Source organism: Halichondria panicea, chromosome 1 (assembly GCF_963675165.1).
Source record: "Halichondria panicea chromosome 1, odHalPani1.1, whole genome shotgun sequence".
NCBI classification, from domain to species: Eukaryota; Metazoa; Porifera; class Demospongiae; order Suberitida; family Halichondriidae; genus Halichondria; species Halichondria panicea.
In genome coordinates this window covers 14,851,061-15,123,147 of record NC_087377.1, presented here as the reverse complement: position 1 = coordinate 15,123,147, position 272,087 = coordinate 14,851,061, and the positions used below count along the sequence as shown (strand labels likewise).

The window sequence follows — 272,087 nt, the reverse complement described above, 5'->3', positions numbered from 1 at the left end:
CCCAGTGTCACAGTTGTAGTTAGCAACCGCATTAAACGCATATGTGCTGTTTTCATCAGGTGAAGCTCCACCAAAGTCAATACTGCCGTTGTTCGGGAAGAGCAGAGCAGGGCATGTTATGGCTAGAATGATATTGAAGGGAGTTTTTAGATTCTCAAATCAGAAGTATACACTTACGTTCACAAGTTGGAGACGATCTATCAAAAGCACCAGCAGTACTGTTGCCATCTCCAGTACACGTCCTTGTTTGATCACCAACCAGAGAAAACCCAGTGTCACAGTTGTAGTTAGCAACCGCATTAAACGCATATGTGCTGTTTTCATCAGGTGAAGCCCCACCAAAGTCAATACTGCCGTTGTTCGGGAAGAGCAGAGCGGGGCATGTTATGGCTGCATGGAAGGAGATTGAAGTTAAATGCTCAAATCAGAAGTATACACTTACGTTCACAAGTTGGAGACGATCTATCAAAAGCACCAGTAGTGCTGTTGCCATCTCCAGTACAGGTCCTTGTTTGGTCACCAACCAGAGAAAACCCAGCGTCACAGTTGTAGGTAGCAACCGCATTAAAAGCATAGGTACTGTTTTCATCAGGTGAGGCTACACCGAAGTCAATACTGCCATTGTTCGGGAAGAGCAGAGCGGGGCAAGTTATGGCTGCATGGAATTTGGAGATGGGAAAGAGTTTTTAGATTCTCAAAACAGAAGTATACACTTACGTTCACAAGTTGGAGGTAATCTATCAAAAGCACCAGTAGTGCTGTTGCCATCTCCAGTACAGGTCCTTGTTTGGTCACCAACCAGAGAAAACCCAGTGTCACAGTTGTAGGTAGCAACCGCATTAAAAGCATAGGTACTGTTTCCATCAGGTGAGGCTACACCGAAGTCAATACTGCCATTGTTCGGGAAGAGCAAAGTGGGGCATGTTATGGCTGCATGGAATTTGGAGATGGGAATGAGTTTTTAGATTCTCAAAACAGAATTATACACTTACGTTCACAAGTTGGAGGTAATCTATCAAAAGCACCAGTAGTGCTGTTGCCATCTCCAGTACAAGTCCTTGTTTGGTCACCAACCAGAGAAAACCCAGTGTCACAGTTGTAGTTAGCAAACGCATTAAACGCATATGTGCTGTTTTCATCAGGTGAAGCTCCACCAAAGTCAATACTGCCGTTGTTCAGGAAGACCGGAGCGGGGCATGTTATGGCTGCATGGAATTTGGAGATGGGAAGGAGTTTAAAACAGAATTATACACTTACGTTCACAAGTTGGAGACGATCTATCAAAAGCACCAGCAGTACTGTTGCCATCTCCAGTACACGTCCTTGTTTGGTCACCAACCAGAGAAAACCCAGTGTCACAGTTGTAGTTAGCAACCGCATTAAACGAATATGTGCTGTTTTCATCAGATGAGGCTACACCAAAGTCAATACTGCCGTTGTTCGGGAAGAGCAGAGCGGGGCATGTTATGGCTGCATGGAAGGAGATTGAAGGGAGTTTTTAGATTCTCAAATCAGAAGTATACACTTACGTTCACAAGTTGGAGGTAATCTATCAAAAGCACCAGTAGTGCTGTTGCCATCTCCAGTACAGGTCCTTGTTTGGTCACCAACCAGAGAAAACCCAGTGTCACAGTTGTAGGTAGCAACCGCATTAAAAGCATAGGTACTGTTTCCATCAGGTGAGGCTACACCGAAGTCAATACTGCCATTGTTCGGGAAGAGCAAAGCGGGGCATGTTATGGCTGCATGGAATTTGGAGATGGGAATGAGTTTTTAGATTCTCAAAACAGAATTATACACTTACGTTCACAAGTTGGAGGTAATCTATCAAAAGCACCAGTAGTGCTGTTGCCATCTCCAGTACAAGTCCTTGTTTGGTCACCAACCAGAGAAAACCCAGTGTCACAGTTGTAGTTAGCAACTGCATTAAACGCATATGTGCTGTTTTCATCAGGTGAAGCTCCACCAAAGTCAATACTGCCGTTGTTCAGGAAGAGCAGAGCTGGGCATGTTATGGCTGCATGGAAGGAGATTGAAGAGAGTTTTTAGATGCTCAAATCAGAAGTATACACTTACGTTCACAAGTTGGAGACGATCTATCAAAAGCACCAGTAGTGCTGTTGCCATCTCCAGTACACGTCCTTGTTTGGTCACCAACCAGAGAAAACCCAGAGTCACAGTTGTAGGTAGAAACCGCATTAAACGCATAAGTGCTGTTTTCACCAGGTGAATCTCCACCAAAGTCAATACTACCGTTGTTCGGGAAGAGCACAGCGGGGCATGTTATGGCTGGAAGGAGATTGAAGGGAGTTTTTAGATTCTCAAAACAGAAGTATGCACTTACGTTCACAAGTTGGAGGTAATCTATCAAAAGCACCAGTAGTGCTGTTGCCATCTCCAGTACAGGTCCTTTTTTGGTCACCAACCAGAGAAAACTCAGCGTCACAGTTGTAGGTAGCAATCGTATTAAAAGCATAGGTACTGTTTTCATTAGGTGAGGCTACACCAAAGTCAATACTGCCATTGTTCGGGAAGATCAGAGCGGGGCATGTTATGGCTGCATGGAATTTGGAGATGAGAAAGAGTTTTAGATTCTCAAAACAAAAGTATACACTTACGTTCACAAGTTGGAGGTAATCTATCAAAAGCACCAGTAGTGCTGTTGCCATCTCCAGTACAAGTCCTTGTTTGGTCACCAACCAGAGAAAACCCAGTGTAACAGTTGTAGTTAGCAACCGCATTAAAAGCATAGGTACTGTTTTCATCAGGTGAGGCTACACCAAAGTCAATACTGCCATTGTTTGGGAAGATCAGAGCGGGGCATGTTATGGCTGGAAGGAGATTGAAGGGAGTTTTTAGATTCTCAAATCAGAAGTATACACTTACGTTCACAAGTTGGAGGTAATCTATCAAAAGCACCAGTAGTGCTGTTGCCATCTCCAGTACACGTCCTTGTTTGGTCACCAACCAGAGAAAACCCAGTGTCGCAGTTGTAGTTAGCAACCGCATTAAACGCATATGTGCTGTTTTCATCAGGTGAAGCTCCACCAAAGTCAATACTGCCGTTGTTCGGGAAGAGCACAGCGAGGCATGTTATGGCTGGAAGGAGATTGAAGGGAGTTTTTAGATTCTCAAATCAGAAGTATACACTTACGCTCACAAGTTGGAGGTAATCTATCAAATGCACCAGTAGTGCTGTTGCCATCTCCAGTACACGTCTTTGTTTGGTCACCCATCAGAGAAAATCCAGTGTCACAGTTGTAGGTAGCAACCGTATTAAAAGCATAGGTACTGTTTTCATTAGGTGAGGCTACACCAAAGTCAATACTGCCGTTGTTCGGGAATAGCAGAGCGAGGCATGTTATGGCTGCATGGAATTTGGAGATGGAAGGAGTTTTTAGATTCTCAAAACAGAATTATACACTTACGTTCACAAGTTGGAGGTAATCTATCAAATGCACCAGTAGTGCTGTTGCCATCTCCAGTACACGTCCTTGTTTGGTCACCAACCAGAGAAAACCCAGTGTCACAGTTGTAGTTAGCAACCGCATTAAATGCATATGTGCTGTTTTCATCAGGTGAGGCTACACCAAAGTCAATACTGCCGTTGTTCAGTAAAAGCAGAGTGGGGCATGTTATGGCTGAAAGGAGATTGAATGAAGTTTTTAGATTCTCAAAACAGAAGTATACACTTACGTTCACAAGTTGGAGGTAATCTATCAAAAGCACCAGTAGTGCTGTTGCCATCTCCAGTACACGTCCTTGTTTGGTTGCCAACCAGAGAAAACCCAGTGTCACAGTTGTAGGTAGCAACCGTATTAAAAGTATAAGTGCTGTTTTCATCAGGTGAGGCTACACCAAAGTCAATACTGCCGTTGTTCGGGAAGAGCAGAGCGGGGCATGTTATGGCTGGAAGGAGATTGAAGGGAGTTTTTAGATTAGAAGTATGCACTTACATTCACAAGTTGGAGGCAATCCATTAAAAGCACCAGTTGTGCTGTTGCCATCTCCAGTACACGTCCTTGCTTGGTCACCAGCCAAAGAAAATCCATTGTCACAGTTGTAGGTCGCAACCACATCCAGGGCATAGGTTCCATTTTCATCAGCAGTAGAACTGTATATCACAGATCCATTAGTAGGAGCAGTCAATGGAGGACAGGTTATGGCTATGGTGAAATAAGAAATAAATAATGAAAGCACTGCTGGTACTGATGCCTCGGTGGAGGTGCCAAATCTACATAAAGCTACACACATTATATCATGATGCATTAAATAATTTGCTGCATGCAGGTAGAATCCAGAATCATCGTGTTAAAAACGATCGATTCCAAAGGTTCAAGTCTAAAATTATTATGGTTGCATCAGCAGCTAGCTAGAGCCCTGCAGCTCTCTTCTCACTCTTACAGCTGCTACCAATTAATAGCTAGGGTTCTAGTGCAAAGTAGAGTAGCAATACTCCATAGACAAGTTTTGCTATGTACTCTTCTGCAATGGTATCGGTATTGCATAATTATGATAAACTCAGAACAAAGCATTATTTGCAAATCCACGAATTAAAGTCCAAGAAAGCATGACTAGAAACTTGCACTTGATTAATCCTTGTCAGTTGAGCAGCTGTAGCAGTCTACACACACACACACACACACACACACACACACACACACAATCACTTGCGCATGTGGACTGAGGCATAGCGACCTTCTACTGCATAGCGGGAAATTTTCGTGGGTTGCAAAATTTCGTGTTTTTCGAGTAACACAAGAATTAAAACCGGGATAAACTCTCACGCACCGGTATTTTCAGGGTAGTGGGTACTAATTTTGGAGAATTTGTAGCAAATTCCTTAGCAAAAGTTTTAAGGTTGAAATTGGAAAGTTTGGAGTCAGATTAGATGAAAAAAGGGCTAGCTTGCTTAGCTCAAAAATACATATACAAATAATTATAAAAGCACATCAGAAAAAAGAAAAAAGTTTCGAGATTCATTAATTATTAGCGCGTACTTAATTATTTAGCGTTTACAAATTCGCTAAAATTAGTACCCGATTAGAACCCACGATAATTTCTGTTGAGGGCTCTGGAGCCAAATGGCGAAAATTTGCATCTATGATAATTTCCCGATATATACGATATTAATGTTGAACTCAACCTACCTTTACATACAAAGTCATTAGTTACTGACAATGTAGCAATAAATCCATTTAAGCAGCTACAGTTGAACTGTCCCATGTTATTTAAACAAATAGAATTTTGACCACAGTTGCATTGTATGGGAGATAATCTCATGCCTCCAGGGTAACCATAAGAATTGCTTGAGCTGAATCCGTACACTGAAACACCTAGAACAGCTGAGCTGTTTTGATGGCGAATAGAATGATCTCCAGAGGACACATTTGTTCTACTTATGTGGCCACAAACTTCTCCACTTGAACATGTAACATTCTGCCACCCAGTAACAATGGAATTGTCTAATAATATTTGTGTAGTTTGAAAAAACTCAGAAGAAACATACGTCGCGACATAGTTGGATGCGAAATTACTTAAACTCTCGACTAAATAATTATTTGTAAACTGCTCAATTGGAGGAATTATCATCATGAATGGGTCTCCCACGCCATCACTCGCACTACCATACGCATACTGGGCGACTAGTACTGGAGAAGTGGATTCAATGCTACAAAAACTGTTGGTAGGTATTTCAAATTCTCTGAAGCTCCCTCCACTCTGTAACTGGAATTCGCTGACTGATACAACAGTGTTACAGTTCACAGCTACACTTGCTGCTCGGGTACTAAGAACACGGATACGTTCACCAGAAGATCTACCCTCGAGAGATGCCACAAGGAATTTTGACCCCCATGTCACAGTCGGAGGCACTTGTTCAACCAGGTGATCACAAGCGAATACGTCTTCTGGAACATTAGCACAATCAGATCCACTAAACACAGACAAAGGTTTGGAGCTTGTTATTCTTGTTCCTGTGAGATCATTAACACTTTCAATCTGATATGTTTCCATACTATTGAGTGTTATTGTTGAGGAATTGAATTCTAGAACAGTCTCATTTTCGCAAGGCACCAACAAAATCACACTAGGTCTTGCATCTAAGGTGTCATAGGAGATTCCATAATATTCAAATTCATCCACTGCCATTACAGTACAGGGTAATGCTAAATAAGCATCTGCAGAAAATTCTTCAAAGGAAATCCCATACACATTGACGTTTCCGTTAGCTTCAACAAGGATCCCCTTTGTCCTTTCATTTACAGACATAATTTCAAAACTGGATGGAATACTTACTGTAGTTGAAGCGTTAGAAACGCTCCCATTGCTATCAATTGAAGTGACTGTGAAACTAACAGCACTTGACTCTGGGTTTGTGATGAGCAAGAACAACTGGGATACTCCTAATTCACCTAGATTTCTTGGGAAACCGACCACAAATTTACTGCCAGAACTTGATGAGGTCACATCTAGGATCAATGGACAAATCAAAGATACATCTCTATAATTATAATGGATTCGGTCTTACTTGAGATTTGGGCATTGCAGGATACTTTCTTGTGAGCAGATGTGATTATGAATATTGTCAGGGTCAAACTCACAATTCTGTAGCTCATTATAACAACTAAATTGCTATCATTGAAAGTCCAACTATAATTATTCAGTGAGATTCACAAAGTTAGTTATAGCTCTATAGATCTATATCTAGTTAGTCTGCTTATAAAATTAATTGTATCTGGTATGAGAGGAATGCCACTGCATGTTGCAGGTAGTTGTGACAGCTGTGGAAAAGTAATACACAGTATAGATCTATATAATTATTATGAAATGTGAGCTAATTGCTTGAAACTTGGCAAATGAATTTGGGATCAGACCCATCCACATTGTGAGCCTTAAGCCTGTTTTTAGATTTATGTTTTTAGATTTATTCCGAGTGATTGACTCTAATCCAGTCACATTGAGATTTTGATACTAAAAAAAGGACAACCTTGTATATGCTGCATGCAGACTGTAAAACAGTTTGGTTATAGTGATTGCACTAGCTAAATACTAAAGACACTTCAGCTCAATTGTACAACAACTCACAACTTGAAGGAATTTATGGTTCTTAATTGACGATTTGTTACACAACCTACAGTCCTTCTAGCTCCGCCTCACCTAGCTAGCTACCTCTGACACACCTTTGACACACCTCAATATCATTGAATTGATCAGTACTGATATGAGTAGCGAGGTTGCACTCTATAGTGTATCCCATATAATTATTATACCTTTATCCACAATACACTAATTATAACTGTACATTCGATATGGGTCACATGAGATTTTGGATCATCAAAGAGTTGGTTAATTGCATTGAGGTAATTCAATACACATTCCAAATCTTGGCTCATGTTTAGAGTTAATTGGTATAGAGGTACTCAATTAACCCTCATATCATAATTTTGTCATTGACTGCAAGCTAGTACGGTGTTTATATACATGCAGTTAGTTAGCCTTCTTAGATAATTATTATTATTATGTCTGAAACGTACGTGGATGGGCTATGGGACAAAAACTAACATGTATGGGAACTAGGACAGGGGTATGGTGTTAGTTAGTCTTCTTAGTATGAAACGTGGATGGGCAAGAACTATGAAAGCACCGCCGGTGCTGATGCCTCGGTGGAGGTGCCAAAGCTATGCACATTATACTATTGCTGAATATTTACGCTGTAGTTGTTGGTGATCAAATGGCTGCATCTGATCTGTCTTGAAACACGGAACATGCAAGGAGTGCAACGTACATGCGTATGAGTCTTTGGGTGGCAAAACCCAGCGGCAAGGACTCTATGCTAAAATGCACATTTTGTTCTACAAAGGCGGTTACCTATGAGGCCATGACACATAAGACTGTGTTGGGAAAACAGTTTTAGATAACATTTTAGATCATGGAAACCATGAGTATCTAGCCAATCAGATTTGAAATCTTTGCTACATTATGGCAAGCATGATCTAAGATAAACACGACTATGTTAATAACTGTTCCATATTTCCTACTGTTATGGTTCCATGGTTCCCAGTATTCCATATATTATTATGGTTCCTATTGTTTCATGTATAGTTCTACTGTTCCATCCAAGCGTTCCACAATTTAGCAGTTCCTGTTTGTGAATCTTTTAAATTTAACAGATGAGCAAACACTTTAATCCATAAACAGCTCCACCTAGTACAACTAGAGCTAGTACAGCCACACGTCTTAATTTTGTATATTATGTCGCATTTCTTGGGAAAAATCTGATTTTTATGAGAATAATCGAATTTTTTATGAGAATAATAGGCACATTTTTAAAGAATTAAAGAGGATGAAAAAAAGCATAGGGCCTATCGCATAGCGCATAGCACATCCCCCTATGCAAAGAGTCCTATAAGCGCCATCCGTTCACTCAACAGAGAAGCAGACACGCTTTATGGAAAACGTTTACGTTGGATGGGGCTCATTGCTTATTATGTGCGTTAGCTGTGATCAAATAAGTATGACTTACCTTCAACAATATAGTTAAATGCAGCCTCCAATACTAAGTTGTAGAAAGCAACATGGTATCAAAAGAAAGTCTTTAGTGGAATCTTCTAGAAGACAAGGTGATTGTTGTGATCGTGAATATGTATGATTTGTATGCTTACGTTATGTACTGCATGACTGTACAAAATACGTGATATAATAATTATTATAGCCCTAAATATCCACCTAGTTTCTAATTGCACTGTACTTGTATAATTATTAAGAGCTTTCTTTTGGTCATGTGTTTTATTGGAGGCTGCATTCTTTGGTTAAAGTAAATAGTAGTTAACGTACACAACATGGCAGTAACGATGGCAACGGTGTTATCATTCTGATTCTTTTCTCGTATAATAATGAATAAAAAAAGTACCAATGAATCATTTATGGCCCTTTAGTGAAACCAACCTGAGCAAGCGCTTACGTTCACAAGTTGGAGCTGCTCCATCAAAAGCACCAGTAGTGCTACTGCCATCTCCAGTACACGTCCTTGAGCTATTACCAATCAGAGAAAATCCATTGTCACAACTGTAATTAGCCACCACATCAAAGGCAAAGTTGCTGTTTCCATCAGATGAAACTCCACCAAAGTCAATACTGCCACTACTCGGCGCTGCCACAGCAGGGCAGGTTATAGCTGTAGATTAGAGAACAGTTGGAGAGAGGAGGTAATTGATAAGAAAGATTAGTAAGATGAAAAAAAGAACGTTTTGGTCTCACTCACGTTCACAAATTGGATCAATTCCATTAAAAGCACCAGTAGTGCTGTTGCCATCTCCAGTACACGTCCTTGTTTGGTCACCAACCAGAGAAAACCCAGTGTCACAGTTGTAGGTAGCAACCACATTAAAAGCATAAGTGCTGTTTTCATCAGGTGAAGCTCCACCAAAGTCAATACTGCCATTATTCGGGAAAAGCAGAGCGGGACACGTTATGGCTGGAAGGAGATAATTATAATTATAAAACCTAAAGTATGCACTTACGTTCACAAGTTTGAGGCAGTCTGTTAAAAGCACCAGCAGTACTGTTGCCATCTCCAGTACACGTCCTTGTTTGGTTGCCAACCAGATAAAACCCAGTGTCACAGTTGTAGGTAGCAACCGTATTAAAAGTATAGGTGCTGTTTTCATCAGGTGAGGCTCCACCAAAGTTAATACTGCCGTTGTTTGGGAAGAGCAGAGCAGGGCATGTTATGCCTGGAAGGAGATGGGAGGGAGTTTTAGATTTTCAAAACAGAAGTATGCACTTACCTTCACAAGTTGGAGGCAATCTATTAAAAGCACCAGTAGTGCTGCTGCCATCTCCAGTACATGTCCTTGTTTGGTTACCAGCCAAAGAAAATCCAGTGTCACAGTTGTAGGTTGCAACCACATCCAGGGCATAGGTTCCATTTTCATCAGCAGTAGAACTGTATATCACAGATCCATTAGTAGGAGCAGTCAATGGAGGACAGGTTATGGCTATAGTGATATAAGAAATAATCACTATTAGTACTGCGAGTGCTGATGCCTCGGTGGAGGTGCCAAATATACATAACATATACTAATAGCTTTTATACACACATTATATCATGAACAGTTTTGCATTAATTAATTTTGTTGCATACAGGAAAATTAACTCAAGAATCACAGGAAAACTCATAGAGTGGGTAATGAATGGCTATACTTAGAACGAAGAATTATTTTGCAAATCTATAAAACATGACAGATTGATTGATCTGAGCAGCTTTAGCATGCAGTAGTCTAGCCTCGTTCCCAGGCCAATTTGTCTTTAATTTAACAGAAAAGAGGCTACATACAGACAGACACACAAATCACTACCTATACCTCGCTTGCGCATGAACACCGACGCATAACGGCCTTCTATTTACTCAACCTTACCTAAATTACATACAAAATCATCAGTTCCAGACAATAAAGCACTAAATCCATTCAAGCAGCTACAGTTGAATTGTCCCATGTTATTCAAACAAATAGAATGTTGACCACAGTTACATTGTATGGGAGATAATCTCATGCCTCCAGGGTAACCATACGAATTGAGTGTATTGAATCCATACACCGAGACACCTAGAACGGCTGAGCTGTTTTGATGGCGGATAGAATGAGCTCCAGTAGACACATTTGCTCTACTTATGTGGCCACAAACTTCTCCACTTGAACATGTAACATTCTGCCACCCAGTAACAATGGAATTGTCTAATAATATTTGTGTAGTTTGAAAAAACTCAGAAGAAATATACGTCGCGACGTAGTTGGATGCGAAATTAGTGGAACTCTCAACTAAATAATTATTTGTAAACTGCTCAATTGGAGGGATTATCATCATGAACGGGTCTCCTATGCCATCACTCTGTTCACCATATGCATACTGGGCGACTAGTACTGGAGAAGTGGATTCAATGCTACAAAAACTGTTGGTAGGTATTTCAAATTCTCTGAAGCTCCCTCCACTTTGTAACTGGAATTCACTGACTGATACGTTAGTGTTACAGCTCACAGCTACACTTGCTGCTCGGGCACTAAGAACACGAATACGTTCACCAGAAGATCTACCCTCGAGAGATGCCACGAGAAAATTTGATCCCCAAGTCACAGTCGGAGGCACTTGTTCAACCAGGTGGTCACAATCGAATGTATTTTGAGGAACATTAGCACAATCTGATCCACTAAACACAGACAAAGGTTTGGAGCTAGTTATTCTTGTTCCTGTGAGATCATTATCACTTTCAATCTGATATGTTTCCATACTATTGAGTGTTATTATTGAAGAATTGAATTTGACAACAGTTCCATTTTCACAAGCCACTAACAAAATCACACTAGGTTTTGTATCTAAGGTGTCATAGGAGATTCCATAATATTCGTATTCATCCACTGCCATTACAGTACAGGGTAATGCTAAGTAGGTATCTGCAGAAAAGTCTTCAAAGGAACTCCCATACACATTGACGTTTCCGTCAGCTTCAATAAGAATCCCCTTTGTCCTTTCATTTACAGATACAACTTCAAAACTGGAAGAGATATTTACAGTGGCAGAAGATGTTGAAATGCTCCCACTAAAATTAATTGGAGTGACTGTGAAATTAACAGCACTTGACTCTGGATTTGTGATGAACAAGAACAACTGGGTTGCTCCATCACCAAGATGTCTTGGGAAACCGATTGCAAATTTACTGCCAGAACTTGACGAGGTCACATCTAGGATCAATGCATCCATGGATATGCAAATCAAACGTTATATACATCTATACACGGATCGGTCCTACCTGCATTACAGGATGCTTCCTTGTGAGCAGATGTGATTATGAATATTGTCAGCGTTAAACTCACAATTCTGTAGCTCATTATAACAACTGGTTGCTAGTCTAGCTATTCACAAGGTTGTAGCTCTATAGATCTATATCTAGTTACTGGTTGTAAACAACTGCTTATGCTCTCTGCAAGTAGCTAGGTACCTAGTACCTGGTATGAGAGGAATGCCACTGTTGCAGGTAGATAATAGTTGTGACAGTTGTGACAAAGTAATACACAGCTAGTATATAGATCTATATACGGTAGCAAATCATAAACAATCAATAGATCTAGCTATAGCCTTGAATTCATTTCAGATATTAATTATCTTAGAGCAGGGTAAATTAAGATAGTTTGTATTCCCTATACTGCACATCATATTTACCGAGTAACCACTCCTAATTCTATTGCCTATATACCGTTATCCGATGGAGTGTACACACTTCTATAGCGTTAATTGCCATAGTCTGAGACATCTGGGATGCATGGTATAGAAATGACTATATAGAGTAAGTCGCCGAACACCGTCAGACATCGAAGTGCGTCAGGTAAAAGGGTCAAGCAAATAAATTAATTGCAAAATAGCTCTATTAAACAGATATGGTACTGAAGGTCCCGCTATGTGCTATACACAATGCAATGCAATACAATGTGTGATGTGCTATGCGGCAGTGCTATGCAAAGATTTTCAATGGGTCATGCGCGATGTGCTAAGCGCTGTGTGCTATGTGAAGCTCATCGTGTCCTGCCTGTGCATGAAAACATTCACGCGGCTGCCAATCAATCAAGGTTTCCTTCACAAGGCCGTTGCAAAGGTGTAGAAACCGTATCTTGTATCTATGCTGTATCAGAGGATTTTCATTTCTCAACCTTGGAGAATTTTAAATAAGTGAGCAGTAAAAACTAGATGTAGCTAGACTTCTATAGCTGCATGCATACTGCCATGTGTTTGTGTTGACAATTTTTACAACTCACAATATCTCGTGTGTACTTCACAGGGTTTAAAAGTGCCCCTGAACTAGTCAGCTAATAAAATAAAAAGCAGTCAGAGCCGAGTCTGCCCAGTTTCAATGCCACTAAGATCATCAAGGTGATCTGTCTCTTTTTGCATTAGTAAGCAACGGCCTTGTGAAGGGAATTTTGATTGATAGGCAGCCTGAACTTCTTCATGCAGGACACTAGGCAGGACACAATACACGTAAAAGACACATAGCGCATATAAGCACACGGGGCATGACGCATTGGAAGTCGTCGCAAAGCAGGCCCTGATAAATTATGCTCGGAATAATTTAATAGGCATCAATGTCCATTTTTGGTAAAGATCATTACATTAAGTTTTGCATAACAATGTTTTCATGGCTTGAAGGTGATTACATTGTAGTTTAAGTCAGCAAGTTAACACTGACTGAGAAACATACTTATGTTGTGTGTCAGTTGTGTGCTGTGTTTATGTCTTCGTCTTAATTTTGTCTATAATTATTATGTCGCCGCATTTTTTGGGAAAAATCTGATTTTAAGAATAATCGAATTTTTTATGAGAATAATAGGCATATTATTTTTTAGAATAGAATAAAGGGCCTATATTGCATAGCGCATAGCACATCCCCCTATGCAATATAGGCGCCATCCGTTCGCTCAACAGAGAAGCAGACACGCTTTATTGAACATTGGGTGGGGCTCAATGTCATTGCTGATTATGTGTGTTAGCTGGGACCAACTTATACCTTCAACAATAGTTAAATGTAGCCTCCAATACCAAGTTGTAGAAAGCAACATGGTATCAAAAGAAAGTTCTTAGTGGAATCTTCTAGAAGACAAGGTGTATATATTATTTTGTTGTGATTGTGAAGATTATGATTTGTATGCTTACGTTATGTACTGCATGACTGTACAAAATACGTGATATAATAATTATACCGTAATATTAGAATATTTTGCTGGTGAAAAACTTTTGCGAATGAGCCAAATCAGCAGAAATTTGACCCTTTGCGATCTAACTATTGCGTTCTGGCAAGGATTGTGTGTATTTATCAGTAATAATGCGGAATTTTTTGTTACGAATTGATTAACCCTCGCAAAGTTCGCAAATGTTTGATGCTCGCTAGTAATATTACGGTAGCAGCTATAGCCCTAAATATCCACCTCGTTTCTAATTGCACTGTACTTGTGTAATTATTAAGAGCTTTCTTTTGGTCATGTGTTTTATTGGAGGCGGCATTCTTTGGTTAAAGTAATAGTAGTTAACGTACACAACATGGCAGTAACCATGGCAACAGTGTTATCATTCTGATTCTTTTCTTGTATAATAATATAAAAAAAGTACAATGAATCATTTATGGCCCTTTAGTGAAACCAACCTGAGCAAGCACTTACGTTTACAATTTGGAGCTGCTCCATCAAAAGTACCAGTAGTGCTACTGCCATCTCCAGTACACGTCCTTGAGCTATTACCAACTAGAGAAAATCCATTGTCACAACTGTAATTAGCCACCACATCAAAGGCAAAGTTGGTGTTTCCATCAGATGAGGCTCCACCAAAGTCAATACTGCCACTACTGGGCGCTGCCACAGCAGGGCAGATTATAGCTGTAGATTAGAGAACAGTTGGAGCGGGGAGAGGGTTTACAATTAAACGTCATGTGTGTGAAGAGCACTCACGGTCACAAGTTGGAGCTGTTCCATTAAAGCCACCATTTACAATCATCCCATCTCCAGTGCAAGTCCTTGAGTTGTTACCAACCAGTGAAAATCCAGTATCACAACTGTAGGTAGCCGTCACATTGAACTCAAAATTGCCATTTACATCAGTAGCAGCTCCACCATAAAACACAGCGCCATTGGTTGGGCTCATCAAAAGAAGACAGGTTATGGCTGAGTAATTGATAAGAAATATTAGTAAGATGAAAAAAAGAACGTTTTAGTCTCACTCACGTTCACAAATTGGATCAATTCCACTAAAAGCACCAGTAGTGGTACTGCCATCTCCAGTACACGTTCTTATGTTGTCACCGACAAGAAGAGAAAACCCTGTGAAACAGCTGTAGGTAGCAACCGTATCAAAGGGATAGGTGCCATTTTCATCAGCATTGGAACTATATGTCACAGATCCATTGAAAAGAACAGTTGACGAAGGAGGACAGGTTATGGCTGTAATGAAAAGTAAATGACCTTTACTTAACACTTAACTTACCATTACAGACGACTGCATCAGTTCCAGACAATGAAGCACTAAATCCATTCAAGCAGTTACAGTTAAACTGTCCCATGTTATTCAAACAAATAGAATTCTGACCACAGTTGCATTGTATGGGAGATAACCTAATGCCTCCAGGGTAACCGTAAGAATTGTCTATATCGAATCCGTACACTGAAACACCTAGAACAGCTGAGCTGTTTTGATGGCAGATAGAATGATCTCCAGAGGACACACTTGTTCGACTTATGTGGCCACAAATTTCTCCACTTGAACAGACAACATTCTGCCACCCAGTAACAATGGAACTGTCTAATAATATTTGTGCAATTTGAAAAAACTCAGAAGCAACATACATTGTGACATAGTTGAATGTGAAATTAGTGAAACTTCTGACTAAGTAATTATTTGTAAACTGCTCAATTGGAGGGATTATCATCATGAATGGGTCTCCCACGCCATCACTCTCACCACCATACGCATACTGTGCAACCAGTACTGGAGAAGTGGATTCAATGCTACAGGAACTGTTAATAGATAATTCAAATTCTGTGAAGCTTCCTCCACTTTGTAACTGGAATTCACTGACTGATACGTTAGTGTTGCAGTTCACAGCTACACTTGCTGCTCGGGCACTAAGAACACGAATACGTTCACCAGAAGATCTACCCTCGAGAGATGCCACGAGGAATTTTGAGCCCCATGTCACAGTCGGAGGCACTTGTTCAACTAGGTGGTCACAACCGCCTATACTTTGAGGAATATTAGCACAATCTTCTCCACTAATCACAGACAAAGGTTTGGAGCTTGTAATTCTTGTTCCTGTGAGATCATTATCACTTTCAATCTGATACGTTTCCATACTATTGAGTGTTATTGTTGTGGAATTGAATTTGACGAGAGTTTCATTTTCACAAGCCACCATCAAAATAACACTACAAAAGGTTCCATAGGAGATTCCATAATATTCGTATTCATCCACTGCCATTACAGTACAGGGTAATGCTAAATAGGCATCAGTAGAACCTGGATCAAAAGATAGCCCATACACACTGATGTTTCCGTTAGCTTCAACAAGGATCCCCTTGTCCCTTTCATTAATAGATACAACTTCAAAACTGGATGGGATGTTTACAGTAGAATTCGAAGATGTTGAAACGCTACCGCCAAAATCAATTGGAGTGACTGTGAAGCTAACAGCACTTGACTCTGGATTTGTGATGAATAAGAACAACTGTTCCGCTTCACCATCAAAATTTCTTGGGAAACCGACCACAAATTTGTTGCCAGCACTTGATGCGGTCATGTCTATATAGGATCAACAATAGAATGTTTGTTATAATTATACATGCATATACACCATTTTTGTCCTACCTGTGCTTTGGGCATTGCAGGATGGTTTCTTGTGAACTAAAATTAATGTGATTACGATTATTGTCAGAGTTATAGCAATTCTGTAGCTCATTTTAGCAACTCAGTGACTGTTTAGCTCACTAGATTGTCTCGCTCAGTCTATATCTATAAGTTGTTGTAAGCACATTAATAATACTTTTCGTACACACTATAGTACCTGTAAGGTATAATTACTATGGTAACTATTGAGTGACACCATTCAAATTACACACTTCATTAGCAGAGGAGGTGCAGAGTACTTAATATTTGCTATATTTAGCACTGGGATAGCAAGGACACCCAGCATAATTATCATAGGAGATTCCATAATAATTTATTCGTATTCACCCCATCCCATGCACTGGCATTATAGCACTGTAAACATGCCTGCAAAAAATAGTTCAAGAGAGACATTCCATAAAAATTGACCTTTACATCAGCTTCAACAAGGATCCCCTTCGTTGATAGATACTCCCTCAAAAATGGATGGAATAATTACCGTACTTGACATGCTTCCACTAAGATCAATTGGAGTGACTATACTACGTAACTATGGGTTTGTGACAAACCACTATAATTTCTTGTCCCCTCGACCACCACTTCTCGGGAAACCAACGAAAAATTTGTTTCCAGCACTTGATGCATGAGTTAGACTAGAAACCTATAGAAACTCTTGATTCATCCTTGAGCAGCTGTAGCGGTCTACACACACACACACACACACACACACATACTACCGTATACCTCGCTTGCGCACGCGCACCGAGGCATTATAGTTATATTGACAGTGGATCAGTTGCACGGACTGAAACACTTAAGACTAGTATATGTTAATAACTGTTCCATACTTCGCTACTGTTATGGTTCCATCCATGGTTTCCAGTATTCCATATGGCTCCTACTGTTTCATGTATAGTTCTACTGTTCCATCCAAGCGTTCCACAGTTTGGCAGTTCGGTTTGTGTGTCTTTTAAATTGAACAGATGAGCAAACACTTTCATGTATCCATAGACAGCTCCACCCAGTACAACTAGAGCTAGTACAGCCCACACTCACAACAGGTATGACAACATCTCGGATAAGTGATGCAGATTAGGCAACTGCAACTATAGAAATAAAAATTGCATGCTTTGCTATTTGAATCTCAGCATAATTATTTTTCCTTCAAAAAATTGAATGCTTTATTGCAATAATCTGCACACACTCACATGCACCTTCACAGATTATAGGCTCTCCATCAAAAGCACTAACAATAATACTGCCATCTCCACTGCAAGTCCTTGGGTTGTTACCAACCAGAGTAAACCCAGTGTCACATATGTGGTGAGCCGTCACATTGAAGACATAATTACCCAAACCATCAGCGGCAGCAGAATAGATTACAGTCCCATTAATTGGGTCGGCAATAGGAGAACATGTTATTGCTGAAAAAGAGACAATCTTTGTTTCCAAACATATAGTATTTACCTTGATTTGTTGATAGCACTTCACATCTATATAATAATAAGATGAATCAATGGACAATTCAAGAATTCTACTTGTGATTTGGGCATTACAAAATTATACATGCTTAGACCATTCAGCAATGCAGTGGCGTAAATTAAGAAGCAGAGTGCTGGAGTCCCCATTTATTTTTGGTGATAATCTTGCAAGATAATTTCGTGGTGCATATGTCTCAGCTCCCCCTCCAAGGCCATGCATGCAGGTAAAAGCTCCCCTTTTTCAAACCATCTTCTTACGCCACAATATCAATGCTCCCTACTTTTATATGATTATATAGATCTAGTTGTAAGTGCACATTAGTATTCACAGGTATAGATTTTGCACTGTTCAGCACATTTTGCTGGTAATAAATTTTTCAAAATATGAAATTATTGACATCCATACAGACTACAGACTTATAGTGGTGTCAGTGGACGTGGACAAGACGTATATGAAAAAAAAATTATCTCGATCGAAACCAACATAAAATTGAGCTCATTGGTATATAGAGCATTAGCTACTCTTTATGAATAGAATCACAAATTAAATATAATAAGTTAGTCAAACCCAAAGACCTCTATCTACTTAAATATAAATGACGTACTGTTGGCAGTGATATTAGTTTTCATAGACTGAAAACCATTAAAGATTACAGTAGTTCAGCAGTCCTAGTTTCAAGCTTTTTTAACTTCAAAAGATGGCTTATCACTTGAATGTAACCATAGACAGCTCCACCCAGTACAACTAGAGCTAGTACAGCCACCACACTCACAACAGGTATGACAACATCTCGGATAAGTGATGAAGATGAGATAACTAAAACTGTGCATGAGTAAAAACAAATTCATTTGTTTTTCATTACTTACAAGAGCCTATAATTAATCTTAAAATTAATTGTATCAATGTTTTTTTGGTCATTAAAGGCATTATGTGCAGTAGGGTTTGCCTTATTGTCATTATAATCTGACACACTCATACTGTTTGCACCTTCACATTTCAGATCCTCTCCATCAAATGCACCGGTAATGCTACTTCCATCTCCACTGCAAGTCCTTGGGTTGTTACCAACCAGAGTAAACTCAGTGTCACAACTATGATTAGCCGTCACATTGAAGACATAATTTCCCAAACCATCAGCCTCAGTAGAATAGATTACAGTCCCATTAATTGGGTCGGCAATAGGAGAACATGTTATTGCTGAAAAAAGAGACAATCTTTGTTTCCAAACACAGAAGTATTATACAGGGGCGTAGCCAGGATTTGAGAGAGGGGGGTGCTTGGGATGAATGGTTTGTCCGAATTGCCGGTGCGCGGAGTGCACTGGTGGTGTAAAATGTGCTCCAACTGGAGCATTTTCTGGGGGCACTCCCCCAGAAAATGTTTGTTGTTACATGCTCTGAGATTAATTCTAACGCAATCTGGCTAAAGAAATGAGGGTACTGCTGCTTTGAGGGTACTGGTGGTTAAGCCACATCTTCATCTGAAGATGTCCTATAAAATGCATTGTTTTGAGTTGTGACAATTAATTTAAATTTTGTTATTAATTAAATCAAGCTACTAACCAGGTTGGTTCTGCTTGTGAATTAGCAGAACAGGGTGGCAAGACACTTGCAGTTGCAGTGCTGCTCTATGAACTGGGCTCAACTGAAAAATACTCGACACGATTATGGATGGTGCAGGTGATAGCTGCTGAACAGTCTGCAACTCTGTGGGGGGGCCTTGGTCTGCTCAGCCCACGTGGCTTTGCGCATGTGCACTGACTGGAATGAATATTTGGAGGTGGAGCTAGCTAGTTGGAGGTGGGGTTTTGAGTTGATCGTGCAATAGAGCTCTAGTTCTCTCATATCAGCTAGCTAGTAAAAGGAACTTGTGGAGCAGAGTCTGAGGCCAGAGGGGGGTGCTGGAGCACCCTCTTCCCCCCTCTGGCTACGCCACTGTTATAGTATTTACCTTTGCAAGTTGGAGCAGATGCATTAAAATAACCAGTAGTACTACTGCCATCTCCAGAGCAATTCCTGTCTAGTTACCAACCAGAGTAAACCCAGAGTTGCAGCTGTAAGTAGCTGTTACATTGAAAGCATAGCTGTTGTTTTGATTAGGCACATTCGAATATGATACAGAGCCGTTAGTTATTCATACCATCATACATGCATGCCAGTTTGGTATTCCACAGATGTCAATTATTATAGTTGTTATAACAAATTATAATTAAAGCTAAAAGTGAGCTCAGTGATCGATCGACAATCGAGTAAATTAGCACAATGATAAAATTACTGTGTGGAATTAAATCAATTCTGTCAACAATTGCAATCAACGATAATAACGTAATATATACCTCTAATATACATATATAGTAAACATGTTGACACAGACTGAAACACCTTAATAGTTCCTACTGTTTGTTATGGTTCCATGGTTCTCAGCATTCCATGGTTCCTACTGTTCCATACTTCTACTGTTCCATAGTTCTTCTTTTCCGTGGTTCCAAGCGTTCCACAGTTTGGCAGTTCCAGTTTGTGGATCTTTTAACTTCCACAGATGAGCAAACACTTGAATGTATCCATAGACAGCTCCACCCAGTACAACTAGAGCTAGTACAGCCACCACACTCACAACAGGTATGACAACATCTCGGATAAGTGATGCAGAAGAGGCAATTGAAACTACAGAAAATAAAAAGTGTATGTCTTGCTAAATAATTATATTTCCTTCAAAAGAATGCTTTATTGCAATAATCTGTAGCTACACACTCACATGCACCTTCACAGATTATAGGCTCTCCATCAAAAGCACTAACAATAATACTGCCATCTCCACTGCAAGTCCTTGGGTTGTTACCAACCAGAGTAAACCCAGTGTCACATATATGGTAAGCCGTCACATTGAAGACATAATTACCCAAACCATCAGCGGCAGCAGAATAGATTATAGTCCCATTAATTGGGTCGGTAATAGGAGAACATGTTATTGCTGCAAAAAGAGACAATCTTTGTTTCCAAAAACAGAAGTATTATAGTATTTACCTTTGCAAGTTGGAGCAGAGGCATTAAATGAACCAGTAGTACTACTGCCATCTCCAGAGCAATTCCTTGTCTTGTTACCAACCAGAGTAAACCCAGAGTTGCAGCTGTAAGTAGCTGTTACATTGAAAGCATAGCTGCTTTTTTGACCAGGCACATTCGAATAAGACAGAGAGCCGTTGGTTGGATTGGAAAGTGGAGGGCACGTTATAGCTGCATGTAACGAAAATTAACCAAATTGAGTCCCTAAAATTTTTTAGAGTAGCCTACCTTTACATCTTGGAACTAGGCCATCAAAAGTACCAATAATGCTACTGCCATCTCCAGTGCAAGTTGTTGAGTTATTACCGACCAAAAAAAACCCAGTGTCACAATTGTAGGTAGCCATCACATAAAAATCGTAGTTGCCGTTTTCATCAGTAGTAGAATTGTATGTCACAGCACCATTAGAAGGAATAGTCAACAGAGGGCATGTGATAACTTTTGAAAAAGAATGAGGTGATTCAGTTATATTACAGAATTTATAGCAATGTAACTCACGCTGACAAGATGAAACCGAAAATGATGTACTATATAAACAACTAGAGTAAGTTACTGAACTCTATCAGACATCAAAATGCGGCAGGTGAAAGGTTGTGCAATGCACGAACAAAAGAAGATGTAAACAGTAAAAGCAGTTGTACTGGCTATATACAGCCATCTATTAGAGTGTGCAATACCGTATAGCACGAAATTTTCGAGGGGCTTAATTTTCGGGATTTCGTGGGTTAGAATTCTACACGAAAATTAAGTCCACAAAAGTGTTCTTTAATAAGAATTACCTGCTATCGTGCAAAGATTTAAAGGCGTGGCTTCCGGTAAGCAGTCATTCCGCGAACATTGTGCAACGAAATGGTTTTTAGAGGCCAATCCACGAAATATAAGTGCCTCGAAAATTTCGCGCTATACGGTAATTAGTTTGATTTGTTTGTGCATTACACACTTTTATGACGCATTGATGTCTGACAGGGTTCGGCGACTTACTCTATCATTTCTTGTAAATAGCTGTTCATGCATCTTCGTCCAAAATGTAGAATACCTTCCAATATTACCATGTACTCACCCAGAGTTAAATCACAGCCTCTAATACCAAGTTGAAGAAAGCAATATGCATGGTATTAAAAGAAAGCTCTTAGTGAGATTAAAACTTGAAGACAAGGTTGATATTTGGTGTGAATTCATTCTTGCTCTGATCACAGCAACTTTAATACTATATAAAAAACGTGATTTGTATGCTTACTGCATGTCAAAATACGTGGTAGCAGCCTTTAATATCCTGGTTCCTATTGCACTGTACACTCCCTCACTGTGCCAACATTCATACCACTGCATGCCTGAACAGCAGCTTTTTAAAGCCTTATGCCGATGATTGCCGATGATTGCTTTGGCCGCTTGGCCACGTCATCTGCTAGGCCGCTTGGCCATACCACATTCATTATAATTTTATTATATGCTTAGTAATTACCTATACTATAACCTGGGGGAGTGAATGTTTAAGCTCCCGTAAGTGTGAGAGAGTGGTGCAATGCCCCAACAGTGATCACGCCCGAAGGCGGAGAAGTATGGTAAATACGAAATAAGCATTAATAATTCAAACCATGTTATATATAAGGGTGGGAAGGGAGGGGAAGACTTTGCAGCTGACAACTGAATATGTTTATGCTTGTGATAGAGCTAGCAGTAGCTATAGTGCACAATAATTGTACATTATGTGCAACACATGATCCCTTATACCTGCCATGCACCTTGCATTTGACCACAATGATGCTGCTAAACAGGAAGTGGCCCCATCTGATGTTAACTGCATTTAAATGCATGCCTTTAAATGCTATTTAATATCCTGGTTTCTATTGCACTGTAGTGAGAGTTTTCTTTTGGGTAAAAGACACTATAGTCTAGTCTATGTGTGTAAAGAGCACTCAAGTTGGAGCTGTTCCATTATAAAGCCACCATTTACAAAATAAAATGAAATGACCTCTATCTATAACGTAAACACTCAACTTACCATTACAGGTGAATCCATCTGTTCCAGTAAATTTAGCACCAAATCCATTCAAGCAGCTACAATTAAACTGTCCCATGTTATTCAAACAAATGGAATTTTGACCACAGTTGCATTGTATGGGAGACAACCTCATGCCTCCAGGGTAACCATAAGAACTAGAACTGGCTGTAGCAAATCCATACACTGAAACACCTAGAACAGCTGAGCTGTTTTGATGGCTGATAGAATGAGCTCCAGTAGACACATTTGTTCTACTTATGAGGCCACAAACCTCTCCATTTGAACAGACAACTTTCTGCCACCCAGTAACTACAGAATTGTCTAATAATATTTGCGCAGTTGGAAAAAACTCAGAAGAAACATACATCGTGACATAGTTGGATGAGAAATTAGCGAAACTCTCGACTAAATAGTTATTTGTAAACTGCTCAATTGGAGGGATTATCATCATGAATGGGTCCCCTATGCCATCACTCTCACCACCATATGCATACTGGGCGACCAGTACTGGAGAAGTAGATTCAATGCAACAGAAACTTTCAATAAGTAATTCAAATTCTCTGAATCTCCCTCCACTCTGTAACTGGAATTCACTGACTGATACGTTAGTGTTACAGTTCACAGTTACACTTGCTGCTCGGGCACTAAGAACACGAATACGTTCACCAGAATATCTACCCTCGAGAGATGCTACGAGGAATTTTGAGCCCCATGTCACAGTCGGAGGCACTTGTTCAACCAGGTGGTCACAGTAGTTTATATCTTGAGGAACATTAGCACAATCAGATCCACTAAACACAGACAAAGGTTTGGAGCTTGTTATTCTTGTTCCTGTGAGATCATTGACACTTTCAATCTGATACGTTTCCATACTATTGAGTGTTATTATTGTTGAAGGATTGAATTTGATCACAGTTTCATTTTCACAAGCCACCAACAAAATCACACTACAAAAGGGTACATAGGAGATTCCATAATATTCGTATTCATCCACTGCCATTACAGTACATGGTAATGCTAAATAGGCATCTGCAGAACCTGAAGCAGAAGACAGCCCATACACATTGATGTTTCCGTTAGCTTCAACAAGGATCCCCTTGTCTCTTTCATTAATAGATACAACTTCAAAACTTGATGGGATGTTTACAGTAGTAGAAGATGCTGAAACGTTCCCACTGCTATCAATTGGAGTGACTGTGAAGCTAACAGCACTTGACTCTGGGTTTATGATAAATAAGAACAACTGTTCTGGTTCATGATCAAAATTTCTGGGGAAACCGACCGCAAATTTGTTGCCAGCACTTGATGGGGTCACATCTATATATTAGGATCAGTATATAGACAATTCATTTAAGGCCTATATTATTATACATGCATGCATATACACCATAATGATTTTAATCCTACCTGTGATTTGGGCATTGCAGGATGGTTTCTTTTGAACAAATGTGATTACGATTATTGTCAGGGTCAGAGTTATAGCAATTCTGTAGCTCATCTTAGCAACTGGTGACTGGCTGCCTAGCTCACTAGATTGTCTTGCTCAGTCTTTTTATAGCTATAATTTTATATAGTGGTTGTAAGCACGTTAATGAACACACTCTTCTAGCTAGTATACCTGCAAGGTATGGGAGGCACGTCACTATTGAGTGACACTGTTCAAATTACACACTTCATTAACAGAGGAGGTGTGAAGCCACTTAATCATTGCCACTTAGCACTGGGATAGCCATGCACTATACCAAGGATCCCAGCATCATACGAGATTCCATAATAATTATTCGTATATTCATCTACTGCCATCATATAGTATATACACTGTAACATGTCCGCAGAAAATAGTTAAATATACATCCTTGATCTTATCATTTACACCAGCTTCAACAAAGATCCCCCCAAAAAGTGGATGATTAAAGAAATTGAAATGCTCCCACGATCAATTGAAATGATCGTGAAACTATTACTTAACTTTGGGTTTGTGGATGAATAAGAACAATCTTATCCCATTTTGACCACTAACTAGGGAAGTCAATGACAGATTTGTTTCCAGCACTTCACATCTATAAGATGAATCAATGCATGGACAATTCAAGAATTCTACTTGTAATTTGGGCATTACAAAAATTATACATGCTTAGACCATTCAGAAATGCAGTGGCATAAATTAAGAAGCAGAGTGCTTGAGTCCCCTTTTATTTTTGGTGATAATCTTGCAAGATAATTTCGGGATGCATATAATTATGTCTCACCTCCCCCTCCTGGGCCATGCATGCAAGTAAAAGCTCCCCTTTGTCAAACCATCTTTTTACGCCACAATATCAATGCTCCCTACTTTTTATAACTATAGCTAGATCTAGTTGTAAGTGCACATTAATGTTCAAGGTGTTCACAGGTCTAGATTTTGCACAGTTTAGCACATTTTGCTGGTAATAAATGTGAAATTAATGACATCCATGCAGACTACAGAGAAGAGCCTTATAGTGTTGTCAGTGGACGTGGACAAGACGTACATGAACAAAAATTTTTATCTCGATCGAAATCAATATGTAAGTGAGCTCATTGGTATAGACAGGAGTACTCCTGGTATAGAGCATTACTCTTTATAAGAATAGAATCACAAATTAAATGATAAGTTGGTGTTTCATACCCAAAGACCTCTATGTACTTAAATATAAATGACGTACTGTTGACAGTGATAATTATTAGCTTTGCACAGACTGTTAAAGATTTACAGTAGTTTAGCAGTCCCAGTTTCAGGCTTTTTTAACTTCAAAAGATGGCTTATCACTTTAATGTATCCATAGACAGCTCCACCCAGTACAACTAGAGCTAGTACAGCCACCACACTCACAACAGGTATGACAACATTGAGGATAGGTGATGCAGAAGAGGCAACTAAAACTGTGCATGAGTAAAAACACAAATTCATTGCTTACGAGAGCCTATAATTATATGCAGTACTTAAAATTGTATCAATGTTTTTTTGGTCGTTAAAGGAATTATGTAGGGTTTGCCTTATTGTCATTATAATCTGTACACATGCACTCATACTGTTTGCACCTTCACATTTCAGATCCTCTCCATCAAATGCACCAGTAATGCTACTGCCATCTCCAGAGCAATTCCTTGTGTTGTTACCAACCAGAGCAAACCCAGAGTTGCATCTGTAGGTAGCCATTACATTGAACACATAGCTGTTGTTTTGATCAGGCACGTTCGAATAAGACAGAGAGCCGTTGGTTGGATTAGAAAGTGGTGGGCATGTTATGGCTGTATGTAGCAGAAATGCTTATTTAAATTTAGTCCCTAAAATTGTTATTATAGCTTACCTTCACAGATTGGAACTAGGCCATCAAAGGTACCAGTAATGCTACTGCCGTTTCCAGTGCAAGTTGTTGAGTTGTCCCCAACCAGAAAAAAGCCAGTGTCACAATTGTAGGTAGCCATCACATAAAAATCATAGTTGCCGTTTTCATCAGCGGTAGAATTGTATGTCACAGCACCATTAGAAGGAATAGTCAACGAAGGGCAGGTGATAGCTTTTGAAAAAGAATAGGGGTGATTCGGCATGTAATTTAAAGCCATGTAACTCACGCTGACAAGTTGAAGCCAACCCATCAAAAGTACCAATAATACTGCTGCCATCTCCAGTGCAAGTCCGTGAGTCGTTACCAACCAGATAAAACCCAGTATCACAACTGTAGGTAGCCACCACAGCAAAAGTATATGTGCTATTTTCATCAAGTGAGGCTCCATCAAAGTTAATATTGCCATTGTTCGGTATGGGCACACCAGGGCAAGTTATGGCTGGTGGGTGGAGTGGAATGGGAGGGGAGTTAAAATGTCCAATAACAGAAGCATAATTATGCACTTACGTTCACAAGTTGGAGTTGCTCCATCAAAAGCACCAGTAGTGCTACTGCCATCTCCAGTACACGTTCTCGAGCTATTACCAACCAGAGAAAATCCATTATCACAATTGTAATTAGCTACCACATCAAAGGCATAGTTGCTGTTTCCATCAGGTGAGGCTCCACCAAAGTCAATACTTCCACTACTAGGCGCTGCCAGAGCAGGGCAGGTTATAGCTGTAGACAGTTGGAGAGGAGAGGGTTTACAGTTGCAAATTAAGTGTGTGAAGAGCACTCACGGTCACAAGTTGGAGCTGTTCCATTAAAGCCACCATTGACACTCATCCCATCTCCAGTGCAAGTCCTTGAGCTGTTATCAACCAGAGAAAACCCAGTGTCACAACTGTAGGTAGCCATTACATTGAACGACAAGTTGCCATTTACATCAGTAGGAACTCCGCCATAAGACACAGTGCCATTGGTTGGGGTCATCAAAGGAGGACAGGTTATGGCTGCATAATTGAAAATTGGTTAGTAAGCTTAAAATTATTTGGTGTCACTTACGTTCACAAGTTGGATCAATTCCACTAAATGCACCAGTAGTCCTACTGCCATCTCCAGTACACGTTCTTATGTCATTACCAATCAGAGCAAAACCAATGACACAAGTGTAGGTGGCCATCGTACCGAAAGGAATTTGGTTGTTGTTAGTAGAAGTATCTCCACCATCATAGTCTATTTCACCATTAATTGGGTCACTTAGAGCAGGGCACATTATGGCTGCATGGAATAATCAAAAAGATGGAGTACACCTTGAGTCACAAGACACATACATTATTCTTATTGCAGAATGTTAACTGGATACTCACCTTCACAAGTTGGTGCTTCTCCATCAAAAGAACTAGTAGTGCTACTGCCATCTCCAGTACAAGTTCTGGTCGTATTACCAACCAGAGAAAATCCATTGTCACAACTGTATATTGCCTGCGTTCCAAACTCAAATTTATCACTCTCAACATTGTAAGTCACAGTGCCATTGGAAGGATCATTCAGGGGAGGGCAGGTAATGACTGTATATAAATAAAATGGAGTAGAGTTTGGTGTTTTTCATTGACTCACCTACACAAGTTGGTGATTCTCCATCAAAAGAACCAGTAGTGCTACTTCCATCTCCAGTGCAAGTCCTTGTGTTGTTATCAACTAGTGAATATCCAGTATCACAACTGTAGGTAGCCTCGACATTGAAATCATAGCTGTTGCCTTGACCAGGCACATTTGAATATGACACAGAGCCGTTCGTTGGGTTTGAAAGTGGAGGGCATGTTATAGCTGTAGTAGAGAAGCCTGTATACACAAGTCCTGAAATATTGTGTAAGCCTACCTGCACAGATTGGAGCTATACCAGCAAAAGCACCAGTAGTGCTACTGCCATCTCCAGTGCAGTTCCTTGTATTGTCGCTGACAAGAGAAAACCCAGCGAAACAGTTGTAGGTAGCTACCACATCAAAGGCATAGGTGTCATTTTGATTAGCAATGGCACTGTATGTCACAGAGCCATTGGAAGGAGTAGTCAAGGGAGGACAGGTTATGGCTGCAATGAAAAGAAAGAAAAAGTGAATGACATCTTCAATTAAATACTCAACTTACTGGTACAGACAATTTCATCTGTTTCAGACAATGAAGCCACAAATCCATTCAAGCAGCTACAGTTGAACTGTCCCATGTTATTCAAACAAATAGAATTTTGACCACAGTTGCATTGTATGGGAGATAATCTCATGCCTCCAGGGTAACCGTAAGAACTGAAAGAGCCGAATCCGTACACTGAAACACCTAGAACAGCTGAGCTGTTTTGATGGCTGATAGAATGTGCTCCAGTAGACACACTTGTTCGACTTATGTGGCCACAAACTTCTCCGTTTGAACAAAAAACTTTCTGCCACCCAGAAACAACGGAATTGTCTAACAATATTTGTGCAGCTTGAAAAAACTCAGAAGAAACATACATCGTTACATAGTTGGATGTGAAAATAGTGAAACTCTCAACTAAATAGTTATTTGTAAACTGCTCAATTGGAGGGATTATCATCATGAATGGGTCTCCCACGCCATCACTCATACCACCATATGCATACTGGGCGACCAGTACTGGAGAAGTGGATTCAATGCTACAGAAACTGCTAATAGGTAATTCAAATTCTCTGAAGCTCCCTCCACTCTGTAACTGGAATTCACTGACTAATATGTCAGTGTTACAGTTCACAGCTACACTTGTTGCTCGGGCACTAAGAACACGAATACGTTCACCAGAAGATCTACCCTCGAGAGATGCCACGAGGAATTTTAAGCCCCATGTCACAGTCGGAGGCACTTGTTCAACCAGGTGGTCACAAGCTCCTACAACTTGAGGAACATTAGCACACTCAGATCCACTAAACACAGACAAAGGTTTGGAGCTAGTTATTCTTGTTCCTGTGATAATCATTAACACTTTCCATCTGATACGTCTCCATACTATTGAGTGTTATTGTTGAGGAATCAAATTTGACAACAGTTTCATTTTCACAAGCCACCAACAAAATCCCGCTAGGACGGCTATTAACATTGACATAGGAGATTCCATAATATTCATATTCATCCACTTCCATTACAGTACAGGGTAATGCTAAATAGGCATCTGCACTAAAAATATGGGAAGAAATCCCATACACATTGACACTTCCGCCAGCTTCAACTATGATTCCCTTGTTTCTTTCAATGACAGATAAAACTTCAAAACTGGAAGGGATGTTTACAATAGTAGAAGATGTTGAAACACTACCACTAAGATTAATTGGAGTGACTGTGAAACTAACATCACTTGACTTTGGGTTTGTGATGAACAAAAATAAATCATTTGGACCCAAATTTCTAAGAAAACCAATGGCGAATTTGTTTCCAGCACTTGATGAGGGCGCATCTAGGATCAATGGACAATTTAAGACTACTACATACATAGATCTATAATTATACAAAAAACTCAGTCCTACCTGTGATTTGGGCATTACAGAATGCTTTCTTGTGAGCAAATGTGATTATGACTATTGACAGGGTCAAAGTAGCAATTCTGTAGCTCATCATTATATAGCAACTGATTAACTATACCTAAGCTATAATTATTATTATAGCTATAGTAGTTCTATCAGCACACAGTATAGGCTTTAAGACATGTTTATAGCTATAGTTACTCATTTCCTGGCAAGGAAGGCATGTTATTGTCCCCAATGCATGCAACACCTAACACTGTTGCAATTACACTCCTAACATGCTCTGTTGCATAACACTGTCAGTAGATGTACACTTTATTATGCAACATGAGTCTAAGGGAGTATGGCTTCCTAAGGAATAGTATTACGTTAGCTTCCAGGTTGTCAAATCATATTTGGTTGGGTCTACCTTGTACCTTCACCACAACAAACTCGAATTGAAAGGATATACAAGGTTTCTTGAGGAAAGCAAATAGCATAAACATTATTATCATGAGTGGCAGAAGAGTGCATGGGGGCCTAAATACAACCAAATGCAAAATTCGCATATAATATAGAACATCCCTCTTGCAAATATTCTGTAATAAACATAATTTATTATACGGTATATAATTATGAGAGAGGTCTTTATAATACTGGAATATTCGTACTGCCATTCTGGTACACGTGTACGGTAGTGCTAAATAGGCATCTGACAGTTTATAAAGTAGGCTTCAACAAGAATCCCTTTTCCTTGCATTCCTAGAGAATATTAATTTTAGGAAAATATGGGTTAGTAGTACTGGATGTAAGAACCACGAAATAAGCTGTGTCTGAGCCCCCCTGGTGTTCAGACAGTGAAATGGGGTGGGGCTCCTCTGCAGAGTCCAGCAGATCACAGTCCTGATAATATATATTTAGTGCCTTTTAATCTAACCACATTGGTTAAATTCATGTGGTTTGTTGCAACAAAACTGTACAGTAACTAAAGTAAGTTGATCCAATGCAGCTGAAATTTATATAGCTATAGAGCTCACTATGGCACAAGGAGTATTCATTCTTTTTTCTCTTCAGTACCTCAGCCTGCCCATGATGAAAAGGTAGGCAAACTAATTAAGACCTACTTCTTACGAAGCTTGATGAATCCCCAGCGTCTATTCTTACTATATATATACACAAGTCGCTAACTGAGTCACTTGGAAGCAGTTGCTCATGACTTTGCTTCCACGTTGAATAAACTATTTTGCTATAGCTCTCACATGCAGATTATTTCATTTATGTATCTTTCTCCTGTTTATCTCTGAGAACATAAATGTAAAAAGTTCGCCTCCGGCAGGACAGTTTCCCCTCCCGGACCCACCCCCTGCATCGCAAGGAGACAGTCCATTCATTTTCTCTGCCCCCCCCCCCCCACCTAAAAAATCATCTTACGGCCTTGGTATCTATATTGTCCAACATGGTGTCTTTTGTAGTGTCCAATAGTGCCCAATAGTGTCTATCAACACTATTATTTTAGTAGTGCCCCATGGTGTACTATAGTATCTACGGTGTGTTACAGTTTCTCAGTGGCGTTCAGTAGTGCCTGTGGTGTCTATGGTGTCCTACAGTTTTTCAGTGGTGTTCTGTAGTGCCCGTGGTGTTTATGGTGTCCTACAGTTTCTCAGTGGCGTTCAGTAGTGCCCGTGGTGTCTATGGTGTCCTACAGTTTCTCAGTGGTGTTCTGTAGTGCCCGTGGTGTCTATGGTGTCCTCAGTTTTTTGGTGTTCCAACCAAAATATGCTTACTATACAGTTGAAGAGTGAAAACATTCCCACTGAATTGCACTTAACTCTGAATTTGTGATACACAAGAACAACTGCATGTCTTTCTCTTTTATGGGGAACCACTACAAATTATTTTATCACTTATTAACATTGTCACATCAGTCTATAACATACAAAAAGTCATGTATAGTGTTACCTGTGATGTGGGCATTACAAGATCAATATTTTGTTGTTGAACTACTCAGTCTCCGGTTATAATAGTAATTTGATCTCAATATTGAGTCCAGATGTCTCTGATAATCACTTCGTTAAAATATTCATACGAATATTCGGTCTTAATTCCCCAGATGTCAATAAAGGCAATTATTATTGTTGTGCTAAAAGTGAGTTTAGTGATCGACAATCGCATGTCTTACTATTAGAATCTTTAAGCATAATTAAGGCACCAGTAATGCCGTTTCCAGTGCAAGTTGCATATGTTGAGTTGTTACCAACCAGGAAAAACCCAGTGTCCCAATTGTATAGGTAGCCCTCATATAAAAAGCATATAAAATAGTTGCCGTTTTCATCAGTAGTAGAATATTGTGCAACTGCAACTATAAATTGCATGTCTTACTATTAGAATCTCTAAGCATAATTAAGGCACCAGTAATGCCGTTTCCAGTGCAAGTTGTTGAGTTGTTACCAACCTGGAAAAACCCAGTATAGGTAGCCCTCATATAAAAAGCATATAAAATAATTGCCGTTTTCATCAGCAGTAGAATATTGTGCGTCACAAAACCATTAAAAGAAATAGTCAAGGGAGGGCAGATGATAGCTTTTGAAAAATACGAATGAGGTGATTCAGTTATACTACAGAACTTATAGCAATGTAACTCACACTGATAAGATAAACAAAACTTACTTAGAGTAAGTTGCCGAACTCTGTCAGACATCAAAGTGCGCCAGTAAAAGGTTGTGTAATGCACAAGACTAATTGTACACTCTAACAGATGGTACTGAAGGTCGCGCTATGTGCTATGCACTATATACAAAGATTTCAAATACGCCACGTGGGATGTACTATGCGCCTGAAGGAGGGAGAAAGAGGTATACACAGTAAAAACTAGATCTATAGCTAGACTTCTAACTGCATACAACTTGCCACGTGTTTGTGTTTACAACTCAGATTATGTGCTAAGTGCTATATGCGCTATATGCGAAGATGTCCGATACGCCATGTGTGATGTGCTATATATGCGCTATAGCTATGTAACAATTTTCAATGGGTCATGCGCGATGTGCTAAACGCTGTGTGCTATGTGAAGTTCATTGTGTCCTACCTGTGCATGAAGAAGTTCACGCGGCTGCCAATCAATCAAGGTTTCCTTCACAAGGCTGTTGTGAAGGTGATAGAAACTGCATCTTGTATCTACGCTGTATCAGAGAACTCTCGTTTCTCTTCAATGAAGGAGAAAGATTTTAGCAGTAAAATAGATGTTACTGGTTACAGCCATCTATTATAGAGTGTGCAATAATTGATTTGTTTTGTTCGTGCATTACACACTTTTATGATGCATTGATGTCTGACAGGGTTCGGCGACTTACTCTATCATTTCTTGTAACTTGAATAACTGTTCACGCATCTTCAAAATGTATTGATACCTTCCACCATTACCATGGTTACTATCTATAGGTATATATGACTTACACTCACCCATAGTTAAATACAGCCTCCAATACCAAGTTGTAGAAAGCAACATGGTATTAAAAGAAAACTCTTAGTGAGATTAAAACTTGAAGAAAAGGTTGATATTTGGTGTGAACTCATTCTAGCTCTGATCATGCACAGCAACTTTAATCCTAACAAACGTGATTTGTATGCTTACTGCATGTGGTCATTTTATTTTTTTGTGAATGGTGGCTTTAATGAAACAGCTCCATGCAACTTGAGATCGTACAAGAGTGCTCTTTACACACATACTGATAGACTAGTGTCTTTTATCTGTAAACCCAAAAGATAGCTCGTACTATAGAGTGCGGTAGAAACTAGGTGGATATTTAGGCTGCTACCACGTATATTTGTTCTATATAATTATATCTATATAAACTTAAACACTCAACTTACCATTACAGGTGAATCCATCTGTTTAGCACCAAATCCATTCAAGCTAGCGCAGCTACAATTAAACTGTCTCATGTTATTTAAACAAATAGATTTTTGACCATGCACAGTTGCATTGTATGGGAGATAATCTCATGCCTCCAGGGTAACTAGAACTGGCTGTAGCAAATCTGTACACCGAAACACCTAGAACAGCTGAGTTGTTTTAATGGCGAACAGAATGATCTCCAGTAAACACATTTTGTTCTACTTATGAGGCCACAAACTTCTCCATTTGAACAGACAACTTTCTGCCATCCAGTAACTACAAAATTGTCTGAACGTCGTGACAGAGTCGGATTAGAAATTAGTGAAATTCTCGACTAAATAGTTATTTGTAAACTGCTCAATTGGAGGGATTATCATCATGAATGGGTCTCCCACGCCATCACTCGTACCACCATATGCATACTGGGCGACCAGTACTGGAGAAGTGGATTCAATGCAACAGAAACTTTCAACTTCAAATTCTCTGAAGCTCCCTCCTCTCTGTAACTGGAATTCACTGACTGATACGTTAGTGTTGCAGTTCACAATTGCATGCTCTCGGGCACTAAGAACACGAATACGTTCACCAGAAGATCTACCCTCGAGAGATGGTACGAGCAATTTTGAACCCCATGTCACAGTCGGAAAGACTTGTTCAACCACGTGGTCACAGTAGTTTATATCTCGAGAAACATTAGCACAATCAGATCCACTAAACACAGACAAAGGTTTGTAGCTATAGTTATTCTTTGCGAATGATATACTTGGCTATCCAAAAAAAAAAAAGAAAAAAAAAAAAAAAAAAAGACTATTATAATCAAATCACACATCATCACCAAACCAGACTGTGCAACAAAATTTCCCAACCCCACAACAACCAATCAAATCAATCACAGGAGGACCACCACCAGTAGTCCAGTAATTTCCTTGCCCAAGGGACTAATACAATAAGGGCATAATAAACTAAAGGGACCCTGTGACTGTGAGTACCATTAACTAATCTAGCACAGAAGTAATCAACCAGCATGTGTGGGATGGTTCAACAACAGTAGACTCACAGAGACAACACCTCCTTGCTCTTGAAGCCCTTGTCGACTCCAGTTGCAACAAGCCTGGCACGCAAGGCTTGCACAAGTGCTCAGGACTACTCTTCATTTTCAAACTGATACGTTTCCATACTATTGTTGAGGAAGAATTGAATTTGACAACAGTTTCATTTTCACAAGCCACCAATAAAATAACACTACAAAAGGGTACATAGGAGATTATACCAAGGATCCCGGCATCATACGAGACTCCATAATAATTCATTCATCCACTGCCATCATAGTATATACACTGTAACATGTCCGCAGAAAATAGTTATTATACATCCTTGATCTTATAATTTACATCAGCTTCAACAAAGATCCCCCCAAAAACTGGATGATTGAAGAAATTGAAATGCTCCCACAATCAATTGTGACCGGGAAAATATTACTTAACTTTGAGTTTGTGGATGAATAAGAAATTTTATCCCATTGCAATTGACCACTAACTAGGGAAGTCAACGAGAGAGTTGTTGCCAGCACTTCACATCTATAAGATGAAGCAATGGACAATTCAAGAATTCTACTTGTGATTTGGGCATTACACATTCTTGTGAGCAAACGTATAATTATAATTACGAGTAGACAGGGTTAAAGTAGTATTATATAGACTTAGACCATAGATAGAAAAGGGAGAGTTCTATCTATAATATGCTTAGACCAGTCAGAAGCAGAGTGCTGGAGTCCCCTTTTATTTTTGGTGATAATCTTGCAATGCTATGCTTATAGATAATTTCGGGGTGCATATGTCTCAGCTCCCCCTCCAGGTCCATGCATGCAAGTAAAAGCTCCCCTTTGTCAAACCATCTTCTTACGCCACAATATCAATGCTCCCTATATACTTTTATAACTATAGCTAGATCTAGTTAATTAATGTTCAAGGTGTTCACAGGTCTAGATTTTGCACTGTTTAGCACATTTTGCTGGTAATAAATTCTTCAAAATGTGAAATTAATGACATCCATACAGACTACAGACTTATAGTGTTGTCAGTGGACGTGGACAAGCCAGACGTATACATGAAACAAAATTTTTATCTCGATCGAAACCAACATAAAATTGAGCTCATTGGTATAGAGCATTATTCTTTATAAGAATAGAATCACAAATTAAACGATAAGTTAGTGTTCATACCTCTATCTACTTAAATATAAATGACGTACTGTTGACAGTGATAATTATTAGTTTTGCACAGACTGAAAACAATTAAAGATTACAACAGTTTAGCAGTCCTAGTTTCAGGCTTTTTTAACTTCAACAGATGGTTTATCACTTGAATATATCCATAGACAGCTCCACCCAGTACAACTAGAGCTAGTACAGCCACCACACTCACAACAGGTATGACAACATCGAGGATAAGTGATGCAGAAGAGGCAACTAAAACTGTGCATGAGTAAAAACACAAATTCATTGTTTTTCATTACTTACGAGAGCCTATAATTATGGAGTACTTAAATTTTTATCAATGTTTTTTTGGTCGTTAAAGGAATTATGTACAGTAGGGTTTGCCTTATTGTCATTATAATCTGTACACACTCATACTGTTTGCACCTTCACATTTCAGATCCTCTCCATCAAATGCACCGGTAATGCTACTTCCATCTCCACTGCAAGTCCTTGGATTGTTACCAACCAGATCAAAGCCAGTGTCACAACTGTGGTTAGCCGTCACATTGAAGACATAATTTCCCAAACCATCAACGTCAGAAGAATAGATTACAGTCCCATTAATTGGGTCAGCAATCGGAGAACATGTTATTGCTGAAAAATTAGTTTGTTTCTAAACACAGAAGTATTATAGTATTTACCTTTGCAAGTTGGAGCAGACGCATCAAAATAGCCAGTAGTACTACTACCATCTCCAGAGCAATTCCTTGTCTTGTTACCAACCAGAGCAAACCCAGAGTTGCAGCTGTAAGTAGCTGTTACATTGAAAGCATAGCTGCTTTTTTGACCAGGCACATTCGAATAAGACAGAGAGCCGTTGGTTGGATTGGAAAGTGATGGGCATGTTATAGCTGTATGTAACAGAAATGCTTATTCAAATTGAGTTCCTAAAATTATTATAACCTACATTCACATATTGGAACTAGGCCATCAAAGGCACCAGTAATGCTACTGCCATTTCCAGTGCAAGTTGTTGAGTTGTCACCAACAAGAAAAAAGCCAGTGTCACAATTGTAGGTAGCCATCACATAAAAATCATAGTTGCCGTTTTCATCAGCAGTAGAATTGTATGTCACAGCACCATTAGAAGGAATAGTCAACAGAGGGCAGGTGATAGCTTTTAAAAAAAGAATAGGTGTGATTCGGCATGTAATTTAAAGCCATGCATGTAACTCACGCTGACAAGTTGAAGCCGACCCATCAAAAGTACCAATAATACTGCTGCCATCTCCAGTGCAAGTCCGTGAGTCGTTACCAACCAGATAAAACCCAGTGTCACAACTGTAGGTAGCCACCACAGCAAAAATATATGTGCCATTTTCATCAAGTGAGGCGCCACCAAATTCAATATTGCCGTTGTTTGGTATGAGCACTCCAGGGCAAGTTATGGCTGGTGGGTGGGGTGGAGTAGGAAGGGAGTTAAAATGTCCAATAACAAAAGCATACGCACTTACGTTCACAAGATGGAGCTGCTCCATCAAAAGCACCAGTAGTGCTACTGCCATCTCCAGTACACGTTCTCGAGCTATTACCAACCAGAGAAAATCCATTATCACAATTGTAATTAGCTACCACATCAAAAGCATAGTTGCTGTTTCCATCAGATGAGGCTCCACCAAAGTCAATACTTCCACTACTAGGCACTGCAACAGCAGGGCAGGTTATAGCTGTAGACAGTTGGAGAGGGGAGAGGGTTTACAGTTGCAAATTAAGTGTGTGAAAAGCACTCACGGTCACAAGTTGGAGCTGTTCCATTAAAGCCACCATTAACACTCATCCCATCTCCGGTGCAAGTCCTTGAGCTGTTACCAACCAGTGCAAACCCAGTTTCACAACTGTAGGTAGCCATTACATTAAATAACAAGTTGCCATTTACATCAGTAGCAACTCCGCCATAAGACACCAAGCCATTGGTTGGGCTCATCAAAGGAGGACATGTTATGGCTGCATAATTGAATTTAGGGAAAGTTGGTTAGTAAGCTGAAACAAAACATATTTGGTCAGACTGAGGTATCACTCACGTTCACAAGTTGGATCAATTCCACTAAATGCACTAGTAGTGCTACTGCCATCTCCAGTACACGTTCTTATGTCATTACCCATCAGAGTAAAACCAAAGACACAAGTGTAGGTGGCCATCGTACCAAAAGGAACCAGTCGGAGTTGATTGTTGTTAGTAGAAGTATCTCCATCATCATACTCTATTTTACCATTTATTGGGTCACTTAGAGCAGGGCACATTATGGCTGCATGGAATTATGGAGTGTACCTTGAGTCACAATACACACACAATATTTATGCGGATAATCACCTTCACAAGTTGGTGCTTCTTCATCGAAAGAACCAGTAGTGTTACTGCCATCTCCAGTACAAGTCCTGGACGTATTACCAACCAGAGAAAATCCATTGTCGCAACTGTATATTGCCTGCGTTCCAAACTCACTCTCAACATTGTAAGTCACAGTGCCATTGGAAGGATCGTTCAGAGGAGGGCAGGTAATGACTGTATAATTATAAATAAAATGGAGTACAGTTTAGATGCACTCACCTTCACAAGTTGGTGCTTCTTCATCGAAAGAACCAGTAGTGTTACTGCCATCTCCAGTACAAGTCCTGGTCGTATTACCAACCAGAGAAAATCCATTGTCGCAACTGTATATTGCCTGCGTTCCAAACTCACTCTCAACATTGTAAGTCACAGTGCCATTGGAAGGATCGTTCAGAGGAGGGCAGGTAATGACTGTATAATTATAAATAAAATGGAGTACAGTTTAGATGCACTCACCTTCACAAGTTGGTACTTCTCCATCAAAAGAACCAGTAGTGGTACTGCCATCTCCAGTGCAAGTCCTTGTGTTATCCCCAACAAGAGAAAATCCAGTGTTACAACTGTAGGTAGCCACCACAGCAAAAATATAGGTACTACTTTCATCAAGTGAGGCGCCACCAAAGTCAATATTGCCGTTGTTCGGTATGAGCACACCAGGGCAAGTTATAGCTGGCGGGTGGGTGGATTGTTATAATATTTTATAGGGGAGTTATAATTTATGTCCAATAACAGAAGCGTGCGCTTACGTTCACAAGTTGGAGCTGCTCCATCAAAAGCACCAGTAGTGCTACTGCCATCTCCAGTACACGTTCTCGAGCTATAACCAACCAGAGAAAATCCATTATCACAATTGTAATTAGCTACCACATCAAAAGCATAGTTGCTGTTTCCATCAGATGAGGCTCCACCAAAGTCAATACTGCCATTACTAGGCACTGCCACAGCAGGGCAGGTTATAGCTGTAGACAGTTGGAGAGAGGGTTTACAGTTGCAAATTAAGTGTGTGAAGAGCACTCACAGTCACAAGTTGGAGCTGTTCCATTAAAGCCACCATTGACACTCATCCCATCTCCGGTGCAAGTCCTTGAGCTGTTACCAACCAGTGCAAACCCAGTGTCACAACTGTAGGTAGCCACCACAGCAAAAATATAGGTGCCATTTTCATCATGTGAGGCGCCACCAAAGTCAATAGTACCGTTGTTTGGTATGAGCACACCAGGGCAAGTTATAGCTGGGTGGATTGTTATAGGGGAGTTATAATTTGTGTCCAATAACAGAAGTGTGCGCTTACGTTCACAAGTTGGAGCTGCTCCATCAAAAGCACCAGTAGTGCTACCGCCATCTCCAGTACACGTCCTCGAGCTATTACCAATCAGAGAAAATCCATTATCACAATTGTAATTAGCTACCATATCAAAAGCATAGTTGCTGTTTCCATCAGATGAGGCTCCACCAAAGTCAATACTGCCACTACTAGGCGCTGCCACAGCAGGGCAGGTTATAGCTGTAGACAGTTGGAGAGAAAGTTTACAGTTGCAAATTAAGTGTGTGAAGAGCTCTCACGGTCACAAGTTGGAGCTGTTCCATTAAAGCCACCATTGACACTCATCCCGTCTCCAGTGCAAATCCTTGAGCTGTTATCAACCAGAGCAAACCCAGTGTCACAACTGTAGGTAGCCATTACATTGAACGTAAAGTTGCCATTTACATCAGTAGCAACTCCACCATAAGACATCGAGCCATTGGTTGGGCTTGTCAAAGGAGGACAGATTATGGCTACATAGGACAAATTCTTTAGAAGCTGAAACAGATCATATTAGTCTCACTCACGTTCACAAGTTGGATCACTTCCACTAAATGTACCATTAGTGCTACTGCCATCTCCAGTGCAAGTCCTTGTCTTGTTACCCACCAAAGCAAACCCAGTATCACAACTGTAGGTAACCTCGACATTGAAACCGTAGCTGTTGTTTTGATCAGGCACATTCGAATAAGACAGAGAACCGTTGGATGGATTGGAAAGTGGTGGGCATGTTATGGCTGTAGAAATTATTTATAAAAGAAATGCACACACAAATAATGGCTATACCTTGGTATAAAAAGTCACAATTCATGAATATAATTAAACCTCTATAATGAGGGTATAGGCATCAATATTATGGTTACATTCCATTCCAATAAGTGTACGTACGCATGGAGTGTAACATATAATTATGTCACTACTGTAACAACTGTAACACCAGTCACCACTGTAACAACTGTAACACATGTCACCACTGTAACAACTGTAACATCTGTCAACATTGTAACAACTGTAACAATTGTAACAACTGTAACAACTGTAACACTTGTCACCACTGTAACGCTAGTCACCACTGTAACAAGTGTAACATCTGTCAACACTGTAACAACTGTAACACATGTCACCAATGCAACACATGTCACCACTGTAACGCTAGTCACCACTGTAACAACTGTAACATCTGTCAACACTGTAACAACTGTAACACATGTCACCAATGCAACACATGTCACCACTGTAACAACTGTAACACTAGTCACCACTGTAACAACTGTAACACCAGTCACCACTGTAACAACTGTAACACTTGTCACCACTGTAACACATGTCACCACTGTAACGCTAGTCACCACTGTAACAACTGTAACACTAGTCACAACTGTAACAACTGTAACACTTGTCACCACTGTAACAACTGTAACACATGTCACCAATGCAACACATGTCACCACTGTAACGCTAGTCACCACTGTAACAACTGTAACACATGTCACCACTGTAACAACTGTAACATCTGTCAGCACTGTAACAATTGTAACAACTGTAACAACTGTAACACCAGTCACCACTGTAACAACTGTAACGCTAGTCACCACTGTAACAACTGTAACACTTGTCACCACTGTAACACTAGTAACAACTGTAACAACTGTAACACCAGTCATCACTGTAACAACTGTAACACTTGTCACCACTGTAACAACTGTAACGCTAGTCACCACTGTAACAACTGTAACACCAGTCACCACTGTAACAACTGTAACACTTGTCACCACTGTAACACTAGTCACAACTGTAACAACTGTAACACTTGTCACCACTGTAACAACTGTAACACTTGTCACCACTATAACAACTGTAACACATGTCACCAATGCAACACATGTCACCACTGTAACGCTAGTCACCAATGCAACACACGTCACCACTGTAACAACTGTAACACCAGCCACCACTGTAACACCAGTCACAACTGTAACAACTGTAGCACTTGTAACACTAGTCACAAATGTAACAACTGTCAACTGTAACACATGTCACCAATGCAACACATGTCACCACTGTAACAACTGTAACGCTAGTCACCACTGTAACAACTGTAACACTTGTCACCACTGTAACACTAGTAACAACTGTAACAACTGTAACACCAGTCACCACTGTAACAACTGTAACACTTGTCACCACTGTAACAACTGTAACACCAGTCACCACTGTAACAACTGTAACACCAGTCACCACTGTAACAACTGTAACACTTGTCACCACTGTAACACTAGTCACAACTGTAACAACTGTAACACTTGTCACCACTGTAACACTAGTCACAAGTGTAACAACTGTAACACTTGTCACCACTGTAACAACTGTAACACTTGTCACCACTATAACAACTGTAACACATGTCACCAATGCAACACATGTCACCACTGTAACGCTAGTCACCAATGCAACACACGTCACCACTGTAACAACTGTAACACCAGCCACCACTGTAACACCAGTCACAACTGTAACAACTGTAGCACTTGTAACACTAGTCACAAATGTAACAACTGTCAACTGTAACACATGTCACCAATGCAACACATGTCACCACTGTAACAACTGTAACGCTAGTCACCACTGTAACAACTGTAACACTTGTCACCACTGTAACACTAGTAACAACTGTAACAACTGTAACACCAGTCACCACTGTAACAACTGTAACACTTGTCACCACTGTAACAACTGTAACACCAGTCACCACTGTAACAACTGTAACACCAGTCACCACTGTAACAACTGTAACACTTGTCACCACTGTAACACTAGTCACAACTGTAACAACTGTAACACTTGTCACCACTGTAACACTAGTCACAAGTGTAACAACTGTAACACTTGTCACCACTGTAACAACTGTAACACCAGTCACCACTGTAACAACTGTAACACCAGTCACCACTGTAACAACTGTAACACTTGTCACCACTGTAATACTAGTCACAACTGTAACAACTGTAACACTTGTCACCACTGTAACAACTGTAACACTTGTCACCACTGTAACAACTGTAACACATGTCACCACTGTAACGCTAGTCACCAATGCAACACACGTCACCACTGTAACAACTGTAACACCAGCCACCACTGTAACACCAGTCACAACTGTAACAACTGTAGCACTTGTAACACTAGTCACAAATGTAACAACTGTCAACTGTAACACATGTCACCACTGTAACAACTGTAACATCTGTCACCACTGTAACAACTGTAACACATGTCACCAATGCAACACACGTCACTACTGTAACACTTTAGTCTGGCACCACTATAGACTATAAGTACTATAAGAACTAGTGTTACAGTTGTTGCATGTGTTACAGTGGTGACAAGTGTTACAGTTGTGACTAGCGTTACAGATGTTACAGTGGTGGCATGTTGTTACAGTTGTGACTAGTGTTACAGTTGTTACAGTGGTGACTGGTGTTACAGTTGTTACAGTTGTGACTAGTGCTACAGTTGTTAGAGTGGTGACTAGCGTTACAGTTGTTACAGTTGTGACAAGTGTTACAGTTGTTACAGTGGTGACTAGCGTTACAGTTGTTACAGTTGTGACTAGTGTTACAGTTGTTAGAGTGGTGACTAGCGTTACAGTTGTTACAGTTGTGACAAGTGTTACAGTTGTTAGAGTGGTGACTAGCGTTACAGTTGTTACAGTTGTGACTAGTGTTACAGTTGTTACAGTGGTGACAAGTGTTACAATTGTTACAGTGGTGACTAGTGTTACAGTTGTGACTAGTGTTACAGTTGTTACAGTGGTGACAAGTGTTACAGTTGTTAGAGTGGTGACTAGCGTTACAGTTGTTACAGTTGTGACTAGTGTTACAGTTGTTACAGTGGTGACAAGTGTTACAATTGTTACAGTGGTGACTAGTGTTACAGTTGTGACTAGTGTTACAGTTGTTACAGTGGTGACTAGCGTTACAGTTGTTACAGTTGTGACTAGTGTTACAGTTGTTACAGTGGTGACAAGTGTTACAATTGTTACAGTGGTGACTAGTGTTATAGTGGTGACAAGTGTTACAGTTGTTACAGTGGTGACAAGTGTTACAGTTGTTACAGTGGTGACTAGCGTTACAGTTGTTACAGTGGTGACTAGTGTTACAGTTGTTACAGTTGTGACAAGTGTTACAGTCGTTACAGTGGTGACATGTGTTACAGTTGTGACTAGTGTTACAGTTGTTACAGTGGTGACAAGTGTTACAATTGTTACAGTGGTGACTAGTGTTACAGTGGTGACAAGTGTTACAGTTGTTACAGTTGTGACTAGTGTTACAGTTGTTAGAGTGGTGACAAGTGTTACAGTTGTTACAGTGGTGACTAGCGTTATAGTTGTTACAGTTGTGACAAGTGTTACAGTTGTTACAGTAGTCAAGTGTTACAGTTGTTACAGTTGTGACTAGTGTTACAGTTGTTACAGTGGTGACTAGCGTTACAGTTGTTACAGTTGTTATAGTGGTGACAAGTGTTACAGTCGTTACAGTTGTGACTAGTGTTACAGTTGTTACTGTGGTGACAAGTGTTACAGTTGTTACAGTGGTGACAGTGGTGACAAGTGCTACCAGTTGTTACAGTGGTGACTAGCGTTACAGTGGTGACAAGTGTTACAGTTGTTACAGTTGTTACAGTGGTGACTAGCGTTACAGTTGTTACAGTTGTTACAGTGGTGAGTTGTGACTAGCGTTACAGTGGTGACTGGTGTTACAGTTGTTGCAGTTGTTACAGTGGTGGTTGATGTTACATTGGTTACAGTAGTGACATAATTATATGTTACACTTAATTATGTGGAATGGAATGTAACCATAATATTGATGTCATTATAGAGGCTTAATTATATTCATGAATTGTGACTTTTTATACCAAGGTATAGCCCAAATAATGTTGAGTGAGCCCATAAATGATTATGTGACATATTTTCACAGGTAGATTGTTTGCGTTTTCACTGTTTAACTCATTTTGCTGGTATTTAAATCCTTCAAGTTGTGAAATTACACATATAGCGTTTCTAATTACTCACAAGTGGTTTTAATGAGATTTGTTGCATCTTCCAATTATCTGCGAGAACACATTTTTGCGGCTTTACTCTCATTCGCAGAAATAGCAGAAATTAATACTCGCGAAAATATGTCACCTTAATTAAGGTATATAAATAATTATTATACCTTCACAGATTGGAGCTAATCCATCAAATACACCAATAGTAGTGCTATTTCTAACTCCAATGCAAGTTGTTGAGTTGTCACCAACAAGAAAAAACCCAGTGTCACAACTGTAGGTAGCTACCACGCTAAATGCATAGTTGCCATTTTCATCCGCAGTAGAATTGTATGTTACAGAACCATTGGAAGGAATAGTCAACGGAGGGCAGGTGATGACTGTACGTTGATTAAAAATAGTTTACAACATTCTTGAGATAACATAATTATTATACTTACCAACTGTCAGTGTAGCAATATCGGATGAGGTTGACAAGAGGCTGTTGGTGACATTGACACTATAAGCTCCCTCATCATCATCCATGACAGAAGAGAGTACCAGAGTGGAGGATGTTTCTCCTGGTATCTGAAACCCATTCTTCAGCCACTGATAGTTGAGAATACCATCCCCCGAAGATGCTGATACATTAAAAGTGACACTAGCACCCTCCCCCACTCCTGTACTCATCGGCTGCAAAGTGATCACAGGAGGGTCCACTGGAGAAAACAGAAAGTAAAACAAGAAAAGTTTGAATGCATTAGTAGTTTTTCTGGAACACACACAATAGAATTCTTACAGTCTTACAACCGGATATATCTCGAGGTAAATAATTTTCATGACTTAACTTTTCATTGCCAATCTCTGCAAACACACTCATAGTTGTACATACGCACGTGACGGGAAACCAAAAAGCTTATTTCACTCACAATCACAAGTAGGAAAAGGTAGATCCCAAACACCGGTGATGTCATTCGGGTTGCCTTGAGTACAAGTGAGCACAGTGGCTCCAGACAGAGTGTAGCCATAGTCACAATCATGATAGGCTTGCGTACCAACGTCAAAGTCAGCAGAAATGTCCGGAGTATAGCTGATTAGACCGTTAATCACAGTCAGTGCAGGACACTTGGCAGCTACGTGATTTGAGATATATAAGTGCAATGTGGAGTTTGTGTTATACAAAAGATATAAGTTACCTTATTCAGTTATAATTATTAAGAGTGCTCATACGTGAACGTGTATGCATGTACATGCTAAAAATATTTCTCTCTCATCTACATCTACACTAACGTTCACAAGTTGGAGCCTCTCCATCAAAAGCACCAGTAATGCTACTGCCATCTCCAGTGCAAGTCTTTGAGCTGTCACCAACCAGAAAAAAACCGGTGTCACAACTGTGGTTAGCCGTCACATTGAACACATAATTTCCCAAACCATCAGCGTCAGCAGAATAGACTGTAGTCCCGTTATTTAAGTCAGCAAGAGGAGAACATGTTATTGCTGTTAAAATACAAGAAAATATCTACTTTTCCAAACATTAAAGTAGTAAATTACCTTCGCACAATGGTGCCGACCCATCAAAATCACCAATAATGCTACTGCCATCTCCAAAGCAATTCCTTGTGGTGTTACCAATCAGAGAAAATCCAGTGTCACAGCTGTAGGTAGCCATTACATTAAAAGCATAGGTGCCGTTTTCATCAGGTGAAGCTCCGCCGAATGTAATATTGCCGTTGTTTAGTGACGGCACAGTGGGACAGGTTATGGCTGGTGGGATCGAGACAGTAACTAAAATATCCATCAACAAAAGCATGCATAGACTCACGTTCACAAGATGGAGTTTTTCCATCAAAAGCACCAATAATGCTACTGCCATCGCCAGTACACGTCCTTGAGTTGTTACCAATTAGAGAAAAACCAGGGTCACACTTGTAAGTAGCCGTTTCATTAAAGTGTATTATGCTGAATGTATTTGATGTGGTATTGTAAGAAATTGTTCCGTTGTTTGGACTTGTCATAAGATGGCAAGTTATACCTGTACCAATCAAAAGGGTCAGCCAACTCATTTATAACGCAAACTTCAATAAAAAAATTAACTCACCTTCACAAAATGGTGCTTCGCCATCAAAAGCACCAGTAGTACTACTACCATCTCCAGTACATGTTCTCGAGCTATTACCAACCAGATAAAACCCAGTGTCACAACTGTAGGTAGCCACCACATCAAAGGCATAGGTGTCGTTTTCAGCTGAGGATCCACTGAAGTCAGTTCTGCCGTTGTTTGGTGAGGGCGCAGCAGAACAAGTTATTGCTGGAGGGTAAAGGTTATAAACACATCTTATAACAGAATAATTAATGCAACTACCTTCACAAGTTGGAGTCACTCCACCGAATTCACCAGTAGTGCTACTACCATCTCCAGTACATGTCCTTGTACTATTACCAACCAGAGAAAACCCAGTGTCACATCTGTAGGTAGCCATCACATCAAAGGCATAGTTGCTGTTTTCATCAGGTAATGCTCCTCCGAACTCAATGCTACCGTTGTATGGTGAGCTTACACCAGAGCAAGTTATGGCTGGAGATTGATGTAAGGGTTAAACATTTCCAACAATGTAATCGTGCTCTCACGTTCACAAGTTGGAGCCGTCCCATCAAAAACACCAATAGTGCTACTACCATCTCCAGTGCAAGTCGTTGTGTTCTTACCAACCAAAGAAAACCCAGTGTCACAGCTATAGATAGCCTGTGTTCCAAACTCTAAATCATCACTCTCAACATTATAGATCACACTGCCATTGGTAGTACTGTTCAAGGGAGGGCAGGTAATGACTGTATAGAAAATAAAGGCATTGTTTTATGATCTTCTTCACCTCACCTTCACAAATTGGAGGCACTCTATTAAAAGCACCAGTAGTGCTGTTGCCATCTCCAGTACACGTCCTTGTTTGATCACCAACCAGAGAAAACCCAGTGTCACAATTGTAGCTAGCAACCGTATTAAATGCATAGGTGCTGTTTTCATCATGTGAGGCTCCACCAAAATCAATACTTCCGTTGTTTGGGAAGAGCAGAGCGGGGCACGTTATGGCTGGAAGGAGATAGGAAGGAGTTTTTAGATTCTCAAAATAGAAGTATGCACTTACGTTCACAAGTTGGAGACAATCTATCAAAAGCTCCAGTAGTGCTGTTGCTATTTCCAGTACACGTCCTTGTTTGATCACCAACAAGAGAAAACCCAGTGTCACAATTGTAGGTAGCAACCACATTAAAAGCATAGGTGCTGTTTTCTTCTGGTGAGGCTCCACCAAAATCAATACTGCCATTGTTCGGAAAGAGCAGAGCGGGGCATGTTATGGCTGGAAGGAGATTGAAGGGAGTTTTAAATTTTCAAAACAGAAGTATGAACTTACGTTCACAAGTTGGAGACACTCTATTAAAAGCACCAGTAGTGCTGTTGCCATCTCCAGTACACGTCCTTGTTTGATCACCAACCAGAGAAAACCCAGTGTCACAATTGTAGCTAGCAACCGTATTAAATGCATAGGTGCTGTTTTCATCATGTGAGGCTCCACCAAAATCAATACTTCCGTTGTTTGGGAAGAGCAGAGCGGGGCACGTTATGGCTGGAAGGAGATAGGAAGGAGTTTTTAGATTCTCAAAATAGAAGTATGCACTTACGTTCACAAGTTGGAGACAATCTATCAAAAGCTCCAGTAGTGCTGTTGCTATTTCCAGTACACGTCCTTGTTTGATCACCAACAAGAGAAAACCCAGTGTCACAATTGTAGGTAGCAACCACATTAAAAGCATAGGTGCTGTTTTCTTCTGGTGAGGCTCCACCAAAATCAATACTGCCATTGTTCGGAAAGAGCAGAGCGGGGCATGTTATGGCTGGAAGGAGATTGAAGGGAGTTTTAAATTTTCAAAACAGAAGTATGAACTTACGTTCACAAGTTGGAGACACTCTATTAAAAGCACCAGTAGTGCTGTTGCCATCTCCAATACACGTCCTTGTTTGATCACCAACCAGAGAAAACCCAGTGTCACAATTGTAGCTAGCAACCGTATTAAATGCATAGGTGCTGTTTTCATCATGTGAGGCTCCACCAAAATCAATACTGCCGTTGTTTGGGAAGAGCAGAGCGGGGCATGTTATGGCTGGAAGGAGATGAAGGGAGTTTTTAGATATCAAAATAAAAGTATGCACTTACGTTCACAAGTTGGAGACAATCTATCAAAAGCACCAGTAGTGCTGTTGCCATCTCCAGTACACGTCCTTGTTTGATCACCAACAAGAGAAAACCCAGTGTCACAATTGTAGGTAGCAACCACATTAAAAGCATAGGTGCTGTTTTCTTCTGGTGAGGCTCCACCAAAATCAATACTGCCATTGTTCGGAAAGAGCAGAGCGGGGCATGTTATGGCTGAAAGGAGATTGAAGGGAGTTTTAAATTTTCAAAACAGAAGTATGAACTTACGTTTACAAATTGGAGACACTCTATTAAAAGCACCAGTAGTGCTGTTGCCATCTCCAGTACACGTCCTTGTTTGATCACCAACCAGAGAAAACCCAGTGTCACAATTGTAGGTAGCCATTACATTGAAATCGTAGCAGTTATTTTGACCAGGCACATTCGAATAAAAAACGGAGCCGTTGGTTGGATTAGAAAGTGGAGGGCATGTTATAGCTGTAGCAGAAATGATCATAAAAAGGAATTCATGTGTGAGTACCTATGCTATATTGTACCTTCACAATTTGGAGATAGTCCATCAAATGCACCAACATTGCTGTTTCTATTTCCAGTGCAAGTTCTTGTGCTGTCACCAACCAGAGAGTACCCAGTGTCACAGTTGTAGTAGGCCACTACATCAAAGGCATAGGTGTCGTTTTCATCAGCAGTAGAATTGTATGTCACAGATCCATTGATTGGAGCGAATGTGGGAGGACAAGTTATGGCTATGGTGAACAGACACTATCAGTAAAATAACATTTGAACACTCGACCTACCTTTACAGACAATTTCATCACTTCCAGAAAATAAGGCACCAAATCCATTCAAGCAACTACAGTTAAATTTCCCCATGTTATTCAAACAAATAGAATTTTGACCACAGTTACATTGTATGGGAGATAATCTCATGCCTCCAGGGTAACCGTAAGAACTATTTGTATTGAGTCCGTACACTGAAACACCTAGAACAGCTGAGCTGTTTTGATGGCGGATAGAATGAGTTCCAGCAGACACACTTGTTTTACTGATGTGGCCACACACTTCTCCACTTGAACAGAGAACATTCCTCCAGCCAGTAACAACAGAATTGTCTAATAATATTTGCGCTGTTTGAAAAAACTCAGAAGCAATATATATCGTGACATAGTTGGAGGCGAAAATAGAAAGCACTTCAACTAAATAGTTGTTTGTAAACTGCTCAATTGGAGGGATTATCATCATAAATGGGTCTCCCACGCCATCACTGTTACCACCATATGCATACTGGGCAACCAGTACTGGAGAAGTTGATTCAATGCTACAGAAACTGTTAATACGGATTTGAAATTCTCTGAAGCTCCCTCCACTTTGTAACTGGAATTCACCAACAGACACCCCAGTGTTGCAGTTCACAGCTACACTTGCTGCTCGGGCACTAAGAACACGAATACGTTCACCAGAAGATCTACCCTCGAGAGATGCTACAAGGAATTTTGAGCCCCATGTCACAGTCGGAGGCACTTGTTCAACCAGGTGATCACACAACCTTATACTTTGAGGAACACTAGCACAATCAGATCCACTAAACACAGACAAAGGTTTGGAGCTAGTTATTCTTGTTCCTGTGAGATCATTATCACTTTCAATCTGATAGGTTTCCATACTATTGAGTGTTATTGTTGAAGAATCGTACTTGACAACAGTTCCATTTTCACAAGCTACTAACAAAACAACACTAGGACGGCTACTACTAATGGTGTAATAGGAGAGTCCATAATATTCATACTCATCCACAGCCATTATAATACAGGGTAATGCTAAATAGGCATCTGTACTAAGAATACCAAAAGAAATTCCATACACATTGACACTTCCGCCAGCTTCAACGATAATCCCCTTGTTTCTTTCAGTGACAGATAAAACTTCAAAACTGGAAGAAATGTTTAGTGTAGCAGAAGAGGAGATAGAAACGCTCCCACTAAGATTAGTTGGAGTGACTGTGAAACTGACAGCACTTGACTCTGGGTTTGTGATGAACAAAAACAAATCATTATCTCCTGGACCAAAATTTCTAAGAAAACCAATGGCGAATTTGTTTCCAGCACTTGATAAGGTCACATCTACGATCAATGGACAATTCAAGACTACTACATACATATATATACAAAAACTCAGTCCTACCTGTGATTTGGGCATTACAGAATGCTTTCTTGTGAGCAAATGTGATTATGACTATTGACAGGGTCAAAGTAGCAATTCTGTAGGTCATTATAGCAACTGTTACTAACTATACCTAAGCTATATAGCTATAGCTAGTAGTTGTATAAGCACACATTTATGCACACAGTATAATTATTAGCCTTTAAGACTGCATGTCTTAGTTACCTATTTCCTGGCAAGGAAGGCATGTCACCAATGCATGCAGATACTCACCGTTGCACACAAAGATTCATGTACACTTTATTGCACAACACGAGTCTAAGGCAGCATGGCTTCCTAAGGCTAGCAAGGTTATAGATTGGATTGGCTGTCAACATGACACTGGCCGGTGTATGGGAGGTATGAGAGGTAGTGACACTGCTTCAAAGTAACCTTCACCAAAACAAAATCGTATTGAAAGGTACACACATATTGAGGAAAGCAATAGTATAAACATTATCATGAGTGGCAGAGCGCATGGGGGCCTAAAAACCTACAACCAAATGCTGGAAATTGTCTATTGTCAAAATGCACATTAAATCTTGGATAATAATATAGAACAGCCCTTGCAAATATGGTTCTGCAATACACATTACGGTATAAATTATGATTATGAGAGAGGTCTTTTTATTCGTATTCATCTACTGCCATTCTGGTACACGCGTACGGTCGGTACTAAATAGGCATCTGACAGTGTATACAGTTACATATCCCATACACATTGACGTTTCCGTTGGCTTCAACAAGAATCCCTTTGTTTCTTTCATTTATAGATAAAATTGAGGGAAATGCTTACTATACAGTTGAAGAGTTGAAAACATTCCCACTGATAGAAACGAATGCACTTAGCTCTGGATTTGTGATATGGGGAACCACCTTTACTGCCAGCACTTATTAACATTGTCACATCAGTCTATATAATAGGAGGGAGGTTAATCTGTATATACAAAAAGTGTTACCTGTGATGTGTGGGCATTACAAGATGATTTTTCTTGTTATTGGATCTAGTAGGAGTAATTCAATATTTTGTTGTTGAGCTACTCTGGTTATATAGAAATTTGATCTCAGTTGTACCGAGTCCAGATGTCTCGGTACTTCTTCTTCGTTAAGATAGTTATTCATACCATCATGCATGCATGCCAGTTTGGTATTTCCCAGATGTCAATTATTATAGTTGTTATAAGTTAATTCCAATTATAATTATAACTAAAACTGAGCTCAGTGATCGATCGACAATCGAGTAAATTAGCACAATGATGATAAAATTACTGTGTGGAATTAAATCAATTCTGTCAAAAATTGCAATCAACGATAATAACGTAATATATACCTCTAATACATATATAGTAAACATGTTGACACAGACTGAAACACCTTAATAGTTCCTACTGTTTGTTATGGTTCCATGGTTCTCAGCATTCCATGGTTCCTACTGTTCCATACTTCTACTGTTACATAGTTCTTCTTTTCCGTGGTTCCAAGCGTTCCACAGTTTGGCAGTTCCAGTTTGTGGATCTTTTAACTTCCACAGATGAGCAAACACTTGAATGTATCCATAGACAGCTCCACCCAGTACAACTAGAGCTAGTACAGCCACCACACTCACAACAGGTATGACAACATCGAGGATAAGTGATGAAGATGAGGCAACTGCAACTATAGAAAATAAAAAGTGCATGTCTTTGCTAAATAATTATTTTTCCTTCAAAAGAATGCTTTATTGCAATAATCTGTACACACTCACATGCACCTTCACAGATTATAGGCTCTCCATCAAAAGCACTAACAATAATACTGCCATCTCCACTGCAAGTCCTTGGGTTGTTACCAACCAAATCAAACCCAGTGTCACAACTGTGGTAAGCCGTCACATTGAAGACATAATTACCCAAACCATCAGCGGCAGCAGAATAGATTATAGTCCCATTAATTGGGTCGGCAATAGGAGAGCATGTTATTGCTGAAAAAAGAGACAATCTTTGTTTCCAAACACAGAAGTATTATAGTATTTACCTTTGCAAGTTGGAGCAGACGCATTAAAATAACCAGTAGTACTACTGCCATCTCCAGAGCAATTCCTTGTCTTGTTACCAACCAGAGTAAACCCAGAGTTGCAGCTGTAAGTAGCTGTTACATTGAAAGCATAGCTGTTGTTTTGATCAGGCACATTCGAATAAAACAGAGATCCGTTGGTTGGATTGGAAAGTGGAGGGCACGTTATAGCTGCATGTAACGAAAATTAACCAAATTGAGTCCCTAAAATTTTTTATAGTAGCCTACCTTCACATCTTGGAACTAGGCCATCAAAAGTACCAATAATGCTACTTCCATCTCCAGTGCAAGTTGTTGAGTTCTTACCAACCAGAAAAAACCCAGTGTCACAATTGTATGTAGCCCTCACATAAAAAGCATAGTTGCCATTTTCATCAGCAGTAGAATTGTGTGTCACAAAACCATTAGGAATAGTCAAGGGAGGGCAGGTGATAGCTTTTGAAAAAGAATGAGGTGATTCAGTTATATTACAGAATTTATAGCAATGTAACTCACTCTGACAAGATGAAACCGAAATTGATGTACTATAAACAACTAGAGTAAGTCGCTAAACTCTGTCAGACATCAAAGTGCGACAGGTGAAAGGTTGTGTAATGCACGAACAAAACAAGATGTAAGCAGTAAAAGCAGTTGTACTGGCTACAGCCATCTATTAGAGTGTGCAATAATTGTTTATGCATTACACACTTTTATGACGCATTGATGTCTGACAGGGTTCGGCGACTTACTCTATCATTTCTTGTAAATAGCTGTTCATGCATCTTCGTCCAAAATGTATTGTAAACATGAATACCTTCCACTATTACCATGGTTACTATCTAGGTACTCACCCATAGTTAAATACAGCCTCCAATACCAAGTTGAAGAAAGCAACATGCATGGTATTAGCTCTTAGTGAGATTAAAACTTGAAGACAATGATATTTGGTGTGAATTCATTCTTGCTCTGATCACAGCAACTTTAATACTATATAAAAAACGTGATTTGTATGCTTACTGCATGTCAAAATACATGGTAGCAGCCTTTAATATCCACCTGGTTTCTATTGCACTGTAGTGAGAGTTTTCTTTTGGGTAAAAGACACTAGTCTATGTGTGTGAAGAGCACTCAAGTTGGAGTTGTTCTATTATAGCCACCATTTACAAAAAAAATGAAATAACCTCTATCTATAACGTAGACACTCAACTTACCATTACAGGTGAATCCATCTGTTCCAGTAAATTTAGCACCAAATCCATTCAAGCAGCTACAATTAAACTGTCCCATGTTATTCAAACAAATGGAATTTTGACCACAGTTGCATTGTATGGGAGACAACCTCATGCCTCCAGGGTAACCATAAGAACTAGAACTGGCTGTAGCAAATCCGTACACTGAAACACCTAGAACAGCTGAGCTGTTTTGATGGCAGATAGAATGGTCTCCAGTAGACACACTTGTTCTACTTACGAGGCCACAAACCTCTCCATTTGAACAGACAACTTTCTGCCACCCAGTAACTACAGAATTGTCTAATAATATTTGTGCAGTTGGAAAAAACTCAGAAGAAACATACATCGTGACATAGTTGGATGAGAAATTAGTGGAACTCTCGACTAAATAGTTATTTGTAAACTGCTCAATTGGAGGGATTATCATCATGAATGGGTCTCCTATGCCATCACTCATACCACCATATGCATACTGTGCAACCAGTACTGGAGAAGTGGATTCAATGCTACAGAAACTTTCAATAGGTAATTCAAATTCTCTGAATCTCCCTCCACTCTGTAACTGGAATTCACTGACTGATACGTTAGTGTTACAGTTCACAGTTACACTTGCTGCTCGGGCACTAAGAACACGAATACGTTCACCAGAAGATCTACCCTCGAGAGATGCTACGAGGAATTTTGAGCCCCATGTCACAGTCGGAGGCACTTGTTCAACCAGGTGATCACAGTAGTTTATATCTTGAGGAACATTAGCACAATCAGATCCACTAAACACAGACAAAGGTTTGGAGCTAGTTATTCTTGTTCCTGTGAGATCCTGAGTACTACTTTCAAACTGATACGTTTCCATACTATTGAGTGTTATTGTTACAGAATTATTGAATTTGACAACAGTTTCATTTTCGCAAGCCACCACCAAAATAACGCTACAAAAGGGTACATAGGAGATTCCATAATATTCGTATTCATCCACTGCCATTACAGTACAGGGTAATGCTAAATAGGCATCAGTAGAACCTGGATCAAAAGATAGCCCATACACATTGATGTTTCTGTTAGCTTCAACAAGGATCCCCTTGTTCCTTTCTTTGATAGATACAACTTCAAAATTGGATGGGATGTTTACAGTAGTGGAAGATGCTGAAACATTACCGCTGAAATCAATTGGAGTGACTGTGAAGCTAACAGCACTTGACTCTGGGTTTGTGATTATTAAGAACAACTGTTCCGCTTCACCATCAAAATTTCTTGGGAAACCGACCACAAATTTGTTGCCAGCACTTGACAGGGTCTCATCTATTTAGTCATATAATTATAGACAATTCATTTAAGGCCTATATAAATTATGCATGTATATATTACATCATGCATATACACCGTAATGATTTTCATCCTACCTGTGATTTGGGCATTGCAGGATGGTTTCTTTTGAACAAATGTGATTACGATTATTGTCAGGGTCAGAGTTATAGCAATTCTGTAGCTCATCTTAGCAACTGGTGACTGGCTGCCTAGCTCACTAGATTGTCTTGCTCTAGCTATAATTTTATATAGTGGTTGTAAGCACGTTAATGAACACACTCTTCTAGCTAGTATACCTGCAAGGTATGGGAGGCACGTCACTATTGAGTGACACTGTTCAAAGTACACACTTCATTAACAGAGGAGGTGTGAAGCCACTTAATCATTGCCACTTAGCACTGGGATAGCCATATACACATATATGCATATGGATAGCACTATACCAAGGATCCCAGCATCATACGAGATTCCATAATCCGTATATTCATCTACTGCCATCCTATAGTATATATACACTGTAACATGTCCGCAGAAAATAGTTAAATATACATCCTTAATCTTATTATTTACACCAGCTTCAACAAAGATCCCCCCAAAAACTGGATGATTGAATGCTCCCATGATCAATTGAAGTGACCGTGAAATTATTACTTAACTTTGGGTTTGTGGATGAATAAGAACAATTCTTATCCCATTTTGACCACTAACTAGGGAAGTCAACGACAGATTTGTTTCCAGCACTTCACATCTATATAAGATGAATCAATGGACAATTCAAGAATTCTACTTGTAATCTGGGCATTACAAAAATTATACATGCTTAGACCATTCAGCAATGCAGTGGCATAAATTAAGAAGCAAAGTGCTGGAGTCCTCATTTATTTTTGGTGATAATCTTGCAAGATAATTTCGGGGTGCATAATTATTATTATGTCTCAGCTCCCCCTCCAGGCCATGCATGCAAGTAAAAGCTCCCCTTTGTCAAACCATCTTCTTACACCACAATATCAATGCTCGTAGCTAGATCTAGTTATTATGTGCGCATTAATGTTCAAGGTGTTCACACTCAGGTACAGGTAGATTTTGCACTGTTTAGCACATTTTGCTGGTAATAAATTCTTCAAAATGTGAAATTAATGACATCCATGCAGACTACAGAGAAAGAGACTTATAGTGTTGTCAGTGGACGTGGACAAGACGTACATGAACAAAATTTTTTATCTCGATCGAAACCAATATGTAAGTGAGCTCATTGGTATAGAGCATTACTCTTTATAAGAATAGAATCACAAATTAAATAATAAGTTGGTGTTTCAAACCCAAAGACCTCTATCTACTTAAATATAAATGACGTATATGATAATTATTAGTTTTACACAGAATGAAAGCCATTAAAGATTACAATAGTTTATAAGCAGTCCCAGTTTCAGGCTTTTTTAACTTCAACAGATGGCTTATCACTTGAATGTATCCATACTGAGACAGCTCCACCCAGTACAACTAGAGCTAGTACAGCCACCACACTCACAACAGGTATGACAACATCTCGGATAAGTGATGCAGAAGAGGCAACTAAAACTGTGCATGAGTAAAAACACTAATTCATTACTTACGAGATGATTATGGAGTACTTAAAATTGTATTTATGTTTTTTTGGTCGTTAAAGGAATTATGTACGGTTTGCCTTATTGTCATTATAATCTGTACACACTCATACTGTTTGCACCTTCACATTTCAGATCCTCTCCATCAAATGCACCAGTAATGCTACTGCCATCTCCAGAGCAATTCCTTGTGTTGTTACCAACCAGAGCAAACCCAGAGTTGCATCTGTAGGTAGCCATTACATTGAACACATAGCTGTTGTTTTGATCAGGCACATTCGAATAAGAAACAGAGCCGTTGGTTGGATTGGAAAGTGGTGGGCATGTTATAGCTGTATATGTAGCAGAAATGCTTATTCAAATTGAATCCCTAAAATTGTTATTATAGCTTATACCTTCACAGATTGGAACTAGGCCATCGAAGGCACCAGTAATGTTACTGCCGTTTCCAGTGCAAGTTGTTGAGTTGTCACCAACCAGAAAAAATCCAGTGTCACAATTGTAGGTAGCCATCACAAACAAATCAAAGTCGCCGTTTTCACTAGCTGTAGAATTGTATGTCACAGCACCATTAGAAGGAATAGTCAAGGGAGGGCAGACGATAGCTTTTGGAAAAAGAATAGGGGTGATTCGGCATGTAATTTAAAGCCATGTAACTCACGCTGACAAGTTGAAGCCAACACATCAAAAGTACCAATAATACTCCTGCCATCTCCAGTGCAAGTCCGTGAGTCGTTACGAACCAGATAAAACCCAGTGTCACAACTGTAGGTAGCCACCACAGCAAAAATATATGTGCTATTTTCATCACGTGAGGCTCCACCAAAGTTAATATTGCCATTGTTCGGTATGGGCACACCAGGGCAAGTTATTGCTAATGGGTGGAGTGGAATGGGAGGGGAGTTAAAATGTCCAATAACAGATGCACTTACGTTCACAAGTTGGAGTTGCTCCATCAAAAGAACCAGTAGTGCTACTGTCATCTCCAGTACACGTTCTCGAGCTATTACCAACCAGAGAAAATCCATTATATCACAATTGTAATTAGCTACCACATCAAAGGCATAGTTGCTGTTTCCATCAGATGAGGCTCCTCCAAAGTCAATACTGCTACTACTCGGCGCTGCCAGAGCAGGGCAGGTTATAGCTGTAGACAGTTGGAGAGAGGAGAGGGTTTACAGTTGCAAGTTAAGTGTGTGAAGAGCACTCACGGTCACAAGTTGGAGCTGTTCCATTAAAGCCACAATTGACACTCATCCCGTCTCCGGTGCAAATCCTTGACCTGTTATCAACCAGAGCAAACCCAGTGTCACAACTGTAGGTAGCTATTACATTGAACGACAAGTTGCCATTTACATCAGTAGGAACTCCGCTATAAGACACAGTGCCATTGGTTGGGGTCATCAAAGGAGGACAGGTTATGGCTGCATAATTGAAAATTGGTTAGTAAGCTTAAAATTATTTGGTGTCACTTACGTTCACATGTTGGATCAATTCCACTAAATGCACCAGTAGTGCTACTACCATCTCCAGTACACGTTCTTATGTCATTACCAATCGGATCAAAACCAATGACACAAGTGTAGGTGGCCATCGTACCAAAAGGAATTTGGAATTGGTTGTTGTTAGCTGAAATACCTCCACCATCATAGTCTATTTCACCATTAATTGGGTCACTTAGAGCAGGGCACATTATGGCTGCATGGAATAATCAAAAAGATGGAGTGCACCTTGAGTCACAAGACACATACATTATTCTTATTGCAGAATGTTAACTGGATACTCACCTTCACAAGTTGGTGCTTCTCCATCAAAAGAACTAGTAGTGCTACTGCCATCTCCAGTACAAGTTCTGGTCGTATTACCAACCAGAGAAAATCCATTGTCACAACTGTATATTGCTTGCGTTCCAAACTCAAAATTACCACTCTCAACATTGTAAGTCACAGTGCCGTTGGAAGGATCACTCAGGCGAGGGCAGGTAATGACTGTATATAAATAAAATGGAGTACAGTTTGGTGTTTTTCATTGACTCACCTTCACAAGTTGGTGATTCTCCATCAAAAGAACCAGTAGTGCTACTTCCATCTCCAGTGCAAGTCCTTGTGTTGTTATCAACTAGTGAATATCCAATATCACAACTGTAGGTAGCCTCGACATTGAAATCATAGCTGTTGCCTTGACCAGGCACATTTGAATATGACACAGAGCCGTTTGTTGGGTTTGAAAGTGGAGGGCATGTTATAGCTGTAGTAGAGAAGCCTGTATACACAAGTCCTGAAATATTGTGTAAGCCTACCTGCACAGATTGGAGCTATACCAGCAAAAGCACCAGTAGTGCTACTGCCATCTCCAGTGCAGTTCCTTGTATTGTCGCCGACAATAGAAAACCCAGCGAAACAGTTGTAGGTAGCTACCACATCAAAAGCATAGGTGTCATTTTGATTAGCAATGGCACTGTATGTCACAGAGCCATTGGAAGGAGTAGTCGAGGGAGGACAGGTTATGACTGCAATGAAAAGAAGGAAAAAGTGAATGATATCTTCAATTAAATACTCAACTTACTGGTACAGACAATTTCATCTGTTTCAGACAATGAAGCAACAAATCCATTCAAGCAGCTATACAGTTGAACTGTCCCATGTTATTTAAACAAATAGAATTTTGACCACAGTTGCATTGTATATGGGAGATAATCTCATGCCTCCAGGGTAACCATAAGAACTGAAAGAGCCGAATCCGTACACTGAAACACCTAGAACAGCTGAGCTGTTTTGATGGCTGATAGAATGTGCTCCAGTAGACACACTTGTTCGACTTATGTGGCCACAAACTTCTCCGTTTGAACAAACAACTTTCTGCCACCCAGAAACAATGGAATTGTCTAACAATATTTGTGCAGCTTGAAAAAACTCAGAAGAAACATACATCGTGACATAGTTGGATGTGAAAATAGTGAAACTCTCGACTAAATAGTTATTTGTAAACTGCTCAATTGGAGGGATTATCATCATGAATGGGTCTCCTACGCCATCACTCTCACCACCATATGCATACTGGGCAACCAGTACTGGAGAAGTGGATTCAATACTACAGAAACTGCTAATAGGTAATTCAAATTCTCTGAAGCTCCCTCCACTCTGTAACTGGAATTCACTGACTAATATGTCAGTGTTACAGTTCACAGCTACACTTGTTGCTCGGGCACTAAGAACACGAATACGTTCACCAGAATATCTACCCTCGAGAGATGCCACGAGGAATTTTAAGCCCCATGTCACAGTAGGAGGCACTTGTTCAACCAGGTGGTCACAAGCTCCTATACCTTGAGGAACATTAGCACACTCAGATCCACTAAACACAGACAAAGGTTTGGAGCTTGTTATTCTTGTTCCTGTGATATCATTAACACTTTCCATCTGATAGGTTTCCATACTGTCGAGTGTTATTGTTAAGGAATCAAATTTGACAACAGTTTCATTTTCACAAGCCACAAACAAGATCACACTAGGAAAGCTACTACTAAGGATATCATACGAGATTCCATAATATTCGTACTCATCCACTGCCATTTTTATACATGGTAATGCTAAATAGGCATCTGCACTAAAAATATGGGAAGAAATCCCATACACATTGACACTTCCGCCAGCTTCAACTATGATTCCCTTGTTTCTTTCAATGACAGATAAAACTTCAAAACTGGAAGGGATGTTTACAATAGTAGAAGATGTTGAAACACTACCACTAAGATTAATTGGAGTGACTGTGAAACTAACAGTACTTGACTCTGGGTTTGTGATGAACAAAAACAAATCATTATCTCCTGGATCAAAATTTCTAAGAAAACCAACGGCGAATTTGTTTCCAGCACTTGATGAGGTCACATCTAGGATCAATGGACAATTATTATTTAAGACTACTATACATACATAGATCTATAATTATACAAAAAACTCAGTCCTATACCTGTGATTTGGGCATTACAGAATGCTTTCTTGTGAGCAAATGTGATTATGAATATTGACAGGGTCAAAGTAGCAATTCTGTAGCTCATCATTATATAGCAACTGATTAACTATACCTAAGCTATATTATTATAACTATAGTAGTTCTATAAGCACACAGTATAGGCTTTAAGACATGTCTATAGCTAGTTACCCATTTCCTGGCAAGGCATTGTCCCCAATGCATGCAACACCTAACACTGTTGCAATTACACAAACTCCTAACATGCTCTGTTGCATAACACTGTCAGTAGATGTACACTTTATTATGCAACATGAGTCTAAGGGAGTATGGCTTCCTAAGGAATAGTATTACGTTAGCTTCCAGGTTGTCAAATCATATTTGGTTGGGTCTACCTTGTACCTTCACCACAACAAACTCGAATTGAAAGGATATACAAGGTTTCTTGAGGAAAGCAAATAGCATAAAAACATTATTATCATGAGTGGCAGAAGAGTGCATGGGGGCCTAAATACAACCAAATGCAAAATTCGCATATAATATAGAACAGCCCTCTTGCAAATATTCTGTAATACACATAATTTATTATACGGTATATAATTATGAGAGAGGTCTTTATAATACTGGAATATTCGTACTGCCATTCTAGTACACGTGTACGTACAGTAGGTTATAGTTATAACACGGGCACAAGGGATGTATGGAATATATTGCACTGAAGCACAAGGGCGCCAGCCCCAAGGGCTGAGTGCAATATATGCCATGCAGCCCTAGTTCACGTGTTATAACTAGTTTATATCCCGAGGGCATAGCAACATAACACTGTCCTAGTAACACAATATAAACAGCACAAAAAAAGACAGAGACAACTCTAGACACAGCTCCATCTCTTCTCTCTTCTAGACGCCAGTATCTGCAGCGTATAAGATTGGCATGACCGACAAATGGCTTGATACAAAATTGTTGGAGTTTTAACTGAAATCTGCAAAACAGCCCCACCCCACTTCTGGTGCTGCAAAACAGCCCCACCCCACTTACTGCTGCAAAGAAACAGCCCCACCCCACTACTCAGTGAATACTAGCTGCTGGTCTACGCTCGGCCTCATAACCAAGCCAAGAAAGCTCGCTTCTACACTGCTGCAAAACAGCTCATGCCCCCAGCAAAAAGAGCCACTTCTAGTGCTACGGTGAAGCAGAATTGACATGCATCACGATGTCGAGGACTAGGTCGATCTAGGAACACAGAATCTTCCACAAAATAAATCTTGGACAATTTTAAAACCTGCACGGTTGCAAGAAGAAACTCCAGCAGTGCTGAATATTCATTCCTGCATGGCTGGACATACTTTGATACTTGTTATGTCTCATGCGTATTAATTTAATTTTAATTTAATTGTCTGTCTAATTGCCAGAGGGGCGTTTTGCGGTCAGTGCAATATGACTTTGCGGTCAGTGCAATAATTATGACTTTCAGCAGTGCAATATGCTTCATATTGCACTTGGCAACAACATAGCAACGGGATATAATGCTAAATAGGCATCTGACAGTTTATAAAGTAGGCTTCAACAAGAATCCCTTTTCCTTGCACTCCATAACCATAATAAATTATAGAGAATATTAATTTTAGGAAAATATGGGTTAGTACTGGATGTAGGAACCACGAAATAAGCTGTGTCAGCGTTTTAACTAGTATCTATAGTGTCCAACATGGTGTCTTTTGTAGTGTCCAATAGTGTCTATCAACACTATTATTTTAGTAGTGCCCTATGGTGTACTATAGTATCTACGGTGTGTTACAGTTTCTCAGTGGCGTTCAGTAGTGCCCGTAGTGTCTATGGTGTCCTACAGTTTCTCAGTGGCGTTCAGTAGTGCCCGTGGTGTCTATGGTGTCCTCAGTTTCTCAGTGGTGTTCTGTAGTGCCCGTGGTGTCTATGGTGTATTACAGTTTCTCAGTGGCGTTCTGTAGTGCCCGTGGTGTCTATGGTGTATTACAGTTTCTCAGTGGCGTTCAGTAGTGCCCGTGGTGTCTATGGTGTATTACAGTTTCTCAGTGGCGTTCAGTAGTGCCCGTGGTGTCTATGGTGTATTACAGTTTCTCAGTGGCGTTCTGTAGTGCCCGTGGTGTCTATGGTGTATTACAGTTTCTCAGTGGCGTTCAGTAGTGCCCGTGGTGTCTATGGTGTCCTACAGTTTCTCAGTGGTGTTCTGTAGTGCCCGTGGTGTCTATGGTGTATTACAGTTTCTCAGTGGCGTTCAGTAGTGCCCGTGGTGTCTATGGTGTATTACAGTTTCTCAGTGGCGTTCTGTAGTGCCCGTGGTGTCTATGGTGTATTACAGTTTCTCAGTGGCGTTCAGTAGTGCCCGTGGTGTCTATGGTGTCCTACAGTTTCTCAGTGGTGTTCTGTAGTGCCCGTGGTGTCTATGGTGTCCAACAGTTTCTCAGTTTTTTGGTGTTCCAACCAAAATATGCTTACTATACAGTTGAAGAGTGAAAACATTCCCACTGAATTGCACTTAGCTCTGGATTTGTGATACACAAGAACAACTGCATGCCTTTCTCTTTTATGGGGAACCACTACAAATTATTTTATCACTTATTAACATTGTCACATCAGTCTATAGTTAATTTAAAACATACAAGAAGTCATGCAGTGTTACCTGTGATGTGGGCATTACAAGATCAATATTTTATTGTTGAGCTACTCAGTCTCCGGTTATATACTATTAGATCTCAGTTAATTGTATTGAGTCCAGATGTCTCTGATAATCACTTCGTTAAAATATTCATACCATGCAATACCATGCACATACGAATATTCGGTCTTAATTCCCCAGATGTCCATAAAGGCAATTATTATTGTTGTGCTAAAAGTGAGTTTAGTGATCAACAATCGAGTAAAAGTCATTAGCAAAATGATAATTCTTTAAATACCTATTGATATGTTGACAGTGATCAGTTTTTCATGGACTGAAATACCTTAATATGTTATGGTTCCATGCATGCATGCATGGTTCTCAGCATTCCATGGTTCCTACTGTTCCATAGTTTGGCAGTTCCAGTTTGTGGATCTTTTAACTTTAAAAGATGGCTTATCACTTGAATGTATCCATAGACAGCTCCACCCAGTACAACTAGAGCTAGTACAGCCATCACACTCACAACAGGTATGACAACATCTCGGATAAATGATGAAGATAAGGCAACTGCAACTGTAGAAAATAAAAATTGCATGTCTTACTATTAGAATCTCTAAGCATAATTAAGGCACCAGTAATGCCGTTTCCAGTGCAAGTTGTTGAGTTGTTACCAACCAGGAAAAACCCAGTGTCACAATTTTAGGTAGCCCTCATATAAAAAGCATAGTTGCCGTTTTCATCAGCAGTAGAATTGTGCGTCACAAAACCAGAATAGTTAAGGGAGGGCAGGTGATAGCTTTTGAAAAATACAAATGAGGTGATTCAGTTATACTCAGAACTTATAGCCATGTAACTAACTCATACCAAGTTGTAGAAAGCAACATGGTATTAAAAGAAAACTCTTAGTGAGATTAAAACTTGAAGAAAAGGTTGATATTTGGTGTGAACTCATTCTAGCTCTGATCATGCACAGCAACTTTAATGCTAACAAAAGTGATTTGTATGCTTACTGCATGTGGTCATTTTATTATTTTGTGAATGGTGGCTTTAATGAAACAGCTACATGCAACTTGAGATCGTACAAGAGTGCTCTTCACACACATACTGATAGACTAGTGTCTTTTACCTGTAAACCCAAAAGATAGCTCTTACTATAGAGTGCAGTAGAAACTAGGCTGCTACCACGTATATTTGTTCTATATATTTAAACACTCAACTTACCATTACAGGTGAATCCATCTGTTTAGCACCAAATTCATTCAAGCTAGTGCAGCTACAATTAAAGTGTCTCATGTTATTTAAATAAATAGATTTTTGACCATGCACAGTTGCATTGTATTTGAGATAATCTCATGCCTCCAGGGTAACTAGAACTGGCTGTAGCGAATCTGTACACCGAAACACCTAGAACAGCTGAGTTGTTTTAATGGCGAACAGAATGATCTCCAGTAAACAAATTTTGTTCTACTTATGAGGCCACTAACTTTTCCATTTGAACAGACAACTTTCTGCCATCCAGTAACTACAGAATTGTCTGAACGTCGTGACATAGTTGGATAAGAAATTAGTGAAATTCTCAACTAAATAGTTATTTGTAAACTGCTCAATTGGAGGGATTATCATCATGGATGCATGGGTCTTCCACGCCGTCACTCGTACCACCATAGCATACTGGGCTACCAATACTGGAGAAGTGGATTCAATGCAACAGAAACTTTCAACTTCAAATTCTCTGAAGCTCCCTCCACTCTGTAACTGGAATTCACTGACTGATATAGTAATTTGTTATGTTAGTGTTGCAGTTCACAACTACAGTTGCTGCTCGGGCACTAAGAACACAAATACGTTCACCAGAAGATCTACCCTCGAGAGATGGTACGAGAAATTTTGAGCCCCATGTCACAGTCGGAGGCACCTGTTCAACCAGGTGATCACAGTAGTTTATGTCTCGAGGAACATTAGCACAATCAGATCCACTAAACACAGACAAAGGTTTGGAGCTATAGTTATTCTTATTCGTGTGAGATCATCATCCCTTTCAAACTGATACGTTTCCATACTATTGTTGAGGAAGAATTGAATTTGACAACAGTTTCATTTTCACAAGCCACCAACAAAAAATAACACTACAAAAGGGTACATAGGAGATTATACCAAGGATCCCAGCATCATACGAGACTCCATAATAATTCATTCATCCACTGCCATCATAGTACATACACTGTAACATGTCCGCAGAAAATAGTTAATATACATCCTTGATCTTATAATATACATCAGCTTCAACAAAGATCCCCCAAAAACTGGATGATTGAAGAAATTGAAATGCTCCCACGATCAATTGTGACCGGGAAAATATTATTTAACTTTGGGTTTGTGTGGATGAATAAGAAATTTTATCCCATTGCAATTGACCACTAACTAGGGAAGTCAACGAGAGAGTTGTTGCCAGCACTTCACATCTATAAGATGAAGCAATGGACAATTCAAGAATTCTACTTGTGATTTGGGCATTACACATTCTTGTGAGCAAACGTATAATTATAATTACGAGTAGACAGGGTTAAAGTAGTATTATATAGACTTAGACCATAGATAGAAAAGGAAGAGTTCTATCTATAATATGCTTAGACCAGTCAGAAGCAGAGTGCTGGAGTCCCCTTTTATTTTTGGTGATAATCTTGCAATGCTATGCTTAGATAATTTTGGGCTGCATATGTCTCAGCTCCCCCTCCAAGGCCATGCATGCATACAAGAAAAAGCTCCCCTTTGTCAAACCATCTTCTTACGCCAAAATATCAATGCTCCCTACTTTTATAAATTATAGCTAGATCTAGTTGCATGTGCACATTAATGTTCAAGGTGTTCACACAGGTCTAGATGTTGCATTGTTTAGCACATTTTTCTGATAATAAATTCTTCAAAATGTGAAATTAATGACATTCCATACAGACTACAGAGAAGAGCCTTATAGTGTTGTCAGTGGACGTGGACAAGACGTACATGAACAAACATTTTTATCTCGATCGAAACGAACATAAAAGTGAGCTCATTGGTATAGAGCATTATTCTTTAGAATCACAAATTAAACGATAAGTTAGTGTTTCATACCCAAAAACCTCTATCTACTTAAATGTAAATGACGTACTGTTGACAGTGATAATTATTAGTTTTGCACAGACTGAAAACCATATTAAAGATTACAGTAGTTTAGCAGTCCCGGTTTCAGACTTTTTTAACTTCAACAGATGGCTTATCACTTGAATGTATCCATAGACAGCTCCACCCAGTACAACTAGAGCTAGTACAGCCACCACACTCACAACAGGTATGACAACACCGAGGATAAGTGATGCAAAAGAGGCAACTAAAACTGTGCATGAGTAAAAACAAAAATTCATTACTTATGAAAGCCTATAATTAATCTTAAAATTGTATCAATGTATTTTTGGTCGTTAAATTAATTAATGAATTGTGTACAGTAGGGTTTGCCTTATTGTCATTATAATCTGTACACACTAATACTGTTTGCACCTTCACATTTCAGATCCTCTCCATCAAATGCACCGGTAATGCTACTTCCATCTCCACTGCAAGTCCTTGGGTTGTTACCAACCAGATCAAACCCAGTGTCACAACTGTGATTAGCCGTCACATTGAACACATAATTTCCCAAACCATCAGCCTCAGTAGAATAGATTACAGTCCCATTAATTGGGTCGGCAATAGGAGAACATGTTATTGCTGCAAAAACAGTTTGTTTCCAAACACAGAAGTATTATAGTATTTACCTTTGCAAGTTGGAGCAGACGCATCAAAATAGCCAGTAGTACTACTACCATCTCCAGAGCAATTCCTTGTCTTGTTACCAACCAGAGCAAACCCAGAGTTGCAGCTGTAGGTAACCTCGACTTTGAAAGCATAGCTGTTGTTTTGATCAGGCACATTCGAATAAGACAGAGAGCCGTTGGATAGATTGGAAAGTGATGGGCATGTTATAGCTGTATGTAACAGAAATGCTTATTCAAATTGAGTCCCTAAAATTATTATAACTTACATTCACATATTGGAACTAGGCCTTTGAAGGCACCAGTAATGCTACTGCCATTTCCAATGCAAGTTGTTGAGTTGTCACCAACCAGAAAAAAGCCAGTGTCACAATTGTAGGTAGCCATCACATAAAAATCATAGTTGCCGTTTTCATCAGCAGTAGAATTGTACGTCACAGCACCATTAAAAGGAATAGTCAACGGAGGGCAGGTGATAACTTTTGAAAAAAGAATATATGTGATTCAGTATGTCATATAAAGCCATGTATGTAACTCACGCTGACAAGTTGAAGCCGACCCATCAAAAGTACCAATAATACTACTGCCATCTCCAGTGCAAGTCCGTGAGTCGTTACCAACCAGATAAAACCCAGTGTCACAACTGTAGGTAGCCACCACAGCAAAAATATATGTGCCATTTTCATCAAGTGAGGCGCCATCAAAGTCAATATTGCCGTTGTTCGGTATGAGCACACCAGGGCAAGTTATGGCTGGTGGGTGGGGTGGATTGTTAGGGGAGTTAAAAATAACAGAAACATATGCACTTACGTTCACAAGTTGGAGCTGCTCCATCAAAAGCACCAGTAGTGCTACTGCCATCTCCAGTACACGTCCTCGAGCTATTACCAACCAGAGAAAATCCATTATCACAATTGTAATTAGCTACCACATCAAAGGCATAGTTGCTGTTTCCATCAGATGAGGCTCCACCAAAATCAATACTGCCACTACTTGACGCTGCCACAGCAGGGCAGGTTATAGCTGTAGACAGTTGGAGAGAGGAGAGGGTTTACAGTTGCAAGTTAAGTGTGTGAAGAGCACTCACGGTCACAAGTTGGAGCTGTTCCATTAAAGCCACCATTGACACTCATTCCATCTCCGGTGCAAGTCCTTGAGCTGTTATCAATCAGAGAAAACCCAGTGTCACAACTGTAGGTAGCCATTACATTGAACGTAAAGTTGCCATTTACATCAGTAGCAACTCCGCCATAAGACACAGTGCCATTGGTTGGGCTCATCAAAGGAGGACAGGTTATAGCTACATAGGACAAATTAGTGTAAGCTAAAACAAAACATGTTGGTGTCACTTACGTTCACAAGTTGGATCAATTCCACTAAATGCACCAGTAGTGCTACTGCCATCTCCAGTGCAAAATCTTATGTCATTACCAATCAGAGCAAACCCAATGACACAAGTGTAGGTGGCCATCGTACCAAAAGGAATTTGGAATTGGTTGTTATTAGAAGAAATACCTTCATAGTCTACATGGCCGTTCATAGGGTCACTTAGGGCAAAGCAGGTTATGGCTGCATATGGAATGATGGAGTGCACCTTGAGTCACAATACACATGCTATTTATTGCAGAATGTAATTAACTGCATGCATGGACACTCACCTTCACAAGTTGGTGCTTCTCCATCAAAAGAACCAGTAATACTACTGCCATCTCCAGTACAAGTCCTGGTCGTATTACCAACCAGAGAAAATCCATTGTCACAACTGTACATTGCTGGTGTTCCAAACTCTAAATCAATGTTGTAAAGCACAGAGCCATTGGAAGGATGGTTCAGGGGAGGGCAGGTAATGACTGTATATATTATAATTATACGGTTTAAACTTTTTTCATACGCTCACCTTCACAAGTTGGTGCTTCTCCATCAAAATAACCAGTAGTGTTACTGCTATCTCCACTACAAGTCCTGGTCGTATTACCAACTAGAAAAAACCCAGTGTTACAATTGTAGATAGCTTGCGATCCAAACTCTAAATCACTGTTGTAAACCACAGCGCCATTGACAGGATCACTCGGGGGAGGGCAGGTAATGACTGTATATATAGAATGTTAGAGCACAGTTCAGCGTTTTTCATGGAGTCACCTTCACAAGTTGGTGCTTCTCCATCAAAAGAACCATTAGTGCTACTTCCATCTCCAGTGCAAGTCCTTGTGTTGTTGTCAACTAGTGAAAATCCAGTATCACAACTGTAGGTAGCCTCGACATTGAAAGCATAGCTGTTGTTTTGACCAGGCACATTCGAATAAGACAGAGAGCCGTTTGTTGGATTAGAAAGTGGAGGACATGTTATAGCTGTAGAAGAGAAGCCTATAATATACAACTCCTGAAATATTGTGTAAGTTCCTACCTGCACAGATTGGAGCTATACCAGCAAAAGCACCAGTAGTGCTACTGCCATCTCCAGTGCAGTTCCTTGTATTGTCGCCGACAAGAGAAAATCCAGCGAAACAGTTGTAGGTAGCTACCACATCAAAGGCATAGGTGTTATTTTCATCAGCTGTGGCACTGTATGTCACAGAGCCAATGGAAGGAGCAGTAGATGGAGGACAGGTTATGGCTGCAATGAAAAGAAAGAAACAGTGACATGACCCTTCTATTAGTAGAAACACTCAACTTACCATTACAGGTGAATTCATCAGTTCCAGTCAATTGAGCACCAAATCCATTCAAGCAGCTACAATTAAACTGTCCCATGTTATTCAAACAAATAGAATTTTGACCACAGTTGCAATGTATGGGAGATAACCTCATGGCTCCAGGGTAACCATAAGAATCTGAAGAGTTGGAAGAGCTGAATCCGTACACTGAAACACCTAAAACGGCTGAGCTGTTTTGATGGCGGACAGAATGAGCTCCAGTAGGCACATTTGTTCTACTTATATGGCCACAAATCTCTCCACTTGCACAGACAACATTCCTCCAGTCCGTAACAATGGAATTGTCTAAAAATATTTGTGCAGTTTGAAAAAACTCAGAAGAAACATACACCGTGACATGGTTGGATGAGAAATTAGTGAAACTCTCGACTAAATAGTTATTTGTAAACTGCTCAATTGGAGGGATTATCATCATAAATGGGTCTCCCACGCCATCACTCTCACTACCATATGCATACTGTGCGACCAGTACTGGTGAAGTGGATTCGATGCTACAGAAACTGTTAATAAGTATTTCAAATTCTCGGTAGCTCCCTCCACTCTGTAACTGGAATTCACTGACTGATACGTTAGTGTTGCAGTTCACAGCTACACTTGCTGCTCGGGCACTAAGAACACGAATACGTTCACCAGAAGATCTACCCTTGAGAGATGCTACGAGGAATTTTGAGCCCCATGTCACAGTCGGAGGCACTTGTTCAACCAGGTGATCACAGTAGTTTATATCTTGAGGAATATTAGCACAATCAGATCCACTAAACACAGACAAAGGTTTGGAGCTAGTTATTCTTGTTCCTGTGAGATCCTGAGTACTACTTTCAAACTGATACGTTTCCAAACTATTGAGTGTTATTGTTACAGAATTGAATTTGACAACAGTTTCATTTTCGCAAGCCACCAACAAAATAACGCTACAAAAGGGTACATAGGAGATTCCATAATATTCGTATTCATCCACTGCCATTATAGTACATGGTAATGCTAAATAGGCATCTGCAGAACCAGAATCGTAAGACAGCCCATACACACTGATGTTTCCGTTAGCTTCAACAAGGATCCCCTTGTTCCTTTCATCGACAGATACAACTTCAAAATTTAATGGTATGTTTATAGTAATTGAAGATGTTGAAACGTTCCCACTGCTATCAATTGGAGTGACTGTAAAGCTAACAGCACTTGACTCTGGGTTTGTTATAAATAAGAACAACTGTTCTGCTTCATGATCAAAATTTCTGGGGAAACCGACCACAAATTTGTTGCCAGCACTTGATAGGGTCACATCTACGATCAATGAACAATTCCAGACTACTACATACACATATAAAACTCAGTCCTACCTGTGATTTGGGCATTACAGAATGCTTTCTTGTGAGCAAATGTGATTATGACTATGGACAGGGTCAATGTAACAATTCTGTAGGTCATTATAGCAACTGTTACTAACTATACCTAAGCTATATAGCTAGCTAGTATATAGTTCTATAAGCACACAGTATAGGCTTTAAGACATGTCTATAGCTAGTTACCCATTTCCTGGCAAGGAAGGCATATGTTATCGTCCCCAATGAATGCAACTCCTAACACTGTTGCAATTACACAAACTCCTAACATGCATGCTCTGTTGCATAACACTGTCAGTAGATGCACACTTTATTATGCAACATGAATCTAAGGGAGTATGGCTTCCTAAGGAATAGTATTACGTTAGCTTGGTTGTCAAATCATATTTATACGGTATATAATTATGAGAGAGGTCTTTATAATACTGGAATATTCGTACTGCCATTCTGGTACACGTGTACGGTAGTGCTAAATAGGCATCTGACAGTTTATAAAGTAGGCTTCAACAAGAATCCCTTTTCCTTGCACTCCATAATTATAGAGAATATTAATTTTAGGAAAATATGGATTAGTACTGGATGTAAGAACCACGAAATAAGCTGTGTCAGCGTTTTAACTATAATTTATAGTATAGTATCTATAATGTCCAACATGGTGTCTTTTGTAGTGTCAAATAGTGTCTATCAACACTATTTAGTAGTGCCCCGTGGTGTACTATAGTATCTACGGTGTATTACAGTTTCTCAGTGGCGTTCAGTAGTGCCTGTGGTGTCTATGGTGTCCTACAGTTTCTCAGTGGTGTTCTGTAGTGCCCGTGATGTCTATGGTGTCCTACAGTTTCTCAGTGGTGTTTTGTAGTGCCCGTGGTGTCTATGGTGTCCTACAGTTTCTCAGTGGTGTTCTGTAGTGCCCGTGATGTCTATGGTGTCCTACAGTTTCTCAGTGGTGTTCTGTAGTGCCCGTGGTGTCTATGGTGTCCAACAGTTTCTCAGTTTTTTGGTGTTCCAACCAAAATATGCTTACTATACAGTTGAAGAGTGAAAACATTCCCACTGAATTGCACTTAGCTCTGGATTTGTGATACACAAGAACAACTGCATGTCTTTCTCTTTTATGGGGAACCACTACAAATTATTTTATCACTTATTAACATTGTCACATCAGTCTATAAAACATACAAGAAGTCATGCAGTGTTACCTGTGATGTGGGCATTACAAGATCAATATTTTGTTGTTGAGCTACTCAGTCTCCGGTTATATACTATTAGATCTCAGTTAATTGTATTGAGTCCAGATGTCTCTGATAATCACTTCGTTAAAATATTCATACCATGCAATACCATGCACATACGAATATTCGGTCTTAATTCTCCAGATGTCCATAAAGGCAATTATTATTGTTGTGCTAAAAGTGAGTTTAGTGATCGACAATCGAGTAAACGTCATTAGCAAAATGATAATTCTTTAAATACCTATTGATATGTTGACAGTGATCAGTTTTTCATGGACTGAAATACCTTAATATGTTATGGTTCCATGCATGCATGGTTCTCAGCATTCCATGGTTCCTATGTTCCATAGTTTGGCAGTTCCAGTTTGTGGATCTTTTAACTTGAACAGATGGCTTATCACTTGAATGTATCCATAGACAGCTCCACCCAGTACAACTAGAGCTAGTACAGCCACCACACTCACAACAGGTATGACAACATCTCGGATAAGTGATGAAGATGAGGCAACTGCAACTATAGAAAATAAAAATTGCATGTCTTACTATTAGAATCTTTAAGCATAATTAAGGCACCAGTAATGCCGTTTTGAGTTGTTACCAACCAGGAAAAACCCAGTGTCACAATTTTAGGTAGCCCCCATATAAAAAGCATAGTTGCCGTTTTCATCAGCAGTAGAATTGTGCGTCACAAAACCATTAAAAGGAATAGTCAAGGGAGGGCAGGTGATAGCTTTTGAAAAATACAAATGAGGTGATTCAGTTATACTACAGAACTTATAGCCATATAACTCACACTGATAAGATAAACAAAACTTACTTGGAGTAAGTTGCCGAACTCTGTCAGACATCAAAGTGCGTCAGTAAAAGGTTGTGTAATGCACAAGACTAATTGTACACTCTAACAGAAGGTCGCGCTATGTGCTATGTACTATATGCAAAGATTTCCAATACGCCACGTGTGATGTACTATGCGCCTGAAGGAGGGAGAAAGACGTATACACAGTAAAAACTAGATCTATATAGCTAGACTTCTAACTGCATATATACAACTTGCCATGTGTTTGTGTTTACAACTCAGATTATGTGCTAAGTGCTATATGCGCTATATGCGAAGATGTCCGATACGCAATGTGTGATGTGCTATATATGCGCTATAGCTATGTAACAATTTTCAATGGGTCATGCGCGATGTGCTAAGCGCTGTGTGCTATGTGAAGCTCATTGTGTCCTGCCTGTGCATGAAGAAGCTCACGCGGCTGCCCATCAAGGTTTCCACCACAAGGCTGTTGTGAAGGTGATAGAAACTGCATCTTGTATCTACGCTGTATCAGAGAACTCTCGTTTCTTTTCAATGAAGGAGAAAGATTTTTAGCAGTAAAATAGATGTATATATACTGGTTACAGCCATCTATTATAGAGTGTGCAATAATTGATTTGTTTTGTTCGCACTTTTATGATGCATTGATGTCTGACAAGGTTAGGCGACTTACTCTATCATTTCTTGTAACTTGAATAACTGTTCACGCATCTTCAAAATGTATTGATCCCTTCCACTATTACCATGGTTACTATCTATAGGTATGACTTACACTCACCCATAGTTAAATACAGCCTCCAATACCAAGTTGTAGAAAGCAACATGGTATTAAAAGAAAACTCTTAGTGAGATTAAAACTTGAAGAAAAGGTTGATATTTGGTGTGAACTCATTCTAGCTCTGATCGCAGCAACTTTAATGCTAACAAACGTGATTTGTATGCTTACTGCACGTGGTCATTTTATTTTTTTGTGAATGGTGGCTTTAATGAAACAGCTACATGCAACTTGAGATCGTACAAGAGTGCTCTTCACACACATACTGATAGACTAGTGTCTTTTATCTGTAAACCCAAAAGATAGCTCTTACTATAGAGTGCAGTAGAAACTAGGTGGCTGCTACCACGTATATTTGTTCTACTTGATATACATCTATATAAACTTAAACACTCAACTTACAATAACAGGTGAATCCATCTGTTTAGCACCAAATCCATTCAAGCTAGCGCAGCTACAATTAAACTGTCTCATGTTATTTAAACAAATAGATTTTTGACCATGCACAGTTGCATTGTATGGGAGATAATCTCATGCCTCCAGGGTAACTAGAACTGGCTGTAGCGAATCTGTACACCGAAACACCTAGAACAGCTGAGTTGTTTTAATGGCAAACAGAATGATCTCCAGTAAACATATTTTGTTCTACTTATGAGGCCACAAACTTCTCCATTTGAACAGACACCTTTCTGCCATCCAGTAACTACAGAATTGTCTGAACGTCATGACATAGTTGGATGAGAAATTAGTGAAATTCTCGACTAAATAGTTATTTGTAAACTGCTCAATTGGAGGGATTATCATCATGGATGCATAGGTCTTCCACGCCATCACTCGTACCACCATATGCATACTGGGAGACCAGTACTGGAGAAGTGGATTCAATGCAACAGAAACTTTCAACTTCAAATTCTCTAAAGCTCCCTCCACTCTGTAACTGGAATTCACTGACTGATATGTCAGTGTTGCAGTTCACAATTGCATGCTCGGGCACTAAGAACACGAATACGTTCACCAGAAGATCTACCCTCGAGAGATGGTACGAGAAATTTTGAACCCCATGCATGTCACAGTCGGAAAGACTTGTTCAACCACGTGGTCACAGTAGTTTATATCTCGAGAAACATTAGCACAATCAGATCCACTAAACACAGACAAAGGTTTGGAGCTATAGTTATTCTTATTCGTGTGAGATCATCATCTCTTCAAACTGATACGTTTCCATACTATTGTTGAGGAAGAATTGAATTTGACAACAGTTTCATTTTCACAAGCCACCAACAAAATAACACTACAAAAGGGTATACATAGGAGATTGTACTATGGTTGCACCAAAGATCAAAGGCTTCAGTTGTAGTTTATACTACTTATACAACCTGTCTGACCACAGCCATGGTATATGGCTGTTATACCCTAGTGTATAACAGCCATATACCATGGCTTGTGGTCAAACTACATGTACAGCTAGAACTGAATACAGTATCCCACCTTTGCAACAAAATTGACACACTGTTTCAATTAAAACAATGACACACTACTCAATTCAATCAATATTAGCAATATTAGAGAATTCAATACAAAACAGACTACTAATGATTTTAGTCAACATAAAAAGAGCCAAGTTCGAGCTAGTCAACATAAAAAGAGCCAAGTTCGAGCGATGAATAGTTCCAAAAAGGAGGCAAATTTGGAAGAACTCCGTGAACCGAACGATACTGGTTTGTTTGTGTTGCTTTTTTTCAACTTTCAACATTGGTTGTCACAACCTGCTTATTACATTGCTGCATGGGACCAGGAGCAGTAAGAAGGGTCCAGACTGCCAAGTGTTTCTCAGACTAAAGAGACTGCACTGCACTGGGCCAGTACAGTAGGCTTGTGGAATGATATTTTCGGGTACATTTGCACTCTTTGTAGACAAGTAGCACCAGTGTACTTTCTTGAAGTGCCTTCTATAAAGATGCAGAAACACAGCCTTCACAATTGCTTGCTTGAATCATAGACACTTGCTTGAATCAGCCATCGCTTTTTAAAAAGATAGCAAATTCATTGCATAGCTATAGCAACAGTGACGTCAAACAGTAGTTATAAGCATATTCATTGAAGAAGCATGACAGGAAGTAGCTAAACATAGTAGTACAGTTCTAAACATAGTACAAGCCAGTTAAACTATGGCCTCTCGTGGTATATTTGCTTTACACGCTCGAGTAATCAGATAAACCAACTCGGCTGCGCCTCGTGGTTTATCAGATTACTCTCGCGTGTAAATCAAATATACCACTCGAGGCCATTGTTTAACTATAACTTATACCAATGATCCCGGCATCATATGAGACTCCATAATAATTCGTTCATCCACTGCCATCATAGTATATACACTGTAACATGTCTGCAGAAAATAGTATACATCCTTGATCTTATAATTATGCCTCAGTGCGCATGCGCAAGCGAGGTATACGGTAGTGTGTTTGTGTGTCTGTGTGTGTGTGTGTGTAGACTGCTACAGCTGCTCAAGGATGAATCAAGTGCAAGTAAGAGTTTCTATAGGCTTCTAGTCATGTTTACTTGGATTTTAATTCGTGAATAATGCTTCGTTCTCGAGTTATGCCTTACTTGGAATGCCATTGCAGCCTTTTCAGAAGAGCACGTAGCCAAACTTGTTTACCGAGTGTTGCTATTCTACTTAGTAGTTAACTCTGTACTAGAACGCTAGCTATTGGTAGCTGCAAGAGTGAGAAGAGAACTGCAAGGCTCTGCTAATGCAGCCATTAGGACAGTTAATTTTAGACTTGAACTTTTGGCATCGATCGTTTTTAACAACAATCATGGTTGATCATTACCCACTCCTTGAGTTTGCATGCAGCAAGTTCAACATGTCGTGCGTATAAAAGCTATTAGTAGCTTTATGTTATGTAGCTTAGCATCTCCACCGAGGCATCAGCACCTGCGGTGCTTTCATTTACATCAGCTTCAACAAAGATCCCCCCAAAAACTGGATGATTGAAGAAATTGAAATGCTCCCACGATCAATTGTGACCGGGAAAATATTAGGTTTGTAGATGAATAAGAAATTATCCCATTGCAATTGACCACTAACTAGGGAAGTCAACGAGAGAGTTGTTGCCAGCACTTCACATCTATAAGATGAAGCAATGGACAATTCAAGAATTCTACTTGTGATTTGGGTATTACACATTCTTGTGAGCAAATGTATAATTATAATTATGAGTCCATAGTTAAAGTAGTATTATATAGCTCATTTAACTGCATTGTCACTGACTTAGACCATAGATAGAAAAGGAAGAGTTCTATCTATAATAATATGCTTAGACCAGTCAGAAGCAGAGTGCTGGGGTCCCCTTTTATTTTTGGTGATAATCTTGCAATGCTTATGCTTAGATAATTTCGTGGTGCATATGTCTCAGCTCCCCCTCCAAGGCCATGTATGCAAGTAAAAGCTCCTCTTTGTCAAACTATCTTCTTACGCCACAATATCAATGCTCCCTACTTTTATATAATTATAGCTAGATCTAGTTGTAAGTGCACATTAATTTTCAAGGTGTTCACATGCAGGTCTAGATTTTGCACTGTTTAGCACATTTTGCTGGTAATAAATTCTTTAAAATGTGAAATTAATGACATCCATACAGACTACAGACTTATAGCATAGATAGTGTAGAAAGGGATTGGAAACGGATGGCAATCGTCAGCCAGTCCAGGCTGCGCAGGAAGTTAATTCACTGCACCGGAAGCTAATAATACACCTTGGGATATATGGGATGGCAGCACAGATTACAGAGCAGACAGACAGCATATGAGACTTGAGAAGAGCTAGAGCTAAAAAGCAGTGATGAGCATTGAAGGTATAAGTCCAAAATACCAGTCTACATTTGTATAGCTTGCTTGTCCAATTTAATATTGTCCCTTTTAATTAATATTAATACAGAGAAACACTCTACTGAGATCGAGAGAAGCCACTAAGCCTCTGTTTGTGAAGACGAAGGATTCAAGATATTTAGCAGTGCCAGCATCATGTAACTGCACTGACTTTAGCAACAAAGTTGTAGCTATGAATGGATGATTTACGAGGGAAATACAATTTAATAGCTTGATCACTTTAGCGTATTGTGTATTCACACTCTTATACTCTTAGTATTATAGAGTTGATTTAGTTGATTCGATTCATAATTATAATTATGGTTGTTTGATCACACATAAAAAAATAATTATGTGCATCAAATAGAAATGTAGTTAAACATTTCGAGAGGGTTCTAGCCGATTCGCTCACTCAGAAAGGCACTTGCGTCAGGGAGGATGAACAGGTCCCCTACCATGTCAATGAATGATTTGACTGCAAAGGGACGAGGGGAGTTTTAGGTTTACAATACACATTGTATATATACGTACCTGACTGTAAACTTCAGTCCTTGTGGCATCACTACAGCATCTTAAGCTCCTTACGGCTAGAAACAGATTTTTCCCAGTATCCCAGTTGTCCAGGTATTCATTCTCCAACCCTATAGTATATATCACCCATGGGTAAGTAAACAAGACGGTAGTAACATAATAACGTATGACCAGTATATACATGTACGTACGTCAATTTGTAAATATACATGTAGACTAAACATCACAGCTACTGCCAAAATAAGGCTTTGTTCAGTCAAATGAAGGTGTCTATTGCACAATATACAGCACTCACTATAATATAAAGGCATTTAGAAATACTCACGACAAATTATATGCCAAAGAGAGGTACGGAAAAGTGGACATAAATTTAGGTCAATTTGTCATTTTATCACCATGTTGTGAACTTTTCTTAGTACTTAGCAGGGCCAACTCACACCATTTCATTCCTTACCTAATTCTTTATCAACAACATCATCAATCTTTAATATTGCTTGTATAACAAAAAAGATATAGGTACAGAAAGTCATTCCAGTTTGAAAATGCCGCCAATTTCTGATATAAGACTGGTAAATAAGGTCCCAATAAATAATAAGTACCTACATGGTAAGAGAGGCTCTAATAAATACTGCTACTAGTTTTAGTGCTTTACCTTTGTCCTAGAACAGGAGAAAACCTTGTCTTTGTATCTCTGGACGGGCGTGATTTAGCGCTTATAGCTGCGTTACGCGCAGCCTGGATTGTCCGCAAGGCCCCAAGTTCATTACATTGCATTGATAAGCCCACGTGATCCCGTTTCCAATCCCTCTTACTACACTATCTATGCTTATAGTATTGTCAGTGGACGTGGACAAGACGTATATGAAAAACAAATTTTATTCGATCGAAACCAACATAAAATTGAGCTCATTGGTATAGAGCATTATAGAATCACAAATTAAACGATAAGTTAGTGTTTCATACCCAAAGACCTCTATCTACTTAAATATAAATGACGTACTGTTGACAGTGATAATTATTAGTTTTGCACAGACTGTTAAAGATTACAGTAGTTTAGCAGTCCCAGTTTCAGGCTTTTTTAACTTCAACAGATGACTTATCACTTGAATATATCCATAGACAGCTCCACCCAGTACAACTAGAGCTAGTACAGCCACCACACTCACAACAGGTATGACAACATCTCGGATAAGTGATGCAGAAGAGGCAACTAAAACTGTGCATGAGTAAAAACACAAATTCATTGTTTTTCATTACTTACGAGAGCCTATAATTATGAAGTACTTAAAATTGTATCAATGTTTTTTTTGTCGTTAAAGGAATTATGTACAGTAGGGTTTGCCTTATTGTCATTATAATCTGTACACACTCATACTGTTTGCACCTTCACATTTCAGATCCTCTCCATCAAATGCACCGGTAATGCTACTTCCATCTCCACTGCAAGTCCTTGGGTTGTTACCAACCAGAGTAAACTCAGTGTCACAACTATGATTAGCCGTCACATTGAAGACATAATTTCCCAAACCATCAGCCTCAGTAGAATAGATTACAGTCCCATTAATTGGGTCGGCAATAGGAGAACATGTTATTGCTGCAAAATTAGTTTGTTTCCAAACACAGAAGTATTATAGTATTTACCTTTGCAAGTTGGAGCAGACACATCAAATGAACCAATAGTACTACTGCCATCTCCAGAGCAATTCCTTGTCTTGTTACCAACCAGAGAAAACCCAGAGTTGCAGCTGTAGGTAGCCATTACATTGAAAGCATAGCTGTTGTTTTGATCAGGCACATTTGAATAAGACAGAGAGCCGTTGGTTGGATTGGAAAGTGGTGGGCATGTTATAGCTGTATGTAGCAGAAATGCTTATTCAAATTGAATCCCTAAAATTGTTATTATAGCTTACCTTCACAGATTGGAACTAGGCCATTGAAGGCACCAGTAATGCTACTGCCGTTTCCAGTGCAAGTTGTTGAGTTGTCACCAACCAGAAAAAAGCCAGTGTCACAATTGTAGGTAGCCATCACAGAAAAATCATAGTTGCCGTTTTCATCAGCAGTAGAATTGTATGTCACAGCACCATTAGAAGGAATAGTCAACGGAGGGCAGGTGATAACTTTTGAAAAAAGAATAGGTGTGATTCGGCATGTAATTTAAAGCCATGCATGTAACTCACGCTGACAAATTGAAGCCGACCCATCAAAAGTACCAATAATACTGCTGCCATCTCCAGTGCAAGTCCGTGAGTCGTTACCAACCAGATAAAACCCAGTGTCACAACTGTAGGTAGCCACCACAGCAAAAATATATGTGCCATTTTCATCAAGTGAGGCTCCACCAAAGTCAATATTGCCGTTGTTTGGTGTGGGAACACCAGGGCAAGTTATAGCTGGTGGGGTGAGGTGGGAGGGGAGTTAAAATATCCAATAACAGAAGCATAATTATGCACTTACGTTCACAAGTTGGAGTTGCTCCATCAAAAGCACCAGTAGTGCTACTGCCATCTCCAGTACACATCCTCGAGCTATTACCAACCAGAGAAAATCCATTAATACAATTGTAATTAACTACCACATTAAAAGCATAGTTGCTGTTTCCATCAGATGAGGCTCCACTACTAAAAAATCCACTACTAGGCGCTGCCACAGCAGGGCAGGTTATAGCTGTAGACAGTTGGAGAGGGTTAATAGTTGCAAATTAAGTGTGTGAAGAGTACACTCACGGTCACAAGTTGGAGCTGTTCCATTAAAACTACCGTGGACACTCATCCCATCTCCGGTGCAAATCCTTGAGCTGTTATCAACCAGAGCAAACCCAGTGTCACAACTGTAAGTAGCCGTTACATTGAACGTAAAGTTGCCATTTACATCAGTAGCAACTCCGCCATAAGACACAGTGCCATTGGTTGGGCTCATCAAAGGAGAACAGGTTACGGCTGCATAGGAAAATTAGTGTAAGCTAAAACAATGGTGTCACTCACGTTCACAAGTTGGATCAATTCCACTAAATGCACCAGTAGTGCTACTGCCATCTCCAGTGCAAGTTCTTGTATTGTCCCCGACAAGAGAAAATCCAACGAAACAGCTGTAAGTAACTACCACATCAAAGGCATAGGTGTCGTTTTCATCAGCAGTGGCACTGTATGTCACGGAGCCATTGGTGGGAGCAGTTGAGAGAGGACAAGTTATGGCTGCAATGAAACAGTAAATTACCTCTTCTATTACTATATCAACTTACCATTACAGGTGAATTCATCAGTTCCAGTCCATTTAGCACCAAATCCAATCAAGCAGCTACAGTTAAACTGTCCCATGTTATTCAAACAAATAGAATTTTGACCACAGTTGCAATGTATGGGAGATAATCTCATCCCTCCTGGGTAGCCATAAGAGTTGTCTATACCGAATCCATACACTGAAACACCTAGAACAGCTGAGCTGTTTTGATGGCTGACAGAATGAGCTCCAGTAGACACATTTGTTCTACTTATATGGCCACAAATCTCTCCACTTGCACAGACAACATTCCTCCAGTCAGTAACAATGGAATTGTCTAAAAATATTTGTGCAGTTTGAAAAAACTCAGAAGAAACATACACCGTGACATGGTTGGATATGAAATTAGTTAAACTCTCGACTAAATAATTATTTGTAAACTGCTCAATTGGAGGGATTATCATCATGAACGGGTCTCCCACGCCATCACTCGTACTACCATATGCATACTGTGCGACCAGTACTGGTGAAGTGGATTCAATGCTACAGAAACTGTTAATAAGTATTTCAAATTCTCGGTAGCTCCCTCCACTCTGTAACTGGAATTCACTGACTGATACGTTAGTGTTGCAATTCACAGCTACACTTGCTGCTCGGGCACTAAGAACACGAATACGTTCACCAGAAGATCTACCCTCAAGAGATGCTACGAGGAATTTTGAGCCCCATGTCACAGTCGGAGGCACTTGTTCACCCAGGTGGTCACAGTAGTTTATATCTTGAGGAACATTAGCACAATCAGATCCACTAAACACAGACAAAGGTTTGGAGCTTGTTATTCTTGTTCCTGTGAGATCCTGAGTACTACTTTCAAGCTGATACGTTTCCAAACTATTGAGTGTTATTATTGTTGAAGGATTGAATTTGACAACAGTTTCATTTTCACAAGCCACCAACAATATCACGCTAGGAAAGCTACTACCACGTATATCATACGAGATTCCATAATATTCGTATTCATCCACTGCCATTACAGTACATGGTAATGCTAAATAGGCATCTGCAGAACCTGAAGCAGAAGACAGCCCATACACATTGATGTTTCCATTAGCTTCAACAAGGATCCCCTTGTCCCTTTCATTAATAGATACAACTTCAAAACTTGATGGGATGTTTACAGTAGTTGAAGATGTCGAAACGCTACCGCTAAAATTGATTGGAGTGACTATGAAACTAACAGCACTTGACTCTGGATTTGTGATGAATAAGAACAACTGTTCTGCTTCAGCAACATTTCTGGGGAAACCGACTACATATGTGTTGCCAGAACTTGATAGAGTCACATCTAGGATCAATAAACAATTCGTTTAAAGCTTTAAACATGCACTTTTTATCCTATACCTGTTGTTATTTGGGCACTACAGGATGCTTTCTTTTAAACAAACTTTTATAATACGCTTACCTTCACAAGTTGGTGCTTCTCCATCAAAATAACCGGTAGTGTTACTGCCGTCTCCAGTACAAGTCCTGGTCGTATTACCAACTAGAAAAAATCTAGTGTTACAATTGTAGATAGCTTGTGATCCAAACTCTAAATCAACATTGTAAGTCACAGAGCCATTGGAAGGATCGTTCAGCGGAGGGCAAGTTATGACTGTATATAGAATAATAGAGTACAGTTTAGTGCTTTCATATGCTCACCTTCACAAGTTGGTGCTTCTCCATCAAAATAACCAGTAGTGTTACTGCCGTCTCCAGTACAAGTCCTGATCGTATTACCAACTAGAAAAAACCCAGTGATACAATTGTAGATAGCTTGCGATCCAAACTCTAAACTCTCAACGTTGTAAGCCACAGTGCCATTGGAAGGATCGCTCAGAGGAGAGCAGGTAATGACTGTATATAGAATATTAGAGCACAGTTTAGCGATTTTTATGCACTCACCTTCACAAGTTGGTGCTTCTCCATCAAAAGAACCATTAGTGCTACTTCCATCTCCAGTGCAAGTCCTTGTGCTGTTATCAACTAGTGAAAATCCAGTATCACAACTGTAGGTAGCCTCGGCATTGAAAGCATGGCTGTTGCCTTGACCAGGCACATTCGAATAAGACAGAGAGCCATTGATTAGGTTGGAAAGTGGTGGGCATGTTATAGCTGTAGTAGAGAAGAGCCTATACAACTCGTAGAATATAGTGTAAGTTTTCTTACCTGCACATATTGGAGCTATACCATCAAAAACACCAGTAGTGCTACTGCCATCTCCGGTGCAAGTTCTTGTGCTATCCCCGACAAGAGAAAACCCAGTGTCACAACTGTAGGTAGCCACCACAGCAAAAATATAGGTGCCATTTTCCTCACGTGAGGCGCCACCAAAGTCAATAGTACCGTTGTTTGGTATGGGAACACCAGGGCAGGTTATAGCTGGTAGGTGGGTGGACTGTTACGGGAGTTGTTAACAGAAGCATATGCACTTACGTTCACAAGTTGGAGCTGCTCCATCAAAAGCACCAGTAGTGCTACTGCCATCTCCAGTACACGTCTTCGAGCTATTACCAACCAGAGAAAATCCATTATCACAATTGTAATTAGCTACCACATCAAAGGCATAGTTGCTGTTTCCATCAGATGAGGCTCCACCAAATTCAACGCTGCCACTACTTGGCGCTGCCACAGCAGGGCAGGTTATAGCTGTAGACAGTTGGAGAGAGGGTTTACAGTTGCAAGTTTAAGTGTGTGAAGAGCACTCACGGTCACAAGTTGGAGCTGTTCCATTAAAGCCACCATTGACACTCATCCCGTCTCCGGTGCAAATCCTTGAGCTGTTATCAACCAGAGCAAACCCAGTGTCACAACTGTAAGTAGCCGTTACATTGAACGTAAAGTTGCCATTTACATCAGTAGCAACTCCGCCATAAGACACAGTGCCATTGGTTGGGCTCATCAAAGGAGAACAGGTTACGGCTGCATAGGAAAATTAGTGTAAGCTAAAACAATGGTGTCACTCACGTTCACAAGTTGGATCAATTCCACTAAATGCACCAGTAGTGCTACTGCCATCTCCAGTGCAAGTTCTTGTATTGTCCCCGACAAGAGAAAATCCCACGAAACAGCTGTAAGTAACTACCACATCAAAGGCATAGGTGTCGTTTTCATCAGCAGTGGCACTGTATGTCACGGAGCCATTGGTGGGAGCAGTTGAGAGAGGACAAGTTATGGCTGCAATGAAACAGTAAATTACCTCTTCTATTACTATATCAACTTACCATTACAGGTGAATCCATCAGTTCCAGTCCATTTAGCACCAAATCCAATCAAACAGCTACAGTTAAACTGTCCCATGTTATTCAAACAAATAGAATTTTGACCACAGTTGCAATGTATGGGAGATAATCTCATCCCTCCAGGGTAGCCATAAGAATTGTCTATACCGAATCCATACACTGAAACACCTAGAACAGCTGAGCTGTTTTGATGGCGGACAGAATGAGCTCCAGTAGACACATTTGTTCTACTTATATGGCCACAAATCTCTCCACTTGCACAGACAACATTCCTCCAGTCAGTAACAATGGAATTGTCTAAAAATATTTGTGCAGTTTGAAAAAACTCAGAAGAAACATACACCGTGACATGGTTGGATATGAAATTAGTGAAACTCTCGACTAAATAGTTATTTGTAAACTGCTCAATTGGAGGGATTATCATCATGAATGGGTCTCCCACGCCATCACTCTCACCACCATATGCATACTGTGCGACCAGTACTGGTGAAGTGGATTCAATGCTACAGAAACTGTTAATAAGTATTTCAAATTCTCGGTAGCTCCCTCCACTCTGTAACTGGAATTCACTGACTGATACATTAGTGTTGCAATTCACAGCTACACTTGCTGCTCGGGCACTAAGAACACGAATACGTTCACCAGAAGATCTACCCTCAAGAGATGCTACGAAGAATTTTGAGCCCCATGTCACAGTCGGAGGCACTTGTTCAACCAGGTGATCACAAGCTTCGTTACCTTGAGGAATATTAGCACAATCATGTCCGCTAAATACAGACAAAGGTTTGGAGCTTGTTATTCTTGTTCCTGTGAGATCATTATCACTACTTTCCATCTGATAGGTTTCCATACTATTGAGTGTTATTGTTGAGGAATTGAATTTGATAACAGTTTCATTTTCACAAGCCACCACCAAAATAATACTACAAAAGGTTCCATAGGAGATTCCATAATATTCGTATTCATCCACTGCCATTACAGTACATGGTAATGCTAAATAGGCATCTGCAGAACCTGAATCATAAGACAGCCCATACACATTGATGTTTCCGTTAGCTTCAACAAGGATCCCCTTGTCCCTTTCATTAATAGATACAACTTCAAAACTGGATGGGATGTTTACAGTAGCAGAAGATGCTGAAACACTACCGCTAAAATCAATTGGAGTGACTGTGAAGCTAACAGCACTTGACTCTGGGTTTGTGATGGATAAGAACAACTGTTCTGCTTCAGCAAAATTTATGGGGAAACCGACCACAAATCTATTGCCAGCACTTGATGGGGTCACATCTAGGATCAATAGACAATTCAAATTTAAATTTAAGGCCTAAATTTTTTCGTCCTACCTGTGATTTGAGTACTGCAGGATGCTTTCTTGTGAACAAATGTGATCGCGATTATTGTCAGGATCAGAGTAGCAATTCTGTGTCTCATTTTAGCAGCTAGATCTAGTTACTGATTAACTGTCTATTCAGTGAGACAAACAATGCTCACTAGATTAGCTATAAATTACAATTTCTTGTAGAGGTCTACCACATGCACTAATAAATGATAGCTAGTTCCTGGAAGGTATGTGAGGTATGTCACTCAATACAAGTAGGAGTGACAATAACACACTTCATTGGCTTCATTCTAGGTACTTGCATTAGAGTGTAGGTTTCCTGAGGCCTAGCTAATGATACAAGCTCGAATGTGTCTGACTAGATAGCAATAAAGATGAAAATGTTTGTAAATGTTTGTATCCATGCAATTAGTAGTTGGTTCAAAGTGGGGAAACACACACACACACACACACACACACACACACACACACACACACACACACACACACACACACACACACACACACACACACACACACGAACACACGAAAACAAGATTGGTTTGATATCGGTATGGTTCGAATGAGGTGCATGCACACTTTGATATATCAGTGAATATTGTCATGGTCCAGAGTAGCAATTCTGGGCTATACCTTGGTATAGCCCAATTCTGTACCTCATTAAATAGCTCATTAAATTCATACATGTACACCTGTGCAAGGTATGCGAGCCATGCTATTATGTAGGTAGGAGTGACTTTGTTGCGAATCACTAACACATCCAATAAGGGCATAAGGTTTCTTGAGCCCATCAAAGTAAACAAGACCATGAAGTCATCCGTAAAAGCTATTAATGCATGTTTTACGTAGTATGATGCCTAAGAAAAGGTTGTGAGATCAATAATTATCACAATTAATTTTGCTACAGACTACGGCTAAAGCAGAGTTAGGCTGTGGCTGTACCAGTCGGTGTGATCTATTTTGTGCTTGTGTTAATTTTAGGGCACCACATGCATGCATACATGAATAAAGTTAATCGTTCCCCGTGACAATAATGGAAGTTACTTAATAATGTTATTGCCATCTCCAGTACATGTCCTTGTTTGATCACCAACCAGAGAAAATCCAGTGTCACAATTGTAGGTAGCAACCACATTAAAAGAATAGGTGCTGTTTTCTTCTGGTGAGGCTCCACCAAAGTCAATACTGCCGTTGTTTGGGAAGAGCAGAGCGGGGCACATTATGGCTGGAAGGAGATTGAAGAAAGTTTTTAGATTTTAAAATAGAAGTATGCACTTACGTTCACAAGTTGGAGACAATCTATCAAAAGCTCCAGTAGTGCTGTTGCCATCTCCAGTACACGTCCTTGTTTGGTCACCTACCAGAGAAAATCCAGTGTCACAATTGTAGGTAGCAACCACATTAAAAGCATAGGTGCTGTTTTCTTCTGGTGAGGCTCCACCAAAGTCAATACTGCCATTGTTTGGGAAGAGCAGAGTAGGGCATGTTATAGCTGGAAGGAGGTTGAAGGGAGTTTTTAGATTTCAAAATTGAAGTATGCACTTACGTTCACAAGTTGGAGGCACTTCATTAAAAGCACCTGTAGTACTGTTGCCATCTCCAGTACATGTCCTTGTTTGATCACCAACCAGAGAAAACCCAGTGTCACAATTGTAGGTAGCCATTACATTGAAATCGTAGCTGTTATTTTGACCAGGCACATTCGAATAAGAAACGGAGCCGTTGGTTGGATTAGAAAGTGGAGGGCATGTTATAGCTGTAGCAGAAATGATCATATAAAGGAATTTATGTGTGAGTATCTATGCTATTGTACCTTCACAATTTGGAGATAGTCCATTAAATGCACCAACATTGCTGTTTCTATTTCCAGTGCAAGTTCTTGTTTGTCACCAACGTGAAATATCTAGTGAAGAATGGCAAGTGTGATGTTGACGTTATGCAATACACATTACGGTATATAATTATGAGAGAGGTTTTTTTATTCGTATTCATCAACTGCCATTCTGGTACTTTCGTACGGTAGTGCTAATAGGCATCTGACAGTGTATACAGTTACATATCCCATACATATTGACGTTTCCGTTGGCTTTAACAAGAATCCCTTTATTCTTTTCATAGAACACTTTAAAATTGGGGGAAATGCTTAGTTGAAGAGTTGAAAACATTTCCACCGACAAAAAAATTGCACTTAGCTCTGGATTTGTGATACAGGGAACCACCTTTACTGCCAGCACTTATTAACATTGTCACATCAGTCTATATATAATAAGAGGCAGAACAATTCATTATACATAATTATAATAATTATACAAGAAGTGTTACCTGTGATGTGTGGGCATTACAAGATGCATTTTTCTTGTTATTGGAGTAGGAGTAATTCAATATTTTGTTATTATTGTTGATTGCAATTGTTGACAGAATTGAATTCCACACAGTATAGTGATAGCTTTTGAAAAATATGAATGAGGTGATTCAGTTATATTGCAGAATTTATAGCCATGTAACTCACGCTGATAAGATAAACAACTTAGAGTAAGTTTCCGAACTCTGTCAGACATCAAAGTGTGTCAGTAAAAGGTTGTGTAATGCACAAGGCTAATTGTACACTCTAACACATGGTACTGAAGGTTGCGCTATGTGCCAGAGCCGGAGGAAGCAAAATAGAAGTGGTCAGGCCAGACCCATAAAGGGGGGTCCGGGGGTCCTCCCCTGGGAAATTTTTTTTAAATGGTGCTTGCTGGTGCATTCTGGTGCATTTTGAGTAATATTTAATGAATTTGAAAATTAACATTTTAATTGAGACAATCACAAAAATTAATATTGGTACAGGTATATGAGGTTGCACCTAAAACTTTCCTGAGACGATGAATGATACCTTAGGAAGGAGATGTTCTTCCACTGGTTTGGAGAGGCACCAATGTGAGGACACTGAAAGGAACTCGATTGCAGTTTGGAGAGAGACATTTTCTTCTGGCTTGCAGCTAGATCTGACACTAGATAGTCTGATACTGCAGTACTACTAGTCTATTACAGTATCTAGCTATTACCAGCACCGTTGAGTAACGATTATTACCAAACTGATAAATGTTTCGTTTTTAATGTTAACGACCGTTACCAAATAAATAAGTGAACATAAGAAAAGTGGTCAGGTTTTGGCCTGACCAACCTGACCGGTTCCGCCGGCCCTGTGTGCTATGCGCTATATGCAAAGATTTACAATACACCACGTGTGATGTACTATGCGCCTGAAGGAGGGAGGAAGACGTATACACAGTGCAAACTAGATATCTATAGCTAGACTTCTAGCTGCTAGTCTGGCCACGCCCTCCCATACTTCGTATATGGTCGGGTGAACTTGCAATGAACAGTTCGTGCAGACACCCCAAGATTTTCTTGGGGTGTGAAACCGCTTGTCAAGTGCCTTGTGGGCCGTTGTGGCCTGTTGTGTAAACTGTTACGTAAGCTATTGCATCACGAAAAAGTAGCTAGATGTGGGCCTCTACTGCTGTTTGTGTGCGAATGAGTCTCTGGACAACCGAAGGCGAAAGAAGCTCAATGGTCATAGCTGTTCTGAAGCAAGAGAAGTACTTGTGCAGCTCCTTCCAGTACCTCTGCATTGCATCCCTGAAACTAGTGCTAGTGACAGTATATTGTGTCACCAGTGCGAGAAACAACTGAAGAATGTCCATGCTCAACAAGAAAAGCTATGCAAGGTAAAGAAGGAAGCAACAGAGCTAATAAATGGTCTGCTTTCAAGACATGCAGAAGATAACTTAACCACCACCGCCAAAAAGAAGTAGAGTTATGCAGGAACCCCCCACACCACCCATTCCATTATCTGTTTCAGTACCAACCATTTCACCAGTGTCAGCAGCAACCATTCCACCGGTGTACGTGTCAGCAGCAACCATTAAAATAAGAACCATAAGAAATATTGTCTCGGAAAGGAGGGGAGGCAATTAAAGTAGGATCGTCTATACATAACCTTCTACTGACAATGTAAAATGTTTCTGTTGTAGAGGTAGCAGTAAGTGCGTGAACACCGACACATTGTCTGGAATGAGGCTCCTTAAATCTCCAATCTCGCGACTCGAAAATCATCTCCCCAGGTTTTAACACAATGGGCTTCATCAACTACTACTGCAACGAGATTCTTTATATACGGTGGTGACAGAAGCATATTTCGAAAAATACCCTTCGCTAATATGCTCTCTGGGGAGATGAACACCGACTGAGCTTCTCCTTTCAGTACTCTGTTAATAGCACTACGGTCTGTCTGAGCTTCTCCAACGTATTCCACTGTCAATCCTCCAGCTGCATACTTTTTTTGTTGATCCATCATCAGCGAAGTGAGGGGACTAATACAAAGTACAATGCTTCCAGATGTTCCTGCAAAACAGAAAAAGGCGTATATATAGGTACACTCATACAGCAATTTTAGTTCACCTTTCAATTGGTCAAAGGCCATAGGTAATGCAGCAAAGATTACTGACTTTCCATAGCCGGTTGGCAGTGACACAAATGTGTCCTTTCCTCCAATGATTGAATACATTGCTTTCATTTGCTCTGGCTTTAAATAATGGATCCCAATTGCTCTAGCACTCTCAATTATCACGTCTTGCATCTTCATGTGTCTTTCCATAGTCTTGCACTATAATTATGTACTAAATCTTGAAAGTCATAAACTAAATGTTCCACACTGATTTTTGGCCACACCTGTACCCATTCAGTGATTGCATGAATTTCACCACACAGTGGGTACACCCACCACTACACCTACACTATTTGGTTAACACCCAATTATCACTACTAGGTTATCTAACCGCGGCACTTAGGGCCTGACACGAGTGGTGATAGTGAAGTTCACCAGACTCTTGCAAAGAGGCTGGAAATCGAGACTATCTAGCTGCAGGGATCCTGCCATGTGTTTGTGTTTACAACTCAGATTATGTGCTAAGTGCCATGTGCTATGCGAAGATGTCCGATACACCATGTGTGATGTGCTATGCGCTCTGTACCAATTTTCAATGGGTCATGCGCGATGTGCTAAGCGCTGTGTGCTATGTGAAGCTCATTGTGTCCTGCCTGTGCATGAAGAAGTTCACGCGGTTGCCCCAATCAATCAAGATTTCCATCACAAGGCTGTTGTGAAGGTGATACATCTTGTATCTACGCTGTATCAGAGAACTCTCGTTTCTCTTCAATGAAGGAGACAGATTTTAGCAGTAAAATAGATGTTTTTGAAGTTGAAAGTCCACTTCTGGTCGCCCAGTATGCATATGGTGGTACGAGTGATGGCGTGGAAGACCCATGCATCCATGATGATAATCCCTCCAATTGAGCAGTTTACAAATAACTATTTAGTCGAGAATTTCACTAATTTCTCATCCAACTATGTCACGACATTCAGACAATTCTGTAGTTACTGGATGGCAGAAAGGTGTCTGTTCAAATGGAGAAGTTTGTGGCCTCATAAGTAGAACAAAATGTGTTTACTGGAGATCATTCTGTTCGCCATTAAAACAACTCAGCTGTTCTAGGTGTTTCGGTGTACAGATTCGCTACAGCCAGTTCTAATTATCCTGGAGGCATGAGATTATCTCCCATACAATGTAACTGTGCATGGTCAAAAATCTATTTGTTTAAGAGACAGTTTAATTGTAGCTGCACTAGCTTGAATGAATTTGGTGCTAAACAGATGGATTCACCTGTAATAGTAAGTTGAGTGTTTAAGTTTATATATATAGATATAATTATATAGAACAAATATACGTGGTAGCAGCCTAAATCCACATAGTTTCTACTGCACTCTATAGTAAGAGCTATCTTTTGGGTTTACAGATAAAAGACACTAGTCTATCAGTATGTGTGTGAAGAGCACTCTTGTACGATCTCAAGTTGCATGGAGCTGTTCCACCATTCACAAAAAAATAAAGTGACCACATGCAGTAAGCATACAAATCACGTTTGTTAGCAAGTTGCTGTGATCAGATCGAGCTAGAATGAGTTCACACCAAATATCAACCTTTTCTTCAAGTTTTAATCTCACTAAGAGTTTTCTTTTAATACCATGTTGCTTTCTACAACTTGGTATTGGAGGCTGCATTTAACTATGGGTGAATGTAAGTCATACCTATACATAGTAACCATGGTAATGGTGGAAGGTATCAATACATTTTGAAGATGCGTGAACAGTTATTCAAGTTACAAGAAATGATAGAGTAAGTCACCAAACCCTGTCAGACATCAATGCATCATAAAGTGTGTAATGCACAAACAAAACAAATCAATTATTGCACACTCTATAATAGATGGCTGTAACCAGTAACATCTATTTTACTGCTAAAATCTTTCTCCTTCATTGAAGAGAAACGTGAGTTCTCTGATACAGCGTAGATACAAGATGCAGTTTCTATCACCTTCACAACAGCCTTGTGATGGAAACCTTGATTGATGGGGGCAGCCGCGTGAACTTCTTCATGCACAGGCAGGACACAATGAGCTTCACATAGCACACAGCGCTTAGTACATCGCGCATGACCCATTGAACATTGGTACAGAGCGCATAGCACATCACACATGGCGTATATCAGACATCTTCGCATAGCACATGGCACTTAGCACATAATCTGAGTTGTAAACACAAACACGTGGTAAGTTGCATGCAGCTAGAAGTCTAGCTATAGATAATCTAGTTTGTACTGTGTATACGTCTTCCTTGAGAATTGAATTTGACAACAGTTTCATTTTCACAAGCCACCAACAAAATAACACTACAAAAGGGTACATAGGAGATTATACAAAGGATCCCGGCATCATACGAGACTCCATAATAATTCGTTCATCTACTGCCATCATATAGTACATACACTGTAACATGTCCGCAGAAAATAGTTAATATACATCCTTGATCTTATAATTTATATCAGCTTCAACAAAGATCCCCCCAAAAACTGGATGATTAAAGAAATTGAAATGCTCCCACGATCAATTGTGACCGGGAAAATATTACTTAACTTTGGGTTTGTGTGGATGAATAAGAAATTTTATCCCATTGTAATTGACCACTAACTAGGGAAGTCAACGAGAGAGTTGTTGCCAGCACTTCACATCTATAAGATCAAGCAATGGACAATTCAAGAATTCTACTTGTGATTTGGGCATTACACATTCTTGTGAGCAAATGTATAATTATAATTATGAGTCCGTAGTTAAAGTAGTATTATATAGCTCATTTAACTGCATTGTCACTGACTTAGACCATAGATAGAAAAGGAAGAGTTCTATCTATAATATGCTTAGACCAGTCAGAAGCAGAGTGCTGGAGTCCCCTTTTATTTTTGGTGATAATCTTGCAATGCTATGCTTATAGATAATTTCGTGGTGCATATGTCTCAGCTCCCCCTCCAAGGCCATGCATGCAAGTAAAAGCTCCCCTTTGTCAAACCATCTTCTTACGCCACAATATCAATGCTCCCTACTTTTATATAATTATAGCTAGATCTCTAGATCTAGTTGTAAGTGCACATTAATGTTCAAGGTGTTCACAAGTCTATAGATTTTGCACTGTTTAGCACATTTTGCTGGTAATAAATTCTTCAAAATGTGAAATTAATGACATCCATACAGACTACAGAGAAGAGCCTTATAGTGTTGTCAGTGGACGTGGACAAGACGTACATGAACAAAAATTTTTATCTCGATCGAAACCAACATAAAAGTGAGCTCATTGGTATAAAGCATTATTCGAATATAGAATCACAAATTAAACGATAAGTTGGTGTTTCATACCCAAAGACCTCTATCTACTTAAATATAAATGACGTACTGTTAACAGTGATAATTATTAGTTTTGCACAGACTGAAAACCATATTAAAGATTACAGTAGTTTAGCAGTCCCGGTTTCAGACTTTTTTAACTTCAACAGATGGCTTATCACTTGAATATATCCATAGACAGCTCCACCCAGTACAACTAGAGCTAGTACAGCCACCACACTCACAACAGGTATGACAACATCTCGGATAAGTGATGCAGAAGAGGCAACTAAAACTGTGCATGAGTAAAAACATAAATTCACTGTTTTTCATTACTTACGAGAGCCTATAATTATGGAGTACTTAAAATTGTATTTTGGTCGTTAAAGGCATTATGTACAGTAGAGTTTGCCTTATTGTCATTATAATCTGTACACACTCATACTGTTTGCACCTTCACATTTCAGATCCTCTCCATCAAATGCACCGGTAATGCTACTTCCATCTCCACTGCAAGTCCTTGGATTGTTACCAACCAGATCAAAGCCAGTGTCACAACTGTGGTTAGCCGTCACATTGAAGACATAATTTCCCAAACCATCAACGTCAGAAGAATAGATTACAGTCCCATTAATTGGGTCAGCAATCGGAGAACATGTTATTGCTGAAAAATTAGTTTGTTTCCAAACACAGAAGTATTATAGTATTTACCTTTGCAAGTTGGAGCAGACGCATCAAATGAACCAGTAGTACTACTGCCATCTCCAGAGCAATTCCTTGTCTTGTTACCAACCAGAGCAAACCCAGAGTTGCATCTGTAGGTAGCTGTTACATTGAAAGCATAGCTGTTGTTTTGATCAGGCACATTCGAATAAGACAGAGAGCCGTTGGTTAGATTGGAAAGTGGTGGGCATGTTATAGCTGTATGTAACAGAAATGCTTATTCAAATTGAGTCCCTAAAATTATTATAACTTACATTCACATATTGGAACTAGGCCATCGAAGGCACCAGTAATGCTACTGCCATTTCCAGTGCAAGTTGTTGAGTTGTCACCAACCAGAAAAAAGCCAGTGTCACAATTGTAGGTAGCCATCACATAAAAATCATAGTTGCCGTTTTCATCAGCAGTAGAATTGTATGTCACAGCACCATTAGAAGGAATAGTCAACGGAGGGCAGGTGATAACTTTTGAAAAAAGAATAGGTGTGATTCGGTATGTCATATAAAGCCATGCATGTAACTCACGCTGACAAGTTGAAGCCGACCCATCAAAAGTACCAATAATACTGCTGCCATCTCCAGTGCAAGTCCGTGAGTCGTTACCAACCAGATAAAACCCAGTGTCACATACGTAGGTAGCCACCACAGCAAAAATATATGTGCCATTTTCATCACGTGAGGCTCCACCAAAGTCAATATTGCCGTTGTTCGGTATGAGCACTCCAGGGCAAGTTATGGCTGGTGGGTGAGGTGGATTGTTAGGGGAGTTAAAATGTCCAATAACAGAAACATATGCACTTACGTTCACAAGATGGAGCTGCTCCATCAAAAGCACCAGCAGTGCTACTGCCAAGTCCAGTACACGTCCTCGAGCTATTACCAACCAGAGAAAATCCATTATCACAATTGTAATTAGCTACCACATCAAAGGCATAGTTGCTGTTTCCATCAGATGAGGCTCCACCAAAATCAATACTGCCACTACTCGGCGCTGCCACAGCAGGGCAGGTTATAGCTGTAGACAGTTGGAGAGAGGATAGGGTTAATAGTTGCAAATTAAGTGTGTGGAAGAGTACACTCACGGTCACATGTTGGAGCTGTTCCATTAAAACCACCATTGACACTCATCCCACCTCCAGTGCAAATCCTTGAGCTGTTATCAACCAGAGCAAACCCAGTGTTACAACTGTAGGTAGCCATTACATTGAACGTAAAGTTGCCATTTACATCAGTAGCAACTCCACCGTAAGACACAGTGCCATTGGTTGGGCTCATCAAAGGAGAACAGGTTATGGCTACATAGGAAAATTAGTGTAAGCTAAAACAAAACATATTGGTGTCACTCACGTTCACAAGTTGGATCAATTCCACTAAATGCACCAGTAGTGCTACTGCCATCTCCAGTGCAAGTTCTTGTATTGTCCCCGACAAGAAAAAATCCAACGAAACAGCTGTAAGTAACTACCACATCAAAGGCATATGTGTCGTTTTCATCAGCAGTGGCACTGTATGTCACAGAGCCATTGGTAGGAGCAGTCGAGAGAGGACAAGTTATGGCTGCAATGAAACAGTAAATTACCTCTTCTATTACTATATCAACTTACCATTACAGGTGAATCCATCAGTTCCAGTCAATTTAGCACCAAACCCAATCAAGCAGCTACAGTTAAACTGTCCCATGTTATTCAAACAAATAGAATTTTGACCACAGTTGCAATGTATGGGAGATAATCTCATCCCTCCAGGGTAGCCATAAGAATTGTCTATACCGAATCCATACACTGAAACACCTAGAACAGCTGAGCTGTTTTGATGGCGGACAGAATGAGCTCCAGTAGACACATTTGTTCTACTTATGTGGCCACAAATCTCTCCACTTGCACAGACAACATTCCTCCAGTCAGTAACAATGGAATTGTCTAAAAATATTTGTGCAGTTTGAAAAAACTCAAAAGAAACATACACCGTGACATGGTTGGATATGAAATTAGTGAAACTCTCAACTAAATAGTTATTTGTAAACTGCTCAATTGGAGGGATTATCATCATGAATGGGTCTCCCACGCCATCACTCTCACCACCATATGCATACTGTGCGACCAGTACTGGTGAAGTGGATTCAATGCTACAGAAACTGTTAATAAGTATTTCAAATTCTCGATAGCTCCCTCCACTCTGTAACTGGAATTCACTGACTGATACGTTAGTGTTGCAATTCACAGCTACACTTGCTGCTCGGGCACTAAGAACACGAATACGTTCACCAGAAGATCTACCCTCAAGAGATGCTACAAAGAATTTTGAGCCCCATGTCACAGTCGGAGGCACTTGTTCAACCAGGTGGTCACAGAAGTTAATATCTTGAGGAACCGCAGCACAATCATGTCCGCTAAATACAGACAAAGGTTTAGAGCTAGTTATTCTTGTTCCTGTGAGATCCTGACTACTACTTTCAAACTGATACGTTTCCAAACTATTGAGTGTTATTGTTACAGAATTATTGAATTTGACAACAGTTTCATTTTCACAAGCCACCACCAAAATAATACTACAAAAGGTTCCATAGGAGATTCCATAATATTCGTATTCATCCACCGCCATTACAGTACAGGGTAATGCTAAATAGGCATCTGCAGAACCCGAATCATAAGACAGCCCATACACACGGACGTTTCCGTTAGCTTCAACAAGGATCCCCTTGTTCCTTTCATCGACAGATACAACTTCAAAACTTGATGGGATGTTTACAGTAGTTGAAGATGTCGAAACGCTACAGCTAAAATTGATTGGAGTGACTAGGAAACTAACAGCACTTGACTCTGGGTTTGTAATGAATAAGAACAACTGTTCTGCATCAGCAAAATTTCTGGGGAAACCGACCACATATGTGTTGCCAGAACTTGATAGAGTCACATCTAGGATCAATAAACAATTCGTTTATAAACATGCACTTTTTATCCTATACCTGTAGTTATTTGGGCACTACAGGATGCTTTCTTGTAAACAAACTCTTTTAATACGCTTACCTTCACAAGTTGGTGCTTCTCCATCAAAATAACCGGTAGTGTTACTGCCGTCTCCAGTACAAGTCCTGATCGTATTACCAACTAGAAAAAACCCAGTGTTACAGTTGTAGATAGCTTGCGATCCAAACTCTAAATCAATGTTATGAACCACAGAGCCATTGGAAGGATCACTCAAGGGAGGGCAGGTAATGACTGTATATAGAATATTAGAGCACAGTTTAGCGTTTTTCATGGACTCACCTTCACAAGTTGGTGCTTCTCCATCAAAAGAACCAGTGGTGCTACTTCCATCTCCAGTGCAAGTCCTTGTGTTGTTACCCACCAGAGCAAACCCAGTGTCACAACTGTATGTAACATCGACATTGAAAGCATAGCTGTTGTTTTGACCAGGCACATTCGAATAAGACAGAGAGCCGTTGGTTAGATTGGAAAGTGGTGGGCATGTTATAGCTGTAGCAGAGAAGATCCTATACTACTCGTAGTATATAGTGTAAGTTTTCGTACCTGCACATATTGGAGCTATACCATCAAAAACACCAGTAGTGCTACTGCCATCTCCAGTACACGTTCTCGAGCTATTACCAACCAGAGAAAATCCATTATCACAATTGTAATTAGCTACCACATCAAAGGCATAGTTGCTGTTTCCATCAGATGAGGCTCCACTAAAGTCAATACTGCCACTACTCAGCGCTGCCACAGCAGGACAGGTTATAGCTGTAGACAGTTGGAGAGAGGGTTTACAGTTGCAAGTTAAGTGTGTGAAGAGCACTCACGGTCACAAGTTGGAGCTGTTCCATTAAAGTCACCATTGACACTCATCCCATCTCCGGTGCAAATCCTTGAGCTGTTATCAACCAGAGCAAACCCAGTCTCACAACTGTAGGTAGCTATTACATTGAACGTAAAGTTGCCATTTACATCAGTAGCAACTCCGCCATAAGACACAGTGCCATTGGTTGGGCTCATCAAAGGAGAACAGGTTATGGCTGCATAGGAAAACTAGTGTAAGCTAAAACAAAACATGTTGGTGTCACTCACGTTCACAAGTTGGATCAATTCCACTAAATGCACCAGTAGTGCTACTGCCATCTCCAGTGCAAGTTCTTGTATTGTCCCCGACAAGAGAAAATCCAACGAAACAGCTGTAAGTAACTACCACATCAAAGGCATAGGTGTCGTTTTCATCAGCAGTGGCACTGTATGTCACGGAGCCATTGGTAGGAGCAGTCGAGAGAGGACAACTTATGGCTGCAATGAAACAGTAAATTACCTCTTCTATTACTATATCAACTTACCATTACAGGTGAATCCATCAGTTCCAGTCAATTTAGCACCAAATCCAATCAAACAGCTACAGTTAAACTGTCCCATGTTATTCAAACAAATAGAATTTTGACCACAGTTGCAATGTATGGGAGATAATCTCATCCCTCCAGGGTAGCCATAAGAATTGTCTATATCGAATCCATACACTGAAACACCTAGAACAGCTGAGCTGTTTTGATGGCGGACAGAATGAGCTCCAGTAGACACATTTGTTCTACTTATATGGCCACAAATCTCTCCACTTGCACAGACAACATTCCTCCAGTCAGTAACAATGGAATTGTCTAAAAATATTTGTGCAGTTTGAAAAAACTCAAAAGAAACATACACCGTGACATGGTTGGATATGAAATTAGTGAAACTCTCAACTAAATAGTTATTTGTAAACTGCTCAATTGGAGGGATTATCATCATGAATGGGTCTCCCACGCCATCACTCTCACCACCATATGCATACTGTGCGACCAGTACTGGTGAAGTGGATTCAATGCTACAGAAACTGTTAATAAGTATTTCAAATTCTCTGTAGCTCCCTCCACTCTGTAACTGGAATTCACTGACTGATACGTTAGTGTTGCAATTCACAGCTACACTTGCTGCTCGGGCACTAAGAACACGAATACGTTCACCAGAAGATCTACCCTCAAGAGATGCTACGAAGAATTTTGAGCCCCATGTCACAGTCGGAGGCACTTGTTCAACCAGGTGATCACAAGCTTGGTTACCTTGAGGAATATTAGCACAATCATGTCCGCTAAATACAGACAAAGGTTTGGAGCTTGTTATTCTTGTTCCTGTGAGATCATTATCACTACTTTCCATCTGATAGGTTTCCATACTATTGAGTGTTATTGTTGAGGAATTGAATTTGATAACAGTTTCATTTTCACAAGCCACCACCAAAATAATACTACAAAAGGTTCCATAGGAGATTCCATAATATTCGTATTCATCCACTGCCATTACAGTACATGGTAATGCTAAATAGGCATCTGCAGAACCTGAATCATAAGACAGCCCATACACATTGATGTTTCCGTTAGCTTCAACAAGGATCCCCTTGTCCCTTTCATTAATAGATACAACTTCAAAACTGGATGGGATGTTTACAGTAGCAGAAGATGCTGAAACACTACCGCTAAAATCAATTGGAGTGACTGTGAAGCTAACAGCACTTGACTCTGGGTTTGTGATGAATAAGAACAACTGTTCTGCTTCAGCAAAATTTATGGGGAAACCGACCACAAATCTATTGCCAGCACTTGATGGGGTCACATCTAGGATCAATAGACAATTCAAATTTAAATTTAAGGCCTATACATGTTTTTCGTCCTACCTGTGATTTGGGTATTGCAGGATGCTTTCTTGTGAACAAATGTGATTACGATTATTGTCAGGATCAGAGTAGCAATTCTGTGTCTCATTTTAGCAGCTAGATCTAGTTACTGATTAACTGTCTATTCAGTGAGACAAACAATGCTCACTAGATTAGCTATAAATTACAGTTTCTTGTAGAGGTCTACCACATGCAATAATAAATGATAGCTAGTTCCTGGAAGGTATGTGAGGTTTGTCACTCAATACAAGTAAGAGTGACAATAACACACTTCATTAGCTTCATTCTAGGTACTTGCATTAGAGTGTAGGTTTCCTGAGGCCTAGCTAATGGTACAAGCTCGAATGTGTCTGACTAGATAGCAATAAAGATGAAACTGCTTGAAAATGTTTGTATCCATGTAATTAGCTGGTTCAAAGTGGGGAAACACACACACACACACACAGACACGAAAACAAGATTGGTTGGCTTTGATGTTTTATGGTTTGATATTGGTATGGTTCGAATGAGGTGCATGCACACTTTGATATCGTGATTATGTCATGGTCCAGAGTAGCAATTCTGTAGCTCATTAAATAGCTCATACATACACCTGTGCAAGGTATGCGAGCCATGCCATTATGTAGGTAGGAGTGACTTTGTTGCAAATCACTAACACATCCAATAAGAGTATAAGGCTTTTTGAGCCCATCAAAGTAAACAAGACCAAGAAGCCAACCGTAAAAGCTATTAATGCATGTTTTAGATAGTATGATGCCAAAGAAAAGGTTGTGAGATCAATTATCACAATTTGCTACAGACTACGGCTATATATAGTCTAAGAGCAGAGTTAGGCTGTAGCTGCACCAGCCAGTGTGGTCTTATTAATCTATTTTGTGCTTGTGTGTTAATTTTAGGGCACCACATGCATGCATATGTATGAAAGTAAATCGTTCCCCGTGACAATATTGGAAGTTACTTAATAATGTTGTTGCTAAACTGATTAAGAAAGAAAAAAGGCCTAGGGCTCGACCATCTTTACAGGCTTTACCTATAGATCTTTACTCCTCTTCCATGATGATGTACACAATACAATTTACAGCAGCCCAGATTTAAAAGATAGCAATCAGCACTATAAAATTGTGTACACTCAGTCACTCAGTCACTCAGTCTCACAGGAAGGTGCCCAATAACTTTGATATGCATGCATGCACAGGTAGTAATGACCATGTTGCCGCATAATTAATACACACCTCATTAGCTTCATTCTAGGTAGTTGCTTCTACAAGGTTTCCTGAGTCCTAACAAGTGATATAAACAAGTACATTTGTACAAGCCCTGACTTCCTTTATTCACTAATGATTATGATTGTCCACAACTTCTAAGAAAACCCCTTATTAACTTTGCTTGTTTTCATGGAACAGGAGAGGGAAACCTTATACCATATAAACATTTAATAATACCATGCGCAGAGCACAAAACACACGTTGAATTTTATCTGTACCTTTAACATGGCCGTAAGAACCAGGGAGGCTAGGGGGCTCACCTGCTCAAACTAACCTACAGATTATTTCATGCAGACATGCAGTTTAATATGTATCTTTCACTAAAATCTCTGAGAATATAAAAAAAGTTCGTCTCTGGCGGGGGAGAACACCCCCCCTCTGAATGAATACCATTTATCAGCTGTGCCCCCCTACTAAATACAAACAAAAGAACTTGATCAATGCTAACTCTACTGTACCGTACAACTTATAATTAAAATATAACATCAATGAAGTGTTATTATGTCGACTATAGTAGACTCTATATTACAATTATGTTGTCAACTAGCTACTTACGTATAGAAGAAGCTTTTATCTTAAGCAATTACTGATAAAACATATAATTATTAGCATCACTGAAACTGGTGACTTATATCAAAATGGCTAGCTTGCAGTTGATTGTAATCAGATGCACATAATGTTTTGATTACAACAGTTTAGCAGTCCCAGTTTCAGCCTTTTGTAACTTGAACAGATGGCTTATCACTTTAATGTATCCATAAACAGCTCCACCCAGTACAACTAGAGCTAGTACAGCCATCACACTCACAACAGGTATGACAACATCTCGGATAAGTGATGAAGATGAGGCAACTGCAGCTGTGACATTTTAATAAGAAAAACACATTGAAAATAGGTACAGTAACATATATATCAGTTGTTTTGAAACTATAACACATTTTGCTAGCTAGCTACCTCTATAGATTTAGCCAAAGCTCTAGGCATAATAATTATTAGAACACACTATAAAATTAGGTATTGTAATCTGTGTTTGCCTGTGCACCACATAATCTATTCAAGTATATAGCTACTGTACACCAGCATTAAAACACATGATCTTGGCTAGGTGTATTCTATAAAGGATCAGTGCTAGTCATGTGACCTCTAGCCTTGCACAGCCTGCCATTTATGCAGCTTGTACCTGGCTACGTTTGAATCCATTTTATCAATGTCTCAGTTTTTTTGTATTGCAGGAAATATTAATGTAAGACACACTTAAAGCATGGTCATGTGACTAACTTTATTGGTTGGAGATCATGTGCCAGCATTAATGTTATAGTTTTCCTTCTGACTCAGGGCTATACGGATTACCCTCAATTAAGGGGTCCATTGGGACACTATATAATATTAACACCAAAAACATATCTCATGCTCGTAATTTAACTATTATCGAGGGCGTATCGACTATAATCTTGTCAGTGAGGGATTGATTTTTGTAGATAATGCCATCATGCATTAATTATTCTCACGTTCACAAGATGGAGCTTCTCCGTCAAAAGTACCCGTAATAATACTGCCATCTCCACTGCAAGTCCTTCGGTTGTTACCAACCAGATCAAACCCAGTGTCACAACTGTGGTTAGCCGTCACATTGAATACATAATTTCCCAAACCATCAGCGGCAGCAGAATATGATATAGTCCCGTTAAGTAGGTCGGCAAGAGGAGAACAAGTTGTTGCTGTAAATACAAGTAAGTGGTTTCATTAGAAGTGCATGTATATATATAGTATACCTTTGCATGCTGGAGCCAACCCATCAAATGAACCAATAGTACTACTGCCATCTCCAAAGCAATTCCTTATCTTGTTACCAACCAGAGTAAACCCAGAGTTGCAGCTGTAGGTAGCTGTTACATTGAAAGGGTAACTGTTGTTTTGACCGGACACATTCGAATAAGAAACAGAGCCGTTGGTTGGATTGGAAAGTGGTGGGCATGTTATAGCTGTAGCGTAAATGATAATCCAAATCTTAAAACAAAAATGTATGCCCATATTTTTTTGATTATAGTCTACCTTCGCAGCTTGGAACTAGGCCATCAAAGGCACCAGTAATGCTGCTGCCATCTCCAGTGCAAGTCCTTGAGTCGTTACCAACCAGAAAAAAGCCAGTGTCACAACTGTAGGTAGCCACCACATCAAAGACGTAATTGCTATTTACAGTAGAACTGTATGTTACAAAACCATTGAAAGGATCAGTCAACGGAAAACAGGTAATCACTGTTAAAAAGAGAATAAGAGTGATTTAGCGATATAATATAATAGCCCTATAACTCACGCTGACAATTTGGAGCTGACCCATCAAAGGCACCAATAATACTGTTGCCATCTCCAGTGCAATTTCTTGTGTTGTCCCCAACCAGAGAAAATCCAGTGTCACAGTTGTAGGTAGCCACCACATTAAACGCATAGGTGCTGTTTTCATTAGGCGAGGCTCTACCAAAATCAATACTGCCGTTGTTTGTTGAGGGAATACTGGGGCAAGTTATAGCTGGAGGGGGGAGTTAAAAATTAACACAATTACTATCAAATAATGATGCATTTACGTTCACAAGTTGGATCCACCCCATCAAATGTACCAACGGAGCTGCTACTTCCTTCTCCAGTGCACATCCTTGTTCGGTCCCCAACCAGAGAAAATCCAATGTCACAGTTGTAGGTAGCCACTACATTTAATGCATAGTTGTTCCTTACATCAGGTGAGGCTCCACCAAAGTCCAGACTGCCGTTGTTCGGAATGGCTACAGTTAAGCAGGTAATGGCTGGAGAGGGGAAAGGGTTGACAGTTACAAATTAAACGTTGTGTGTGAAGAGCACTCACGGTCACAAGTTGGAGCTGTTCCATTAAAGCCACCATTGACACTCATCCCATCTCCAGTGCAAATCCTTGAGTCGTTACCAACAAGATAAAACCCAGTGTCACATACGTAGGTAGCCACCACAGCAAAAATATATGTGCCATTTTCATCAAGTGAGGCTCCACCAAAGTCAATATTGCCGTTGTTTGGTGTGGGAACACCAGGGAAAGTTATAGCTGGTGAGTAGGGTGGGAGGGGAGTTAAAATGTCCAATAACAGAAGCATAATTATGCACTTACGTTCACAAGTTGGAGCTGCTCCATCAAAAGCACCAGTATTGCTACTGCCATCTCCAGTACACGTCCTCGAGCTATTACCAACCAGAGAAAATCCATTATCACAATTGTAATTAGTTATCACATCAAAGGCATATAGTTGCTGTTTCCATCAGATGAGGCTCCACCAAAGTCAACACTGCCACTACTCGGCGCTGCCACAGCAGGGCAGGTTATAGCTGTAGACAGTTGGAGAGGAGAGAGGGTTTACAGTTGCAAGTTAAGTGTGTGAAGAGCACTCACGGTCACAAGTTGGAGCTGTTCCATTAAAGCCACCATTGACACTCATCCCGTCTCCGGTGCAAATCCTTGAGCTGTTACCAACCAGTGCAAACCCAGTGTCACAACTGTAAGTAGCCATTACATTGAACGACAAGTTACCATTTACATCAGTAGGAACTCCGCCATAAGACACAGTGCCATTGGTTGGGGTCATCAAAGGAGGACAGGTTATGGCTGCATAATTGAAAATTGATTAGTAAGCTTAAAATTATTTGGTGTCACTCACGTTCACAAGTTGGATCAATTCCACTAAATGCACCAGTAGTGCTACTGCCATCTCCAGTACACGTTCTTATGTCATTACCAATCAGAGCAAAACCAATGACACAAGTGTAGGTGGCCATCGTACCAAAAGGAATTTGGTTGTTGTTAGTAGAAGTATCTCCACCATCATAGTCTATTTCACCATTAATTGGGTCACTTAGAGCAGGGCACATTATGGCTGCATGGAATAATCAAAAAGATGGAGTACACCTTGAGTCACAAGACACACACATTATTCTTATTGCAGAATGTTAACTGGATACTCACCTTCACAAGTTGGTGCTTCTCCATCAAAAGAACTAGTAGTGCTACTGCCATCTCCAGTGCAAGTTCTGGTCGTATTACCAACCAGAGAAAATCCATTGTCACAACTATATATTGCCTGCGTTCCAAACTCTAAATTATCACTCTCAACATTGTAAGTCACAGTACCATTGGAAGGATCATTCAGGGGAGGGCAGGTAATGACTGTATATAAATAAAATGGAGTACAGTTTGGTGTTTTTCATTGACTCACCTACACAAGTTAATTGGTGATTCTCCATCAAAAGAACCAGTAGTGCTACTTCCATCTCCAGTGCAAGTCCTTGTGTTGTTATCAACTAGTGAATATCCAGTATCACAACTGTAGGTAGCCTCGACATTGAAATCATAGCTGTTGCCTTGACCAGGCACATTTGAATATGACACAGAGCCGTTCGTTGGGTTTGAAAGTGGAGGGCATGTTATAGCTGTAGTAGAGAAGCCTGTATACACAAGTCCTGAAATATTGTGTAAGCCTACCTGCACAGATTGGAGCTATACCAGCAAAAGCACCAGTAGTGCTACTGCCATCTCCAGTGCAGTTCCTTGTATTGTCGCTGACAAGAGAAAACCCAGCGAAACAGTTGTAGGTAGCTACCACATCAAAGGCATAGGTGTCATTTTGATTAGCAATGGCACTGTATGTCACAGAGCCATTGGAAGGAGTAGTCAAGGGAGGACAGGTTATGGCTGCAATGAAAAGAAAGAAAAAGTGAATGACATCTTCAATTAAATACTCAACTTACTGGTACAGACAATTTCATCTGTTTCAGACAATGAAGCCACAAATCCATTCAAGCAGCTACAGTTGAACTGTCCCATGTTATTCAAACAAATAGAATTTTGACCACAGTTGCATTGTATGGGAGATAATCTCATGCCTCCAGGGTAACCGTAAGAACTGAAAGAGCCGAATCCGTACACTGAAACACCTAGAACAGCTGAGCTGTTTTGATGGCTGATAGAATGTGCTCCAGTAGACACACTTGTTCGACTTATGTGGCCACAAACTTCTCCGTTTGAACAAAAAACTTTCTGCCACCCAGAAACAACGGAATTGTCTAACAATATTTGTGCAGCTTGAAAACTCAGAAGAAACATACATCGTGACATAGTTGGATGTGAAAATAGTGAAACTCTCAACTAAATAGTTATTTGTAAACTGCTCAATTGGAGGGATTATCATCATGAATGGGTCTCCCATGCCATCACTCATACCACCATATGCATACTGGGCGACCAGTACTGGAGAAGTGGATTCAATGCTACAGAAACTGCTAATAGGTAATTCAAATTCTCTGAAGCTCCCTCCACTCTGTAACTGGAATTCACTGACTAATATGTCAGTGTTACAGTTCACAGCTACACTTGTTGCTCGGGCACTAAGAACACGAATACGTTCACCAGAAGATCTACCCTCGAGAGATGCCACGAGGAATTTAAGCCCCATGTCACAGTCGGAGGCACTTGTTCAACCAGGTGGTCACAAGCTCCTACAACTTGAGGAACATTAGCACACTCAGATCCACTAAACACAGACAAAGGTTTGGAGCTAGTTATTCTTGTTCCTGTGATATCATTAACACTTTCCATCTGATACGTCTCCATACTATTGAGTGTTATTGTTGAGGAATCAAATTTGACAATAGTTTCATTTTCACAAGCCACCAACAAAATCACACTAGGACGGCTATTAACATTGACATAGGAGATTCCATAATATTCATATTCATCCACTTCCATTACAGTACAGGGTAATGCTAAATAGGCATCTGCACTAAAAATATGGGAAGAAATCCCATACACATTGACACTTCCGCCAGCTTCAACTATGATTCCCTTGTTTCTTTCAATGACAGATAAAACTTCAAAACTAGAAGGGATGTTTACAATAGTAGAAGATGTTGAAACACTACCACTAAGATTAATTGGAGTGACTGTGAAACTAACATCACTTGACTTTGGGTTTGTGATGAACAAAAACAAATCATTTGGGGACTGAGTTTTTTGTATAATTATAGATCTATGTATGTAGTAGTCTTAAATTGTCCATTGATCCTAGATGCGCCCTCATCAAGTGCTGGAAACAAATTCGCCGTTGGTTTTCTTAGAAATTTGGGTCTACCTGTGATTTGGGCATTACAGAATGCTTTCTTGTGAGCAAATGTGATTATGACTATTGACAGGGTCAAAGTAGCAATTCTGTAGCTCATCATTATATAGCAACTGATTAACTATACCTAAGCTATAATTATTATTATAGCTATAGTAGTTCTATCAGCACACAGTATAGGCTTTAAGACATGTCTATAGCTATAGTTACCCATTTCCTGGCAAGGAAGGCATATGTTATTGTCCCCAATGCATGCAACTCCTAACACTGTTGCAATTACACAAACTCCTAACATGCTCTGTTGCATAACACTGTCAGTAGATGTACACTTTATTATGCAACATGAGTCTAAGGGAGTATGGCTTCCTAAGGAATAGTATTACGTTAGCTTGGTTGTCAAATCATATTTGGTTGGGTCTACCTTGTACCTTCACCACAACAAACTCGAATTGAAAGGATATACAAGGTTTCTTGAGGAAAGCAAATAGCATAAACATTATTATCATGAGTGCATGGCAGAAGAGTGCAATGGGGCCTAAATACAACCAAATGCAAAATTCGCATATAATATAGAACAGCCCTCTTGCAAATATTCTGTAATACACATAATTTATTATACGGTATATAATTATGAGAGAGGTCTTTATAATACTGGAATATTTGTACTGCCATTCTGGTACACGTGTACGGTAGTGCTAAATAGGCATCTGACAGTTTATAAAGTAGACTTCAACAAGAATCCCTTTTCCTTGCATTCCATAATTATAGAGAATATTAATTTTAGGAAAATATGGGTTAGTAGTACTGGATGTAAGAACCACGAAATAAGCTGTGTCTGAGCCCCCTGGTGTTCAGACAGTGAAATGGGGTGGGGCTCCTCTGCAGAGTCCAGCAGATCACAGTCCTGATAATATATATTTAGTGCCTTTTAATCTAACCACATTGGTTAAATGCATGTGGTTTGTTGCAACAAAACTGTACAGTAACTAAAGTAAGTTGATCCAATGCAGCTGAAATTTATATAGCTATAGAGCTCACTATGGCACAAGGAGCATTCATTCTTTTTTCTCTTCAGTACCTCAGCCTGCCCATGATGAGAAGGTAGGCGAACTAATTAAGACCTACTTCTTACGAAGCTTGATGAATCCTCAGCGTTTATTCTTACTATATATATATACAAGTCGCTAACTGAGTCGCTTGGAAGCAGTTGCTCGTGACTTTGCTTCCACATTGAATAAACTATTTTGCTATAGCTCTCACATGCAGATTATTTCATTTATGTATCTTTCTCCTGTTTATCTCTGAGAACATACAAATGTAAAAAGTTCGCCTCCGGCGGGACGGTTTCCCCTCCCGGACCCACCCCCTGCATCGCAAGGAGAGAGTCCATTCATTTTCTCTGCCCCCCCCCCACCTAAAAAATCATCTTACGGCCTTGGTATCTCTAGTGTCCAACATGGTGTCTTTTGTAGTGTCCAATAGTGTCCAATAGTGTCTATCAACACTATTATTTTAGTAGTGCCCCATGGTGTACTATAGTATCTACGGTGTGTTACAGTTTCTCAGTGGCGTTCAGTGCCCGTGGTGTCTATGGTGTCCTACAGTTTTTCAGTGGTGTTCTGTAGTGCCCGTGGTGTCTATGGTGTCCAAAAGTTTCTCAGTGGCGTTCAGTAGTGCCCGTGGTGTCTATGGTGTCCTCAGTTTTTTGGTGTTCCAACCAAAATATGCTTACTATACAGTTAAAGAGTGAAAACATTCCCACTGAATTGCACTTAGCTCTGAATTTGTGATACACAAGAACAACTGCATGTCTTTCTCTTTTATGGGGAACCACTACAAATTATTTTATCACTTATTAACATTGTCACATCAGTCTATAGTTAATTTAAAACATACAAGAAGTCATGCAGTGTTACCTGTGATGTGGGCATTACAAGATCAATATTTTGTTGTTGAACTACTCAGTCTCCGGTTATAATAGTAATTTGATCTCAATATTGAGTCCAGATGTCTCTGATAATCACTTCGTTACAATATTCATACCATCCATGCCATGCAATGCCATGCACATACGAAAATTCGATCTTAATACCCCAGATGTCAATAAAGGCAATTATTATTGTTGTGCTTATTATTGTTGTGCTTCTTATTGTTGTGCTAAAAGTGAGTTTAGTGATCGACAATCGAGTAAAAGTAATAATTTCATTAGCAAAATGATAATTCTTTAAATACCTATTAATAATGTTGACAGCGATCAGTTTTTACGGTCTGAAACACCTTAATATAGTTCCTACTGTTATGGTCCATGCATGGTTTTCATGGTCTTGTAGCATTCCATGGTTCCTATACTGTTCCATAGTTTGGAAATTCCAGTTTGTGGATCTTTTAAAATCAACAGATGAGCAAACACCCAGTACAACTAGAGCTAGTACAGCCACCACACTCACAACAGGTATGACAACATCGAGGATAAGTAATGAAGATGAGGCAACTGCAACTGTAAATTGCATGTCTTACTATTAGAATCTCTAAGCATAATTAAGGCACCAGTAATGCCGTTTCCAGTGCAAGTTGTTGAGTTGTTACCAACCAGGAAAAACCCAGTGTCCCAATTGTATAAGTAGCCCTCATATAAAAAGCATATAAAATAGTTGCCGTTTTCATCAGCAGTAGAATATTGTGCAACTGCAACTATAAATTGCATGTCTTACGACTAAGCATAATTAAGGCACCAGTAATGCCGTTTCCAGTGCAAGTTGTTGAGTTGTTACCAACCAGGAAAAATCCAGTATAGGTATAGCCCTCATATAAAAAGCATATAAAATAGTTGCCGTTTTCATCAGCAGTAGAATATTGTGCGTCACAAAACCATTAAAAGAAATAGTCAAGGGAGGGCAGATGATAGCTTTTGAAAAATACGAATGAGGTGATTCAGTTATACTACAGAACTTATAGCCATGTAACTCACACTGATAAGATAAACAAAACTTACTTAGAGTAAGTTGCCGAACTCTGTCAGACATCAAAGTGCGTCAGTAAAAGGTTGTGTAATGCACAAGACTAATTGTACACTCTAACAGAAGGTCGCGCTATGTGCTATGCACTATATGCAAAGATTTCCAATACGCCACGTGTGATGTACTATGCGCCGAAGGAGGGAGAAAGACGTATACACAGTAAAAACTAGATCTATAGCTAGACTTCTAGCTGCATATATACAACTTGCCATGTGTTTGTGTTTACAACTCAGATTATGTGCTAAGTGCTATATGCGCTATATGCGAAGATGTCCGATACGCCATGTGTGATGTGCTATATATGCGCTATAGCTATGTAACAATTTTCAATGGGTCATGCGCGATGTGCTAAGCGCTGTGTGCTATGTGAAGCTCATTGTGTCCTGCCTGTGCATGAAGAAGTTCACGCGGCTGCCCACCAAGGTTTCCACCACAAGGCTGTTGTGAAGGTGATAGAAACTGCATCTTGTATCTACGCTGTATCAGAGAACTCTCGTTTCTCTTCAATGAAGGAGAAAGATTTTTAGCAGTAAAATAGATGTATATATACTGGTTACAGCCATCTATTATAGAGTGTGCAATAATTGATTTGTTTTGTTCGTGCATTACACACTTTTATGATGCATTGATGTCTGACAAGGTTAGGCGACTTACTCTATCATTTCTTGTAACTTGAATAACTGTTCACGCATCTTCAAAATGTATTGATCCCTTCCACCATTACCATGGTTACTATCTATAGGTATGACTTACACTCACCCATAGTTAAATACAGCCTCCAATACCAAGTTGTAGAAAGCAACATGGTATTAAAAGAAAACTCTTAGTGAGATTAAAACTTGAAGAAAAGGTTGATATTTGGTGTGAACTCATTCTAGCTCTGATCACAGCAACTTTAATGCTAACAAACGTGATTTGTATGCTTACTGCACGTGGTCATTTTATTTTTTGTGAATGGTGGCTTTAATGAAACAGCTACATGCAACTTGAGATCGTACAAGAGTGCTCTTCACACACATACTGATAGACTAGTGTCTTTTATCTGTAAACCCAAAAGATAGCTCTTACTATAGAGTGCAGTAGAAACTAGGTGGCTGCTACCACGTATATTTGTTCTACTTGATATACATCTATATAAACTTAAACACTCAACTTACCATTACAGGTGAATCCATCTGTTTAGCACCAAATCCATTCAAGCTAGCGCAGCTACAATTAAACTGTCTCATGTTATTTAAACAAATAGATTTTTGACCATGCACAGTTGCATTGTATGGGAGATAATCTCATGCCTCCAGGGTAACTAGAACTGGCTGTATAGCGAATCTGTACACCGAAACACCTAGAACAGCTGAGTTGTTTTAATGGCGAACAGAATGATCTCCAGTAAACATATTTTGTTCTACTTATGAGGCCACAAACTTCTCCATTTGAACAGACAACTTTCTGCCATCCAGTAACTACAGAATTGTCTGAACGTCGTGACATAGTTGGATGAGAAATTAGTGAAATTCTCGACTAAATAGTTATTTGTAAACTGCTCAATTGGAGGGATTATCATCATGGATGCATGGGTCTTCCACGCCATCACTCGTACCACCATATGCATACTGGGCGACCAGTACTGGAGAAGTGGATTCAATGCAACAGAAACTTTCAACTTCAAATTCTCTAAAGCTCCCTCTACTCTGTAACTGGAATTCACTGACTGATATGTCAGTGTTGCAGTTCACAATTGCATGCTCGGGCACTAAGAACACGAATACGTTCACCAGAAGATCTACCCTCGAGAGATGGTACGAGAAATTTTGAACCCCATGCATGTCACAGTCGGAAAGACTTGTTCAACCACGTGGTCACAGTAGTTTATATCTCGAGAAACATTAGCACAATCAGATCCACTAAACACAGACAAAGGTTTGGAGCTATAGTTATTCTTATTCGTGTGAGATCATCACATCCCTTCAAACTGATACGTTTCCATACTATTGTTGAGGAAGAATTGAATTTGACAACAGTTTCATTTTCACAAGCCACCAACAAAATAACACTACAAAAGGGTATACATAGGAGATTATACCAATGATCCCGGCATCATACGAGACTCCATAATAATTCGTTCATCCACTGCCATCATAGTATATACACTGTAACATGTCCGCAGAAAATAGTATACATCCTTGATCTTATAATTATGCCTCAGTGCGCATGCGCAAGCGAGGTATACGGTAGTGTGTTTGTGTGTCTGTGTGTGTGTGTGCATGTGTGTCTGTATGTGTGTGTAGACTGCTACAGCTGCTCAAGGATGAATCAAGTGCAAGTAAGAGTTTCTATAGGCTTCTAGTCATGTTTACTTGGATTTTAATTCGTGGATTTGCAAAATAATGCTTCGTTCTCGAGTTATGCCTAGTTTTGCTTACTTGGAATGCCATTGCAGCCTTTTCAGAAGAGCACGTAGCCAAATTTGTTTACTGAGTGTTGCTATTCTACTTAGTAGTAAACTCTGTACTAGAACGCTAGCTATTGGTAACTGCAAGAGTGAGAAGAGAACTGCAAGGCTCTGCTAATGCATGCAGCCTAATTAATTTTAGACTTGAACTTTTGGCATCGATCGTTTTTAACAACAATCAAGGTTGATCATTACCCACTCCTTGAGTTTGCATGCAGCAATTAAGTTCAACATGTCATGCGTATAAATGCTATTAGTAGCTTTATGTTATGTAGCTTTGGCATCTCCACCGAGGCATCAGCACCTGCAGTGCTTTCATTTACATCAGCTTCAACAAAGATCCCCCCAAAAACTGGATGATTGAAATGCTCCCACGATCAATTGTGACCGGGAAAATATTACTTAACTTTAGGTTTGTGGATGAATAAGAAATTTTATCCCATTGCAATTGACCACTAACTAGGGAAGTCAACGAGAGAGTTGTTGCCAGCACTTCACATCTATAAGATGAAGCAATGGACAATTCAAGAATTCTACTTGTGATTTGGGTATTACACATTCTTGTGAGCAAATGTATAATTATAATTATGAGTCCATAGTTAAGGCCACTCCAAGTGACACTCTGGTTTCTGGTCCTGAAGTTTTTCTAATTGCATGCGGGCGGGCGGCTTTTCTCATTATGTCATTATCAATTTCACCTTATGAATCTCATTATTTTGCAAATGAATATCATTATCACACTATTTTTGTACCGCATGACCATTCTGCGCATGCGTAGTAGAAATAATGAGATAGAAATCCAATAATGAGATAGAAATCCAAGAATAAAATCTGATGCGGGCGGTGGACCAGAAACCAGAGTATCACTTGGAGTGGCCTAAAGTAGTATTATATAGCTCATTTAACTGCATTGTCACTGACTTAGACCACAGATAGAAAAGGAAGAGTTCTATCTATAATAATATGCTTAGACCAGTCAGAAGCAGAGTGCTGGAGTCCCCTAGGCTTTTATTTTTGGTGACTAGTAATCTTGCAATGCTTATGCTTAGATAATTTCGTGGTGCATATGTCTCAGCTCCCCCTCCAAGGCCATGCATGCATGTAAAAGCTCCCCTTTGTCAATCTTCTTACGCCACAATATCAATGCTCCCTACTTTTATATAATTATAGCTAGATCTAGTTGTAAGTGCACATTAGTGTTCAAGGTGTTCACAGGTCTAGATTTTGCACTGTTTAGCACATTTTGCTGGTAATAAATTCTTTAAAATGTGAAATTAATGACATCCATACAGACTACAGACTTATAGTGTTGTCAGTGGACGTGGACAAGACGTATATGAAAAATTTTTTTTATCTCGATCGAAACCAACATAAAATTGAGCTCATTGGTATAGAGCATTATAGAATCACAAATTAAACGATAAGTTAGTGTTTCATACCCAAAGACCTCTATCTACTTAAATATAAATGACGTACTGTTGACAGTGATAATTATTAGTTTTGCACAGACTGAAAACCATTAAAGATTACAGTAGTTTAGCAGTCCCAGTTTCAGGCTTTTTTAACTTCAACAGATGGCTTATCACTTGAATATATCCATAGACAGCTCCACCCAGCACAACTAGAGCTAGTACAGCCACCACACTCACAACAGGTATGACAACACCGAGGATAAGTGATGCAGAAGAGGCAACTAAAACTGTGCATGAGTAAAAACACAAATTCATTGTTTTTCATTACTTACGAGAGCCTATAATTATGGAGTACTTAAAATTGTATCAATGTTTTTTTGGTCGTTAAAGGAATTATGTAGGGTTTGCCTTATTGTCATTATAATCTGTACACACTCATACTGTTTGCACCTTCACATTTCAGATCCTCTCCATCAAATGCACCGGTAATGCTACTTCCATCTCCATTGCAAGTCCTTGGATTGTTACCAACCAGATCAAAGCCAGTGTCACAACTGTGGTTAGCCGTCACATTGAAGGCATAATTTCCCAAACCATCAACGTCAGAAGAATAGATTACAGTCCCATTAATTGGGTCGGCAATCGGAGAACATGTTATTGCTGAAAAATTAGTTTGTTTCCAAACACAGAAGTATTATAGTATTTACCTTTGCAAGTTGGAGCAGAGGCATCAAATGAACCAGTAGTACTACTGCCATCTCCAGAGCAATTCCTTGTCTTGTTACCAACCAGAGAAAACCCAGAGTTGCAGCTGTAGGTAGCCATTACATTGAAAGCATAGCTGTTGTTTTGATCAGGCACATTCGAATAAGACAGAGAGCCGTTGGATAGATTGGAAAGTGGTGGGCATGTTATAGCTGTATGTAGCAGAAATGCTTATTCAAATTGAGTCCCTAAAATTGTTATTATAGCTTACCTTCACAGATAGGAACTAGGCCATCGAAGGTACCAGTAATGCTACTGCCGTTTCCAGTGCAAGTTGTTGAGTTGTCACCAACCAGAAAAAAGCCAGTGTCACAATTGTAGGTAGCCATCACATAAAAATCATAGTTGCCGTTTTCATCAGCAGTAGAATTGTATGTCACAGCACCATTATAAGGAATAGTCAACGGAGGGCAGGTGATAACTTTTGAAAAAGAATAGGTGCATGTGATTCGGCATGTAATTTAAAGCCATGCATGTAACTCACGCTGACAAGTTGAAGCCGACCCATCAAAAGTACCAATAATACTGCTGCCATCTCCAGTGCAAGTCCGTGAGTCGTTACCAACCAGATAAAACCCAGTGTCACAACTGTAGGTAGCCACCACAGCAAAAATATATGTGCCATTTTCATCAAGTGAGGCGCCACCAAAGTCAATATTGCCGTTGTTCGGTATGAGCACACCAGGGCAAGTTATGGCTGGTGGGTGGGGTGGAATAGGAGGGGAGTTAAAATGTCCAATAACAGAAGCATATGCACTTACGTTCACAAGATGGAGCTGCTCCATCAAAAGCACCAGTAGTGCTACTGCCAAGTCCAGTACACGTCCTCGAGCTATTACCAACCAGAGAAAATCCATTATCACAATTGTAATTAGCTACCACATCAAAGGCATAGTTGCTGTTTCCATCAGATGAGGCTCCACCAAAGTCAATACTGCCATTACTCGGCGCTGCCACAGCAGGGCAGGTTATAGCTGTAGACAGTTGGAGAGGAGAGGGTTAATAGTTGCAAATTAAGTGTGTGAAGAGTACACTCACGGTCACAAGTTGGAGCTGTTCCATTAAAGCCACCATTGACACTCATCCCATCTCCAGTGCAAATCCTTGAGCTGTTATCAACCAGAGCAAACCCAGTGTCACAACTGTAGGTAGCCATTACATTGAACGTAAAGTTGCCATTTACATCAGTAGCAACTCCACCATAAGACACAGTGCCATTAGTTGGGCTAATCAAAGGAGGACAGGTTATGGCTGCATAATTAAATTTAGGTTAGTAAGCTGAAACAAACATAATTATTTGGTCTCACTCACGTTCACAAGTTGGATCAATTCCACTAAATGCACCAGTAGTGCTACTGCCATCTCCAGTACATGTTCTTATGTCATTACCAATCAGAGCAAAACCAATGACACAAGTGTAGGTGGCCATCGTATCGAAAGGAATTTGGAGTTGGTTGTTGTTAGTAGATGTATCTCCACCATCATACTCTATTTTACCATTTATTGGGTCACTTAGAGCAGGGCAAATTATGGCTGCATGGAATGATAGAGTGCACCTTGAGTCACAAAGACACACACAATATTTATGCAGAATGTTAACTGGATACTCACTTTCACAAGTTGGTGCTTCTTCATCAAAAGAACCAGTAGTGATACTGCCATCTCCAGTACAAGTCCTGGTCGTATTACCAACCAGAGAAAATCCATTGTCACAACTGTATATTGCCTGCGTTCCAAACTCTAAATTATCACTGTCAACATTGTAAGTCACAGTCCCGTTGCAAGGATCGTTCAGAGGAGGGCAGGTAATAACTGTATATAATTATAAATAGAGTATATATACAGTTTAGCGTTTTCATTAACTCACCTTCACAAGTTGGTGCTTCTCCATTAAAAGAACCAGTGGTGCTACTTCCATCTCCAGTGCAAGTCCTTGTGTTGTTGTCAACTAGTGAAAACCCAGTATCACAACTGTAGGTAGCCTCGACATTGAAAGCATAGCTGTTGTTTTGACCAGGCACATTCGAATAAGAAACAGAGCCGTTGGTTAGATTGGAAAGTGGTGGGCATGTTATAGCTGTAGTAGAGAAGAGCCTATAATATACAACTCCTCGAATATTGTGTAAGTTCCTACCTGCACAGATTGTAGCTATACCATCAAAAACACCAGTAGTGCTACTGCCATCTCCGGTGCAAGTTCTTGTGTTATCCCCGACAAGAGAAAACCCAGTGTCACAACTGTAGGTAGCCACCACAGCAAAAATATAGGTGCCATTTTCATCACGTGAGGCGCCACCAAAGTCAATAGTACCGTTGTTTGGTATGGGCACACCAGGGCAAGTTATGGCTGGTGGGAGTGGATTGTTAGGGGAGTTAAAAATGTCCAATAACAGAAACATATGCACTTACGTTCACAAGTTGGAGCTGCTCCATCAAAAGCACCAGTAGTGCTACTGCCATCTCCAGTACAAGTCCTAGTCGTATTACCAACCAGAGAAAATCCATTGTCACAACTGTATATTGCCTGTGTTCCAAACTCTAAATTATCACTGTCAACATTGTAAGTCACAGTGCCGTTGGAAGGATCGTTCAGAGGAGGGCAGGTAATAACTGTATATATAATTATAAATAGAGTATACAGTTTAGCGTTTTCATTAACTCACCTTCACAAGTTGGTGCTTCTCCATTAAAAGAACCAGTGGTGCTACTTCCATCTCCAGTGCAAGTCCTTGTGTTGTTGTCAACTAGTGAAAATCCAGTATCACAACTGTAGGTAACCTTGACATTGAAAGCATAGCTGTTGTTTTGACCAGGCACATTCGAATAAGACAGAGAGCCGTTGGTTAGATTGGAAAGTGGTGGGCATGTTATAGCTGTAGCAGAGAAGCCTATAATATACAACTCCTGAAATATTGTGTAAGTTCCTACCTGCACAGATTGGAGCTATACCATCAAAAACACCAGTAGTGCTACTGCCATCTCCGGTGCAAGTTCTTGTGTTATTCCCGACAAGAGAAAACCCAGTATCACAACTGTAGGTAGCCACCACAGCAAAAATATAGGTGCCATTTTCATCACGTGAGGCGCCACCAAAGTCAATAGTACCGTTGTTTGGTATGGGCACACCAGGGCAAGTTATAGCTGGTGGGGGTGGATTGTTAGGGGAGTTAAAAATGTCCAATAACAGAAGCATATGCACTTACGTTCACAAGTTGGAGCTGCTCCATCGAAAGCACCAGTAGTGCTACTGCCGTCTCCAGTACACGTTCTCGAGCTATTACCAACCAGAGAAAATCCATTATCACAATTGTAATTAGCTACCACATCAAAGGCATAGTTGCTGTTTCCATCAGATGAGGCTCCACCAAAGTCAATACTGCCACTACTCGACGCTGCCACAGCAGGGCAGGTTATAGCTGTAGACAGTTGGAGAGAGGAGAGGGTTTACAGTTGCAAGTTAAGTGTGTGAAGAGCACTCACGGTCACAAGTTGGAGCTGTTCCATTAAAACCACCGTTGACACTCATCCCATCTCCAGTGCAAATCCTTGAGCTGTTATCAACCAGAGAAAACCCAGTGTCACAACTGTAGGTAGCCATTACATTGAACGATAAGTTGCCATTTACATCAGTAGCAACTCCGCCGTAGGACACAGTGCCATTGGTTGGGCTCATCAAAGGAGGACAGGTTATGGCTACATAGGAAAATTAGTGTAAGCTAAAACAAAACATGTTGGTGTCACTTACGTTCACAAGTTGGATCAATTCCACTAAATGCACCAGTAGTGCTACTACCATCTCCAGTGCAAAATCTTATGTCATTACCAATCAGAGCAAACCCAATGACACAAGTGTAGGTGACCATCGTACCAAAAGGAATTTGGAATTGGTTGTTATTAGCAGAAATACCTTCATAGTCTACATGGCCGTTCATAGGGTCACTTAGGGCAAGGCAGGTTATGGCTGCATATGGAATGATGGAGTGCACCTTGAGTCACAAGACACATGCTATTTATTGCAGAATGTAATTAACTGCATGCATGGACACTCACCTTCACAAGTTGGTGCTTCTCCATCAAAAGAACCAGTAATACTACTGCCATCTCCAGTACAAGTCCTGGTCGTATTACCAACCAAAGAAAATCCATTGTCACAACTGTACATTGCTGGTGTTCCAAACTCTAAATCAATGTTGTAAACCACAGAGCCATTGGATGGATCATTCAGGGGAGGGCAGGTAATGACTGTATATATTATAATTATACGGTTTAAACTTTTTTCATACGCTCACCTTCACAAGTTGGTGCTTCTCCATCAAAATAACCAGTAGTGTTACTGCTATCTCCACTACAAGTCCTGGTCGTATTACCAACTAGAAAAAACCCAGTGTTACAATTGTAGATCGCTTGCGATCCAAATTCTAAATCACTGTTGTAAACCACAGAGCCATTGGAAGGATCACTCAGGGGAGGGCAGGTAATGACTGTTATAGAATATTAGAGCACAGTTTAGCATTTTTCATGGACTCACCTTCACAAGTTGGTGATTCTCCATCAAAAGAACCATTAGTGCTACTTCCATCTCCAGTGCAAGTCCTTGTGTTGTTATCAACTAGTGAAAATCCAGTATCGCAACTGTAGGTAGCCATTACATTGAAAGCATAGCTGTTGTTTTGACCAGGCACATTCGAATAAGACAGAGAGCCATTGGTTAGATTGGAAAGTGGTGGGCATGTTATAGCTGTAGTAGAGAAGCCTATAATATAACAACTCCTGAAATATTGTGTAAGTTCCTACCTGCACAGATTGGAGCTATACCAGCAAAAGCACCAGTAGTGCTACTGCCATCTCCAGTGCAGTTCCTTGTATTGTCGCCGACAAGAGAAAATCCAGCGAAACAGCTGTAAGTAACTACCACATCAAAGGCATAGGTGTTGTTTTCATCAGCAGTGGCACTGTATGTCACAGAGCCATTGGTAGGATCAGTCGAGAGAGGACAAGTTATGGCTGCAATGAAAAGAAAGAAACAGTGACATGACCTCTTCTATTACTATAGAAACACTCAACTTACCATTACAGGTGAATCCATCAGTTCCAGTCAATTTAGCACCAAATCCAATCAAGCAGCTACAATTAAACTGTCCCATGTTATTCAAACAAATAGAATTTTGACCACAGTTACATTGTATGGGAGACAACCTCATGCCTCCAGGGTAACCATGAGAGTTAAGAGAGTTGAATCCGTACACTGAAACACCTAAAACGGCTGAGCTGTTTTGATGGCGGATAGAATGAGCTCCAGTAGACACATTTGTTCTACTTATGTGGCCACAAACTTCTCCATTTGAACAGACAACATTCTGCCACCCAGTAACAATGGAATTGTCTAATAATATCTGTTCAGTTTGAAAAAACTCAGAAGAAACATACACCGTGACATAGTTGGATATGAAATTAGTGAAACTCTCGACTAAATAGTTATTTGTAAACTGCTCAATTGGAGGGATTATCATCATGAATGGGTCTCCCACGCCATCACTCGCACCACCATATGCATACTGTGCGACCAGTACTGGTGAAGTGGATTCAATGCTACAGAAACTGTTAATAAGTATTTCAAATTCTCGGTAGCTCCCTCCACTCTGTAACTGGAATTGACTGACTGATACATTAGTGTTGCAATTCACAGCTACACTTGCTGCTCGGGCACTAAGAACACGAATACGTTCACCAGAAGATCTACCCTCAAGAGATGCTACGAAGAATTTTGAGCCCCATGTCACAGTCGGAGGCACTTGTTCAACCAGGTGATCACAAGCTTGGTTACCTTGAGGAATATTAGCACAATCATGTCCGCTAAATACAGACAAAGGTTTGGAGCTTGTTATTCTTGTTCCTGTGAGATCATTATCACTACTTTCCATCTGATAGGTTTCCATACTATTGAGTGTTATTGTTGAGGAATTGAATTTGATAACAGTTTCATTTTCACAAGCCACCACCAAAATAATACTACAAAAGGTTCCATAGGAGATTCCATAATATTCGTATTCATCCACTGCCATTACAGTACATGGTAATGCTAAATAGGCATCTGCAGAACCTGAATCATAAGACAGCCCATACACATTGATGTTTCCGTTAGCTTCAACAAGGATCCCCTTGTCCCTTTCATTAATAGATACAACTTCAAAACTGGATGGGATGTTTACAGTAGCAGAAGATGCTGAAACACTACCGCTAAAATCAATTGGAGTGATTGTGAAGCTAACAGCACTTGACTCTGGATTTGTGATGAATAAGAACAACTGTTCTGCAAGAGCAAAATTTATGGGGAAACCGACCACAAATCTATTGCCAGCACTTGATGGGGTCACATCTATAGGATCAATAGACAATTCAAATTTAAATTTAAGGCCTATTTGTTTTTCGTCCTACCTGTGATTTGGGTATTGCAGGATGCTTTCTTGTGAACAAATGTGATTACGATTATTGTCAGGATCAGAGTAGCAATTCTGTGTCTCATTTTAGCAGCTAGATCTAGTTACTGATTAACTGTCTATTCAGTGAGACAAACAATACTCACTAGATGAGCTATAAATTACAGTTTCTTGTAGAGGTCTACCACATGCAATAATAAATGATAGCTAGTTCCTGGAAGGTATGTGAGGCATGTCACTCAATACAAGTAGGAGTGACAATAACACACTTCATCTTCATTTTAGGTACTTGCATTAGAGTGTAGGTTTCCTGAGGCCTAGCTAATGGTACAAGCTGAATGTGTCTGACTAGATAGCAATAAAGATGAAACTGCTTGAAAATGTTTGTATCCATGCAATTAGTTGGTTCAAAGTGGGGAAACACACACACACACACACACGAAAACAAGATTGGTTGGCTTTGATGTTTTATGGTTTGATATTGGTATGGTTCGAATGCACACTTTTATATCGTGATTATGTCATGGTCCAGAGTAGCAATTCTGTAGCTCATTAAATAGCTCATTAAATTCATACATACACCTGTGCAAGGTATGCGAGCCATATGCTATTATGTAGGTAGGAGTGACTTTGTTCCAAATCACTAACACATCCAATAAGGGTATAAGGTTTCTTGAGCCCATCAAAGTAAACAAGACCAAGGAGCCAACCATAAAAGCTATTAATGCATGTTTTAGATAGTATGATGCCAAAGAAAAGGTTGTGAGATCAATAATTATTAATTATCACAATTTGCTACAGACTACGGCTAAAGCAGAGTTAGGCTGTGGCTGTACCAGTCGGTGTGATCTATTTTGTGCTTGTGTTAATTTAGGGCACCACATGCATGCATACATGCATGAAGTTAATCGTTTACAGGCTTTACCTATAGATCTTTACTCCTCTTCCATGGTGTTCATGATGATGTACACAATACAATTTACAGCAGCCCAGATTTAAAAGATAGCAATCAGCACTATAAAATTGTGTACAACACTCAGTCACTCAGTCTCACAGGAAGGTGCCCAATAAGAATGCACAGGTATATAGTAATGACCACGTTGCCGCATAATACACACCTCATTAGCTTCATTCTAGGTAGTTGCTTCTACAAGGTTTCCTGAGTCCTAACAAGTGATATAAACAAAGTACATTTGTACAAGCCCTGACTTCCTTTATTCACTAATGATTATGATTGTCCACAATACTTCTAAGAAAACCCCTTATTAACTTTGCTTGTTTTCATGGAACAGGAGAGGGAAACCTTATACCATATAAACGTTTATCTATACTCATACATACCATGCGCAGAGCACAAAACACACGTTGAATTTTATCTGTACCTTTAACATAGCCGTAAGAACCAGGGAGGCTAGGGGGCTCACCTGCTCAAACTAACCTACAGATTATTTCATGCACTGGACCAAAAATGACATTTCATTCTGTGGGTTTTAAAAGAAATGTGGATGACACATAGTGTCTCAATTACATTTTCTGCCTACAAGAAACATAGAATTTCATGCTGTGTGACAGGTACAAGATAGGGCTAAATCCCATGCATGTACAGGAAACACCTACACAATATCATGTTTCATGCAGCAGAAACTCTACCAGTTGTTTCACCTTTCATGTACATGAAATCTCTAAGACAATATCATGTTTCATGCAGCAGACATTCTACCAGTTGTTTTACCTTTCATGCACATGAAATCTATAAGACAATATCATGTTTCATGCAGCAGACATTCTACCAATTGTTTTACCTTTCATGCACATGAAATCTATAAGACAATATATCATGTTTCATGTAGCAGACATTCTACCAGTTGGTTCCACCTTTCATGTGCATAAAACATATAGGTTACATGACTTCCAACCCATTGAAAATACCATGCACGCATGCAGTACACCCCCTCCTCTCTTTTCGCAAAAATGTTTGCATTGATAATCATAAACACAAAATCTATATGCGTGACAGAAAATTATACAAAACACAAGAGTTGAGTCAAAGTAGGCATACCATATGGAATTGGCAGAGAAGACATCTTGATCTGTATATACCCACTGCACGGTCCTGTGGCTGTGATGAGTGCTTGTATATAGGTGACCAGATCCAATTGATCCCTATCCAACTGTAAGGGAGAAATCAACGGTTAGGACAACAATTTCTTACAAATTATTTGGTGTGTTACACATTTTTCGTGTTTAGAGCATTAATTAGAAAATCAAAACTGTGAAATTACCTAAGTTATATGCGAATAATTAGACTAAGAAAACAATTTGTGCCGAAATAATTATAGTGAATCCGTAACACTGAAGCTACCTTAATAAGTGTACTATTGGCATAAAAAAAGAAAACTTATCCTGAGAGACTCTTCGAGCGAGGGTGTTACTTCTGGACAGGAGCTATAGCTAGAGATGGGGGAGACATAGCCTCGATTCCAAGCCGCTGAGAAAGACGGCCTGTATACACTGTTTACGCATGCGCCAGAATTACCCAGAATCTGGGTAATCGTAAATTGCAGTATATTTATCAGTATTCTTATTCCGCATTAGTTTGTAAAACATTGATATCCGTTTCATTTATAATGATGTCATTGAAAAAAGAAATCTAGTCCAAGTTGTGTAATGGCTGCTACCTTCTCTTCTGCTCTCGCGTACGTGTTATCCTGTGTTGGAAAACCAGGTCTAGTCTTGAAAGACAAGCAGCTGGAGGCGTTGAAGTGTCTGTACGCTGGTGTTTATGTGGGTACCGTACCGACCGGCTAGGCTATGGCAAGTCCCAGAGCAAGTCCATCTGCTTTCCAGACACTCCCTTTCTTGATTGATGTGAAGCTTGACAGGACCAGTGCACCTCTCTCTGAAAGAAGTGTTGTGATGGTGATTTCTCCTCTTGTTTCTCTGAGTGAAGCCATCTTCAAAGTGTTGGTGTGTCTGTTCGACGTTCAGTGCCATTCTCTCTGGAAGGCAGTATTGTTGTGACATTTGCCGAAAATTGGTCACAGAGTAAGTACGTGGTATCTGGTCCGAGAACTGTGTGGCCTGAATGTGTTTACAATCCGAGGGACTTGTGTGTATCCGATCCGAGGGACTTGTTGCTTGAGTGTGTATTAATGGATAGTGCTTTCAATGGTAAATCTATTGTGTAAATCAATAAGTAGTCCTCACATTATGTTACGTCACAGCCACTGTACTTATCCACATTTATTTTTTACCCACAGGTTTAACTAAGATTAACTTGTCGCCTGAGTGTGTATCCGATCCGAGCCTCAAGTTAATGAATAAATCTACAGAGCTGATGTTTTACTTAGCTGTCTCTGTCTACAGTATATACAGAGAGGTAGCCTCTCCTTTTTGTTCTTTATCACAATAAGATAAAATACTGTTTTAACGTTCAATGAGATAAAATACGGTAAATAATAAATTAATTGTCCACCCACGCGCCAACAGTAAATACCAGGCCCACTATTCAAGGGGCTGGAGTCGAGGCTAGGGGAGACACTACGTATTTATAAAAACAAACGTTTAAAAATACATCAACATCATACTGCATGGCTCACACTATGTTTTTCCTCCTCTTTCTAGTCGTTTTGGTGTCTACAAATAGTCATTGCTCGAAACACCACCATCTGACATAAAAGAGAATAATTCAGTATTGTAGCAACAGCTAAATCCGATCTTCCCACCTGAAATCTGCAGCATTTTTTGTGGCCCTGAATGCACCTCTATTTTTCTCCAAACTAGGTACTAGGTACCTACATCCAGACAAAAGTTCAACTTCTTTTCTATAAAAGCACATGGCTAGCTGAAGCACATCTCTGGAAGCACATGGCTCTTATCTCAATGACCTAATGGTGATCTTTATTTGGAGTTGAGTGATCACCACATGGAATAGTTTGTTGGCTGGCTCACTAGCTAGCTACAGAGTTTTTCAGAGTTTTTGCAACAATTAATTGTGGAAATTTAACTCACGTGATGTTTTGCTCACGTGCCTTAGCCTTAATTAGCTTATAAGAGTGGGTGGGGGAGAGAAATGATAGCAAAAAACAGCACAATTTTAGAAGTTGTTCAGTGTTCATACAAATGAAGGGAGTGATAATCTGACACTGTAATATATTTTGTCAAATTCATACAGGTTCGTCTAGACTTTTTAAAGACAGATCCCCAGAAAATACTCAACTCAGCAGTAAAACAGAAGAATTGGGAGCCAGCCTATAGGATTCTAGGATTGCAGTATATATTATTGGAGAGCATATAGGATTTCTCCAGCATACACACAATTCAATTATTATTGTATGTATGCTGGTGAATTATGCTCTCCAGCAAGTAATACTACACTACAGATCTAAGATCCCACTCACTTCTTCTCTGAGGGTCTAGCAACTTAAAGTCTAGTACAAAGCTTTGAATGTGTGTTGTTCAGCTAGCTAGCTACAATCGAGCTACAATGCCTGTACTCCCTGCCCACTTTAATTTTGACTTATAAGGCTGAGGCACGTGAGCAAAACACACGCGAGTCAAATTTCCACAATTCAACTTTTGCAAGCAACCTGAAAAACTCTGTAGCTTACTCATCAGAGATTGAAGAGAAGGGGATATGAAACTAGTCACGTGAGCTTATGTGCTCAATGTAAATCAGAGTAAAAAGTTTAGGCACTCCGTGTTGCTATAAAAATGGCGGTTTAATTTGTAAATAAAACAAAACAGGCCCATGGGAAGCTGGATGACTCACTTGAAGAATTATTATCATATAATTGACTAGCCACAGATTGTTTTAAAATATATTTGGTGGCAATAAAATCCAGAACGCCAGATTCCCTGGTTTATTGGCTATACTAGCCTTTGTGGGACTGTAGCAGAAAGCAAGTTGGTTTTCATAAGATGGTTCAGTGATGAGTTTTAATGTTAGCTATGTATTCTATGTACTTGTGCCTGTCTCAAAGGCTAGATCGCTCTGATGCTGAAAGTATAATTGATTTTTAGTGTACAATTTTGCAAAATTTTGCTCCAGGACAAGTACAAGAGGTCAAAAAAGTTGAAGTGATCGAACAAGCTGTCTCTTGGCTCTTAGTTGATGAGCTGTTGCACTTCCCAAAGGTCCACTCTTGCATTTAATATCAACTTTGTTCTATATGTAGCAGCAAGTCCAGAGATACAGTCCCACAAAGTATTTTACATGATTTTACATAGAACTTGCAGTAAAGAGACAATGTGCCACGCCCATTTTGGGCAACACAGATTGTATGTACACGTCATCAAGTTTCATATCCCTCTCTCTTCAATCTCTGCTTATATGGAGCGCCACTCAGGCATGACAGAATGGGGATGGCAGGTCAATCATCAATCATTGCCAATCGGTTTGTCGATCACACCAATCTGTTCATCGATCATTTCCCAGTGGCGTGTACAATGGGGGGCTTTGGGGGCTTGAGCACCCCCCTGTCCTCCCAGACAACCATGAAACTAATCGTATCACTCAGTAGCTAGCTAGCTAACTGTGCAGCTCTATCTCATTGACACAACGATTACAAGTCATGACCACGCCCAATTGAGCATGTGCAATCAGTATTGCCATTCCAATGTTGTTATGTAATGCTAATTGCATGCATAATAGATCCTCTGCACTATCTCAGTCACCTCTTGCTCCACTGAGAGATACTGAGAAGCAATGACTAACACTAGAATGACTGGACATCCCCATTGTGATTGACCAGTTTGCTAGGATGTACCCCAGAAGAATAGTGCATGGAGATCCTACAAGATGACTGACTCATAATTACGTCTTATTATCACGCTATGCATGCATTAGATCCCATTTGAGTGTATTTAGCAGGGAACTATGAGCTATAGTACCGGTACTATAGATTACTCTGGGCTACAAACTACAACATTATACATTATATTGTCATTTACAAGAAGATACACAGAAAAATTATTGTAGCTAGATGCTTTGACTAGTAACATAGTAACAGAACTAGAATGGAAGAGAGAAGCTCTAGAGGAGAATAGTAGGAGCCGCTCTTTTCTTGGGCAGTGTGCTGTACTTTTTTGCTGCAAGGCTGCATGGGGGAGGAGCTGGATGTATGAAAGATATGCCGCAATAAATGCGGGGGCGTAAAATCGCGCGCGCTATGCGCGCGGCTTCATTTTTTTTTCTGTACTTTTGAGCACCCTCCTGCTTCAATCTCTAGAAACGCCCCTGTTTCCAATCGGTTTGTCAATCACACCATTGTCACCAATCGGTTCATCGATCATTTCCAATCGGTTTGTCGATCACACCAATCGGTTCATCGATCATTTCCAATCGGTTTGTCGCTTTGCCATGCCGCCTCTATGCTTGACCCTTGACCTGAGCTCCTAACCTTCACCTTGACACTATATTAGGCCAAGCAAAGTCAATTTGTAGTTTCTCAGGCTATATATTATTCCTAAAATAGCAAGCGGATTGAGGCATTTAATAATAATGATATTCATAGAATTTTAATTGAAAACACACCCCTAACTTCCTCAATAAGCGGAAGTGCATAATTTTTACTTATTAATTTTAGTCATAATTATATTCATGACCAAAAAACCATACAAATTTATCCTTTTCTTTTCTTTTAGTGCCTTTAATTTGAGGTCACGTGATATTTAACTTTTTTGTAAAGCTGCCAATTTCCAAGCGCGAGGGCCTGAGAAACTACAAATTGACTTTGCATGGCCTTAGACTAGACCGGAACTCGACTACTTACGTATTACGTATCTATAGCTAGCTATTAAAGATCAAGACAGAAGTGAAGCTCCAAGAGGGCCAGTCGTATTATGAATTCTGATGTTTCCCAAGTTGCATGCCCTCTCTTCTTTTATCCTTGGTATTTGTGTTTATGCAGGAAGTGATGTCGTCACTTTGAGCTGGCTTTCTTCACTGGGGCAGAGTCAGTGCCTCCATTGGGGTTAGACTTGTCGCCTGTACTCGCATTCTGCCCAAAAGGAATGTTCCCCACATCATCAACCTGTGCACTCCACCTTACACTACCAACACAGTACCACAACCAGACAGCTCTTTTCAAAGAAAAATGCTGTATGGCCTCAAGAACCATGGAGGTTTTGGGAAGCGCTAAGTGTTGCTCATAACTCATAACTCTGTAAACACACTTTCATTTATTATGCCAGAACATGTTTTCTGTATTTAACCTCTTCGGACCATGTTTTCATGCGTGTTATCATGTAATTTGCGTCACTTATTCATCCAGTATTGTCTCACACTGTTTTCTGTATTCCAGCATTATATATCAATTGACATGCGCACATACAATACAAGTTTCTAGCGAAACTTTAAAGTTGAAAGGTCAAGGGTCAAACCGATTGGTGTGGTGATCCAGAGGAGGTCGGACATCACTTGAACTTTCACTAATTATGTATTAGTTAATGTACAGTGTAGAGGGGTTTATGACAGTAAACCTCCCGACTACGAGGGCGTAAGCCCGAGGGGGAGGTGTGGTTTACTGTCACATAAACCCCGAGGCACTGTGCATTAACTGATATATGTCTCATCTGATTGGCTGACTGGTTGCTATGTAGCCTCGATTCAAGGCCGATTAAAATACGGCCTGGTACCTATTGCAGGGGTGATAGTGCGCATGCGCTTCAAATTACCCAGAATATGGGTAATCGTACTACGAACGTAAAACCTTAGTAAATTACACAGGAAATTAGTCCGTTTACTAAAAATATGTTCCGTAATACTTTATCTCTATGACTGAGTTCTGTAAAGCTGTGGCTTATGCCGTCTATTGCGTTGGTCTAGAAGGCTTGAACACTAGTTTTAAGACAGAAGAGGCTCTCATCTACGTCTAGGATGGTCCTATAGCCGGGTTGTCTTCGCAAGTAGCAGTTTGAGGCACCATGCACTTCCCATAGCCTGTACAGATCCAAGGTAAGACATCCTGACCATACAACCGTCATAGAGGTAGATGAGAGCCTCTTCTGGCTTCAGACTAGTGTGAAAGCCTTCTGGAACAACGCAATAGAGAGCTAAGCTGATGTACAAAGATAGAAAAGAGATGAGAGAAAGAAAAAGGGGATTCCCCAGATTCTGGAGAATAAACTAACGCATGCGCACTATCACCCCTGCAATAGGTACCAGGCCGTATTTTAATCGGCCTGGAATCGAGGCTAGTTGCTATGCATCCAGCTATATAAGCTTGCATGGATACCACATAGCAACACTATTCAAACAAGAAGACAACTAGGAAAAAGAGAGCTCGTCCACACCAGGGCTCCTGTCCACACTCAAAGCCTTGCGACAGAATAATATTATGAGCAGCCAGCCCCTCCCTCCAAGCGACCGGTACAGCTCTGTGCAATTAGTCAGCCCCTCCCTCCATCTAGTGCTGCAGCACTGAACCAGCCAGAAAAAACAACACAGCTAGCTCTCTTTGGCTATGCCAGGCTAGTAAGCAAGCAAAGGTAAGCTTAAATTAGCCACTCCTATATTATTATTAAACTGGCTTCTTTTTCTTTGAATACAGAAGCTGAACAGGCCTAGTGCAGTGCGTGCAGTACTAGTGCTAGTGAGCAAGTCTGCCTGAGCCAGCTAGTCTCCCAGAGTCTCTCTAAAGCAGCTCCTTCTGCAAGCACACAGCAGAATTTTTGATGAACTAGTCTTACAGACTACACCCGACTCTATGTGTTTTATTTATGATATTTTGTTTCTCTTGCAAGACATTTCATTCATCTTCATTCATCGAAAACACCATTATTTTAATTTTAGTTGCATATGCTTGAGGTGCCAATTTATGAGCCATATTTTCCCTTGTAGCCCTGAGGTGCCAATTTATGACAGTTAAACCCCACTAGACTACATGGCAAAAGTGTAGTAGGTGGGAAATATGACCTTTTAATGACATTCCAGGCCAAATTGCTTTTCGTTTTTGCTGATCAGCAGCAGAACTGACTGGATCTAGGCGGATCTAGCTAGTATAGGTATTATGTGCTGATAGGGTTAGGTCCAGTAATCATCACAGACACCAAACACAACTATAGTTGTCAACAGAATCAGCGACAGAAACCGTGCCTAAATATTGTCTCATGAATCAGTCGCCCTCTATAACATAGACTCGCGATTAGGACACGATATGTCCCAAGTGGTTTCCCATCCTACCAGGTCTTCAAAATCAACCTCATCCACAATTGATCATATTTACCTCTCAAACTGTCTATCACACTCCTACTCAATTCTGTCACCCCTCTCCTCATATCTGACCACTCATGCATCCTTCTAACTCTCACTAATGTAGTCCCCCCCTGCTAAAACCCCTAAAAGAAAAATGTGGCTTTACCAAAGAGCTGACTTCAAATCAGCGAATGACAGTCTAACCAACTTTTCTCTAGACAAATCTTCACCAATCGACTCGGCCTGGAAAGACTGGCATACACATTTTATGTCTGTTATGTCTGACTCCATCCCCTCAAGACTTGTGAAGCGTACAAACAACCTCCCCTACCTCACATCTGAAGTGCTAAAGCTCATTCGTAAGAAACACCAAACCTTCAAGAAAGCCAGTCACCTTGCAACCGACAAAGCTTGGTCCAAGTACAAAATCATCCGAAACCACACCACTGCAGTACTCAAAGCTGCTCACTCCCGCTTCCTAGACTCTCTCACATCCAAACTAAAATCCCCCCAGGACTTCTGGAAGTCGTTTCACAAACTCTCTCCAAAAAGAAGTCGAATCCCAGTTGATCTCACTTTTGGCACTGATTCGGAATCCACCTCTCTAGGCAAAGCAAATCTTCTAAACCGCTTTTTCGCTTCCTGTTTCACAACTGCCACCTCAACCAAATCCCCCATCAAAACATCACCTGGTCATCCTACACTAACTGTCATTACTCCTGAAGAAACTGAAGTGCACAAACTCCTGTCTCAGCAAAAAACCAACACTGCAACTAGCCCAGATGGAAACTCTGGTCACATGCTTAGAGGCACTGCATCATCCATTTCTCGTGACCTCACCAAAATCTTCCAGTTGTCGCTCACTCATCAAAAAGTCCCTCATGCCTGGAAAGTATCGAACATCAACCCCATCCCCAAATCTAAAGACATGGACAAATGCTCAAACTACAGACCTATATCTCTCCTGTCCCTTCCCTCGAAAATCTTAGAAAGACTAATTCATGTCCATGTCTCCAAGTTCATAACCAAGCACAGCTTGCTCTCAAACATCCAGTTTGGATTCCGTCCCAGGTCATCCACTCAAGAAGCTCTCCTAAAAGTCACTAACACCTGGCACTCCATGCTTGCAAAACACTCCCAAATTGCTGCGGTATTTCTTGATGTCAGGAAAGCTTTCGACTCGGTACCGCACAACCAACTCATCAAAGCACTCCACTCGTTTGGAATCCAGGGACCACTACTGAATTGGTTCAGGGACTATCTCACCTCGAGATCCCAACAAGTAGTCCTTGACGGTAAATCATCATCCACTGTGCCTGTGACCTCAGGCGTCCCTCAAGGGTCCATTCTGGGACCCCTCATGTTCAACCTCTTCATGAACTCCATTTCAAAACTATCGCTTTCGAGAGACTGCCACCTCATGCTTTATGCCGACGACATCTTACTCTTTAAACCGATCAACACAAACGCCAAGCTGGAGGATTTTCAGGGAGACCTTCACCAGGTTACAAACTGGATACAAAGACACGGTCTCACCCCTAACCATCAGAAAACTCAGTACCTCCCAATCTCTCGATCCAAAAACGGCCCAAGGCTCACCATCTCCTTAAATGGTCAGACTATCAACCCATCAAGTGAAGTTAAATACCTTGGAGTCACCTTAACACCAAATTTATCGTGGTCTACCCACATTGAGAACATCTCCAAGTCTTCCAAACAACTGCTAGGTAGAATACATAGGAACTTTCGTGACACCCCAAAACACCTTCGCCACAAGATATATCAAACCACTGTACTCCCGAAGCTAGACTACTGTGGGGCAGTTTGGGACCCCCACCAACTCAAATCCACAAAATTACTGGAAAACGTTCAGAAATTTGCGGGAAGAGTTATAACCCAAGACTGGTCATCAAGCTACCCGTTTCTGTGCTCCTCCCTGCATGGACCTAAAGCCACTGTCTATCCGAAGACGCATGCAAAAGTTGAAGCTTTGCTTTAAAATCCTAAGAAAAGAATCATGCATCCCTCCAACAGCCTTCACTCCCCACCCACAACCATCTCCAAGAAGTTTAAACTCAGTCCAACTCTTCACCCTGTTTGTACCAACAGATGCACATAAATTTTCATATTTCATAGATGTCATCAAACATTGGAATGCCTTGCCTGATGAAATTGTCTCGGCACAGACCCCGCTCATTTTTAAAAACCACCTGCACCGTTTGTATACCTGCACTCCGTAGTTACTGCATGCTCTGAACAAACCTATAATTAACATTTCATTTTTGTTTTTTTTTGTTTTTTACTGCCTTGTTCGTCTGTTCGTTCCCAGGTAGACAACGTTATTAGCCTAGCACTATTTGTTGTAAACCCTGTATGCTTTTTTGCATCAAAAATTTTAAAGAAAAAAAAAAAAAAAAGGCCGCCCAACTTTTAGAGGGCGGCTAAAATAGAGACTAGCAGAAGTACATAGACGCTACTGCTGAGTCAACAAAAAACGAAAAGCAATTTGGCCTGGAATGTCATTAAAAGGTCATAATTAGTGAAAGTTCAAGTGATGTCCGACCTCCTCGGTGGTGATCGACAAACCGATTGGAAATGATCGACAAACCGATTGGCAATGATCGACAAACCGATTGATGTGATCGACAAACCGATTGGATCGATGATTCTGTCATGCATTTTTGACCTGAATGGCGCTCCATAAGCTTAGACTCGCAAGCCGTCACTGTTCGCCTGCAACAGTGACGGCTTGCGAGTCTAAGCTAGCTCTGGAGATGCATTATTGGATGGACTATATAAGATAAGATGTTGTACATGTTAGATTTAGGTGTAATACTGTCATTGTACTGTGTTGTACAGTAAATTAGCTTTGTACAATTAATAATTATGTGTCCCTGGTGTCAGTTAAATCAGCTCTGGCTGGTCGACTTTGGCAGTGGGTGTGTGTACTATAGTTATAGTGAGCATTGTGTCCCCGTGTCAATTAAATCAGCTCTGGCTGGTCGACTTCGGCAGTGGGTGTGTACTATAGTTATAGTGAGCATTATGTGTCCCCGTGTCAGTTAAATCAGCTCTGGCTGGTCGACTTCGGCAGTGGGTGTGTGTACTATAGTTATAGTGAGCATTATGTGTCCCCGTGTCAGTTAAATCAGCTCTGGCTGGTCGACTTCGGCAGTGGGTGTGTGTACTATAGTTATAGTGAGCATTATGTGTCCCCGTGTCAGTTAAATCAGCTCTAGCTGGTCGACTTTGGCAGTGGGTGTGTGTGTGTACAGAGCATTGTGAGTATATACTATATATATATCAGCTCTAGCTGCATGGCTAGTCGACTTTAGCAGTGTCCTAGTAATATTATGACTGGCTTTGTAAATGAACAGTGCTTATAGTGTTTCTTTTCTACAGTTTGTATAATGGAACGAATTGTCACACCGGTCGGGACGTCAAAAGTCTGCATGCCTGGAATATGTGTATCAAAAATAATTATTGTGGACACTTTACATTGTTATTATACACTATTATGTTCTTTAACAATTTAAATTTACGTTTGCTTTCTGACAGCGCTGAGTCAGGCACATAAAATCACGACACATCAAGTATAGATGGTCTGCGTGCAGTGCTGTACATGTATATAGCATGTCAAGTACATGTAGATAAAATGTTGAACAACAGGCCACCTGCACTACAGTACAGTGTATGTATAGGCTATGTGACATGTAAAGTGAAGTAAATATAGGACAACAGACTATCTGTACTGCAGTACAGTACATGTATAGGCCATATGACATGTCAAGTAGATGAAATATAGACGGACATGCCATCTGCAGTGTAGTACAGGGTATGTGTAGGCCATATGACATGTCAAGTAGATGAAATATAGACCGACATGCCATCTGCAGTGTAGTACAGGGTATGTGTAGGCCATATGACATGTCAAGTAGATGAAATATAGACCGACATGCCATCTTCAGTGTAGTACAGGGTATGTGTAGGCCATATGACATGTCCACTACCAAAAAGCAGCATTATACATAGCATTTCCATTACTATGAAATTCATGACGAAATGTCAACTTTACTTGAGAGGAAATCAGCAGGAAACGACAACCTATATGCCATACACAGATCCTGTATTTCAAGAAGTATAGGAAATTCAATTTTTGGCCCAGTGATGCAGACATGCAGTTTAATATGTATCTTTCACTAAAAATAATCTCTGAGAATATAAAAAAAGTTCGTCTCTGGCGGGGGAGAACACCCCCCCTCTGAATGAATACCATTTATCAGCTGTGCCCCCCTACTAAATACAAACAAAAGAACTTGATCAATGCTAACTCTACTGTACCATACAACTTATAATTAAAATATAACATCAATGAAGTGTTATTATGTCGACTATAGTAGACTCTATATTACAATTATGTTGTCAACTAGCTACTTACGTATAGAAGAAGCTTTTATCTTAAGCAATTACTGATAAAACATATAATTATTAGCATCACTGAAACTGGTGACTTATATCAAAATGGCTAGCTTGCAGTTGATTGTAATCAGATGCACATAAAGTTTTGATTACAACAGTTTAGCAGTCCCAGTTTCAGCCTTTTGTAACTTGAACAGATGGCTTATCACTTTAATGTATCCATAAACAGCTCCACCCAGTACAACTAGAGCTAGTACAGCCATCACACTCACAACAGGTACGACAACATCTCGGATAAGTGATGAAGATGAGGCAACTGCAGCTGTGATGAAAATAGGTACAGTAACATATATATCAGTTGTTTTGAAACTATAACACATTTTGCTAGCTAGCTACCTCTATAAATTTAGCCAAAGCTCTAGGCATAATAATTATTAGAACACACTATAAGATTAGGTATTGTAATCTGTGTTTGCCTGTGCACCACATAATCTATTCAAGTATATAGCTACACCAGCATTAAAACACATGATCTTGGCTAGGTGTATTCTATAAAGGATCAGTGCTAGTCATGTGACCTCTAGCCTTGCACAGCCTGCCATTTATGCAGCTTGTACCTGGCTACGTTTGAATCCATTTTATCAATGTCTCAGTTTGTTTGTATTGCAGGAAATATTAACGTAAGACACACTTAAAGCATGGTCATGTGACTAACTTTATTGGTTAGAGATCATGTGCCAGCACTAATGTTATAGTTTTCCTTCTGACTCAGGGCTATACGGATTACCCTCAATTAAGGGGTCCATTGGGACACTATAATATTAACACCAAAAACATATCTCATGCATGCTCGTAATTTAACTATTATCGAGGGCGTATCGACTATAATCTTGTCAGTGAGAGATTGGTTTTTGTAGATAATGCCATCATGCATTAATTATTCTCACGTTCACAAGATGGAGCTTCTCCGTCAAAAGTACCCGTAATAATACTGCCATCTCCACTGCAAGTCCTTGGGTTGTTACCAACCAGATCAAACCCAGTGTCACAACTGTGGTTAGCCGTCACATTGAATACATAATTTCCCAAACCATCAGCGGCAGCAGAATAAGATATAGTCCCGTTAAGTAGGTCGGCAAGAGGAGAACAAGTTGTTGCTGTAAATACAAGTAAGTGGTTTCATTAGAAGTGCATGTATAATTATATATAGTATACCTTTGCATGCTGGAGCCAACCCATCAAATAAACCAGTAGTACTACTGCCATCTCCAAAGCAATTCCTTATCTTGTTACCAACCAGAGTAAACCCAGAGTTGCAGCTGTAGGTAGCTGTTACATTGAAAGAGTATCTGTTGTTTTGATCAGGCACATTCGAATAAGAAACAGAGCCGTTGGTTGGATTGGAAAGTGATGGGCATGTTATAGCTGTAGCGTAAATGATAATCCAAATCTTAAAACACAATATTTTTTTAATTACAGTCTACCTTCGCAGCTTGGAACTAGGCCATCAAAGGCACCAGTAATGCTGCTGCCATCTCCAGTGCAAGTCCTTGAGTCGTTACCAACCAGAAAAAAGCCAGTGTCACAACTGTAGGTAGCCACCACATCAAAGACGTAATTGCTATTTACAGTAGAACTGTATGTTACAAAACCATTGAAAGGATCAGTCAACGGAAAACAGGTAATCACTGTTAAAAAGAGAATAAAAGTGGTTTAGCGATATAATATAATAGCCCTATAACTCACGCTGACAATTCGGAGCTGACCCATCAAAGGCACCAATAATGCTGTTGCCATCTCCAGTGCAATTTCTTGTGTTGTCCCCAACCAGAGAAAACCCAGTGTCACAGTTGTAGGTAGCCACCACATTAAACGCATAGGTGCTGTTTTCATTAGGCGAGGCTCTACCAAAATCAATACTGCCGTTGTTTGTTGAGGGAATACTGGGGCAAGTTATAGCTGGAGGGGGAGTTAAAAGAGGAAATATCCTTTGAATTTAACACAATTACTATCAAAATAATGATGCATTTACGTTCACAAGTTGGATCCACCCCATCAAATGTACCAATGGAGCTGCTACTGCCTTCTCCAGTGCACATCCTTGTTCGGTCCCCAACCAGAGAAAATCCATTGTCACAGTTGTAGGTAGCCACTACATTTAATGCATAGTTGTTCCTTACATCAGGTGAGGCTCCACCAAAGTCCAGACTGCCATTGTTCGGAATGGCTACAGTTGAGCATGTAATGGCTGGAGAGGGGAAAGGGTTGGCAGTTACAAATTAAACGTTGTGTGTGAATAGCACTCACGGTCACAAGTTGGAGCTGTTCCATTAAAGCTACCATTTACACTCATCCCATCTCCGGTGCAAGTCCTTGAGTCGTTACCAACCAGATAAAACCCAGTGTCACAGTTGTAGGTAGCCACTACATTTTATGCATAGTTGTTCCTTACATCAGGTGAGGCTCCACCAAAGTCCAGACTGCCGTTGTTCGGAATGGCTACAGTTGAGCAGGTAATGGCTGGAGAGGGGAAAGGGTTGACAGTTACAAATTAAACATTGTGTGTGAAGAGCACTCACGGTCACAAGTTGGAGCTGTTCCATTAAAGCTACCATTGACACTCATCCCATCTCCGGTACAAATCCTTGAGTCGTTACCAACCAGATAAAACCCAGTGTCACATATGTAGGTAGCCACCACAGCAAAAATATATGTGCCATTTTCATCAAGTGAGGCTCCACCAAAGTCAATATTGCCGTTGTTTGGTGTGGGAACACCAGGGCAAGTTATAGCTGGTGGGTGGAGTGGAATGGGAGGGGAGTTAAAATGTCCAATAACAGAAGCATAATTATGCACTTACGTTCACAAGTTGGAGCTGCTCCATCAAAAGCACCAGTATTGCTACTGCCATCTCCAGTACACGTCCTCGAGCTATTACCAACCAGAGAAAATCCATTATCACAATTGTAATTAGTTACCACATCAAAGGCATAGTTGCTGTTTCCATCAGATGAGGCTCCACCAAAGTCAACACTACCACTACTCGGCGCTGCCACAGCAGGGCAGGTTATAGCTGTAGACAGTTGGAGAGGAGAGAGGGTTTACAGATGCAAGTTAAGTGTGTGAAGAGCACTCACGGTCACAAGTTGGAGCTGTTCCATTAAAGCTACCATTTACACTCATCCCATCTCCGGTGCAAGTCCTTGAGCTGTTATCAACCAGAGCAAACCCAGTGTCACAACTGTAGGCAGCCATTACATTGAACAACAAGTTGCCATTTACATCAGTAGCGACTCCGCCATAAGACACAGTGCCATTGGTTGGGCTCATCAACGGAGAACAGGTTATGGCTGCATAATAGTGATGGTTTAGTGTATTGAAACAAAACATACGTACGTTGGTCTCACTCACATTCACAAGTTGGATTATCAATTCCACTAAAGGCACCAATGGTGCTACTGCCATCACCAGTGCAATTTTTTGTGTTGACACCAACAAGAGAAAACCCTTTGACACAAGTGTAGGTGGCCGTCGTACCAAATTTAATTCGAAATTGGTTGTTAACTATTATTACAGAAGAACTTGCATTACTATAATTCACTTGACCATTCATTGGTTCACTTAGAGCAGGGCAGATTATGGCTGCAAGGAATGGTCAAAAGAATGGAGTGTACTTTGAGTCACAAGACACTTATAGCCCACAGTCTTTTCCTGGGAATAGGATGCAAATTGGAGACTCACCTTCACAAGTTGATGTTCCTCCATCAAAAGCACCAGTAGTGCTACTACCATCTCCAGTACACGTCCTGGTTGTGTTACCAACCAGAGCAAACCCAGTGTTACAATTGTAGATAGCTTGCTTTCCAAATTCCAAATTACTACTCTTCACATTGTAAGTCACAGTTCCATTGGTAGGATCATTCAGCGGAGGGCAGGTAATCACTGTAGAAATTATAACGATCTTAATAAGAGCTTAGATCTCATGCACTTACCTTTACATATTGGAATTTCTCCCTCAAAAAAACCAGTAATGCTACTACCATCTCCAGTACATGTCCTAGTTGTGTTACCAACCAGAGCAAACCCAGTGCTACAATTGTAGATAGCTTGCTTTCCAAATTCCAAATGATCACTCTCAACATTGTAAGTCACAGTTCCATTGGTAGGATCATTCAGCGGAGGGCAGGTAATCACTGTATAAATTATAACGATCTTAATAAGAGCTTAGATCTCATGCACTCACTTTCACATGTTGGAATTTCTCCCTCAAAAAAACCAGTAATGCTACTACCATCTCCAGTACATGTCCTAGTTGTGTTACCAACCAGAGCAAACCCAGTGCTACAATTGTAGATAGCTTGCTTTCCAAATTCCAAATGATCACTCTCAACATTGTAAGTCACAGTTCCATTGGTAGGATCATTCAGCGGAGGGCAGGTAATCACTGTATAAAGTGTGATGGAGTAAAACGTATTATTAAAATATAAAAGCAACTCACCTTCACAAGTTGGTGGTTCTCCTTCAAAAGCACCACTTGTGCCACTATCAGTATCAAATCCAGTGCAAGTTGTTGAGTTGTCACCGACCAGAGAAAACCCAGTGTCACAGCTGTAAATAGCTACTGTGTCAAAGGCATAGGTGCCGTTTTCATCAGCCATAGAATTGTATGCCACAGATCCATTATTAGGAGCAGTTGAGGGGGGACAGGTTATAGCTATGGTACAATAATTAGCATAATGACCTTCTACTTAATTTGACTTACCGTTACAGACGACTTCACCGGTTCCAGATAATAAAGCACCAAATCCATTCAAGCAGCTACAGTTGAATTGTTGCATACAAGTAGAATTTTGACCACAGTTGCATTGTATGGGAGATAATCTCATGCCTCCAGGGAAACCATAAGAATTGTCTGAGTCGAATCCATACACTGAAACACCTAGAACAGCTGATCTGTTTTGATGACAGACAGAACGTGCTCCAGAAGACACACTCGTTTTACTTATGTGGCCACAAACCTCTCCACTTGAACATGTAACGTTCTGCCATTCAGTAACAATGGAAGACATGTCTAACAATATTTGTGCAGCTTGAAAAAACTCAGAAGCAACATATATCGTGACATAGTTGGATGCAAAATCAGGAAGCACTGCAACTGAATAGTTGTTTGTAAACTGCTCAATTGGAGGGATTATCATCATGAATGGGTCTCCTATGCCATCACTCTCGCTACCATATGCATACTGGGCGACCAGTACTGGTGAGGTGGATTCAATGCTACAGGAACTGTTAATAGGAATTTCAAATTCTCGGTAGCTCCCTCCACTCTGTAACTGGAATTCACTGACTGATACCACAGTGTTGCAATTCACAGCTACACTTGCTGTTCGGGCACTAAGAACACGAATACGTTCACCAGATGATCTACCCTCGAGAGATGCCACGAGGAATTTTGAGCCCCATGTCACAGTCGGAGGCACTTGTTCAACCAGGTGGTCACAAGTGGCTATATGTTGTGGTACGTTAGCACAATCAGATCCACTAAACACAGACAAGGGTTTGGAGCTAGTTATTCTTGTTCCTGTGAGATCATTAACACTGCTTTTCATCTGATATGTTTCCATACTATTGAGTATTATTGTTGAGGAATCGAATTTGACAACAGTTTCATTTTCACAAGCCACCAACAAAATCACGCTAGGAAAGCTACTACCAAGTATATCGTACGAGATTCCATAATATTCGTATTCATCCACTGCCATTCTTATACATGGTAATGCTAAATAAGCATCTGTAGTCCTAGCATTATATGACATTCCATACACATTAATGTTTCTGTCAGCTTCAACAAGGATCCCCTTATTCCTTTCATTGATAGAAAAAACTTCAAAACTGGGCGGGATGACTACCACAGTTGAAGAGTTAGAAATGTTCCTGCTAAGATTGATTGGAGATACTGTGAAACTAACATCACTTGAATCTGGTTTTGTAATGAACAAGAACAACTGGTTCTTTTTTTCTTGACCAGAATTTATCGGGAAACCAACGACAAACATGTTACCAACACTTGATGAGGTCACATCTAGGACAATTCACAGGTGTTATATATACATGCAAGAATGAATTCAGATAATTATAATACCTGCATCACAAAGTACTTTCTTTTGAGCAGATGTGATTATGAATATTGTCAGGGTCAAAATAGCAATTCTGTAGCTCATCATTATATAGCAACTGTACTGACTGTGAGACAAATGATATACTCACTATAAAAATTATGCTTAGCTAGCTAGCTACAGTACACTAATTTAGTCAAGCACAGAACATTTTTGGTATATACTTTTCTTATGACTAGAACTGTAGAGAATAACTGTACCTAGAGCCTGCAAGGTGCATAAGGCATGTCACTAATGCAGGTATAGTTTAACTCAAATTACATCTTTAATTCTAACAAATCAATTTTGTATACTTGTTTGGGTATAAAGTTACAATGTTATTATTGTGCTGTGTACGGACAACTAAATCGACAGTTTAGCTATAATTATGGTTGTATATACAGTCATATGGAATTGATACTTTGTTGAAGCTTCTTTGTTAAGATATGGATACCATAATTATAACGTAGTTATAGTGCCCCAGATATTGTTCACAATATTGAACGAGAACCCCTTATTAACGTCGGGTGTTTCCAGGAAATGGGGTGGGATAGCCGATGCATACGAGAGCAGTGTAATTACTTTGAATCTTCATGCTTGTATTGCTGTATGATATGCCATTCACATCGCTTCCGTTTTTAACCACATCTATAGTGCTGAAACATGTTGACCTAGCTTACTCATCATCATGCTTTTAGGGTCCACGCCAGTGGGGTTGAAGTACAAGGATAGAGACTCTGGAATCGTCTTGTTAACAAGTTAAAGAGTGAAGAATAGCTCTGGATTTTTGCTAATCTTAGGAATTTCGACCCGAGTCCAAATCACTTGAGGAGCACCATAATCTGAAACAAGATTGGTCTCTCAAAGCTCGATTCCAGCAGAAGTTCACAAGATTTGTCAGTTTCCTCTAACCACAGTGATTTAGCACTAGGAGACAAGTTAAATTTCTCTGTACCTTTAAGTCCAGTAAGTGTCCAAAAATATGTGGCCTTGCCCAAAATTGTACACGTACTCATCCAAGAAAGTATTTAAAATCCTCTGCAGTGTAAGTTTCATAGATAATCTGAGCGATGGGGTTAGCATCTGTTGCAAATGTTTTGGAGTTTAGGTACTACAGATGGCCAGTTTGAGATGACAATCCAATCTTAAGAGTGCCACAAGTCACTAGTGTAGAAATATCAACCGGTTGAAAGAAGTTGTATCAATGTGACCATTGAATAACAGTTGATTGAGCTCAGCCACAATGTCCATTTTAAGAGGATTACTATCTTCAAGCATAATTATCAAGAGCATAATTAAGCCCCCAATTACTTTGTTCTATCCAGGAGTTCACAATGTCTTGAAAATTAGGCTGTGAATGAAATTCATTATTCAACCAGTGTGTAGTATCATGGAGGTATTTCTTGATGTCCTTACCCCATGTATGTTCTCCATTCTTAGAAAAGAGCAGCAAAGTTTACAATATCGGGGTTGTCTAGAGAGCATTTTGAAGTAGCTATCATAAAGACACGTGTAGCCGCTGTCTTAAAAGGGTCAGAGGCAATACCATGAATCCAAATGTCTCCAATTTCTTGACTATAAGTTGGTAGCTTGTCAACTACAGTTAACAGTTTCTCAATGAATATATCATAAGCATGCAGCGGCAACTATCTTTGCACCTGGGAATAGCTTCCTAAGTGTTGCATAATTCTTAAACACTTCAATGACAGAGGGTGGTCCACTGCATGTTGTCTCTCCTTATAGCAAAAGCCAGTGCTTCCGTTAATCCCGGAACAATCACGAGGGAAGGGCCGTGCTGTCCTCCGTAGCCGTGAGGGTGCCACATCCCAATTATCTGATCTCCTGTTACTGAATCTTTCCAGTTGATCACACTGGGAACAGCAGGAGGCATTGAGGCAGTATTTACACCTACTGTAATAGCTTTGACTCCGTTCCTTTTCATGATGGGGATAATCGATCTGGTAGTCCCAGGAATATCTCTCTGCATGGCTCATAGTAACAGTTGCATTGCGTCCAAATTTAGCATCCAATTTATGTGTCAGTTGGAAACCAAAATCAGCCATCGCCAGGGTCTTATCGTAGAACTCCATCTGAGCATTGAAGGGGAAAACATGCCAGACGATATCTCCTCTCTTTACAGCATCAGTGAAATCTTGAAGCTGAGTCTCACTGGGGCAGTGCAAGCCAAGCTTTGAGGCTACAAGGCAGTTGGTGTAAAGGTAGACTAGGTAGGGATGAGTGGTGAAGACAAGGCATTCCTCTCCTCCTAGGTTTCTGAGATCTCGAGCTATTTTTATAGCATCTGGAAAATATTTATCGAAGCCGTACTCTTTGACAATGTTCTGTGCAGTGTTGGCAAATTCAACGTCTAGATGGCAAAATGAGATCAAATAAATGGTGGTGACGTTTGGATCCTTATTATTCAGCCCCAGATGCTTTGCAGAGTGTACAAAGAACAACTTGTAGTCCATTTTCATGCATGATGTTCAGTGTACACTAGTATATAGTTGAACGAGCCACACCTTCAATGTTGTGCAGACTTTTACCTGATTTACGCCGCCTTCTATAATAAAACAATATCCCAAAAGCGGCCTAGACTCGAGGTAATGTTGATTGCCTCTTCACATTCTACACATTTTGAGGTTTTAGACAAAATATTACTATCAGACTAACATGAACATAGAGTCATTACACCTCTAATAGAATGATAATGCTAGATCTACAACCAGTGTTCCACAGTTCACACTTTGTAACCGATCAAGCTCTTCCTGCCAATTATTTGTCCTACATAGAACCAGCAACCTGTTTCAACAGCAATAAGTGTATTTCTTGTTGCCTCGGACACTGACACATCTAGGAATCGTCCTGCTAGTGTGGAATTCCAGAGCTTAGAGAGGCCGGTCTTTATTTGTGGCCATTGTCCGGGGGTGGGTGGGCCTAACTCCACTCGAGCATGACCCCAGAACGTCTGTAAGTGTGGCTGGGCTGTTCTGAGGACAGCTGTATGTGTGTGTGTGTGTGTGGGGGGGGGGGGGGGGGGTAGTCAAGAGGTACTCAATCAACAGGTATTCAAGGCAATAGCAGAGGGTGTGTGTGTGGAGTACAAGTAGTCAAGAGGTACTCAATCAACAGGTATTCAAGGCAATAGCATTAGGTGTGTGTGTGTGTGTGTGTGTGCTAAAGGTATAAAATGGCTAGGTCAATGAAAAGTTTACAGTTAACTGAGGAATTTTCTAATTAAAGCTGCCCACATTTTTCAAGGAATAGCTAAAAGCTCACAGAAACTGTCACGCACTCCTCAACACTTACTTGATGCTGTAGATGTGGTCTTTGAGACCAGTTTGGTTCCCAGAGAGGCTAATCTACCAGCCATTTGACAAGGTCAGGGTCAGTCCAATGTTACACTAGGTCACGTGCAAGCGGTGTTGAGCCCCGCCCATACTTATTGTGCTTGGAAAATTATATAGGTGTGGCTGTAGCAGGAAATCATCTTACTTCCGGCCGTCGGTAGTAGTGCCACGCCCTCCCCAATTGGCTGGAATTCGAGACTAGGATCATTAATACTCAAGATATAAAGATGGCATTACTCTCCTCTAACGAGGTAGTACTGCCATTGTCACTTCTGCTGATGCTTGTGTTGTATGTGGGTTGTAGTAGCTCCACTGTATGCAGTAATACTTGCAATCCCGGAGAGTATCTGGTACTGGTGAATGGGAATGGTACTGGACAATGTGTAGAATGCCCATCCGGATTCTAGTAAGTTAAGTTAGCAATCACTGCACACAGCGCTTGCGCTTGCTTGCACAATGCAAGGAATTTTAAAATCGATTGCGTGCTGAGTAATGTGTACTTTTTGTGTTTTGACAGCTTTGTGCAATCTTTGTATTAGTTGGTTATCACCTTAATATCAACTTGGTTCCTTTCTAGCTGTGAAGGCTCCCAATCAGCACCTCAATCCTGCCTCCCTGGAACAGCCAATAAAATCACAGGACAGATCAACAGCTCCGCTTGTCAAGTGAGTGCTGATTTTCAGCCCTAACTCCATGCATGCAGCTTTTAATATTGTGCTGATCCAATAGCAAAGAGTTATAATACAATGGGAGTACACTATAATTATAAACTCATGGAGGTGCAGGAAGAGAATGTGCTTGCTATGCTGCAAAAACAAGGTTAATTAATAGCTAGCCATTGAATGCAGGGCAGTTGTCCCAGGTGGAGCAAGCTGGCTGCATGCAAGTCTGCATGTATCAGTGCACGTCCTATTGTGCATGCAACAACACTGCTAGCTATATAGTCTATACTCTTCCAAAGGGCATATATACGATACCAAAAAACGGTTCAAAATTGCTATACTGGAAAAACGATTGACCTCTTTCTTTTAGGAAAATGTTCTGGTGATTAGCCCCCCCTTCCAATATTCCTGTATCCGCCCCTGCATATATAGAGGGGAGTTTTACTTGCTTGCGTCCAAAGAACAGTATATATAATTATATTGATGTTTATCATTGCATGACTGTGGTTTTGTGGTAAACATTTTGCATTATACTGTTAAGAAATGCTCTCTATTGCAGCCATGCCAGCCTGGCACATATGCTAGACAAACAGGTTCAATTAGTTGTCTCTCTTGTCCGAGTGGGACAGCTTGCCCCAACATCAGTACCTCCGCACCCACACCCTGCATCAGTGGGTTGTACGCTGTCGTCAGTGGAGACACAGGGGCAATAAACTGTATGGAATGTCCGGTTGGAGCTAAATGTCCTTTTTCATTCTCTGTTCCAATACCTTGTCCGTCGGGATTCTATTCGAATGAAACTGAATCAACAAATTGTACAGAATGTCCTGGTGGTCACAGATGTCCTGATCCATCCTTTTCTCCTGACCCCTGTAACCCCGGCTCTTTCGCTGCAGCTGGCTCTGTAAGTTGTACTCAATGTCCTGTGGGTACCTCTTGCCCTCAGGCAGCCACTACTATCCCTCAAGACTGCTCAGAGGGTCAGTACGCCATCAACGGATCTTGTAATTGCTCTCTGTGCCCAGTTGGCCATTTCTGCACTGATCCTTCTCTCGTACCTACACTTTGCCCTTCTGGTACTTACAACAATGTGACTGGACAATTGAATTGCACATTGTGTGAAATAGGACGCCAGTGCTTGAATGGAATACAATCGTTACCTTGTCCGGTTGGTACATTCAGCCTGGAGCTACAAGTAGACTGCACTCCTTGTAATACTGGGACTTATAGTACTGAGGGTGCTGGTGAGTGTATCGTGTGTCCACCGGGTCATTACTGCAGCAGTCCTGCATCTGTACCACTGCCTTGTCAAGCTGGATACATTGCAGTGGGAGGACAGGACAATTGCACACTGTGTGATAGTGGTGAGTGCATGCAATTATTGCCAATTATCATGAGTGTCTATATACAATTATAGTTGTTGTACCTGCATGTATGCATGTTCTCGCTTAAATATTAGGTCAATGTATAGCTACATTGAATGACCTACTTTAAATGATATACACATAATTAATAAGCTCACACATATAATATTGTTAAGGAGACACTGACACATACGTTGTATAATTGTGTGAAGTATAATTATATTGCTAATTCTCCATACAGGAACAATTCCTGACTCCACTCACAGCATCTGTACTGCCTGTCCAGCGGGTCACTATTGTCCTGACCCCCGACAACCACCACTACCCTGCTCCAACGGCACCTACACCCTACCAGGCCAAAATACACAATGTATCGTTTGCCCTCAGGGCTATGCGTGCCACGTTCAAGATGCTCTGCCACTATTGTGCTCTGTTGGGAGTTACTCACCGTTAGGGAGTGTAGAGTGTCTGCTCTGCCCAGCTGGTGCTGCATGTTCCAATGGAAGTCTTCCAATGCCCTGTGTGTCCGGAGAGTACAGCTTGCAAGGAGGTATAGTTATATACATATATATATACACGACGTGTCCTGTTGAGGGTATAATACTCCTGAAATTTGAAATTTGAAAAGGAAAAATTGAGTAAGATAATTTCGTCAGCAAAATCCTAGAAATGCTTTGTTAATTATCAGGCTAATGAACCATGTATTATACGATTTGCTTTCTTTTGCTACATTTTATTTGCTTGAGGTATAATAGTCCCCTCGAATGCACAAAATCACAATCATATTATACCCTCTAGATCCACTTTGCACTACTTGTCCTTCCGGATCCTATTGTCTGACGACCTACGATCTGCCCTCTCCCTGTCCTAGTGGCACCTACTCCAATGAGTCTAGCATTACGTGTATTCTTTGCCCGCCTGGAAATCATTGCCCCACCACCACCAACCCCCCACTCTCCTGTCCAGCAGGTGAAGTTTTTATATGGCCCTCAAAGTTGGTTAGCAAAATTGGCAGTACATGGATTTTATATCCACTCAAAGGTTCATTATGTATAGCTAGCAAAAACTTACCTCCAGGTACCTATTCTGTTGAGAATGCCACTTTTTGTTCTCTGTGTGAGGCTGGTTTTTCCTGCCTTGGTCCTGCCCTGGAGCCTCTACCCTGTGACCATGGCTACTACAGTGCTGCTGGTGACGAGGTGTGTACATTATGTCCTGCTGGATTTGAATGTCCGCTCACGAGTCGGTTTCCCAGCCCTTGTCCACCTGGTGAGCTGATTATGTGGGGTGAACGTTTTGTAAGAATATTGCTTGACGTTCTACTAGACTAAGTGTGCAAGCCAAATAGGTTCATTTTGCATGTGTATTACTTTGTTACAAACAGTAACAGATGAAACTTTTTGTATAATTCATTCCATTCAGGCTATGTAAGTGATGGAGGGTCTACAAACTGTACTGTTTGTCCCTCGGGTCACTCCTGTCCAGACACCACTACCTCTGTCACTATGACCCCTTGTACTCCCGGCACCTACTCCCCTGGAGGTCAGGTGACCTGCACTAGCTGTCCTCCTGGAATGTACTGTCCTGATGCATGGTGAGTATGTAGTATACGCGACATTTTTGAGGCATTTAACTTTTGTGGAATTGCCTCTAAAACTGAATAAATTGCCCGTTTAAGATAATTATGTCAATGCACGTTAGCTACGTTCGCCGAACAATTTCTAAACATCGAAACTTAAGCTATTGGTAGCAACCAAGACTATAAACTAAATCAAAATAGTACGTGTCTAGTTGCCTCTTTATAAACTTTTGGAAAATAAATGTTGGCCATTCTACAGAGGTTACCTTGTGAACTGTTATTATTTGGGACATGGGTGCCTGACTTTTCGTCAGGGGTGAACGCTACACTTTGGAAAAGGAGTGTGATTATCTGTTGAAAGTCGATTTCTATAATTATGACTTTAATTATTGAGTTGTGTTTATAGTATCTTTCAAACTCTGCTTTTCATTATAGCTCAGCCATTGAGTTTCCTTGCGAGCCTGGCAGCTTCTCCCTCGGTAACCAGACGTCTTGCACGCCCTGCCCACCTGGAATGGCCTGCTCAGCTAGCGATGGTTCCTCAAACCTCGTCTGTTCGTCAGGCACCTACAGTAGGGTTAGGAGTGAAATCTGCGTGTCTTGTCCCCCTGGCTTTGCTTGTCCTCTCTCTGATCAGGCTTTGGAATTGCCATGTGTGCCTGGATCATTCTCTACTGGGGTGCAGACTGAGTGTACAATGTGTCCGGCTGGAATGTAAGTATATCACTGAGCATGTGAATGTTCAAATGTAATACTATAGTGTGTATATTGCTGCATTTTGTAATAAATTATTATGTATCAAAAAAAGTAAGTTAAAAATTATGCAGCAACAATATTTTTCCCAGGGAGTGTCCTTTTGTTGATCGAGCCACAATGATAGACTGTTCCCCAGGCACATACTCTCTTGGCAATCAGAGCTCCTGCACACAGTGTCCTCCCGGCTATGAGTGCCCATCCACCACTATGGATACCAGGTGAGCGCTATATACACTACTATTAGTGTGAAGCTTTCTGATTAGCTTCATGGTAGTGAGTGGTTGAGCGCTGTGTGTGCATGTAATGCATGCACACTATAAGCTCATTGTGTACTGTGAAATGTCACCATATATATATATACATGCACCCTGTTTTACTCCAATATAGCTTTGTAGTACCATTTACAGAGCATAATTATAGTGGTTTTGTGCTCTATAAATTATGCTTCATTCACAGTTCATTCAAAGTACTCCTCATTCCCCAGAACCCAATGTCCTACTGGCTACTACTCTCCTGGTAGTTCTGCCTCTTGTTTCATGTGTTCCCGAGGCTTTGCTTGCCCCGTTCCTGAAGCCACACCCACTCCATGCTCTCCAGGGACGTACAGTTTAGACGGGTCTATTAACTGCACGCTCTGTGATGCTGGATACACGTGTCAGGATCCTACCAGTGAGTGTATGCATGATCGCGTTTTGCATGAATGTGGAGTAAAATTATATTGTACTGAAGCGTTTAGCAAGTGAAAAACCATTGCAAATGTGCCGATGTGACAAGTTAGCAGACAAATTGACAATGATAATTGTGATGATAAGGGAAGGCTCAAGATGTCATATAAATATAGAATCAACGTAAAACCTATAATTTATGCTCAATGTGGTATGCATATTTATAGCATTACTGTACACATGCGTATTTTAATCACTAATTCACCCCTCTCCAGTTTTACCGCTGGCTTGTTCTCTGGGTACCTGGAGTCAACCTGCCAGCCTTATCTGTTTGCCCTGCAACCATGGTTACCAATGCCTCGAAACATCAACTACCCCCACTCCACTTGATCAAATTTGTCCAATCGGTGCGTGGTGTGACGGTCAAGACTTATTCCTCTGTCCCGTCGGTTTCTATGGTAATGTTACCGGAGCCGGAAGCCAAGAAGAAGGTTGTACACTATGTCCTCCGGGATATTACTGTCCGAATCCGGGTTCCATTTCGTTCGATTCCAATACATGCCCCGAGGGCTATTATTGCCCTGCTGGTACGACATTTGCACAAGAATTCCCATGCCCCGCGGGCACCTTCAACAATCGGACGATGCAGACAAGCGTAGAGACTGGATGCACTGCAATATGCCCGGCCAGCATGTACTGTCCTCAGGGTAGTAGCAGAGGTCTTGAATGTCCGGCAGGATTCTACTGCGCTGAAGGCACACCCACCCCTTATCACACTCCCTGTCCCCTCGGCACTTATGGACCAGGGTCAAGTTTCCACGAAGCCAGCCAGTGTATAGAATGCCCTGTCGGCCATTATTGTCCATCGGGAAATAGCTCTCATTCGACTGTGTCTCCATTGCCATGCCGACCAGGTACGTACAATCCTCTGAACGGAACTGGCCACGAATTTAACTGTATTTTATGCACTGCTGGAATGTCGTGTCCAACCATCGCTCTCACAGAACCTTCACACACTTGTAATGAGGGTCACTATTGTCCAAATGGAACTATTTATCCGAATCAGTACCCATGTCCTCCAGGAACTGTCACTTTCAGAATTGACCTGCAAAGTCCTGAACAATGTGATATTTGCCCGGCAGGCCAGGCTTGTGGTTTTGCGACTGGATTCAACTTCTCCGAGCCTTTACCATGTGCACCGGGCCATTATTGTCCTATGGGCACGCCCGCCCCTAACAAGTACCCTTGTCCCTCAGGAACTTTCACAGAATCTTCCGATCTCACTTCAGCAATCGAGTGCTCGATTTGTCCAGCTGGTCACTATTGTATAGGGGGAGGAGGTGGCCCCACGGACGTATGTCCAAGGGGTCACTATTGCCCGGAGGATACTTCACTACCGCACCAATTCCCATGTTCGAAAACAACTTATAACCCCCTATTTGGTCAAAACTCGACGTCTAGTTGCCTAAACTGTACTATAGGACATTTCTGCGAACGTGGATTTGCAACCCCTGAGGCCTGCCCTGCTGGCACATATAATCCCCATGGCTATGACGCCGTGTCAGACTCAACCATTGGCGATCCTATCGGAAACAAGAGTGACTGTTTGGTGTGCCCAGGAGGTCAATTTTGTGTGGAGGGTAGTATTTTTCCAGTTGATTGCGGTCTTGGTTTGTTTTCACCACCAAGATCGGTATTTTGTTTCGATTGTTTGGTGGGCCATTATTGCGATGAGAATACAACGTCTGAAGAAAATATGAGAGTGAATAAACAGTGTCCACCTGGAAACTATTGCGTTGCCGGTCTGAGTGACGTTGCAGAGAGTGTACTGTGTGCTACTGGATTCTACTGCCCACAAGGTGAGCTGATGGATCACAATCGCAATGGTTAAAATTAATGTTACTGCATGTATATACGTACGTTATGTTATCATAATGACATAATAATTAGTCTATATACGTTATGTTATCATAATGACATAATAATTAGTCTATATTATGTTTTGTGTAGAAAAGTAAAGTTGAGGACAGAAATAATTATAATCGTTTACAAGTATAATTATACAGCGTTCATTATTCAGAGCTAGCTATATAGAGGGCCTAATAATTGTTTTGACTACTTCATTGTCAATTACAACTATGTTGATGACTGAATGTTTGCATGGAAGCATGATTGTTTCTGTACACAGTTTCAGGATAATACATCCCATTGTCTTATGTTTTGTAAAGTTTATACCATGTCTCCTTATAATTTGATATGCATAAAGTGAGTGAAACATTGTACTCTGTATGTTTTCTTGAAATCATTGCTTCTGTCCCGCCCCTCATAGGCACCCCCCGGGAATTTTCCTGTACTCCCGGTACGTACAATCCCCTCGAAGGTCAATCCTCTCTCTCCGACTGTCTCTCGTGTACAGCTGGCTATTACTGCCTCGAGAACGCCACTCTTCCCACAGGGCCGTGCCAGCCGGGTTTTTACTGTCCCACTAATATCAGCAACGGTCAACTATCCAGGAATATTGGCTCGTACGGGCCAACCCAAATACCATGCCCTGGGGGAACCTATCAAGACAATTTCACAAGTGCCGAGTTAAGTGATTGTGTTGAATGTCCTGAGGGAAGTTTCTGCGTCGAAGGGTCGGCGAATCCAGCCGTATGTCCAATGGGATTTTATTGCGTAGCTGGGCTTAAAGCTCCTATTCCATGCCCTGTAGGAACTATTGGTATTGATACTGGTCTTGTTGATGTACTACAATGTGTACCATGTCCTACTGGCCAGTATTGCGATTCACCAGGTTTAACTAGTCCAAGAGCTCCCTGCGATCCCGGCTTTGTCTGTTATCTTGGAGCAAATACTTCGACACCCACCGATGGAAGTTCTGGAGAAATTTGCCCTGCTGGAGGCTACTGTCCTTTAGGCTCAAGCGTCAGCTTGCCATGTCCACCAGGCACCTTTAGTAACACGTCTGGATCGACGAATACCTTCGACTGTACCGAATGTACACCCGGTTTCTACTGCTCGAATGCTCGCACTCCTGAACCTACTGGCCCATGTAATGCCGGCTACTATTGCCCTGGGGGCGCTAAAACTCCTAACGATACTGTCACAATGGCTGGTCACTACACCCCCGTGGGATCTGCAGCACCTATACCCTGTGATGTAGGAACGTGGATGCCTCGTACTGCAGCTGGTGAATGTTACCCTTGCACCCCTGGACACTACTGTCCCGATCATGGCAGTACAAATGTCACTCTCTGTTTGATAGGTCACTACTGCGAAGAAGGTTCATTTGATCCAGCCCCGTGCCCTCCAGGTACCTATAACAATCAGACTGGAATATCCTCACTGGCCGAATGTCTCTCATGCCCCCCTGGGTACTTCTGTGCTAGCGGAGGACTTACCAAGCCTGAGGGTTTGTGTCTAGCCGGTTTTGCGTGTTTTGGAAATTCTAATCTACCAAATCCGATTGAATCTGATGAAGTCACGTTTGGTGATCTATGTATGGCCGGTCATTTTTGCCCTGAGGGATCTGGAGGAGGATTTCCCTGTCCTGCGGGTACATTTTCCTCATCTCGAGGTCTTGCTACCGAAAGAGACTGTATACCATGTCCTCCAGGCATGCATTGCAATACTAGCGGGCTAACTGCTCCGAGTGGTATGTGTGACTCTGGTTATTTTTGTATTGGCGGGGCCATAATTGGCTCTCCAAGTGACGGAGAAATGGGTGATGCGTGCCCTATTGGTCATTTTTGCACTGTTGGAACCTCGATTCCAATTCCATGTGAATCTGGAACATATTCCAACTCTACCGGTTTTAGCGTTTGTTTAACCTGCCCCCCAGGTCATTTTTGTCATCTCAGCTCGACGACTCAACCTGCAATTTGTCTGGCAGGTTTTTACTGCCCTGGTGGCAATAGTCTTGACTACAGCGCTTGTCCGATTAGTACACTAGGAACTAGAGAAGGTTTGGCTGATGAGTCTCAATGTATATCATGCCCTGCTGGTTATTATTGCAATTCTGACGCACTAACCACACCATCTGGACCATGTGATCCTGGTTATTTCTGCTCATCAGGAAGTACTAACCCTCGACCTTTGGATTCTGTGGCAAACGGACCGTGTCCAGCAGGGTTTTATTGTCCTTTGAACTCTTCATCGCCCACCCCCTGCCCACCCGGCACCTACTCCCCAAGTATGTTCAATATCGAAGAAGGGAACTGTTTATTGTGTGATCCCGGTAGACATTGCAATGAGTCAGGTCTCACTTCTCCATCTGGATTGTGTGCTGAAGGTTACTTCTGTATTAATGGCAGTTCAACTTCTTTCCCATTGAATATACCAAGCGGAGATACTTGCCCAAAGGGGCACTTTTGTCTTGAAGGCTCCTCTGCTCCTATGCAATGCTTACCTGGTACCTACACTAATAGCACTGGCAGTGGTGTCTGCTCAAATTGTCTAGCGGGATTCTACTGTGAAGGTTCCACTGAAGATCCAGCACTGAACCCTTGTCCCTCAGGCTACTATTGCCCTCTTGGAACACGATTTGCATTCGAATTTCCATGCCCTTTGTCAACGTACAATCCAAGCACAACATCCATTGATTCGTCTGTCTGCCTAATGTGCCCAGCAGGGTTGTTTTGCAATGGTACTGGACTTGATGCTCCAAGTGGTATTTGCAATGCAGGCTCGTTTTGTGCTCCCGGTTCTATTTCACCGACAGGAGAGCCATGCGAGCCTGGATTCTATTGCCCTCCTGATGCGAATTCTCCACTCTCCTGCCCCCCTGGAATGTACTGTGCTGGATTCGCAAATATCGCACCAACGGGATTATGTAATAATGGCTATTATTGTATTAGTGGAGCAAGTAGTCCCCAGCCTACTGATGGAATGATTGGAGATGTCTGTCCAACAGGGCACTATTGTACGGAAGGAAGTATAAATTTCACTGCTTGTCCACCGGGAACATTCGGACAAGTCTTGCAAGCTCGAAACGAATCGGAAGGCTGTGAATTATGTCCTGCTACGATGTATTGCTGTGACTACGGACTGTCGTCTCCGAGTGGAGTATGTGATGGGGGCTATTATTGCCCCCCTGGACAGAGAGTGAGCAATCCGTTTGATTTTATCTGCCCTCAAGGCCACTTCTGCACTGCGGGTGTACTACAGCCGATGAGATGTGTGTCAGGTACTTACCAAGATGAAATCGGACAGACAGACTGTAAAATATGCCCAGCTTCTTTCCACTGTGATAATCGTTTCGAACCAGTTGTACTCCTCAACAATTCAATTTGTCCTCAGGGCTACTATTGTCCTAACGGTACATCATTTGCGACAGAGTTTCCGTGCCCAAATGGAACATTCAGCAATCTCACAGGACTAACTGACTCAACAGAATGTACACCATGCACACCTGGTCACTACTGCAATCAGCCTGGTATTACTGAGACAAGTGGACTGTGTTTTGCCGGCTACTTTTGTCTATCAGGAAGTATTACCCCTTCGCCACAAGATACAATGTGTCCGGCTGGCCACTACTGTCCTATAGGTGGTACTAACCCAATACCTTGTCCTGCTGGTACATACTCTGCTTCTATACTCAACCACAACGTGACCTTCTGCATAGCATGCACCCCGGGTCATTACTGTCCTCAGGCGTCTGTCAACGGAACTGCTCTAGTATGTGATCCGGGTTTTGTCTGTCTGTTTGGAGCTTTTGTGGCGAACCCTGTCGACAATGTGACTGGCTACTCATGCCCTGCTGGTCATTTTTGTGTAAGTGGTGCATTGTCAGAAGAGACTTGTCTACCTCGAAGTTATCAGCCTAATGCAGGCCAGAGTGAATGTATTGTCTGCCCAGCAGGAGCAATTTGTGAGTCTATTGCACAAATCCATTTTACCATGTGCCCCCTGGGGCACTATTGTCCTACGGAAGGGTCGACCGATGGAATTGCGTGTCCAATTGGCTCGTATTCAAATTCTTCTGGTAATACAAATGTCACAGATTGCTTGCCTTGTCCGAGTGGTATGTATTGTGAGACAACTGGTCTCCTATCTCCAACAGGAACGTGCAGTGCAGGATTTGTATGTGTGGCTGGGTCTGCAAGCAGAGCTCCCTTTGATGGTATCAATACCCCCTGTCCGGCAGGTTTCTACTGTACGGAAGGAACTTCAAATCCTCAACCATGCCCGCTTGGAACTACAGCCCCATTCAGCAATGCAATACCCGCTAATGAAACTTCATATCTCTTAGAATTTGTTTGCGAGTTGAACACCACACTTTCTCCGATACCTGCCCTGAGACTTGAAAGTGAAAGTGATTGCGTTCCTTGTGTTGGAGGCTTCTACTGTGGTTATCTCAATTCCACGCTACCTACTGGTCCATGTAACTCTGGCTACTATTGCCCACACAATTCTTCGATATCTGTGCCGAATCCGAGTGACTTTGCATGCCCATTGGGTCATTTTTGCTCTGAAGGTACTATCATCCCGACACCTTGCGCGAAAGGATCGTTTTCAAGTCTGTTTGGTGCTAGTAATTGCACCATTTGTCCGGCAGGCCATATTTGTACTATAGGTACCATTGAACCCGAAATATGTCCTCCACAACATTTTTGTCCTGAAGGAAGTTTTGAGCCGATATTTTGCCCGAATGGTACCTTTACAAACAGTGAAACAAATGGGTTATCATTGCCAGAGCAATGTACACCGTGTATACCAGGCCACTTTTGTATTGCTGGTGCAATAGTCGGTGAATGCATAGCTGGTTATCTCTGTTATCAAGGCTCTGCTGTACCTAATCCAGACGGTACCGATTTAAGTGTTGGTGAACTTTGCCCTGAGGGATTCTACTGTCTTCAGGGTGCTGTAAACGGAACTAGTTGCCCCCTGGGCCTTTTTAACGTTCTCAGAGGAGGTAGACAAGTTGAAGACTGTACCGACTGCCCTGCTGGTCGAATGTGTTCGGGAAGTGTTGCCACTTTGTGCTTTCCTGGATTCTATTGTCTGTCAGGCACTGCAATGGCATGCCCACCAAGTACCTACAATCCTTTAGAAGGTGCTTCTCTCATCAGCGAATGTATATCTTGCGAGCCTGGATATCTCTGCCCTAACGAATCAATGGTGACTTTCCTACATGATCCGTGTCCATTGGGTCATTATTGCTTAGGTGGGTCGATTACACCCACTCCTTGCCCTCAGGGCACCCACAGAAATGAAACTGCGGCTGCTACTTCCAATGACTGCTATCTGTGCCCTGCGCAGTTTTATTGTCCTGACAATGCTACCATACACGGCATTCCTTGTAACGTATCGGATATATGCCTTGAGGGCACTGTCACCCCTACACCTTGCCCAGCCGGATTCTACTGCCCACGGACGGACCTGCAATTGCCGTGTCCTTCTGGTTACTATTGCCCTGAAGGATTGGCATGGTTTATTGAATGTCCTAGAGATCATTACTGCGAGCAACCTGGTTGTGAGGGTGCATTCATCATCGGAGCTGGAGCTATTCGGCCTGAAATATGTCCAATTGGCTACAGAGAGATTGTTAATTTGGGTGACAACTTTACCAGAAGTTCACTTTATGTCACTTGTGAACCTTGTCCCGGGGGAACATACAGCAATGCATCGTCACTAACAGAAGAGAGGATTTGTCTAACATGTCCTGAGGGGTACTATTGTGTTGGAGGTTCTATTTTTGGTGATCCTGGAATTTTGCCGTTTTTCAATGCTTCCATATGCCCGGCTGGTCATTATTGTGAAGCTGGTAGTTTATCTCCGTCTCCTTGTGAAATGGGCATGTTCAATTCTCTTGAGGGGCAGAGCAATTCGTCTGTGTGTATGCCTTGTCCTCTGAGTAGCTTCAGCCATCTTGTTGGTCAGAGAGCATGCTTCAACTGCTCGATTGAGGCCAGTACAATAGCCGAGGGGTCGGTGGAGTGTGTATGCAGCGGAAACAACAGGAGATTTCAGGTGAGACTATATCAGTGTAGTGTATTAGACAATAAAATAAGCAGTTGTATAATGTACGTAATAATTGTATTTTTCGAATTGAATTGCTTGTAGCAGCCCTAAATAGACTGTGTGGTAAAATAAGATTTCCAGCTGATTGTTGCATGACTGCATTATTTTTGAAGTTCATGTATTAGGGAAAGCATGCTATAAAATATGCATTTGTGTACTTGCTTGCATACATGGTTGTATAAATTGTGTGTTGGGATTTAGTCACATGCACTCGGTTAAGGAGTCCATTCTTTCCTCCTCCTTCCACACACACACATGTACAGCCGAGTGATGGACGGTGCCCGTGCAGAGCTGGGTTCACACAGTATGAGGGACGCACTGCCGGAGACTGTCAGCTTATCATCTATCCCCTGTGTGGGGAAGATCAGATCAGGTCACATGACGGGGTGTGTCGTACCCTCAGTGAGTGGGAAGAGTTCTGTACCAGCCTTGGGTGCAGGAGTCCTGAGCTGTACGTGGAACTGGATAGGAACAGAGGCATCTGTGTGTGCCGGGTGAGTCAGTGTGTGCGTGTGGTCTGCATGTGTGTATAGTGTGCATGTGTGTAAGTAAGGATCTGTTTTACATGCTTGCCGTTAAAATCTAACAAAGGTGTCACTCTAATCTTAGAACTTGAAAAGCCTATAGGCTCTAATCGTGCCTCAAATGAAGCCATTAAAGATATTGTCCTGCAATTTAAATGAGGCCGTCACTTTAATTGAGGCAACATCTAAAAGCTAACATAATTTTCTCCGTTCTTTATTTTGTGTGCAAAAGAAATTATTTATTTGTGGCACTTTTTGTTGACTTTTTAGGGTAGTAGCTATATTATCTGGACTACATTTGATTCATTCGCAGATCTTTGTACTCAAATAGGAAGTATATATAAGTACTTAGATCAGTATAAAAATCTGTATGATGTGAGACAAAATAATGTTATTTATGTGTAACATCTGATCATGCACGTATACAGACTCAAGTGCTGGCAGATGTGTGCAATGCCAACTGTCAGCAGAGGAACGTCAACAGACTCCAGATTAGGTGCTTTGCTCCTCCAGCGGCTGTTGTCACTGACAACAACGGAAATGAGGTACGTATATGCATTATTAGAGTTGATAAGTATAAGGTGGTACCAATTTATTTATTGGGTCACTTTGTGAAACTATACGCAGTATGAACATTTAGCGGAATCAAACAGTGTTTCATGGCCATACAACCATTTTAGTTTTCCAAATTATATGAAGGTATCCTAGCAAGGGCGTATAAAGAAAAAGTAATCGCTATGCCCTTGAATTGGTCCTAGATCTATAGGGATTGTGAAATTACTTGTACTTCACCTTCCCTGCACAATTGCAGACACTGATAGCACTGTCGGATATCCCTGGTCTCTTTTCCACTGATTTGTGTACGTCTTTGGACGGCAGGACATTTGCAGCTTTCACTGTGGACACAGCAGGTGAGCAGAACTTAGAACAGTGTGCACTTTATACGTATAATTATGTACATGCATGGAGTACTAATGCATGTGCATAAAAATTGCAAGAATATTTTCTTTTAATAAATAAGATTATGTGTTGAAAAAAGCGTACTTGAATTTGATGCTGTTGTATAAGGCTCAGGTATTGCGAGTAATAATAACTACTGCCACTGTTTCTTGCTCGTGCAGGCAATGGTTTCCGTGGTAACTACCTGCCGAACCCTGTTTCCCTCGTCCTTCTCCTCTCCCCTCCCATCAACCAACCAGCCAATATCACCACCAGAAGAAGAAGACAAGCAACCAGCAATCCTGCAAATCAACCACAATTTGATGGCATCGATGACCCCCTAGTGTGCCTTGAAGTCGACCAATTACTGTTCTTCTTTCTTTCAAACTCTTCTTACCCAGTCTACGATGAGACCAATCTGCTCAATATAAACGCTGATTATGACCTGGGGCTATTCAACCAACTCGTGGAAGACCAACTTCTTACTGGAGACAACTTATTCTTTGCATTCAGGTTCACCCAGAGTGGAGTGTTTTCCTTCTATTTGAGCGATGCCACTGAGAGGTACATGTACGTGCGTGTCGTTGAGCCAAGTTCCCAGTGTCCGGAAGTTGGTCCTTTTTATCCTGCAAGTCCCTCACGAGCCGTTCAACTGGGTATGGTACGTAGCAGTAATATTATACAGGATCCAAACTGGGCTCTGATTGGTGGACTGCTCGGAGGGGGAGTGGCTGTCATGGTTGGGATAGTGATTGCATTGGTGAGTTTATAATTATTGTTTATAATTATAGTTGTTTGGAATGACATAATGCATGCCGTCCTATTAATTAAGCTACTTATACCAAATCATTCATTTAATTTAATCTAGATACTATACCGGTATACTCTGTTAGAAGTTCTTAATCATTACTCTCTAAACTACTTTGAAATTCCGTTTGTAGCCAAATTCCTTCCAAAGTGCCGTAGTATTACAGTTAGTACATATACTGTACACCCTTACTCTATACAGCTTCTATTCCGGAGGTATGGTTGGTCGAAGCCAGTCCTCCACAAGCCCAAGTACCGAAAGTCCAACAAACGTCTCAACATGGCCCACTATTCTTCTAAGGGCTCGTCTCTTGTCTCTAAGAAGAGGACACACCCCATGCAAGAGTTGGACAGAGGTAGGCCTCTTCAAGGTCAATGTTACTGTCTAGCGTGTAATTTTCATTAATGCAAATGTTTGTATTAATTTACAAGTGTGAAACTGCATACTGTAATAATGGGCACTAAAAAAAATATGGCTATAAATTATATAGTGAAACCTCTTACTTACCCAGCCACAAGTAGAGAAGCCCAAGGATTTTTGTGCAGCTCAATTATGGTGTGATGTTTCCCAAGTTAATTCTTTTTGATAGGAAAGTACATTGAAAGGGTACAATTCGAATCTCTCAATAGTAAGAACGAATATAGCCTCCTTACTTGTTATAATTATACAAATCATCAGCTTTTGTTCTTAAGATTCAAAGTTCAAGCCTAATGTATTAAGACCATATATACGTATACAGAAGTTGTATATACCTCATATTATTTCAGCCCATTGCTCTGCATGGTGTACATGTAACCCTTGCCCCTCATAATTAAGTGCTCTATTTTTCATGCAAATACTTTTATGGCTTTAGCTTGCAATTTCAATATCCTGTTTTGACTACATTTATTAATGTTTTAACAATAGGAGCTAGTCAATACACATTGAGCATGACTATATAAAGTTTATAACTCTTATGATACGAGGACAATAAAGTTATAATGTAGGTGTAACCAAATCAAACATCAACAGTGTATTACATGCATGTGTATATGTGGGATGTCAGATAATATTGATATCAAATACCTGCTGTTTGACTTCAATAGTTTTTGGCTGCTTTCTACGACACATTTTGTCTCTTATTTTTTTGCACTTTCCAATGAATGTTTCTCGAACAGTCTTGTGTAGGAACAGTACAAGTAGCAGATACGAAGGGTAGCTTATCTCCACGGAGTATATGAAGAACCAGGCGACATTGTAAACAACTATGCTTCCTTTTGAGTGGGTGCGTATTAAAAATGCAGTTACAGGAACTGATTGAGAGGCAATTACAAATATCGTCCAGGAGACAATAATCTTGGTAACACTCTTGACAAGATTTGTATTTGCTATCGTGTTTTTCTTAACGTACCTTATTGTGAGAGAGAAAAACACTCCAACAACTATGCAAATCGGTAAAGATAAGAATATCAATGCAGATCCTCCGATTACCATTGTGTCCGTGAAGCTGCTTGGATGTAAGCATAAAGATCCTCTTACTTTCAGCGGACTGGAAAGTCCAACGAAATTCACCATGCAAATTAGTAGGGTGACCGTCAAAGATATGAACAATACTGCTGCAGTGACTCGAAGAGAAACTTTGTTAATTCCCCATCGTATAGTTAGATAATGAACGATAGACATGTACGCGTTGATGACAAGTAAACCAGCTTGAAAGGTGGCAAAGGCAATCCAAAAGATTCTCGAGCTGTAATTTTGGCAGGATCCAATTACTTCGCGGTCGGTAATTAGACTGACGTCCATTAGTAAGCCATAGCTGAGTGGACCGGCAATGCTCCAGGCACTGCTGAATATGAACACAACAGACACGGGGTCTCTTAGTTTCTTGTTGGAGATGAAAATGGCGAGGACAATAGACCCGAGAATTATAGTGGGGATTATCACAAGCAGAATGTGAGCGACTCCACTGGCAATGTAGACTGTGCCTGGTTCGACAATGCTATAGTTTGTAGAATTCATCACCTTCATTCATGGACAACGAATTTTATTGTGATATAGCAGCTATTTATACCTGTAGCTACTAGTTTAAACTTAAAAGAGTAAACGAAAGCTGAAGTGTGTCTATCTGTATGTGAACATAACAAACATGACACTTTGTTTTGGCCTGTTATTATGTAACTACTTTATACAACACAGCTATTATTATAGCATCTCAATGCAGAATAGGTCGATATCATCACTCACTCAAATTGCCATGTATAACTATAAAGAAATGTGTAATAGGAAGCTAGGCGTGCAATGTACATGGTTATATAAGGTTATTAGTTGTAACCTTGCATTTACGTAACATCTTATGCTTCAGGTGGTGTTGCAGTATCGGAAGTTGTTAGGAATGATGATTTCTGGGACTATGATGATCAAATGGACTTAGAGGCATTCTCCACTAAACAGCTGTACAGTAAACTGGCCGACCAATCACATCACGTCGTGGCCACTATTGGAGGTCAAAAAGAGGAGGTGAGCCTAATAATAATAATAATGTACATACACAGTCATAGGAGAGCTGTACATTACAAGTTGTATATAGACCTTAAGCGAAAGCAGAATACACTTGTATGTGTGTAGAGTATTAGCACAAAATTGTGTTTTGCATCACTGGTCCTCTCCTCAGGCTAAGGCGCTGTACCAGAAACTTCAGAGAGAGGCTGACAGTTTGAAAGGGCTGTGGGTGGCCAAGCTCAACCTTCGGGGGAGGGCAGAGCTGGCTTCTCCCGAGGAACTAAGAGCTTATGAGGTCATCAGGGATAAGGTAATTAGCCAAAATATGGGACTTGTGAGCCTAAACTGTTTTCATTAATTGATTGCTATTTAATTATTTTGACCCCACAAAAACATCTAATTACATTGGTACTGTTCGTCAAACTGAAATGTGTCTATCTGTATGTGCAAACATGGAATTGGGCATGGCTTTGTTTTGGCTTGCTGTTGTTTGGAGTGGGCATCTTAATCGAGTTAGGAACGTCCATTTTCAATACTAAAAGATGCATATACGATTTATATATGATTGTATAGTAGTTCCTTGATAGTGTTATAACACCATTATTTTATCAGCGATTGATTTCGGACCCACATTTTTCATCATAAATTGGAGATTAATTGTGTGAAGAGTAGGGAAGAAGAGTGGGGAATAGATGAAATAATAAGGCTTGTTATAATTTTTCTGCAAATAGCTAGTGATAATAATAATACCCTTAATTGTGAGCCATTCACTTTGACTGTTCCTAAACTGTTAGTTTATAGTGATAGGAAGAATTTGATCCAAGCACTTAAGTTGTTGTAGCATTTATCTTCTTCAATTTATAGTATTATGTGGAGCTTGAGAGAAGGAAGGCGCTTGGTCAGCAGTTTGGTAACGTGCTACAGCAACAGTTGAGTCTACTACAGGGTCTGGAGGATCAACGACAACAACAGAGGGTGGGCTGCGACTCCATTGTCATGGAGATCAGGACAATGCTCACCTGGCTCAGGGAACTGAAGCTATCGCACAGTGGGAGCAATGCTGAGGAGATTGAGAGGTGAATGTTTGTTACTTTCCTAGCCATGCTTGCAGTGAGCAGTTCATACAATAGTGTGATATACTTGACAAACTACATACTAGCACATCAACTTGATTTCTGCTCCAATTACTTGGTCGAAATCCATTGTGTTGTAACTATATATAAATAAGGGCACACGATGTCATCATTACGTACGTACAGCAGTCTATTATCATACTAAGTTCACCCCCCACAGACTTGACTCACATGTAGGGGCTCTCTTTAATCAGCTAAAGACAATCATAGATTCTCAATTTGGACTGACTCGCGTCTCTCAAAACAATGCAGGAGCGAGGCTTGTCTCTATGGAAACTGGACAATTAGTCAGCGTACAACAGATACAAGAAGCACTCGCTAACAGTAACGAATCGGTAGCTATTAGAGACGTTACCACTGGCCTTGTGAAACCGGGTACATCGACTAAAATCAGTCTACCTTCTGGAAGCACAAAAGAGGTTCTTCCTAACAATTTCATTGATTTAAATACTGGATCTGTGCTCCCAATTCGTGGAAATGTTTTCTTTGATCCTGTATCCCTAAAAATTGTTACAATGTATAACCTCCCCAATACCTCGCCAGAGAAAATGCAATCCCTCATTCCGTTTATTCCGTATCCCCTCAATGCTGAGACTAGTGAAGCACTTGACATCGGACTAGAACCACTAGAGTACGCCTCTCAATTAAAACTAGGCGGAGCTATGAAGGACCCCACTTCTGACCTCTGTGTACCCATTTGTGCAGTCACTGTACACCCGCACACGAAATCCTTACTACCAATAGGAGGCACTTGTAGTGATCCTGTGACTGGACTACTCGTTCCTATTCAGATTGGAGCAATCACGATTGATTCCCATACAATGAAGCCTGTACCGATACTAGGTATCGATATTCATCCCCAAACTGGTAAAATCGTACCAATTGGAGGTAGTACAAGTCTACAAGGGGAACGGAAAACTTTGCTGGTTGGAGAGAACTTCATCGATCCACTTTCTGAACTGCCTGCTATAGTAGCATCGGCTGCGTTGAGTACTGATGAAATTGAGTTGACTCCGGTGGCAGGAAATTATCAAACCTTCCTCGACTCCACTGAGCTTGACTGGCAGACAAGACTTTTCGATAATCTGACCGTTCTTCACACTATTACAGAAACTCCTCCAAATGAGCAACATGAATCTCAACTTGCTGAAAAGTTTGAGGAAGTTGAAACAATCCACTCGAAGCTAACTCGCACTCAATCAATTTCTCGGGCACATAGTATGAAGTTACTTCACGATACACAACAGCGAATTGATTCTTGTTATGAACTTACTCAAAATGGAGCCAGTCCTTGTTACATGGAGCACAAAGCAACTGGTCAACCCCTTCCTCTTTTGCTAGGCTACCCTATCGTAGATCCATTAGATAATACATGTGTCCCTGTACTGGACTATGAGATCTCTTCTATTACTGGTATGTTGCGTATGCATGGTACAGAAAAACGTAAATTTAAATTCGTACTTGTACCTACACACAGTAATCGTTTAGTCAGTCATATAATATGCGTATTCTATTTTTATTACTTGTCTATCACATCTTTCGCAGGTATTGGAGAGCCCTTTGCTGGTACCATGGAGTCAGTGGATGGTGGTGGGAGGATACCCATCACAGTGGGGAGTAGGATGTACAACTCTGAGGGGGGTGGGCTGGTCCCTGTGGTGGGGGCCAAGAGGAGCTCGGAGAATGGCGTGGTGGTGCCAGTGCCTCAGGACGCGGCCGTGTTTACAGGGAGAGAAGGGGGACGTGTGGACAGTGGAATGGTGAGTCAACTGCATGTGTGCCATTCGTGGAAAAACTATACAATGCTTAAGCTTGCTGTTATGTTGTTGCTATAAGGTTTAGCCTATATACTGCTTCCAATACATACAATCTGCATGAGCCTTACAACTATTATTGCATGTGTTCAATACATTTGAATCGATTATTTCTCCCAATCAGTTTACTGTAATACATGTTTGTGTGATGCACTGGATAATGCGTATGACGGTGCATGTGCTCTCTCCCTCAGGTTCAGTTGCTTGAGAGGGAGGTGGTGAGTAGGGGTAGCTATTGGAGACGTTCTACACAGTTCATGGGAGACATGACCTCACATCTGGAGACTGTCTGTCGCTATGTCCAGAGCTCAGGGGCAGACTTTGACTGTGAGAGCAGCAGGCAACAGTTGCAAGCAGTCTCAATGTCGAGCAGAGAGCTACAATTGGTATGCATGTGCACACTGAGCCATCAATACAGCACGTGCATGCATGCATTTGCTTAATTAATCTTTTACAGATATTCACTTTTTACATCAGATAGCTATTTAGTGAATTCGTATCGCTTATAATTATACCTTTACATGATGACGTATTGAAGCAAATCTCAAGCCTTCCCATTCAAATGAGTGCGTGTGTGTGTGCAGATGTCACATGCCGAGAAGCAACGTTTCCAGTCGTGTCGCTCAGAGCTGGTGACCAAACTCTGCTCTGGTGTCCACCAGCTGGTAACCATGCCGACAGAGGATGAGTTAGCGGCTACTGAAGTACACACCTCTGCTAATGAAAGATTTGTGGAAGTGGCTGAGAAACTGATTGACAGAATAAGCAATGAAAAGAAGAGTTACCAAGCAAAAGTACAACAAGCTGTGGTATGTGCTGAGAATGTTAATTGGTGTATACAACTTATTATGATACATAATTATTGATGTACACAATGTACCTATACACAACGATTCCCCTGGCTTGTATACATTTTCAGTAAAGACCTTAGGGTAATCATACCAGCTGCAATTAAAATAAGTAGCCTGCAAGTTCACCATGCATATATATACGCAATGAGCACACACAATTACACACAACATATACGCACAACATGCAGGAGGTCAAAAATCCGGAAGCAAAGAGACAGCTCACCCAGAACTACAATGACAAGATGATCACTCTCATTGGCGAGCTGAAAAAGCAACTACTCTCACAGAGACAACTGCTCTACAAGAGTCACACATTACTGCATTACCTTAGGAGCAAAACTGAGCTGTCATTTCAACTGGCAAAGGTGAGATTGTATTCAATTCAATACAGTCACTCTGTTGCTCTACAACAATTGTTACGCATAATTTGTGTAGCTAGCTAGGTCAATTTTCAAGGAAATCCGTAAATGAATTGAATAATAATAATAAATCCATAATCTAGTGTATAAGTACATAAAAAATGACCATGCATTGATTTTCTTGGTACCCTATAGAGTGTTTTGACAGGAGAAGATGCAATGACTGGTGTCGGCTACAGTGTCGCTAAAGGTGAGAGTGAGGAGAATGGTGCTCTGGTCCCTTTACTTGAGAAGCTTGTACAACTGGTGGAGCAGCGAGGAACTGAAGGGTTAATGGACGAAGGGGGAGACTCAGAGAGTGAAGGTATTAAACTGCCTCATTCTTAGCAAGAATGTCCAGCTAATGAAACCATGCACGATAATCGCTGAATTCTATCGGCACTTGTTGTTACTATACAATTATGTCACTACAGAGTTTGCTGAGTCCAGTCAAACATCTCTGCTTTCCCAGTCTGTAAGACCACACCCCGTACAGTTACACTCACCCACCATCCTAGAGGTCATTGTGGAGGAGGTGGAACCATCACAGACCCCTAAAGTGGGATGGTTTGAAGACAAGCCATCTACCATGAGTTCCCTTGGTGTACCTGTGATGTCTCCTGACTTGAAACGAGTTGCTAAGCAACTGATTGAGAAACACACGATTGAGAACATGACATTGGAAAACCGACTGAGGGAGAAAGAAAGCACTGCTCTCAAGAAACTGTACACAAGGATTGAAGAAAGAAAAGCGAAGGTTTGTGCTCGAATTCTATATTCAAGCACATGATTCAAAATTAATACTTGCACCATAATTCATGCATCCCCTCCAGTTAATAAATGACTCCAAAGTTGGTCTGGAAGATGCCCTCACCACTGTAGAGCCACAGTCCAATGAAAGTGTCATACTGGAGGGAATGAAAGAGCTGAATGACAAGCTGGAGACGCTGGAGGTAGAAAAGAATGAAATGATTGAGTCAATCGTGGCTAGGCTAGTAGAGGAGAGATTGAAAGAGAAAGAGAAACTAATTAAGTGAGGAAACTGTTGTTTTGTAGTCCTGTTAGTTAACATAACAGTGTTGCTGTATTACAGACTCTTGGCATGTTATTGTTGAACCATTTTTGCGGATCTAATTATATAAACCATACCCTTTGTTCGTTCTAGGAGGTCAATTCTTGATGTGTGTAACCTAGAGCAGCGCTATACTTTGAAATTGTAACTCACATTTGTATAAGCTATACTAACAACTCCCTGCAGAGCCCATCATAACGAGGCCAGGGACAAGAGTGTGTCTGTGTCCCACCTAGTGACCACGCCCCCTCCTCCCTCGGAGCACCTGTTGCGGGAGATGAATCTACTGGCTCAGCAAGAGGAGAGACTCAGAGCAGAGATCAGGTGAGGATACCACTGTGTGAGAGGGTTGATAGCTTGATATTCCATTGCATGGGACAGAGCATGAATCAACAGAAGATGAAAGGATTTGTGTATAAGAATGTGTCTCTTTAACTTTGTTTTATAACTGGATATGCGTAGTTTTATTCTAGCTAGTAAGTCATCTCTATAGTTTACTACACAACTTCTCAATATCAAGTGCAACTATCGCCCTATACGTACGTATAATTATACAGTTTAGAAATGGCAAGAGAAGAGGAGGAGCGTGTTAAGAAAGATGAGGTGCTTCGTGCAGCCTCTCTGAGCAGACACATCATAAGGCGGCTAACCTCTCTGGACGCGGGTCAAGACGACCTCAAACAACAGCACAAAGAATTAAACAATGTAAGAGAAACAAATGGAACTGTGCATAAGCTATATACCTTTGTACTTCTTGGATAGTGCATTATATCATCCATATGTAAATGTGTGCATAGACCTGGCATATTCATGTATACAGATTGAATTGTATACAATAAAACGAACGGTTTGCTATAATCTTTAACACTTCTTACCCACAACAGCTTGACACCACTCTCTCTGAACGACAAAACAACCTAAAGAATCGAGTCAGCTCAATTTTTAAAGAGCGTGGGCGTTCTCTAGGCAAGAACCGCAGTTCTGCCTCCTCTATACAACAGAAAGCTAACAGTGCACTCATACAAGTAGCCATGTCTAAAATAGCCCGAAAAGAAGGGCTTAAAACCAAGAAAATATTTGGCCGGGACGCTTTGATAAGCATCGGTGGAAATAGACCAAATTTTGTTGAGATCCTCGATGAGTATGATCAAGAAGGATTAGGAGACGATGCAGTGATGACTGATGTGGATAGGAGTGAGGCTATTGTTGCTATGAAGGCTGCCCAGTGGAGATTGCAGCTGGAGATAAAGAAGGAAAAACAGCAGAAGGAACAGTTGAAGTTGTCTCTGTCTAAACAGGTGCTGTCTTTATGTTACTGCTTAGCTTTTAACAACCTACTGCGCATACACTTTCATATTACTTCTACTTTGCTTACATGTTTCTACACGATACAACAGTATACTTAGTACTTCTTGCATTCTGTTACAGTCGTTTATTCTACACAACATGTGAATAAATAACAGTTAATATAATTATCGCTCCTGGCCATGCAGCAAGACTAGCCGTATTGTTCATTTCTGTAGGTAGCTCTTGGTGGCTATAGTGATACAGTGACGAGTATACCCAATGTTTCTATGGATACTAGCGTATACCGGGAGAAGAAGCAGGGACTGCTGGATGAACAGATCAAAGATCAGGCAAGCTGGAAATGTTTTAGTGTAGCGGGTAGCTTAAGACATTTCCCAGCATAAAAGTCACACTCCCTGCATACCTAATAATGGATATCCACATCTGACCTGGTAACACATTCACATAATTTATGCTTCCTATATACCCTATTATTGCGCATACACACCTATACTCACACACCATACATGTAACTTTTGAACCACAACCTAAACACTCAGTTAAGTAGATTATCTCATCCCTGCCATATATACACACAGGTTGAGGTCGACCTCAAACACAGGAAGGAACTGTCCGCGTTAGAGCTTGAATCACAAGACGAGCAAGTCGACACGCTAGCAAAACACAGTGATGAAACTAGACAGTTGATAGAGACCTCACTGCGTAAGAAAGAGGCGGATTTTAAGGAGCAGCTAGTGAGTCAGCAGCTGTCGCTAGAGGAGAGCAATAAGCTTATTTCCGAACATCAAAGGGAAATGGCAGCTCTGAGGGATAATATGAAGGCAGAGGAGGATCAACAAAAGAAGGTGCTGAATAGATGCTACAGTTCCAAATGAACTCCTGTATTGCAGCTTCCCTATATACCAGGCCAAGCATTAATTGACAACTTAAAGCTTCGTTTTCGTTCATAGCTGCTATTATTTACCCTCTCTTGCAGGCCCTGAGCAATAAGATAGCTGAACGAAAGCATAAAAAAGGAGAAAAGTTGGAAGAGAAACAGAAACTTGAGATGGACAAATTGCTATTGGACCAATCAACCGCTCGCACACAACTGGAACTGGAACAGGTGGGCAGTATCATTATAGTCACAAAGCTCCTTAGCACTAATTATACGATATAGTTGCAGTATACAGAGTCCGTAATACAACTGGTAGGAAATTAGCTGGGAGAAAGTACAAATACAATATAGCTAACAAAACAATTCCTTATTTTAACATGCATGCTGACGTACGTACGATATACGTGTTCTGCCCACAGAAAAGAGATGATGAGAAGGAAACGCTCGATAAGCTATTGAAAGACAAGAACCCTGAAAAAATAGAATCAATTGTCTACCAAGTTTTGAAGCAGCGCCACTTCGAGGAGACCGTGCAACTAGCCGCTCAATATGAGAGGGAAAAAGAACTTACCATCAGTGAGAAAATCAGTGCAGTTACTTCAACTAGGCAGGAAGCAAAGGAAACATTACTAGCCGAGCAAAGAAAAGATATGATGGAAGTGGTATCGAATGTGATGTCTTTGTCCAATGCTGACCTCTCTAAGAAGAAGCTAGAACTGAAAAAACAGCACAAGAAACAGTTAACTGAGTTTGACAAAGCTACGCAAGAATCTATAGACAAGACCACCAATAAGCCAAATCCTGAGAAGGAGCTTCAGTACAACTCTCAAGTACTTGCACTACGGGAGAGGCAGATCAAAGAACTAGCTCAAGTCATTAGCGTGTATTCACCAGAGCAAGCACTGGTCAAGAGCTATGAGATAGAAGCTGAGAGAGCCGCTGTGGAGGCTGAGCGATTCCGTAAAGACATTATCGAATCACGTGTAAAAAAATTTGCCGTATTGAAGGAAGAGCGGCGTCAAAAAGAAGAAGCTAGAAAGAAAGAAAGAGAGGCGAAATTACGAGAGCTAGAGGCAGAGATTGAGCATGAGAAGACGAGAGACGTGCAGAGACAGGAGCAGCTGTCGGAGCGGTATCAGGTGATGCAGGAGCAGAGGATTGCTCAGCAAGAGGCCATACATAAGAGGGCCCTGGATGGGAACGCAGGGATTTCAGAGCAAGAGAGACAGGTGAGAACTAATACATACATCTGATTACATTTTGCCGTTTATAGCACTATAAAATAATGTGTGCATGGTAAAACTAATGCTATTTATATGCGAACGGCTATCATTTGCATAATTTGTGTGTACAATTAATTAAAAAATCGCGGTGTTTAGTTGAGGAAATAAGTTAATTGCATAATGATGTAAAATTGGATCCTTAAAACTTTTCAAAATGCATAGCTTTATGCTCCCATAATATATTTCTCTAGCACTGTAGGGTAATCAGTTAGACAACGAACATAGCTTCGTAGACATGTATAATTATAGCTTCATACAATGGTAAGATCTTCGTATTATACGTATTTGTACAGTCATAATAATTATTGTTTAGAGACAAGTATATAGGCTCAAGTATATCCTAAAGCTATAGTGTGAGGTTTACAATCGAGTCCTAGTTAATTTGCATGGTGTTTGGAGCAATAATTGTTTTAATTGCTCTTGCTGTATCCGTACCATGTGTATACTAGCAGCATGTACATATCTATAGGTGAAGAAATTGTATTCATAGTATAATTATGTATAAAGGTGCATGTAATAACTGTACGTGTCTTTTCAATTGTCTATAATTATAGTTACAACTACAAAAAACAATGTATAGAATTAGGTACTGATGTAAAATTAAGTTGTTACAGTAGAACCTCGCTAATCCAGACCCCTTTAATCCGAAACCTCGCAAATCCGGACAAAATGGCAAACTGAAAAAGAGGAGGGGCTGTCAGTAGAATAGAGTACTGCGCATGCGCAATGTAAATTGCTTAGCTAAATCAGCAATAATTTTATTGATAAACTGCTCAATTAAGACAATGGCCACTGCAAAGAAAACAAAGAGAGAGCTCCAAGACTCACTAGCAGCTTCCCTTCTGGCCACAGTAATATTATAATACATGTACAAAAGTGTATTCGTTAATGATCGATATTCATAATCAATTAATGACATCTGTTAATCCGGAAATTTCATGTATTCGGATGGGGTCTGGTCCCACTCTATTCGGATTAGCGAGGTTCTACTGTATTGAGAACTATAATTATGCCTCGAGGCGTAGCCGCACGAGGGATACGGTAAAGCAGACTGTGTGTGTCTGTTCCAGTTGTAATTGCTCAACGGTTGCAATGCGACGAAAGCTAACAGCTTCTATAGGCTTCTAGCCACGTTCTCTTGGATTTTGATTCGTGGATTAGCAAACTAAAGCTTCTTTCTTGAGTTATGGCTAGTTTGACTCACATTGAACGCTGTTGCAGTCTCTTCAGAATTTTTCATAGTATCATCTGTTCGCACAAACTTTCTATTCAACATAATGAGTTAGCCTTGCACTAAAGCGCTAGCTTTTTGTTAGCTACAAGACTCAGAAAATATCTGTTAAAACAGCTAGCTAGCAGTAGCCGGCCATTTGTGAAATTGATCTCTTTGGACACACCCATTAATTATTCCTGTGGATGTAGTGCGCATGCGCGCTCATTCCTCATGTGTGAGAAAATAATATCCAAGATCCAGATCCAGATCCACCTGGCAGAATCATATTTTTCTTGACTGAGGGCCTGGTAAGCCACAAAACACTACCATAATTAGATATTACAATAATTATTATGCATGTACACAAGTCTTTTCTTCTTAGATATCATATACACTGAACTACAGATCCTTTCTGGTAAGCCATATTAGATGCATGTAAATAAGCATTTTCTTCTCAGTGACTTTATATAGATAAGCTAACTTCATTATAGAAACTACTATAACACTAGAGCGAAAGCATAACATGGCGAGAGGCATTAGCAAGCGCACGCTTGCAACACTCGTTATGTCCTGTACAACAGTCTTCGACAGTAAATCAATTACAGCAAAAACAATAATTTTACAGCAAAAAAATAGCATCAACAGGATCGAGCACAGCATCCAAAAAATCAAAACAACAACATTAAAATCCACACAAGGACTGAAAAAACACAGCGGTAGTAGGAGAAAAAGTAGAAAAAAAACACTTTTATAAGAGATGATTAGAAAAGTATGAGCGTAAAAATTTATCATCATGTCGAAAACAATACTTTGAAAAATCTAGTCGAAACAATTATTATAACAACAGCGAAAACAAAAACAGCAAGAACCGCAACATCACAAACAAGAACAACAGTATAATTTATAAGTAAAACACCGTTAAAAACAAGATGAACAGCAAGGAGTCGGACAATGCCAATAAGAACATGAACCATAATAAACAAAATACTAAATTTGGCCCAAAAATGTTTTCTTGGTATTCGTTTTGCAAGGTATAACCCCATGTAGCTCAACACGATCATCATACATCATACATCTCCAGTGTCTCTCTCCTCATGGAACTCGGTATTATAAACATATATACAAATAATATCATAAATCCAGAAGCAATGATCACAGCTACATCAAGAACTGGAATACGACCAAATACGGCAGCAGCAAAACCACAAATAGTAAAAATTAAAGCTGTTATCACCGCAAGATACACACTGAAATCGCTACTGTGCTTTCTCAGACCTTGATTGTATGTTTTTAGTTTTGCAATGGATATATAAATGGATTGGGAGTACAGCTCACCTGCACATTTATCAGACTTTCCAAGTGTCTTCATCTTTATCCTTGGCTTAAAAATTTCAGCGATTTGCTTTTGTGATGAGCTAACTCTTAGTACTTGCCAGCATATGTTAGAAAACCAGTCCCGACAGCCAAGTTTGCCACTCGGGACTATTTGAATTCTCTCGGTCACTTCCATTGTGATGTTGAAGCTAAGAAGGGCTTTCCTAATGCACAAACTGTACTTCATCATTTCTTTTTCAAAAGCTTCTGAATTATTTTTTTGGGTGGATTTTTGTTCCTGAAGTATATATGAATCGTACAATACAATAACGCACCTCTCCCAAAAGCTCTGACCAAATTGCCTTGATAGAGTTTTTATTGTTTGCGTATGGTCTTCCATTGTAGTTACCATGGACAGAAAACAGATTATGGTGTCTGCATTGCGTACCGTTTCATAGTGCTTGATACTGATAGAACTATCGATATCCCAAACTTCAACTTTAACTCCGTTAATTTCTTTCTTAAAATAATCTTGAGCAGCTGGATAGCTGATTAGTTTTTGACCAAGTATCCCATTTATGATACTAGATTTATTTGCGTTTTGTTGACCAAATGCTACTATTTTCCAGTTTAGTGTATCAGGCTGTTTGTGGTCTGATTGACGCTTAGGGGCTTTGAATTCAATAACCGTTTTCATCTCAGAGATGGAATCTGAGTCATCCTCAACGTCGTTGATTCCCATTCTTTGAAAATATTGTGCAAGCCAATTTGTTACAGCTTCATGCTTATAATCTTGATTTATAGGAGTCAAATTAGTGCTTGTTTTGTATCCAGGCCTGGTTTCTGTAAGGACACATAATTGTTATACATGAATCCTCAAATCTTCAATAACTATAATGGCCCGGCAGGAGCACATAAGGACTTAATTGAGCAAAAGAGCAGGCATCTATAACTGTGTACAAGCTAGAGCTGTTGTCTAAGTGGTTTGACCAAATATCTCCATATAATTAAAGGTACTTATATTGTCTTTTGTGGTGGGTTCTCGAACAATGGCCTCTCTCGAATAGTAGCCTCGTCTGCCAGCAAAATGAAACATAATAGTAGCCACGGCCTCTGATCAAGACTAGTATACAATCATGTTGCATGTCACATACTGCAAGCTAAAATATTGATTTTGGCAACCCTTACCTTGATTCGAATCACTAAAATTAATTATTTGTTATCAAATTTACCAGCTATAATACGGAGCGGAGCTCTATTGTATTGGCAGGAGTATGTGTCTTACTATGCATAGTATTGCGGATTCACTATTGTCTTAACCGCATTTCCTCGTTTGTAATGTGCTAAGTGGCTCTGTACATATGCAGCGAATGAAAGCACCGCTGGTGCTGATGCCTCGGTGGAGGTGCCAAAGTTACATATAGCTTATACACACATTATATCATGATGAACATTTTTAATTTTGCTGCATGCATGCATGTGCAGGAAGAATGCAACTTGCACATGGTACATGGTAAAATAATGCAATGTCAGCCAAAAAAAGAACTTTGACCTCAAATAATGGCTGACATCAGCAATAATGACTTAATTGAGGAGGTGAGCAAAACGGGGAGGGAGGTTGATCTGATACAAGTATGCAACTAACAGTGGCCTAATATCAAAAGGCTGGCTAGATAGATCTGTGTACATGTACTTGTCTTTAGCTTTGACTCTGCTTTGACACATTGGATAATTTGCACGTGCCACTACAAATGAGACTGTAGTTTCCCGTCCAACTCGCACTTCCTGCTTTAGCTACCTCATAATAGTCATTGCCAGTATTTCTCTAATTATCCAATGAAATATTGAAATAAAATTTTTCTTGTTCTTTGTTGGCCTCTAAGCGCATGGTTGGCTGAATTATTGTGGCTAATTAATTAATGACGTATCAATTTATAATGATATTCATAGCAATGAATAATGATAATACTGCTCACATCCGCTTATAATTTACTGGAGTCTCTGACGGAAAACTACAGTCTCATTTGGAGTGGCCTGATATTTAATAGCATTCCTGATTTACACAAGCTGTAGCCCAGAGTCACCAGTCCCTTTTCTCCCGCCCCCATCCAATCAGAGAAAAGGGAGTGGCTTGCGAGTCTAAGCTACACTGTGGCCTCAGAGGAGGTTGGTCACGATTGCTAATTAATCTTTTAATTTTTTTGTAACCTCCAATTCCTACAGTAATGCACAGAAGCCATTGAAAGAACCCCAACCCGCTGAGTTAGCACTTTTATCTTATTTTGGCATTCTTGAGCGTTTATCTGTCTTGTATTACGTCTCCTGTTAGTCTAGGAGTCGTAGTAGTTTAAAACTATCGTTGCTACACCTGCTATATTAAGACAGGAGTCAAAGAAATAAGGAAAGTGCAGCAACAACTGGAACTTTGTGACTAATCTTAGTTTCTGGCTTATTACTTCGAGTATGACTATGCTACTCACTTTCTAGTATCACTGAGTATTGTTAGCATCATTTCCTACTAGATCTAGTATAAAAGGCTATGATCGTTTCAGCCTTTTGGCTTAGCTAGTATATAGTATAGCTACTTTCTCTCAAGTTTCCACGGAATTGGAGGTTACAAAGAAAATTAGAAGATTAATTAACAATCGTGACCAATCTCCTCTGCTCCTCTGCTGTGGCCTTTATTACTTACAGATGAAGTGATCCTGTACCAGGCACAATGGAAAAGGGTCACTACAATAGAAAGCTAGAATTGTAACTGGATGTTGTCTCCTCTCTTGATAGCTGACTCTGGGATCCTACTCCAGGAGCCATACTATTATACTTCTCTGAGACTCCAGGCTTCTTTGATCCTAGTCCACAGTTCATATATGTACCACTAAAACTCTGTTCTCTAATCAGCCTAATGTTTCAGCATGTCTCTCTCTCTGCTGTAGTCTGGTTTAGTTCTGAGTTGCTGTGCTAGACAGCTCAGTCACTACCTAGTTCTTCTGGTACCTAGTTCTTCTGGTTTCTTTGTAATCATGTCACCAGCTGAGGGTTTGCACTTTAGTGCTCTAGTTATATTGGCACTGCTATTCCTTTGATCTCAGAGGTCAAAAGCAACAACTGTTTTAGTCACAACTTAATATACATTAACTCACCAAGGAATTTAATAGAATGTTGCTTGAGTATTTGGACCTGGTCTTCTGTCAATGGAAACACCGCATCTGCAACATGCTCGGGGATTTCAAACGTGACTTCTACACATCCATTTCGTAACACTTTGAGACCGAGTGTATGAGAATTAAAATTTAAAACTGTGTTGATTCTGTCTCGGATTGTTTCTATCCTATCCATTCTTATTTCATCCCACTTGTAGTCTATCTTGAAAACTTTTTCAATACCTTTACGTCGTTTACTAAGTCGCATGAATCCATTTCTTGGGATATCACAAACTCTATTTTCGCAATATTTCTTGTATTGATCTTCATATTTTCGTAGTTTTTTCTGTATCGCATCATTCTCACACAAGAAAGTATCTATAATATCTTCAAGAAGTCCATAATTAACCCAAGAATAATAATCTCTGATCATTTCGAAAACATCATACACATCTAAACATTTTCTTTTTACGTTTCTGATAAAGTTTTCATCAAAATATAGGCATGCTCTTTTCACTTTAATTTTATCAGACTTAACAGCCTCTAAACCTTTCAAATAGAATATGAGGCTACGAGAGGTGACCCCATTCTTTTCCAAGGCATCAGCTACGCGCGTTTCCAGAGAAACAAACTTTCGCTGTATATCAATAGTCATGTTTTCCAAGTGGACCTCACTAAATTTCGTAATAATAACTGTTTGATCAGATTCTGCTTCATTTAAGTGTTTGTACAGGCCAACAGGTTGTGTTGAAACAGCAGAGACATAACTTGAGCTTTCAGATTCTATATCAGAGTTATCGTTGGAGTTGTGACTGCTTTTTGCTCGGGCATATTCAAAGTTTTTATTCACTTTTTCTAAGCACCGTTCCATCCATGGTTCCTTCTCCATTACCTCACTGATAAATGTATTAAAGAAAGAAGGCTCTTGTTCTACTCTGTCTGTTATAATGTCCACAATCTTTGTGGCTTTAGCGGTTCTGTCGTTCATATCTGTAAGTTCGGTTCTATTATCTCTCGAGAGTACATCGAGTTGAATCAGTCTCCCAACAATAGTTTGTGGCGATTGTTTTATACAACTCACAAGAATGATATGTGACTTCTTGAGGGCTTTGTGTTTTGGATTTCCACTTTGTCTATAAGTGTCTGATATTCCAACTCCGCCAGTAGCCATCATTAATGTACTTTTCTGTGAGATTACAGGCCAAAAGCTTAGTTTTAGGCAGTGTACTATAACTATACTGTTTACTGTTACAAGATAGAATTTAAATGTACTGCTGTGCATGTGCATGCATGGGGTGATTCTATTGGCATAGAGACGCATCTTATGAATTTTGTTAGAGGGTGATTCTATTGGCATAGAGACGCATCTTATGAATTTTGTTAGAGGTTGTGTTGTGTGACTGTTATAGGTCAATGAATATTATAATCTTTATCCTGACCCTCCCACTTCCAAGTTGCATGCATGGTCCTTTCATAAGATAACCAAACTAAATCTATATAGATCAGGGCCGTAGATAGCTTAGGTTTGCAGGGGTGGCAAAATAACAGCTGAAAATTTTTCCTAAAAAAAGGTCAACTGTTTTATTTCATATCCTCTGAGTATGGCAACTTCCAACTTGCTGTGGCACAACTTAGACCAACTAAACTTGAGCTAGAAAGGTACTCCTGCTTCCAGAGGCGCAGTGGAGCTCAGAATTTTACCTAAAAAAAGGTCATCACTCGTTCTCAACAGTCAGCCATGCGCATCAGATAGCCCTGCCCATATCTCAATTTCATTACATCATTCTAATCGATGAAAGCATTGGGCATGATCAGTAATTTTGGCAGATCTAGAATGTCAGGGGGGGCAACTTCCCCCCTACCCCCCCCGCTGTCTACGACCCTGTAGATGTTGTGACAAAGCCAAATCTTAGCCGGAAACCGTTGGTCTTTTCTCTCCCTAACCGATTTACCCACTATAACAATTGTTTATTAATCACCACGAACCCACCACCTTATGGAAACATTTTTGGATATATGTTGTAGCTTGTTCATTCACCTACACATTGACATTGGTACGGTATCAGCAGAAATGTTCCAATCATAAGATATGTATTATAGTTATTGCATGAGCACGAGTGCATACAGCCCTCAACCATGCTACTGAGCCAATATCAGGCATATTGCACGAGTGATTATGCAATAACTGATTTGTTGCGTGGGAGAAGCGGCATAGTTATAATGAGATTCATACATTCTGCATTCCTTATTTTGATATAAGGAATGCAAAATATAAGGAATGCAAAAATATAGCATATTGCACTGTAGCCGCCCCACTTCACTTAGGGAAGTGGGCCTGGTATCGACTGCTTGTGCATACGCTAATATCCCCCCGGTATCTGGGGGCTTTGGATAACATCGTATATGCTCAGTAAAACTATGACATCACAACAAACGGAAGTGGATTGAAGGAAGTAGAATAGAAAGTTCGATTGAAGGTTTCTAGCCCATCCGATAGCATTCTCTGATAGCTACCCTTAGCCTGCTATGTTAACAAAAGACTCACAGCCTGCAACAGCGTGGATGACAATCGTTTGAATGGAGTGAAAGCTGACAAGAGCCTATATGGACAGGCCACGCCCATTTAACATTAACTTTGGTGAAAGTCTACTATACTACTGCTACTGATTCTATCAGAAGAAAATAGCTGTACAACAAACCTACACAGCTCTGTCTCTAGCTAGCTAGCTATATAGCTCTGTGTATGACTTTTAGGATATTTTCTCTGATGAATTCTGTATTATAGGCAATTTTACGGGAAAAAATATCCAATAATTTAGCGCATGCGCAAGCAGTCGATAGCAGGCCTTCTTTTCTATGAAGGCCGGTGAAGGAGGCTAATTGCACTGTGGACTTGGTAACTATAGCTTTGATGTACCATCACTGTGCAATATACCATATAATTATTTGCACAGTGGTTTCTTTGATCTTTATACAATTACAACTATAATTTATACTCACACATTTGTGGTATTCTTTCGTGCTTTCTTGAACCAATGAAAAAGCTTGCATTTCACGTGCATGTCTTGGGGCTGTATATTATCTATATATGTATCCTACACCTGTTGACCAATAGTAACAAGTGTACTAATTTACACACAGAAACTAATAGCTGAGCACAAGGAGACAATGAGAAAGATGCTTGAGGGCATGGAAAAAGAGAAGAGGAGACAAGTCGACCGTCTAGAGGGGGAGATAAAGCGCCGACGGGAGAGAAAGGAACAGCGGCGACGCGAGCAGTTAGAGGTAGAAGAGGCCATAGCAGTGCACGCCGATGACGAGGAAGAGCAACAGAGAGTGGACGAGGTCAATACAGAAGAGGCGAAACAGCTGCAAGTTAAACTGGCTCAAACTAGACGACCCAGTACCCCAATGGTAGTGACTCTACCGACCAAGAATCTGGCCGCTCCAACTAGGATGGAATCTATACCTGAGAATATTGTCAATCAAGTTAGTACGTTAGCAGTACCTCAAAATGTGCTCGCAGTGCCTCAGAATGTGCTCAGTGAAGAGTCTGAAATCACGAAGTTGATCATGGCCACACCTCTCTTCAATCAGCTCACAGAGATAGAGAAGCTCCTTCAAACGCAAATGTTCTCGATTGGTAATCCCCCTCCGGCCGATAACTCCACCCCCTACATTGATGTACGTGATGCACAGTGGGAATGCAATGGAGAACTAGTACCTACTGAAGTACAGTCACTGGAACCGGTCGATTTTGTGGTGTATCGATTTGGATTATTTTGTTCCAAGCTCCTTCACATTCAAAATCATCTGCCAGAAGTCACAATTCTCATTGCAAGCAATCTACCACCCAATAACTACGCTCGAAACTGTTTCCGAAAATCTTTCTACTACGAACACTCGACTATGATTCTTTATATTAGAAAGCAGCGTCTGGAAAGTATTGGAGAGTTTGTTTTAGTTATGCTTCACTGCCTGGCCCATCTCAAGTGTAGAGACATCACTGATGACAACAATCCTCTCTTTCTCAGGGAGTTTTACTCTGTGAGTTATTTCTATAGCTAATCATACGTACCCGTACCTCTTACCTGCATGCATGTATAATAGTATGCATGTGCATAATAATTATAATTTATGATTCCTGTAACAGTGTTTTTATATAATTATATCGTTGTATTAACTCTCAGCATATCATTATAATGGTATACACACGTGTATTGTACAGGCCATTCAAACAATTTGCCAGGAGCTGTTTTTATCTCGAGCGACCCAACCCATAGTGGGAGGAGAAAGGAGGAGTCTGGAGACAATAGTGGGGCGAGCTACTTCTTGGGAGGACCGTGAGCGGACAGTCAGGGAATTGGTCGATTTGGAAGTGCCGTCACAAAAGACTAAAGAGGTGAGTGGCAGTATCAACCCAATAGCTATATACATAATAGTTGGACGTATTAATACATCATCAATGTCGTATTATAAAGTAGGTAGTCTTCTACATGTAGAATATGAAAACATGCAGTTAAGAAAACAAATTGCTGACAGTTTTTCCCTCCTATTTTTCCCAGCATTATTCTCAATGTTCGGGAGAACCTAAGCATAATCTGCCAAGCCTATAGACTGTGATTTTAGAGAACTGTGCATGTAGATGAGCGACTGATAATGGTCCATATAAAAATACCACAATAATAAGCTGCATATAATTATGCACTTCACTAATAAATATACGTCATACCACACGCACACGCATGTTCCACTTCAGGAAGTCAGTGAAAGAGTTGCCACTGATCACAGGAGAGTGTCGTCCAGTGATGGGACTGTGACGAGAGTGGTGGTACCCAACTCAAATTGGCTGGAGGTTTAGTACTTTCAAATTTATCTATAATAATTAATGCAATACCAATTAATTAGTCAGTATTTCCATGCAGATTGATAACCTGAAGCTAGATTACAATATTAATATTCAGACAAAATTTAAGGACTCTAATAACAACCTGGTCACTTTATAAATTCATCAATGTACATATTAACTTATAGTTACAGAAACAATAATAATTATTAATGATTTGTGCAACTGTGTTGCATGAGCTTATTTATAGCCTTATGAAAAGTTGAAAGTGTCTCTGATTGAAAACAAATTATCTCTAGCCAGACAAACTGCAGCTAGTGTATGCAACTTTGGCACAGGTAGATGAAGTGATTCATTGTCCTTTCTAAATAGTTCAACAATCGCACACACTTGATGACGCCACTTGACTTCCACCGCCCATGATAAGCAAATCAGAGTATCTAGTAGGCCTTGGTTTAGAGCCAGTCTCCTGTGGCAAGGTCGATTCATCTCCACACTCAGTGCCATCAAGCTAGTCTGCATACACAGTGCACGTAGATCAACTTCTTGGGAAGGGGTAGACTCCTGTTCGTTAGTACGATTATGAATTGGCGAAAAAAAGACGTCCACAAATGGAGCAACAGTGATCCAATTGCACTGGTATTCTTCCAAAGCTGGCGTCATATTTTCTCTTTTTACGGAAGCGAGGAATAATTTAAGTGAGGAAAGAGACTCGACCATTAAGTGATGGGGGACTTGAGAGGGTGAAAATGAGAGCAGACGAGACAATGTCACCGCCAGAGCGTAGCTGCACAGTGCATGGGAAGAGCAATGATAATTACAAAGTATCATACAAGAATAGAAACCATGCACTCACACTGTTGTATTTGGTGTATAATTATAGATACTTATAAGCACAGTACACTGGGGCATAATAATTATGATCTTGAGACAACTGTGTACAATGGTCAATTAATAATGTCATAGATCTGTACAACGTATACAGGCAGCTTTATATAATTATGTACGTATTCCTTAGAATGTTTTGTGAGTGCGCAAATGAGCCGAAATATACTAGCAAAAATTGTGATGTCATAAAAAAAATACCGGCAGAGATTTTTGATAAGTGCATACACACCCGCAAAAGTTTAAGCTCGCAAAACATTCGAAATGCAATCTATACTTACCAAACAACCATACTTGTTCTGTACGTCAAATTGTCCTTAAATTTTGAGAAGAACAGCAGCACTTTCCTCAGTATGTCAGCTTCTAGCAAGTACTTGTGCGTGTTAATGTTGTGCGATAGTCGAAAGAGACAGTTGGCTATGAGCAGTTTAGTGATTACATTCAGAGAGGGACCCTCCAGGCAGAAGTCTAGGAGGCTATTCATAACACGTTTGTTGCTGGCCAGTGGGATCTGACATTGAGAGATCTCACTATAGCTAGAGAGAGAGAGAGAGAGAGAGAGAGAAAGAAAATTAAATGTTGAATACAGACTGAGGCTTTGACTAAATAATAATAATTATGTTAATAAATGTACTGCAAATCTGCCAAAATTAGTACCCATGCATACATATAGTAACATTAAGGTATTCGGATGGGTCTGGTCCTGCTCTATTCGGATTATGGGGACAAGGCTTTTTTAAAGTCTATAATACAGAAATAGCAAAATGGACATAGAGCCATATGTCTTAATTAATTGAGGTTGTAAGTTTATACAAGAGGTCGGCACTACCACGTACATGCATCACTATATATACAGGGGATCGAGTGCAGCTGCAACTTTATGAGTACGGAGTCTATAATTATAACCACAACAGAAACCTTACTTGGAGACACATCCAACAGATCTGTCAAACAGCCCGTACATGTCATAAGGTCGCTTCCCATCTGTTTCACTACGGGAGCACAATTCAAGTGTTCGGAGCATCAACTGATATCCACCACGCTTCACAACATGCAACCTCGATTGTCGAGTTTCCGCAAAATTCCATAGCAAACCTAGGCAACTCTCCACCAAGTCATCAAACATTTCATGCTTGCTTTCCATGGGAACATCGAGTAGAGTTGAAAGAAGTTTGATTGTATTATCGATAGCCTTCTCTTGAACTAAGAATTGACGGTTGGCTTCCACTGTTGTTAGTCCACTCCATGGCATCAGAAAATTATCATATGTGACAGTATTGTACATATGGCATAGGTTACTTAGTTTTCTGGTGTTTGCTTCAACGAAAGAGCCGACATCATGTTTGTTCTCGAGAGATATGGTATTAAGTTTCGCTACTAGAGGTTTAAGACATTCTGTTGCAAAGTATCCGATCGTCTTGACATTGGCTCGATCGAGATACGTCACAGTGAAGCTATCTTCAGATCGAATGTAGAGGTCTTTGATTAATTGCAAATCAGCCAGTGGTGTTTGTCCCGAGTTCATCGAAATGAATTGTAGGCACTTGGGTATCTGAAATTTCTCTTGAATAGCTAGTTTCAGATCAGCAACAGAGGCAGGAATTGGAGAAATCGACACTTTAACAGGAGGTGTGTTCTTGCCATCGCCATGGCCTGTGCACACAAAAGAAAGCAGTGCATCAAAACTCATGTCTTCCAGGGTCGATATAGAAGACACACCCAGATGATTGTGTTGACCGCAAATAAATTATGCGTTTATGCTCGAGGGCGGAGCCAAAACTCACAAAAACAACATGCAAAACTAACTCTGCTGATAACTTGGCCTTGTTATAACATTAATTTATTGATTTCAAGCATGAACAAGAAAAAGAAAAGGACTAAAGCTATGAGCAGACTGAAAAGATGGATGCTACTTCTTTCCTGTCTCAGCTTAATTAGTTGGAATTATTGTTCTGTTTCAGGTCTGCATGCATGTCTCTGTGCACTACAGAAAAGGTATGCACTCTCTGGCAGTTACTATGGCTATATACATCTCATTGGTTCAATTGCGCGTGCATGACAGGAATCACTAATATGACACAGAGAACTGACAAACCGAAGGAATCGCAAACGGTGCAACTTGTCTCCATGCATGCACTCGTTTAGTTTGTACTAGCCTCGATTCAAGGCCGATTAAAATAGTATCGGCCGAATCGAGGCTAAGTTTGTACACTTTGCATTTTAGGCACAGATTGAAGCCCCGTCTTCGCAATTAGCTTGAGGCTAATTAGTTGGATTCTGCCCAACTAGAAGCAAATACCGTTCATTCAGAGGAGGTTGGTCACGATTGTTAATTAATCTTCTTGTAATCTCCAATTCCTATAGTAAATGCACAGAAACCATAGAAGGAACCCCAACCCGCTGAGTCAGCATTTTATCATTCTTAAGCATTCTTGAGCGTTTATCTGTCTTGTATACGTCTCCTGTTAGTCTATGCATGCAGAAGATCTATACCCTCAAGAGATGCCACAAGGAATTTTAAACACCATGTCACAGTCGGAGGCACTTGTTCAACCAGATGTTCACAAGCCCTCATATGTTGAGGAAAACTGACAAGCACAATCAGATCCACTAAACACAGACAGAGGTTTGGAGCTTGTTATTCTTGTTCATCATTATCACTTTCAATCTGATACGTTTCCATACTATTTAGTGTCATTGTTGAGGAATATTGAATATTTGACAACAGTTCCATTTTCACAAGCCACCAACAAAATCACACTAGTGTAGCTAGAACATGGTAACGCTAAAAAGGTATCTGCAGATTCTAAATTATAAGACATCCCATACAAATTGATGTTTCCGTCGGCTTCAACAAGGATCCCCTTGTTCCTTTCATTGACAGAAAACACCTCAAAACTGAATGGAACGTTCACACTAGTTGAAAAGGAAGAAACGTTCACACTGATTGGAGTGACTGTGAAATTAACATGCACTCAGACTCTGGGTTTGTGACAAGAACAACTCGTCTTCTATTAGACCCAAATGCAAGTTTCTTTGGAAACCACAACCACGAATTTTTTACCAGCCGCACTTGAGATCTCATCTAGAATAATAGACAATTCAATAGACTACAACAATTCCGTCTTACCTGCATGTAATTTGGGCATCACAAGATGTTGCAAATGTGATTATAGTCAATGCCAAAGATCTAGCAATTCTGTAGAGCTCATTATTTATTTTTAGCAACAACTAGTTAATAAATTCAGTGAAGAAAAACTTCCGTTTGACAATGCTCAGTGCAGTAGGTTTAATCACATCGATCTATAATATCTATGGTAAGAGCCAGGCTAAATCTTTGAAATATTAAGCCCCCCCCCCAGATCTATTGGGAATCAGTTCCCCCTGCTGTAGAAGCTTAGAAGTCCATGGCAATAATGAATACTTATTGATGTTTATAGAGCTAGCCCAACTATAATTGCCATGGACCCACAGTTTGTCATAATCATAATTTTTTTATTATTATTTTAAATAAGTCGATACTTGAGAAGGTCACCTGCAATAATACAACAAAGCACTGCAGGTCATGACAATAATTGCTTAGGCACCTGCAACCATTTACCGCAATGTAGTGAAAGTATTTGCGAGGTGGCCACGTACTTGGCTGGTCAGCGAGGTGCAATGCACGTGGTAGCTGTGGCAGGTGACTCTCTCCATCACCCGGCATAAGTAACAGTATACAACCACTCAGTACACCGCGTAAATTGACAGCTTATTAATATTTCATTTGCTGTATTGCATTAATGGTTAATTGGGTGCGTGACGTCATATGAACAGATAGAAAGTTTTGTTTTTGAGTTTTGTGAGGTCAAATTTCTCATTTAAAAAGAACACAACTCTCTGCTATTACAATGCCGTGCAAAAATACTATCAGCATGCACTGATTGACACGTATATATACAGTTACATTTTGTGTTCTATGACATCACAATCTCACTCTGTAAGCTGCATTGCCTGATACCATAACTGCTTCACCTGTATAATAGTGATTACTGGGAATAACACACATTAATTGGCCCACAAACCTTCACCGCTGTTTCTGTCAGGATCGATAGTTTCGTAAAGCACCTCATCTACATGTATATCTGAAAGATAGCCATAATCATGATGACCTACACACAGTGACACACACGCACACACACACACACACAGTATACAGTGTGACACGTAATACAGACATGCATGTATATAATGCTAATAATTAGACACTAGTATATCATGCACCTTATACCTTGTACATGTTCATATGTGTGCTCATCATTTGATTGGATGTTGACTGCATCATTAGGAGCTTGTATAACAGACATACCATATGCGGGATTACTTGCTGTGCGTGTGATATGTAGTCAGTAACTACTTAGTGTAAACAATACTTACATGCACTTTCCTGTTTAGGCCTACCATGTTGTCTTCTCCTAATTCTGAGATTTACTTAGGTTTTGACAAATAAATTATTGAAACTTACATGCAAGCAATGCAGACTATGATTGTCAGTAGAACCACGGCAACGATCAGTCCTACAACAGCTCCAGCAATCACTCCCACCATTGCTGTAAAAAACATTATTTATAAGCGGAAGGTTGAATACATGCAGGCATAATAATATCCTTGCACGTGCATACATTGATTCCCTGGTGACTGTACTTGTGTGGGTATAGACTGTCCGGGTATAACCATGGCAACACACTGACATTTCCCAATCCCTGTACTGTACCAGCTGACACTGTAAAGTAGTAATCAGAGTTTGAGTTGAGATTAATAATTATAGCAGAGCTGGCGTCTTCCCCAGACACAGTAATGGTACTAGCATTCGCAGCATTAGAGCCAACTCTCCAGTAGGTGATGATGTATAGTTAGTGATGAAGCCTCTAGCCTCTGAGCGACTGAGTGGTATCCATGACACCCGGACAGCTGTTCCATTCAGTCGAGTGGAACCAATATCTCGAGGATGGAATGGAGGAACTGTGTGTATACAATATGATAGGATCATTCAGTGAAGGGGAAAACCTTACTTCCTTCAGCAGTGAATTCTACAACACTGGCAGCCACTCCAAAACCAACGCCATTGATGGCAGCCACTGATACCACATATGGAGTATAGGGGACTGTAGGTGGAGGGAGGTGATGCACTATACTAGACATTGACTATCTGTTTACCTAATTCATGTATAGAGAACGAAGCAGCTAAAGTGTTGTAGTGCTCTACTACTGAGCTGCTTCCTTCCTCGTTGGTGCTGATGGTGTATGTTAGTAATACTCCATTGACCTCGGCAGGCGCAATCCAGTTGACAGTGAAGGTGGTTTCATTCACTCTTAGGACTCTCAGACTACCAACTGGGCCAGACTCTGAAGGAAGGATTTATCACATGACATTTGCATATATATACTACATGTAACATGAGACAGCATGCATTGTATGCACTGCACTCACTGGCCTCAGCTGTAGTGAAGTTCATACTGAGTGTTCTTGGTCCCTCACCAACTGAAGTACTGGCTGATACTTGCACTGACATAGTACTTTGATAGGGCCTCAGGGGAGATAATAGGAAAATTGTGGATGGAGTAGCGATGTTTGTGGTGGTTCCATTGAGGTAGTCCACATACAGTGTGTAGGTGATGATGACTCCATTAGGTTCAGCTGCTGGATCCCAGGAGAGGGTGAGGGTGGTTGCCGTGTGGGTGGCTGCCGTGGGTGAAGCCATCAGCATAGCAGGTGGACCTCCTGGAACTATAAAAAGTATGAAAGTAAGCTTTTATATATCTGTGTAGCTTACCATCCTGCAGTGTTGTAACGTTAATGGAAATAGAGTTACTCCTGCTCCCATCCGCAAAATTGGCATGAACAGAAAATTGATACTCTTGAAATAGGACCAGCTGACGTATAGTGTATTGGAGCTGAACAGACGTCAATGTTCTTTGCTCATTGTTCCACATTACAGTATAGCTAACCAGGCTTGTAGATAATGACTGGCTGTCAGGAGCATTCCATTGCAAGGTGACACTAGTCGAGGCTGTTCTGATACTTCTTAGGTTTGTTGGACCAGCCAAAACTGTAAATAAAAGGAAAGGATATTGTAATTATAATCACAGTTACAAGGTTACCATCATCATTGATGATATTGATAGTTGCTTCTGAGATGCCATTACTGAAAGAAACTCTGTCTGCATTCAAAGTGGATACTTGAACTCTGAATGATTCTCCAGGGTCGGCTATTGTGTCATCCACTATTGTCACGGTGATACAAACAGGAACGTCCAATCTTGTACTAGTTTGCAACTGAACATCAACAGTATAGTCAACACCACGAGCTGTGCATACAGTGAATAGTGCTGTTTGATAATTATGGAATTTGACTAACTTGCTGGACTTAAAATATTAGTTGTGCTAATGATGAAATACACTTGTACTGGATTGGCCAGACCACCAGCTGGCCCCACACGCATCACACATATCTGTCCAGTCTCGTTGGTTGCTTCTTGTAAGTTGTATAATGTGTTTTGTAGAGCCAACACAGCATCTGCACATTATAATATAAATCACGTCAATCAAGCCTATACTTATTATTATGGAGAATATTATCTCACCATCATCATCGTATACGTTGATTGTGGTGGTACCAGTGGCAGTAACACGATCCTGGTTAGCACTCAACGTCACAATGAATGATGCAAGTGGACTTGTGGTCTCAAACAGTTCATCATCGCTCACAGGATCAGTGTAAGTAATGCATTGTTCAGAGAGAAGTGCAGCTCCACTTGGGAAGGTTACTATATAATTATGTGTGCATGTACAATGAGCATAATCTGTGTATTAGTTATAACAAGATGTATTTACAAACATACGTGTCAGTTGTCCATTAGGAGATAGGTTTGCTGGAGCAGTGAACTGGACAGTGACATTGTCCAAGACCACCTGAGGGCCCAGTGAGTACTGCACAGACAATGACATCACCATCACTTTCATTTTGGTTCAGAATAGCATTCTTCATTTCAATAGTGACATCTGCGCAGTGGATATAAGATAGCAACTCATACACACACATGACACGTCATATACCATCATCATCCCTGACTGTTATTGTGGTTTGACTATTCGTTCCAACAGTCACTCTTGAGTTGACACTGCTCAACAAAACAGTATTCACTGGTATTGGAGACGTCCCGAATATATCATCATCTGCTTCTCTCAGTTGTATACATGCCTGAGTGTCTGCGTTTGAGTTAACTGAGAAGGTTGCAGAGTCCGATCCTATGTAATTAGAGCAATCACACAAAGACAACAGTATAGTTTACACACCTCCACTCCAAGTAAACACAACAGTGATGGGTACACTTGTTCCACCAGATGGACTGACCAGATTAGCACACACATAAGCCACACCACCCTCGGTAGTTGTCATGGTAGGAGTGACCATGGAAACAACAGCATCTATAGCAATATTATCAACCCCCTAAACCATATAGTACTCTCGTACGGCTGCACATGCACCCAACTATTATTATTTACAAATATTATATGAGCGCGCTCCAGCACAGAACAGCATAAAGCTGCACCTACAATTCTATCTGCAAAGCAGGCAACGTTTCAGCAGCAGATCTATAGATGGTCGATACGTAATATCGATGTTTGTATGAAACCCATGCACTGTATAACTGTATACCATGACACAGCTTTTTCTTTTCACAGTCTACAGAACTGCGCCATCAGGTCAAGGTATGAAATATTGTTTGCAGAAAAAGATAAACACATTCTTGTTATGGTTATCTCATTCACAGTATATACAGTCTCGCAATCCACTCATTAAAATAACATATGAGTATGCAACTATAAATTATAATCTTACCATCATCATCCACAGTGATAACTGTGGTTTGGCTCCTCCCTTCAATGACAGTGACTCCAGTGACACAGTGAACGTCTCATTTGCCTCAAAAATACTGTCTCCATTTGTTGCAATGTGAATACAATTGTCTGCTGTATCAGTTGCAGAGTCTGAGAATAGTATTGTAACCGGTACTGGTTCAAAGTCTGCTGCCGAAGCTTTAATGGAAAGAGATCATGAAGGATAACATCGCACCCAATAACTTTACCAGTTCCGATGATGCTGGTCAGACCCACTAACACACTTCTCCCCAACTGTCCAGTCAAGGTTACACAAACCATTACCGTCCCTCCTTCAGTGACTGACCTCTGATCATCTGTCATTGCAACCGTGACATCTGCACAAGAATTGTTATGATTCAACCATCAATTAATGCAAGTTACGAAGTCTCACCATCATTTTCTATTACAGTAACTATTGCAGTACTTTGCTGCACCACAGACATTCCAGCAATTATCGGTGCAGCTGTCACTGACAGTGTCAGCGTGGAAGTCTCAGAATTCTCAAATATAGAGTCATCTACAGCAGCAACATTCCAGCAAACTTGAGTTGTGGTGTTGGTCAATGTCAGTGTGCTTGTCGGATCAACAGTGAGATCTATATAATAATCACCAGGGAAACAGTAGCACTAACAATGCATACTAGCAATTAAGAGTTCATTAGGAATGAACTCTTAATTGATACTAGTTAAATGCATACCTTGAGAGAATCCCTCTCTGCTCATCAGTTCTATCACCACCACAGCCTCTCCAACCAGTGCAGGGGTGGCTGTCACACACACTGACACAGCTTCTCCCTCTGTTACAGTGTAAGAGGTCTGAGTGAAGCTCACTGTCATTTCTGCATCACCAGTAGCAGTGCACAAATTGATCTTTGACCATACAAGTACTATAAACAGCACTAGTAACTTCATTTTTGTTTCTACTTTATAGTTCACTGATTTTTGTGTGTGTGCTATATATATTGAGAATAGTTCATGCAAAGTAATTAAAATTTCATTCACATGCACAACACAGGACACAGTCAACATATTTATGTGTAGTTAATGATCTTTACCAAATTTAAGTATTCCCTAGCCACTGTAACCTCTCTAACCTTGTTGCAGATCCACCCCCTTTTTTAGTTGTCAGGAAACAGAGGACTTGATTTTTATATTCACAGTAGATCTACATGCTTCTATAAATCCTCATCAAGCCATCATAATAATTATATAGACTTAATTCTATATTTCCATTAAGCTCCTCTACTATAATGACTGACAGTGCCTGGAATTCAATTCAAAAATTGTATAATAACATAACATTATAAATACCTCTTCTATTCCATTCTATAGAGCGAAAGCAAACACGGCGACGAGAGGCATTAGCACAGTGCAGCTTGCAGCACTCGTTATAGTATATATGCAAAGATTTATTACTATAATTATATCATTGCGCAGGATACCTGGGACACACGAAGTTCAATCTGCTTAAGAACAAACGTACGTATAGTAATTATTGGACTGGACTGGGAGCAGCATATAGACTATTGGAACACCAGCACATCGCAGCCAAAGAGAGTGTTTCGATCAAAGTCATCAGTTTAGAGAAAGAACGTCTTGCCAATGTTACTACATACAAGGAGAAGTAGCGCGCATGTGTATTGGAGAGGTGAACAACAGCAACTGCATGAGCCACAAATATTTGCAGCGTCATCACTTTTTTATATATTTCACAGTTTGTCTTTTACAATATGAAATTGCACAAAAATAACATCTATAAACATACAGGCAGGGGTATTTTAGGCTTTTGGCAACTAGGATAGTTGTTCGCCTAACCGTTATAAAAGCGAAAACTCGGCCTGGGATCAAGGTGGCTAATACTGTCATTGCGATTTATCTCTAAAGTAACGCTAGGTCACCTCCTGCACTAGCTTGAGCCAAACAAAAAGGTTAATGAGACCACATAATTACATCTTTCGCATTATCAGCTTACAGGTGCTGTGTGTAATTATTTGCATGTGCAAACCACACCCACTCAGCCAAAGTGTGGTTTGCGCATGCGCATCAGGTAAGTTGTTGCTGAATAAACAACTGGATGAGAAACAGAAAACTAGCTCTTGTTGTGGCCTTAATAGCTTTATCCCTGAATATAGAACGTAACTACGTATAGCTAAGAGTGCTCAACAGCAAGTTTAATCATGACAGGATTGGGAGCTGCTGTTTTTTACTGGTTGGCATTAAGTTTAACTCTTCGGATAAATGGTATACATAATTTATTTGGTATAGCTATAGCATTATATCATTATGTTTGCACTTCTATCAGCAACCTTCCTGGTGAGTGATGAGAGGCCGTGTTCAATGGAGAGAGTCACGTTTACCTGCACTGCTCCTGGAGCTAACCTGAGATGGTCACTATCTGATGTTTCGAATATCAATGTTAACCAGTTCACTCCCCTCAACACACCTCTGATGCCACAACCAGGTTATACTGTGACACGGGTTGCTCTCAACAATACTAGTATAGCATCTACCCTCTCAAGAATAGCCAAGGATGGAGTCATGGTGACTTGTCTGAACCCTTCAAATGAGATTGGATCAGCGACTATTCAGTTGGCTGGTAAGGTATACTCCATCACTTATGAGTAACTCATGCCCGGGCCACACTCTCTCTCAACACAGTTCCTCCTTCTCTTCCTCAAAGAGTCGGTCACTCTGTTGATAGCAGTTCAGCCGATAGAGTCAGTGTGATAGTTGGTTGGGACCCTCCTACTGAGACTGGTGGTAGAGATGACCTCACTTACACAGTGACCATCTCACTTTCGGCCCAGCTCTCTGCTACTATCCAGACATCTACCTCTGTCACTGTGACTGCTCAATACAATATGGACTACAATGTCAGTATTGTGGCTACCAACTGTGCTGGGAACAGTACAACCGCTGAGTACAACTTTAGGATTGGTGAGTTGTCAACTTAATTATATTATACGTCAAACACACATCATCTCTCAGGTGGTTGTCCTGTGTTGATCAAACCCACAAATGGAGCCTTTCGACCAGTCTCCAGCAGATTGCCAGAATCCACAGTAACCATCCAGTGTGATGCTGGGTATGTATCTCCTGTTACAGTAGTGACATGTGAGGGTACGCTGATGTGGAGTCCATACCCTGAGGCTATTGAGTGTAGATCAACAACTGAGCCTACTCGTTAGTTAAGATCTTGGTTGTAGAAATTATTGTAAATTCTCACCTTACAGCTCCTCCAATGAGGTGTACGGATCAACTGGACCCACCACAAAATGGCACCACCAGTAATCATTCAGTACCAGCTATTCCTGGTACACAAGTCAACTTTCAGTGTAACAATGGACTGTTCCCTGAGGGGATAATGACTGCCACCTGTCTAGCTACAGGGGAGTGGGACAAGAACCCGGGGGAGAACATGTGCAGAAATGAACCTAGTAAGTGACTTATTTAGTATTCGAGTATAACGTGCACCCACCATGTGAGTAGGACAAGAGCAAATTGTCTGAAAATTAATCTAAAAATTTAAGTACATCACCCACCATAATTATCACGCATTTTTTTACTCAGCAGTTTCGTGTGTTCTGCCTGCCCCTCCATTCAATGGAGCATTACTCAACACCAACTCTCAGAACACTAACTTAACCGAGAGCTCAATCATTACCTTTCAATGTGATCCTGGGTTCTCACTGGTGGGTGCAGCGACTGTAACTTGTAACAACTCTGGTCTCTGGTATCCTGATCCTGCTCTATTGCAGTGTATATACATAAGTTGTACGTATACACAATAACGTGCATGAGTAGTCGTAAACTATGTAAGTCAGCACTGTGTGCAATATCTGCACTCGAGGGTATTACATCACTCCAGTGTAATATTGCACAGAGTCAGAATTGGCCGTATAATTACGGCGCATTGTGTTCTTTTATTCAATCCTTTTGTGTATGCCCCACCCGTTTTTAAGTTGGCCTTCTCATCCTTACTCACAGTTCCATCACCCACTCTATCTACTGATGCAGCTGTTTCTATCAGTGTGGTTGTCACTGCAGTTGCTTTCACAGTCATTGGATTTCTCACTGGACTCCTAGTGATGCACCTTTGCTCTTGTAAGAAGGCAGTGTACTCCCCGGCAGCTAAAGGGCACGTTAACGTAGGACCCACTGCACCAGCTGGTCCTGTTTATGAAGAGGTGTCACCCAAAGATGAGATTGAACTCAACACTAACCAGGCATATGGACCAGTTGGACTGTGAAACTTATAAAGTGTGTACCTTCCTATTACCTTTAAGGTTATACTATTAGCGTTTTTCAGATTTTTCTCTACTTTTAGGGCGGATTTGCAGTAAATTTAGTTGGTAATAATTTTCTATAAGTATGAGTTTTATAGGAAAGTTTGGAGTCAGATGTAGATAAAAGGCTATTATAGTTTAGTATAATCAAAAGTACAGAAAAAGGTTTATAATCAATGAGATTCATGCGTTTTCTGGATATAATTTACAAATTTGTTAAAATTAGTGCCTGTTTATAATAGTAACATATGCTTTTATATAATAAGTTTAAAGGAACATAAGTGGTTGATAGCAGCGTGCATTAAAATTGTATTAATATTTCATCTCAGTCTATATACTGCATGCAGCTTCATAGTTATTTTGGGATGTATTTGTTGTGATATTAGCAGCTGGCTAAAGTATTCCTCAGCCCACAATGACGTAGCCTCGAATCCAGGCCGAATAAAATACGTCGGCCTGGTCTCGAGGCTAACAATGACATTATCGCAAATGCATTCTGAAGCAGAGTGATGAATAATACTGTATAGCTGGTATTTTTCTTTGGTGCAAGTTTTCGTACGAACTACTGTACCCATTTAAATAATTAATTTTCGTACAGCTCGGGATAGTGACGTGGAACTGTAAAATTTTCGTAGATGCTCAATACTGATACAATTTAGGCAAGCCCGGCCCTATTCAGATATTACATACTCGTACAAAGAGGTTGTTTTGTGTCAGACAGTCGAGGATACTAACAGTAACAAGCCAAGCAAAGGCAATCTCCTTCGTGGATCTGCAAACAAATCCCGAGGAAAAACATTATATATTTTGAAAGGTTATGGCCACTGTTCCTTGCCTGAAAGCAGTGCTGCTTTTTGCATATTAATCATCGCGATTTGACACACACGTTGCGCGATTTCGTTTCGAGGGCGGCCATAAAATCGAGGTTAAGCAGGCCACGCCCAAGTAGACCTAGTACTTCCTCCTCTGACGACCTTTCTTCTCGCTGTAGCTGTATTGTTAGTGTATCTGACAGTATAATTATGAGCTCCTCTGGGGATAAAGGAGAGAGGGAACTGTTTGTGGATGGCTGGGAGTTCATGCAAACACTGGGGGAGGGTGCTTATGGAGAGTGAGTAGAGAATTCAGCATGTATGATTGCGACAGTACACATTTTAAATTTTGACTTTTTTGCTAGAGTGAAGCTGGCTGTTCATAAGGAGACTCAAGAGTGTGTGGCTGTGAAGATCATGTCCGTAGATGAGAATGGAGAGGGGCTCACTCACGAGTGCTTGAGGAAGGAGGTACGTCATCACACACCCACACACCCTCACCACAACCCACACACTCACACTCAAAACCCACACACCCACAATCACAACCCACGCACCCTCACTTACACTACACACATAGGGCTGCATCCAGGATTTTGGATCAGGGGGGCAAATTGGGAAAATTAAAAATGTAGGAGGGGCGAAGTCATCAGAATTATAGCAGTACAGATGAATCTGCCAGATCCTAGGGGGGGCAAAACTGTGGCCAGGGGGGGCGAATTACCCCCCTCGCCCCCCCCTCAATGCAGCCCTGTGTGGCACACACAACCACCATGGTAAAGCAGTCATGTGATACACGGAAGTATCATACCCAATACAGTGCTAAATCTCCATTCTCACACCAGATCTGCATACTGCGGATGTTGAAGGATGACCATATTGTCAAGTTCTACGGTCAGCGGACTTGTGGGTGTGTGCATTACCTCTTCCTGGAGTACGCTGATGGTGGTGAACTATTTGACAGGATAGGTGGGTCTCAATTCATTCTTAAAACTAAGTAGAACCTCTTTTAATGGCACTCGATCCTGCCGACTATTATGATATCGAAACCATGCAGGCACCCAGGTCCCGTTTGTTTATAAACCAACCCCTACACAAAAACCACATATCTGCAAATAGTTATAATTATAGCCAAAACTTCGTTCCTTAGTGTTTAAATGTTCAGTGGTTCCCACTGTACATTACTGTCTCTTAGGACCCTCGCTGTTCCTTTTGTACGGCTTTATGTTTGAGCTCTAAAATATGTTTCCGTATAATTATATTACTCACTGAAAACTGTTTGATTTCAGAACCAGACCATGGAATGGAACCGGGAATGGCCCAGCACTTCTTCTTGCAGCTCATGTCAGGAGTGGTAAGTATTTACGGTTTTGTCCTAGTCAGTGAAGCCTCATTATATTTGTACTGTTTGAAATCTATACACTATCCATCTGCAGGAGTACCTGCACAAAAGGGGTGTGGCCCACCGTGACATCAAGCCCGAGAATATTCTGCTCGATGGATTCGGTTAGTTTGAGCTTGTGTCTATACACTGTACCAACTTTACCTGTACGCTCGTTACAGCCAAAACCAGAATTTGATTTCTCAATAATTATCATTGTGTTTTGTAACAAACTTGTCATACACTTATCACCTCGTCCCCTCCCCCCTCCATTCAGATCGGCTCAAAGTATCTGATTTTGGTCTATCCACCGTCTTCAGACATCAGGGCAAAGAGAGGAAGCTGTGCAGGAGGTGTGGCACTCCTCCTTACATTGCTCCAGAGGTGAGCTACTACTATCCTGGCTGAGAGTGCCCACACTAGTTGGTAGTTGGTGGTGATTGGTGCTAACCAGACAAAATAACCACCATTAGAAAACCACTTTCTAGACCTAGTTTGCTGTTCACTACATAAAGAAGGCATTGAAAGTGAGGAGTGAAAGTATTCACCACTTCAAATATTTTGGGGACATCACTGAACTACATAAATTATACCTATAAATGCGGAGGCTATACCTTTGTTTTTATACCAGAGTTTTGCAAAGCCATCATTAGCAGTTTGGTACATGTTCGAGTACCACATCAGCTGTTTGGTAGCTGTATTTATGGTTTAGTGTGATCTACTGTGTTGTGCCCATCCATAGGTGTATGCTGGTATGGACTATCACGCTGAACCTGCTGACCTTTGGTCATGTGGTATAGTACTGGTGGCTCTACTGGCAGGAGGTGGGCATGTGACTTAAGTGTACACATCTACATGTATAGTTATCAGTTCCTACGCACAAATTCATCCTGGTCACTTTTGGGCAGACAGTGGCTGTAATAAAGATGTGGCCTGCTTACACATGCACATGTAACCCAACGCTTCAGGATAACACATAAAGCTAGCAAAAGACATTGTGGTTCCTCTTGTCGATTAGACTGTTTGTATGTTTCGCTATGATTATAGGTGCATGTATCACAGTATGGTGTAACCACGCGCGCACGCTAGGTGCTCTCACATGTCATTTTGACCACGAGTAAATTATGTCTAGACTCTAGAGTCAGGAGTGAATGTTACAACTCTTATTATTGTGGGATGCAGTGGCCCCACATGCAGTGAAGCCAGACTAGAGCATGCACCTTGTCCTCCTACTAGCATGCAAGTGGAACTAATTATGACAACATGTGACTTAGTTTAGGTTGTTGATGCAATTTGCTGAGGGTATAATAATAATAAGAGATTGTTTATGTCTAGACTTCGATTGAAGTTCAATGGAATATATCACATAACAAGGAGATGCTTTGAAGTCAATAAACCTCATAAGTCTTACCCTCCCCCATCCCCCCCCCTCAGAGCTCCCTTGGGACGTCCCCTCGTCCGAGTGTCCCGAGTACAAAGAATGGAAGGAAGAGAACTATTTTTTTTCACCTTGGAACAAAATCAGCAACGAGCCACTCGGTGGGTTATCGACATATTATAGTGATGTGTGATCTTTACGGGCTTTTCTGTTACCGTGACACCTGCATGTCTATATTAGTGATCACCCTGTTAAGCAAGTTACCCTCTATAATACAGCCAGGTTAATGGGTCCTAAAGCCTCTAAGCATGTGTTTCACTGTGTTAACAGCCACTTCTTTATTGCACCCTGTCTGGTCTGTCCAAGGGCTTCAGTTGGCTATAACAATTACAGTGTACCTCCATGTGCCATATAATTATTATAGAGTGACTGAAAGCTTGTTTAGACTCCAAATTAAAAAAATTCCCACTAATGCAGGAAGTCAGAAAGTCGGCTTAATTACTTCCGCGGCCTACAGACTGAGAGCTTGCATGATGCAACACGTACATGTACATTGATTTTTGAAGCAGAAAATAATTTCTGAGATCGCAATTAAATTACACTGTTTTCTATGTCCCTATATTGTACTCATGTAGCCCTACTAAAGAAGATGCTTCGTCACAGCCCGAGTAAGAGGTGCACGGTGGAAAAGATTAGGAGCAACATTTGGTGCAGAAAGTGAGTCCCTCGCTATATCTGTTGAAAAGGCTATTACCGATTTAGAGTACCTTTACTAGTACTAATTTTGTAATTAACACTAAATTAAGTCCGCGCTAATAAAAATTATGAACTCATTGAAAGAAAAAACTTTTTCTAAATGAGCATGTACTTTTGAGCAAACTAGCCCTTTTTTTGTTTGTATCTACTTCTTCAAACTTTTCATTCAACCTTAAAACTCATACTGATACATAATTATTTTGACAAATATCGCCAAAATTAGTATTCTGAAAACGCTAAAATTACTACCCATAACAGTAACCTTAAGGTATGTTTAATATCCCTTTAGTTGAGATTGCATGTTACGAGACTATTGTTAACCCGAGGTGGGTTGGCAGTCACGAGTTAAAGTATGGTCTGCCAGTGTGTCTGTCTATATTGTGGTTCTGGTTCTGCTCACGTGCAGGATGGATAGCCTCAGCATGATATTAACATAAAGGCTTCTTTGTTTACATAGTAAATAAAAGCTAGAAACTTATACCTTGCATTTTCAACTTGGGTACAGAGTATAGCTAGCTACATGGCTCTATACTTCAAGTCACTTCATTACATATGCACAATGTTACCACATGCATGGTTGATTTCTAGGGATTCTTTCTGCCTCTAATGTGTTCACAAAAACTGAAATACAGAATCCTTTTGCTCTCTTGGTGGAGCTAATACTACTGCTTTTATAACACTTCTCTATAGTTGTGACACACGCGATAGATCTACAATCACGCCTCAAGCCGAGGGTTTTTTTTTTATTTTTTTTATTTTATAATAATTCAGCATATATAGCATAGGATTAGCTAGTAGCTAGATGTAAAGTGCATCCTAAACAGAAAATATTTAAACACACTGACAGTAACAATATTTTCTATATTGTACTTACTAACAAGTTTGTTCAGGATTCTTCCAATATAGCGTAGGCATTGGGCTTGCTTAAATAAATATCATACATCCACATAATTATACAAGCTAGTGTATGAAATGTTAAATGTGGTATCTTTATCCACCTTCTTCTTCCTTTGCTCAGGACGTACCCTGTGCTGGACCAGCCCTCTCAGGACGCACTAACTATCGTCTCTCCAACGCATCGACCCTCAAAAAAGATCAAAATTGACAGTTCACCACGATACTCAGACAGAACCGGGAGGTATGGCACATGCATGTATATATATACATGTACTTGTAATAATCATGTACGATAGTCCTTTTTTTGGTACAGCCCTTGCTGTGGTCTGTAAATTGTCTACTAAAAATTGTTATCCATGGTTTTTACCAATCGGTATGCACCTCACTCCCACACGCGCACACATGCATGCAGTGAGGCCACAGCGTCACAGCCAGTTCATCACCGTGAGGGAGGTGAGGGTGTAGATGGTGTGGTAGGAGTAGAGAGCTTCACTCAACCGTCACGATTTGACGAGCTTATCGTCGGCACTCAGATTCCCTGCACTCCTGGGGCTTCTCAGGTACCTCTATGCAAATGCAGTGTGTGTTTACACTATATAATTATAGTTGAGAAATTATAATTATGCTCAAGTGTAAAAGTAATGCTCTCAAATTAATAATGGACTGAGAATGCTTCAATATTTAGTTACACTTACTTGCACTTTATCTTCATGTAGTTGTGTACTTGTATGTGTACCTGTCTACCCCCCCCCCTCCACGCACGCACACACACACGCACACACACACACACACATACACACACACACACACACACACACACACACACACACACACACACACACACACACAGACGCCATTCCAACATCTCACTCTGAGGATGACTCGTTTCTACACCCATCAGAGCAGTGTGAGAGTGTGGGGGAGACTGCAGCAGGCACTCAGAAAACTGGGCTATGAGCACAGAAGCAGTGGAGATAAGGTAAAGACAGCATCTGCATGTGTGTGTGTATGTGCGTGAGCGTGTGCGTGTGTGTGTGCGTGTGTGCGTGTGCGTGTGCGTGTGTGAGCGTGTGCGTGCGTGCGTGCGTGTGTGTGTGTATATAAGTATTTATTAGCTGTCATCCTAACCCTATCCCCTGTCCCGTCCTTCTTCAGGTTAGTCTGGTCGTGTTCACAGTGGATCGTCGCAAACAACCTCTCGAGTTTAAAGCCTCTATTTACGAACTGAGACCAGATTTGCTGCTCATTGAGTTTAGAAGGTCAAAGGTGAGCGTTAACTTAGTAGTCTCACAGCTACATGCATGTATACATTTAAGCCTAGTTTCTTGTTCCTTGTTTTTTGTAATGAGGTTTTATACCATGTATTTGCTTTAGTTACCGTCATGTACATTTTATTCTCAAGGGCCTACATGCACGTACAGCGATCGATACGTCCAAGGTATATCCTGTAGGATTTTTCCGCATAATGTACTTGCAGTCAACGCATTCTGTTTCTTTTTCTTGTAGGGTGATGGAATTGAGTTCAAGAAAATCTTCAAGAAAATCAAAGAACAATGTTTGGACTTGATATGCAAGCCGCCTCAAATACAATGACATCACTAACTCATTCATTCTCGTGCCATTATATACCGCCTTGTACATCTCTATGCCACTATATACTTTGTTGTATGTACAGTTGTTGTCATTTCACTATGTATCTATATCTATGAGAATATCTCTACATTAATTAGTTATGCTGCAAGTGTAGTTATGCTGCAAGTGTACAATAATTAATGTCATGTTATGACTGAAATAAGTAAATAGCAGCTCCTCCCCTCCTCTTTTGGAAAAGGAAATCATATAATTCAGCCACGCCTCTTCCACCTCAAGTAATTATAAGAGCAGCTAGGATTCATTCACCAATGTCTCATCAGTTATTATTTTATTTGCTCTTTAAGCACTAAAAAACATGAAGACATTTGCTTTACTTGCTCTTCTCCTCCCTGCTGTCCTGGCAGCCAATATTAACCTCTCCACCTACCCTCTGACTGCTGACCTGAGACCAGGGAGCTACAGGCTGCACTGGAGCTTTAATGTTGAGGAGCAGAGCATAAGGTTTGCAGTGAATGTGAGCACCACTGGATGGGTTGGACTGGGACTGTCTCCCACTGGAGGAATGCCTAACTCTGACATTGTCATTGGATGGGTCAACGATCAAGGACAAGCCTTTTTGCATGTGAGCCGAGTTTATAAGTAAAGCATGCATGCAGTCTGATAATTATATATAGCTATAATAATTGTATAATTAAAACCCTGCATTCTAAAATGGTTGCTCTATATAGCATGTTTTGTTGTACGTCGTAAAGTAATGATATATATACGCATATAATTATACCTCATGTGCATGTATTATACAGTATATATACTGCATGCATGTGCTTGTGCCTGATTACATGCAGGATCGCTTTGCCACTGGAAGAAGCCTCCCACCAGTTGATGCCATGCAAGACTGGATCCTTGAGGATGGAGAGCAAGAGGATGGATTCACTATTCTTGCCTTCAGAAGAAATTTGGTTACTTGTGATGAACAATTTGACAGAGAAATCCAGGTTCAAAATTTGCTCATAACAATATAATCAATTTTGGCTGATAATTAATTAAAAATCCTGCTGCACGTGTCTGTTTGCATTTGCATGCACAGGAGACGATTAATTGCATGTTAATAAGACGTTGCCCAATCATCATGCAGAGTGACACAGCTCGTATGATCTTCAGTTGGAATGATGCTGACCCTATTGATGACGACCCTAGTCAAGTGATGTACCATGAGACAAACCGTGGATCATCCAGTATTAACCTGCTGGGAGGACAACAAGAAGTGCCGACTGATCCGACTGATCTGCAATCCTTTGACATCACTGTTGATGCTGTACGTATATAATAATGTCAAGCTCAGAATGTGCACATTTTGTGCATTCAATTTTGGCCTAAAATAAAATTGTATATAGGTTAAAGTTAAGACTTACTTAGTGTGTGTAGTTGAGAGGTTTCCTTCATGTGTATACTACAGTGGAACCCCTCTATAACAGAAACCATTGGGGTTTGGCTTTGTTGAGAGGTTGTTTTGTACACAAACTGTTCATTTGGGACCTGTGGGTGCCTGGCCGTTATAATTATAACAACTGGCCTTTATTCGGAGGTATATATAGTTGTTAACGTACAGAGGTTCCACTGTATTAGTATAATCACAGTGGCTATTTATTATTTCACAGCATTCAACAGCATTCAATTAGTAATAATTGTCTTAATTGTTATTAATTTGTTGTTGTCAGCAGCAGGCAAACAACGCCCTCAGCTTAGTATAATTATAGCTCAGAACAATAGTTATACTCAAAATCTAAACTACATAGAAATAATTATTATGTTTGTATGTGCATGTAAAGATAATTCAGAGGACGCTGCACATGCATGCAGTGTCAAGGCCAAAGCTTTTTGTAGCTGTTAATGTTGGTAAATTGGGTCACCGTTTTTAGTAATTTAGCACCCAGATATAGGTGTTATATAATGATATTTACCCATGCAAGACTCTAGAGTCTTTCTGTCACTCATGTGTGCAATAATTAAATGCATGTATATAGACATGCATCACATGGCCTCCTCATTCCCTCTGCAGATTAGTGTTCCCAGCGATAGCACTACCTACTGGTGCTCTGCATTCGAGCTACCTGCAAATGTTCAGAACCAAACACGTTTTATCACAAAGGTTAGAGCTTCTTCAGTTAATTATATGCACTCTTGCTGTAGTTAACTTGTATAATAAATTATAATCAAGATTCATGATAAAATAGATTCCCTATACGTATATAGCTATCTCTTTATTCCTGATTATGGTCAGACATCAAAGGAGAGTAGTATAATCGTAAATCCAGGACATGCCTGATTGATATTACCTAGAGTCCATAATAAAAAAGAGAGAGTATCGAACGAAGCATTACTGCTTGGTAACTGACCAATCCGAGCGCCTGGAGCCATGCACCATGCACTTGCCTCGAGACATGCAGTTATTCCTAAATTGTCGTTATTGATCACGCGTTTCAGACAGGAATTCATGCACGAATACATCTGATGCACAGAATATGCATGCATGCGTTCAATATAATTATACTCTCTCTCTTAATTTTATTATGGTCTCTTGATATTACCCAGGATGCATGTGGTCATTGCAGGGGGTGATATTATTGAGGATGTGGTCAAGGTGATATTGATATTATCGGCCCAGGATGTGGTGTTTAACCCTTTAACCGTCGGATTCTTAATTAACAGTGAAGTGAAATGTCTGTAAATTCTCTATCGGGTTTCCAGAGCAATAAAATGCCTAGCAACCATATACCAATAGAATGCCCATACAACAAGGAATAAAATGGTGCAACATGTGTTGCCATAACAACCACGGTTATTACGCTCACCTGTTTTTATCATTTTAAATGCTCGGCCAGCGGTGAGATAAAATCAAAAAAAATTTTTTTATGGATCAGCCTATCATAAATTATGGTATAAAGGCTTGACTAAGCTTGATTTTCACATCATATGAATGTAACAGTGCTAAGATATATCAATTTGAAGTACAATACGTACATGTATTACTATATCGGTGAACGATCTATGAAATTTACAAGCTCACATAAAGACTGTTCATTACTGCTAATTCTATTTTAGCTATACTATACTTACACTACTGATATTCTAGCTATACTATACTACTTGCCAGAGTCACACAATGAGCCCTCTCCTGGTCTTTCACCGTCCTGGTCCATAGCGCTAGCGTCTAGGTCCATGTCATGCATGTCCTCAGTACCAGACAGTTCATCAGCGTCTGGCATAAAGCTGGTAGCCTTTGGGAGGTATCCTACTATCCCCTCTCCTTCATAGGCACTGTCATTACCAGAGGAGACATCGCCATTGCTGTCCTCAAGCTGTTCAAGCACATCGGCACAAGTAAACAATCTAGCCATAGCTATAAACTTCGTGCGGTAAGATGCTAATGAAATTTTAACATAGCAACGTGGCTTGGAAAATTCTACACGTGATTCTACAGCTCTTCCTCTATACAGGGATGTGCGTAGTTCGAGCTACTTCCTAAGTATCGCAGAGTTAGAATTTCGCAAAAAAAGTCACTTATTGCGGGCCACGATCGTGGCCCGTGACGGTTAAAGGGTTAAAGCACCACCTATGCCATGCATGCATTATACCCTGATTGCACCATTCATTCATATACATGCAGTCAACTAGTACCTACTGTAGTGCTAGAAATTAATGCATGATGCTATTAATGCGAGCAGCTTTCATACATCGCATACTTATTCGACTTACAATGAAAGGCCTCATCGAAATCGCAGCGTATATATAATTATGAGTTGAATTTCACTTTGTAGGCTCTTGGAGGTGGCAATAAGTTGAGCTGCTTACTGCATGGCTCTCGAGGAAGTAATTTAATCGCATAATTATAGTATTGCATATAGAAGCTGCATGGCCAAATAGCATTAGTTTATACTTGTATACATAATTATTTCTAGTATTATGGTATACTGAAACTCCAGCAATTTATGCATGGCCTCGGGTTTTTGTACATTTAATTAATTCTTCCAATACAGGTGGCACCTATTATTGATGAAGTAAATATGCAGAATGTTCATCATTTCCTGATCTACGAGTGCACAAACCTCAACAGCACCCTCACTGGCTACAGTGCTCCGTGTAGTGGTCCCGGGCGTGGAGTGACTGGTGAAATGGTGGCTGCTTGCATATCCAGGGGTATTTTATTGGCTGCATGGGCTGTAGGAGGAGGGGTAAGCTAGTATAATTATCTAAGACGAGTGCATGTTCACTACCGTATTACTATAATATTTTGCGAATGAAAAACCTTTGCGAATGAGCCAAATCAGCAGAAATTTTGACCTTTTGTGATCTAACTATTGCGTTCTGGCAAGGATCGTGTGTATTTACTAGTAGGTTTTGCGGATTTTATTGTTGCGAATTGATCAACCATCGCAAAGTTCGCAAATGTTTGATGCCTGCAAAAAATTCTAGTAATACGTAATAATTATATGCATGCATGAATAATTATATTATTCGGTCACTGTAATTAACAGTGAATATAAATTGTTACCTTTATTAATAGAAATTTGTATACCCTGCTGACGTGGCATATCCGGTGGGTGGAGATGGTAATCCTCGCTTTGTTGTCATGCAAACTCACTACGACAACCCTAATCAACGCTCAGGTCAGTAAAACAGGTAGTAATTTCATAAGGTCATCTTTCCAAGCAATCAAAAGTCAAGTGTATATAATTATAGCCTCCTTAAATTTGCTAACAAAACAGATCTTTTACCTTATGCACGTGCATACTAGCATGTGATGGAAGACACCATAAATGCATGCATGCATTCATTATTGTCCGCAATAATTATAATTATCTGATCTTTTCTCCGCAATACATGCAGATATTGTGGATAGCTCTGGTATGAGTTTCTTCTACACAAGTACAGAGCGTACTTTCAGTGCAGGGACTTTGCAATTGGGGCATGCTGTTTCTTCATCCATGATCATACCCCCTGGAGCTCAAGACTACAGAGTGTTTGGGGAGTGCAGCTCTGCCTGTACTAGTGCACATGTGAGTCACTCATGACAGTATCAAAATTAGTCATTATGCTCTGAGGCGTATATAGCCGCACGAGGGATACGGTAATAAAAGCTGACTGTGTGTGTATTCCAGTTAACTGCTCAACGATTGTCGCAATACGACAAAAACTAACAGCTTCTATATATATATAGGCTTCTCGCCATGTTCTCTTGGATTTTGATTTGTGGATTTGCAAACTAAAACTTCTTTCTTGAGTTAAGGTTAATTTTACTCACACTCTTCGAATCATAGCATCATCTGTTTGCACAAACTTTCTATTCAACTTATAGTTCGCCATGGTTAGCCTTGCACTAATTTAAAGCGATATTATTATAGCTGTTTGTTTGCTATATGTATAAGCGCCAGAAAAAGATCTGCAAAGCTGCGTGCATGTACACTGCCAGCAGCTCTTGTGATTTTCGACCTCATTGCAGATCCCACCCCCTTTTTTAATTCGTTGATAGGAAATGCAAAATACTTATTATTGTATATAGATCTACGTGCATGCCTCTATCCTTGAAGACCATTTATCAATCCATTCTGTTTCCATTATAAGCTCCTTCTATAAATGACTGCATGTGGTTCATTGCCAACAATTGCGTAATAACATAATTACAAAGCAAACTACTTATACCTCTGCTATAATTATTATAAGAGTCCACAGTTATAGACTCTCGTTAATCTGGCCACCCTTAATTGGGACGGTGCAGCTTGGCCGGAATAGCGAGGTGGCTGCATTTCGGAAAATATAGCCGTGGCTAAAAAAACTACCCTACACAATGTATTATCCTCGAGGCAGAACCGCAAATTGATTCGAGACAATCCAATTTTATCTGCTAAACCACACCCAAAACATTTATCTGGCTGTAAGTAATTACTTTGTTGGGGCAGCCATGCAGTACTGGCCAGTATACGGATAACAAGTGGCCGCATTTCAGAACGAGTTTTGTGCAGTAAACCTATTTAGCAATCCGTGCCAAACCAAATTTAATGGCCGGTATAATTATCGAGGTGGCCGTACTTCAGAGAGCCGGTATATATAGCGAGATTCTACAGTAAACATTTTTGAACAAAAGCAAAGCATAAAGAGAGGCTTAGCATAGCACAGCTTGCACCACTCGTTATTGTAATAATTTTTTCCACTAAAACAAAAAACTGAACGATACACGACAGTTAAACTGATCTAGATGTAATAGAGCTATAATACCGAAGGCGGCTTCCTAGCTATCCAGACATGCACTCACTCCCTTGACTCCCCCCCTCTATTCAAGTCACGTCTAGTAATAATTAACGGTATAGAATTCACATAATTATTGTCTGTGTTATATGTGCATATATAACTATTTTCTACACAGATTCCGGAGGATGGTATCTTTATCTTTGCCAATACTCTACACACCCATCTTGTTGGTGAGTAAATTAACAATACAGGCCCATGCACCATGAGATAGTACATACTTGTGTCAATGCTGTAGATGAGCCAGATCTTAAAATAATTATCATTGTCGCATTTGGCTAGAAAACGTTTATAGTCATGATTATTATTTTGCAGGTGTGGGGTTGACTGTTCATCACATACGGAGAAATGAGACTTGTGGTGATAATGGATGGAAAGAGCTCGAGCCAATCGATCAGAATTTGCAGTACGATTTCAACTTCCAACAAACGGTTCATCTTCCAGAGCTTATTAATGTTAAGCCAGTAAGTCAGAATACAGATGCATGCATACACACGGATCTGCATGTTTCTCCTCCTTCATACGTGCATTCATGCATGGTGTCTGTCCTTTGATTGAGGGAAGTGTCCATTAGTGATTACTATATCGTGATTCCCCATGCATGCATGCATACACTAAAAAATATTTCGAACAGCATAATTGATTTTTTGCTTATATAGGGAGATATCTTGCGACTGGAGTGCATCTATAACACTGAAGACAAAGATGGTGTTACTTTGGTAGGTATAATTATGTACAAAAACCTGATGGCTGAAAGAAATTGTCCTTGTTACGCTATCTGTTTTGTATATAAGAACATTATCCCATAATTTCCCACCATTGGGAAGGAATTCTAGAATGTATTACAGTGGAACTTCCATAAAACGGACACCATTGGGGTGGGGTGTTGGCCGTTATAGCCGGAGAGGTAGTCTTCTTTGGGAGGTTTAGATTGCCAGCATGTATGATCTATGAGTCATTTCTTGCTGCAAGCTTTGCTAACTGCCTCATAATATAAAAAGGCTGTAGGGACAAGCTACAGCTAGATTTTCACAATTTTGATAATTTTCTGCAAATTCTGGGTGTGGCTGTTCGTTCTGGTAGGTTATCTTCCATTGCTAAAGCTGATCAGGGACTAGAAAGCTGCTTGTTATACGGAGTAGAAAGGTGGTTCCCCCTGAGAGGTTGCTTTACATTATCTGTATATACGTAGTTTCAATCCGGACCTGAGCTCTTGGCCATTATATAGTGTGTGGTTGCTCTTTGGAGGTGGTTGTTAATGGAGGTTCCACTGTACCATAGGTGATATATTTCACAGGTAGATTTGTCTGTGATTTCACTGTTTAGCGCATTTTGTTGGTATATTCTGCAAAATTCTGCTCAAGTTGTGAAATTAGTGTTATTTATGGCGTTTTTAATTACTGGTAAGTGGTTTTAATGAGTTCATTGCATTTTCCGAGTACATATTTTTGCGATTTTACTCTCATTTCAGTGGCGGATCCAGGAAAAATGAAAGGGGGGGTTCCAAGCTAACGAGCGCACAGCCCGAGTAGTCAAAAGTCGGTGCAGCGCGAATTTTGGGGTTACTCCCACTTCCGGTCACACGTGACTAGGGAAAATCCCATACTCAGCCATGGGAAGTCCCATAATAGACTTGCGTAGAGCTAGCTAGCTGCCACGAACAGTCAACTAGCTAGCCTAGGCTAACCTGAACACTCCTTTGGCAGTTGATACATAAAAACAATAGGTACAATCATTGAATCAAATTACAATAGATACAAAAACTGCTAGCTGGTGTCATTAAGCCTTCTAAAGTTAACTTCAAAAGGGGGGGTCAAGGGACCTCATGGACCCTCCTCTGGATCCGCCACTGCATTTACTGAAATAACAGAAATTAATACACGCGAAAAAATTATGTCACAATCACAAAAAGTATATAATGTGATAATGTGCCTGTCCATACAGGAGCAATAATGCCATATGGTATTCTCATTAGTATGATATAGCTTATTTTGAATTATTATTATAATCTACATTATATCTACACGTGCAGGGTGGTGAGAGCACATTGGAAGAGATGTGTCTGACATTCTTGCAGTTTTATCCAAGAATTGATCTGTCTTCTTGTTTTTCGTTTATTTCATCCACCGATCCTAGGGCCTTTCAACCCTTCCTGAGTGATTCACTAACTCCGTAAGTTGTAAAACATGCATTTACACACATTGGAGTCGAGGCTATAAGCTTGGAATTAATTTGTTGAGTGAGGCTTTTTTATTGACATCAAAGATTGTGCCTTGAAATCAATTAAAAAACTCTTCCAATATACAAAAATTCTGGTACAGCTGACATCATTATTAAATTTCCTGTTTTGGATTTTTGTGGGTTTTGTGTACTTTCTGCCACATGGCTCATTGATATTACTTCCATTTGCACCTTTAGTTGGAATGTTTACATATGCAGTATTTAGATCTAAAAAAATGTTTTGTGCTTGAAATTAGACCCCTTAGCCGGATACCGGGAAGAGAGACAATTTTAAGGGATATTCCCGGTAAGACCGGGATATAGTTGGCATGCAGGTATGCTTTTGTGCTCAATCAACTCCAACTTAGCTTGAATCACTGTGATCTGTCAATCTATTCTACACTGTACATGTACTGCATGCATGCGAATGATGTCATTTAATGGAAATGTGGGCAGGGCCATCTAATGCGCATGCTGACTGCTGAGGAAAAGTGATGACCTTTTCTTAGGTAAAATTCCAAGTTATTCAGCGCCTGCTTTGGCCCTGTTCAACTGATTTGAGCCTTGCATGCCCTTCCCAAAATCCTAGCTACGCCACTGATTTGCACTACATGCATGCATGGCTGTGGTGATCTAGACAGTGGCACATCTAACGAGGGAGGGCTTTGGGGGCTTGAGCAACCCCTCGTCTCTCAGACAACCACGAAAGTATTGTTACAGTATAGCTATCAGGTGTAACTAACAGGTAATAAAAAACCGGCCATTCACCTTTTTGCAACAATCTGCAGTAATGCTTTTAGAACCCTCCTTTTTCAAAATTCCTGTGTGACACATGCTTTGCAACGTGTATAGTAATTTGTTGCCTTTTGACCTCTGAGATTAAAGAAATAGCAGGCTAGTGCATGCATGCCAGTATATATGGCATATTGTAGGGCCAATATAGGGCATGTTGCACTGGGGCAAAGTGACCTTTTTGAGACCAGAGCCCATGCATCCTCCACCCAACAGTCCATGCAACACATCAAATCAACAACTATTATACATACAGGACTGGTGTGTGCATGTGTATGCATAGCCACCTATATTTGTGTGAACCGCATACAGTATAAGTGCATGTGCATGTATACATTTCGCACACATGCATGTAAGTTTGTGTTTGTCTATACGTATAATATTATTATCATATACAGAGAGCAGAGGGTAGCTTTGCAGACTGCAGCCATAAGTGGTAGTACAACTGCAGTTGAGAATGCTCTAAACGACATCAGTTGGACATCCGATGCGGTTGCCTCACTGCAATCTAGTGTTGTCAATGGGCCAGTTATTGATTTTTGTGTCCCACAAAATCCTCGAAGGGAAAATGTAAGTCAGGAAATGTGTTCTCTTACCCTTAAGGTGACATATTTTCACAGGTAGATTTGTTTGCGTTTTTACAGTTTTGTACATTTTGCGGTATAATTTTGCGAAATGTCGAGCTGGATACATTAAACAAGAGGGCGGCCAATTATTTGCGAGTACTAATTTTTGCGATTTACTCTCATTCGCAGAAATAGCAGAAATTAATACACGCGAAAATATGTCACCTTAAGGTATATAATTATACATAGATTTACCATCCATGCAATTTGATGAAGCAGCCGACAGTGCAAGCGGCAGAAGTCCATTATTAACCCGCTGGCTGTGCTGCGGCCAGCGGATTCATGGGGTTATAGTATATAGCCTGAGTCAGGTCTGTTTGCAGTTTGCCAACAGCCGAGGGCCATGCAGGATAGCACTTCAGTGCTTTAGTTTCAAGTTATATTTTAACATGCAAGCCAATGACGAGTATGTACACAACTGGGTTGCACTACACTATAGCCAACGAGTGTAAATAAGACACACTATGACAAAACACTAGCAATAAAATTAACTGCAGCAAATAATTATCAGTTAGCAGTTAGCAGAAGTTAAATGTAGAATGTATAAAGTTTCACCGCCATACTGTTTTACTGAATTCGTTATTTCTCTGTATAGGTAATGTCTGAGTCTTTCCCCAATGGCCTCCAACCAATAGAGTGTGAGTACCAAGCTCCCGACCCTCGGGCTGGTATCTGTGACAGCGGTGCCGGAAATGTGGTGGCTAACATGATGCTTCTAGTGGTCGCTATAACCATAGGAATAATGATGTAAACTGAAGTGTATATAAAGAACAGTTTAGAACATGTTGCGACTAGAATCTTAGAACCTTAAAAAACACGATAATTCGATCTGATTAACTATAGGAACTGATAAGAAGTTCTTTTAATTTCCAGAAGTAATTTTTACACATTATTTTTAATATTGATCTGCATGTATACTGATTGGGATAATTATAGTGACACTATTAATTGAATCATTATGAGTGGGCGTATATACCAATTAATGTGGGGGTGTAGTGGCTATTCTGGGTTTGAATCTCAGCTGATCTTCATAATTCCTCTCCTGCATATTGACCTGAGACTATAGGAATCAGGTGCATGCAGTGAATATGACGTGCATGCACAACACCATTTTTTCTATGTACTTTTAAATTATGCCTGTTTCACTTTTCAATACTCAGATGGACACAGATCAATGTGGACCCAGCTAGTAATAATCCCACATAATTATATTCATGACTGCATGGTCGTGGGCGGGCATCCGGTGTATGTGGTTAATTAGCTCTAATTCCTGGAACTCTGCATGAAACATAATTATGATACGTATTAGGAACTGATTTGACCAGACATTCTTTTTGTACTCATCAAATGTTCGGCCTGCATGCATATACCCGAGACAAACCTGGTACCTCGTCAGGCCTCGTGCATACCTATATATATACCCTTAGGCTATAGCTGTGAAATTTGAAAATAGTGTATAATTATACTATAGCATGCAGTGTAAGGTATATGGCACTGCTTGTACAGGGATATAACCTTAGCTAAAGCTATACTTTAAATAATATCTGTTATTTGTGGCAACAGTGCTATCTTTGCTCTATTTATCTGGTTGAATAATTGTAGCTAGATCTACATGTATAGTAGCCTCGATCCCAGGCCGATCCATCTCTAATTGAACGCTAGGTCGCCTACCTAGCGTTCAATTAGAGATGGATCGGCCTGGAGGCGACCTAGCGTTCAATTAGAGATGGATCGGCCTGGGATCGAGGCTACATGTATAGCTGCTCTATATATATATGCCGTATAAAATACTTATCTTGTGCGGAAACCAAATATGTAATTATGAGTGAAAAAAGAACCAATTGTTCGGTAACAAGCTAGATCAGCACATTCGTATATAGCTTGCAAGTACAGTATAATTTGACAAGCTATATATAGGGCTAAACCAAAAGTAAGAAAATGATCTAAGACAGGAAATGTATAATTATAGGGTAAATAAACAGGATGCACAGAAAAGGATAAGCTTCCTCTGGCTATATATAATACATGCAGTGACACAGCTGCTCAAACTGTAAAAGTACATACAGGATGTAAATATAAGGATGTTATAGTTGAAAGGTCTTGGATATAGGTAGTTAGGGGTCATCACATGATACCTGTAATCCAGTCATTGTGTGTATGCATGAGTGTACTATATCCAATCAGAGGGTAAGCAAGTACAGTTATGTAACAGCCCCTTCCAAGAAAGTTCAACAGCCCCTTCCAAGAAAGTTCGTGATAGGTAGTTAGTCACCACATATCCGGCCCTATACTTTATGCTTACATGCATGTTTCAAATTATAGGGGGAACCTATACCTCATCCAAGGAATTCAGCCACTCCCTCCTCTAGCTCCCAGATAATTATTATAAAATCATGTTTCAGCACAAGATTTTCAGTTGTAGTTTTTTCTATTATACATTGCTGTTAAAGTACTTTAGACATGAAGACATTTGCTTTACTCGCTCTTCTCCTCCCTGCTGTCCTGGCAGCCCATATTGACCTCTCCACCTACCCTCTGACCGCTGACCTGAGACCAGCTACAGGGAGCTATAGGCTGCACTGGAGCGTTGAGGGGCAAAGTATAAGGTTTGCAGTGAATGTGAGCACCACTGGATGGGTTGGACTGGGACTGTCTCCCACTGGAGGAATGCGTAACTCTGACATCGTCATTGGATGGGTCAACGATCAAGGACAAGCCTTTTTGCATGTGAGAATATTCAATTCTACAAAAAAGTGCTATTAATTTAATGGTGTCTATAATACATGCAGTATATAGGACGTATCTGCAGTTGCTTGTGACATCTCTATACTAGACATTAGATACATAATTATAGCTATAGCTATATTAAGTTAATATGCATGCTATCACGTGTATATTGCTTGATTTCAGGATCGCTTTGCCACTGGAAGAAGCCTCCCACCAGTTGATGCCATGCAAGACTGGATCCTTGAGGGTGGAGAGCAAGAGAATGGATTCACTATTCTTGCCTTCAGAAGAAATTTGGTTACTTGTGATGAACAATTTGACAAAGACATCCAGGTTCAAAAATTGTTCCTCATTTGTGAATAATTATATTACTATTATTAATATCGTATTCACTTCTACGGAATTAACAGACACTGCTGCTTTGTTGTGTTTGTTTGAGTACAAATTATTATAGCTATACTATAATAATAGTAGTAGGAAAAACACTTCATTGCTAATTATTGATTCTACATGCATCATGCAGAGTGACACAGCTCGTATGATCTTCAGTTGGAATAACGCTGACCCTGTTGATGACGACCCTAATCAAGTGATGTACCATGAGACAAACCGTGGAGCATCCAGTGTTAACCTGTTGGGAGGACAACAAGAAGTGCCTCCTGATCCGGCTGATCTGCAATCCTTTGATATCACTGTTAATGTAAGTTAAACTCATAATAATACATGCATAGGTTTGCTTTGATAAATCTTGAGCTTTTCTCGAATTACGTGCCAAGCATTAAAATGGTTGCACGGTGTCAAATTGTTTACAGCTGTTTGCTTATTCTTTGGCTATAGTTATTGCTATAGTTAGCCTGAATTCATATTGGTGTGGTGGGAACAATTAATATGACATGCACTTCCTAGTATGTAGCGGCTAATATTGTCTGTTAATTATTCATGCAAGTAAGTGAGTGGGGCTGAAACTCTGTGGTTAGCTGGAAGTTAATACTTAATTTCAGTCTAAATGGCGCTGTGTTACATGTATAGGGCTGAGCATGCATGAGCATTATGTAATCATCGATTGAAATCCTTTGACAACACTGCATGCTAAACATTAGTTGAATTATTATAAAAAAAAAATCTTGGTAAATCTTGAATTTTTCTCGAGTTGCGTGCCAAACATTAGTGGCTGCACGGTGTCCAGTCTATATTCACCAGGTATTTGATTTGCAGTATTTTCCTTTGGCTATAATTTTTGCTATAATTATATAGGTATAGCCATAACCTTGAATTGGTGTGGTGGGAACTATTAGACATGCACTTCCTACTATGTGTAGGTGCTGTCTGTTAATGATATTCATGGTGAGTAGCGAGTGGGCTGAAACACTTGAATGTTAAAGTGGAAGCTAGTGTGATGGTTAATACTCGATCAGTAGTCTAACTGGCACACAGTCATCATGAGTGCTGAAACACTTGAAGGGGATGTGATTTACATGCTTGGCAATAAAACACCCTAGCAGTGTGGTACAAGTATATACATGTTATATTATTACACAATAATTAAGGTAATCATAATCATCGGTCTCAATATAGATCGATATGTCAATGTACAAAACATGTATAATATATAGACATGGTTTTCTCCTCCTCAGATCACTCTTCCAAGTGAAAGAACTACCTACTGGTGTTCTGCATTCGAGCTACCTGCAGAATTGAAAAACAAAACACGCTACATCACAAAGGTTAGAGCTTATTTTGAACTGTTGCTTAATGATCAGCCAAGTCGCAAGTCGGATATCGAGACTCTACTGTATATACTATATAATGGGATGTAGTTATTCCCTTCATAAAAATTATAGCTAATAATTATACATCGAGGGCAAGCTGGTGAGCTACCGCACTTCTTTTAAAAGGCCTCCTTCTACCTGGAGATTTATCCCATAAGCCTGAAGGCACCATATAAATTCATTAGGCTAATAGCTATTTCATATGATAGTCTCGAAAAGGAAAAAGCGGTGCCTTTTTAGAAGAAGTACTCACTAAACCACACACGTGATGTTTTAGCTATTGAGCGTATTTTCGAGTCAAAATAACCTCGTATACAGGAAGTTTATAGCAAAACAGGGAATGGGCGTATTATCACGAGGGTACATTATTATAGCAGGGGCGTAACTAGCAATGAGGCAGAGTAGGCCCTTGCCTCCTGTACTATTGAACATCAAGTGTCATGTGACTCACATCACTAGCTTTTAATAGCTCTGGCTAGCTAACTTCTGCCAACTATAATGAGTTAGTGCTGTCACATGATCTCCAGCCAATCAGCTTATCTGAAAGTAGTCAGGTGACCATGGATTAAATAACTTAATCCACACTTAAGTGTGCTTTAAGTTGGTTTGTTAATGCACACTTTTTATCAAACAATCATAATACAAGCAGATTGAATCTGAATGTCATCATAATTATAATAATAATACAAGCAGATGGAATATGTACACGTACACAAGCAAAGCTGAAAAGTATTATAAAGTTGAATGTTATTGTTTCGACTTGTTTCATGTGTATATACCAAATTGCTGACTTGATCATAGCATCGCTTTTTCGTCTGGAGAAATAGGCTCAGCTTGCTTCGAAGATGTACATACCTGTACCTAAGCCAGATCCATATAATCGTTTCAACAAAGGTGCTTCGAATATCATAGCTTTCCAAAAGAGCAAACCAGATACTCATTGCCATATAGTTTGCGCACAAAGTTTCCCATCCAGTAAGCCAGATCAGCTGGAGGCATATCCAGTAGTGGGATCGGGACTGTTGGTCAGCAGGAGAAATAAGTCGAGAATATGCCCAGTCAGTCCAGATAGCTTTAGATCGTATCTCCTTCTCCTTTGCATCAGTTACTGGATCTACAAACCTACTAAAACTTGCTATTACGTCTAGCTAGCTAGCTAGCCACCAGCAACTGATTTAAAATGTAGCTAGATCTAGCTGCCACGAGGCTAGAGCTCACGTGACAGCACTAGAACACACCTAGCCAAGTCACGTGTTTTAATGCTGGTGCACTCGGATGGCCTCTCGGTTACGTAATGCACTCGGCTGCGCCTCGAGCACCACGTTAACCTCGAGGCCATATCCTCGGCATGCAGATTAAAACACTTAATCTTGGCTAGGTGTGTTCTAAATAATACTTAGACACTGTTTAGGAAGTTTCTACATGACTTAGAAGCTGGTTGTAGTATCCCGAACGCAGTGAGGGTTCTACTAGCCCTGAGGACTTCTAAATCATGTGGAAACTTCCTAAACAGTGTCTAAGCATTTTAGATCTCATAGCAACTATGAGTATTTAGCCAATCAGATTTTAATGTTCTTTGCTACATGATTTTCTAAAGTGAAGTACATGATTTTCTAAGTAAGTACATGATTTTCTAAGTTGGATAGAACACTTCCTTTAGCCAATCAGATTGCAGTATTTATGGAAAACATGATCTATAGGTATATAGAATGAGCAAAAAATGTGCTCTATCACTGTAGAAAAAGAAGAAGAGCAGGTAAATAGCAGTTTACTGCCATTTGCATGCACTTCTACCCGATAATTAGTGGGTGTGGTTTCCGGTTAAATATTTTGCCGGGGTGTTACCTCCTTCCCGTAAATTTTTAGTTACACCCCTGTGTAGTCTGAGACTCAGCAAAATCATTTTTGCTATACTCCAATAGGTGACACCTGTTATTCAAGCTGACAATGAGCTGAATGTTCATCATTTCCTGATCTACGAGTGCACAAACCTCAATAGCAACCACATTGGCTACAGTGCTCCCTGTAATGCTTTTGGAAATAGTAGAGATGCTGCCGTGTCTAGTTGCCGTCGTGGTGGCAACCCTCTAATTGCTGGATGGGCTGTTGGAGGAGATGTAAGTTTGTGTACATAACTGTATACTTGTCAACAACAGTTCTTTTTATTGGCATAATAATACTTATACTTACTCTATTGCCATGATTGCATGATGACAATTAGGAATTGCATTTCTTTGATTACCTTCATAATTTGGCGACGAATAAATTTTGGCAATTTTTCGATTCAAGGTGAGAGTCCCCAATTAATGTTTCAGCTTAATTGTACGAGATCATGCAGCATGATCGTCAAATTTACCTTTCAATTTTGCCTCATTCGCTAAAATAATAATTATTAGCTAGGCTCGCCACATCTACCCCTCAATAATTAACGGGAGTAATTTTCGAAATTTGGGGGGCCGTTGAACTTATATGCGCTATGGTGCATTAATTATAATGCAAATGCATATACATTGTATAGATGCTAGTGGAAAAAAGAGGATTAATTTAGCCATGATGTATATTTCCTTAACTATAATATTATAGAAATTGGTCTATAATGTTGGGGTCCCTCCTCTTCCTACTGTACTAGCTGTGCATGCATGTATAATTTTATTATGATGTCCGAATCTACTATTTTAGAAATTTGTATACCCCGCTGATGTGGCCTATCCGGTGGGTGGAGATGGTAATCCTCACTTTCTTGTCATGGAAACTCACTACGACAACCCTGATCTACGCTCCAGTAAGAAATAGCTAGTTAGCAAATATAATGTGTATAACCTCTTGTCAAAGGATAGAGCTGTTATCTACAGGCATTGTATCAATTGGTTTGAGCATACTTGCAGCTATATACCATGTACCTCATTTACGCATGCATGCACACCAGGCATAAAAAGCATATACTAAGTGATAGAGCTCCCATAATTTTTATTATACTATTGCATGCATGCATGTAATGTTTTGCTAGCGAAACGCATCTTTGACCTGATCATAACAAGCTAGTGATTCACGTGATGGAATACTACTATAAATAATACGGTTTTAGTTTGAGGCATGCTATGTGCAGTACAGTATACATGCTATGTACAGTTACCATCGCATTTCACTATCTGGTTTTCAATAATCATATGATACAACAATTAACATTCTGGTTATGAGGATGTAATATTAGACACCAGCTTCTATAGCTATATACCATAATGCATGGTAACTGATATTTCCTCAATACATGCAGATATCTCGGATAGCTCTGGCATGAAATTCTTCTACACAAGTACAGAGCGTACTTTTAGTTCGGGTTTTCTATTTTTGGGGCATGATGTCCATCCATCCATGATTATACCCCCTGGGGTGCAAGACTACAGAGTGTTTGGAGAGTGCAGCTCTGACTGTACTAGTGCACATGTGAGTCACTCTTATATATGACAGTATAATTATAATAATCATTTGTTTCTGATGTTAATTGTTAATTGTTAGGTTAAATTCTGATATTAATTGTTTCGATCTCTATAGTAATTAGTAAATATACAGTGAGTGCATGGAATCTCCATAAAACGAACACCACTGGGGAACTATAATTATATAATGCATTCACATGTATGCTCTATATGCTATAATATACAAGTGGATTTTGGAGCTTTGCTGTAACTGCATGCTTCTCTAGTTCATACATGCAAGCTTTGAAAAGGCTTTGGGACTATACAGCTAGTTTTTCACTGCTATAATTCTGGGTGTGGCTGTCCATTCTGGGAGGTTATTTTCCATTGCTAAAATTTATTGGAGACTAGAAAGCTGCTCGTTGTACAGAGTAGAGAGGTGGTAGTTATTGAGAGGTTGCTTTGTTGAAGTCATTGTAAGTTCAATCCGAACCTGAGTTCTTAGCTGTTTTATAGCGGGTGGTTAATTGCTCTGTAGCTAGCTTCAAAACACACCCCTCAACATCATGAGCGGATTTAACTACATGTATGAAATCCTGGCTCATTCTTATTTCTCATTCTATCTTTCATGAGGAACTGATATATAGAGCACTGATATACCCTTGGCTGTTTTACATCTCACAACCATGCATGCAGCATTTTTGTTTTTTTGTGCACAGATTCCAGAGGAGGGTATCTCTGTTTTTTCCAGCACTCTGCACACCCATCTTGCTGGTAAGTAAATTGCATGCATGGGCTATAGGCTATACAACTGTGCATGCACTGTATATATCTATACAGAACCTCCACTTCAATAAGGAGAAGTGTATACTTTGAGCCATCTGTTTTCAACCACACAATGTATATATACACTATAGCCCCCCCCCCTCCTAGGGTATACATGCACTAGTCTTGCCAAATCGCCATATCTTATAATTTATATGCATGATTGTCACATTATAATTTGAGAAAGCGTTAATTATTCAGCTATATATAGCTGTGAACTGATGCGTTTTCTGGAACTGAAATGAACGTATATGCTGTATATAATTGTGATAATCATTGCAGGTGTGGGGTTGGTCGTTCATCACATAAGGAGAAGTGAGACTTGTGGTGATAATGGATGGGAACAGCTAAAGCCAATCGATCAGAATCTGCAGTACGATTTTAACTTTCAACAAACAGTTCATCTTCCAGAGATCATTAATGTCAAGCCAGTAAGCCAGATGTTTATGCCTTTACATACGGACTACCCCCCTTCCGGCCCCTTGCATGGTCATAATTATTATTGTCCTTTTTGGGAATCCTTTTGCCTAGCTGCAATTTTGTTGCATTAGTTCTTCTTTTTTAAACACCAACTTTTTGTGGCACCATATTTTCATAATTATTTCTAGGGGGAAGTACCATATGCAGGGGTGCCCCTATCTTTGTGAAACCCTGCTGGAGTTTGTCATAATAATTTCCAGAATAGCGGTAATGACTTGATTTTTTTGTTTAGGGAGATATCCTGCGACTGGAATGCATCTACAATACTACGGACAGAGATCTTGTCACTTTGGTAGGTATACAATATAACACGGCTATCAGTATACAGCAATGAAAATCCAATATGTCCTTGCATGTGACGATCGATGCTATATCTTGTTGTAATGACTTAATTCATGTGTTCATTAAGAAAATAATTAAGTCGAAGAATTCAAGAATATCGTATACTAACAATGCATATTGCTGTCCCTATATCAATATAATTATAGGCAATTAAATATTTTGAAGCATGACAGTTATACTGCCGATTCTGTACAGGGTGGTGAGAGCACAATGGAGGAGATGTGTCTGGTATTCTTACAGTACTATCCAAGGATGGATCTAACGACTTGTGTTTCAAAGCCTGCACTCAGAGATCCTCAGGTCTTGCAACCCTTCTTGAATGACTCACTGACTCCGTAAGTTTTAGTCATCTTAGTAAATTCATACAATTGTGGGAAAGACTTTTGACGGTTGAGCAGAGCCAGAGCAGGCGCTGAATAACATGAAATTTTACCTAAAGAAAAGGTCATCACTCAGCAGTCAGCATGCGCATTAGATGGCCCTGCCCACATTTCCATTGAATGACATCATTCTAGTAACTGTGCATACAGTACAGTGCAGAGTAGATTGTCAGATCACAGTGATTCAAGCTGAGTTGGAGTTGATGGAGCACAAAAGGGGGGGGGGGCTCTAGCCCCGTCAGCCCCTCTCTGCCTACGCCACTGCATGCAGCTTGGCCGGAATAGCGAGGTGGCTGTATTTCAGGAAATTAGCCCCCGCTTAAAAACGACCTTACCTCGAATCTAATGACTAATTTTGCTTCTTGTCTCGAGGATAATGAAGGATAATGAATCATTCTGTTCTCTATTTAAGTGTAATCCAATTTTATTTGCTAAACCACACCCAAAACGTCATATCCGGCAGTAATACACGTTACATTGAAACCTTGTTTGGGACAACAGCCAGCACTGGCCGGTATACGGAATAGCGAGTGTGTGTGTAGTAAACATATATAGCTAGCATTCCGTGCCAAACCAAATGGCCGATATAATTATATATCGAGGTGGCCGTACTTCAGAGAGTCGGAATAGCGAGAGTCTACGTATATATATAGTATGGTGCAATTGTCTTTCTCCATAATTATGTGTTTCTGGCCAATCCTATAGAGAGCAGCAGGAAGCTTTGCTGGATGGAGCAAGTTCTGGAAACTTTGGAGTAGCTACTGTGAAGAATGCTCTAAGTAACGTCAGTTGGACATCCGATGAAGTTGCTTCCCTGAAATCTAGTGTTGTCAATGGACCAGTACAAGATTTGTGTATCTCACCAATGGTAAGAAGGAAATTTGCTTATCTATATATATAATTATAATGATAATAATCATAGTTCAATTGATGAAAGCATGCTTCATGCGCATGCATATTAAAATTGTATTGTCTCTTCTCTGTTTCAATATAATATTATAGTTACAACAGCGATACATAATATTTACTGGCTCAACTATATATTATGTTCCTGTCTCTATTTCTCGATCTGCAGGGTTTTGCGGAAACTTTCCCCAATGGCCTCCTAGCAGTAGAGTGTGAGTACCAAGCTCCTGACCCTCGGGCTGGTATCTGTGACAGTACTACTGCTACTACCACTATTTTTAGTGGAGCTGGAAATGTGGTCGCTAATGTACTTATGGTGGTAGCTATCACAATGGGACTGATGACTCTGATGGTATAACTGAAGTTGCTATATAAAAGAACAATCTGACAATTCATATATGTTGTATAACTATATAATTATTAGCTAGACCTAGAATCTTTCAAGTAAAAACACCGGCAATAATTCCTGAATAACTATATTTTTCTATAGCTATAATATTTCTGTTATATACTTGCTATAATTATTAAGTTCTGAATAGAGGATCGATATCCGCTCTAACCCAATGCATGCATGATATCATAAGAGTTTATAGATCTATAATGCATATACCGGGCTGTCTAGCTACAATACTTGGAGAATATAGATATTACAATAGGCTAAACAGTAGCTTTAAAACGGTTGATGAATGGTGTCTGTATATATATCTTCAGCCTGTAGTTTTGAAGATATCAGCGTCCGACATATTAAATTATGATGACGTCTAGCACATGCTCTTTCTGCCGCTCGAGTTGACCATTCCCGGCTTCCGTAATTATGTACAGAGAATACTGTCAACGGGGTAAAATTCTCGTATATAGCGGGTAGATTTACTTTGCACAAAATTTTGTGTAAACTATAATTATGTCCATTTAAATATTTCGTATGCAGCTCAGTATATAATGTTATAATTATAGTGAACTTGAATCTTTGTGCAAGAAAAATGAACATTTTCGTAGGTGCTCTATAATTATACTGATACAAGAAATACGAAAATTTCCACCATCCGAAAAAACGGTGCAATATGTCCCTCTGGGCCAGGGCCCCCACCCCTATATATATAGTTCATGTATACAGTATTATTCCCCTGCCACTACGTACTCATGCATGCATGCGAACAAATTGCTGATGTGCATGCATGCATGGGGTGTTTGTTCCGTAATAATTTTATTATTGTAACGGCAATAATTATACTCATTAGTCAAAACAGCAAGCAAAATTGTCACATAACTGTTATAGCTTTAAATATAGTTATTATAATTATATACATGATGCAGATAATAATTATAGCTACAGTTAGATGTTCATTTTATAGTCCAGGTAAACTTTATCACAAAGGACACAAAATGAATTATAGAGGTACTTACAAATTGTGCCATTTTTCAGAGGGCCGTTCATTCCTTGGTATTCTGTGATCTTTGTGTTTGTGTGCACAACAAAAGCCTCAGTTTTAAGCACTTTCATGTTGATGTCAAAAGTATTTCCTTCTGTGTCCTCGAAACAGTGACTGTTTATATTACTCCAGAGAATCATGTAGAATAAGTTGCGGTCAACGATTTCTACATCATAACTGCTCCAATTTGATCTGAAATAAATCCTGGTGATGAGTTCTGGTCCATTAAGACCCCAAAACCGACCATCATAGTGCTGTGAAAATTCTTTTAGGCAAGCTTCTATAAATAGATTCCCCTTCTCAAACTTCGAAAAAGCCATATTTATCGTTCTATTTTGTGTCTCCCACCCTGCAATGTTCCTTCCCAGGGAATATAGTGGTCTCACCACAATAATATCTGTATCCATGTAAATGCCACCAAATTTGTACAAAAGGAGCATACGAACAAGATTAGATTCATTAGAATACCAGTATTTGTTTTTTCTAGCCTTTTCCAACTTCATTATGAAACCCTCGGCTGGAGTACCAATGAGCATTCTTTTTAAATCGTACCTGTGAATCTGAATTGAGTAACCAAGTTCAGTCAAGGCATTGAAAGTGTTATTGGGTAAGGTGTTACTGTACATATTGACTTCAGCAGTCGGATGGTGATAGAAAATGGATTCAACAGTACGTAGGTGGCGCCAATTGAACTTTCCATGTAACCTTTTATCTGATCCGACAGTAGCATTTGTGGTGAAAATGAGATAAAACAACAATTTTCTCTCTCCTCCTATAAGGGAAAGTGGTGGAGTTATGGATAAGGTGCCTAATTTCAAAGGAACATCATGTGACTGGTTTTGGCGTTATTCCACGATGTTGTCATTAATCCCATCAGAGTAGATGGATCGGAATGTTGTGCATTCTTTCCTTGAAGAGAAATTTTAAACAACTCTTCAATACTAATAGTGATGATCAGTGCTGAAAGGATGATGGCAACCTTTATGCAAAACCAGGGTTGCCTTACTTTCATTATCCCACAACTGGTATACAGTTATATCTGCAAAGGAATAAACAGTGTATCATCTCTTTAACCTTAATTAGTGCTGTCACATGATCTCCAGTAAACTAGCTTATCTAAAAGCATATAGTCATGCAGTGACCATGCAAATAACAGTGCATGTGCTTAATTTTTTGACTATAATTTTCATGAAAAATAGCAATACAATCAAGAGTGCATAAGAAGAGAAGAGTGTGGAACTACTGTGCACAAAGTAACAGGGTGCAACTGCGTGTAATCATTAATTTTATCTGCCGAGTTATTCTAGCACACATTTCAATCTCATGCGCATGCTATATACCTCACCCGATTCACATGCAAACCACCCAACCAGCAATACTCTCGTCCCGGCCCTTTTGCATTTGTAAATGTAGTTTGTCAAGTGCAAGCACATGCACAGCATGTGCACAGTGCATACACAGTAGGGATCAAAGAGTGTTTACTACTACTCAGTTGTAAATGAGTTGGATAACAGCTTCTAATCAATAGGTGTTCACAGTACAAGCTACCTGTACTGTGGATATCTGCGTGTGTATATTGTTATTGTTCTACGTCGTGCAGTTGTATAATTTTATATTCCCCGAGGGCGCAGTATTACATACACACATTTTGAAGAGCCAGTGTTACTCATGTATATGCATGGTTAGATTACACTTCTTATTATTGATCTCTAGTCACTATGTACAGTATGGCTACAACAGCATTAACATACAGTTCAAAGGTCAACTGCGAAGTAGCTAAGGTAGGTCAACTATCAAGCAGCGAAGGTAGGTCAACTATCAAGTAGCTAAGGTTGTTAAACTTGGTAGTTGAACTATCAAGTATAGCTAAGGTAGGCGAACTATCAAGTAGCTAAGGTAGGTGAACTATCAAGTAGCTATAAGGTGAACCATATGGGTGAACTAATAGTAACGCTCAGGGCCACCGTAATAAAGCCTTAATTTTTGCTAATTTTTTACAGTCCATTTTTGCTAGCAAATTTCTCCAATTCCCTTATTTTGTTTCATCCCCATGCACCAACACCCATATTATAGCTATAATTATTATATAGATCAAATGAGACAATACTATATAGACACCCTCTTATAAAGCATGCCAACTATACTTAGCCTATATAAGTATAGGAGGGTGTCAAAATGCTCAGCAGATCGAGGATGTAATGTTCTCATCTGTAATGCATGACTGCATGCCAGCCAACACATATACCACACAGGCATGCAGTCATTACAGATGAGAACATTACATCCTCTGCATGATCGTGTTGCAAAATATCCAGTATTATACAATGTATAGCACTCTCCTGATAGCAGAATGGACAGCCATGCACACCCAGAATTAGCAAGACATTATTGCCGTGCTAGCATTATTTTGCACAATCTTAGCTGTGGCTACCTCTCTATAACAGCCAAAAGGCTGTTCCCTATGCAATGGTGTCCGTTTTATGGAGGTTCCATGCACTATAACATCTTGTTCTATAATTTAGTATACATAATTATAATGCATACATACTGAATTATAATATACCTGTGAATGACGTTGTGACGGATCGACGTACGTAACTATAAGATCACAAGGATTCATGCCATAATAAATTAATATACTTTCTTCAGAAATGAGTGCACCTAAGATAATCGATAATCTTATAGCTATAATAATAGCACAGTGTTGACTTACCTAACGGTTGTAATGTACTTTTTAGTATTAGAAATTTGGCAGTGCTTGGACACAACACAACTTTTAACAGTGGCATAGTTGCAATGGCATTTAACGCCTTCATATTTTCTCAACACCAATTAACCACCTAATTAACCATTAACAACTTACCTTATACACTGTAAAATAAGCCACAGCAACCAAGTTAAGACATGGCCATTGTGTAGAGATTTTGGCAAAGGCGTTCCCCGAGGGGAGGGGGGTTGACCCCATCCCGCGACCCCTAACTAATTAGTCATGGGTCACGAGAGGGGTTTTGAGCCCCTGCGGAAGAACGCTGATCACGGCTAGGAGACCTAGCCGGAGGAAAACTTAAAGCACACTATAAACACTCAACTAAAGGGGCGGGTGGGCGGGAAATATCAGTTTGCCTTCTTTTCTGACACATGCGACTGATACTACCACGTGGTCCACCACGCGCATGCTCAACACTCGACTTCGCGGCTCATACTTGGCGTTAACTACGTTTAATTGCATTAAACTACATTCAATCTGAATGCCATTCCATGTTTGTAGCCTCGATTCCAGGCCGAGTTGTTTCTAGCTAGGCCGCCAACTAGGCCTGGTGTTGATTGTATCTGGGCGTGTATCTGGGCGTGGTTAGGAACCAAAAACAAGAAGCAGAGACATTTGCAAGAACAACACACCTGTCGACAAGGGCCGGCAGTGTTGGTCCTACCTATACTAGTTTGTAGTCCATCACAAAGGGCAGTGAGTGAAAGCAAGAGACTTGCCATACCATGTTGAATTGATCCATAACACTACACAAAAAGTTATGTGATTGCATTAAATCATAGATATAAGAAGGGAGAGGGATGGGAAACGTTACGTAAATAGCATTGACGATCTGCGTTTCGGTCAATGTTTTCTTCTTTATTTCCTCCAACCCATGCTTTTAGCTAGTACTAGGCTATAAACTAGCTATTGAGCTCCATGTATTAGCAATGGCTAGTGGAACAGTCACAACAAGGTAGCAGCAATAGTTAGTGAGACCCTCCAAGCAGTAAAAAGCAGCTTGGACAGGCAAATTCTTGAGAGGAGCTCTGTCTGTACCGTTGAGTATTCCAGTACAGTCACAGACATGATAGAGAATTATAGAAATGTAGCAAAGTTCTGTCGTAAATTACTGTGCCGATACGATGAACCAACTATCAATGAATACAAAGAGACATTTACTTACATTCAATCATTGATGTAACTTTCTAAATGGGTACACAAAAAGTCTGCTTTTAAAAACCAGCTTACTAAGACAAAAATGAACATTACTTACCAACCTAAAGCCGAGTGGCTTTGATTTTACTTGCATACAATGCCCAGCTACTTAAGAAAGAGGGAATCATTAATATTTTGGGCTGTAGTCACAGCCTCTCCTTGTAGAAGGTACACAAAGCCACTAGATAGAGCCGAAACGATAATACAACACTAAAAAAACTGCCTTTGAAAGTTTTCAAGCTCTTGGTGAGATACACAACGCTTCTATATGATGCACAGTAGGTGTGGATGCTCAGCACAGTACTATAAGAGTCCCAGTGGGGAGCTGTGAATGATAGTAATAACATTTCCCGCTGGGTTGGCGGGGTGTCTAGAGCCGCAACGCGGATCAACCTTTTGGCATTACACAGAAGTGATTGTGCGCACGTGCTCCGTTTCCCATCCCTCTCCCTTCTTATATCTATATGATTAAATTATGGTTCTTTGACTGACAATGATCTTGCATGGTGACTTGGAGAGGGAGGTGGCTAGTTTGTTGACGCACGCACATCTTCGTTTGTGCATGGTGGTCAGATCGTAGCGTATGCAGCCCAGGGTGATCTCCTGCCCTGGCTGTGTGTGGGGAGAGGGGGGCCGGGGGGAAATCATAGTTTAACTTCAGACACACATAAATTATAATGCTACAATTATTTTACTTAACTTTTTCGGGAAGGGGATAAAATCAAATAAATTAGTCTTTCTACGTACACAACATTATTATGCTTTACAAACGGTGGATTGTAGCCCTCTTCTATATATGTATGGAGGTATAGGACAACCCATATATACTAAGATAACATTAAACTCTATACCCCTGACCTGCATGCTTCTCCCTCTACACGACATAATTAATATAATCATGCATTGATTCTCATGCAGTGTTATCTTGCTGACTTGAATTGATCCCTCAACCTCAAGCTCAGCATTTTTTGTCATGAAAACATCGTTATGCAAAACTTAATGTAATGATCTTTACCAAAAATGGACATTGATTCCCAATTATTCTTTAGACACCTATTATGCTAAAATTATTCTGAGCATAATTTATCAGGGCCTACTTGTCACTATAAAATTATTTGAAAAAATTCTGAGTGACTATATATAGAGGTATAGATCTAGTTTACTTTCTAGCAATTTATGCAGCGCTACAATGCGTCATGCAGTAGCACTGGAAATTGCAGAATTTTTGCAACATGCACATGCACCATGCATGCAGTAAAAGCGTATACTTTAGAGCGTTATACGCTTACCTTATATGGATTTTGTGTATATACATGCACATGCACTGTGGTCTGTTTACTATGAGCATTTCCCGTATATACAAGGCACACCACAGTGCTCAACACTTTTCTTCGTGTGTTGCAACTCCAGTGCCTCGCATTCTGCAAAACCCTGTACTGGAGTATAGACTCGCAAGCCGTCACTGTTGCAGGCAAACAGTAGACTTGTCAAACTCTGTTGTGGTAACCGCATGCGGTTATAGTTGCCATATAAATATCGTGGCAAACGTTACACAAGTCTCTACACCGAGTTTGACCAGTCTATATAAGTGAAGTGGGAAGTGCGGCCTGGGATCGAGGCTACGATCGATTATGCTCTTGGGAATAATAATAATTGTTATGTCGCAGGTTCATGCAGACATTTGAGTTTAGTATTCAACAACTGATAAAATGCACAAGAACAAAGGTATAAGTATGTACAAGACAAAAGGCAGTGGAGCAGAGGCTCCCCTACACAAAGAGCCGCCTGGAGCGGCCCCTATAGCTAGGCACAAAGGGAACAAAGAACAACTATACAGAAAGAACCTACTAACGAACAGAAACCACAATAACAGAAAAGTACAATACAGGAAGTAAAGTTAACCACAGGAAATGAGTTAATTAAAAGTAAACACTATGCACATTACTACAATAATACATTCATTTTTGGTAAATATCGGCATTACATTAAGTTTTGCATAACAATGTTCCTCATGGCAGAAGGAAGGTGAATATGAATACAGATCATGGTCAGTTGTGTGCTGCATGCAACAAAACAGCCACCCACTCATAATAATTATTTGCACAAAGATGATAAGTGGGCGTAGCACCTTGCTGCAAAATATGGGAGTGGCTGCTGCTCTATGAAAATGCTGACTGTATAAACAAGTAGTCTATACAGCCATAGATAGTATGATACAGCTGCCGAAATATTATAGCTAGCTAGCTAGCTGTTCCATTACTGGTACATGGTATATATATCAGAGATTGGAATAATGAAGTGTGTATTTTTTCTTGCTCTTCTCCTCCCTGCTGTCCTGGCAGCCAATATTGACCTCTCCACCTACCCTCTGACCGCTGACCTGAGACCAGGGAGCTACAGGCTGCACTGGAGCTTTAATGTTGAGGAGCAGAGCATAAGGTTTGCAGTGAATGTGAGCACCACTGGATGGATTGGACTGGGACTATCTCCCACTGGAGGAATGCCTAACTCTGACATTGTCATTGGATGGGTCAACGATCAAGGACAAGCCTTTTTGGATGTGAGTTACTGGAGTTTGCAGAATCTTTGCAACACATGAATAAAAGAGTGTTTATAATGGGAAATGCTCATACATTTAAGTAGTAAAACAGACCATAATCCATATAAGGAACGTGTAACGGTCTACGCTTTTACTGGTTGCAAAGGTTCCAGTAATCTTTGGCTATACCTCATGTATACATGTGCTTTGCCTATCTACTGCGTATATTTCTAAATAGCTCGTTGTAAAAACTAGATACTATTATATTATAGCCACCTTTATATTTGCCTATTTACAGGATCGCTTTGCTACTGCACAAAGCCTCCCACCAGTTGATAAACAGCAAGACTGGATCCTAGAGGCAGGAGAACAAGAGAATGGATTCACTGTTCTTGCCTTTAGAAGAAACTGGACCACTTGTGATCAGCAAGACAGAGATATTAATGTAAGCTATCTTTTAGTGTGGGCAAGACTATACTAACTGTTATACTTGTTTCAGCAGTACTCATGCACGCATTAACTCGTTTATTTTAGAATGTCACTACTTTCAGTTAAGCCCACTTCAATACACAGACAGACACAGCTCGTATCATATTTAGCTGGAATGATGTGGACCCAGTTAGCGATGACCCCACTTCAGCTACGTATCACGGGCGTCAAAACCGTGGTACATTGAGTATCAACCTTCTGGGAGGACAACAACAAGTGCCTCCTGACTCGGATGATCTGCAGACCTTTGACGTTGCTGTTAATGCTGTAAGTCAAACTCTGTGTACTTTTTTGCTATTTATCACTCCATATGTACCTCATGCATATGTCTTTATGTCTTTACTACTGAATTATAGCTATCCTTTGTATATGCAAAGACCTTCTAAGCATATGAACATCGTAAGTTTTTCTCTGGATAAATTGTTGAAGTTTGTCAAATATAGCAGCTGGAATGTATGCATTTTATGATCGTAATTATGTGAGACCATCTTTAGCAAAGAAGATGGTGTGGGTGGTGTATTGAAATGCAATACCATGTGACATTTTGGAACTATCATAATTATAGTGTCATCTGATAGTAGAGGCATAACTATGCATGTGACATTTTGGAACTATCTATTGTCATATTCATTTACCATCCATCATCTATTGTATCCTATAATGTGTAATGTATATGAATGTTGTTGACTTGCCCATAATTATGTATACAGGTCGCCGTTCCCAGTGAAAGTACCACCTACTGGTGCTATGTGGAAGAGTTTCCGCAAGATATCAGAGCCATGACTCATTATGTGACGAAGGTAAGTCAGTTAGCTATTTGTTGAATGACATGGTCAAAATTCCTCGTGAGATAATCTGTAAAATTACTGTTGGTGTATAAAGTCAGTCGTGCCCTTATTAAATTATTGAGCTATATAGCTCATATAATTATCGCACTTGATACAAATGAAGCATGCATGGCTTTAGTTAGCAAGTTGGGCTGTGATAAGCCTAATTTAATTAGTACAAACACAATAGTGGTAATAGCATTCATTGCATGCATGTGATCATTACTGCAGATATCGCCTGTCATCACCCCTGGAAACGAGTTGCACGTCCACCACATTCTGATCTACGAGTGCGAAAATCTCAATGCTACGCATGTCGGCTTCAGTGCCCCCTGTAATGGTGGTGGGCCAACTGGGATCATGGTATCACAATGCAGACAAGGCACTCTGATAGTGGGATGGGCTGTGGGAGGAGGAGTGAGTCTCTCAACAATGAATACTCAAACCATGAATACAATTATTGGATAAGCCTTTTTAGGGAGGGTCATGCATTTATGATTGGGATTGATGTTCCTTGTATATGGCAATTGTCCTGTATGCATCGATTTCTTTTGTTTGCATCCATAGAAAAGGCAGCTGACTGAAAGTCTGATTCTCTATCATTAAATAATGTATCGTGCAAACAACATAGTTGGTTTACCGAAAAGTATATAGCCAGCTTTTTTTATAATGTTCCGCGCTTTAACTTATTATTTAACAATATTCCAGTATAATTATTATTGTGTGTACAGCGCGCTTACTATAATTTATACTATAATAATTATACAGCTGATTTTTGATAGGAAACTAGTAACAACGTTATATTGTTTTAACACAACTATACAATCATAGTACCATGCATACATGCAGTAACTAAAAAAGATACATTGCCCTAAAACAACCATGCTATTAGGATGTGCTTATATTATTATATGTTCTATACTGTTTGCCACAGGATTTTGTGTTCCCTGCTGATGTAGCTTACCCAGTGGGTGGAGGTGGTCCTCGCTATCTTGTCATGGAAACTCACTATGACAACCCTAATCAAGCCTCAAGTCAGTATAAGAAACAGGTTTGCTAGCTAGTTGAGTAAATGAGCCTCCCACATGCAGTTACAGTATTATAGTATCTGTTTCGTCAAAAGATGTTGTCCTATAATACAGCTGTGACAATAAAGAAGCATGCCATGTGATGGAGATCCCTATAAGCTTTTGAATTTTTTTATATCTTGCTTTATATTGAAGAATCAAAACTCATTATGGCCTCCCAAATTTTAATGCCAAATTCCACTTCAATATGTAACGTTTTTAATCGTGTCACCCACTCCTGTATAATCCAAATCTTCCTGCGTACTCACATGCACCTACGTACAGATGAATAGACTGTATGTACATGTATCTGGTTCATACCGCTCATTCAGATGTTTCCTCGCAGATATTGTGGACAACTCTGGGATGAGATTCTCGTACACTGCCACTCCGCGTACCTACGATTCTGGTATTCTGCAAGTTGGACAGACGGTCAATCGCCAAATGATCATACCGCCTGGAGCCTCCCAGTTCAAACTGTTTGGAGAGTGTAGTAGCGGGTGTACTAACACAAATGTAAGCACCTAATAACAAGATCATTATGGTATACGAATGCATATAAACATAATTTACAGTCGAAAATCTGTCAGTAAAATTTTATTTGGATAACCCAACTATAGCTATACTTAATTCCACATTACAAATATGTCATGAATACTATATTCTTCTCTACACATGTAGATTCCTTCAACTGGCATAAATGTCTTCGCCAACACTTTGCACACTCATCTAGCCGGTAAGTGAATTATAATATGCAAGATGAGGTGACTACATTTCAGAACATAGCCGCGGCTAAAAAGCGACCCTGCCTCGAATCCAATGCAGTTATGTCTCTGGATAATGAATCATTATTTTATAAGTGTACAGTGTAACCAATTTTATCTGCCAAATCCAAAACGTCACATCCAGCCAAAAAATAAACGTACATTAAAAACCTAGTTTGGGGCAGTCAGAACTGACTATAGTATATGGAATAGCGAGTGGCCGCATTTCAGGGTGAGTTTTGTGCTGTAAAAATCAAGCTAGCAATCCGTGCCGAACGAAATGACCAGTATAATTATCGAGGTGACCGTACTTCAGAGAGCTGAATTAGCGAGAGTCTACTATATAATTAATTTTCTACCCATTATACGTGTACAATTAACATGAACTTCATGTGTTATTTTGCAGGATTTGCATTAATTCTTCATCACTTGAGACCTGATAGCTCTTGTGGTAATGGCTATCGTGAGCTGGAACCAATTGATCAAAATCTCCGATATGACTTTAACTTCCAGCAGGCTAACTATCTTACAAGAGTAGTTAACGTTCAGCCCGTAAGTATACGTATATCGTCACGGTGATATAGTAGCTCCTTCGTAATGTCTATATACTGTATAATTATATAGATTCTATTTTATGGTCTATTAATAATATTATTATGATTATGTGTATTACAATTTTCTTACTAATTTCAGGGTGACATAATTCGTTTGGAGTGTCAGTACAGCACTGAGGGGAGAGCTGGAGTGTCAGTGGTAATTTTAATGTCCATACTCATGATTTTTTTTAAATGTGCAAGACTTACGCTATACCCTATCTGTTTCAATATTTCCGTCAGTTTCTCCTCTATGAATGCAGAATTTTCACGACTATATTTCTATCATCGCAGGGAGGGGAGAGTACAACTGAAGAGATGTGTCTCTCGTTCTTAAACTACTACCCAAGAAATGATCTAACTGCCTGTCTGACCAACATTCCTCTTGTACAGAATGTCTATCAGCCTTTCCTCACCAATCATGTGACTGCGTGAGTGAGAATATCATGCATGCACATATATATACTGTATATAGAACCTATAATGTATACATGTAGATTATTTGGACACCTTGGTTCCAGAGGCATGCAGGCCAGATATAACGTACTGAATATGCCAGATAATCGAACGGATAAAACACAACCGTTTCTTGAACTGCATGCATGCTCACTGACAAATACATGTATGCATGCATCACTTCCTGCATGGTGGGCGTATTCTCGAGGCAAATTACCCAGGAACTTTCACTCAAAGCGGGGGTGGGCGTAATCTTGGTACCTAAACCCATTTAAAGCATTTAAGTTATAATCATATGCTTATTCAACTCTAATAAACTTATACAATTGATGATCATAATATTATACATGCATGCAGCTATAATTATAATTATATACCTACTAAATTTTCCTGCAGCCAGCAGATCAATGCTATTCTTACTGCCAGATCTGATGCAGAGTACCTAAATGCTCTAAATGTTATCCCATGGAGCCCTGAAGCGGTTGAGTCATTCCAAAGCAGCATTATCAACGGACCTTTTAGAGATTCGTGCTTTACTGTGCAAGATGTAAGTTCACATGCAGTGCATGTCGATTGATAATCTGATGCACCTGCATGTACAAAAAAATCACCACATGTACTGCCCGCCACAACGATATATTATATTTGGGAGCCAGCAGCTTATTTAATTTCTGGGGGCTATTCAATAAGTATCACGGTGACACTCCCTTATTTCCTGTTTTCTTTGTTATAGACGAGTAGCGAGATATTTTCCAATGGACTCCAAGAGGCTGATGCCCAGTGCCAGTATCAAGCCAATGACCCGTGTAACCCTGGAGGCAACCCTGGAGGCAACAGTGCGTCTGTGATTGTCGCTAGCATCTCCATAACCATTATGGTTTCTGTCATGGCTCTCTTCATGTGAAGTGAACAAAACTGCATGTAATCTGTTTTAGACGTTTTTATACTTGTATACTAGATTAGTTAATTTGTACTTAGTCTATTTATATAATTAGTCGATATAATTAGACCTATATAAACCCCTATATAATTATTGATACAATAAAAATTATAGCGGATATGTATAATTATATAATAGCCATTAGGCCTGTGCCAAATATTCCAGAATAATTTTTTGAATAATAGGCAGTCTTTGAATAATAGGCACTGTGAAAACAGTTTAACGATATTCATTGAGTTGCATATGCGCAGTAGCTTAGCTCAGAACACACCCACATTTTACATGGCAGTAAACTATGATTGTTAGTCCAAATCAATGTTGAGAGTTGAGATCACATTTTTGTGGCTAAAGTTTGTTATTTCGCTGCTGAAAGTGACTTAATCTTAATCCTATTTTTTGGTGCTATATAATTTATAGGTGTTTATTTCGCTGCTGTGTATGTTGAATAATAGGTGTCATCAATTTGAATAATAGGCTGATGAAGTTGAATATTAGGCTGATCAAGTGTGAATAAATAATTTGAATAATAGGTGAAAAAATTTGAATACTGTGTATTTGGCACAGGCCTAATTACCATGTACCGTATATGCTTGATCAGAGGCCGCTCTTGTATAAAGGCCGCACTCAAATAGTAGCCTCCCTTGCCAGCAAAATGAAACATTTAGTAGCCGCTCTCAAATAGTAGCCTCAGTGAACTTTGACTCTAGCATTTCTGCATGTGGCAGCCAAAAAAATTATTACTAGCAGCTAGCTACATGTACGTAGCTATGAGTAGCAGCTTGTTAGTGCTTCACAAAGACTTCTCATGGCAGAGTTCAAGTTTATGCAGGTGAAAACAACTTTTGATGACAAACTAAATTATTTGGAGCTAATAAACGCCGCTCTTGAACTGTGGCCCCTCTTGAATTGTAGCCTCCTCTTCCAGCAAAATGAAACATTTAGTAGCCGCGGCTCCTGATCAAGCATATATGGTATGCATAATTATACAGATGTGTTTTTATTGATTTTTGGTCAGCTCCAGCTACATAATTATAGCTAAAGAGTTCCGCTATACAAATATAGTCATGCATCAGTTAGTAAATATACATGATCCTTTCCAGAACGCAATAGTTAGATCGCAAAGGGTCAAATTTCTTGCTGATTTGGCTCATTCGCAAAGGTTTTTCACACGCAAAATATTCTAGTAATACGATATATACATGATGCAGATAATAATTATAGCTACAGTTAGCTACAGTTAGCTGTTCACTTTATAGTCCAGGTAAACTTTATCACAAAGGACACAAAATGAATTATAGAGGTACTTACAAATTGTGCCATTTTTCAGAGGGCCGTTTATTCCTTGGTATTCTGTGATCTTTGTGTTTGTGTGCACAACAAAAGCCTCAGTTTTAAGCACTTTCATATTGATGTCAAAAGTATTTCCTTCTGTGTCCTCGAAACAGTGAATGGTTATTATTACTGCAGTGAATCATGTAGAATAAGTTGCGGTCAACGATTTCTACATCATAACTGCTCCAATTTGATCTGAAATAAATCCTGGTGATGAGTTGTGGTCCATTAAAACCCCATTTCTGCTCATAGTGTTGTGAAAATTCTTTTAGGCAAACTTTTATAAATGCATTCCCTTTCTCAAACTTCAAAAAAGCATTATTTATCGTTCTGTTTTGTGTCTGCCACCCTGCAATGTTCCTTCCCAGGGAATATAGTGGTCTCACCACAATAATATCTGTATCCATGTAAATGCCACCAAATTTGTACAAAAGGAGCATACGAACAAGATTAGATTCATTAGAATACCAGTTTTTGTGTTTTCTAGCCTTTTCCAACTTCATTATGAAACCCTCGGCTGGAGTACCAATGAGCATTCTTTTTAAATCGTACCTGTGAATCTGAATTGAGTAACCAAGTTCAGTCAAGGCATTGAAAGTGTTATTGGGTAAGGTGTTACTGTACATATTGACTTCAGCAGTCGGATGGTGATAGAAAATGGATTCAACAGTACGTAGGTGGCGCCAATTGAACTTTCCATGTAACCTTTTATCTGATCCGACAGTAGCATTTGTGGTGAAAATGAGATAAAACAACAATTTTCTCTCTCCTCCTATAAGGGAAAGTGGTGGAGTTATGGATAAGGTGCCTAATTTCAAAGGAACATCATGTGACTGGTTTTGGCTGAAGTTATTCCACGATGTTGTCATTAATCCCATCAGAGTAGATGGATCGGAATGTTGTGCATTCTTTCCTTGAAGAGAAATTTTAAACAACTCTTCAATACTAATAGTGATGATCAGTGCTGAAAGGATGATGGCAACCTTTATGCAAAACCAGGGGTGCCTTACTTTCATTATCCCACAACTGGTATACAGTTATATCTGCAAAGGAATAAAAAGTGTATCATCTCTATTAGTGCTGTCACATGATCTCCAGTCAAACTAATTATAGTCAGTGACCATGCAAATAACTGTGTGCTTAAGTTGTGTTAATTTTTTGGCTAATTCTCATGAAAAATAGCAATACAATTGAGACATGTGTATAGCCATGAGGTGCAACTGCGTGGTTAACCATTAATTTTACCTGCCAAGTTATTCTAGCACACATTTCAATCTCATGCATGATCATGATTCACATGCAGACCACCCAACCAGCAATACTCTCGTCCCGGCCCTTTTGCAAATAATGATCGGACTGTGCTGCATGGGTAGCGCGAAATCCCCCCTTATAATCGTGGTTTATAGGTGAATTTTACCTGCCCCTCCCCGGCCGGTCCTTGCACCAGCACTTTCATGATTTCAGTACTCCCAATATATCGGTGTATAATGCACATGTACCTGAGGAGGGTACATGTGCACTGTACGGTTTGGTACCAACATCGTCATGTTCTGATATAATTTTTTTATATATAGATGTCGCAGTTAACGTTTCACGAGTATACTTCGTGACTGTAGAAAACCATCAAGTATATATCCTCAGTTTCGGCCTGAGAACGAGGTTAGCCCTGCCCTCCAGTATACCCGTCCTATATTATATATACCCTTTGTCCACCCACCCTCTCTCACTTTCCTTATAATTATGTCTGCCTGCTAGGAGTTGGTAGATTATGCTCGAGATGTTACTAATATGCTATTCTTTTATGCTATAAATTCAAATTTTCTTTTCAAATTTCTTTTCAAATCGCCTATTAATTATTCCCACGTTATTCCTTCTTTCATCTATCTTTAAGCACAACACAGACCCCACGTCGTTGCACATGCAATATATAGCCACATGACTCTATCTCTAAACACCATAATAATTTTTACCAAGGAAATAATAAATTAACATCAGTATACTATACTTCCACCAGCCCTATACAAAATTAATGTTTAATTCGTTGACCAGTATTTCCAAAACCTGCCTATTATTCTGTTAAAGGTACCTATTATGCCAGCATAATTCTAGCCTCGAATCCAGGCCGATTAAAATACGTATTTTAATCGGCCTGGTCTCGAAGCTAGCATAATTCTCACCCAAAAAATGTGCCTATTATATTATTGTGCTCAAAATTATGCCAGCATATAATTATAATCTATAATTATACCAACCCTATATACTGCCTGCAGCGGTGCCCATGCACTATCCCATAATGCCTGCTCTGCTATCAGCTTTCCCGGGCCTCCCCCCTTTTCTGCTACATGCTATTGCAGCCACTATACCCATTTTCATAATTATATACACATTTTGAAGAGCCGGTGTTACTCATGTATATGCATGGTTAGATTAAACTTGTGAATTCATTCTAACTCGATACATATACACCTTTACAGCGAATTCACAAGTATAACATAAATGTGGCATCAATCGTATATCTGCAACGGAATGCATAAAGCTTGTTAAATTTTTTACAGCCCATTTTGCTAGCAAATTTCTCCAATTCCTTCATCCCCACCAACACCCATGCAATTAAGCTATATATGAGACAATACTGTATAGACACCCTCTTAAAGCATGCCAACTACATAGCTTATAAAATTATTATAGTTGGCATGCTTAAGAGGGTGTCAACAATTACATCCTCTGCATGATCGTGTTGCAAAATATCCAGTATAGCTACAATGGATAGCATGCATCAGGCAGAGTGGACTCCTCACCCAGAATTAGCAGAAAATTATAGCATTATTTTGCACAATCTAGCTAAGTATATAGTGTCCTGGATTACATATACATAATTATGTCCTCAAGTATGGAAATGAAGTGTAAGTTCAGCAGCAGTTTTTATATTGGCAGTAAGACAATCGTTTGTCTTGAGGCTACCTCTCAATATACATATATAACGGCCAAAAGGCTGTTCCCCAATGGTGTCCGTTTTATGGAGGTTCTACTGTACAATATCTTGAATTATCTAATGCATGCATATAATAGACCTGCATGTGAATGACGTTGTGACGGATTGACGTACGTAACTATAAGATCACAAGGATTCATGCCATATATACGAGCAATAAATTACTTCAGAAATGAGTGCACCTAAGATAATCGATAATCTTATAGCTATAATAATAATAGTACATGCAGTGTTGACTTACCTAACGGTTATAATGCACTTTAGAAACTTAGCGACGCTTGGACACAGCACAACTTTTAACAGTGGCATCGTTACAATGGCATTCAATGCAATGCCTATAGGTATTGTTGCCTTTTAACATTTGAGATCAAAGGAAATGTAGTGCCAAGGCAGTGCATGAATGCATGCATGAGGGTACAAGAGTGGCTGTGCTGAACTTATAGTATATAATCATATGCACGTTTAAATTCTGCTGTTTTGCTGCATGTTATGTGCCCTCTCTTCTTTTATATGCAACTTTGAATGATATTGTACTGCATCATGCATCACTTGATAGTAACCCGCGTGAGCGGTGCTTTCATTTATTATAGGTATAATAATATATTATAATGGTTCGAGTCAGTAGTATGTTAAATTTGTGTGGTTTATACTGAGAATAAAAGCGCGAGATTAATAGTGCATATATATGGTGATGTCTATATAATTATTATAAAGAGCACAACCTATAGCATACACCGAAGAACACCACAGTGATTTATAGAGTGGTGCTTATATAGAATGTAGGTTGAAACAAGAGGAACTATCCCACATTCCAAACAGCATCATGCATGTACAATTTTGAGATCTATATATATATATATATATTCATGGTTTAATTTAAACTTGTATAGGGCTGACGGAAGTATATACTGATGTTAATTATCTCCTTGGTATCTTTGTTTGTGGTGGTCAGGTCGTAGCGTATGCAGCCCAGGGTGATCTCCTGCCCTGGCTGTGTGTGGGGAGAGGGGGCCGGGGGGTAAAATCATAGTTTAACTTCAGACACACATAAATTATAATGCTACAATTATTTTGCTTTATTTTTTCGGGAAGGGGATAAAATTAGTCTTTCTACGTACACAACACAAGATTATTATGCTTTACAAACGGTGGGTTGTATATAGCCCTCTTCTATGTATGCAGGTAGGACAACCCATACGACCTGCTTCTCCTTCTATGCTCCCAATGGCACTCTTTCCCTTGACCACCACTAGACTTGGCTGCGGCCACGAGACCAGTTCCAGGAAACGTTCAACCACGCAGTTCATGAGAATGTCATCGCAATACATTATAGTCCAATCCTTATCTTCCATCATGCCTGCTGGTAGCAAGGCCCCAGGGTCAAAGTACATATCGAGGTATGCCCTAAGAAATAGAATTTATATAGTGTATAATCACAAGGGGAATTTAGTATATTCAATTGTGCGGGTATAAATATCTGCCAAAGCTTACCTGTGCAGAAATCCTGTTGCCGCGTCATCATGATAGACGCACCATTTCTGTAACCGGCTATTTGTAAGTATACTGCCCCTGAGAGTTGCGACTGTGGGACCTTTTGCATTCATTAAAGCCGACAATACGATATCTATTCTCCTGTAGGGAGGGGGGGGTAAGAGTTATTAGACATGATCTAGTATCGTGAGTGAAAGGATGGATTTACTCCAGATACACATCGATCATATATATATATATATACAGCACTATTACCGAACGTTGAAAGCGAAAGTGAGGTCATGCAGTTAAGTCAGTGATCCATCGATCATCGTCCAGAATGAACACACCTACACATGCATGGAAAGGAGTATACTGCATGAGTGTGTGTGTGAGTGGTGAAGGTATCAAGTAACTCACAGTCAGTCTCTATTTGTGGTCGCGGCTTGAATCGGGTTATGATCTTGTTTTCTGTCTCTCGTATAAACTCGAGTGGAATTGACATTGGTTACTCATGAGAACGACTTTAGGGATGTCCCGCTCAATATCGTTCCATATCACAACAAACTTAGCCAATCGTGGTGTTGCACAGTATAGTGCCGCAAAATCTTGGCCAGAATCGATACCCTCTGATATAGGTCAACATGACAATTGTAAACTTTTCACTGCTCAAATCCTGAGTATCCGTACTAAACACTTGCTTTCGCCATCTCTCCAGAGCTGTACTGATGTTAGGTGATGGCGCAGAGCTGACACTGACATTGCATGTAACACCACCATGGCTCTGCCAGTATCCCACATGTGAGGCATTGTGGTATGTCTTGGAGTTCAAGATAGGATCAGTCAGTCTTATTGCTATGTGGGTACTGCCCTCAGAGTGTAGGGTCCATGATATAACGAGCATGATCATCACACTCAGGACCACAGCGAACACAAAAAACCTTTTGATTGCCATCACTATCGTATATAAATTCCTATAACTGATTAGCAGTACAGTGCATGGATGGGATGTAATGGCCACAAGATGAAACAGAAGCCTTACAATGTAGCAGTACAGTGCATTGTGGGATGCAATGGCCACAATATGAAACAGAAGCCAGACTAAGCTATGTGCATTGCAAGTGATAGTTGATACTGTGGTGATCACAAATCAGAAGTATAGATTCCACATACACACATTTTGCTGGGTGTATATTAGATATCCGATCCTATTATGCTATGGTTGGAGTCGATGATTGCATAAAACATTGCATATTGGCACTGCTAATCATGCATGCATGATGCAAGCCAGCACAAGATTACCATCACATACTAACTCCAGGCTTGAAGTGTGAATCATAATCATACCAAGCTGTTTTGCGAACAATAAACATTTGCGAACTTTGCGAATGGTTGATCAATTCGCAACACTGAATAAAATCCGTAAATATTACTAATGATCCTTGCCAGAACGCAATAGTTAGATCATAAAGGGTTAACTGATTTGGCTCATTCGCAAAGGTTTTTCACCGTCTAGTAATACGGTACAATCATGCGTGCATGCCATGCAGTATAGCATATAACATAGATAAGGAGTAAACGAGAGCACTTACTATATGCATCAGACATCAGACACAGTAATGCTTAATGTTTGCAGGTCGGCATGCAGGATCAGGGGGTGGCTCTTGTTGACCACCCAAGAGTAGGGCTGTGCCAAATATTCACCTATATATACTTTCACTTGACCAGCCTATTGATGACACCTATTATTCAAATTATTTAACATACACAGCACATGCACAAAAAGTGTGGTTTCAACATTGATAGGACTAAAATTAGATTACTGCCATGTGAAATGTTGGCATTTTCTGAGCTATGCATCAGTTCACAGTGCCTATTCAATACTCAAATTGTAAACAAGACTGCCTATTAATATTCAAAAAAGTATATTCCAGAATATTTGCCACATGCCTACCCAAGAGGTTGAGGCTGAACGAAACTCGGTTTTGGTTGCCAAAGTATATCACCTGATTGGAATCGTCACCCACAGGGTCTGCATCATTCCAGCTGAAATTAAAATCACACGAGTTGTGTCGACCTAATAAAGTGAAAACTTTTTCACGAGACCATGCACACGACTAAAATGACCCTTATTATATTATTATCTCTGTCCTGCGCCGTATCACAAGTGATCCAATCTCTTCTAAAGCAGAGGAGGTACAACATCCACGTGTCAAAGGAAATGTTTTAGACACACATTCCTTAGGTCAAAGTTCAAGGAATGTGGGTGTTTAAGACACGCGGATGTCGTACCTCCTCGATCTGCTTCTAAAGGCAATGACAGTGAATCATTCCACAATAATTATGTATCCCCCATATATATAAATGTAACCGTCACTGCATCTGCATTTTATATAATAGTATACTGTTTGCCGTGCAGATAAATACCAGATTAATATGGGAAACGAGTCTAAGAAGATGGTACTCTTAAAAGAAGCTAAAAATTATTGTTACCATCGAGTGTCCAAACTATAAACTAATTGAAGTCATTATAAAGTTAGTTTTCAAAACATGGAGAGTACAGCAGCCAGGCAGAGTATGACTAGCACCAAACTTCCGGAGATTATTTCACCAGCACCACCTATACGAGAGCAACAATCCATGGGCATGAAACCAGTGCACTGGTCAGCTGCTTGGTAGGTACAGTTGGGTTCTTCAAACCCCTCATGTCGTATGAACTGAAGGTCAGTGCTATCCTGCAAGCGAAAAAAGAAGTACTCATAATTATAAATATTCTAACCTAACACTATTATAATCGTTACAGGTGTATGTGGGAAAACAACCATGGTTGTATTTTACTTTTATATGCTATTATCAAGGGCATATAAAAGAAGAGAAGGCATGCAACTCACTATCTAGTACACTAGCTAGCAGAATTCAAACGTGGGCGGAGAAATGTGTGAATTTGCATGAAATGCTAAAAATAGAAATGTCTATTTTTCATGCACATTCATCTGCCCACGATTGAACTCTGCTCTTTTGCTGTTGCATGCCTTTTATACCGCTTGCTATTATCTTGAACTTTAATTTATATACCTGTACAAGAACAGGAATACAGACATCAATCAAGGGACCATTAAGATAGTCACTCTCAAAAGAATCAATTGCATCCGAACTCCAGTTTATCATGTTCCAAGCATTAGTTAGGGCACTTCTTCCTTGTATTGAAGCTTGTAACAGTGCCAGTAGCACATTTCTGTAATTCAGTAAAATGTATATATAATTATGGGTTGAGTTCATGTGCATTGTTATAGCCTGGTAAGTTGCAACAGAGTTGTATAGAAAAGTATTATTATACTTACGGGGGAACATGGTCTCTTAAGAAATTTTGCAAAAATGTGGGGTCGTTACTATTTGGAACACTAATGCAGCTAGCAAGGCCCATACGAGGATAGTAGGAAATGAAAGACAGGCACATTTCGTCCATCGTTGCTGGTCCACCCTAAAAAAGTGTTCGAAAATATGCAGTATGCATGTCAAGTAAGATTTATGCATATTTGGCATACCAGGGTAGTAGAGTTTCTATTCTCAGTGTTGTAGCTGCATTCCAAACGAAGACTATCTCCCTGAAAATAAGCAAGATAAAAAATTATATGATCGTCATTGTTGTCATAATTATCCTGTATTCGTATATATAAGACATAATTATATAGCATTGTACTTCACTGGTCAGGAACTCATTGTTTGAAACTCACGGGCAAAACTGTGATAGGATTTGGAAGAAGAGTGGATTGTTGGTAGTTGAAGTCGTACGAAGGGTTGTCTTCAATTGGTGCCAATTCCTCTAATGCACTGCAAGTGCTGGAGTCTTGATCAAGTCTCCGATAATGGTGCAAAGTAACTCCAACACCTTGTGTAAAGTTATGACTGCATGTTATACTCTTTGTGTCCATGTGTCCACTATATATATATATATACATCAGAATTTATGGCATAAAGCTCTTCGCTTTTGGCCAAGGATGTTTACACTACCATAAATTTGAAGTGGATAATAGCTGTTATATACCCACTGGAATGAAATGCTTAATACCTCACCTTGTACACATAATTATAGCTATAATATTAAAACAAATGACAAGCTTGTGCGTATGACCCAGCCAGTGCTATAAGCTTCTATATAAAAGCTACGCACTAATTTGTCCATTTGTCCCACCCTTATCTCATGCCTTCCTGCATGCATGGTGTTTAGCGAGCCCCACCCATCTGCCCTGCCCCTACCGATTGGCTGTGAGGCTAGTATAATTATGCGCTCTTAAGGGAGTTTATGCATGAGGAATGTGATAGTTAAGCCCCATCATGCAGTTGCTATGATACAGACCCCAGGTGCATGGGGTAATTTAACAAATGCATAGACACATGACTTGCGTGAGAAGCTGTAATCTCCGTGCATGTAGCAACAAAACTCACCAGCTAGATGCGTGTGGAGGACGTTGCTGAATACTGTGATGCCCGTACTTGGAAAATACTACATGAATAAATTGAAATAGAAACTTTCATTTAAAGCTATAATAAGCTTACAAACTACAACTATAAGAGCTCTATGGGACAATGCATCCTCCCATTGCGTACATGCATCTATTACTGATAAAGCATATTATTGATGCAAAGCATGACATTGGCATTGCATGTGCAACCAACTCACGATAAACTGTGAAATCAATCATAAAATAATATACGGTGGCCCTGAGCACTACTAGTAGTTCACCTTAGCTATACCTAATAGTTCTATACTACCTTAGCTACTTCAAAGTTGACCTTTGAACTGTATGTTAATTCTGTAGCCATGCTCGACTACATAGCGACTATTATTGTAATGAGAGCTACACTACTGATATACAGGTACTGAGGACTATCTGCAGCCGGTCAGTTCTACCCTATGGGTAACAGCAATGCAATTAAGACAAGAGTACCACACCAGAACCATTGTTTAGTACAGAATTTTGACAATTGTGCTGCGTTGGTAAGAATAGGATTAGGCATAGACCTACACAGAGATATAAACGTGGACAACTTAACTGCATGTATTGATATTTGTTAATAAATGAATCAAGTGATGAAAGTGCATGGGAGACAATAACACAAATCAGAAACTGTAATTTCCAAATGAGTGAAGTGTAAAGTGATCAGGCAATGGAGACAAATCAGTCCTGGCTCATGATGGAGATATATAGGCCAGCCCAGAACACGCACGCTCCACACCTTCAGCACACCACTCAAAGTCATACTCAAAACCATGTAGCTATAGTTATGATCACCAAGCATAGTTTAAAGGTCACCAACTACACCAACTTCGAAAGGCTAAGTAGATCTAGCTAAGGTAGGTCAACTATCAAGTAGCTAAGGTAGTTGAACTACCAATTTAGGCAGTTGAACTATACCAAGTAGCTATAAGGTAGGTGAACTATCAAGTATAGCTAAGGTGAACTATACTAGTAGCGCTCAGGGCCACCGTATAGGAATACCTATTAAATTGTCATGCTATTATAACCCCATGCATGCATGCAGCTAATAGATAGCTGTATATATTGGCATATACCATTGATGTGCACTTCTCGTTGCATTCACCGAAGGTGTTGAATATTGACGCACCCGGAGGAATGACGTGGTTCGGGCTCACTGTATAACCAATCTGAAGAATACCAGCTTCAAACGTTGGGGCAGTTGAGGTGTACGAAAACACTAGTCCAGAGCTATCAACAATATCTGCATGAATTTATACCCAACTAATAATCTCAATTTCAAAGTACATATGATTATGTACCTGATCTCATTTGAGGGTTGTCATAGTGAGTTTCCATAACAAGAAAACGGGGACCGCCTCCTCCAATTGGATAGGCCACACCAGATGGGTAATAAAACTCCTGCAAGAGCTTATAATTATAGTTAGCACAGGAAAGTATTTATCCGTACCGTTCCTCCAACAGCCCATCCGGAAAGCAATGATGTCCCTCTACAATCTGCCACAGTGTCACTCACTTCCCCCCTACACACACCACTCTCTCCCACATGTGTACTGTTAAGAGTGTCACACTCATAGATCAGGATGTGGTGAACATTGGCCACATTGCCTTCAGTGATGAATGGAGTACCCTATATAATTATATACAGAACGCCAACAATCACGCACAATTAATAATCATTGTCATTATGCTTTCATTAAGTATGATTATAGTTTCAAAGCATGTGTCAATGAGTAATTTAATGAGAGCAGATCAGGCACTTATTGTGTATATAAGGACTACCTTAGTAATGTAGTGTTTTTGGGCCTGAACCTCAGCAGGTAGCTCAAATGCAGTACACCAGTATGTCGTACCAACAGCCGGAATGGTGATCTGTGTAAATAAAAGTTTTGCTGCACATTATAGCACGTAATTCTCTAAACTTAGACAAAAATAATTTATTATGTTTACGGTAGGTAGCGTAGACGAACAGAACATTGAGAATTGTCTCTATATATCATACAATTCTAAATAACAACATATTCAAGGTAAATGCCATACAAATGATAGTGTTTGCAAAGCAGTTACACAAACTTCGACATAAATACACAACTTGGCAATAGCATAGAACACATCATGAATGATTTCAAGCTTTCTAGTTTGCTGCAAAGCATGCACATGCATCAGATGCACTATAGTTGATACTTTAGGCAGTCACTGGTTCCTTTCACATCTGAGATATGCAGCCATGAGTTCCACCAACCACAGAGACTATTCAGAATGCTAACTTTGAGTTTTTGCGCAAGCTGTTCACACTATCTCAATCTAGTCCAAACTTGCTGAGTCAATACATTCCATATTGAACTAATTTGTCTCCTAGTAACAAGTTCTAGTTCAGTAAATGGTCCGTGTTATGAGCTTTGGAAATCCAGAAAAAAATCGCCCTTCACTACAATCTGGTGAGTTGTTGGGTGTCATCATTATGCACTCCTTATAATGAAACAATGTTTTTGTGATGTCATCCTTGTGAAACTATGCAAAAATACTTGTGGTATGTATTTCCTGTCTTGTCTTGCAAGTACTGAAAACTTGGGAGTCTTAAGGGAGACTGATTGGAGAAAGTTAACACAAGTTTCTTCGTTAATAAGCAATTAATGACATCCGTTATAATCCGGAAATGTCTGGTCCGGCTCTATATTGAGATTCTACTATTCATTAGCATGCATCTATGTATTATTTAGAACACACCTAGCCAAGATTAAGTGTTTTAATCTGCATGCCGAGGATGGCCTCGAGGTTAACGTGGTGCTCGAGGCGCAGCCGAGTGCATTACGTAACCGAGAGGCCATCCGAGTGCACCAGCATTAAAACACATGACTTGGCTAGGTGTATTCTAAACAATTTAGTGCTGTCACGTGAGCTCTAGCCTCGTGGCAGCTAGATCTAGCTACATTCTAAATCAGTTGCTGGTGCCATGGCTAGCTAGACGTATAATAGCAAGTTTTAGTAGGTTTGTAGATCCAGTAACTGATGCAAAGGAGAAGGAGCTAAAGCTATCTGGACTGACTGGGCATGTTCTCGACTTATTTCTCCTGCTGACCAATAGTCCCGATCCCACTACTGGATATGCCTCCAGCTGATCTGGCTTACTGGATGGGAAACTTTGTGCGCAAACTATATGGCAATGAGTATCTGGTTTGCTCTTTTGGAAAGCTATGATATTCGAAGCACCTTTGATGAAACAATTATATGGATCTGGCTTAGGTACAGGTACGTACATCTTCGAAGCAAGCTGAGCCTATTTCTCCAGACGAAAAAGCGATGCTATATATGGTCAAGTTAGCAATTTGGTACACTTACTACACATGAAACAAGTCGAAACAATAACATTCAACTTTCTAATACTTTTCAGCTTTGCTTGTGTACATATTCAATCTGCTTGTATTATTATTATAATTATGATGACATTCAGATTCAATCTGCTTGTATTATGATTGTTTGAATAGTGTGCATTTAACAAACCAACTTAAAGCACACTTAAGTGTGGATTAAGTTATTTAATCCATGGTCACCTGACTACTTTCAGAAAGCTGATTGGCTGGAGATCATGTGATCAGCACTAAGAATAATTATCGGAAGGGTTTGGTTTGTTTTTATAGCAGATGTTCATGAATGTGATCTAATTTCAAAACATGTGGCTGATAAAGCCAGCCAAGCACTGATTGCACTGAAAAATGTGCTGAGTGTAAGATTGCAGAGGTCAATAATGCCAGCTGACTTAGCATGCCGAAATAATACATGTATAGTTTAGTTGCTTTATACTGACATTTCTCTTGTGTGTATAATTACTCAAATGGCTATTATACCAGATAAATTTATTATGGTGTCATCCGTGGCGGCATCAGGAGTTCATAAAAGAGGAGTATATATATCCATGCACCTATTGTTGGAACTTTATCACCTTATGATTACGTCATTTTATGTTTATCTCTTATGTAACCCTATCACTTATCACGTGAGGTAGAATCCCAATGAAATTATAAATGAGAAAGTGAATCTAACCTAATCGAGTGTTGTAAAGTCTATACATGGTGAGAACTAATATCAAGTAGATTAACTAGTAACGAATGTTTGCAACTATGGCAGTTGTAGTATAAACCATGTTACGGTACATGTATATAATAATGTCATACTATATACGTCACTCTCAAACCACAAGTTGGTGCTGTTGAAGTAGATAGTTAATCAGGTGGTTGACTGAACAGGACGTTTATGTAATAGCTATTTATAGTAGTTCTATTTTTTGTGTATAGAATGTTCTAGAGACTGTTTCCTGTATTGTCCATGTGCTACTCTTAATTGTTTTTTTTGTCAGTGTCTCTTTGTTGCCTAATCTAAGCTATATTGTTGTTGAATCTGCGTTAAAGCTGACAACATGTATATAATAATGTCATACTATATACGTCACTCTCAAACCACAAGTTGGTGCGTATATATATAGGTGGTGGTTAAGCATACACACACATAGAACAACCTTACTTTGTTTATGCTATGAATGGATGAATAAACGTTAGTGTAATTAATGGCCATGCATCAAACACCTCACTCAGACATTCATGCATACATGCAGACATAATATTTTCAGGTCACATATCTTTATAGACTATAATGAGTAAACGAGGAGCACTTACATTAGACACAGTGATACTTAATGTTTGCAGGTCGGCAGGGTCAGGGGGTGGGTCTTGTTGACCACCCAGGAGGTTAAGACTGAACGTCCCTCGGTTTTGGTTACCATGGTACATTACTTGATTTGGATCATCTCCAACAGGGTCAGCATCGTTCCAACTGAAAATCACACGAACTGTATCCACCTGTTGATTTCAAGATCAATGACAATAATTAATGGGCAATAGGAGGCTGACCCTAATATCTCTGTCCTGTGCCGTATCGCAAGTGACCCAATCTCTTCTAAAGGCAAGAACAGTGAATCCATCCACTTGCTCTCCTGCCTCTAGGATCCAGTCTTGACTGACATCTACTGTTGGAAGGCTTTGTGCAGTAGCAAAGCGATCCTGAATCGTTAATTAAATGCCGAATGACAATGCAATTGCAGATTCATTATTGCTCACATTCAAAAAGGCTTGTCCTTCATTGTTGACCCATCCAATGACAATGTCAGAGTTAGGCATTCCTCCAGTGGGAGACAGTCCCAGTCCAACCCATCCAGTGGTGCTCACATTCACTGCAAACCTTATGCTCTGCTCCTCAACATTAAAGCTCCAGTGCAATGTGTACCCATCTCTTAGCTCTTGAGAGAGAGGGTAGGAAGAGAGATCTACAGCTGCTAGGGCAGCAGGGAGGAGGCACACACACAGTATCAGAGTATTCATGTCTTCTGCTGTGAGTGATGATTACATTGTGTGTGAACTTCTTTTATACCCTGTGCGTGCGGACATAGATAAACGAGATAGAGGGATTGGAAACGGATCACGTGATGCTACACAATTTGCTTATGTGACGTAACACCCCCAAATAACAACCGCGTTTCGCCCTCGAAATAGCTTTGTGCTATGTGAAAAATCGTTTAACCAAAGCTAGGAAGTCTCATCAGTGACGTTTACAGTGGTAAAATGTGTTCACCCACGTGGCATACACTGTCATAAAGTTGGTATAGTGCAGCTGTAAAATTTTTGCAAGTATAGGTGAGTAACAGCAGTTTTTTCAGTAAATTTCATGTTTCTGTTCCTATAACTTATAAAGTAGTTTGTAAAATGGGCTGAAAATATATCTGGCACTAATTTACACTTGAATGAACAAGAATATTGTGTTAGCCAATTATAGTAAGAAATGTACTTGCCTGTGTCAGTTACTTTTTGTATAAAAAGTGTGTAATGTTTCCGTACCTATTATTAAAGTGCTCCAATAGTTATTACTATGATATTGGGCAATTTAAAAGCTGTGGATTTGTTGAATGAGAATGACTGTGTTTTGTTATAATCCGTTTCTTAGAAAATCAGAGAAGTAAAATGCCGCGAAAGTTGAGATTCTACCAAGCCAAAAATTGGGAAAGTGAAAAACAGAAAAAGAAAGTATGTTGCAAGTATATAAGTATAAAAACACAATGATAATGTCAATAACTTGCTACAGGAAAGCATATCCGCTGTTCCATCGACATCTAATAAAGAACAAAATGTTGAGGTTAATACTCTGGAAGATTTTCATGATCGCGTAGTGCCTACCCTTGATATGACATGGAGTAATCAAACATCACCTGAAAGGCCAATAACAGCAATCAAACTCTGTAAGATATCATCTGAAGCTTCTACTTCAAGTCAACCTCTGGTTATAACACATACATTGTTAGTAAATGTTGATTTATCTTGGGAATTGTTTGTTCACGGTCACAAAGTTGACGCAGGAAATACCAAAGTACTGTCATCAATTCCATTTACGCTAATAAGTTTTTCGAGTTTCAGACAGCTTTTGGATGTAATTCAATCAAGTACTGTGTGTACTGGTAACCCTGATCCGCATTTTGTGGGTATGATTGTGTCACGCAAAGGAAAATTATTGAGTCCTAATGGAGAAATAAAAGCTCAGTTAGACAGTGGATTCCCTGTTGCAAATGGCAAGCAAACGTACTCAAAAACTGTACGAACAATTAATTGCGAACTGTTAGTGAATGGTGAAAAATGTATTAATTGCTCTAAGTACAGATGTACTTTACGTTCGTTGCATAGCCGATATTCAAGTGCAAATCAGGATGCAAGCATGCATACTAACGATCGGTATTTAAAGACTCCTCAAAGAACAGAGAAGCTAAAAAGTCTACGAAGTCGTTGTAAATTTATGGAGATTGAAGTGAAACGGTTAAAAACTAAAATACAGGAATCATCTGATTCAAAAGGAGTTAGTGTAGATGAGCCTCTACATCAAGAGCTACGTGGTATAATGGTACAAAGAAGTGATTCAATTTTGAAAGCTTATCCTGAAGGTTCTTTTAAAAGGCTCTTCTGGGATCAACAACTGAAAGCAGCAACAGTGATGAACGCTGCACAAATGAGGTGGCATCCCACAATGATAAGGTGGTGTTTAAATCTAAAGTATCTCTCCTCAGCTGCTTATCATTCCTTGCGTTCTTCTGGCTTTATAAGACTACCATCAGAAAGAACACTTAGAGATTATTCTCATGTATTCAAAGTTAAGTGTGGTTTCCAATCCGAAGTTGATAAAATGTTGCTGGAAGAAGCTAGTAAACATGGACTATTGGAGTGGAAAAAGTTCATTGTAATTTTAATAGATGAAATGAAGTTGCGAGAGAGTTTGGTCTATGATAAGCATCATCATAATGTGATTGGTTTCGTTCATTTGAGTGATGTAGAAAATCAACTAAGCGAGAGCAACATTTCCGATAATAGCGTTGCAACACATTTGCTTTGCCTTATGGTAAGAGGTGTTTTTACTGGATTGCATTTTCCGTATGCTCATTTTGCTACAGCTGAAGTAACAGGATCATCGCTATTTTTCATGGTCTGGGAGGCAATAGAACGATTAGAGAGACTTGGTTTTAAAGTAATAGCAGTAACCGGAGATGGCGCTTCAACAAATCGAAAGCTATTTAATATACACTCTGTTAGTAAGGATGATGTTTGTCACCGAGTTAAAAATCCATATACTACTGAAGAACGATACATTCACTTCTTTTCAGACATCCCTCACCTTATTAAAACAACGCGTAATTGTTGGTCACATTCCTTTGGGCATGGATGGACAAGAAAACTGTGGGTGAGTATAAATCATGTGGTTGTTTGCTCTTTCAAATTATGAATCTGTTCACAGATCAATGGCAAACATATTAGCTGGGATCATTTGCGCTCCCTCTACAATGGCAAAGTATCAATGGGAAAGAGGTCAGAGGGACTATTTCTTCTTAAAAAACTTTCGAAAGAACATGTTGATCTAAATTCGTATTCAAGAATGAAAGTGAGCCTTGCAGCCGAGGTAAGGAAATGCCTTGTTATTAAATTAATACATCGTTATGCACAGGTATTAAGTGAATCAGTCGCTGAAGGATTGTGTATGCAAGGGTCTGTGGACACATTTGAAACGCAAAGATTCGTGCGCATGATGGATAAGTTGTTCGACTGTCTTAATGTACGTCACCCAAAAGTATACTTAAAACGGAGAAAACACAACTTGAAGCCATATGAAGATGCTGACGATGCACGCCTAAATGTAAGATTAAAATGGCAACATACCATTTATAACACACTGTACACACACTTCTATTGCAGTGGTTGGAAAAAGATTTCCTAGGATACCTCAAAGAATGGGAGGATAGTGTGGAAACAAGAACTGATGTACCGAAGGCAGAAAAACCAACAATGCTTCTGAGCAGGGCAACTAGGGAAGGATTAAGGATTACTGGTAATTACATATAGCATATACATACATGTATAGGTATGTGCATATCTATTTTTGCAGTGAAATCATTTGTGGCTGTCATTCGATACTTGTTTAGTCTACCATGTGTGTCTGGTCGATACTTACTCAGCGAATGTTTCTCTCAAGATCCATTAGAAAACTATTTTGGACAGTTGCGTAGTAGAGGAGGATTTTGTACTAACCCTACTCTACAATCTTGCTTGCAATCTTCCCAATCAATTCGAGTTCAAGGCAGTCTTTCCATGCTACCAGTAAGGGGAAATTCGTCTAAAAAGAGAAGGCTATTTAATGAAGAGGAAGTAGTTGATGACACTCCCCTTAAGAAGAGACCTAGACATAAGTAGGGTGTGTTGTATGTATTATTGTGTTTCATGTTGTTTTTAACTCTATAATTCCATGACTGTATTAATTACTATCGTAACTTCAATACATACTTGTAATTAGATAAGTAATATCCCTAAAACGAGAGAAACATAATATTGCACCAAAGTATTAATACATGTACACAGCTACAGCTAGTCAGTACTGAGATCTTTTCTGAGACTTTTTGATCTTTTGACATTCTTTTGCTTGGCTAGCTTGTACTGCTCAAGCCAAGAAGACACCATTGAAAAACCTCTCATAGTTATCCACTTTTCAATTATCTCCTCCAGCAATTGTGATTGTTCAATCTCTAAATCAATGTCAATGGATATCATAGACCACCAAAATTGTACATCATCATCGGCTACTACTTCAGCAATCAACTCCTTACTGCTCGTTTGTTGTGTTCGTAAGTGCTGTGGGAGCAATTCTTGTGTTTTTATTTCAATAGCTTTAAACAGCATAAAACTTTTGTCATCTACGTAGAACAGTCCACCTCTGTCAATGTTTGCCATCCATTCCATTGAAAAGTCGTAAAAAGAGCAGTCTTCAATACTTCCATGTCGATGACCCACCATTTTCATTTGAGAGAGACATTCAACAAAGTTAGCAGCAGTACATGAATTAACTTTTTTATACACTTCTAATAGCTTTTTTGTTGTATAGCCGGCTGCATATCTAACAGCATTACATTCGTCACATGAAAGATCTTCTCGTTTACGGGTAAGCTTACTTGAATTATCTTCACAGTGACTTAGACTCCTAGCCAAAACTTTTTCGAACAAAACTCGATTTACTGACTGCTGTTGATGTACACTGACAACTGATATTCCTAGCTGGGCACAACCATGTTTCCATACACCAGGTAGTTCCTGCTGTGATGACGTGAAGAATAATGTTTGAGCTCGCTCTTTTGCTGTGTGTTCTCTGACTCTCCCAAAGTGCTTCAGTGTTTTGTTTATCACAGCTACTAGTTCCAGACAAAATGTTTGAAGTATGGCCTTCTTTTCAGCTGACTGTGACAATTCCACAACTTGTTGTATAGATCTTTTACTTTCTACTTTAACATCAATTTCTTCTTCCGTCTTTAACACACATCCAATAGCATTCAACACAATTTCCAACTCGTCTTCTATTTTCTTGTTCGATGGCTTCTTCATAGATGGTTTGTTTGAAGGTGTCTTTGTCCTAGCCTGAGCCTCAGCCATAATCAAACGTAAGCCTCGATTAAACCGCAGCGAAACGCGGATAGTATTCGAGGAGTTTTGTCGTTTCCAATCCCTCTATCTCGTTTATCTATGGTGCGGAGCACAGAGCAGAGTGATGATTGCATCATGGTATTCAATCATTAGCACAGTAGTGCTAATAGGGGGTTGGGTCGAAAGCAGCAAAAAGCCCCTCTCTGGATATGGTTCTCACCAGGAGCACATTACAGTATGTGTTAGTCTATGTCTAGTCTAGCAAACTTTCTATGTACAAAGTGACTGGATATGCTCCTATTTCAGAACTTTCTGTACCTCACAAATGACATGCATGCATGCAGTCTCTTCCATGATGTATACCAACATCCATCAAAGATGACCTAGCTATTCATTTTAGCTCGTTCTGGCTCAACCTAGCTCTCCTGCTGCTGCAACTACATACAAAATCCGTTCATAATGATATTCACAGGCTGACCGCTGGTCTGTAATTTATGTACATAGTACTTACGCAATGCGGCGTTTAGGAAAGGACACGAGATGCGATTTCCGAACCCATGCACAGTTTGACGCTCCTTCTGTAATGTGCTCCTGATCTCACCCAAGACAATTGATTTATTTTGAGTTTATATATCTGTTGCCCATATTATCATTTGTGACATTTGTTAGTTGGGCGGAGTCCAACCAACACTGCGCTCTGGTTTGGGTATCAGTACATGTAGCAGTTTTGTTCCACTGGTACTTGAGACAGAGTATGAATATTGTTAGTTTTTAGTGTCTGTAAGTTTAAAACGTTATTTTTCAGGGGGTCAAATTTAATTTTTACCAATTTTGCTCAGAAGCAGAGATACAAGTTATCAAAGCCAGCTGTGCGGTGACCTCGAGAACAAACCGCTCATGATATCGAGGCTAGTACAAGAGCAAGACTTTTGATTGTATATCTCTGCTTCTAAGCAAAATTGGCGAAAATAAAATTTGACCCCCCTCCCCCTGAAAAATAACGTATTCCAGACCGATGCCAGGGTCATATACCTTTTTTGCTCATTGCAAATTATTGTATGTATGTAGTGTGTGTCATGTTGAATGCTCTACTGGGTATGAGCAGAGCTGAGGATCTGTTTCAGAGTTTTTTTAGGGCGACTTGATACTCTATTCACTTTGATTAATACAATACAGCTCAAATACAGTAAACCGAGAACTAAACTACACTCGATGCTAAACAATAAATTGTTTCAAGTTCAGAATGTCATTTACTTCACAGCATGGAGAAAACAGCAGCCAAACAGAGGGTGACAAGCACCAAACTGCCGGAGATTATTTCACCAGCACCCTGTCCTAGACGAGAGCAACAGTCCATTGGCTCAACTGAACCAGTGCACTGGTCAGCTGCTTGGTAGGTACAGTTGGGTTGCTGGAGCTCATTTTTGAAGAAAGTAGGAGCTGTTCTGAAAAAGTTCTACAGAGAGAAATGAGCATCAAAAAGCTGATATATGGCGTACACATGCACAGTGAGCAAAGGATGTATGCGTTTAGTGTTTATAGTACATGCACTTACTGCGAGGTTCACGTCAGGTGGCAGGCAAATATCTAAAATGGGGCCGCTTATTAAGTTGTTTTCAAATGTATCGATAGCCTCAGGTGTCCAATTCACTTTATTCCAAGCTGCTCTCCTTGCACTAAAGGTTTGAGCTTGTGCTAATTCGGTTAGAAATTCTCTGCATGGGACAGAAGAAAAATAAATTCAGTCCACTGACTAGTATAATTATTGCAGCTCACTGTGAAACATGGTTACCACTGAAGAAATTTCTTAGATACAGGGGGGAGAAAAAATTGGGAGTACTAAAACATCCAGTCAGGTTTACACGAGGATAATAGGCGATAAATGAAAGACACATCTCATCTTGGGTAGAGGGTCCACCCTATATATATACGGTATATGGATTATAGTGTGAGACATCCTAACTCATAAATAACTTACAAACGTCGTCTCATTTCTGTTTTCTGTTCTGTAGTTACACTCCACTCGAAGAGTATCTCCCTGTGAAAATTAGATTGAAAATTGATCTATATACTGTACAAAATGATGTACGTGTGGTTTTCACGCAAGTGCATGACTAATTATAATTATAATAACAATTGTGGCAACTATCAGGAAAAACTGACATTTGCCACAGTGGAACCTCCATAAAACAGATACCATTGGGGAACAGCCTTTTGGCCGTTACATAGAGAGGTGTCTTTGTTGGGAGGTTTAGATTGCCAGCCATGCACATGAGTATTCCTGCTGCAAATGGATCTCGGGAGCTTTGATAACTGCTTCTCTATCTCATAGAAGCTTTGAAAAGGCTGTATAAATAGGGAAAAGCTACAGCTATGTTTTCACGATTGTGCAAAATAATGCTCATAATTTTTTTCTAATTCTGAGTGTGGCTGTCCATTCTGGGAGATTATTTTCCAGTGCTAAAGCTAATTGGAGACTATATAGAAAGCTGCTCGTTATACGGAGTAGAGAGGTGGCCGTTAATTCCTGAGAGGTTGCTTTACATATAAGTCATTGTAGTTTCAATCCGGAACTGAGCTCTTGGCTATTTTATAGTGTGTGGTTGCTCTTCAGAGGTGATTGTTAATGGAGGTTCCACAATGGTCACACACTTTGGATGAAAACTATACACATCATTCCGCATAGTGATTTACCAAACACATGCGGTGAACTTACAGGTAGGACTGTGATAGGATTTGAAAGGACAGTATACTGTTGATAGTTGAAGTCGTACGAAGGGTTCTCTTCAATTGGTGCTAATTCTTCAAATGCACTGCAAGTGCTATCTTCTGAAGTTGGTCGATAGTGACGTAATGTTACTCCATAACCTATATATAAAGCTCAACTTCAATTTCTATAGCCAACAGCTAGGTTCTCACCAGCAAGATGAGTGTGAAGAAAGTTACTGAAGACTGTAATGCCATTAGACGGAAAATACTGAACGTATAAACATTATATGAATAAAAATACTACATGATTGCATGGTTGGCTATAATAATTATAGAGCTCACATTATTAGTGCATTCAGCAGCACAGTCTCCAAAGGAATTAAACTCTGCAGCTCCCGGAGGAATAATATGTCCTGAGCTTGTTAGGTGACCAACGGTAAGAATACCAGCCTCGTAAACAGGAATTGTAGCAGTGTATGAAAATGCTATTCCAGAGCTGTCATTTATGTCTGATCTCATTTCAGGGTTATCATAGTGTGTTTCCATAACAATGAATCGAGGTCCTCCTCCACCAATAGGATAGCCAACATTAGCAGGATAATAGAAGTCCTATAATTAGATTAGTCAACTGCAGCCAATAATTATTCTTGCATGCGTGTATAGAGGTGTTAAAACAGCTATATACAAATTCAACTTACAGCTCCTCCTATAGCCCACGCTGCAAGCACTAATCCTCCTGTGCATTCTGACACAGCATCACTTACTTCCCCTCTACAAGCACCACTCTCTCCCACATGAGTATTGTTGAGAGTGTCACATTCGTACACTACAATGTGATGCACATTAGCCTCATTGCCTTTAGAAATTGTTGGAGAAATCTGTATATATAGTGGAGAGCATGCTATAACTCTTTATATAATTATAGACATGCAGCAATTCATATACCACATGTATAATCACCTTAGTAATGTAACGTGTTTCTGCCTGGATCTCACTAGGAAGCTCAAATACAGCACACCAGTATGTTGTGACTTCAGTCGGCACGTTAATCTAATAACAATAGACAACAGTTGATAATAAGTTGATGCAACTTTAGCACAAGACAAAAACCATCATGATGACATAGACTAAGTTAACAAATGTTAATCTAGACAGCAGTTGATAAGATTGATAACAAGTTGATGTAACTTTAGCACAAGACTAAAACCATCATGATGGCATAGTTGACAAACAGACAGCAGTTTGTGCACGTAGGAACCATTGATTATAATTATTCATAGTCTGCGTGTGAATGTATTCACCACACGGAATGCTATGTCATCATTTACAACTCAGCAAAATGGGATGAATTATTGGCAAATTGTATACAAGTGCATATCATGTATCTTATATTGCTTTGCATGCAATTCACAACACTAGTTACACATGCAGTGTCTAGGTTACGGTATAGTGATTGATTATGAATATCAGTAATGAGATTTTTTGGCTAGAGCTTTTCTCTCCTTGCAGTACAAAAGAAGTCTACTGTGTATAAATGCTATATAATCGTCTTTTTAAGAAAAAAGCTCAATATCTCCTATAATTATACCGAGGTTAAAATTTTGCCGAGAGAAAATTTCTAGTTTCATGATTTTTAACTCATTTGATGTGTGGGTGGAAACACTACACTTAACCTCGCATTCGAAACCCGATATGGTATACTTGCTGAGTTGTATAATGGTGACATAAACCCTAAACCATAATATAGCATTTCCTGTGGTGCACGCATTCATTCACATGTACACAGACTATGATAAAGTCAAGGCGCCCAATACAGTAGACTCTCGCTAATCCGGCTCTCCGAAGTTCAGTCACCTCGATATACCAGTCGTTTCGTTTGGCTATAGCTTGATCTTTACTGCATAAAACTCGCTCTGTAATGCAGCCACTTGCTATTCTGTATACCGGCCCCAGTTCTGGCTGTCCCTATAACTCTATATTTTCCAGTATTACGGACGTTTTAGGTGTGGGGTTTGGTATTACACTTAAGTATAGAGAAGCATTAATGATTCATTATTCTTGAGACAGAGCCGCAAATTAGTCATTAGATTTTGATGTATGGACTTGCTTTAGCCGCGGTTATTTCTTGCAATACAGCCACCTCGCTATTCCGGCCAAGCTGCACATCCCAAGGGTGACCGGATTAACGAGAGTATACACATATACTGTACACGTACATGCAGCAGATCTAAATGAATAGACATCTCTGCGCACTTAAGGCCCGGGTCCAGATTTCAACACCAAAATTTACACTATGTTTATACTGCTGTATTATTTGCAATATACAGTGTATGCTGCATCAAAATGATCCAAATTAAGCTCAATGTTTTCTTTTTCCAAAAAACTAATTAGCTTAATTCAATTATGCTAATTAGTCCCATGATGACGTCATGCCACTTTCAGAAAGAGAACTGCAAATACGGCGTTGAAGATGCCAAGATCAAGCTTCAAAAACAAGGCTAGATGAACATCTCATAGCTAGGTACTAGTATCCTTGATGGGAAGAGTAAGAGTTATTGTATTCTTGAGATACACAAAAAATAGCTTACCTCTAGAGTGGCTGTCAGAGCTAAAGAAGCTAGCATAGCTAAGAAAGTTTTGGACATTTTTTACTTCCCATCAAGGAAACATAATTATAACAACATACTCTATCTTTTGAGGGCCTAAACAGCTACTCTTACCTTGTTTAAGTCTGCCGTATTTGTAGCCAAAGATAATCTATAATAGTTCTAGCAGCTAGCTAAGCAAAAAACGTCATGTGCAATGAATAACATTAATAAACATTATGAATCTCATTAACACTACACGAGTGTGTGGTGTGTGGTGGGTTGCATACCAGGACAAAGTAAAATATGCACTTATTGTTTGTGTTGTGATATTTTACAAACTGTCAGTTGGGATCTAGTTTGTTTGTCAGAAGCTACGTAAACCTTCACAACGGATACACCTGTTGTTTCATAACTTGTTTGTATCAACTGTTGATTTCTATAATTGCCTCACGTTTACGTCACCATCTACAACTCAGCAAAATGGGATTAATTATTGGCGAATTGTATGCAAGTGCATATCATGTATCTTATAATTATTGCTTTGCATGCAATTCACAATAGTTACACATGCAGTGTCTAGGTTACGGTATAGTGATTGATTAGGCCACACCAAATTAATCTTATGTTTCACGGAATTTCCGGATCATATTTTTTGCAGAATGCCCAAAAAAATAAACAAATTAGTGGTCCAGGTCAGAGGTCGAATAGCCATGTGATCTAGCAAAATGTTGTAATGTTTTACTAAAGTGGTGTGTTGTTGTGGTTCAATTTGGTGTGGCCTTATGAATATCAGTCATGAGCTAGCTTTTCTCTACAAAAGAAGTGTACTGTGTATGAATGCTATATAATCGTCTTTTTAAGAAAAAAGCTCAATATTTCCTATAATTATACCGACATTAAAATTTTGCCGAGAGAAAATTTCTAGTTTCATGATTTTTAACTGATAATATTCATTTGATGTGTGGGTGGAAACACTACACTTAACCTTGCATTTGAAACCCGATATGCTGAGTTGTATAATGGTGGCATAAACCCTAAACCATAATATAGCATTTCCTGTGATGCACGCATTCATTCACATGTACACAGACGGCTCTCCGAAGTTCAGTCACCTCGATATACCAATCGTTTCGTTTGGCTAGCTTGGTCTTTACTGCATAAAACTCGCTCTGAAATGCAGCCACTTGCTATTCCGTATACCGGCCCCAGTTCTGGCTGTCCCTATAACTAGATATTTTTCAGTATTACGGACGTTTTAGGTGTGGGGGTTTGGTAGATTACACTTAAGTATAGAGAAGCATTAATGATTCGAGACAGAGTTGCAAATTAGTTATTAGATTTTGATGTATGGACTGCTTTAGCCGCGGTTATTTCCTGCAATATACAACCACTTCGCTATTCCGGCCAAGCTGCACATCCCAGGGGTGACCGGATTAACGAGAGTATACACATATACTGTACACGTACATGCAGCAGATCTAAATAAATAGACATGCAGGAGCCCATCCGGCTTAATATAATTATGGGCTTCTAGCTGATATAGATGAGTCAGAGCGCATACTTCTAGACAATTGACCTATAATTAGCATGCATTAGTGACAGCCTTACATTAGTGACGGTGGTAGTGAGTACTTGCACATCAGCTGGCTCCGGTGGAATTTCTTGCTCTATTCCGAGAAGGTTAAGGCTGAAGGATCCTCGGTTTTGGTTGCCATGGTACATCACTTGATCGGGATCATCACCAACAGGGTCTGCATCATTCCAGCTGAAGATCACACGAACTGTCTCCACCTGTTGCAGTATTGTAATGTTATTGCAGTGTATTGTATTGTAGTATTGTGTTGTGTAGTTGTAATAACGGGTATATCAATGTAACAATAAGTCATAGACACCACAAAACCACAAAACTAATTAACTAGCTAGAACAGTACAGTCACTATACAGTAGTACAATACAAATTGCATACACATGCATGCAGTAACAATAACAATTATGTTATAAGCACTGACCTTTACATCCCTGTCTTGTTGATCACAAGTGACCCAGTTTCTTCTAAAGGCAATGACAGTGAATCCATCTTGTTCTGTTCCATCCTCTAAGATCCAGTCTTGACTGACATCTACTGTCGGAAGGCTTGGTGCAGTAGCAAAGCGATCCTGAATCATTAAACGTCGCATGTAATGCCGGGCAATGCAATTGCAGATAATATTTTTTTACTTACATGAAAAAAAATGTTTCCTTGATCGTTGACCCATCCAATGACAATGTCAGAGTTAGGCATTCCTCCAGTGGGAGACAGTCCCAGTCCAACCCATCCAGTGGTGCTCACATTCACTGCAAACCTTATGCTCTGCTCCTCAACATTAAAACTCCAGTGCAAAGTGTACCCATCTCTTAGCTCTTGAGAGAGAGGGTAGGAAGAGAGATCCACAGCTGCTAGGGCAGCAGGGAGGAAGCACACACACAGTATCAGAGTATTCATTTTTGGGCTTGACCTTTTGTGCAGCCCCACTGCATGCTTCCTATATTTATACAGAGCAGAGTACTAGAGGGCGATTTGTTTTTGGAACAAACCAATATCGTGACAGCCTGGCATGAAACAGGAAATAAAGTTAATTCAGCTCTGGCATGACAGGCAGAGCAGAGGAGGGGCCGGACATCATAATTATGACCTTTTAATGGCATTTGTCCAGGCCAAATTGCTTTTCGTTATAGCTCTATCTATACTGTAAGTTATATCAGTAAAATTAACTAACTGCTTAGTTGGGCGTGGCTCGACCGCCTCCTGACGGGAGGTCGGGTTGCAAGCTTATCTGGGATTTGTTCTGTTGAACTGTAACCAAGCATGTGAAAAATGCTGCAATCTGATAGGGCGCCACTATAGTGGCGCTAGAACAAATCCCAGATAGGCTTGCAACCCGACCTCCCGTCAGGAGACGGTCGAGCCACGCCCAACTACTAACTGCTGTCATAATTATAATGAGCGATAGTAGAGTGACTAGACTATTCTACCATAATTATTACCGAATTTCATTGAAAACGCTGTATAAATAATCGTATTGCCCCTCTGCATGGTATACAAACTGCAAAACTTAGCTGTAACTAACTCGAGGTCTATAATTAGAGAATAATGTGCACCCAAAAGCCAGTTACATAAATTACCTTACAAATGAGCCCCACCCATAGCTTTCTTTTTGTATAAGCAAAAGGTAGAAGTTTAAATATGTTATTGCAAAAATACATAGTTCAGAGTTTTGATATCGTTAGGTGAGAATGAGCAGGTTCGATTCTTGGGCTACTATAGGTCCATTGGCAGCACGTCCAATTTAATGGGGGTGGCCTTGCACCCCTAATAGCGGCGGCTAAAGTTATTATGCACAAAACAAAAAGGAACATAGTATAGGGAGAAAGCACCTACTATTTAGCATGTTAGGTGCCTAAAGAGTAATAATTTTGGGGAATTTGTCCATGTTTGGTAAAGATCATTACATTAAGTTTTGCATAACGACGTTTTAAGTAGACTACATCTTATAATTATTATGTAGCATTTTGGGAGAAAATCTAAGAATAATAAGCACATTTTTTAAGAATTAAAGAATAGAATAATAGGTGGAAAAAAGCATAATTTATCATGCAGCAGGGCCTACTCCGTGTACATGCACACTGTTGCCAGACCCTGAGTGAGTGAAGGGGCGGGACTCGCGAGACTATGGCTGACCATGTATGCATAGATAAACGATCTAAGTATGGACACACACACACACACACACACACACACACACACACACACACACACACACACACACACACACACACACACACACACACACACACATGCAGTACAGACAGACAGACTGCAATGTTCATCACTATAGGAAAGGACTCGCTTTGCTCACCCATAAAACTATCTCACACAGCATTAATTTCATTCGTCGTATGCAACTAATAAAAATTTAAGAAATCCTAACAAAATTAATTCCAACATATAGACCAGGAATAGTGAAAAGAGGGGATGGTGCGTTATTTTTTCCAGGAGAAAAGTACAGCCACTCCCCCTTGGCAGCGGTCAGTTCACTAATCAGGCATGGCTGGAGGTTGTCATCATATTGGATCTGCAGTTTAATATATAGGGGGGACATTTTTAATAAACTGAAAAGTTTTCATTTCTGACTGATACTATTCCAAGGCCGTAGCAAGCAGGTTTATAGAGTGGTCAGGCCAAGGTAAATTTTGCTTAACAATAATTTTAATATGGACGGACGCCCATTACCAACTTAGCTCCAAAAATTGTCAGGCCAAAACCTGACCAGTCATCATGACCGCTTGCTACGGCTTTGTATATGTATAGTGCTAGAATTGTATGTGAGCAGCGTTTTGGCCAATTATAATTATAAGGAAACAATAATAATTATTATGCAATTTTTATTGACGCTAATATAACAACACCGCGATTTCAATGGACATTGTACAATAAAATTGTGATAATTATATGCATGATTATAATTATGTATGCACTCGCATAAATAACTGTATCACGCCTAAATTTCTAGCACTATACAGTAGCTATAGCAATATGCATGATGCCATAATTATACCCTGCATTTTTATAGAAGCAAGTAATTAAGTTGTTTTTGTGATGTTAAAGTTTATGCGATGTTGTGGAATTGATGCTGTTGAAGATTGTTGAATTGAATTGTGAGAACTTAATAGTGTATAGAAGTGGATCTTTTACATTTGATTATACATTGACAGCTATACATCTGGTATACCTTAATTCATGGATATACCTATTATATAATTATATAATTATCAGTAGATTAACTCTTACCTGAAAAAGATATTTATCTTGGTACGACAAATAGTAACCCACTCCAAACATGCTTAGCACCAGATGCTTATTGAATGTTCCTATGGTGATATTAGGCAGCTGTCCAATCCCGTCACCCTCCACTTTGTAAGTGCCCTCGTACACACTGGGGTTGGGTGGGTAGGGGAAAGTTGTTTTCAGGGGTCGAAGTGCTTCCACAAAAACTGGTATGAGCATAGCATGGGCAACTTGTGCCAGCCCAAATTCGTCTGCTTGTCCCGACAGGAGCACATTCAATCCTATGCATGTATATATGCATGGCGTAATTATAGTGCATGTAAGTAATCCATAATTATAAGCATTATAACAGAACAAGTATACTTTGTACAAATAATATATAGTAATAATGCAATCACCCATCAGAATAATAATTGATATACTCATATAGTTATACAGTGCCTTCAGCTTTGAGAGTAAATTTAACCACAGAGTGAGTAGTTGTACTTATAAATGTATCTCAAGATTGGAGAATTGTGCTGATACCATTGTGTATAGGTAAATAAATAAGCTACAACCTTATTTGAAAATATTCAGTTCCCCAAAAGTTGTTGTACGTAGTGGGAAATCATTTTAGGTAAAAATGGGGGTGATCGTAAAATATATGTGTAACATGAAATATCTCTGGAACTAAAGTATTTCTGGACAACTTTTTTGTATCAAAAGATAGAAAATTTATTAACAATTAATGTGCAAAAATAATTAGACCTTAGCCGACAAATTTGCTTGAGTTCTATCGCCAAGCGAAAAGGCACCTAAAATATCCCATAATTGAGCATTAATCAGTACGTGTACTTATGTAAGCTATACGTAACCATGCATATGTTAGCTAAACTATTCAGGAATGTTGCGCCAAAGTTCCATACCTTAGCCGAAAACAATTGGTCTTTTCCATCGCTAAGCGATTGTCCACTATAGAAAAATGTTGGTGTTTTATAAACCACCACATACCCACCACCACCTTTGGTTGCCATGGAAATATTTTTGGAGATAATTTGTTCACCAACACAATGGTATCATCATATTTTCTTAGAAATGTTCCAATCTCAAATATTTATGTACTAACACGTACCAAATTGCGTTTATTTACTCTATAGACTAAAGGCCCTGTACATGCAAGCCATGCATGGTAGGGGAAAAACATAAACTTGGAATTCACTATTATTGATTTCGGTAACAATTCACTTACCTAGTTTTAGCTCAGGTATAAAGCTGAACAGAGCAGTATAGCCGCCCACATTCCCACCCTTGATTAAAACTGTGTAGTTGCTTTGGAATAATACCTCCCAGGGAGTGCCAAATCCTGACAGTCTATCGCGATTCACAAACACTGCAAAATTTACTTGCATGTCACTGGTGCATGTATAATATAATTATACACTTACTTGGAAGAAGCATTTGTTGTCGAACAGATGTTGAAAGAACCGCTTTCAAAGGCTCGTATTCATCCATGAAAAACTGGGCAAGCTGTATATAGCGAAACGAAATGTGTTGTGATATATAGGTATTATAATAATTATTATATACATGCATGCAGTGCACATGAATTTATGAGGACACCTTGTTGAGATCATTTGTTGTGGAGTACATTTGCCCAGCAGGAGCTAACCACCCTAAGTCAGTCAGTGGAGCCACAGAACCATCAGGTGCATACCCTGTCGCCATGCGTGCTTTCACCCTAGATGAAAGGCATGCATAATTATGCACATAAAAACACGATATACAATGAATTATGTGAGTCAGTGAAGCCACAGAACCATCAGGTGCATACCTAGCCTCGAATCAAGGCCGATTAAAATACGGCCTGGAATCGAGGCTAGTGCATACCCTGTCACCATGCGTGCTTTCACCCTAGATGAAAGGCATGCATATAATATGCACATAAAAACACGATATACAATGAATTATGTGAGTTTTAGGCATTAAAGCATTATTTTATTGATCAAAATAACGTATCCTATAATTATGTCAGGATCAATACTCACGTATCTGTAATTTTGAATCCAGTGTCACTCATTTTCAAAGGAGCTAGAATATTCTGTTGTACGTAGTCTTCGTACGTCATCGATGATGAATAATGCTCAACCAGACAGTGGCCCAGGAGAGAGTACGCAAGGTTGCTGTATATATATAACACAGTAAAAATTCACAAACATTACTATAAGTTAATGACTGCATGTGTTTGACACAATTTCAGCACGCTCAACGTAATTATTAACTTCATACTAAGATCTCATGATAAGTAAAACTACCTTGAAAGTATTACAATCAAGTTCTCCATGAAGTGAGTAAATTTGACTGAATTCACTATGCATGTTGTGTGTCCCTAACTATATAGTCTCGCGGGCCGGGGAATGTAATTATAATTGTCTTAATGGTCTATGTATAAATTATATAGTATAATTATCCCCTTCAGAGTATACATGGCCCACAATAAATATAGTTTCTTAACAATTAAGCCTGGTACGTATATACCTGTATGACGGTCTAGTCCATGGAGGGAAAAGAGTCCTCTCAGTTTGCAAGTTGTTCAGAACGTTCTTGGTGGTAGTGGCACAGAAACTGGTCAAATTATTATGTGTCCCACAAGGAGCTTCACGCGGCAGACCAGACAGCTGAAAGCGATTATTTAAAGGACAATTATACTCCCATAAATTAAAAATACTGCATGGTACTATATAACTATGGATAATTAACAGCATCATGCATGCAGTGAAAATATAATTATACCTGTGAGGCTAGTTGCCTCAGAGTGATATTGTACTGTGTTTGCATCTTAAAGTCAGGACAGTATTCTTTTATGTCATCATCTAGTGACTTGACCACACCACGATCGAACAACTGGTAAAGAACCATTACCTTAGTATGGAAGGAAAGAACATACAATTATCATTGATTTCAATCCATGCTGCGTAGCCTCGTCACCAAGCCAATTTTTCTCCAAAATTAGGTTGGAAAATAGGCCTCGGGAAGATTGTATCTGGTAGGGGCGTACTATATTTCTCTGGAAGCTGCCGTATAATTATAATCACAACAACATGCAGCTTTGTTGGGCACTATATAGCTGTTCTCACCATAGCGAGCATTCTGTAACATGTGCCACACCTATATGTACAGGGGGGACAGTGAAACACGGCGTGTCTTACGACAAAAGCTAAGCTAGCTAGCTAGGTAGTGTGCATGGTATAGCTATCAAGCACTATAATTTTATAGCTTAAGCATGCACTGCACTGTGTCAAACAAGAAGGTGTCACTCAATTAAATGATAAGTCCAGGTTAGTTATGGCAAACTCCTTGTGTGGTTCACTGCTCAGGGTCAGTTCGTTGGGTTTGTACGAACTACCCTTTCAGTTAGCTTACTGATTCGAGCAAGCTAGCTAGCTTTACTGTCATGACAACACAGTATACAAAGTTCTCTCTGCATGATAAAAGACTACTGGCCTATAGTCATGCAGCTAGTATATAGATCAGCCACATTTGTACCACGTGCATGGTTGAGGCAATCTAGACAGAGTGACATGTTTAATGATGGCCTTTTGAGGTTTGAACATGCACCATGCATGCATGCATGGTCTCTCAGACAACCATTAATTACGTGGAGTAATGTTACAGCTGTATATTTCCATGTTTTATACAGCTTACTACTGCTATAAATACTTATTTTCCAAGCCTATTTTCTCCTTTCTAAAAAAATCGGCCCCGGGACGAGGCTATAGTACTAATGCAGACTGCATGTGTTGTAAGGGCTATCTATAGAAATGAATGGTGAAAGTTACCGACTTAAATGACACTGATAGACAATCACTGAATAACTCACTGCAAATACTTTAGAGACACTGCCAATCCTAAAGATTGTGGTCCCGTTGGGTTCTCCGTTCTTGTTTTTGACCGTAACTCCCAATCCACCACTGAACAACACTTTGTCCTTGTAGGTCAGACTGTATGCAATTCCAGGCTGCAGGTAACCAACAATTGCAGCGATATTATGTAATTTAATTATTCCACAATCACAAGTCAGATGATCATGAGTCAGCACGCATGACACAATGTGTGTGCTATGTTTGGTTGCGGTTAAACACTACATACTACTGTTTGCATTGTCCACGCTTATACAATGAATAACAATACCTAAAATTAATGATCATAAAATAATATAATATCCAGCTCACCAAAGTTTGCGAATTGAGTACATTTTGTTTTAACATTTGCAGGCCTAAAGTCACATTGTTTATAATCGAGTCAGGGAGTGGATTGGGTAGGTCCACTGTAGCCGGATGGTACGGACAGTTTGTTGCGGTCGGTGTTGGTAGGTTGTCAAAAAGAATAGGCAACCCCAGAGGGCTCAGTTGTTCTAGCTGCAGGAAATTGTCATTGCTAAATATAGGATAACACTGCATAATAAAAACTTCTAAGGCACATAGACACGTTAACCTCGTTCTAGTATACGTGAACATGACCCACAATCTGATAAAATTGTCACTCTGTATTCAATTAACTTGCCTGCCCACGAATAGCTACCAGGAGGGAGAGGAGATAAAACAGTGTAGCCATTCTTCTATTCAGACTAGGGTAGCAGCATCTATGGTAGCAGGCACTTGTCAGCACAAAATTGTAAAATACAGGAACGACGCCCTCTCTCTATAGCCGCCCTCTATGGATTGCACATGCGCAGAGCTCTTTTTGGCAGCAAACAAGCGAACATTTTGCCTGCGCAACGACATGCGCCCTAGGACTGGCAGTTATATATAGTTATACAACTAGAGTCTGTATTGTATACTGAATGTATATGTAGACTGAAAAAAAGGATAGACCGTGAGATTAAAATGTGTGATACATCTCAGCATGGCACAATAAATTCCTACCAATATTAGTGGTTGTCCAGCTATTAAATTATACATTTGGACATTTACATTTATACCAGAAGTCATTGTAGCTGCAAAAATGATGGACTTGTTAACATTTGTGTTGTTTTCTACCATGCTATTCTTTGGGAAGACATCCTGCCAAGGTACAAAATATTGTGTAGATTTAATATCTGATGTGTATTATATTATAATGTATGATTTTGATTCAGAGATCCAGCTACAACGACCTATGTATCGTGTACCAGAAAACATTTCACTGGACAGGTTGGTGCTTAAAGTGTGTGTGGAAGGAGCTGATTTAGAAGACAAGGTTTACGATGTCCAGATAAAGACGGAGCAAGCAAGTACATGCTTTGCCATTGGTAAACATTTACTCTCGTGTGTATATAGCTGACATTGTTACTATTGATTAATGGCAAACTGTGGTGTGGCACACATTTGCATGATTGTATAGTCAAAATTT

The 272,087-nt window shown here is 40.1% G+C and overlaps 42 protein-coding genes, 4 long non-coding RNA genes and 1 pseudogene across 52 annotated transcripts in view; 11 read left to right on the top strand and 36 right to left on the bottom strand.

Annotated features, from left to right (window-relative positions):
• Window positions 1-919, bottom strand: part of LOC135352050 (uncharacterized) — a 1,004-nt gene extending 85 nt beyond the window's left edge. The window contains exons 1-3 of the long non-coding RNA XR_010399581.1: window positions 718-919; window positions 178-390; window positions 1-122 (exon numbers count right to left, since the gene is read on the bottom strand). The exon at window positions 1-122 is cut by the window's left edge and continues 85 nt beyond it. This is a non-coding gene — a long non-coding RNA (uncharacterized LOC135352050). The remainder of the gene's footprint in view (window positions 123-177; window positions 391-717) is intronic.
• Window positions 920-969: 50 nt separating this feature from the next.
• On the bottom strand, window positions 970-2,551 carry LOC135334958 (E-selectin-like). The gene is made up of 5 exons (XM_064530376.1): window positions 2,077-2,551; window positions 1,805-2,017; window positions 1,530-1,742; window positions 1,258-1,470; window positions 970-1,205 (listed from the first exon to the last, which is right to left on the bottom strand). Exons 1-5 carry the CDS (start codon window positions 2,489-2,491, stop codon window positions 970-972), a joined length of 1,290 nt encoding a protein of 429 aa, XP_064386446.1. The 5' UTR covers window positions 2,492-2,551.
• Window positions 2,552-2,595: 44 nt separating this feature from the next.
• On the bottom strand, window positions 2,596-3,236 carry LOC135334872 (E-selectin-like). Its single transcript, XM_064530265.1, has 3 exons — window positions 3,155-3,236; window positions 2,887-3,099; window positions 2,596-2,831 (listed from the first exon to the last, which is right to left on the bottom strand). The coding sequence occupies exons 1-3, from the start codon at window positions 3,234-3,236 to the stop codon at window positions 2,596-2,598; spliced, it is 531 nt and encodes a 176-aa protein (XP_064386335.1).
• Window positions 3,237-3,434: 198 nt separating this feature from the next.
• Window positions 3,435-7,075, bottom strand: LOC135352048 (IgGFc-binding protein-like). The gene is made up of 4 exons (XM_064551151.1): window positions 6,530-7,075; window positions 5,151-6,470; window positions 3,957-4,166; window positions 3,435-3,909 (listed from the first exon to the last, which is right to left on the bottom strand). The coding sequence occupies exons 1-4, from the start codon at window positions 6,615-6,617 to the stop codon at window positions 3,674-3,676; spliced, it is 1,854 nt and encodes a 617-aa protein (XP_064407221.1). The 5' UTR covers window positions 6,618-7,075; the 3' UTR covers window positions 3,435-3,673.
• Window positions 7,076-9,765: 2,690 nt separating this feature from the next.
• Window positions 9,766-11,757, bottom strand: LOC135334790 (IgGFc-binding protein-like). The gene is made up of 2 exons (XM_064530153.1): window positions 10,533-11,757; window positions 9,766-9,998 (listed from the first exon to the last, which is right to left on the bottom strand). The coding sequence occupies exons 1-2, from the start codon at window positions 11,755-11,757 to the stop codon at window positions 9,766-9,768; spliced, it is 1,458 nt and encodes a 485-aa protein (XP_064386223.1).
• A 664-nt stretch (window positions 11,758-12,421) lies between these two features.
• On the bottom strand, window positions 12,422-16,330 carry LOC135334713 (IgGFc-binding protein-like). Its single transcript, XM_064530027.1, has 5 exons — window positions 15,022-16,330; window positions 14,763-14,978; window positions 14,490-14,702; window positions 14,205-14,417; window positions 12,422-12,456 (listed from the first exon to the last, which is right to left on the bottom strand). Exons 1-5 carry the CDS (start codon window positions 16,328-16,330, stop codon window positions 12,422-12,424), a joined length of 1,986 nt encoding a protein of 661 aa, XP_064386097.1.
• Window positions 16,331-20,271: 3,941 nt separating this feature from the next.
• LOC135336683 (E-selectin-like) lies at window positions 20,272-21,493 on the bottom strand. Its single transcript, XM_064532880.1, has 4 exons — window positions 21,189-21,493; window positions 20,922-21,131; window positions 20,653-20,868; window positions 20,272-20,561 (listed from the first exon to the last, which is right to left on the bottom strand). Exons 1-4 carry the CDS (start codon window positions 21,304-21,306, stop codon window positions 20,335-20,337), a joined length of 771 nt encoding a protein of 256 aa, XP_064388950.1. The 5' UTR covers window positions 21,307-21,493; the 3' UTR covers window positions 20,272-20,334.
• Window positions 21,494-22,852: 1,359 nt separating this feature from the next.
• LOC135334623 (IgGFc-binding protein-like) lies at window positions 22,853-23,833 on the bottom strand. Its single transcript, XM_064529919.1, has 3 exons — window positions 23,328-23,833; window positions 22,963-23,018; window positions 22,853-22,857 (listed from the first exon to the last, which is right to left on the bottom strand). Exons 1-3 carry the CDS (start codon window positions 23,831-23,833, stop codon window positions 22,853-22,855), a joined length of 567 nt encoding a protein of 188 aa, XP_064385989.1.
• Window positions 23,834-27,089: 3,256 nt separating this feature from the next.
• Window positions 27,090-29,298, bottom strand: LOC135334547 (E-selectin-like). Its single transcript, XM_064529809.1, has 6 exons — window positions 28,461-29,298; window positions 28,195-28,404; window positions 27,933-28,142; window positions 27,683-27,883; window positions 27,378-27,593; window positions 27,090-27,325 (listed from the first exon to the last, which is right to left on the bottom strand). The coding sequence occupies exons 1-6, from the start codon at window positions 29,296-29,298 to the stop codon at window positions 27,090-27,092; spliced, it is 1,911 nt and encodes a 636-aa protein (XP_064385879.1).
• A 6,549-nt stretch (window positions 29,299-35,847) lies between these two features.
• LOC135334471 (P-selectin-like) lies at window positions 35,848-37,819 on the bottom strand. Its single transcript, XM_064529695.1, has 7 exons — window positions 37,702-37,819; window positions 37,425-37,637; window positions 37,148-37,360; window positions 36,878-37,087; window positions 36,612-36,821; window positions 36,355-36,564; window positions 35,848-36,186 (listed from the first exon to the last, which is right to left on the bottom strand). Exons 1-7 carry the CDS (start codon window positions 37,817-37,819, stop codon window positions 36,014-36,016), a joined length of 1,347 nt encoding a protein of 448 aa, XP_064385765.1. The 3' UTR covers window positions 35,848-36,013.
• Window positions 37,734-40,034, bottom strand: LOC135334391 (P-selectin-like). The gene is made up of 8 exons (XM_064529580.1): window positions 39,863-40,034; window positions 39,591-39,803; window positions 39,318-39,530; window positions 39,046-39,258; window positions 38,756-38,968; window positions 38,519-38,710; window positions 38,282-38,473; window positions 37,734-38,216 (listed from the first exon to the last, which is right to left on the bottom strand). Exons 1-8 carry the CDS (start codon window positions 40,032-40,034, stop codon window positions 37,984-37,986), a joined length of 1,641 nt encoding a protein of 546 aa, XP_064385650.1. The 3' UTR covers window positions 37,734-37,983.
• Window positions 40,035-40,080: 46 nt separating this feature from the next.
• Window positions 40,081-46,302, bottom strand: LOC135334304 (P-selectin-like). The gene is made up of 6 exons (XM_064529478.1): window positions 46,185-46,302; window positions 45,921-46,085; window positions 45,560-45,763; window positions 45,092-45,349; window positions 44,819-45,031; window positions 40,081-40,339 (listed from the first exon to the last, which is right to left on the bottom strand). Exons 1-6 carry the CDS (start codon window positions 46,300-46,302, stop codon window positions 40,122-40,124), a joined length of 1,176 nt encoding a protein of 391 aa, XP_064385548.1. The 3' UTR covers window positions 40,081-40,121.
• On the bottom strand, window positions 45,927-47,202 carry LOC135342326 (E-selectin-like). The gene is made up of 4 exons (XM_064539067.1): window positions 46,996-47,202; window positions 46,732-46,941; window positions 46,185-46,665; window positions 45,927-46,130 (listed from the first exon to the last, which is right to left on the bottom strand). Exons 1-3 carry the CDS (start codon window positions 47,111-47,113, stop codon window positions 46,331-46,333), a joined length of 663 nt encoding a protein of 220 aa, XP_064395137.1. The 5' UTR covers window positions 47,114-47,202; the 3' UTR covers window positions 45,927-46,130; window positions 46,185-46,330.
• A 551-nt stretch (window positions 47,203-47,753) lies between these two features.
• On the bottom strand, window positions 47,754-49,717 carry LOC135334220 (P-selectin-like). The gene is made up of 8 exons (XM_064529365.1): window positions 49,642-49,717; window positions 49,381-49,590; window positions 49,112-49,321; window positions 48,845-49,057; window positions 48,579-48,791; window positions 48,312-48,524; window positions 48,044-48,256; window positions 47,754-47,989 (listed from the first exon to the last, which is right to left on the bottom strand). Exons 1-8 carry the CDS (start codon window positions 49,715-49,717, stop codon window positions 47,754-47,756), a joined length of 1,584 nt encoding a protein of 527 aa, XP_064385435.1.
• Window positions 49,718-56,849: 7,132 nt separating this feature from the next.
• LOC135334059 (E-selectin-like) lies at window positions 56,850-60,787 on the bottom strand. Its single transcript, XM_064529135.1, has 12 exons — window positions 60,144-60,787; window positions 59,781-59,836; window positions 59,515-59,724; window positions 59,253-59,462; window positions 59,003-59,203; window positions 58,692-58,913; window positions 58,427-58,639; window positions 58,148-58,362; window positions 57,877-58,089; window positions 57,611-57,820; window positions 57,338-57,547; window positions 56,850-57,189 (listed from the first exon to the last, which is right to left on the bottom strand). The coding sequence occupies exons 1-9, from the start codon at window positions 60,785-60,787 to the stop codon at window positions 58,084-58,086; spliced, it is 1,977 nt and encodes a 658-aa protein (XP_064385205.1). The 3' UTR covers window positions 56,850-57,189; window positions 57,338-57,547; window positions 57,611-57,820; window positions 57,877-58,083.
• On the bottom strand, window positions 57,038-57,728 carry LOC135334141 (E-selectin-like). Its single transcript, XM_064529249.1, has 3 exons — window positions 57,611-57,728; window positions 57,338-57,547; window positions 57,038-57,189 (listed from the first exon to the last, which is right to left on the bottom strand). Exons 1-3 carry the CDS (start codon window positions 57,726-57,728, stop codon window positions 57,038-57,040), a joined length of 480 nt encoding a protein of 159 aa, XP_064385319.1.
• Window positions 60,788-66,743: 5,956 nt separating the features above from the next.
• Window positions 66,744-71,816, bottom strand: LOC135333963 (CUB and sushi domain-containing protein 3-like). The gene is made up of 14 exons (XM_064529031.1): window positions 71,662-71,816; window positions 70,286-71,605; window positions 70,015-70,224; window positions 69,750-69,959; window positions 69,508-69,699; window positions 69,269-69,460; window positions 68,964-69,179; window positions 68,698-68,910; window positions 68,421-68,633; window positions 68,150-68,362; window positions 67,880-68,089; window positions 67,614-67,823; window positions 67,357-67,566; window positions 66,744-67,195 (listed from the first exon to the last, which is right to left on the bottom strand). The coding sequence occupies exons 1-14, from the start codon at window positions 71,747-71,749 to the stop codon at window positions 67,023-67,025; spliced, it is 3,870 nt and encodes a 1,289-aa protein (XP_064385101.1). The 5' UTR covers window positions 71,750-71,816; the 3' UTR covers window positions 66,744-67,022.
• Window positions 71,817-78,663: 6,847 nt separating this feature from the next.
• Window positions 78,664-86,941, bottom strand: LOC135342223 (uncharacterized). Of its 2 annotated transcripts, XR_010396792.1 has the most exons (20): window positions 86,739-86,941; window positions 85,375-86,682; window positions 85,118-85,327; window positions 84,860-85,072; window positions 84,587-84,799; window positions 84,320-84,532; window positions 84,056-84,265; window positions 83,813-84,007; window positions 83,574-83,765; window positions 82,134-83,456; window positions 81,877-82,086; window positions 81,619-81,831; window positions 81,350-81,559; window positions 81,073-81,285; window positions 80,803-81,012; window positions 80,534-80,743; window positions 80,277-80,486; window positions 79,545-80,108; window positions 78,893-79,002; window positions 78,664-78,836 (listed from the first exon to the last, which is right to left on the bottom strand). XR_010396792.1 is itself a non-coding variant. In XM_064538927.1 (18 exons), the coding sequence occupies exons 1-18, from the start codon at window positions 86,824-86,826 to the stop codon at window positions 79,936-79,938; spliced, it is 5,814 nt and encodes a 1,937-aa protein (XP_064394997.1). In that variant the 5' UTR covers window positions 86,827-86,941; the 3' UTR covers window positions 79,439-79,935. The 2 variants fall into 2 exon arrangements, 1 of the variants encoding a protein (XP_064394997.1); XM_064538927.1 differs by lacking the exons at window positions 78,664-78,836; window positions 78,893-79,002 and having other exon boundaries at window positions 79,439-80,108.
• A 7,522-nt stretch (window positions 86,942-94,463) lies between these two features.
• Window positions 94,464-101,129, bottom strand: LOC135342233 (uncharacterized). 2 transcript variants are annotated; one of them, XM_064538939.1, is made up of 16 exons: window positions 100,906-101,129; window positions 99,539-100,846; window positions 99,282-99,491; window positions 99,017-99,229; window positions 98,745-98,957; window positions 98,481-98,690; window positions 98,241-98,432; window positions 96,819-98,129; window positions 96,562-96,771; window positions 96,297-96,509; window positions 96,017-96,229; window positions 95,740-95,952; window positions 95,470-95,679; window positions 95,204-95,413; window positions 94,947-95,156; window positions 94,464-94,781 (listed from the first exon to the last, which is right to left on the bottom strand). In XM_064538939.1, the coding sequence occupies exons 1-16, from the start codon at window positions 100,991-100,993 to the stop codon at window positions 94,615-94,617; spliced, it is 5,391 nt and encodes a 1,796-aa protein (XP_064395009.1). In that variant the 5' UTR covers window positions 100,994-101,129; the 3' UTR covers window positions 94,464-94,614. The 2 variants fall into 2 exon arrangements, with proteins under 2 accessions (XP_064395009.1, XP_064395003.1); XM_064538933.1 differs by having other exon boundaries at window positions 94,464-94,787; window positions 100,906-101,128.
• A 1,555-nt stretch (window positions 101,130-102,684) lies between these two features.
• Window positions 102,685-105,984, bottom strand: LOC135342251 (E-selectin-like). Of its 2 annotated transcripts, XM_064538956.1 has the most exons (10): window positions 105,848-105,984; window positions 105,583-105,795; window positions 105,304-105,518; window positions 105,028-105,240; window positions 104,753-104,968; window positions 104,485-104,697; window positions 104,223-104,426; window positions 103,943-104,152; window positions 103,679-103,888; window positions 102,685-103,028 (listed from the first exon to the last, which is right to left on the bottom strand). In XM_064538956.1, exons 4-10 carry the CDS (start codon window positions 105,071-105,073, stop codon window positions 102,856-102,858), a joined length of 1,272 nt encoding a protein of 423 aa, XP_064395026.1. In that variant the 5' UTR covers window positions 105,074-105,240; window positions 105,304-105,518; window positions 105,583-105,795; window positions 105,848-105,984; the 3' UTR covers window positions 102,685-102,855. The 2 variants fall into 2 exon arrangements, with proteins under 2 accessions (XP_064395026.1, XP_064395020.1); XM_064538950.1 differs by lacking the exons at window positions 105,304-105,518; window positions 105,583-105,795; window positions 105,848-105,984 and having other exon boundaries at window positions 105,028-105,295.
• On the bottom strand, window positions 105,421-107,248 carry LOC135333876 (E-selectin-like). The gene is made up of 7 exons (XM_064528929.1): window positions 106,935-107,248; window positions 106,669-106,878; window positions 106,407-106,616; window positions 106,153-106,353; window positions 105,848-106,063; window positions 105,583-105,795; window positions 105,421-105,518 (listed from the first exon to the last, which is right to left on the bottom strand). The coding sequence occupies exons 1-7, from the start codon at window positions 107,065-107,067 to the stop codon at window positions 105,421-105,423; spliced, it is 1,281 nt and encodes a 426-aa protein (XP_064384999.1). The 5' UTR covers window positions 107,068-107,248.
• A 7,839-nt stretch (window positions 107,249-115,087) lies between these two features.
• Window positions 115,088-122,628, bottom strand: LOC135342192 (sushi, von Willebrand factor type A, EGF and pentraxin domain-containing protein 1-like). The gene is made up of 23 exons (XM_064538881.1): window positions 122,380-122,628; window positions 121,013-122,320; window positions 120,739-120,948; window positions 120,473-120,682; window positions 120,234-120,425; window positions 119,995-120,186; window positions 119,690-119,905; window positions 119,425-119,637; window positions 119,148-119,360; window positions 118,873-119,085; window positions 118,608-118,817; window positions 118,354-118,554; window positions 118,079-118,291; window positions 117,812-118,021; window positions 117,556-117,756; window positions 117,256-117,477; window positions 116,983-117,195; window positions 116,706-116,918; window positions 116,429-116,641; window positions 116,156-116,365; window positions 115,887-116,096; window positions 115,630-115,839; window positions 115,088-115,466 (listed from the first exon to the last, which is right to left on the bottom strand). Exons 1-23 carry the CDS (start codon window positions 122,465-122,467, stop codon window positions 115,294-115,296), a joined length of 5,754 nt encoding a protein of 1,917 aa, XP_064394951.1. The 5' UTR covers window positions 122,468-122,628; the 3' UTR covers window positions 115,088-115,293.
• A 1,725-nt stretch (window positions 122,629-124,353) lies between these two features.
• LOC135342209 (uncharacterized) lies at window positions 124,354-128,355 on the bottom strand. 2 transcript variants are annotated; one of them, XR_010396788.1, is made up of 3 exons: window positions 126,107-126,346; window positions 125,981-126,049; window positions 124,354-124,552 (listed from the first exon to the last, which is right to left on the bottom strand). It is a non-coding gene; the product is annotated as an uncharacterized LOC135342209 (long non-coding RNA). The 2 variants fall into 2 exon arrangements; XR_010396785.1 differs by having other exon boundaries at window positions 124,354-126,049; window positions 126,107-128,355.
• A 1,619-nt stretch (window positions 128,356-129,974) lies between these two features.
• On the top strand, window positions 129,975-131,222 carry LOC135342217 (uncharacterized). Its single transcript, XR_010396791.1, has 2 exons — window positions 129,975-130,871; window positions 130,934-131,222. It is a non-coding gene; the product is annotated as an uncharacterized LOC135342217 (long non-coding RNA).
• Window positions 131,223-136,145: 4,923 nt separating this feature from the next.
• Window positions 136,146-138,349, bottom strand: LOC135333694 (E-selectin-like). Its single transcript, XM_064528747.1, has 7 exons — window positions 138,304-138,349; window positions 138,029-138,244; window positions 137,743-137,955; window positions 137,481-137,684; window positions 137,212-137,421; window positions 136,944-137,153; window positions 136,146-136,318 (listed from the first exon to the last, which is right to left on the bottom strand). Exons 1-7 carry the CDS (start codon window positions 138,347-138,349, stop codon window positions 136,146-136,148), a joined length of 1,272 nt encoding a protein of 423 aa, XP_064384817.1.
• Window positions 138,104-142,371, bottom strand: LOC135342202 (complement receptor type 2-like). The gene is made up of 12 exons (XM_064538894.1): window positions 142,139-142,371; window positions 140,759-142,078; window positions 140,495-140,710; window positions 140,240-140,440; window positions 139,989-140,189; window positions 139,738-139,938; window positions 139,408-139,638; window positions 139,134-139,346; window positions 138,857-139,069; window positions 138,576-138,788; window positions 138,304-138,516; window positions 138,104-138,244 (listed from the first exon to the last, which is right to left on the bottom strand). Exons 1-11 carry the CDS (start codon window positions 142,218-142,220, stop codon window positions 138,428-138,430), a joined length of 3,180 nt encoding a protein of 1,059 aa, XP_064394964.1. The 5' UTR covers window positions 142,221-142,371; the 3' UTR covers window positions 138,104-138,244; window positions 138,304-138,427.
• A 239-nt stretch (window positions 142,372-142,610) lies between these two features.
• On the bottom strand, window positions 142,611-144,641 carry LOC135333618 (uncharacterized; annotated as a pseudogene).
• A 145-nt stretch (window positions 144,642-144,786) lies between these two features.
• On the bottom strand, window positions 144,787-145,593 carry LOC135352045 (ATP synthase subunit g, mitochondrial-like). Its single transcript, XM_064551148.1, has 2 exons — window positions 145,461-145,593; window positions 144,787-145,151 (listed from the first exon to the last, which is right to left on the bottom strand). Exons 1-2 carry the CDS (start codon window positions 145,522-145,524, stop codon window positions 144,892-144,894), a joined length of 324 nt encoding a protein of 107 aa, XP_064407218.1. The 5' UTR covers window positions 145,525-145,593; the 3' UTR covers window positions 144,787-144,891.
• Window positions 145,594-145,728: 135 nt separating this feature from the next.
• LOC135333533 (zonadhesin-like) lies at window positions 145,729-152,418 on the top strand. The gene is made up of 11 exons (XM_064528533.1): window positions 145,729-145,907; window positions 146,079-146,166; window positions 146,723-147,527; window positions 147,769-148,077; window positions 148,326-148,496; window positions 148,605-148,796; window positions 148,950-149,121; window positions 149,542-149,820; window positions 149,952-150,080; window positions 150,347-150,531; window positions 150,803-152,418. The coding sequence occupies exons 1-11, from the start codon at window positions 145,729-145,731 to the stop codon at window positions 152,416-152,418; spliced, it is 4,125 nt and encodes a 1,374-aa protein (XP_064384603.1).
• A 365-nt stretch (window positions 152,419-152,783) lies between these two features.
• Window positions 152,784-170,018, top strand: LOC135333440 (uncharacterized). The gene is made up of 21 exons (XM_064528446.1): window positions 152,784-158,498; window positions 158,813-159,043; window positions 159,502-159,618; window positions 159,885-159,984; window positions 160,165-160,772; window positions 161,022-161,175; window positions 163,162-163,316; window positions 163,387-163,608; window positions 164,163-164,374; window positions 164,592-165,844; window positions 165,977-166,191; window positions 166,440-166,631; window positions 166,830-167,054; window positions 167,285-167,461; window positions 167,651-167,819; window positions 167,929-168,251; window positions 168,328-168,527; window positions 168,753-168,890; window positions 169,124-169,271; window positions 169,451-169,864; window positions 169,995-170,018. The coding sequence occupies exons 1-21, from the start codon at window positions 152,784-152,786 to the stop codon at window positions 170,016-170,018; spliced, it is 10,992 nt and encodes a 3,663-aa protein (XP_064384516.1).
• Window positions 161,812-162,909, bottom strand: LOC135352496 (uncharacterized). The gene has a single exon (XM_064551673.1). It carries the CDS (start codon window positions 162,825-162,827, stop codon window positions 161,862-161,864), a length of 966 nt encoding a protein of 321 aa, XP_064407743.1. The 5' UTR covers window positions 162,828-162,909; the 3' UTR covers window positions 161,812-161,861.
• A 1,110-nt stretch (window positions 170,019-171,128) lies between the features above and the next one.
• On the top strand, window positions 171,129-172,004 carry LOC135333353 (uncharacterized). The gene has a single exon (XM_064528360.1). The coding sequence runs from the start codon at window positions 171,129-171,131 to the stop codon at window positions 172,002-172,004; it is 876 nt and encodes a 291-aa protein (XP_064384430.1).
• A 1,833-nt stretch (window positions 172,005-173,837) lies between these two features.
• LOC135352494 (uncharacterized) lies at window positions 173,838-178,967 on the bottom strand. The gene is made up of 2 exons (XM_064551671.1): window positions 177,705-178,967; window positions 173,838-175,404 (listed from the first exon to the last, which is right to left on the bottom strand). The coding sequence occupies exons 1-2, from the start codon at window positions 178,876-178,878 to the stop codon at window positions 174,308-174,310; spliced, it is 2,271 nt and encodes a 756-aa protein (XP_064407741.1). The 5' UTR covers window positions 178,879-178,967; the 3' UTR covers window positions 173,838-174,307.
• Window positions 178,968-180,881: 1,914 nt separating this feature from the next.
• LOC135333283 (uncharacterized) lies at window positions 180,882-182,677 on the top strand. Its single transcript, XM_064528257.1, has 3 exons — window positions 180,882-181,751; window positions 181,933-182,106; window positions 182,464-182,677. Exons 1-3 carry the CDS (start codon window positions 180,882-180,884, stop codon window positions 182,563-182,565), a joined length of 1,146 nt encoding a protein of 381 aa, XP_064384327.1. The 3' UTR covers window positions 182,566-182,677.
• On the bottom strand, window positions 182,670-185,144 carry LOC135352495 (uncharacterized). The gene is made up of 3 exons (XM_064551672.1): window positions 184,359-185,144; window positions 183,717-183,971; window positions 182,670-183,337 (listed from the first exon to the last, which is right to left on the bottom strand). Exons 1-3 carry the CDS (start codon window positions 185,123-185,125, stop codon window positions 182,803-182,805), a joined length of 1,557 nt encoding a protein of 518 aa, XP_064407742.1. The 5' UTR covers window positions 185,126-185,144; the 3' UTR covers window positions 182,670-182,802.
• A 2,069-nt stretch (window positions 185,145-187,213) lies between these two features.
• On the bottom strand, window positions 187,214-192,286 carry LOC135341404 (receptor-type tyrosine-protein phosphatase F-like). Its single transcript, XM_064537984.1, has 20 exons — window positions 192,057-192,286; window positions 191,751-191,954; window positions 191,566-191,694; window positions 191,319-191,515; window positions 190,772-190,903; window positions 190,532-190,723; window positions 190,318-190,477; window positions 190,060-190,242; window positions 189,834-189,992; window positions 189,577-189,783; window positions 189,249-189,524; window positions 188,906-189,202; window positions 188,632-188,820; window positions 188,487-188,579; window positions 188,097-188,436; window positions 187,940-188,024; window positions 187,852-187,895; window positions 187,706-187,801; window positions 187,500-187,559; window positions 187,214-187,449 (listed from the first exon to the last, which is right to left on the bottom strand). The coding sequence occupies exons 7-15, from the start codon at window positions 190,436-190,438 to the stop codon at window positions 188,237-188,239; spliced, it is 1,725 nt and encodes a 574-aa protein (XP_064394054.1). The 5' UTR covers window positions 190,439-190,477; window positions 190,532-190,723; window positions 190,772-190,903; window positions 191,319-191,515; window positions 191,566-191,694; window positions 191,751-191,954; window positions 192,057-192,286; the 3' UTR covers window positions 187,214-187,449; window positions 187,500-187,559; window positions 187,706-187,801; window positions 187,852-187,895; window positions 187,940-188,024; window positions 188,097-188,236.
• A 1,113-nt stretch (window positions 192,287-193,399) lies between these two features.
• Window positions 193,400-195,826, top strand: LOC135352491 (complement receptor type 2-like). Of its 2 annotated transcripts, none has more exons than XM_064551669.1 (7): window positions 193,400-193,599; window positions 193,661-193,954; window positions 194,017-194,295; window positions 194,347-194,541; window positions 194,592-194,795; window positions 194,932-195,132; window positions 195,346-195,826. In XM_064551669.1, the coding sequence occupies exons 1-7, from the start codon at window positions 193,536-193,538 to the stop codon at window positions 195,606-195,608; spliced, it is 1,500 nt and encodes a 499-aa protein (XP_064407739.1). In that variant the 5' UTR covers window positions 193,400-193,535; the 3' UTR covers window positions 195,609-195,826. The 2 variants fall into 2 exon arrangements, with proteins under 2 accessions (XP_064407739.1, XP_064407738.1); XM_064551668.1 differs by having other exon boundaries at window positions 194,929-195,132.
• A 777-nt stretch (window positions 195,827-196,603) lies between these two features.
• On the top strand, window positions 196,604-202,594 carry LOC135345094 (serine/threonine-protein kinase Chk1-like). Its single transcript, XM_064542483.1, has 14 exons — window positions 196,604-196,755; window positions 196,822-196,927; window positions 197,302-197,425; window positions 197,746-197,810; window positions 197,893-197,962; window positions 198,115-198,221; window positions 198,580-198,661; window positions 199,272-199,376; window positions 199,851-199,932; window positions 200,990-201,109; window positions 201,281-201,428; window positions 201,719-201,847; window positions 202,024-202,134; window positions 202,375-202,594. The coding sequence occupies exons 1-14, from the start codon at window positions 196,667-196,669 to the stop codon at window positions 202,459-202,461; spliced, it is 1,425 nt and encodes a 474-aa protein (XP_064398553.1). The 5' UTR covers window positions 196,604-196,666; the 3' UTR covers window positions 202,462-202,594.
• Window positions 202,595-202,736: 142 nt separating this feature from the next.
• LOC135345020 (DBH-like monooxygenase protein 1) lies at window positions 202,737-213,337 on the top strand. The gene is made up of 13 exons (XM_064542378.1): window positions 202,737-203,083; window positions 203,307-203,456; window positions 203,597-203,776; window positions 204,521-204,610; window positions 206,499-206,693; window positions 207,026-207,128; window positions 207,349-207,518; window positions 208,883-208,937; window positions 209,080-209,228; window positions 209,424-209,483; window positions 210,797-210,936; window positions 212,175-212,346; window positions 212,998-213,337. The coding sequence occupies exons 1-13, from the start codon at window positions 202,817-202,819 to the stop codon at window positions 213,151-213,153; spliced, it is 1,887 nt and encodes a 628-aa protein (XP_064398448.1). The 5' UTR covers window positions 202,737-202,816; the 3' UTR covers window positions 213,154-213,337.
• A 1,215-nt stretch (window positions 213,338-214,552) lies between these two features.
• LOC135344761 (DBH-like monooxygenase protein 1) lies at window positions 214,553-223,788 on the top strand. Its single transcript, XM_064542062.1, has 13 exons — window positions 214,553-215,129; window positions 215,313-215,462; window positions 215,653-215,829; window positions 216,764-216,853; window positions 218,821-219,015; window positions 219,578-219,680; window positions 220,173-220,342; window positions 221,034-221,088; window positions 221,422-221,570; window positions 221,852-221,911; window positions 222,157-222,296; window positions 223,047-223,209; window positions 223,417-223,788. The coding sequence occupies exons 1-13, from the start codon at window positions 214,863-214,865 to the stop codon at window positions 223,603-223,605; spliced, it is 1,908 nt and encodes a 635-aa protein (XP_064398132.1). The 5' UTR covers window positions 214,553-214,862; the 3' UTR covers window positions 223,606-223,788.
• Window positions 223,789-230,803: 7,015 nt separating this feature from the next.
• LOC135344838 (DBH-like monooxygenase protein 1 homolog) lies at window positions 230,804-236,443 on the top strand. The gene is made up of 13 exons (XM_064542161.1): window positions 230,804-231,201; window positions 231,479-231,625; window positions 231,754-231,936; window positions 232,380-232,469; window positions 232,728-232,913; window positions 233,431-233,530; window positions 233,910-234,079; window positions 234,245-234,299; window positions 234,734-234,879; window positions 235,021-235,080; window positions 235,215-235,351; window positions 235,773-235,923; window positions 236,110-236,443. The coding sequence occupies exons 1-13, from the start codon at window positions 230,908-230,910 to the stop codon at window positions 236,278-236,280; spliced, it is 1,890 nt and encodes a 629-aa protein (XP_064398231.1). The 5' UTR covers window positions 230,804-230,907; the 3' UTR covers window positions 236,281-236,443.
• A 4,804-nt stretch (window positions 236,444-241,247) lies between these two features.
• On the bottom strand, window positions 241,248-242,685 carry LOC135344935 (uncharacterized). 2 transcript variants are annotated; one of them, XR_010397605.1, is made up of 5 exons: window positions 242,531-242,685; window positions 242,387-242,460; window positions 242,132-242,272; window positions 241,842-242,044; window positions 241,248-241,631 (listed from the first exon to the last, which is right to left on the bottom strand). It is a non-coding gene; the product is annotated as an uncharacterized LOC135344935 (long non-coding RNA). The 2 variants fall into 2 exon arrangements; XR_010397598.1 differs by having other exon boundaries at window positions 241,248-242,044; window positions 242,531-242,684.
• Window positions 242,686-244,528: 1,843 nt separating this feature from the next.
• Window positions 244,529-252,045, bottom strand: LOC135344582 (DBH-like monooxygenase protein 1 homolog). Its single transcript, XM_064541853.1, has 13 exons — window positions 251,721-252,045; window positions 251,514-251,663; window positions 251,280-251,462; window positions 248,392-248,481; window positions 248,060-248,239; window positions 247,911-248,010; window positions 247,686-247,852; window positions 246,557-246,614; window positions 245,845-245,999; window positions 245,656-245,715; window positions 245,452-245,591; window positions 245,186-245,345; window positions 244,529-244,845 (listed from the first exon to the last, which is right to left on the bottom strand). Exons 1-13 carry the CDS (start codon window positions 251,979-251,981, stop codon window positions 244,654-244,656), a joined length of 1,896 nt encoding a protein of 631 aa, XP_064397923.1. The 5' UTR covers window positions 251,982-252,045; the 3' UTR covers window positions 244,529-244,653.
• Window positions 252,046-255,492: 3,447 nt separating this feature from the next.
• On the bottom strand, window positions 255,493-256,707 carry LOC135344669 (uncharacterized). The gene has a single exon (XM_064541944.1). The coding sequence runs from the start codon at window positions 256,605-256,607 to the stop codon at window positions 255,552-255,554; it is 1,056 nt and encodes a 351-aa protein (XP_064398014.1). The 5' UTR covers window positions 256,608-256,707; the 3' UTR covers window positions 255,493-255,551.
• A 1,043-nt stretch (window positions 256,708-257,750) lies between these two features.
• On the bottom strand, window positions 257,751-264,377 carry LOC135344488 (DBH-like monooxygenase protein 1 homolog; the record flags this gene model as incomplete). The annotated part of the gene is given in 12 exon segments (XM_064541733.1): window positions 257,751-258,054; window positions 258,154-258,313; window positions 258,375-258,517; window positions 258,577-258,636; window positions 259,315-259,466; window positions 259,518-259,575; window positions 259,650-259,916; window positions 260,006-260,185; window positions 260,268-260,357; window positions 263,504-263,686; window positions 263,905-264,051; window positions 264,117-264,377. Coding segments are annotated over 12 exon segments (1,902 nt in total). The 3' UTR covers window positions 257,751-257,853.
• A 1,427-nt stretch (window positions 264,378-265,804) lies between these two features.
• On the bottom strand, window positions 265,805-271,171 carry LOC135330770 (putative beta-lactamase-like 1). The gene is made up of 10 exons (XM_064525720.1): window positions 270,929-271,171; window positions 270,577-270,714; window positions 269,490-269,618; window positions 269,235-269,374; window positions 268,745-268,879; window positions 268,320-268,437; window positions 268,145-268,226; window positions 267,949-268,089; window positions 266,724-267,001; window positions 265,805-266,007 (listed from the first exon to the last, which is right to left on the bottom strand). Exons 1-10 carry the CDS (start codon window positions 271,154-271,156, stop codon window positions 265,849-265,851), a joined length of 1,548 nt encoding a protein of 515 aa, XP_064381790.1. The 5' UTR covers window positions 271,157-271,171; the 3' UTR covers window positions 265,805-265,848.
• Window positions 271,172-271,606: 435 nt separating this feature from the next.
• The window catches only part of LOC135330771 (uncharacterized), a gene marked incomplete in the record, with an annotated part of 2,032 nt that continues 1,551 nt past the window's right edge, over window positions 271,607-272,087 (top strand). Inside the window, 2 exon segments of the mRNA XM_064525722.1 lie at window positions 271,607-271,767; window positions 271,834-271,986. Coding sequence (XP_064381792.1) covers window positions 271,701-271,767; window positions 271,834-271,986 — 220 coding nt within the window.

What these genes read in the sequence shown, in the direction of transcription:
- LOC135334391 (XM_064529580.1), bottom strand. Translation starts at nt 40,034, where the DNA reads ATGTCTTATGGTGGAGTTGCTACTGATGTAAATGGCAACTTTACGTTC. An exon ending in AACAGCTCCAACTTGTGACC is followed by an intron (nt 39,804 to 39,862) that starts GTGAGAGCTCTT and finishes AACTGTCTACAG; the next exon opens with CTATAACCTGCCCTGCTGTG. An exon ending in AGAAGTACCAACTTGTGAAG is followed by an intron (nt 38,711 to 38,755) that starts GTGAGTGCATCT and finishes ATAATTATACAG; the next exon opens with TCATTACCTGCCCTCCTCTG.
- LOC135330770 (XM_064525720.1), bottom strand. Translation starts at nt 271,156, where the DNA reads ATGCAGTGTTATCCTATATTTAGCAATGACAATTTCCTGCAGCTAGAA. An exon ending in TGGACTAGACCGTCATACAG is followed by an intron (nt 268,880 to 269,234) that starts GTATATACGTAC and finishes ATATATATACAG; the next exon opens with CAACCTTGCGTACTCTCTCC. An exon ending in AAGATAAATATCTTTTTCAG is followed by an intron (nt 266,008 to 266,723) that starts GTAAGAGTTAAT and finishes ATTAAACTGCAG; the next exon opens with ATCCAATATGATGACAACCT.
- LOC135345020 (XM_064542378.1), top strand. Translation starts at nt 202,817, where the DNA reads ATGAAGACATTTGCTTTACTTGCTCTTCTCCTCCCTGCTGTCCTGGCA. An exon ending in AATTTGACAGAGAAATCCAG is followed by an intron (nt 203,457 to 203,596) that starts GTTCAAAATTTG and finishes ATCATCATGCAG; the next exon opens with AGTGACACAGCTCGTATGAT. An exon ending in AAAATCCTCGAAGGGAAAAT is followed by an intron (nt 212,347 to 212,997) that starts GTAAGTCAGGAA and finishes TTCTCTGTATAG; the next exon opens with GTAATGTCTGAGTCTTTCCC.
- LOC135333694 (XM_064528747.1), bottom strand. Translation starts at nt 138,349, where the DNA reads ATGAGTGTAAATGGTAGCTTTAATGGAACAGCTCCAACTTGTGACC. An exon ending in AACAGCTCCAACTTGTGACC is followed by an intron (nt 138,245 to 138,303) that starts GTGAGTGCTATT and finishes TCCCCTCTCCAG; the next exon opens with CCATTACATGCTCAACTGTA. An exon ending in AGAAGCTCCATCTTGTGAAC is followed by an intron (nt 136,319 to 136,943) that starts GTGAGAATAATT and finishes TTTTCATCACAG; the next exon opens with CTGCAGTTGCCTCATCTTCA.
- LOC135334958 (XM_064530376.1), bottom strand. Translation starts at nt 2,491, where the DNA reads ATGAAAACAGTACCTATGCTTTTAATACGATTGCTACCTACAACTGTG. An exon ending in ATCGTCTCCAACTTGTGAAC is followed by an intron (nt 2,018 to 2,076) that starts GTAAGTGTATAC and finishes CCTTCCATGCAG; the next exon opens with CCATAACATGCCCAGCTCTG. An exon ending in ATTACCTCCAACTTGTGAAC is followed by an intron (nt 1,471 to 1,529) that starts GTAAGTGTATAC and finishes CCTTCCATGCAG; the next exon opens with CCATAACATGCCCCGCTCTG.
- LOC135342223 (XM_064538927.1), bottom strand. Translation starts at nt 86,826, where the DNA reads ATGAGACACAGAATTGCTACTCTGATCCTGACAATAATCGCGATCACA. An exon ending in AGCAGCTCCAACTTGTGAAC is followed by an intron (nt 84,533 to 84,586) that starts GTAAGTGCATAT and finishes CCCACCTACCAG; the next exon opens with CTATAACCTGCCCTGGTGTT. An exon ending in AGCAACTCCAACTTGTGAAC is followed by an intron (nt 81,286 to 81,349) that starts GTAAGTGCATAA and finishes TCACCCCACCAG; the next exon opens with CTATAACTTGCCCTGGTGTT.
- LOC135352494 (XM_064551671.1), bottom strand. Translation starts at nt 178,878, where the DNA reads ATGATGGCTACTGGCGGAGTTGGAATATCAGACACTTATAGACAAAGT. An exon ending in ACATTCTATTAAATTCCTTG is followed by an intron (nt 175,405 to 177,704) that starts GTGAGTTAATGT and finishes GTGTCCTTACAG; the next exon opens with AAACCAGGCCTGGATACAAA.
- LOC135342251 (XM_064538950.1), bottom strand. Translation starts at nt 105,289, where the DNA reads ATGCTTCTGTTATTGGACATTTTAACTCCCCTCCCACCCTACTCACCA. An exon ending in GGTGGATCCAACTTGTGAAC is followed by an intron (nt 104,698 to 104,752) that starts GTAAATGCATCA and finishes TCCCCCCTCCAG; the next exon opens with CTATAACTTGCCCCAGTATT. An exon ending in GTTGGCTCCAGCATGCAAAG is followed by an intron (nt 103,889 to 103,942) that starts GTATACTATATA and finishes TTGTATTTACAG; the next exon opens with CAACAACTTGTTCTCCTCTT.
- LOC135333963 (XM_064529031.1), bottom strand. Translation starts at nt 71,749, where the DNA reads ATGACCTACAGAATTGTTACATTGACCCTGTCCATAGTCATAATCACA. An exon ending in AGAAGCACCAACTTGTGAAG is followed by an intron (nt 69,461 to 69,507) that starts GTGAGCGTATGA and finishes TAATATATACAG; the next exon opens with TCATTACCTGCCCTCCCCTG. An exon ending in CCTAGTTCCAATATGTGAAT is followed by an intron (nt 67,824 to 67,879) that starts GTAAGTTATAAT and finishes TGTTACATACAG; the next exon opens with CTATAACATGCCCATCACTT.
- LOC135352496 (XM_064551673.1), bottom strand. Translation starts at nt 162,827, where the DNA reads ATGAAGGTGATGAATTCTACAAACTATAGCATTGTCGAACCAGGCACA.
- LOC135333353 (XM_064528360.1), top strand. Translation starts at nt 171,129, where the DNA reads ATGCATGCTGACGTACGTACGATATACGTGTTCTGCCCACAGAAAAGA.
- LOC135333440 (XM_064528446.1), top strand. Translation starts at nt 152,784, where the DNA reads ATGCATAAAGTGAGTGAAACATTGTACTCTGTATGTTTTCTTGAAATC. An exon ending in TGAGATCTCTTCTATTACTG is followed by an intron (nt 165,845 to 165,976) that starts GTATGTTGCGTA and finishes CATCTTTCGCAG; the next exon opens with GTATTGGAGAGCCCTTTGCT. An exon ending in GGGAGACTCAGAGAGTGAAG is followed by an intron (nt 167,820 to 167,928) that starts GTATTAAACTGC and finishes ATGTCACTACAG; the next exon opens with AGTTTGCTGAGTCCAGTCAA.
- LOC135334547 (XM_064529809.1), bottom strand. Translation starts at nt 29,298, where the DNA reads ATGATTATCACAGGAACAAGAATAACTAGCTCCAAACCTTTGTCTGTG. An exon ending in TATAGCTCCAATCTGTGCAG is followed by an intron (nt 28,143 to 28,194) that starts GTAGGCTTACAC and finishes TCTCTACTACAG; the next exon opens with CTATAACATGCCCTCCACTT. An exon ending in AATTGATCCAACTTGTGAAC is followed by an intron (nt 27,326 to 27,377) that starts GTAAGTGACACC and finishes TCAATTATGCAG; the next exon opens with CCATAACCTGTCCTCCTTTG.
- LOC135336683 (XM_064532880.1), bottom strand. Translation starts at nt 21,306, where the DNA reads ATGGCTACCTACAATTGTGACACTGGGTTTTTTTTGGTCGGTAATAAC. An exon ending in CCTAGTTCCAAGATGTAAAG is followed by an intron (nt 21,132 to 21,188) that starts GTAGGCTACTCT and finishes CGTTACATGCAG; the next exon opens with CTATAACGTGCCCTCCACTT. An exon ending in CTCTGCTCCAACTTGCAAAG is followed by an intron (nt 20,869 to 20,921) that starts GTAAATACTATA and finishes CTCTTTTTGCAG; the next exon opens with CAATAACATGTTCTCCTATT.
- LOC135352491 (XM_064551668.1), top strand. Translation starts at nt 193,536, where the DNA reads ATGACAGGATTGGGAGCTGCTGTTTTTTACTGGTTGGCATTAAGTTTA. An exon ending in ATCAACAACTGAGCCTACTC is followed by an intron (nt 194,542 to 194,591) that starts GTTAGTTAAGAT and finishes CTCACCTTACAG; the next exon opens with CTCCTCCAATGAGGTGTACG. An exon ending in GCAGTGTATATACATAAGTT is followed by an intron (nt 195,133 to 195,345) that starts GTACGTATACAC and finishes CCTTACTCACAG; the next exon opens with TTCCATCACCCACTCTATCT.
- LOC135334471 (XM_064529695.1), bottom strand. Translation starts at nt 37,819, where the DNA reads ATGGCTACCTACAGTTGTGAAACTGGGTTTGCACTGGTTGGTAACAGC. An exon ending in GTCGGCTTCAACTTGTCAGC is followed by an intron (nt 37,088 to 37,147) that starts GTGAGTTACATG and finishes TTTTTTTAAAAG; the next exon opens with CTATCACCTGCCCTCTGTTG. An exon ending in GTCTGCTCCAACTTGCAAAG is followed by an intron (nt 36,565 to 36,611) that starts GTAAATACTATA and finishes CTAATTTTTCAG; the next exon opens with CAATAACATGTTCTCCGATT.
- LOC135342233 (XM_064538933.1), bottom strand. Translation starts at nt 100,993, where the DNA reads ATGAGACACAGAATTGCTACTCTGATCCTGACAATAATCGTAATCACA. An exon ending in CTGCAATACCCAAATCACAG is followed by an intron (nt 100,847 to 100,905) that starts GTAGGACGAAAA and finishes TATTGATCCTAG; the next exon opens with ATGTGACCCCATCAAGTGCT. An exon ending in CCTAGTTCCAATATGTGAAT is followed by an intron (nt 95,414 to 95,469) that starts GTAAGTTATAAT and finishes TGTTACATACAG; the next exon opens with CTATAACATGCCCACCACTT.
- LOC135334713 (XM_064530027.1), bottom strand. Translation starts at nt 16,330, where the DNA reads ATGACCGCATCAAGTGCTGGCAACAAATTTGTGGTCGGTTTCCCAAGA. An exon ending in AACAGCTCCAACTTGTGACC is followed by an intron (nt 14,418 to 14,489) that starts GTGAGTGCTCTT and finishes TCTAATCTACAG; the next exon opens with CTATAATCTGCCCTGCTGTG. An exon ending in AGCAGCTCCAAATTGTAAAC is followed by an intron (nt 12,457 to 14,204) that starts GTAAGTGCTTGC and finishes CATTGTGTATAG; the next exon opens with CACATAGCGGGACCTTCAGT.
- LOC135352048 (XM_064551151.1), bottom strand. Translation starts at nt 6,617, where the DNA reads ATGAGCTACAGAATTGTGAGTTTGACCCTGACAATATTCATAATCACA. An exon ending in CTGCAATGCCCAAATCTCAA is followed by an intron (nt 6,471 to 6,529) that starts GTAAGACCGAAT and finishes CATTGATCCTAG; the next exon opens with ATGTGACCTCATCAAGTTCT. An exon ending in TAATGACTTTGTATGTAAAG is followed by an intron (nt 4,167 to 5,150) that starts GTAGGTTGAGTT and finishes ATTTCACCATAG; the next exon opens with CCATAACCTGTCCTCCATTG.
- LOC135333876 (XM_064528929.1), bottom strand. Translation starts at nt 107,067, where the DNA reads ATGAGATTATCTCCCATACAATGCAACTGTGGTCAAAATTCTATTTGT. An exon ending in AGAAGCACCAACTTGTGAAG is followed by an intron (nt 106,064 to 106,152) that starts GTGAGTATCCAG and finishes TATTCCATGCAG; the next exon opens with CCATAATGTGCCCTGCTCTA. An exon ending in AACAGCTCCAACTTGTGACC is followed by an intron (nt 105,519 to 105,582) that starts GTGAGTGCTCTT and finishes AACTGTCTACAG; the next exon opens with CTATAACCTGCCCTGCTGTG.
- LOC135334623 (XM_064529919.1), bottom strand. Translation starts at nt 23,833, where the DNA reads ATGGAAACGTATCAGATTGAAAGTGTCAATGATCTCACAGGAACAAGA. An exon ending in TCATCCAACTATGTCACGAT is followed by an intron (nt 23,019 to 23,327) that starts GTATGTTTCTTC and finishes GTTTAATTGTAG; the next exon opens with CTGCTTGAATGGATTTGGTG.
- LOC135342326 (XM_064539067.1), bottom strand. Translation starts at nt 47,113, where the DNA reads ATGGCTACCTACAGATGTGACACTGGGTTTTCTCTGGTTGGTAATAGT. An exon ending in AGTGACTCCAACTTGTGAAG is followed by an intron (nt 46,942 to 46,995) that starts GTAGTTGCATTA and finishes TTTACCCTCCAG; the next exon opens with CAATAACTTGTTCTGCTGCG. An exon ending in CGAAGCACCATTTTGTGAAG is followed by an intron (nt 46,666 to 46,731) that starts GTGAGTTAATTT and finishes TGATTGGTACAG; the next exon opens with GTATAACTTGCCATCTTATG.
- LOC135334059 (XM_064529135.1), bottom strand. Translation starts at nt 60,787, where the DNA reads ATGGCAGTGGATGAGTACGAATATTATGGAATCTCGTATGATATCCTT. An exon ending in TATAGCTCCAATCTGTGCAG is followed by an intron (nt 59,463 to 59,514) that starts GTAGGCTTACAC and finishes TCTCTACTACAG; the next exon opens with CTATAACATGCCCTCCACTT. An exon ending in AACAGCTCCAACTTGTGACC is followed by an intron (nt 58,363 to 58,426) that starts GTGAGTGCTCTT and finishes AACTGTCTACAG; the next exon opens with CTATAACCTGCCCTGCTCTG.
- LOC135334304 (XM_064529478.1), bottom strand. Translation starts at nt 46,302, where the DNA reads ATGGCTACCTACAGCTGTGACACTGGATTTTCTCTGATTGGTAACACC. An exon ending in ACCTTTTCCTACTTGTGATT is followed by an intron (nt 45,350 to 45,559) that starts GTGAGTGAAATA and finishes TGTTTTCTCCAG; the next exon opens with TGGACCCTCCTGTGATCACT. An exon ending in TATTGCTACACTGACAGTTG is followed by an intron (nt 45,032 to 45,091) that starts GTAAGTATAATA and finishes ATCAACGTACAG; the next exon opens with TCATCACCTGCCCTCCGTTG.
- LOC135334872 (XM_064530265.1), bottom strand. Translation starts at nt 3,236, where the DNA reads ATGGGTGACCAAACAAAGACGTGTACTGGAGATGGCAACAGCACTACT. An exon ending in ATTACCTCCAACTTGTGAGC is followed by an intron (nt 3,100 to 3,154) that starts GTAAGTGTATAC and finishes ATCTCCTTCCAG; the next exon opens with CCATAACATGCCTCGCTGTG. An exon ending in ATTACCTCCAACTTGTGAAC is followed by an intron (nt 2,832 to 2,886) that starts GTAAGTGTATAC and finishes ATCTCCTTCCAG; the next exon opens with CCATAACATGCCCCGCTCTG.
- LOC135333283 (XM_064528257.1), top strand. Translation starts at nt 180,882, where the DNA reads ATGCTTGAGGGCATGGAAAAAGAGAAGAGGAGACAAGTCGACCGTCTA. An exon ending in TTCTCAGGGAGTTTTACTCT is followed by an intron (nt 181,752 to 181,932) that starts GTGAGTTATTTC and finishes TGTATTGTACAG; the next exon opens with GCCATTCAAACAATTTGCCA. An exon ending in CGTCACAAAAGACTAAAGAG is followed by an intron (nt 182,107 to 182,463) that starts GTGAGTGGCAGT and finishes GTTCCACTTCAG; the next exon opens with GAAGTCAGTGAAAGAGTTGC.
- LOC135344582 (XM_064541853.1), bottom strand. Translation starts at nt 251,981, where the DNA reads ATGAATACTCTGATACTGTGTGTGTGCCTCCTCCCTGCTGCCCTAGCA. An exon ending in CAACCCTCAAATGAGATCAG is followed by an intron (nt 247,853 to 247,910) that starts GTACATAATCAT and finishes AAATTCATGCAG; the next exon opens with ATATTGTTGATAGCTCTGGA. An exon ending in TTAAGAGACCATGTTCCCCC is followed by an intron (nt 245,346 to 245,451) that starts GTAAGTATAATA and finishes ACTGAATTACAG; the next exon opens with AAATGTGCTACTGGCACTGT.
- LOC135341404 (XM_064537984.1), bottom strand. Translation starts at nt 190,438, where the DNA reads ATGAAAGTGATGGTGATGTCATTGTCTGTGCAGTACTCACTGGGCCCT. An exon ending in TCCTAATGGACAACTGACAC is followed by an intron (nt 190,243 to 190,317) that starts GTATGTTTGTAA and finishes ATAATTATATAG; the next exon opens with TAACCTTCCCAAGTGGAGCT. An exon ending in CGTTACAACACTGCAGGATG is followed by an intron (nt 189,203 to 189,248) that starts GTAAGCTACACA and finishes TACTTTTTATAG; the next exon opens with TTCCAGGAGGTCCACCTGCT.
- LOC135352495 (XM_064551672.1), bottom strand. Translation starts at nt 185,125, where the DNA reads ATGAGTTTTGATGCACTGCTTTCTTTTGTGTGCACAGGCCATGGCGAT. An exon ending in TCTGTTGGATGTGTCTCCAA is followed by an intron (nt 183,972 to 184,358) that starts GTAAGGTTTCTG and finishes CTCTCTCTCTAG; the next exon opens with CTATAGTGAGATCTCTCAAT. An exon ending in AGAACAAGTATGGTTGTTTG is followed by an intron (nt 183,338 to 183,716) that starts GTAAGTATAGAT and finishes TGCACTGTGCAG; the next exon opens with CTACGCTCTGGCGGTGACAT.
- LOC135342192 (XM_064538881.1), bottom strand. Translation starts at nt 122,467, where the DNA reads ATGAGACACAGAATTGCTACTCTGATCCTGACAATAATCGTAATCACA. An exon ending in TATAGCTCCAATCTGTGCAG is followed by an intron (nt 120,683 to 120,738) that starts GTAGGAACTTAC and finishes TCTCTACTACAG; the next exon opens with CTATAACATGCCCACCACTT. An exon ending in TATAGCTCCAATCTGTGCAG is followed by an intron (nt 118,818 to 118,872) that starts GTAGGAACTTAC and finishes TCTCTGCTACAG; the next exon opens with CTATAACATGCCCACCACTT.
- LOC135344838 (XM_064542161.1), top strand. Translation starts at nt 230,908, where the DNA reads ATGGTATATATATCAGAGATTGGAATAATGAAGTGTGTATTTTTTCTT. An exon ending in TGACTCATTATGTGACGAAG is followed by an intron (nt 232,470 to 232,727) that starts GTAAGTCAGTTA and finishes TCATTACTGCAG; the next exon opens with ATATCGCCTGTCATCACCCC. An exon ending in CGTGCTTTACTGTGCAAGAT is followed by an intron (nt 235,924 to 236,109) that starts GTAAGTTCACAT and finishes TCTTTGTTATAG; the next exon opens with ACGAGTAGCGAGATATTTTC.
- LOC135345094 (XM_064542483.1), top strand. Translation starts at nt 196,667, where the DNA reads ATGAGCTCCTCTGGGGATAAAGGAGAGAGGGAACTGTTTGTGGATGGC. An exon ending in TATTCTGCTCGATGGATTCG is followed by an intron (nt 197,963 to 198,114) that starts GTTAGTTTGAGC and finishes CCCTCCATTCAG; the next exon opens with ATCGGCTCAAAGTATCTGAT. An exon ending in CTCCTTACATTGCTCCAGAG is followed by an intron (nt 198,222 to 198,579) that starts GTGAGCTACTAC and finishes GCCCATCCATAG; the next exon opens with GTGTATGCTGGTATGGACTA.
- LOC135333533 (XM_064528533.1), top strand. Translation starts at nt 145,729, where the DNA reads ATGGCATTACTCTCCTCTAACGAGGTAGTACTGCCATTGTCACTTCTG. An exon ending in TCAACAGCTCCGCTTGTCAA is followed by an intron (nt 146,167 to 146,722) that starts GTGAGTGCTGAT and finishes TCTCTATTGCAG; the next exon opens with CCATGCCAGCCTGGCACATA. An exon ending in ACAATGTGTCCGGCTGGAAT is followed by an intron (nt 149,821 to 149,951) that starts GTAAGTATATCA and finishes TATTTTTCCCAG; the next exon opens with GGAGTGTCCTTTTGTTGATC.
- LOC135334790 (XM_064530153.1), bottom strand. Translation starts at nt 11,757, where the DNA reads ATGGATGCATTGATCCTAGATGTGACCTCGTCAAGTTCTGGCAGTAAA. An exon ending in GAGATTATCTCCCATACAAT is followed by an intron (nt 9,999 to 10,532) that starts GTAACTGTGGTC and finishes ATATCACTATAG; the next exon opens with CCATAACCTGTCCTCCATTG.
- LOC135334220 (XM_064529365.1), bottom strand. Translation starts at nt 49,717, where the DNA reads ATGGGGAAATTTAACTGTAGTTGCTTGAATGGATTTGGTGCCTTATTT. An exon ending in TGATGAAATTGTCTGTAAAG is followed by an intron (nt 49,591 to 49,641) that starts GTAGGTCGAGTG and finishes TGTTCACCATAG; the next exon opens with CCATAACTTGTCCTCCCACA. An exon ending in ATTGTCTCCAACTTGTGAAC is followed by an intron (nt 48,257 to 48,311) that starts GTAAGTGCATAC and finishes ATCTCCTTCCAG; the next exon opens with CCATAACGTGCCCCGCTCTG.
- LOC135352045 (XM_064551148.1), bottom strand. Translation starts at nt 145,524, where the DNA reads ATGGCTGGTAGATTAGCCTCTCTGGGAACCAAACTGGTCTCAAAGACC. An exon ending in GACCACATCTACAGCATCAA is followed by an intron (nt 145,152 to 145,460) that starts GTAAGTGTTGAG and finishes ACACACATACAG; the next exon opens with CTGTCCTCAGAACAGCCCAG.
- LOC135342202 (XM_064538894.1), bottom strand. Translation starts at nt 142,220, where the DNA reads ATGATGAGCTACAGAATTGCTATTTTGACCCTGACAATATTCATAATC. An exon ending in TGATAATCCAACTTGTGAAT is followed by an intron (nt 139,347 to 139,407) that starts GTGAGTGAGACC and finishes ACTATTATGCAG; the next exon opens with CCATAACCTGTTCTCCGTTG. An exon ending in AGCAGCTCCAACTTGTGAAC is followed by an intron (nt 138,789 to 138,856) that starts GTAAGTGCATAA and finishes TCCACCCACCAG; the next exon opens with CTATAACTTGCCCTGGTGTT.
- LOC135334141 (XM_064529249.1), bottom strand. Translation starts at nt 57,728, where the DNA reads ATGGCTACCTACAATTGTGACACTGGATTTTTTCTGGTTGGTGACAAC. An exon ending in CCTAGTTCCAATCTGTGAAG is followed by an intron (nt 57,548 to 57,610) that starts GTATAAGCTATA and finishes CTACATATACAG; the next exon opens with CTATAACATGCCCACCACTT. An exon ending in AGAGGATCTGAAATGTGAAG is followed by an intron (nt 57,190 to 57,337) that starts GTGCAAACAGTA and finishes ACTCATGCACAG; the next exon opens with TTTTAGTTGCCTCTTCTGCA.
- LOC135344669 (XM_064541944.1), bottom strand. Translation starts at nt 256,607, where the DNA reads ATGGCTGAGGCTCAGGCTAGGACAAAGACACCTTCAAACAAACCATCT.
- LOC135344761 (XM_064542062.1), top strand. Translation starts at nt 214,863, where the DNA reads ATGAAGACATTTGCTTTACTCGCTCTTCTCCTCCCTGCTGTCCTGGCA. An exon ending in CAACCCTGATCTACGCTCCA is followed by an intron (nt 219,681 to 220,172) that starts GTAAGAAATAGC and finishes CAATACATGCAG; the next exon opens with ATATCTCGGATAGCTCTGGC. An exon ending in ACAGAGATCTTGTCACTTTG is followed by an intron (nt 221,912 to 222,156) that starts GTAGGTATACAA and finishes GATTCTGTACAG; the next exon opens with GGTGGTGAGAGCACAATGGA.